A 274,221-nucleotide genomic window follows, 5' to 3' on the forward strand; every position below is an offset into this window, starting at 1 on the left:
GTTATTTATCAGCATTTTGTTCTTGCTTCCCAATGATATCTTTTTCTCATGTCCTTCTCAGTTCCTCACTCCAAACTTCACAGTACTCAACTATCAAACCTACCTGTTTTGCCTTTGGAAATCTCATTTCACCATTAAATTCAATCCCTGCCATCCTCCCAACCTCTTGCATCACTCTGATAAATGCCCCTCTTTTGATTCTGGTCTGTCTGCCCACTTTCCACTGCAGCCTCCTAACTAAAACTGGATTCCAACGTCCCCACTGACTGTCCTCTCTCTCTCTCACAAAGAGCTCACCTTCAGATCCCAAGTAAGAGATTTACACCTACATCTGTTTCCATTCATCCCCAACATCCACTCTCTTTAACAATCTCTCTCCAATTCCACAGACCTTCCCTGACCACTGCCGAGTGATAGCTCCTGCCCAGTGCTTCTTTGCTTTGCTCCTGCTAAATTCTTCAGTCAACAATAAAACTTTTAAACTATCTCATAGTTGCTGTTGTCTACTCTTTGGGTTCAGAAACTCCATGATTGAGCCTGTGCAAACCGTTGCCTCAGTTTGTTGTTCTTAACTGACAGATGCGGCATCTGGTGTGGCTGCTGTTGGCCATCTAATTGAAGATTTAATGCGTTGTGTTAAAGAGTGGCCATTTGAGTTCCTGTCAGCTTCCTTTCAGCTCTAAGCAGTCTTCCTATTCTCGTCTCACCTCTGACATCAAAAAAGTACTTTCTCCCAGAGAACTGCAGCTCACTGTATATTTCTTTTATTTTGACCACTTTCTTAATACCCAAGAGATGATTGCGTGGGAAACTACCAGTAGATCAGCCCATCTGGCACCATACTTGCTGTAATCATTGTCACCCTTCTTCCTCATTCTGGTGCTCAGTTTGATCTTCAACGGATTGTCTTAACCATGTCTATATGCCTAAACGCATTGAGTTAGTGCTTAGAAGCATTAACAAGCTATTTCTAACCAAGTGCCTGGTAAGTGTACATCGTTCCCATTTAGGAACCAGCCCCTGTTGAGTAGATTGGTTTGGTAACTATTTAGTGATATACCCAATTTTGCTTAGGGTGATACATAAGTAACATGAAAAGCCACAGATTCTACATTTGTGTTGTGCAGGAGAAGGAGCAGTAGTCGTTAGTGATCGGCCAACAATTTTCTCTCTGCTTAATTTCGCAGGTTCCATGGATTCATTTTGTTCTCCATTAGCTAATTATTCTATATGTGAAACACCCAATAATATTGATCCAACTTTCAATAACAAAAAGCTCTGAGTTGCCTGAGCTCAATGTTGGCCATGAGCTCTAACCTTGTAAACAAGAAAGAAGTCTGAATACTACCAGGAGATTTTATAGCTCTGAGACATGACCTAAACACAGAGGTGAGACGTAACAGAGTACAAATGCTTCCATAATGTTCTTAAGTAAAGTTTTCAGGTATCTGTACTTTACTTGAGTAGTTATTTTTCTGGCAGCATTTCACTTTTGTTCCCTACTTTTTTAAACAGATATATGTACTTTCTACTCTTTACATTTTCAAAACAGGCTCGTTACTTTCGGTCTGACGCATATGAGGGGAGTTATTATTTCACATCACTGCAGGCCTTCAAACTTCAAACCAATTTGAGACGCATGAAAGACAATCCTGTTCACGTATTAATAGCCATCGCTATAGTCAGGGGTTTAAAGTGGGTCTGTGTTTTTTTTTGGGGGGGGGGGGGGGGGGGGGGGGGGTTGGCAGAACACCAAACAACTGCAGGTGTCCATAAGTTGTGGTCGTGGTACTTCATCATCTAGCTAGTCCTATAGAAGAGGCGCGAGCATAAAGGGAGTAATATTGCTTTGGTGGCGGGTGTTGTGGAAGTTTTCCATTTAAATAAAGCCTGCAGACGAGCGGTGAGCGGTAGCTAACATTCTTTAATCCAAACACACAAATAACAGAAAACCAAGCTTGTGGAGAGCCTACATGACCGCGGGGCAGATGGTCAGCAGAGTCTCCCTGAGCCTAGCATGACTCTCAGTTAAATACCTTCTTCAGGAACAAAAGGCAGTACACAGCTGTTTCACACCTTAAGGTTCACACTCCCTTGCTACCTCCCAGGGTCCTCAAAGAGACAAAAGATTCTTCCTGTGGAGTTGTCTGCTTCCCCCAACTTCCTTACTTGTTGTTTGATACGTGCCGTTGGGGGGGCGATATTGATACATCCTTGCTATCTGTCGGACAGATTCCCCTATCTCTCTCTCTCGAACACTTCCTTACTAGAACCCCATCATTTGTCTTACAGTTTGGGTGTGGAACATGTTTAAATCCAGTGGCACCAAGGCATTATACAATAAAATAATGTGATTAATACTGTAACATTCACAAGAACCAGACGGTTGGGTCTCAGTTTGTCCGTTTATTCGGCACATAAGCAAGAGGATTGCTAACTCAGGGGAGAGCGCCCTCGTACTACACCTCTCTTCAGCCTGGCACACACTTACACACAGAACAACCAGGTCCCCCCTCCCCTTCCTGAACACCACCCTCCCTACTTCCTGCAGCACAACCAAACATGTATCCTAAAGGAACAACAACAGTGTGCAGAGATAACCAACATGTCACTGTACAATAACACTTAACCATCGTTACAATACATAAATAAAAGAAATTCCTATACACGGGTAATTTCAAATGCAAAATTCTGTCAGCTCAACAAACATCAGCAAACACACAAACTGTTTGTGTGGAGTTTGTCGCACAGTGCGTTGCTAGCTAAAAGTACAACTGCAGTATTTCACAGGGAGAGAAAAGAAAGAGAGCTAACTTCACTCAGACATGGAGAAAGATAAGAAAGACACAGCAGGAAAGGAAGAAGAGAGGTTAGATTTAAAGATAAGGACTGCTCAGTGGGATTGGATAAAGAGGAAATTTAAAACTTGCATGTAAGCCCTCACGTTTATAAATCAAATACTGGCACTGTACTTGTGACATTATGCTTTTTCATATTTTGAAATGCGCTGCAAACAAACTGAGGTAGATTAACTGTGTTACTTAAAGGTCGGCAATGGCTTATTTAACAACAGAGTGTATTTTAAATGAAACTGTCGAGATGTGAGTGAAGTTCAGACATTTGGCTTTAATTCGTGGGGTTCAACAAAAGTATTACATTAATTGTGTAGGAATTTAATGTCACTTTGATACAAGTCCATCGTTTCGACCCATGTCCATAGGAAACATAAAGCCTGTGCGAAATTGCCTTAAAGTCAGGAAAAATCCCCATGTGCAGTATATACATTAGATACTCCATAATACGTCTTAAGTGAGTTTATTTACTCTAAGACTGCATGAGTTATAGACCTGCCCGTCTCTTTGTGAAGATTTGTGATTAATGCCAGCCATTTCTTTTGCACTGATGTTGTTCATTTCTTTAAAAGGTTTTTATCTCCATCTGACAAAGTGCCACCATTTGGTTGATTGGGCTCAGGTTTCTTCCAAGGCCGACGCATTTACATTCCAGGTCTCCAAAAACATAATTAAAAAACACAAAAGTCATTTAAGCCAACGAGGTAAAAGTGAAAGCCAAGCAAAAATTACAGTTATGATTAAAACAGGTGTTAAAAATCACTGGGATAAAATGATTAAAGGTATCGACAATTATAAACAGCCCAAAGAGCAGATGCTGTCTGCATTGTCTATGTTTCTGCCACAGCTAAGTCCCAGAGCGTTGTATTTGCACTGTTTGCCTCTGGCCACAGGATTACCCCAAATCCCTTAACCATGTGTAGAGATTCAAAAAGTGACTCACATGAGCCCTGTGTGATCTGCCACCATTATATGGTTATGTTTAGGCAACTAAATGACTTTGTTATATTTACTGTGGTTTATAAAGTCCTGGGTAGCAAAAGCTGATGGCGACTGTCGGTAGTGTTACATGCTTTATTCACCCACTGCGTTATACTAACAGCATACCTTTCTGCTCAAAGAAAACAATCTCACCTCTCAACTGTAGTCGGCTTTTTATTTAACATGAACATAATAACGAATATAGATGAGCTGAGATGTTGACAATACTCTTATTATAATAGTGCATGCTATATATTTAAATCCACAGCAACTGCTTTTTAAGGCCAATCAGCCATGATTACAAAATATTATATCAGGCTTTACAGCTTGACCAGAAAGAAATTATTATCTGAAAAGAGCCATATAAATGAGCTATGCTGTTGTGAATGTGAAGCTGAAGCAACTCACTGTTCTGTCAGACCTATACTGAGCCTGACACAACCTTTAGTTGCTACTCTTGAGCAACACAACCTGTTAAATTGGTATCCCTGTTGTGTTGTGTAGAAACTTGCAGCAGGCAGAATGGCAGAGCAGAGAGTAATGAGAGCTGAAAAAGGCAGTGTTGATTTGATAAATAATTTTTGCAGGGCTGGTGATGCTTTACGAATCAACGTTGACCTCCTGGTGTGATGGCATATGTTAATAAAAAGAACTGCATGGTGTCTTCTGCATCCTAATCTGCTGGTGTGAAGATGAAATTCTAGTGTGTTCGTGTGTGTGTGTGTGTGTGTGTGTGTGTGTGTGTGTGTGTGTGTGTGTGTGTGTGTGTGTGTGTGTGTGTGTGTGTGTGCGAGAGAGATACTCCACATTTCTGTGCTGTGGGGTCTTCTTGACAACTGTGGCAGCTCAAAGGAACGTGTATGTGTTGTGGTTTGTGTACGAGCACAAACTTTCATACGTGCCCACTGATCGTTATGCGTGTGGCAGACGTAGCGAGAAGCACAGCAACTAATATACATATCAATTTTCCTCATTTGAATACACCACTTATTGGGTAATAGTGGTGATAATTACCTGTTGTGCAGCGAGTAGGGCACAGACTCCCACTGGGCTTCTATTTGTCAGCCTGGGTCACTGAATCGGCACACAGTACAGTGGTATATTGCACACTGGGGACTGGAGAGAAATGACAGCACAGCGTGAGTCCCAGCTTTCCTTTGCCAGCACCAGACAATCCCTTGTAGCACGCAAGAACTATCATGTAGGAAATGACACAGGAATAATGTGCCTTAACATCGGGGATGTTTTCAGCAGCAACTTGACAATTTGTGCATAATATTAAGTTGTCTTCCAGCGAGCAATCTGCTGTGAGAGGTTAAAGAATTGCAGGAAGGGTCAGGAAAAGCAGCGAAAAAAGACAGATTTTAAAGGTTCTCAGAATGCTGAATGGAAAATACCCACGCTATTTATATTCAACAAAAAGACTGCTACACTAAATGACACGATAGAGATTATAGCTGACAGTTTGTGATCAACGGCAACACTATGATAACCCAAAGAAGAGGCTAAAAGACTCTCCAAGTGTTTGATGCTTATTTTCATAAGAGCTTTTTCCTTCCCGTTGTCATGAGTGGAGAATTGTCTGTCACCAATATAGTTTCTAACTTAATATATATTCATAATTTTCTCCTTCTCAAAATACAGCCACGCATTAATTTTGTTTTTACTATCTAAATGAATTTGTTAATACATTCAGCTCCTTTGATTTATTCAAAAAATATTAAGCTCAGACTGTTTCTTTAGGGTGAATACAGGTGACTTGTGCTGTCTACCCAGCAACTGCCCACATCACCACTGCTAAATGACTAAATCCTGAAGATCCCACTGAACAATAAAAATGATCCCTCTCATGCTCTACAGCTGCATGTTCTCTGCCAGGCCTTACCTCTGTGTTGCAGCCCAGCAATGTGCTGTGAAGGGCCCACAAATGGGGATGAACAGGTGTCACTTTAATTATGTGTCCTCTTGTTGGAACCTGGCAGAGTCGACCAGCAGATAGTGGCTCTTTTAATTAACCTTGGAGCTCTGCTGTAGAAACACAGTGGCAGTGCCACACTGAGCACCTGCAAATATACGGACAATATCTGCCAGTCTACATGACATTCTAGCATTTAATTACAAGCACAGAGGGAGTGGGCTCACTTTCTCTCGCCCTAGCATGCATTTTATTTTTCCACTCCACTCTCCAGTCTGTCTGCGCGAGACAGCTTCGGTTTCATATGTTTCAGTCCACTCAGCTAACACCATGGCCGTCAGGCCAAGTCTCAGACTGGCAGAATTCTCCTCTTTTGACATTTTCACCCAAAATGAGGTCACTTCGCTCCCAGAAAGTATTTTCTGTTATCTTTGCATAGATGTGTGGAAGCCCAGAATGAGTTGGCGCTGGAACTTTCAATTTCACTAGCCCTCCTCTTCGAAGAAAGAAGCGAATAGATCAGTTTGTCATTCTCTTCATGTTGGAATGATGCCAGAAACCACTCTAGTGATGCATATACAAGTATGTTCGCTACCAATATATAAATCTCTCTGTAGATTTTCCACATTTTGAGTTTTTTAACATCACGGGTGGCTTTCCACACCACAGATTTGACTGACAATTTTATCCAATTATACTGATATTTATCTGTCAAATTACAGATGCTGCGTCTCACATGCTTCTGGCATCTCCTGACCAGAGGCTGCAGGAATCAAAGCTTATGCTTTGCTGTGATATAGCATTGCTTCATGTCATTTACATACTGAAAAGGTGTTTTAATGCAGTAAAAGAAAAACTGTAATTTACATTCTTTATAGGTTATACAGTGGAAACTGTGTTGAATGAATATATAAAACCAATGTATTAGTAATGTATTCAGCTCATTAGAACTCATGCCATCATGTTCATGATGTGTAATATACCATCTGGGAGTATTGGAATGGTTTACCTGGAGGCTTTGAGTGAAGAATGTTCCCCACCTTTTAGAAGGTGATAATATAGCTATAGATAGAGCTGGAATGGAAAAGAATGGAAAATGTGCAGCGTATAGAAGAAATGAATATGGATGATATCAAGAAGTGTTTGCTTGTACAGAAGAGAACTTGATCACATGAACCTAATCCTTTGAATCACAATGACCTCCACTGAAGTTACCACCTGAAAGGTTTAGTTGCATATTTCTAGCAAACAAAGATCGACTTGAAAGAGCTGTAGTTGGGACAATACAACTACCCATCCCACATCTGCACCATTAACAGTCCCAAGAGATTCAACTGATGAGGTTTCATCATCTACCTGTAGATACTAATTCTCATGACTATTATTTAATAAAAATAACAAATATCGATGCGATTTTAGTTATCGCACCAATATGCAACTTTTCCATGGAGGCTCATAATGAAAGTAAACATGCATTTTGTCAAAATGACGGAGGAACATAAAAAAACATAGCCAGCGAGACAGGCAATGAATTGATAAATGAAAACTTAATAAGGCACTTAAGATTGTTTTAAAGTGTGGAAGCAGCAGTGTTTTCAGCATTTGATATGCAAGAATAAGGGTGAGAACGAGAAATAGAGAAAAGTATCACTACCTCTGTAGGTGCTAATAATAATCTTTAATATCAAGGAGATACTCTTAGCCAAGTTGACAGAAGCTCCAGAGATGTGATGCCCCAAAAAACTAAATATGTATGCATTTAAGTCAGAAGGCATAATTTTCCCAAAAAATTGCCCTTTCTCTGTAAGAACAGCATTTTTTCCACATGCTCTGGGAAACTTAAATCATGTAAGTTTCTTGCTGAGATACAAATCTATTGAATATCCTTCGGTCTCGGTCAGTCTCTACTGACTTCTTTCTGTTTACTGTGAAGTATTGCGCTGCAGATTTTTTTTTTGTTCAGATTCAGCCAGATTCCATTTTCTGCCTCTTTTTCTTGCTCTCCAGCAGCCCTTATTTCTTTTTTATAGGATGGCAAGAACTCCTCTGGCAGTATTGAGTTTTAGACCTTTGGGCTCAACAGGTATCGCTCTCAGACGGCCTGCCTTTACCTCGCACCTACTGCACTCTGGTTTAAATTAGTGGATGCTCTTCAGGTTTGATACTGTCCCCCTTTACTGTAGGTATTGGATTTTCTCTCTCAAATTTCACATCTTACATCTGAAATATAACAGAGAATTGCCTCGGGGCACCATGTGTGCATGTGCGTGTATGAACATGTGTTTGTTTGCGTAATGGAACGCTCACCATGATATTGCTCACCATGTCAGTGTGCAAATAAAGTCAGCATCTTGGCCCACGCACAAATCCAATCAATAATGCTGTATTTGATCATGGTCCAATTTGCCTGCTGCACTTACCTAACGGTAAATTCGACAGCTTTTGAGTTTACTGGCTCTTGCTTCACTTGTTGTTTGTGTGGGTTAAATAAGGAATGCAGCGTTGCTTCTAGTGACATAACTCTTCCATTCTTTTTTGCAGGCCTATTGAAATGCTTGTCAACAAGGCCACAAAACAAATTCATTTCTGAAAGGTCAGAGAAGTAAGACATTTTCAGAAAGTAGCTTGGCAAAAGCAATCCGTGATTGAAGACGGCATCAATGCATCGGAAAGCTTGAAGTCTGAAAATTACCTACTGGCCACAGTGTGGAGAAATCCACAAGAATGCCATATACTCACCACTTCCTTAGGTACAGCTGCTCAACTGGCTTTTAAATCAAACATCTATTCAGCCAGTCACATGGCAGAAAATCAATACCTGTAGGCATGTAGACATGGTCAAGATGACCTGCCGAAGTTCACAGGGACGAAAGGTGATTTAAGGAACTTCCAACGTGTCATGGTTGTCAGTAACAGATGGGCTGGGCTGCTTTCAGAAACTGCTGATACACTAGGATTTTCCCACACAACCATTTCCAGGGTTTGCAGCAGAACTAAGACTAGAGCAGCACAAGATTGTACTGAGTGTTACTTTGTGGTGGTATTGTAATGGCTTGGGGGATGTTTTTGTAGGGTCCGTATTACCAATTGAGTATTGTTTAAATGCCACAGCCTACCTGAGCATTGCTCCTGACTGTTTCCATCCCTTTAATGACCATGGTGTACCCATCTTCTGATGGCTGCTTCCAGCAGGATAAAGCAGTCAAATAGTCTCAAACTAGTTTTCTTGAACATGACAGTGACTTCGCTGTACCCAGCAGTGCTCCAGTTATTGATGCTCCAATAAAGCGCCTCTGGGACGTAGTGAAATGGGAAATTTGCATAAAGAATGTGCAGCTGACAAATCTGCAGCAGTGTTCTGATACTATCATGTCAATATTGGGCATCAGTATCACGAGATCTATAAATCAGCAAAAACAAAAACAAGCAAACTTGAAAAATGCAGTTAAGTTAAATAGTTAAGGGTCAGAATAAAAAAACTGTCAAATCTACTTTGCTGCCTGAAACCCAGAACCAATTTATTCCAGACAAATGTGATTTACACCATTTAAAGATTTCCTTTGATTTCCTTTTTTTAGTTTGGTGACGGTTGGTTCTGGCTGCGAGGGGTTTATTTATTCCAGCTGTTCCATCATATAAGCTATTCCCATGGCTGATTTTTGCAATACACTGTCTTGTGGCACATATTGTTTGTGAATAAAATGTGCAAGTATCTAGATCTATGATGTTTTGCCACATTGTTTATTGTGCTATAAAGTAATTCTCATATGGAAGCTGAGCTTCACACACTCAACATCATGATTTTTAACATATCAGCAAAGGGCTGAAGTTAAACTTACTAAACCACACATTTTGCATGCTGTATAGCGGTCACTAATGCATTGCCATGTTTTTAATCCTACCAGTAAACAGAATCTGTTCTAATAGTCAGTGAGTCTGAAGAAATGAATATAATAAAAATATTTTTGACCAAAAAGAATCATTGATAGCAGATGAAAGTGCTATCAAAATATAGGTAAAAGGAAACTTTTTTTTGTATCTTATATGTTTCAAGTTTTGTCCAATGAAAAGAGATTTAACAGATAACTAGTAACAACATTTGATGTTGTTCCTTAATGTCATACACATTAAATAAAGAGACTGTAGCAGTGATGTATCCAAGGATACTGATGTGCAAAGTTGGTAATAGAAAAAAAAGGTTTTTCAGACAAAGATGTTTTATATTGTGACATTTGGAGTTTCTGTAAAATTGATTTGGTTGCACAGAATAAAAAATGCTGGAAAAAAACTAAAAAAAAACACCAAATTTCAACCCACCATGTAACTCTGACAGGTTTTAGTGTATGAAGGTAAAGTGGTTTTGGTTCCATTTGACATGCGTTCACATTCCTCTTATTCTTTATTCTTGGCTATTAAAAATGGCATTCCAATGCTCCTCCGCATGGCTTTTGTACATAAATAAAAGTTTTTGCATAAATGCTAAAGGATCACTGTGTGCAAGCCTTTGTAGCATTTAGCACAATGTACTGGTAACGTTCCATAGTGAACCCAACTCAGATCTCCCCTTTGAAGCAAAGAAATTTGCATTTTCTATGTTTTAAAGTAACAATAATAAAGTATTATACGTATCTGTTCTGGGCTACTGTAGGATGACCGACTCGCAACAAAACCTCCTGTGTAGATCTGAAGGGCTCATCCTAAGGTTAACAATAACATCAGGTTGATTGTACACCACCAAAAACATATTTCGCATGACTCTTTTTGTTTTTTATTATTTAAAAAGATGCCCTTGAATGTGAAAAAGACTTAAAAAAAAAAGATTATGCAGGATAAATAATACACTTGACTTAGGGCATAAAAGGTTAATTAAACGAGAGATAATTAAATAAGTGGCTCCTTAGATGAAAATTTCTCCTTGTGGATGGAGCACTTTCAGGACACCTGAAAGGTTTTAGGTTGACTTCCTCATCAGTTTTCTTCTATCCATAGACTTCTAATTATTGTCACAGTGGGAGGTGCTCTTCACTCACCTAATTCTGCTCCCTGATTACGTTTGACATTTTAATGCCAAGTGTCAAAACTGTTCTCCATATGTGTAAATGAGTTCAGAAATTCTTCATTATGCAGATGAGGTTGGTAACATTTCGGAAACTCTGGGATAAACATTCAGAGCCTATGACTCATTTGATTCAACAACATGTATAATAATTAATGATTAGAAGGGTACAAAGATTAATAATATAAATGTGTGTGGATGAAGAGTCAGAGTAACCGTGTTTCTTGTGAGTTACAGTGAGTGAGCAACAATTCTTCTCTGCTTTAACCGATGCACACAATATGGATGGTATTGACAGGCTGTAGATGGCATAAAGTGAAAAAAACATGCTGTTTAACTTGTGAACACAAGGGGGCAGTATGGAATCAGAATCCCCGAGTGAAAAGCTCTCACAAACGAGCAGGCTTTCTAAGCAGCGTATCTGCAAGTCGTGTATGTTTGATATCTGATCCAAAATGTTTGATCTCTGCTATATTCTCCAATTTGCCATTTTCACTCCTACCTGGTGTTCTCTTCAGATGTTTAGACTTTTCTAACTTCTCGACAGAATGAAAAAATGAAAAAGACGAAGAAAGAAGGAAAGGAAGAAAGGAAGGAGGAAAATAAATAAAGAATAAAATTAAATAATAATTTAAAAAATCCAGCTTGTATTGATGCCCAGTGGCATGACACATTATGAATCCTTGTGGGGTTTTTTTTGGCTTTGTGTGCCTAATTAGTAACTTTCGGTTCACATAATCTCATCAAAGGGGTTGTTGTGTCATTTGAATGGTTTACATCTGACTTACCAAGAGACACTTAGAGGGAATGTTCAGCTCATTAGAGAAATGACTCACTGTTTTCTGTCCTTCCTTGACTACAAGTTTGGTCACAACCCCTGGGCCTAACCCCCTTCTTCCACGCTTGTGTGAATAACTCAATAACTCCCATCCATGGCACAATTAAGGCATTATTACACCCTTCACTGGACCTCATGCTCCGGGGTGAATTGTGGGGGCCATTCCTGACCCCTATTCCGTCAGTCCTAGCCCCACTGTGAAGCCTTGGCTACTCTTATCACTGACCCATTTTACACTCCCCATGTGCCCCGCTTTTACACGGCACACAAACAGTCCTTCACGGCTCTCCTACGCACACACATATTTACCCCCCCCCCCCCTCTCAGTTGTCTCCACCCAGCAGGCAGAAGCATGGCATCACGAGTCACACCAAAGCCAGCAGCTGTGCAACGGGCGCCATGTGGGGCACTCGTCCGGCCAAGCAGTGAGATGGGGGGCGGTGTGAGCATCGTTAGGAGTTGAAGGGTGCCACCTTCCCTCTGTCTCTTTCTTTTTTACTCTTCCCATTTCATGCCTCTGCATGAAGGAAGCCATCTGCCTGCTGCCAGTCATCTATGGCTGCGAGAGAGTCTGTGACACTTTGCACTTTGAGCTTGTCTGTCACCCACCCACTTCTTTCCTTACACACAAGATGAAACCATGCTGACCATCTTTGACTTCTCCACTTTCCCCCGTATCTCTTATTTTCAATTTCAGCTGTTTTATGGCTTTGCACCTCCAGTCTTCACCGCCTCAACGTGCTGCTGTGTCATACAGGCGGGGATGCTGTTTGTTAGAAATTTCCTACTTCTGATGTCTGGCCCTTCTCTGGCCGTGGCATTTCTATTATTTAATTTGTTGTACTCTGTATCAAATCTAAAAGTTGTGAGAGCACGACTTGTTAGCTCAAAAATTTTATGTACTCTAAGCTGGTTTATCTATGCGATAAACCATGGGACCTGAGTCAATATTTGTGCAATTTGTTCCCCCGCAAGCTGATCAACTGCTGAACAAAACCACATCCCTTTATTCTTTATCACTGAAGCAACTCCAGTCCCCCTCTCTTGATAACATCAGAGACCAAGGTCTTGTTTTTTTTGTGTGTGGTTTTTTCCAGCATTTTATTTTTGGGAAAGATTTTTTCCAGTGGATTAACTGAAATAAAGGTCATCGCTGCCTTTCATCAGACTGCGGTAAATAATGTTTCATCGTCATTTACAGGAATTAAGTAGATAAGCTTGGGTTTCAAACAGCCAAGTCTCAAGCTGCCAAAACAACTGCTCGTGTTATTCTCTCCCTGTGTCCACTGTCCATGCATCATTAATATTCATTCACGCTAACAGTTTCTTGAATGCTTCCAACTCAAAGGGCTGAGTCTAACAAATGGACTTGCAATTGAAGGCTTGCACTCCAAATGTCACGTCTGCATGCTGTTCCATTTGTTTTGAATGCACTCCAAATGAAAAGCAATTTAAGAGCTCCAACCATTAAAAAGAGCCCTCACCATTGAAGTGCAAACTAAACCTTAATTAGGAAAATGATGATTGTTCAGTGCGTGCGCTCATTTTGCTTTACAATTAGCCAGCCCCTTTCCTTATACCACCCTCTGACAATTTATATACTTCAGCCTGTCTACATTTGCAAAATGTCAACATGCCAAAGATTAAATTAAAGCAGGTCTCTGTAAAGAAGACACATCTATCATATCAATCCTGACACAAGATTAACTGGTTGACATTTGTCTCCACTAAACCGGCACTATGGGACCTTATCCAGAAGATTCTCTATCAACGAGCCCTGTCAAACACACAAAGTGCATGATGGAGAATATAATTAAGTCAAATATCTGTTCTTTTTTTCTTCCCCAAAGAACTCTTTAAGTTTTTACGTGTTTTGTTTGCGCTCGTACGTCAAGGAAGCGGTGGGATCATATTGTCGAAAATGTCCTTTCTGTCAGGTTGACCGCAGGTCAGAAGCTGCGCACACATATCTGTGTGTGCTGAGGCATGCTTAATAATGTGTGCCCACAGCCTCATGCTTCACCTGTTATAATACAGTGCAAATACATCCGGAATAATTAACAGTCTAATATGGAAAGATGATGTTTGATCAATCCAAATTGCCCATAGTGTGGCTCCAGTCAACAAAGCTGGAACAAACAAAAGCGAGCCTTTAAAACAGGGAAAGGTCATAGGATCAATAATTCATTTAAGAAGCTCCTTGGGATTGACTCTCAGTCAGCTTGTAATCAGGAGAGGAGATTTATTTATCTTAACCAGCATTAAATGCGCATTCCTAAGGTGGAAAAACATTGTGCCAAGTCGGTCGATTTTCACTGCCCTCGCAAGGCCACCGGTTTTTCTGTTTTATTTACCACCCACCACCTGGCAAGGTTGAGCTCTTTAATAGTACTTCAGCTGTGGACTAAGCATCTGTTAAAGAAAGTTTAGGGGAAGAAAGGGCAACAGAGAAAAGTCAAGGATAAGGACAAATCCAAGGATTCGAATGCAGGGAATCACCTTGTAGTTGTAGAGTTGTACAGTAACAGCATGCAACAATAATGAATGGGAAATTGTGCTTAATCTATTTTGAGCTACGCAGTATTATGCGTCTACTGGATAGGATAAAGGAGTGATAATATTAAATAACACCCGAGTCATGGTTTATTATAACTAAATGTGCCTGGAAAAGAATGTATTTTGCAGTGTTTTTAAATATTATCTAATAAGCAGGCTATTTTACACATGCAGCTTCGCGGGACTAGATTTGGGATTCACAGAGAAAGACACCTCCTCTGATTTAAATAATGCAGCTCTGCTGACTCGCGGGGGGATACGAGAGGCTATGTTGGCTCAAACGCTACAAACCTGCCTGGTTACAAAATATTTACTGAGTCGACTCTCAAAGCCCATGTCCAGGTGGGGTGAAGAAACAGGATTTTGCAAAATGCAGTACCTCGAATTTCTCAACAACAGGTAACAATGTTGCTTTCCAGATGAGGCTGTATTATATCAGGTGCAGTTTTGTTTCCTGAATAAATGAAGGGCCACTTTTATAGACTACTATATATTAATCAGCAGTTTAAGCATATAAAATGCATGAGGGAATCAGAGGTGGCATCTTAAAGGTTAAGGTTGGATCAGACTGCAGATAAATGTATTGTGACCATGGTCTTTCTCTGACCTTAACTAAAAGCTTCCAGTGCTTTAACATGACCACAAAAAGCGCGACGGTGTTGTCGTGACCACAAGTGGATAATTTTCCACAATATTGGGTGTTCTTGCAAAGAAAAATACAATTATGTTAATAGGAAATTTACTTTAAACAGACTTGTTTGTTTGCATATTCAACACCTCCTACCTAATGCGCAGTAAGTGGTTAAAATATTAAACAGTGACTTTTAGGATGCTGTCGTCATTTAATGTTTCTCCAAGAGACAGATGTTGGTTGAGTTTTTTGGTGTGTGTGTGTGTGTGTGTGTGTGTGTGTGTGCGCTCAACCAGCTGTCCTTGGCAAACAAATGACTATAAAGAAAGCATTTCATAGGCAATTGCATCAAGGAAGCAGCAGTATGGAGATTTGCTTCAATGTGTCACTCATCTCTTCTTTTTAGCTCGCTTGTAAGACCATATGGTTTACAGTTAGGAGACTACAAATGAGTTTGACTGACAATCTAATCAGGCTGTCTGCTTAGAAAAAAAACCTGACAATTTTCACAATTTAAACGGCGGCTAACACACAGCACGATAATGATATCAAGAACATGCTAGTTTTATCGTGGCGGTGACGGCGGCGGGGGAGATTTAGCCATGTATAGTTCAGCTTCTTCACCACCCCGACTTTTTCTCCCCTTCCACACCATGTAAATACTGTACCTGTCTGTAGATAATTTTCTAATGGAGTGCGTTGACATTGCAAACGCTTACTCTGCCATTTGCTCTAAATTTGTGCCTTTGTTAAATTGGATTCCAAATGCAATTATCTGCCAAGGTAATTCATGACACAGTAGCCCGTCACAACGGCTCATTTGGAGGGATGCAGAGTCATTTATGAGTCATTTTGTAACAATACTGTATCTCTCCGAATAGGTGAGGCCCATGGGGAACTCGACAAGCTTTCTACATTTTGCGGGAAGGAAAGAATGAATGATTAGCTCCTTCCAATCCCTAGTTCCAAGGAGAGTGTTTAAAGCCATAATGCAAGCAAATGTCTGGCCTAGATCTGTTCAGTAATGAGTTGGAGCTCTATGATTAGACAAATCCATCACAAATGGCACAATTTGTATAATGTTTGGAAAAACATGGCCATTTTTATTCACCACGGGAAACTTTTCAAGGGAAATAATGTTGTTGGCAGATGAATTCTCAATATTAAGACCAGACTGGTTATAGCACTCGCTCAGAGGTAAGCTTATACACACAGCAGCGAGTCCTTTCTCTGTCTGGGCTTGGTGTGCAGCAAAGAAATGCTTACTTTTTCTCTTCTAGGCTTCTCAAATAAGAGAATTGTTTCTGATTCCGACTTCAAGAATACTACATTCCCGCCTTGGCTGCAAGCGGATTAATCCAGCTAAAGAGTAATTGCCCTTGCATTGTATTGACTCTGTGCATGAAGGAATTCAAATCACTTTTAAGTTTCAGTTCTGTAGGATTGGAGCCAGTACTTCAGGCAAGTTAAGGTGTTTATGTGAGTTCATTTAATTTGGAGTAAGACTGCAATGGTCCTATTAATGGATTAAAGGGCTGCATGTAAATGTAATGGTGTGAATCTGCTGACTGCCTAGGAAAACAGAGGACAAAGCGAATAAACAGTAGCGTGCCTGCTTTTAACAAATGCCGTCAAAGTACACTTAAGCCAGCCACAAAACACTCTCGATAGCTTATTGCTGGCTGACTGTCCAACAAGAGCCACTGTGCAGGTCGATTAGGGACACGAATGTGATTGTCTCTGTTCTTGTGCTGCCACACCTGCAAAACGTTGCTTTAAACAGGATTGCGTTGGTGTTATTTCTACAACCCTTTTCTCGTTTCTCATTTTGTGATATAAGCAAAACACAAATTGCTGCCCAGCCTGAAGCTGCACGTAGCGTCTGCTTGAATCTGGACCTCATTGACAAACTATTGAAACATCACAAGGGTGTTCATTATACTCGAGTTTGCCTGCATACAGCAACTGGATCTTACATTAGTCAAAATGTATATACTGTGTGCATGTTTGTGAAGTGACTGCACATTTCCTGCACTCTTCTCGTCTACATCGGAAGGCCTGACTTGGGCCATTAATGATTAATATTTCCCAGTGGGCACCGTAGCATAAGAGTTTTCATAAAAGCTGCTCACTGTCTAGCATTAATAGGAATGAAAGAACTTTTGAAATCTGCGAGAACAAAACTAATGGTGAAGATTTCTGTGCAGACAAAGCAGTAACTCACGAATCTCATTCTCACTGACAGACCAGTGTAAACATAAACACCAACTCAAACATCAGTTTTATTCTCCAAATATACAGAGCAAAAGCATCATAGATTCACAGACCGGTACAGTTAAAATACATCTTTTTCATTTTTTTCTTAGATACAGAGGGCCACCTCCTGAAAATAGTGGTTCACCCAAAAGAGCATTTACACGTTGCCTTTTTATTACAATTACTGTATGGTTATGGTTCACTATTTATACAAATTCTTGCAATGACCATTTAAAGTACCTTCTGAGCCTCGTGTAGCATTTGCAAGTAGTTTGCGTTATTTGGAGTACAGAGCGAATCAACCAATGACGTTGAAGGGTACTCATTTGACTTCCAAAGGCATTCCTATTATACTTCCCATTTGCTTATGTGACTTGCTGCAAACTGTCTGCTGCAAACCAACCCGCACTGATTACCAATGCACCCTGCGAGACAAAGGAAACTCTGAGAGTCGTTTCCAGATGCTATTTTGTACAGGTCTTACACTTGGACTTTATTAAATTACTAACAAGGTATTGATTTGGTAGGAAAGAAAAAAGAAAGTGAGAGAAAAAGAGAGAAACTCAGTGACAGAAAGCATTTACACGGTTGAAAAAAAAAGGCTTATTATGATCAGTTCAGAGGTTCAAATGGCACCTTCGCTAATGTGCTCCGTCATGCACAGTGACACCTATCATACACTGATGTAGATTTCAAATAACCCACACTTGCAAAGTCCCTTTGCAAGCATGACAAAACCTTGAAAGTACTAATGCTGAGTATTTCTTTATCTATTTTTTCCAAGTTATTTCAAACCAAGCAACATACTTTTTGCAATAAACAAACATAACATTGGCAATGAACAGAAAAAGCCATTATAAATTCCAGCCAGTGTCTTTCCTTCACACTGCTCCTAAGCTCTGTCTCTCACCTTAGAAACATTCTTATCCAGTGTTTTACAGGCTAGTCTTTAGCATCTCTGAAAAACAGTCTACGCTCCATGCTCTGCTCTGAAAGCGGTTGCTCTGTTTTATCAGGAAAGGGCAGCAACCCCTTGTAATTGTTCCGGGTCTTTGTGTTTATTCATCTGTTATGCCCTGGCATCTGTGCAGTGCTTGTAGCCAGGCAAACAGGCACCGCCAGCACCAGCCGGCGAGGCGTCCACAGGTGAGCAGGGCAGACTCCGTCCCCACATGGGCTTTGATTCCCAAAGACTGACATGGCACTCACATCCTCTAGTACTCTCATGCCCACTGTAGCTGTTGCCATTCTGGAGGGTGGGGGGAGGTGGGACAGAAGGCTGGCCTATCAAATATTTATCTGTTTGCTGTGCAGTGTGCAGATTCTCTGGACTGGGAAAATGCATTATGTTTGGATCAGTGCAAAAGCTGCATCAGATAGAGGAAACGATCCATTTTTAGAAGGACAGCAAATTTGTTTTGTTTTCATGAAGAGAGTTGCTAAAAGTCTGTATGGCAAGTTTCAAACTGGCACATTTTTAGAATTCCGATCATGTGAATGTAAAGTAATGCATAACATATGGACACTTTATTCTGTATTTTTTTTAATCCCCCAAAGTAGATTGCACTGTAATTGAATGTTGATGATATCAGTGAAATAATTTAATTCTACCCTCATAAATGCGGAAATGAATGAAAACCTGCGACACCCGTACTTGACAGTCGTGGTGGTGCCAAATGCAATATATTGCTGGACATCTGGGCATCTCTCAGAGGGGCTGCAAGAATAATCGCCTCTTACTGTATTTCACTTCAAAGCTGTCCTGGCTATGCTTAGCTTCTCATCCTATAGCCTCGTGTGTGCTCGGTGTGAGTAAGTTTTCCCTGTGAGATCTGGGGGAGGAGAAAACTGCTCGCACGAGCCTTTCATGTAGTTTGTGTGAAACGGCGAGGTTGATGATTTTTTGTTTTGTTCAGGACAGGAAACAAAGAAAGGAAACATCGTCTGTCTTTACAGTTCTGATGCCATGTGGTGTTTGTTGAGCTCTGGAATAGTGGAATCTGAATGAGAAAGAAAGCCCGGAAAAAAATTATATACAGAGAAAGACAGCATTAGAGATTTATATACAGTCTGCTAAGTGCCAAGCTGGATTATCAGCGTTGAAACAGAGCTTTTTGTCTTAAGCTGTACAATGGGCACCAATCCATTTGTAAAATTAGAGTCCAAACCGCCGCCACTCAAGTGGAAAACCCCATTCAAATGCCTTGAATATAATCATATGTAAAGTGGTTACAACAACAACTTGCTTTTGTTGGAAACACGGTGCTTGTTTTTTCATGGGTTGAGAGGCAGATTTTGTAGTTTCAGGTTCACACAGGTTCGTTCCAATTGACTGCTGCACTACATATGGAACAACTACCTTATTAGGTTTTCATCACACAAAACTATAAATGTTTTGTGTGATGTTTGTGTTTGATTTGACAAAACAAAGATGACAATGACATTGTGAGCCACCCTTTTTAAGTCGTTTTTTTTTTCTTTTTTTACAGTAATTTTTCAGGAAGTCCGCTATATTTTACAGATCTGATAAAATAACAAACAGTATGGCTTGAAAGTAAGACCTTGAAAGTGCACAGACATATGAGGCTACTGAATGCTATAATTAAATGTGATGTGGGTGCAATACGTAACTGCAGCTATTGCAAAAAAAAGGATCTGTGTTTACTGTGAAGCGATGCTCTTATCAAAGCCTGTTAACACAGCTTAAGGTCAACAGCAATCTACGGTAGCATCCACGTGTTGTAGCATTAAGACTAAAATACGTTGGCTCTTTAGCTACACGGCATCTGCAGTGTTCCTTGCAAACCCTTTTTGATCAAAGCATGTGCAGTGTTGGACTATGACACCAGGTGAACTATGACAGGTTCACCTTAAGCATTTTACACAAAGTACGAGTGTTTCTGGTGCAAGTTAAATCACTACTCTGATTATACTCTCAACTAAAACAATTACAGTGCCAGTGATTGAAAAATAAAGCCGATCCATACATGTCACACGAGCGTGGATAACAAAAACTAAGAATGCACCCAACAAGCCACCATCAGCCCCCACAGCAGCTCTGATTGAATAGCAGACATCAAAATAAAACCATTTTTTTCTCTAAATTTGCTTGTTATGTCCCTTGATGAGCAGCACAATCACACATGGGTATACAGTCAGGATGCACTAAGCTCCAGCGTCAACAGTGATATCGACAAAAGCAATAGGATAACCACACAATAAGAAGCTAAAATATCATGTTTACATTTCCTTTAGCAGGGAACCTCAAGTACATGGTTGATGGTCTGTGGTGTTACAAGGAGAAATTCACAAGTACAACTCATTTTGGCTTTCCTGCTGCAGTTTCGGAGCTGGATTTTGGCGCAGTGACACCACGGTGGATGCAGCTCCCCCACCTGAAGAACTGATGGGGTACATCAATCTGGCTTCGTCAAAGTTTGTATTGACCCAGTTCAAGCAGTTCAAACAGACCCTCAAGGCAAGTAGATGTGGACAAGAAGAGGCGCCCATGTCTCATTTATAGTCATCCATGAGGGAAATCAGAGTCAGAAATTAGACGCTAGAAAAGAAATTACAGTCGCGTATGTACACTGATATTCTTTTATCGCAGAGTCTCAAAGTAAAATAATGACTCAGGGATTTAAAATGAGATCTCGGCCCTTCTTTATCTGCTCAGCTCTGTGGCCCAGATACAGCTGCGGAGAGGAAAAACAACCGCTGTTTTCAGCGCTTGAAACGTCTGTGGGCATATGGAGGAAGTTTTCTTACACCTACACAGGAGACGAGTTTGAACAAGCCGAGCTTAACGTACAGTGTTTAAAGGGAAAGTGGGAGTGGAGGAGAGAAAAAAAGGTGTTGTTTTAACAACTTAAAACCACATGCACATTGAATTTTGTGCTTCAAACTACAAGAGAGCAGCAGGACACTGGCTTGCGCTCATTAGCAGACAGTTTGTGCTGAGTGCCAAAACACTCATGACAACACTTCCAGTTTTTCGTCTTCAAAAAAGCGAAAGTGGTCCATCCCAAGGGTGCTGATTGTCACAGAAGCCTTGTTTTCCTGCCCTCTGATCGGTCAACAGTGTCACTGCAAAACCCAAAAGTTTAAACGCTGTACTCGTGCAGTGTTTGTGTTGGCAAATAACCTCTCTGTGGCACAAAGCAGGGAATTGATGAGTTGAGCATGAGCGAAATATAAGGCTTCTTGATCCTTTTTTTTTTTTTTCTTTTTCTTTTTTTGGGGACACTGGGAAGTCTAAACAAGTCACATGGTGCATTAAAGCCCCAGTGTCTTCAGGCATCCACAGAAAACACCTACTGACATTGTTCTTTTTAGGCGCTCCTCGGAGCTGGTTCTTTCAGTTTTACAATCCTAGCTGGTTTGTTTCACCCCTTTCCACAAGCCCTTCCCTCCCAAGAGGTCAGACATGGGTCTGCATGCGCTTCTGGAGGGGTCGGGTGAGGTCTGAGTTCTGTGAGGAGGATTGGGAATAGTGGGATGAGGAGGAGGCGGAGGCCTTGCTGTCTTTGTCGAACTGCACATAGCCGTCTGGCTTACTGTAGCTGCTGACGCTGCTGTCACACTGCGTGTCGATAAAAGAGCTGGAGTCGCTGAGCGAGCCGCGCTGGAACTCCCGCTCGCAAAGCTCAATGGAGCTGCTGCCCATGCCCAGCACGAAGCGTTGGCTGTAGTCATACAGTCGGTTGGGACCAGCTCCAAGAGTGGAATAGATGTTGGTGAAGGACATGCCCGTCGGTACCCGCTGCTTTCCCAGGGTACCTGTGTTGGTGGGGTTCCTCACCTCAGTGGTAGGGTTCCCTGTCATGGTAGGTGTGTGATGCTCTTTGAAGGTATTTACACTGTAGTAGCCATTTGTAGGGTCCTATTGAAAACACACGAAGGAAAGATTCTTTAGAGCTATACATCTATATATCACATATGCACACAAAGGAAAAAGAAGAAAGGGAAGAAAAACAAACAAATCTTATTTGTTTATATGTGAATGTACCTCTATCCTCAAAGCGCAACAGAAGTCAAGGTCAAACTGACAATAATTAACATTCAAACTGCTGAAATAAATAAGGAAAGAGTCTGCGGTCTGTGTAGGAAAAAAATTAAATAACTTTAAGAAAGAAAGACAAGAAAAAACAACACTGGTGAGGCTTAGGGGTAGGATTCAGTTAGCCCCCACACAGACCTTAAAATCATGTCTCTTGCTAATTAGGCAGGCCTTGATGATTCATAGTTTGGCATCCAATGTGTCATAGCAAAGTTCACTCTCATACTGGCTTTAATTGGACCTAAATGGATTGTAGTGTTTATAATTTCATGTATGCACCTAAATGGCTTCTGAGACCAGAGCTGTGCCACTTGTTTGTCTGCTTGGCTGCAGGCACTGTGCTGTTGCTAAGGGTCCAGTTAGGGTATGTGTCAGGTTTTTTTTCTTCTTCTCTTTTTTTCATGTCCTTGTGTGAACGGATGTAAATGTCAAGCATAGTGAGCATGGTGGCAAATCCCAAAAGAAGAATGCTCATAATGGGGAAATGAGAGAGACGACCTGAGAGGATGCTCGTTATGCTTGTCATTACCAGAAAGCAGACAGGGAGATTGTTTGCGCCTGCCCTTTATCACTTGTTCAGTCCCCTTTTGCTCTTGCCTCATGCAAGGTGTCATTAGCCGGGATCAAAAAAAAAAAAATCAAGCATGACAGAGAGAGCAGGTAAGAAGGCGGAAAAAAAAGAAGTGCACTCGCGAACGATAATGTCAGCCGTAATTTGGACTAAACAAAAACGTTTGTGTGAGGCTTGTTGTCTCCAGCAAGTTGAGCGTGAAGAGGCAAGATCTTCACAAGATGACCTGCTTAAGTTCAAACCAAGTATCAGAACGGCGAAGAAAGATGATTTAAATGACTATGAATGTGATAGACAGGCTGGTCTGAATATGGCACTTGCATGAGTTTTACAAAGAATCACCCCCAAAAAAGAAAATAGCCAGTGAGTAGCAGTACTCTTGGAAAAAATGCTTTGTTGATGTCAGAGGTCGGAGGAGAATGGCCACGTTGCTTCGAGTTGTTAGGAAGGCCACAGTAACACTCATTAGAAATAAGATCTGCAGAGGAGCATCTCTAGAGCAGACAGGCTACAGCAGCAGAAGAGCACACCGATTGTCACTCCTGTCAGCTAAGAACAAGAGACTGAGGCCACAATTCCTACGGGCTATAGACAATTGGAAAGAACAATTTTCTATAGCCAATTGGCTGCACCATTCAGATGGCAGGGTTAGAATTTGGCATAAAGAATGGATCCAACCCAATCTGTGTCAAGTGTTTAGGCTGGTTTTTCTTGATTTAATGGTGTGGGCTGATATTTTCTTGGCATACTTTGGGCCCCTGAATGCTTTAACCTATCAAAGTATTGATAGGGTATAACATTATACATTATCGGGTGGGTGAAGAAACATCATTTAGCTTTTTATAATTAATCTGTATCAATCTGTATGGAATAACACAAAAAAATAATTACTGCATTTCAAACAGGCGATGCCCTCTAAAATCTGTCACTACTGGCATTATCCCTTCATGAATGCTCAGTCCTGAAGAATATTTTAGCGCTTATGCTCTGCACATGACCTCTGCACCTGCTTGACCTGCGATGTGCTTCCATGGTTTTTTTTGCTAATCAAGTAGTCAGCTCTACTAAAGAGAAAAAAAAGTAGTATAGAGGCATCTACTTGCACACTGGCTGCCAGACCGCCTACATTCTCCCATCAGACCTTCATCCCTGCTGTGAGGCTTGCCTAAACAGGCTGGAGTGGTGCTCACTCCACAGGCCATCTGGCAGGTCTGTGCCCACTGTGCCCCACAGCGGTGGCCATCTCACTCCCTGCTAGCAATATGTCCACAGCTAAAACACTCTTTCAGGACCTGCTGGCCATCATTAAAAATGTGTCAGATCTTAGATGCTGATGACAGGTACATTGATGACCAACAGCCACCGCTGTTATGGCATAGCCTAGCTTCCATCCTGTTTTACAGGGCAACATAATGAAGCCTCACTCTTGAATCAGTCCAGAGCTGTAAGGTGGTCCCGTATCCCCAATGGACTATTAGGATCATTCAACCGGAGCGCTGCTGCTCATATGCACAAGGCTGCTGAGACAGTGGAAAGGGAAAGAAGGTAAATGGTACTATTTCAGTGCTGGTGCATAAAGAGAGGATCAGACAGCACATTGTCGCTGTCTGTTTTACTGACCTATCTGCAGATGTTTTTTAGATAAGGTGCTAGCCCGATCTATTTTATGCTACTGCCATCACATCTTGTCACACAGGATTCAGCAAGAGATCCCTTGTTTAAGTGCTATCTGAAAGGATCAGAGATTGTGTTCCCTTGTCAACTAGCTGGCATTTACCCCAGTGCCTCACCTGCTGGAAAACCCCAGTTCAAGCCAGGTGAAATCTGTCTGGAAATGCGGTCTTCCTCTGCTTTATCCTTACTTTCACTGAGAGAATTAGTGACCTCACGCAGGTTATCAGTCTCACTATCTTTGTTCTCTAATAGGGATGTCTAGGGCAGGGCTACTTTACAGCCAAATCCCTCTTTTACACCTAAGAGCAAGAACTACTTTTTTAGGTCAGAGGCTATCTTACTACAGGCCTTTTTTCTCCACAGTAATGTAGAAGAGGTGTTTCAATGGCTCTGCCTGGTGCACACTCGGTCTCATTATGTTTTGCCCATGGCTAGTAGACAGACACAACAGCTGCTTGTCCACCACAGAGGACACTTACTGTTTAGCGCTGGTTTTCTCACAGTCTGTATGATGCTGCCACGCAAGTCTACATACATGCAGCAGCAGGAGCAGACCTTCTGGCACACATATGGCTTCCGTGTGCACGCTGCAAGAACTTTATCCTCATCCACAGTCTTTCTCCGAGGGATGGAAGTGTCGCACATCTGCACAAGACCATGTGCATCTTTCCATGCCCCTTCATGCGTTTCTATCTGCACACTGTATCTGAGTCCTGACAGACTCAATCCCTTTTAAGCATGCTAGACAGTTGATGACGCGTTGTCAGATCTAGCCTTTTCATGCACGCGCCATGAGGTGTTCCACTAATCCCATCATTGTTTTTTAAGGGAGTGTTTTCCACACAGAGATCCATGGTAAATGAAGAACACCAGAACGCTTTAACGCACTTCACACACAGCTGCAATCTCATGTCCTTTTGCTGTGTGTAGACATTGCTGTCAGCAGTGGGGCATTGGCTACAACCAGCTATGTTCTTATCTTATTATTTAACGAGAGACTCTGGGAGATGCTCTGTCAATATTGGCATAGCGCTATAAGATGCAGGTCCCACTGACTTGGCCTGTGTTGCTTCTTTGTGATAAAGAAAAAGTGTCACGGTCCTGGGTCTTATGACCCAGTGTTTTGAGTTTCAGTTCTTTTGATGTTCATAGTGTATGTTTAAGCTTATCAGGTTTCCTAAGTTTATTTGTTATCAAGTTTGTATTATTATGCCTAAGTGTTTCTAGTTATTATTTTCCCCTCGTGTTTCCAACCATGTTAAATCTCCCCTGCTCTTCATGCGTTTCATGTCTGTGTCTTACGTTGTCAAGTTCGGGTTGTCATGTCTATGTCTCATTATGTTTCCTGTTTTATTGTGAAGAGGTCTGGTGTTCTGTGTTCATCATGTTCAGTTTTACTCTCCCACTGTGACGTCATTATGTTCATGTGTGCCAGCTGTTTCCTCATGTGTCTCCACTTCCCCTAATCACCTCCTGTGTATTTAAGTCCTCTGTTTTCAGTGTGTGATTGTCAGGTCGTCTGTTGTTCACGCCATGTTCTCCATGCCATGTTTCTAGGTTTCATGTCCAGGTTTTTCCATGTTGTTTGTTTAGTTCTCCCAGTTTAGGTTAATGTTAGTTTTATTTCTGTTTGCCTTGCCCTTTATTTGTACCTTTTCTGCCAGCCTCATTAAACGGCTCGCTTTTTGTTGATACTCAAGTCTTGATCCAAGTTCCTTGGTGTCTGCATTTTGGGTCCACTCTTCACAATACATACAGTCTGCTCTCGCCAGACTGTGACAGAACGACCTGGCCATGCTGGACCCAGCGGACATTTATTTCAGTGAATTTTTTGAATTCAAGATTCGTGTTACACAGCTTCGTGGACTTTGGATTATCTCCTGTGCAGGGAAGCAGGGGGAGGAGAAGGAGGCTATTCGGGCTCAGTTGACCCGGATAGCCACGGCTAACCCAGGTTTTATGGACTGCCTGCCTGCAGATTTAAAGAAGTTTGCTACAGCCACGATCTCCTCTGCCTCACCATCATCGTCTGAGCAGGTGCCCAGTGTGCAGGCTGAATCACACCAGCCCTGCGGTGATGCAGCTCTTCCTTCACCGGCTACAGGAGTAAGAGTCGGCTTATTCAGTCTCTCACCTGTCTCCATGTCCATGTCGCCACTGCAGCAGAGAAGTGCTGCGTTTCCCTCACCTCAACCGGTGGCTGCTTCCAGTGCTACATTCACCTCAGCTGTAGCGGCGCCGGCCTCCACAACCACCGCTTCCAGGAGGAGGCGGCGTCCAGGTCGTCACCACGGCTCACAGCAACATGAGGTGGGTGATTGTATTCTGAATCCACGCGTTTTTTCTAAGGACAATATTGGAACAAACACTGCCTTAAAGGTTCATGGGCATGTTTATGAAATGACTAAGACTGAAAAATCACCAGCCAAGTCTTCCACGGAATATCTTATCCCTCTGCACAACTACCTAGCATCCCAGTGTATTGATCATGCTATGAACTTTGCTTCCAAGAAGCCAAATTATAAGACATTTTGCACTGGAAGTGCTAGCCATGAGGCTCGGCTAAGCCACTGTGGGACCGAGATCCAGGCCAGGTTGGGGCCAGGGGCTGAGTTGGAGTTTGTGCAGCCTATTTCAGTGTCAGCCGGAGGGCCCGGGGAGCCCGTCCAGCTTCAAGCTTCGTCTGCTGGAGGTTCAGGAGAACCCGTCCAGCTTCAAGCTTCGTCTGCTGGAGGTTCAGGAGAACCCGTCCAGCTTCAAGCTTCGTCTGCTGGAGGTTCAGGAGAACCCAGCCAGCTTCATGCCCCGTCAGCTGGCGGGCCCGAGGAGCCCGTCCAGCACCACGCCACGTCAGCTGGCGGGCCCGAGGAGCCCGTCCAGCACCACGCCACGTCAGCTGGCGGGCCCGAGGAGCCCGTCCAGCACCACGCCACGTCAGCTGGCGGGCCCGAGGAGCCCGTCCAGCACCACGCCACGTCAGCTGGCGGGCCCGAGGAGCCCGTCCAGCACCACGCCACGTCAGCTGGCGGGCCCGAGGAGCCCGTCCAGCGCCACGTCAGCTGGCGGGCCCGAGGAGCCCGTCCAGCGCCACGTCAGCTGGCGGGCCCGAGGAGCCCGTCTGGCCACCTTCTGCTTCGTCAGCCGCAGCTCCAGCCTGTGCTTCGTCAGCCGCAGCCTCAGAGCCTTCGTCCTCGCCTGGTCCGGCTTCTGCATCAGCTGCTCCTGCTCCACCTGGTCCGGCTCCGGCCTCGGCTTCAGCCTCAGAGTCTTCGTCCTCGCCTGGCCCGGCCTCGTCTTCAGCCTCAGAGTCTTCGTCCTCGTCTGGCCCGGCCTCGTCAGAGTCTTCGTCCTCGTCTGGCCCGGCCTCAGGGCCTTCAGCCTCTGCTTCTGCCTCGCCTGGTCCTGTTGCGCCAGCTGGAGGTTCAGCCAAGCCAGTCCAGCATCCCTCCACGCCATCGCCTGCAGCGCCATTATCCGGTCCTGCCTCGCCTGGTCCTGCCACGACCCAGCCAGTGGTCGATGCCACGCCCCTGCTCGTCTCGCCCGCCACGACCCAGCCAGTGGTCGACGCCACGCCTGTGCTCGTCCCGCCAGCCAAGCCACCCGACAGGTCACGTCAACATCCACACTACCGCCGGCCGCCAGCCAAGCCACCCGAGGGGTCACGTCCACATCCACACTACCGCCGGCCGCCAGCCAAGCCACCCGAGGGGTCACGTCCACGTCCACACTACCGCCGGCCGCCAGCCAAGCCACCCGAGGGGTCACGTCCACGTCCACACTACCGCCGGCCGCCAGCCAAGCCACCCGAGGGGTCACGTCCACGTCCACACTACCGCCGGCCGCCAGCCAAGCCACCCGACAGGTCTTGTCCACATCCACACTGCCGCCGGCCGCCAGCCAAGCCACCCGACAGGTCTTGTCCACGTCGCCGCCGGCCACGGGCCAAGCCACCCGAGTGTGGCCAGCCATGCTTGCTTCGCCACTGCCACCTTCCACATGGCCGGCCCCCTGAACCTTTGGACTATGGACTCCTGTGCCGTCGCCCTCCGGGTCGGCCCCCTGAGGAGTTATGAACTGTTCCCTGTACTCCTGTGCTTTTGATGGACGTTTTGTTTTTGTGGCTTTGTTCCGGGCCCTCCGTCCTGGACCCCCGCCGCCTGCCCTTGGTGGGTTGTTTTTGTTTTTCATGGTTTCGGGCGTCTGGAATCCGCCCTTGAAGGGGGGGCTCTGTCACGGTCCTGGGTCTTATGACCCAGTGTTTTGAGTTTCAGTTCTTTTGATGTTCATAGTGTATGTTTAAGCTTATCAGGTTTCCTAAGTTTATTTGTTATCAAGTTTGTATTATTATGCCTAAGTGTTTCTAGTTATTATTTTCCCCTCGTGTTTCCAACCATGTTAAATCTCCCCTGCTCTTCATGCGTTTCATGTCTGTGTCTTACGTTGTCAAGTTCGGGTTGTCATGTCTATGTCTCATTATGTTTCCTGTTTTATTGTGAAGAGGTCTGGTGTTCTGTGTTCATCATGTTCAGTTTTACTCTCCCACTGTGACGTCATTATGTTCATGTGTGCCAGCTGTTTCCTCATGTGTCTCCACTTCCCCTAATCACCTCCTGTGTATTTAAGTCCTCTGTTTTCAGTGTGTGATTATCAGGTCGTCTGTTGTTCACGCCATGTTCTCCATGCCATGTTTCTAGGTTTCATGTCCAGGTTTTTCCATGTTGTTTGTTTAGTTCTCCCAGTTTAGGTTAATGTTAGTTTTATTTCTGTTTGCCTTGCCCTTTATTTGTACCTTTTCTGCCAGCCTCATTAAACGGCTCGCTTTTTGTTGATACTCAAGTCTTGATCCAAGTTCCTTGGTGTCTGCATTTTGGGTCCACTCTTCACAATACATACAGTCTGCTCTCGCCAGACTGTGACAAAAAGTTGACTTACTGGTAGCAGATCTCGGTTCATGCAGTTGTTTTGAACAGAAGAGACTTAAGAAATCCTTTTGTGAAGCAGAAAATTTCTTCTTGAAAATTTTGCTTAAGTGGAGGGATACACCTAATACCAACAACTAGAGGACTACACCTATATTCTATCCTGTATTCCTTCTCTCTCCCCAACTGATCACAGCAGATGGCAGGGAGTTTTTCCTTCCCAAAGTGCTTCTCATAAGAGGTCATATGATTGTCGGGTTTTTCTCCATATGTTTTATTGTAGGGTCTACCTTACAATATAAAGCGCCTTGAGGCGACTGCTGTTGTGATTTGGCGCAGTATAAATAAAATTTAAATATTCATACAATGTGTGTTTACCGTACATAACCTGTGATAGTTTATATTGAATTGGTGACCAAGTGAAAATCCAATGGTTTTAAACTGCAGTATTAATATTGACCAATACTAGAAAAACTGAAACATGTAGAACAGATGGTGGCCATCCTTCACTTGATGGTGCTTAAAAGGGTTTCGAGAGCTGCAAAACTCAGCATGAATCATTTATTACAAGCGGTTAAGTCTCTTTACGTGCGATAGGAGAACTAAAGTGACCCTAGGTAAAGTGCCTCACATCTGTTTTACTGCCATGTAAATGGGAAGGTGGAATTGTTTTAAGTGCATTTTAACCAGAAAATCCCTTAAGATTAAAATCTCTTCTTCAAAGGACACCTGGTCCAAAGGTGCATCATTCCAAAACTTTATTACGTCCACTGACATATTGAATAACAAACATTTCATTAGACGCAATTGCAATGACATATTTGCCAACGAGTCTGCTGTAGAGCTCCAAATAATTATGAAAATTAAATGAAGAAGAAACATCTCCCCGAGGTTAAGAGGCTCATATTTTCTAAATAGAGCATTTGTCTCCTGTTCTTTGCCACTGTGAACATGGAGTAAGACTCACCTGCTCATGGTGTCACCACCTGTTAAGTGTTTTTGTGATTTTCTGATAGATTTCTTTGAAACAACACGACCCCCATCCACTAGTGTCTCTAAGTTCAACCGCTCTCTGATTTCATGAGCCACTTTGGCTGAGAAGCTAATTATTAAAATCAAACCCATAACAGGAATAATTTGCCTCTGGACTTACTTTGGAAAACTCATGTGTAGCAGAAGAGGGATTAATGCTTTTCAGCTATTTTAGTTCCAGAGTTGAAGACCACCATCTGCCCCAAAGGCATTCTCTCTCTTCCTCTCACCACTTCTTTTTTTTTTTTTTTGTCTTTCCACTTTTGTTCTCCTACGTTCGCGCCTTCACGCTGTCATCATTCACAAGCCGTACCTTTATGTGCTGATACTCCTTCTCTTCCTCTTGCAACACCTCCAGCTGCTTCAGAACAGATTCCTGCTGGAACTCTTCTCGTTCAACCTACGTAGAAATCAAGCAAAAGCATCTAAGAATCTGTGTAGCTTCCCAAGCTCTCCCACAAAAAGAGACATTTTGAGATGGATGGGTTCAACTTTTATCACTTGTTCTTTAAAAAAAAAAAAATCACTCAGACATGCTTCACCTTAACTCTGGGCTTGCAGGCACCATTAATAATTTATCCATGAATATCTTTTATTTATCTTTACAAAATGCAGATTTGTGAAGTAGATACGCTCATTTTCTCGCTCTAACATCAAGTGTCGACCGTATTTTGTAATTTGAAAAGAAATCATTATTTTGAAGGAAAATTTTAATCCAAGAGCTTTAACTACAAATAGACCAGCCCTGGAGCAAACTGCATTAAATCCAAAACACTGGTAGAGCTCAAAAGAGGAAGCTGTTCTTTTTTGTGTCTAGCAGGCATGTGGATGCAGAGAGTACACCCACTGTAGGATTACCCAGTATACATCAGCATCCCCATAGTTAAAATGTATCGGGGTCTGTTCTCCTCACAGCGTCGTTGTTATCATGATGATATATATACGCCCTACGCCTTGACAGCACATATACAACCCGCATGCCTTTCTGTTCTTCCATTACTCATGAAGTGAAGTATTCCACAGAAAATCCCCATACTAATTGCAGACCGCATTCATTACCTGTCCGCCAAAGAGAACATGCAACAACAGGGCCGAGATTCAATATTTGCAAAAGAACATGAGAAGAAGTAAAGTGGAAAGTAGTATTTTGTGACACTCACACTCACCATCAGTTGTTTCATGGAGGTGTGCTCTTCATTTTCTCGGGCTGCATTGTGGTCCTTGTGCACAATCTCCACCCGGATGTCATTTTTTGCCGACACGACTCCTTTCAGATCTAGCATAAGCAGACGCCACATATATCTTAATAAGACGGATAAACACTATTCTGTATTTGTTGACATTATAATTTCCCCCCAGTGCAGTTTGCAGTGTTACAGAATTTAACAGAGATCCCTGGGTTTGTTTTGTTAGAGCTCTCCCACTTCCTGAAGACAACACAAAGCGTTATTAATCACTTGTTTCCTGCCAACACAGGATTATGTTTGTTTTTTTTCTGCATATATATGCAATCTCACATAGCTTTCCTCGGTGGCTCATTCTGTTTGGGACAAAGCTGGTGTTATACTGTCATATAACAAAGTCTTACTTTCTGTCTTAATTTTGCTTGCAAGTTCTCTCTGGTGAGCACAGATGGAGACGGGCAGTGAGGGCATAACCAGGTGCGCTTCCTCTGTAGTGTACAGACAATAGACATGCTGAAGGGACCAGTAGCACAGTGTGGTTCTTGGATAGAGATAGTGGCTGAGTGCCTCTAACCTGAGTCACTTGGTACTGTATATGGGTGGGTGGCAATGAACACGGCGCATGATGTAAATAGCTTTAAATGAATGCAGCCAGACTGAGAGTGCATGAAATGAGCCCTTATCACAATCTGTCTATCTCGGCACCAAAAAAAAAAAAAGATGTCCATCACAACCACTGATTTCATCTCCTATTAAATGTGACACTACGTTCCTGAAGATAACTTGCATCGGTAATTTCTGGCTGGCGATGCCTCCGTGTGTTTTATTTTTATGAAGATGGCCCATTTTTAAGACACCTCAAGTCACAATTTGCGAATGATCCAATTTGTAAAACATTAAAATTAAAACTACATAGATGGACATTTTTTTATGTGCTTGTGGGAAAAAAATGCAGTGCTTTAGCATGCATGCTTCAGAGGCAACACTGGAAAGGAGACGTACTTCTCTGGGAGCGGGTGCAGCAGAACGCTCCGATGGTGCCCATGAGGACAATGACGGCCACGAAAGCTCCCACGGCAATGCCGATGATCACCGCCACTGGGAGAGATTCTGTATAGAGCAACAACAACAAAAAACAAACATGTTCTTCTACAATGACTTAACAACAACATTTTATATGCACTTCAGTGTATTCAGTGAATTCAATGTATGACATGTTACAGGTGAGGACACAACAACATACAGTTATAATGTAAAAGCCACCTTTCTTTTTCAAACACACACACATTCACACTCTCTTCTCCTCCCGTCGTCCTCTTTAAGTCGGATTTTTTACTACCTAGACATTATTCACTGGGCACAAAACCAGATAATTTAAATAAGTACAGCGGTACAGGAAAAGAAAAAAACCCTCTATGTCGAAACAATAATTCAAACAAAAACTAATTACCAAACCCTTTTGCTATATGTGGAGGTAAACATTATACACACAGTAATATTGTCTCATTATCACACTGTTTGATAACTTTTAATTTACACTCATTTAGACTAATAGACGCATTTAACTGAGGGCTTTTATTTCCATTGTCGAACACAGGAGTGTGTGTGCATTTGTGAAGCGTAATCGTCCCCGTGTGTTCCTTGTTTGCAAGTAGGAAGAGACTAAACCAGCGGGCATATATCTATATGCTCTTCCAGTAGAAAAGCTCCTCATTAAAATACACTTTAATGACAACCCAAGTTTCCAGCCCACATTTCTGACCTTGCCGTATTTTAAACAAACGCAAACAACCAAGTGCTCTTCCTACACCATTAAAGCCCATTTAATGTCTTCATTGATCAATGTCACTTTCACATAAGCAGCTTATAATTTATCATTTGCGATAAGTGGATAGAAAACACAGCTTCCCCGACGGTAGAGGTGGAAAGGTCACAGATACAAAGTATTCATATTTAAAGAAAGGAAAGAGTGTCTTTTTTTTTGTTTGTTCGCTGTTTTTTAACTGAAGGAAACCAAGTTCCATATTAAATTTTATATTGGGGTCTATGCTAAGAGACAAGAATTAGAAGACATTCACTTAATACCAGTTTTTCTGGAATTTATGTAATCATGACTTTTACAGGGATTTAATTGCAGGAATTTACAGTGCTATTGTTTAGGATGCTCACTATGACCTAAGAATGATAAAAATCGGGATTCGTGCTCAATTTAACATGTATGCAAAAATGCATTTGCACTAAAACACGCATGCGCAACCTCACACGCAACACAGTCGACGACACTGGATTTGGTCACCTGCAACAATGTACATAAAACGCCACTTGGTCACTCTCTAAAAAACCACAGCCACGTGATTTGAATAAGAGGAAGGTGGAACCTGTCGAACCTTGGCTCCCACCTTGTTCCTTAAGGCGTATGATCTCGGTGTCAGAGCCAAAGCTGTTCCACGCGGTGCAGTTGTAGATAGTCTGAAAGTCTGCTGGGACAATGTTGCTCATGGTCAGCGTGGAGATGACGCCCTCCTCTGTGTTCACAGTTTCTACGGTGTAGCGGCCGGACGTTCCAGACTCTAACACCGTTTCCTTCCAAGACCAGGCCTGTAAAACAGAAAAATAAAAAAGGTGTATGTACAATGTTACTCATGATTATTATTATTATTATTATTTACTGTGGAGCAGGTAATTTTACTCCAGGTGTGTGGATCTTTGGTCTGGTACACAGTCCAATTATTAAAGGTGACCAATCAACCACAGAACACTTCACACAGTTGATTTGAATCCTGCTGGTCGATGCCTGGATTCACAGGAAGGTATTGCAATGTGGGCCTAGTCGTTTTGTCATTCCACCCGTATGTTCACGGCAAGCTCTTTATGCTATGTCAGCACGCTTCTCAATAGAGAAACATAATGACCATGAAAAGATCAACCTAGTGCTCTACGATGATACGGGGAGCGTTTGGGATGTTTTGTTCTGTTACAAGGTGGTATGAATTACTGATATCAGCGTAGAATGTTAGCTCATTTTGTCTGGTGAATAGCTCAGTGATCCACAGAAGTCTAGAAGAGGCATGAATAAATAGGAATCCATTCAGGATATTCAACGCTTCTGTGGCTGGTTAAAACTCTTCTGAATGCTGTGTTAAGGTTAAAAATGGTGGGATCAAAATTGTGCCTGTTAACTGCCCATTTGTTGCTGTTGAGTGCTCAGTGAAATTTCTCCTGGATCTATAGACCGAGCTAATGTCTAAGCAGTTTTCTTTTCATCGCAGTGTTTGAATCACAGTCCTTTTTGCATTTGACTATTGGGAGACAGCATGCAGCCACTTACACAGAGGTGCGTGCTGTGAAACAGAAGAATCTGCAAAGAGGTACTGTGGATATTTTCAGTACAGTAAATAAATCCGAGTACAAAGAACAACAAAACAGTCTGAAGAATTCTCCATTAAAAAAAACTTGGATCAGGTCTGAAAAATAACATTTTTTTCTTTATAGAAGATGGAGTGCAAAAATGCTGGAATTCTTGCGTCCTTTAGCACATTTTGCATGCAAAACAAAAATATTTGAAATATAAGTGAATTCCTTGTCTTGGTTCTGTGAAAAGCCAGTATTGAAATAACTTTCTTTTTTATTCAATGGAGAAAAAAAGTCCAATTCTGAGTCTGTTCTGTGGATAGAAATGCAAAACCTGCATCATGTAAGATGTGGTTAAGTCGAGTTTACTCTTTAGACCTTGATTATTTTAATTGTAACTGTAGCCTCGTGAAAACATAAAATAAAATACACATTGAAACATATTTTGAGCCGATAATATGTGAACTGATGAAAAATACATTTTTAAGCGAGAAGCACTCGGAGAACTCAAACCTCCTCCGAGAGTGTTCACTCGGTTTTTTCATTCTTTTCAAGGAATATTTTTGTATATTTCTATATATTCATTTTGCTTTCTTTGTTTTTCAAGAAGTTTGTAGCGCCAATACTTTCTTTGAAGATATAACATATGTTGGGGTCAACTTGAAAGAAAGGCAGGCGTTAAATGTATACATGAGGTCAGAGGTCAAATGTGACATGATATTTGGATGAAAATTATAATGGGATACTCGAATCCCCATATACAATATATATCATTTCCTGAATGTTGCGATTGCACACAAAGGAAGCAGAATTTTAAGTATAATTTTAAAGATAAAAGACATTTTAAGTACGTTTGACCCTATTTGATCTTGAAGAAGAGGTCGTAGGTCCAAAGTAACATGATATTTAGAATCACCCTATATCATTCCCTATATATCAATATGCTCTCAATAAAAAACGATGGCATTAAGAAACAGTTTTAAACAGCTCCGACATGATATTTAAAATCATTATAGAGGTTCTCATGTTGATTTAATGCATTTATTTCTATGAAAATTTAACATACATATACAAAATAATCAATATTTTTTCAGGGGGTCTTAATACAGAGTGTATTGGTTTTTGAGGTAATATTTAGATGTTTATTTTGAAGTATAAAGCATATTTATTTATGCTGGATGCAGAGTAGGGAAGAGAGATTTCTATTTTAACAAAAGCAACACCTTTAACTCGGAGCCTTGAGAAACATACAATGGGGGAAACAGGTGTGAAAGTCAAAGTCCACCATCACAGTATTCAAACTTTGAGGTTTAAGCTTCAAGACTTTATTCTAAAAAGACTCAAATCAATGTGTTTGAATGACTGCACAGTGTAAAACCAGCAGTTTTGCACGGTATACAATATGGACATCTCCTTGCCTGGTTCTATTTGAGGTTTCTTCCTGACAAAAAGGTTTTTTTTCTTCCCACTGTCGCCAATTGCTTGCTCATAAGAGGTTGTCTGATTTTACCTTCTTTACCTTGCAAGCCGTGAACTGATTGATGGTTATGAAATAAAACTGTACTGAATTTTTGGTTAAATGAAAACAAAATCACTAATATAACTAAATCAACAGTGACGTTATTGAGTTATCTCACAGTTTTTAATAGGCCCACCTGAAATAAACGCGGTATTAATAACACTGCTGGTTAATGTTGAGCATTAGTATAACAAAATACACATCAGATGACAAAGTACGGCAATTAACCACGCTCATACATGCATGCACAATATGGATACTCATGCAAAGCGCGCTTATTAAGTGTGTTTACATTGTACGAGCGCCATAAATCTTAACATGATCAGCGCAACACTGCTCACATGCGTGCATTAAATGAGAACCGTAGGATCAAGAGTATATTTTTAGGATCCTCTTTTATGGCAAAATACTCAGAATCTCAAGTATGTGAGCTAGACAGTCCGGATGCACTTACAATGCGGTCCGGCGGAGGTGTACTTCGGATGAAACATTTGATTTGTCCTTTCTCTCCATGTAAAGCTTGCTGAGTCTGTGTGCTTGAGATAGTAGGCGGCCCTGAAAAAGAACAACCATTAAAAAAAAAAAGTTAGAAGATGAGCCACAGAAATTGAAACATGAATAATTAAATTTAGTTTCAGGCCATGTGACAAATCCTCTCAACTGAATTCTTGGTGGAAGATTATATTCTAAATGTCTCCTATTATAAGCGGTAACACCTGAAGTGTTCTGTAATTTGGGACTCCTGAGGAAGATTATATTGCTGTGAGATATGAACTTGCCTCATCCCTTAGTACAATCTAGCCAAGGGCACACCAGGACTGAACAAAGGGCATAAGTGGCAGCTTAGACTTCATTCTGGATAGAGAAACTGTTGATTTATGGCTGGCTTGATTTCTCCCGCTGAGATAAACGTTGTTCTTCGAGTGTAATCAGGACTGCACAGATGGAAAGAGAAAATGCCATTGTGGGGAGATAACACCCCTTGTCACAGTGTTTCACCTCAATCAATGTGCTTGCAGCAGAGTTGACCCCTGAACCAATAAGTCATCAAATAAACATTTAAAGCCAAAGCTCGCTATAGTTGCCCAGAATGACCTCTATAACTGAACTAATCACAGTATCGATCAAGATATTGTAAAACAATATCCAACATTTTATTATATCGAACTGTATTACGGCCTTATTATTGCAGTCAATTTTATAACCATCAGCTGACATTCTGTATAATCTGATTTTCTCAAATTGAGCCTGATCAAATGGAATGGCTTTATTAGCATTACAAACTACCCAGGCAAGGCAAGTTCATTCAACAAGTGCTGGGGCTACTGGACTTCAAGCCAGCATATGCTAAACCTTGGTCAGGCTACAAAATCTTGCCTGACAAGGGCAGCTCAGCCTAAACGACTGGTCTGCTTGCCATCTGGTCTTGAGGCTGCTCACACCAGGTGACAGCACTAATATGAAGACAAGCTGTCACACATAACCCAATTCCATCACTCATGTGATATTTCCCCCTGAACTCACAGTGAGTAAAATTGGTAGAAAGGCAAGGTACCGAGCCTATGTTTTACACTTACAGTGTGATATTTAAAGACTAAATCAACCTGTGGAGGGAATATATGTTTGTTTCAAGCACGCCATACACATTAATTTCCACATAAATTCTTTTACAGTAAACTAAGAGTAGTATGATGGCAGCTGGTAATAGCTTCTTTCACAAATTCAAACCTTCATAATGCTGTTTGAATGTGAGGTGCTGATAACACTTTTCTCTCCTCTTAATTAGCTGCTCCCACCTTCAGTCTGATATTTCAAATTTGAATATCTTCAAAAGACAGAAATCCAACCTGACTGAAATAACGGGGCATGTCTGAGAAAAAAAAAATCACATTCACTAAAATCATCATCCTTGACTTTAATCATGTTACTGGGGGAAAAAATTCCCAACATCCCTGAAATTCTTTGAATTAATTTCACTTTATAGTCCTCTATAGTACTTTATTTATTTTTATAGTGAATTTTCTTTTCATAGAGTGGACATAATTCACTTAAAACCCCCCAAAACAAAACAGCAAAAAATAAACATGATCACATCATTACAAACTGCATAATTGCTTACATCCACCTCTGCTTCCTTGCTTTTAAAAGCTGGGTTATTACAGAGATGCTCCTGCATAAATAGCACTGGTAAAGGCTTCCATCGGGTCCTTTATATTTGATTTAAAAAAAAAAAAGCTTTTAAAAAGCTGTTAAAATCAAGCGTTTTGTGACTCTCTTGTGATGGCTAAGGTTAAAAACATGGGTTTGAGTTTGAGGGTGTGGCAAGTGAGGTAGCTTCTTGATTAGTGAGACAACTCACATCCCCGCCGACTTCCCTCAAACTCCCGCTCTCAGCCATCTCTCTGACGATACATAATTGCAGTTTATTACCTGTCTCTTATTAAAATGAATTAGCATTTTAATGAGACTTTGCCAGATGGTGTCTTGGTATGCTACTGGAGGATGCTGGAAGGCTGCTACTGCTGCACGCTGAATGATGCAGACACTTTAAGAAAAATGGATTGAGAGCTGCTCCTCTTCTTTCACTGCTTTGCCAACATGGAATGATAGTATGAATGCGGGATGTGTGTTTCACAGTCATAATAAGGGGGTTTATATGCATGATCTATATGTACTAACCTGTTATTACAAGATGGAAATAAGTATGTGGTTAGCATGGACTCCAACTGTCAACGCACAGCAAGATCAATTGCTTGCAGGCTGCAAAAGGGTGGTGGTAGTGACTGGGGAGAATCTATTCTATGGATCAGAGCTGCAAATGAGAATTATAATTAGATAGCTTTATCTCACTGGCTCAGCCGGGGCTGAAAGTATGTGGGTGTGTGTGTGTGTGTGTGTGTGTGTGTGTGTGTGTATGCCAGAGCGTGTGTGTAAAAAAACGTGTTTGCTGCTTGCACTATGTGATCAGAGCAAAAACACGCTAGTAGCTGAGAGGTGGGTGGCACTACAACATCAATGGTAGCAGCAGGGGAGGTAATCAAAATGTTGGGCACAATGTTTCACTCATTCATTTGAGGAGGTGTTAACTCTAGAGTGGACATTGCAATCTGATTACACAATGTCGGTGTGGGTGTCAAAATGCCAGGGCTTCCATTTCCTTCCAAAACTGAGGCATCCGCTTTGAACAACAGCTTGACATTTCCTCTCTACCTCAGCGCAGCTCTTCTGATTTCTCTGTTTTCTTTTGTGATGAAAGAGAGCACAAACAGCTGCAGGGCAAGTGAAACAGAGGAAAACTATCTGATATGGTCACTGATGGCTGATGATTCCCCACTGGAGGGAGCCTGTCTATATTTTCCAGCTGTCGCGAAGTCAGCTCTTATAGACATTATGCGAAGAAGTCATACTTGTAAGAGCTGCGTCACACACTGCAGTGTGACAACACAGAAGACAGTAATCAGACACGGTTGTGAAGAGAAAGTGACTATATTGTTATATATTGACTAAATATTGTTATTAAGCTGGTTATTACTGGGAGTGACTGTGCTTAGAATAATCCTTCTGCTGTTCCACCTCCAACTGCACTATATCATAGTGTAGTGCAGTGTAGGAAAGATAGGTCACAAATGATTTCATCTTCATCCCTGATTGGCTGAGGTAACCATCATATGTAACTTCTGCTGAAATACAAATTTTCCTGGCCTGAATCATCTGACAGCTTCACCACATTAGCCTGCCCTGCTTGAATACATCTTTACGACAGGGACCAGACTGTATATTCTCCTTTCTATTCCTGCATGCAGCATGATCTATACTGTCTCCACACTCTGCTGTGAACACACATTTACAGTAATAACTCAGCATCACCACCACAGGCCACGGGCGCTTGTTTTATTTTCTGGCTACAAACAGTGCATTAACGACAACTGCAACTACAATCAGTATGCACTAAGAGAATCTTTAAACATCAACATAAAAAATCTGGTTCAGCCTAAAAAAACACCCCCAAAACAGATTACAATTCTACACTCGAGAGCATCTTGCTTGCCTTGTGCACATAAGCATTTATTTTGAATGAAAACAACAATCTTGAAACGATCAGTCAACAGTAACACTTACTGTTCTTATGGAAAACACTTTTGAAGAGTGAAAAAACACGTCAAGAATGAGGATGGGATTGTTTGACGATGCATCTTATTTGTACTGAATGGACACACCGTGAAGGAAACGAGCACTCCACGACGCTGACAAAGACCTAGTTTTTCTTTACGGTTTTAACCTAAAGTTACCGTCGATGGCTTTGTTGAAGTAATTTTAAAAGTCATCGTCCTAATAAGTTTATAATCTGGCACAACCACATCAGCTCCAGCTATCACATGGGCACACACACACTTTCAGTACATACACTGCTAACAATTTCAGCAAACTGTGAGTTGCAGCAGGACGTGAGTACTGCGCTGATCGTTTAATTGAAAAGTGTTTCAAAGAGTTCTGACGCTTAATTTATCTAACCGCAGCTGTTTTTAATAGGTTTATAACATTATTTGAACAAATGATCACTTAACCTGAAACAGCTTTAATGTGAATTAAAATTCAACTTTCAACTTGCCTATGCAAGTTCCACTTTCCATCCACCCATCCTATGGAGCTGAGAAGAAGAAGGACAAGAGAAAGACTACAGGGAAGATTCACAGAGGTGGTGAACAAGTTTTTCTCTTCCTTCTACACTGGCTGCTTTTTCACTCATTTTCAGTCCAGTCCTTGTACCTGACCATTTTAAGAGCAATGTTATTTTGTTTGATGATGAAGCCACCTATCGTCATCATCAAATTGAATCATTCAAGCATAAGAAATGTACCTAAATGTACCTAACTCAAGGGATGAACCAGTTATGTGGTTCACATAACAGATAACTTAGCCAAGAACCGATTTTAAATGGTATCTTTAGGTAAACTGTTATTAAGAGCCGGTTGCAAATACACATCATATGTTCTCATTTCTTTAATTAAATCCATTAAAAATGCCAAAGATAAAATAGTATTTTTGGACCAACAAGATTATTGTGCTCCAGCTGAAAGCCTGGTATAGCTCCACATTTTGTATGTTTCTGTACTGAATGCAAGGTGTCCTTAAAAAGAGCTGTGAAAACCAGAAAAGTAGAGAACAACAGAAGAAGTGGCAAGTCTAAAAAGCAGATGAACAGTATCTGAAAGACGTATCCTTAAGAAATAGGAAAGAAAATAAAGCAAAGACCTGCCACAGAACCTGGGAAATGCACCTGCTCCTTCATTTAATCCATCAACTGTTCACTGAAGCCTCATCAAAAATGGTCTCAGTGGCTGTCAAGAAGCCATTCTTAAGGAAATGAAACGGGGAGAAAAGGCTGAAGTAAGCCAAATTACACAAGTGACAGCATGTTTTATGGTTTGATGAACTTTTGGTTCGAATCATCAACAATATGTACAGAAGACATCGAAAGAAAGGTCTCTACACGAATCTGTTAAACACAGCTGAGCCTCTGTCAGGGTATGGGGCTGCATGTCAAACAGTGAAATTGGGGATCTTGTTAAAATTGATTTTATTCTTCATTTTTAGAATGACAAACAAACTGCCAATTCATTAAAACACTCTCAGTTGTGGATTGGCCTCCCCAAAGTCCGGACCTCAACGTTATTAAAGCAGAGAGGGATTATTTTGACAGAGAACATAAGAAAAGGCAGCAGAAGAGCCTTGAATGTCCATTAAGGAGCCTGGAGAACTATTCCTAAAGATTACTTAAGAAATGACAAGAAAGCTTTCCTAAGAGAGTTCAGGCTGCGCTGAAGAATAAAGATACCAAAAATTGACTTTCAAGATTACTGGCATTGTACAAACTCAGTTTTTGGACTGTAGGTTCTATTGGCAGTCATTTGCACGCGGGGTCTTGAGGAATCTTGAGGGGTCGGTCAAGACTTTTAGACAGTACTGTACCTTGAAAAGGTCACAAGTTTGTCACAATACTGACACAGAGACACATACAACCATTCCCACTCACATGAATCAACACTAATTACACACACGCATGTGTTTGGACTCTGAAAAGAGACCATAGAAATGGAGGAAACCCATGCAAACATGCAAGCTAAGCTATGTTTTTGCAATACAAGTAGGATAACGCAGATAAGTGTCCCAGTTTTTTACTCAGTACCAGAAACAACAAACTGATCCTAGTGACCAGCAGAAGACCTGACCAAATTAGTGCTCTCCATATAAAAAGTTAACTACTATAGAAAATAGATATTGCTGCACATTATATTCTAAAACAGGTCACATAGTTACTAAAAGCATTGCAAGATGGCCACAAGCAGTCAATAACCACACAATATAACCACACTTCCTTCCATTTGTTACTCTACTCCTATCCTTGCTTCTCACTTTACTGAATCTTCAGAGCAAGATGTCTTAACAATTGTCCCCTCCCTGCACATAATTGACACATTTGAGCTAGTGACTTCAAAACTGTTATGCTCTAAAAATCATAAAAGCCCGCAAGAACTAGCTTGAACTTTTGAATGAACATTCCTGCTTGTACAGTAAACCTCACAGTGAGGGTATAAAAGTTTTTTTCCCCCTACATATGAAAAATAATGTCTGAGCTGAGCAGAGTGAGTGCACATCAGGGGTACACATAATGGGAAAAAAATGAGTTCAAAGTCTTGCAGGAAGACTTGCAGATCATATCTCGCCAAGCTTAAATGTAGCCGGTCAGATAAAATATGCCGCATCTTAAATGTTTTCCTCTTCGTTAACTTGCACTTTTCTTTCTTATGTGGTGTCACAGCTAGTTTAAAGAAGGTAGGAATGCTAATTAACTTGGCACATAAAGACTGTCTAGGAAGAGAAACGGCAGAAAAAAAAGATCTATAACAACCCATTGCTCTGTGGGATATTGAGGGATTCTCCGTCCCTCTCTCTCTCCCTCACTGTGGTAATGGGTTTTCTCTCCCTGGGCTGCCCAAGTACTGTATGTGTGTTGTTATACATATTAATAGCCCAAAGGCGCACACATGCCCACAAACACAAACACAGACCACACATATACGTGGATATATATTAATTAATATGTACTGCCTGAGTATATAGCACTTAAAAGTTAAGCTAAATCCTTTCAAGCATGTCAGATAAGTCACCTCCTTCCAGTTTCTGCAGAATGGTCAAAAATATCATGCAAATACTGTAACTACACACATGGACGTGTCTTCTACTCTTCCTCGTATTCCCATCTACCTGACGACCATGTATGAAAAGCTGAGGACTTATGTATTCTAAAAACGTTTGTCTAGAGTAAGCAATATGTATCCATTAGTGACTTAAACAGAAACTGCCTCCCCTGCTAGCTGTTTGATTATAATTAAATTACATTCTTCCCCAGGGAAAGCAAAATCCTCATGTCTATGTGGTATGCCACAGTGGGAGCCGGTGACACAAAGCGACAGAGGGAGAGACAGAGGGAATGACAAATTATAAACACATGTAATTTAAACGATGCCGTTAAGGAATCAGGAGATAACTGCAGGGAAAACAAACTGCAGAGAAACATTCGAATGTGCAGCAGACACTGTCGCATCATGAATACTGTAAACATTCACAGCATTGCTCCTTTTTTGGGGGGTTTATTTGTATATATATATTGTGGCCGTCTGTGCAAGACAAACAAACTAAACAAACAGAAAAAAAAGTTGTACAAAAATAGTGCTAATTCGTTCGTTTATTCATCGTGAGAACCGGCCGTGCGCTTTCATTGCTGTTCGATGGCAGGATGATAAGAGGGAAGGAGACCTTATGTATCAGCAGTCGAGTCGTTGTCGTGGGACAATCAAGGAACCTCGGGAGACAACTTGGCACACGCCACCTCTTCAACCACAGTGTTTGCGCTTTCGCGAGTTTGACAATCTGATTCGCCTCAAGGTCTGGGTAAGAAATGACTCGGGATTTCTCGTGTGGTTTTGAAAAAGAGATGAATTTCAATTATTCAGAAGGGTAAAAAGGAAGGAGGCTTTGAATGTCAAATAACAATTCGGGCAAAGAGGTGGTGGGTAAGAAAAACAACAACAACAAAAAAAAACAAGAGAGAGAGTGTGAGAGAGAGGAAGAGAGATGAAGAATATGAACAAATAAAAGACTAGAAGACATTGGAAACTTACTTGAATTAAGTCTGCAGGCACTGAATAAACATGCTATTTCAGCTTTGTTCCATGTTTCCCAGTGTGCTCTGAGTTGTGTTGTAATCTTTATTAAAACAATCCGTCTTCTTTCTCTCGTGGCAGCATTTTCACAAAGAACACAATCTCCACAGATGCATGAGCAGAAACGAGATGCATCAAGATACGCCAGCACACTGGATATGGTGGATTCTGTTTACATATTAAGGCTGCAGAAAAGATGCCAGTATATGTTCAAAAGGATGGGAGAGAAAATAATTACACATGAATTTTCCTCTTCTCTGCCTTGATTCCAGCTGAATTCCTGGCTGAAAATGAGGGGGGTTCATTGCAGTTCATAGAAAGTCATGGTTCTGATCTTGTGCTGGAGGGAATACTGGTATCCCATTCTTTCTGATATGCAAAACTAGCGTCTGGATTTTGAAAAGAAAATCTTAAAACACACTGTTTGCTACTTGATGTATCTTTATCCCCAAATGAGCACCAGTGTTGCTTACAGGCAAACTCTTTTGTTAGCTTTCAAAATGTGCATTGACACACTGTGAGAATTAACTCAACATCATCTCGTTCCCGGCATTGTAAAGCTGGATTGTTTTGTTTGGGGTTTTTTCTTGTTTCTTTTTTCCCCCTTTGGTTTTGCACAGGTTTCTTTCAGATGGACAAGAGGGAAAATAAGAAACATGTAAATCCCACAACTAAGAACCTCTGCCACACCGAAGCATGCGCCATGAATATCAAGCACTGGTAATGAAGTCATTTGTTTGAGAGTTGCCAGGTCTCCCACCAAGGCTGGTATTCATTAGTCAGTCAGTGCCTCAGAAAACACAGCTTCCCTGTGACTCACGCAGAATATAATTAGCATTTAAGTACATTTCACCTGTTTATGAAACGTGCGCCAGATCGTGAAAACACAAAGTCTGTTTTTTTTTTTTTTCCTGTTTCATCAGCTGCCACAGTAATGATAGCTAACGAAATGAACTGGGTTTTTATCACGTTACCTTTGTTAGCAAAATTCATTTGCATGAGCATCATTTTATGGAACGCTCCTTTGCCGTGTATGCTGGTTTGTGTTTTGTTACTATGCTTGCCTGATAAAATTAGCTGTCTCTAAGAAACAGATACATTCAATGAAAAAGACTCGAGAAGAGAAATGCAGTTATATATTCTGTTGGAAGCTGCACAGAGGAAGATTTATATAAACTACAAAGGAAGCTGGATACAGAATCTTGTGACAAGTTGCTGTCTTCCTGCTGCCATTGACCTCAGACCTGAACACTCACACTTCTATTTGCATGCACTTCACAGCTTCGTGGAGGTGTATCAATACCCGTTTTTGTGTAAGACATGCAAATATTGCAGCTTACCATTGACGGTAAGAGAAACCTCCTTCTCCCCTGCTCCAACACGTGGCACGACGGCACGGCAAACGTATTTCCCAGCGTCCTCCTGTCTCACGGATTTCAGTGTCAGGAGGTTCTCGTTGCTAAGAACCTGCGGCAAAGAAGTCAAAGATCATCAAATGTAGCGACTCCAAAGTCACCTTTGCATTTGTGATGGCAGCAAAGCAGCGCTAACAGAAGAAAAAAAAAAAAAACAAGGCAGCACATGAACCATTTAATACCTTAAAGGTCACCTCTTCTCAATTATTAAAATCCAATTTAGGGTCTGAGCTCAGGCGAGTAAAGCTTTGGCCTTTAATGTTGACAAAAGAAAAGGTGGAATGAGACTGAATTTGAGGATCAAATCAATGGATCTCACTTGAGAGCAGGTCACCAGGAGGCTGGGACAAAAAAAATTAGGTCTAATGGAACTTTACAAACCACTGAGCTATGATAGAAAAAAATAACCCAAAGTACTTTGCAGAAACAAGTTCAGGAATAATTACAAAAAAGTTTGCTCTCGGCTGTATTATGTGATTATATAAGGTTTAAGTTAGCCTTTATCAATGCAAACTGAAATACTCACCACCCCAGAGCCTCTTTTCATCCACACGATGGTAAGAGAGGGATTTCCTGTCCAGGCACAGTTGAACACAGCATCAGATCCAAGGTCAACCTGCAAGGACTGAGGCTCTGCAGCCATGCGAGGGCCAACTATTGGGAAAAAAACAAAACAAGAAAAACATCCATAGATCCATAAATAAAGACCCGAGTTCTTTGAGCTCAGTGTCACAACATGTAACGCAGCAATGCATTATTCCGCTGCTGGCATTAAAGGAATGCATGTAGGATTACTGAAGGAGAAACTCACAGTAGACATCAACATTGCGACTGATGTTGGTGCTGCCGAGAGGGTTGGTAACCTCGCATGACACAGGCTCCGTAAAGAAGGAGTGATCCACGATGACCTCGTATGTGTCCCCGGAGACCTCCTTAATTATACTTCCCCCTTTGGCCCACCTGGTGTTAGGATAGATGTCGGGACGGGTGTGAGGAAAATTAAGGAAAAGGAGAAAACACATTAAGACAGGTTTCTCACACCTTCTTGTGTCGGTGGTGTTCCTTTTGTGTAAATAAATCATCATTCTGGGGCTGGTTTTCTGTGCTGGCTTCAGCATATTTTTGTGGCAGCCCTCCATGCAGTGACAAGCTCCCTGGCAACTCGGAGCAGACAGCACGTTCCTCATTACGCCAGACAGAGAGTGCCAGAGCACTACAGAATGACAAATGGTTAGCTCCTCCACCTTTGAAGACATTGCTTGACACGTACTGTATTAAACACAACAGCTGACGTTAATAAATTGGCATGGGATCACATTAAAAAGCATCTGTTTGTGTTTGTGAATGATAGCCGGTGTGACGATGACACAGACCCCCCTCCCCCGACATGTTCAGGTGAGACTTTTATGATGTCACGGGCAGTGGCGTCTCACTCGGCGTGGCGCGGATGGCTCACTGCTGCCGCGACAGACAAGGTCCATTTATAAAAATGAAGCAAAGGCGCATGTGGATGTGCCGGATCGCTCTGGAAAAATTTAGACAGTGCTGTGGGGCATGCAATGCATCATGCACGCTGATATCTTCCACAGTAAATATGTGGCTGCATGCTGATGTGGCAAATGAAAACAATGACAGCGGCGCCAGTGCTTGTCTCCATTTTATATTCCTGCCAGTACCGAGAAGAGTTTTCATGGGATAGGGAACTCATTTGTTTTCCATGGCTAAGCTGGCCCCATGCTTGACTAAAAATCATTTAAATGAGAACAGATTACCTCATTCAATCAGTAAGTGAATTGAAGCAGAATTCTAATTGGGCTTCATGGGATTTTTTTTTCTTTCCCATGCTCGCTTATTTTAGGCAGTAGATCTTTTCCGAGCCGTGTTTTTGTGTGACAACAATACAGCTGTGAGCACTGCAACACCTGCGCTTCCAAAAATAATGAAATTAGGGCAGACAGGTGTTTTAGGCCTGTCTAATCAAGTAGTATTGATGTTTGCGAACTGGTCAGCTCGTGGGAGGATTACAACACACAAACGGAATATAACACAGTATGGCTGTAAATCTGCAAAGTCCAATCATTCGAGTAGCAGAGCATTACCCACAATGATACTTAGGATGTAGATTCTATACATTTCCAGATAAAAATAATGTGAAAACCATTATGTTAATGATGATGACTGCTGATGTTCCCATCATTCTGAATATGATTATTATTTTTTCAGCTGCTGTTTAGATGACTTGGATGATACAGATGTTGATGGCGAAGACGTTATTAATTACACTTGCGATGTTCTGGTAATCAGGATGAAGACAATAATAATGATGATTAGGATGATGACAATGATGATGTCGATGATGACACTGATTACTGAACAAAGAGCACGATGAAGGAGGATGAAGTACAGGAATTAGACTGGCAAACGGTTCCCAGTTTACTCTTGCTCTTGGAAGCAGCTACTGACAAAACCAAGCAGCAACTTCCAGCACTGAAGAAAAATGAAACTAAAGTGGGTCAAGTGGCTGGCCACTTGATGTTTGCTCCACGATTGAGTAAATCCCCATAGAACTTCATTTTAAACAGCAGAAAGAAATAAGTAACTAAGGCGGTAAGCCAGGCTTTCTAAAAACAGTTTGCGTACACTCATCATGTGGATGAATTTCATGGTAACTTTGGCCTTTTAATGATTGCTTTAAACTTTTCTCTTATCAGGTTGTAATAATAATATTAACAGCATATACCTTTAAAGATTTTCAAAGCTAGGATTGGGTGCATTATTTATTTCATTTATTAAATGATTTATTTTCTCTAATCCACACAGGGTAAAAAGTATGGTTTGACCCTTGGTTAATGTCCGTTAGCAAGTTGCACCTCGACCAGAAGCTTTTAGTAGCCATCAGCAAGCTTCTGGCATAATTCTGGCTGGATATTTCATCGCCCCTCTTGGCAGAATTGGTCGAGTTCATTTAACTTAGTTGGTTATTTGGCACACACCCTGCTTTTCAACATAGTCGCCAAATTTTCAAGGGTTGAGGTCATTAAATAAATTAATAAAACTAATTTTCTTTAATGTGTTCTTGAAATTCAGAAGAAAGCATGAAATTCAAGAGCAAAAAAGAGCATAAGAGGATAAAGTGCAACAGTTTAAGTAAATTTCACAAGTTATAAACCACGAAGATTATTTGATCCGAAAGCTTTGAAACAAGTAAAGTGACTCAGTAGATGGTTCATGACTGAAGATAAAGAGCAAAAACAACACAAACAGTGATGCTATGACATCTGCATTTACATAACACTATGCCACCGTTTCACTTTACCAGGGCATACTGTAGGAGTCGTAATGGGGTAAGCACAGATGTTCAGGCAGCCGGCTGCTCCCGAGTGGAGGCTGCGGCTGCCAGGTTTGGGAGCCTTTGACAGTGTTAGAGGGAGCAGAGACAGAACGCCGTCGTCCGCGGGGAGCATGGAAGCTCTGTTGGTGTGCTGGGCCTTGTCCAAGGCTCATGTCTAAACATAGCTGGAGCAGGCTAACACAAACACCTGCATTCCCTTTGGGAGGTTAGAAGGGCCAGTGCGAGCTTACTCAGTAGCTGACTCACTTTACACTGCTGTGTTCTAGTCAGGGATTTGATTCAGACAAAGGGTGTGAATCCTGTGTGCCTGAGTGTCTCTGTGCATGGGCATGTGTCTACGTGTGAACGCGCAGGTTTGTACAATGTGTGCGTGTGTTTGTAATGTTCATGGGTGTGTAAGTTAATAGTGTTATACAGATAAAAGGTCTGCCGTTAATGGAAGCTGAGGGTGAAAGTGACGTGGAGTTGGGGGAGGGGGGTGTATTTGCTGAATGTGATTAAGGCAATAAAACAATAACAATTAAATTAGGCAGGTATCTGTGCCATCAGCATTGAGACTCACAGTAAATCAGGCCCTACAGTTATTATCAGCATGGTTAAGCACGGCACAGCGCCGTTCTATTCTGCCTTCCATGCATATTGAAAGTGATGACTACTCTCAGAAGAACGTAAAATAAATATGCAGGTTTAGTAATAGCGTAGAGCCATTTTGACATGGACATAAATTATAGAGCTATTTTTTGATCTACGGAGAAACCGAAGCAGGTTCTACAGATATCGATTTGACAAATAATAAAAGTGTTTTGTGGGTCCTTAAAAGTTTAGGATAACCTCAAAAAAGTTAGGAATATTTTAGACCAACCAACCTTTCCAAGGTGCAGTCAGGGACTTTTTTTCCCACACAATCTTTATTTGTCTAGCAGTTTACTCATTTAGATTTATGCCAAGCTTTAGGTGGGGGCTATTAAAACAGTTTAGTTTAGTCTGAGCTTTTTTACTTCCCTCACCTTGACTTGTATATTTGCAGAAATGGTGCACGATGGTGCGTTTGCAAATATGCTCTGAATTACAGAGACAATTCTTTTTGGCATTTTTGTACATAACATTTTTTCTTTTCTCTTATTTCAATGAGGATTATGATGAATGTAAAAATTAGCCATGTCCCAAGCTTGTATTGATTTTGGGTATGGTCACAGCAGCGTAAGCCATGCAAGCAATCCATCCAGCAGTAGCAACAACAACAGCGCTTAAGTGTTGGGAGGACTGGGATGTTATTTGTTACAGTGTCATGCAAAGGAATGGGTTTTGCAGTTGCTCTGTGCACAGCTATGCTGTATCGGCAGATGAGGGACCTGATTTGCTTTGTTTGTTATTCTTTCTCTTCTCTCTGGTGGCTTCTTGTTTGGATCCGAGAAAACCTTGTGTGCTAGCTGCGTGATTCTGATGTTTGCCAGTTATCTCTCCCAACCATTATAAACAGTAATGAAGATGTTCCAACCCACTCGTCTTCCCCTCCTGGAGTATATTGATTCCCTGACTGCCAGCGGAAACACATGCCAGTTACTCTTATTTCACTCTTTTGAGCATTGCATTTATCTTCACTTCCAACAGTCTCCTTCTTTCCTCTTTGCTCTTGAACTGTGATCTGGCACAAGTTCATGCATTTCAGGTATGGAAATATGTCTTATTACCGTTGCTATGTTTAAGCACGAGAGGTTATGAACAGCAGAAGGCACCATTCCTTTGACTAGTGCCCCCACTATCTTGGGTCTGTGTCTCAGGAGTCTATTGAACTGGAGGATGGCAAAGTGGTGCAGTGCACACTGGGAATGGATGGCACTCCCGGGAATGGAAAAGAAACCATCCGTCTAAGAACTCTTGTGTCCTTGTACTATATCTGATCTGGGGTAGACAGAGTGTATTAGTACTGAATAATGGCCCCACACTGCTTGACCAGCTTCCTGCTCTCCTCTGTGATATTGTTCTCTAGAGGGGAAATTTGTGAGGGTCTCTCCCTAGTCAAAGCCTATCAGGAAAGCGATATGATTCCCAAATTTTCTCAGTCTACCGTGACCTGAACGGCAACGGTCCATGGAAGTCCTAAAGTGCTTGTACAAATTGCAGATAAATCTGAATGAGGGACTATGAAACTGTGTAACTGTCAAAAAGAGTAAAATTTTAAATAATGGCAATTATTAGTCTGATTATGGTTTCTAAATCCCACTGTGGATTGTGCCAATAACAGTGGGGCGAGGAGAGAGAAAGGAAAAGAAATAATAAGATTTAAAAGAGGGGATATGGCACTTTTAGTCTCTTTTCTCTCAAGCTTTAAGCATAGCTTCCGAACCATTTTTCCTTTTTTAGTTTGTCAAACTAGAAGAAAAAGTTATCTCAACTGCCATTGAATTTTAGCTCTCGATACCCCGGGGAGAAGTCTGGCTCTCGCATTGATCCAGTCTTATAACAATAGAGGTGAAATCCCTTTTGCAGGTAAGATAGACGTTCTGTCTCTGCTGTGCACCTACACAATCAAATACAAACCTTGTTTTCCACAATATCACTGCCTTTCTTCCCCTTTTCTTTTTCAAAAGGGCAGGATCCATCAAAAGGCAACATCTCTGTTTTGCCACCTGTGAGTATGTTGTACATCCATTTCATTTCCCAGTACCATTACAAGATTCTGAGCCAGCCAATTCCCTTTGCTATCGATTTCACTCCATTTATTTTTTGCCGGGTTTTAAAAACCTCCCACACAGAAAACCATCTCTTGACAAATCACTTCAGTATTACACTTCTGGAAGGCTGTGCGAAGGCTTTATGAGAATAATTAATGTCCACTTCCTTGTGCCATTACAATTACTGATGTAAGAAAAAAAAAATAAACACAGGCTAACATGTACAACTGAGAACGAGCCAAGATTTAACAGACAAAGAGGGCAACTGCTGAGGAAAAGCAGTGCATTAGAAATTAATTGTTTCTGTTTTTACTTTGATATTAAACCTGCCAGGTTAGTTGAGTGGTTGTGTGTCCACCAACATATCGGTTAAAATAGATACTTGAATGAACTTTACCATTATTTTAATGCACTCTAATGTAATCTAGCGGCTTGATGATATTTTATCAATACTCTGTCTGGCAGTCTACTTAAAAAACAGAAAAAAGAAAAGATTTGTTTGTTTAGCTGAAGCACGAGATGTGTATGTCTGACAAATACACAGAACAGATTTGAAGTAAACACACAGTATACAGCCTTCTAAGCTTGTATAGTTGCAGTACAATAAAAAAAAACGGGAGGGGAAAATAAAAACCTCCAAACGCTTCTTATTTGAACAGCGGCTTCAAAAACGGTGAAATCCCATGACATTTTGGGCATTTTTTGGCTCTTGGTACTTTAGATAAAATGAACTGAAAGGGATTTTTGTCAACAACCTTGACATAACAGCTGAAACTGAAAACATGTTCTGAAAACTGTCAGGAAACTTCCCGAAGATGAAAGAAAGCATATACGGGCCCCGGCGATGTTATCAGTCTTCAAGCCATTCAAGTGGTTTTCAGTGGCACCCTAATCTGTCCCTTTTGCTGCACCGGGCTGCTGAAGAACCTTTGCATTCTTGCACAGACACACAGATTTCCCCAATCTGCAGTCTTTGTCCCTTTTAAAGGCATCCAAATACACAAATATGTCTCTGCCCCGCACCACTCAGAAGCACCCGTCACAATGCTTCACAGTGGTGACAACATAAGATAAGCTGGGATCTGTCTACAAGAACTTGCGTTTCTTTTTTAATTAGACTAATGTCTGCCTCGTGATGAAGAGTTTGCTCATTCTGATCTGTTAACTTCGCTCTTTATTCTGTTCTAATGTGATGATTTAACCGAGTGAGTCAGTAAAATTGCTACATCTTGTGACACATCTTGCTGTGACCCTCACAATAAAACACTGAATCCAAGCGCGATAATAATATCCAATCTTTCAAACATGTGACTCATTTAAAAATACAACGAAAATAAAAATTATGTACGAGCCCTGCACGAAAACACTACGGGACATTTCAAGTTCAAGGGAGGTGAACAGCTCTACAACAAAGCCCTGCACTGGTTTATTGCAGCTCAGTAAAACATGAAGGTTTCTAAGGTGTATCTTTTGGCGAAACGTTCCTTTTCGTCTCTTCATTTTAAAGTGTGGGCATATATAATGGTGTCATGACATCATAAGGAGCTGGCTGACAATGATGAATGTGATCAATAATGAAGCGTTAATTCTGACTCTGTGTGAAAATGTATCATCCGCTGGCAACATCAATTAGAAAAGACGTCATTTAAAGTTTACCGTGGTGCGTTGTTCTTGTACACTATATTATCATGGTTTGAGCATTCATGACTTGTTTTCATACTCTTTAATGATCTCACCTGTAGTGTGTGACAGGAGGGTTGGCCTTTGCGGAGCAGTGGAATTTTACGAGGTTGCCCTCCAGAACAGGCTGAGGCTCCACCGAGAGATTTACAAGTGGGAGATCTATAAAAACATAGAGACACAAAGACAACCAATTACCGAACTGGCAGCCTCCTCAAACATGCTGCAGTGAACTGTAAACCTGAGACAAACACTTTGTTGTCAACACTGTTTGTGGCTGAAAAAGACTCAGCAAGAAAAGTGAAAATTATGTCTAATTTTGCAAAGGAGACAAAATACCCTTATAAATAGTGGGGGGAAACATGCAGCCTCAAAATACAAGACGACCCGCTCCACCCTGCTTTCCTTTAAGCTTGTTGGTGTGGCAGGTGCTGGAGAGGGGGTGTGGCTTGTTTTCCAATCATCAAGGCTGGCAATACCTGGTCTCACTGGACCGGTGCTCTGCAGATATCCTTAGAGCGTAGCTGCTATGTGGCTCCCCAAGGCACCGTTTTGGATTATGGTTTGCTTTCTTGCACTAGCATGCAACACTGCATACACCATTTCATCACTCAGGCGCTCACTTACACCACTCATCACACTGGCCACACACACCATAGTTAGTTTAAGACTGTTCTTTGTTTCATTAATTTAAAACAAACAAGCTTTTAATTGGCTTCTGTGGGCATCTGCCTTTTTGTCCTGGCTGTGCAGTCGGGTTCATGACAACAAGGACTAATTAATTTTATTTAGAAGGACCCAGATTTGCCCAAAAACTGATTTAGCTGTGCAGGGTTGACAAAATGCTAGAATTTCAAACTCAAACTGATGCCCCCAACAACAAAAAAAACCCCAACAACCCCCCCCCCACCCCCCCAAAAAAACAAAAAAAAAAACACCTGACACGGTGTTTGATACTACAATTAAAAAAAAATTCAAAAATACTTAAATACTTAAAAATAAAGTACAATAACATCAGTGACAACAGTGTTTTCAAGCGGTATGATATACTGTAAAACATTTATAAAATGAAATAAACATGGTAAAACATATACATGTATGTGTGAGTATTACATATACTGTTGTATAAAAAGAAATACAGCAGTTTGAGGTAGTTCTATGCTTGGCGACATATTTTTGTTGTTAAACAGATGTGGCTTGTAAGGTTGGCTGCCACTGTTTCTGTCTAGTTGCTGGTAGACTTTTCTTTGCGTCACTCTGGGACTTTACCAGAAACTGAACCTTTTTTAGATTTTAGATTTTGAATTTTAGATTATTAACATTCAGACAGTCAGGGCCAGCGCTGCTTGCTGCTTAGCTCCCATGTCAACATTAATATTTTATTATTAGCCACAGCTGCTAGCTACTTAAGCTGCATACAAAGAGGAAGTGATTCTCATCAATGTGGGAACCCCAAACCAATGGAAAATGAACGACAATCTCTGGGTGAAATAATCACTGGAAGTTTCCCCTAATTCCAGGCGAGCGAGTGCAGTGACTACAAATACGAGTGCAGAATACCACTGACTGAAAAAAACGACCTCGTAGCAAATATGTTACGACATAACTTAGGACACCAGAGCCTGTTTGTCGGGGTTATGTTTGCTGTAAAACTCTTGGTCAATGAGCAAACTGCTACCCTAACCCTACCCTTCTCTCACTACCCCACCGCTAACCATAACTTAAATCAGACTGTACTTATGGTTAGGGTGTTGACAATGCTAACCATAAGTAAAATGCTTCAAAATAAAAACTACAGGTAAAAGTCATTTAAATCTGGTGGTCTTAAAATAGATTACAGTGGTAGTTAGAGCAGTTGTGACAAGTTAGCATAGTTTGTTCTCCTAAGTTTTTCAAGCCATATTGTAACCCTGTGAGGTGTAGTTCATCACAAGTGCTAACACTAACCCCAACTTTACCCTAACCCTGTATTTTTAGGGAAAAAAGTAAATAGACTTTGATGTGTGTCAAATAGAATGATTTTTAATTACCTCGCTGCCAAGACTTGCAGAAGAGTGTGTTAAAAACACAAATGACATATTCTCATTGTGCAGAATTAGCAGGGTTAATGCTGGGGTTGGTGTTGTCCCCAAAGACATAATATTCAGAAATATTCATACCGCTCATGAGAAGACTGGGCGCTGTTGTTAAGTAACGCTGTAGTGTGCTTCACAGGTGTGGAGGATAACATGCTATTTTTATTCTCAAATATTATTTCTAAGGAGCAAATCAAAGGAAAACTTGACTTGATAATGAGTTTCGGCTAACGGCAATTTGCACACAGTGAATAGTCCACAGTGCAATACGCTGCAATTAAAATAATGTTATAAGGTACAATTAAAACGGGTGTTACAATTAAAAATATTCACATTATGCAAAATTAATAAACAACTTAATTTGTCCTAATTGACAAAGGTGGGATTCTTTTTGAAGATGTGCATTCATTTCCATATCAAACCCGTCCCGTGTGAAACAAGCAGCTATTTACCTCACCGTTTCACAGACGGAGATTCATTCAGCAGGGTTTCTGTAATTATGCTGGGCACATTTTGTTCAGTGTTGAGAAAATTATCATTTAATATATAAATAACCAGTAGTTGTTCAAGTGTATTAGTATTATTATTGGAAAATCAGGTGAACAAAGTGTTTTGAATTACAACTATTTTTATCCCTTGACTGTAAGTTAGTAAAACCAAATGTAATCTAAGACATGGTGTTATGTGGAAGCACTTTTTTCTGGGATACTAGTGGAATACTGGTAAGGCAGCAGCCACCAGGGGAAAGCGCTGGATCTGAGTTTGTTGCTGGTGTAGCCATCTGTTTCAAAGGTATAGCTGCTCTATGTTCAGTAAAAAAAAAAGAAGCAGGAACTGTGTTTGGATGTGGATGAAGAGCAGTGTGGTCGGCAAAGAGATTCCACATAGAATTAAAGAAACACCCAAACGCCACTGAAATGAAGCCAAACAACTTTGTGTATAGTTATGAAGTGTGATTCTGTACGACTGTGTGTGTGTGTGTGTGTGTGTGTGTGTGTGTGTGTGTGTGTGTGTGTGTGTGTGTGTGGGTATGAAGTGCAGGAAAACTGCTTTTTACCCTGTGGCTGTGCAGATGCTCTAGGCTGGCTCAGCTGCCACAAAAACCCAGAGAGGGGGGTGGTCCAGGTGTCATATTCCTTCCTACTCGCACACCATATTCCCCATCAGCAGATTCATTTCCCTCCAGAACAGTCCTCCCCCCCTCCCACCCCTACCCCACCTCCAACCACCTCCCACCAACTACTCTACCATGAGCTCTTCAAATCCACGAGCTCCACCTGTGCCAGCTCTCCCTGGGCCAATAGAGAAAACAACAATACTGCGGATGGAACAACCGAAGGCCACAGTCAACCAGGCACCGAGCGGCGAACTGTGTGCATCCACGTGTTTGTGAGCGAAGGCAGACATTCAAGGGGTTTTGTGTGCATATGAAAGTGCACATGGGTGTATGTCCTAATAAAACAGGAAAGCCATCCATGCCTCGAGCAATAGTGTTAGCTGCCCAGTACATTTTTTTTCTTAACGTTGCAAGCTGTTAATTGCGTGGACTTAACTGTGGGCAGAGGGGACCTCAGGGGTAAAATGACAGACGTGGCAGTGGTGGAGATGGTAATAAAATTCAGCAAGAATGTGCAAGAGTACAGAGAGAGGCATACATAAAAAGAAAGCAAGAGAGATCTGACGGATGTGTCTATGCTGATAGACACAGTAATGTAGAAGCTAATTCAGAAACCGTTTTCACTAAAAATATTCCTGAACTGTCCTTTTTAACTATGCCAACCGCTTTCTGGCCGCCAAGAGACTTCTAAGGACACAAATGCTCATTACTGTCTCCCCGGCTACAAATTAATGTTCTTTTCAAATGATTGAACTGACCCTCCCTTAAAAAATCCCCCCACTTTCTCTCAGCAAGTGGTAATGTCATGAGGATTTTACATCTATAAGTTACACCAGTAACTTCCTGGATAGCTCCATATCCCCCAAGCCGGAAGCAAAGACAGTCATGGGAGCAACAGCCGTCAAAAGTCTATCAGCAGTGCCCTGGGTGTGGATAAGGGACTGTAGCTTGTCTAACCACTGACCTTTTAGATATGACAGACATCTACTTAATAAAGTCAATGATGTATAAATGCATGAGTTGCTGAGCGAGGGCATTTGAGGCATGATGCGACAGCACATCAATATGCAAGACTGTTAATTCCCAACATTTGTCAAGAGAGTAGTAGCAAGGGAGAGAGAGAGACAGAGAGAGAGAGAAAGGGGGAGGAATGGATGAAAAGAGGAAAAGGGGAATCGTAGGACTGATCGGAGCTTCTGTGAAAACAACAGGATGAATTGGGGAGGGTGGTGTTATAGTTGGCCGACAGCTTTTGATCGGTTAGTTCAAAGTGGAGACCAGATGGTGTTTTTGGAACAATCTTCCAACTTCTCTGTTTCCTGGAGATCGTGCCAGCAAATAAATGCTTTTTTTCCCTTTCTTAAAGCTCAATTTCCAGTCTCTCTGGGTCATTGCAGACAGCTGTTCTCCAGTAGGACCGGCCTCAAACTCCAGTAGCGTCAGATGCCTATGAAGGCTGGGAAAGCTGTTTGTGGGCCGCCCGCTCGTGGCTTCTAGCCTTAACGATATGGTCACACTGTCATGTGGCTGGCTGAGTGGCATACTGCAGAGAGGAACAGACTGACTGACAACCTGAGGTCTAACATTGATCATCTGCTGTTCACATGAGTAAATTCATTGAGAATTTAGTGAGTTTAATGAAGGCAGATGTTATTATTCAATTCATACAGGCGCTTAAATGTGTGCTTCCTCTAGCACATCTGTAGCCAATTACATTCCTGACCATCTCAGTTTTGTTGCTGATGCAAGGGTACGAGCCAGAGATCCTTTATAGCATCTGTGATGTGTTTGGGGTAATGAAAATGTAACATTTAGAAACGATATCTTCACACAGCTTAACATATAAGGAAGATAATTCTGTGCGGATGCATCATAATTCAGAGCATTTTTGTGCCCCTTTACCTTTTTACTCAGTCCTTCTCACTTACAAATTCTAACTCAGATAAATTTGCCATTACCTGCTTAATTAAGCACGGAGAGCATGTAGCAGAGCAAGCTACCAAAACAAATCCTCCCCAATTGCACATCTGCATGTTCTTTATTAATTAGTCTCAACAAATGGCATTCATTTTCCCCCACATGGCTCAGCTTGTTTGCAATGCAAACACATGGAAAACCTTGGTTTTACCCGTCCCTTGTGCATTAATTTCCCACTAGCCTATGTGTTTCAAAGCATATTTCTATGTGGGGCACTGCTTTGCAAAGTATGCAACTGGACTAGAAAATGTTTGAGGAATATTTTAAATAGTTTGATGAGTGGGAACCAGCGGGACATGAAACTGTGGCACCAGAATCGTATTTCACTGCAGTGATATGATTGAAGGGTAGGGGAGTTTACTGATCTAAGTCCAAAGACTGTATTGCAAGTTCAGTCATGCTGCTGTAGAAAACAGCATCAGGGGGTAGCCACCCTTCTGCTATCAAATAATTAAAGTCAGCTAATGGACTCATATGGACAACTGTAGTCAGCAGTCTATCCAGGATTGTGAATCGCCTCTGTTGGCTCTAAATCCCTCTCATTTTGGCAACATCACCAGCGCGCACTGTATTTAGATGCAAATTTGTCCAAACCTGGGTCAGATAACACATGGACGTTGAAGGGAATAAAAAAAAAAATGCTGAAGTGGGTGTAAATCATTTCAGTAATGATAAAAGAAAAGAAAGGTTGGTAAATGCATTGGGTTTTAGACGGGTTTAGGCTGTAGAGCAGTGCGCTGGGTCGTGTTTCGATTACGCTATTAGTGAAAAAGGGTACCTGAGCGTAGAAGCCGGCAGAATGGCAAATGTTGAGAGTGGCAGAGGGAATGAGAACGCTTTAATTACTTTTGTTGTCATTCGTATCATCTCACTAATGTGGCCAATTAGATTAGGGAAAAGAAGTGAGACTGTTCATTAATTAATTGTGGTATTTACTCACAACTAGACATCCAACAGGGGTTACCAGCGTATATACAGAGACATCTACATTTTTGGTGAATACACTGCTAATTGAGGATATTTGTTAATTCGCTGTCTTACTGACAACGAGTCGAGAGCATCAATATCAGTTTTATCTCACTGCTTTCAATAAACAGCGATCGCATGAAGTGTCAGATAAATAATTGAAAAACATTATATCTCTGGCTTTTTGGCATCGCTTGACAAAAAGATCCATAATAACCTTTCAGCAGTTCCAGTTAGAGGGAACTGGACTCCATCCTCTGTTTGTTTTGGGTTTTTTACCCATCATAGATTTTTTCAGACCAGACTATTTTAATTCCACTCCTATTTTTTTTTATTTTCGATCAGAAAAATAAAGTTACAGTAAAGCAAATATGAATATTTGTCATTAGGTTTGTCATTAATATCATTCAGTTACCTCATTTGCATTGCAAAGCTGGCATTGTTTCACATATCAGTTATAGAAACATGATATCAACCAAGACAACATAACCTGGCATAACTTTGTCTTATGTGGTTGCTTCTAACGTTGGCTGTCATGAAGCTGTTATGAAACTATTATTAATCACAGTTTCCCTGACCTGAGAGTAAATTGGTCCAATTTGGACAAGTCATTAAAATGTCATTAAGTGTTGCTACATTTTTAAATGACTTTTAAATACCTTATTAAAGGCAATAGGCAGTGGGACAGTTTTCTTTGTAGACTTGCAGAACTAATATTTGGCTTGGCAGCTGGGTAAACAGGTCTCTCTATGAGAGCCAGGCTTCCAGGTTGAGGCTGTTTATTTATTTTGAACACAGAAGCTCAGTGATAGTGCTGTTGCCTTACACCAACAGGGTCCTGGGCATGAACTAGGGGGGCTCTGGAGTTTACATGCAACCCCCCCTCAATGTAAGTTCTCATAATATGCAGCAAATATTAGTCCATTAGATGGTTGTTACCAGCTAATGAAAACTTGTATTGTCTTTCTAAGAACATTAGCATTGCAGTCATGGCCATCTTAACAAACAGCAGCTTATGTGCTAATACTCAAAGGCTTAATGCTTACTATGCTATGTGAAAATAAAATGTTATGAGCTTCACATTGGTAGCTTAATTTGCTATTCTGCTTCTTTAACTCTCCACACGGCCCAACCACAGCAATTTCAAGAGGGCGAATGCTGGACACAAATTTCACAAAGGACCTAAAAAAATACAGCAACAGTGACAGCATATCAGTACAAAAAAGCATAATGGTAACAATGTAATCAGAGTTCAAAAAAATAATTGTAATTTTATATTATTTAAGAACATCACATAGGCTTAATTGTTTACATTTTGAGTGACATTCACATGACCCTGGTTTAAAAGTAGAATCCAGATACAGTTCAAAGTTATGGAAGTCAAAGGAAATGCAGCAACACTTGATCATACTCAGCTTAAAGAGGTGCAGTTCTGAATCATCAGTGTCTGCCTTGCATTTTTTCTACAAACACTTAACTCTGAAACAATTATGAACATGTATTGTTACATTCTTACGCTTGCCTGGTTTTTCCTCTAAAATAGAACACCCAAGAACAACTGTAAAGCAGAAACTGCAGAGAGTTACATATAACTCATAAGGTGACAGGAAGCTCCTGAAGGAACCCTTGCCTTGATAGGTAGGGTGATGGCTTTCAGCTTCTCTGAGAAAAGTCTCACTAAAAAAATATTACCGTGGAATAAAGAAATAGGTTCGCCTTCTAATATCACTCTTGCTCTGAATAAGATGTAACATGCTCTCTTGTTTGAACATATCATCATTATGATTCATTAAACCAAGTTACTATTGTTAGTATAACAAAATCAAAATAAAAAGCATGCACGCAAATACAAAAGGATCATCGTATATCTGTATGGCTGCTGTGTTCAGGTATCACGGGCATGGGATATTTGGTTACATCTGAAACATAAGATTTGTTCAGGATTGGGTGTTAGCTCTCTTGTTTGTCACTTTTTCCTTATTTGCTGCCACTACACTGCACTTTGTTTCATGCGATGCGATGTACAGCAGTCCTGTACACTTACTGAAGGCAGACGTTTCAGTCTTTCCTTTGTAACCCATCGCCCGACTGTACCTTTCTTCCCACTACAAACTGCTATTTGCTCATTTGTGGTGTGGACTCCATGCAAAGTATGTACTTCTACACAAAACAGCAAAGCAATAACAAACACACAAATCCCAGATCCATTTTAAAATCCCCGCAAAATGTGTCCGAGAAACCCATATGGAGAACATAACTAGTGAAGTCTTCTGCAATTTTCTGCATTATGACATTCCAGCAGACTTTTTGCCCTCAAGAAACAAAGTAACAAAAGATAGCGCTACCGTGTCTGCACATACACTGCTGAAGGTGTATTTGTGTGTCTGTGCAAGAGAGAGAGAGCAAATGTGTGCAGTTTCTGAGTAGAAACTCATGAGGTCGAGAGACAATTAAAAGGAATAGAGGAATTATCATACAGTGAAGTCATCGACCCAGCTAAGGTGGTTATGAGTTACTGATAAAAACAACAACTGTACTTGTATGATGCTAATTAATGTTTATCATTCTGGCAGTTCCTGCTGTTGAAACTTTGTCATGTGAGGACAGTGTCTTGGTAATTAACTTGTCCTTTATGGACTAGGCTTTGAGGAAGATCAAGCTCTTGAATTAGAGCACAGCTTGTGTTTATTTCCTCTTGTATAAGGAAAGAACTTTAGTGTGACGGCACCACCTTATAATGTTCCATTCCTGTCTTTAACACTTTTCTGAAGACGTTATATTTACAGCATGTTTGGTGAATAGTCAGGTCTTTAAAGCATAATCTTTTTGCACTTGTGTTACAGATGTTGTTGCTAAGCCAGAACCCTTGCAACCAAATAAGGCTGCACTGAAATTAAACAGATTGATATCGAGCACAAATGAATCAAAGTTCAACTGAAGCAAGTTTTATTTCAGTGGCAACTTAATTTAGAAGCGGATCTCAGCACAAACTGTAGGTTCTGCTGAACTGTGCTGAACATTACCTGTCAAATCTGGGAGAGGGCGGGGGAGGTGAGAACGAGGGAGACAAGAGCCTTGTGGGAGACAATTTGAATCTTGACAATTAGTCTCTGCTGTCGCTTGGTTTGATCTCACACTGTGAAAAATGTTTTCAGGAGCTTTAATTGTGTAAAGAGCACATTTTGGAATGCTAATTAGAAACCTGCTCCACTCATTTTTCAGGGTTAAATCATACATTCAGAAGCGAGGATGATGCTATGATGGCAAGCATTTATCACAGACGCATCATTATACATGGTGACAAATCAGTTTACATGTGGGATGACTTCCCTCTCTGACTGCATGACAAAAATGAAGAAGGCAAACTGAAAGAGTTGCAAACACTAACAATTGTTAATCATTTTTTACCCCCACGCCTGAGTTGGCCTGATCGTGTCGTGCCCGCTCTTGCCATGCTTGCCTCTTGTGGTGTGCATAATGAAAAGAATGGAGCCGTCAGTCATAATGGCTCTCTAAATAGCATTTTCTGCTTTATTAGTCATACTTAATGGTGTTGAAGGGGTTGTGAGTGATGCAAAATCCCTTTGTTCAGAGCCCTTCTCTTACTGTGAATGCTTCTTGATCGAAAAAAGATTCCCTGACAATTGAGACTGAATGTGTTTTACACGCTGGGCTTACTTTGCCTATTTTAGAGGGGAACTGTAGATGTTCTCATCAAAAAGATTGATGGCATGAGCATGGAAATAAAAGAGGTGGATACAGTTTGCACAGTACCATAACAGGCAGTGCCACAGCAGGTAGGTAGATGGACCAAAAAAAGGAGGCTCCATTCATTTTAGATAGACGGCGCCTTTGATATTGCATCAGAACAAACAAATGGAAAAAAAAGAAAAACAGTAATACAGCACCAATCCATACGCTGGATTACTATATGTAAGTAAAAATGGAAACCAATTATAAATATTCACCAGAGCCGAAAATGAATGCTTGATTTTCACACTGTTAGCCACGTAGGTATTTGACAGTGTCTTGACTCTACATGTGAGAAATACCTCATATACAGTATTTAGAAATGCATGTTTTAAGCTGACCCTTTGCCCACTGATATTCTTCACAGATGAGAATAACAGAGAGAAGAAGAAGTGGTATGCTTACGCTGAATGTCAATTGTGACACTGGTCTCCTTGCCGTTGGGGACTGCCTTGTTGGAGGCCTTACAGATGATCTGCTGACCTGTCTCAATGTTGGAAGGCGATAGGTAGAGTGTGCTTACGGTGCTTTCCCTCTTGCCATCCCGGAGCAAGGTCTGAAAAGAGGGAAGAAATACAGAGCAAAGTTAAGACAGTTCTGTGGATGAATGCTTAAGCCTCTAAATCTATGCCAAGTTTGTTTTGTTGTTCTAATGGATTACCATAGTGGGACCTTGGATTGGCTTTATCATAATCAATAAATAGAACCTGAGCTATTTTTATGCTGAGCAGAGTACTGAACTCCAAATGCTGCAGAATCCGAGGGATATTGGATTGTATCTTCAATAGTCCCAATTCAACCTGGGATTATAAATTGTTTAAGTGATGCACAAACAGAGAAAAGAGGCGGAAGAAACGCTTTGCTGGATAAGCTTTGATGGAAAAGGTATAAAATTGTTGCAAAAAGGCAGAAAATTTATGTATACACAAATCTACTCCCTTGGGGATCCAGAGACAAACCCTCAGAACACTCTAGCCTGTAGTTTTACTGCAAAGCAGATTGATATAAAAAAAAAAGTAGAAATATATTTCTTGAGTTTGCTTTTGTGTGTCTGGAGAGCTGCGCTCTAGTGCATGGCTTGTCATACTCCACAAAGGAAATCAATCTTCTTTTCAGCGTTCATCCTCTGAGCTCTACATTGTGGAAGCCATCTGGAATCAGTTGGTAGCGCTCAGTAGCTCTCACGCTCCCTCAAACGCTCAGGGGAGGGCTCTGGGAGTCTATGTTAACCAGTGCGGGACAGAACAAAGTCACTGACTAGAACAAATTGCTTGGGCAACAGGGCACAGTGTGGTCAACCACAAAGTCAGGATGCATTTCCCTGCCATCTTTTTAAAGCAGGCTCACTGTTGCTCTGCATTTCTTGAAGACACAAAAAAGACCTTCCTATTGAAGAACACCAAAATATTTTACTCCTACGTTGACCAGAAGAAGCTCAGTTGACTTGCTTTACTGCACTGGTAACTTTGGTTTTACCTCCCAAAAATACATCCAGTACTTGCCCTTAACTTTGTATAATTTTGTAGCCAACCATTCAATAAGAAAAATACTGATGATCAGATCCTACATCTACTCAGCCGTTAGTTAACTACTGCAGGCTGTTGAGTATATTTAGTTTTATAACGTATGCTGTTTAAATGACATAACTAAAACTTTGCAAGTTTTTAGTACTCTGTACTAAAATGCAACATATAGATTCCATCTACCATTACCAGTACCCATTAATCATTTTCCTGAGTCAAACTGAGATTCATTGCCAAAGTACAAACCAGTGGTAATTATCCATTCATTTCTGCACTTAATGTGAACATTTTAATTATCCACATTTATGCTGTCTTTCTCACTTAAGCATACTATATTGTAAATAGCATGATTAAAATGTCATGGAAGTTGTAAAACCTCATGGCTAGGCATTTCTAGGAAAAGACTGATCAAATTAAAATACGTCAGGGAAGAGTATCTACTAAACGTGTTTGAGATTAGAAACTCTGTATTACTGATGCGGAGAAAAAAAAGTATTCTCTTGTAATGGGATATTAGATCCCTTGCATACTTGTGGGAAGCCCATTTGTATGTGAAGAACCATGTGATGAAATTCATAACTGTGCATGAGTCACTTCTAAAGCAGAACACATTGGCTGTCAGACGCGGGATATGTCAATGTAATATCCTTTCTGACACAATCAGGATTGTTTCCCTCGTCGCTTTGGACCTGTCTGAAGTCATTAATCTTAGAAAAGGGGTTAGCTGGCTGCAGCATTGAATTCAACACCATGCCACATTATAATTTGATAAATTTTTATATTCATCTCCTAAAGCCATGTGAAGAATATTTTTACCATGGCAGGAGATGAATGACAAAATAACTGGACTGAGAGGGAATGAGTCGGCTTTTTTAAAGCCATAGTTACTAGGTACTAGGTAATTTCTGACCTCCAAAGGGTTACAAAAAAGGTAAAAATTGGTTATTAATAAATGTTAGCTGGAGTTTCAAGATGGGCATCTCAGTATGTCTTTTTTTCTCTCATTTTACTGGGGTCTAATATTTCCTTGCTTTGTAGACTAATTTGGTCTGGCTTAAGTAGGGGTATACCGTGCTTTCTGTGGCTTTCATTTAAGAGACAGACAGCCTTCTTTCACAGAAAAACAGCATCACAGCTAGATAGGCCCCTGGCCAGCTAATATAGCAATACCTACATAAAGCTAAATGTAAAGCTGTGACTGCCAATCAAAGCTTTAACTTAACATGAAGGTGACTTGGAAAACAAGCATGCAAGCAAACAAAAGAAATCTACTAAAGTAGGTTGCCTGAGAACTGAACGATGTCCAATAATGGCTCATCTAGAGGTGTTAAGTTGATGATTACAGCTCTGAGCATGTTTGTTTGATGGAGAAGTAAAAAACCCAAACTAACAAACAAATAAAAGAAAATCATATGCCAGTGGTTTACGGTGCTTCATTAACATAGAATAGCACAACCCCAGTACTGAGACCAGGTTTTAAGGTCTGGATAAAGTGCGTCGACCAAATTATTCAGAAACAGTATTAATAACAAGGGAGAACCCTGACTTAGAAGGAATTCAGACACATGTCAATATCACGAGTGTTATAAGTAATGCATATCCCAAGTGAAACATAACTCTGAGCAGCCAAATGTATCTAGGAAAGAAAGTAACAGTCCATACTGAAGACAGATCACCTCAGCATAAAGCATAAAAAATTCTGGAAGCTAATCTTCCCCTAAGTGGCTGCATGTAAAAAAGAAATGGGTAATGGAGAGAAAGAGAAAGAATGAACTATGAGCTTTTCTTTAGTGAGTGGTTTCAAAAAGAATATCCATTTAGTTAACTAGTCATTAAAATACATGAACCTAATTAATAATTTATTAAATAAAACTTGACATACATACCAGAAAAGTTCATCTACTGTTAGTCTGAAATACTGTGATTACTCTGAAGCTCTCTTCTATTTGTATTTTTCTCAAATTGTAATACATGTAGCCAAAAGCAAAATGTTTTTGTCATTTAATGTCATTTAATATACAGTTAATTTAAGTGCAAAGGTTTATAGCCACCTCTAATTTTTTTAATGAAGTTATGAGCAATAGTTCTCCAGACATTCTGACGGTCTTTCACAGTTTCTCTTTGGACATTGGATACTTTTTCCACTCATTTTCAGTCCAGTTCTTGTGCCTGACCTTTTTCAGACCTTTGTTTGGTTGTTAATAATGAATGAATCATTCAAGCATAAATTGGTTTTTCTTCCTCTGTACTCAAGGAATGAACCAGTGTTGTGTCTAGATATGAAACTTAGCAAAGAACCAATTTTAAATAGTATGTACATGTCATAAAAACACATAATTAGTTCCCATTTCTTTAGTCCGATCTATAAAAAAATCTCAAATATAATACAGTATGAAAGGCACAAAATAGTATTTTTGTATCAGCAAGGAGCTATTAGTTAAAACCATGGTATAGCTCAGTATGGTGTGCAGTGTGTCCTCAAAAAATTTGAGGAAATTGGAAGAAAGTTGAAGACATAAGCAGATGCAACCGGCCTAAGATAAAACTAATCTCTATCTAAAAGCTACATACATAAGAAAAGGGAAAAAAAACTGAGCAACAGTACAAGTTAATAGAAAAACACACAACAGAAAACTATCAATTATGGATTGACCTTCCCAGAGCCCAGATCTCAAAATTACTAAAACAGTGAGATCATCAGGGAACAGAACAGACATAGCACAGGACAAAAGGCAGCCAACATCCAACGTTACAAAGTATCCCGAAGACTACTTACATAAATTGCTTAAGAGAGTTCAGGCTGTGTTGAAGAGTAAAGGTGATCATACCAAATACTGACTTTTAAACTCCAGCTTTGTACAAACTCTGTTTTTGCCTCATAAACTATATTTCAATGTATGTTTGTTTGTTTTTCAATCAATTATTTAATCTTTTACCCATTTTCCTAGCAAAGTATAAGAGAATGAAGGAAGTCTCGAAACCTTTGCATAGTACTGTATATAGATATAAATTTATATATAATTTTAGCCTAATAAGAAAATTTACATGCAATTTGCTACTTGTCAACACCAACATAAACTTAATTAAAACTGGAAAATCTGTAAAATCATAAGAAAAATTAAATTACATTTTTTGACATTAAGATGACCTAATTAAACTTTGAAGGCATACACAGTGATGTTGGTAAATGTACCGTGTAAAAAAAATATATATAATTGTTATTTTTCTAATAATTCTTCCAAAATTACTTTGACCTGATCAAATTATTTACATTCAAACAGTTTTCCATTTTTAATCTACACCACAAAATGTTCCTCTTCTCTGGAGTTAATTGCACACAACTTGGCACGATATATATACATGAAATATATACTTTTATTTATTTTGTTTTTTCACATGGTAACTGAGGTTAAACAGGTTTCTTTTACTTAACTCAACTCATGGTTTTCAAAAGTTGTTGAATGCAATTAATCGAAGTGATCTATATTTCACCTTTACTTTTAATATTTAATAAATGAGGTTAATTGGATTGTCAAAATCTTTTGAGATCTTTTTAAAATGGAACCAGTGATTACGTGTACAGTTGAAACTAAGGAGCCCTTTGACTTACATCATTTCACCTGTCTCAAAACAAAAACAAATGCGACACAATAATGCTCGACCGAATTTTAATTAGTTACTTTATTTGTAAGTATTTCCCTTCCCACTATGCAGTGAGTGTGATGATTAAAATACAATAAAGTGCTCTAATTACACAAACCTCCCATGGCTTTATGAGAAAAAAACTCATAATGGAATAAAGGGACAGTAAAAAAAGCAGCTGTGTTAAATATTTCTGAGGGTTGAAAAAAAAAACAGACAAAAACTAAAAAAAAAATGTTTCCTGCTAACACTGATATTATCAACTTCATATGACCTTTAGCACCTTTACCTGGCATTAAAAGGTGACAAAGCAGAGACTGTATACAAAATGCTGAACAAGAATGGCTCATAAAAATATAATTCCTTCCTTTTTTGTTCTTTTTCCCCCTTCTACCACTGAGATAATCCTCTATCTCCCACTCTCAGGTTGCTACCAAAGCACATAGTGAAGAATGACTTTATGGTAAGGAAGTGCATCATGTTCTTCAAAAGAACATGATGAGGCTGCGTGTTACAAACAGCCCTTTGCAGTTTTCTGCTGAGCAGCTCCACTGGAGCAGATGGGAGCTGAGAATTGAGCATTGTTCAATAATTTACTCAAGCCCAAGCAAGTCTTGACATTTGAACCACTCACCTTACTTTTCTCTCTAATTATTTGGGGTGCCTCCTCCGTAATACACCACAGTTTATATTTACTGAAAGCTACCCTCACTAATGATAAGCAATGCATCATTTAAGTTGCTCTCTTCCATGTGAGAACTGACGCGCATTTTTTGCCAAGCAATGGCGTTAATCATACATTTTCTCTTTAACCACTGGTCCAGTAAATAGTTTGCTAAGAGCTCGTGGAAATGAGGTTTTGAGGCCTTTAGTGGAAAATTATCTTCGGGTCAGAACCATCATTACTTTTGACATCATCAGGAAAGCTATTTCTGTGAATCCTCCACCACATCTGCTCACATTAGTCCTCTACATCTGTGGGAAATGAGAAGACCATCAGATCGGATGACGATGATGTAGTCTCCCACACTGCTCTTTGGATCCACAAAGGAGTCATGTTCTTTTAATTGACCCCCCCAAGCTCACTTCACAATGTTAGGCAATAGAGATAAAAGAGGAGAGACACACATCATTCGCCTCAACACAGACATGTGAGCATCCATCAGCTACCAGCACAGAATGTCCCCATATCTGCCTTCGCTCTGAGAGGAAGTGAAGGCAGGAAGCGCACTCCCCGCCCAGTATTAGCAAACGGCACCTCCAGCAATCACTTTATTCAAAACGGCCTGGTGCTGTACCACAGTCCAATCAATGGCATTTATATGCTCTTTGAAAAAAGCCGATAATGGGATGAGGCAGTACAGGGAGCGAGGGAAGGCGGGGGAGGTGTTAGTGCTCTAAAGTGCCGAGTCTCTCTATGTCCTTTGTTTAAATAGAAATAGAACATGACAGTGCTGAATGGACGATTAGCCTTAAGGGCTAATGTCAGTCAAGAGTCTATGGGGATCAGGTGATCCAAACATTGGGCTGGTGTGAATGGGCACTGTTGTGTACCGCAGCATCAAAAGCGTGATCTGTCATTGAGACTCATACTGTGGCATGAAAAGGTTCAGACAGATTCCAGCAGCGAAAGGGACATCGTCAAGTTTTTTAGGGTGGTGGGATAAATGCCACTGAAGGAAAATATCTAAACACCGAAGACAAACTCAAAGCCATGGATAGCTCTGTGATCTCACCACTATTTGAGTTGCTTCGGATACTGGAGGGGAAAAGAAGAAAGGAAAAAAAGCCGTATTTTAGTAATTCAAATGCAATCGGAATTTTCAAGGGACTGCATTTTTAAAAGCAATCCATCCATCGGTCACTCGGCGGAAGGGTAAAATTGGAGTAGAGTATAATTTAGGGAAAGAAAATGTTAATAATTGTAAAAAATAATAGCAAATCAAGTAATATAAAAAAAAATTCCACTCTTGCGTCATCACGTCATCAACAGCCCTTTTCCAGCTGGTCTGCATACCTGGAATGACACACACCTCTATGCTTACCTTGGAGTACATGGCCCCATTAAGGACCTCTCCATTGCGGATCCAGATAATTGAGGCCGCAGGTTTGGCATTGTCAGCATGGCAGGTCAGATTGAGTGGGTCACCGGCCCTTAGGCTTACAACTGGCCCTCCGCTGATGACTGGGTCTTCTGGAGGAACTATTGATCAGAGACAGAGGCAAAGAAAGACAGGCCGTTAGTAAAATGTGTAGACGTGAGATCAAGCTATTGTTTAATGTGTGATATATTTATGTTGATAGCAAAGTCGGGCATATTGACACCCGTATAGCATTATGATCCAAAAAGTTCAGATGACCCAAATAACACAAAACTGCCGAAAAGTCATGCCTGCTACGAATTCACAGCAAAACCCTAACTATATATCAGAGTTAGTTTCATTTTAATGGGTGCACTTATGATGCCAACAGGGGACAAAATGCTAGTTCATTGTATCAAATTAGGTTTCTTCAGAAAACAAAACCTGCAACTAGTGTTAGGTGTTCATTAAAGGTAATGACTGCAGAGAAAAATGTATTTACCACACACCTAATGGAAAACTCAGTGAATGGTGTGGTTTCAAAGCAAGGAAAGCTTTGCAGACTGAAGTCCCAGCATGACTCTCTAAACAACAATAAACTCTATCATCACTCATTGCAGACTCAGCACATATGTGTCAGCATTAAACATAATTCAGACACACAGATGTACATTTCCTCTCTTTATTTCTTATTGTGTTGACAAATACAGCAGAAGGACAAAAGCAGCGCTACAGTGTTGTATGTGTCTCTAATGGCACTGATCAAAGTCATATTCCCATTTTACCCATGAGCTGATCTGTTTTCTCACTCTTTTTTTAAATAAGTGAAACTGCAGTGAATTATTGATTGACCTGAGTGCTCATTACAATGCAGATCTGGGGCAAGATGAAATCAAAGGCTGCAGGCAGCTGCCATATTCCCGTGCAATAGCATCATGATTGGAAGAAAGGTTGTTATGGGTTAGATTTATGCTGTCAAACAGATGTGAGAAGAATGAAACCAGAGAAAATGCAATTTGGGTTCTTTCTGGACATTGAATGACAATATGTATAAAAGCACTCTTTAATGGCAACATTAGGGCTGGATGGCGTGCACTCAGCTATGCTGCTCTGTTGCTCACTCTTTAAATAACTGAAAAAAATGTTATAACTTAACTTAGTTTTAGTTCAATGTTGCTAAATGTGTTTTTAACAACACCGCTAGTTAAATCTCAGACCCAGAGAGCTGCATTTACAGTGAGAAGAACATTGTATTCCCTGCATATATTTCTGTTTATTTCCAGCGCCACATTTTAGACTCACTTTTGTTTCCCACTCAACACTCTATTAAATTAGACATAATGCAAAACAAACCCTTCCGACTGAGCTTACTACATTCAGTATTCAGTTGTTCATTTTGAAGCAGTTACAGGAAACAGGTTCTCATTGAGGTTAGTGGTAAATACTGTTTATCAGAAATGTACTGCGCACAATAATAAGGTGACTATTTTGGGATTTTTGTCTGCAGATCCCTTTTAGATACAGCAGGAAATAATCGAACAAGAAGAGGCGGCGCTCGTCTTGTACTGTGGCTTGGAAACATGTATTCACTGAGCAGATGCAGTTTTAGAGTTTTAAATTGCACTAAACAAAGACCAATTCCTATGTTGACAAAAAGTTCTTCAAGCTGTGTTTGCTGCATTTTAAGATGTTGTATTGGTAAAATGGTCACCTATCTTTGTAGTTTGAATACACATATAGAGCCTGGTCATAAGGGTAACACAGCACTCCTGTGACAAAGACGTGCAGATCTTGGTCTTCATGCTGTGGTTGATTAGTGTAAGGGTAGATTTATGCTACTGTGACTAATATCATTGTATTACATAACATTATTGATTAAAATGTGGAAATGGGAAAAATCTTTATTAATCAAATAATCTGCAAGCATCACCATCACTACCACTTTTTTTGAGTAAATAAAGGCTTATTCAGACCAGCGTGGGAACAATGAAGTCTGTACTCTGGCTAGACCTAACTCTGACCAATCAGACCAGGAAAACTGCTATTTCACAGACAGTTCAGACTCACTGATTCCTATTATGTACTTGAGTGTGAAAGGCTGTGTTAATTCTGGCTGGCTCCCTTTCATCTGTACTTCGTTAATATGCGGAGGATCGGGAGAGGTAGAGGAATCTCAGGTCAGCACAAGCAGATAAGACAAGACAGTGTGCTGATCTAGGCAAGTAAGAAAGAATCTTTGTGAGAATGTGGTCACCACCTGGTTCTTTATCAGCAATTGGAGCAAGGTCAAAAAGATCACTTCATGTTATTCTTTTGCTAAGAATAGAAATTCAGCATGGCATGCAAATGCGAGAGAGAGTAAGAGACTGAAAAAAAGGCAGCATTATGAGCCTGGACTAGTCCAGAAAGCTCTGCCATCTGTCAATAAAAAAAAAAAAGTGAGGCTCAGTAATGACACTTTGACTGTTGATTGCAAAAATACAAACCTACTGGTTTGCTGGCAGCGTTCCTTTGCACATATGACTGAAACATTAATTAAATGACAAGCAAGAAGGTTTTATATGGAGGGGGGATATAAGAGCTATTAGGAATTGCCAAGATTCTTTCGCTAATCATCACAACAGCAGCAGTAACAACCTCGATCAGGACAGGATGTTAGCTGATTTAAAAATGAGAGGGAAAATTTTGGTCCGCTCTCCCATACAAAATAGTCCCAGTTCAAGATTATATCAGGGATACCTTGACTTTATTTTTTTTTTTTTAATGTTTTGAATCATGGCACAACAATCGGCTATATTGAGTTCAAACTGCTCACTTGGTAATGGGCTCTCTTCTCATTCAATCATTCTGTTGCTGGCTTATTTTTGTGTTTTCGGCCATTGTACCGTTGCACCATTCAAACCTTTCCTAAACTTCAGGTCAAAACATTTTTTTCAGCGAGCCCATGAAGGAAAGCCCCTCTTTCCTTCAGTTCGATCAGAGAGACTTTGCTGTTTGTTTAAAACATGCTACCAAGGCCTAGTTGAAGTTGTGGTGTGTTTCTCTTAGTACACCTATTCAGAGTTTTCCTTGTTGTGAACATGTGCTGTTCCATTACTCTTGGGTCCTTTAGAAATATTTATGTAGTTCTTTTTTCCCGGGGATGTACATCTCTACGTTTTCGCATAAAGCTGTGATCAAGTCATTATCTGGACTTTCTTGCAAGTCATGGACTCGGGCTTGAATACCACACATTCATGTAAGGTGATATAAAGCTTAAACTGACTGAAATCTCACATAAAAAGTCTTGTTCAAGGAATGTTCAAGGAAACTTTCCTCTCTTGCATACGTTCTAACAAATCAGTTTTCTGTAAATAGGTGCTCAGCTAGGGTTGTAGGGTGATTCTAGTAATGAGTGTTGTTATACTCTCCCAGGTTGTTTTAGTAAGTAACTGTATGGACCCTTTTGACCTTTTTATAGTCCCAGTTGTTTATTATTCAGCTTTACGTATTCCTCTGAGAGGTGCAAAGTGGACCGTGCAAGAAGAGTTTATGATTTCATGCATAGTGCCGTTACATGGAAGAGGGAGTCGCAGCGAAAACGGCACTCTGGGTACGGTTTCAGGTCATGTCTCTCTGGAGGGATGCTTGCCAGGAAAACACAAAGGGTAAATGGGGAATATAACAAGGAGATGAAGGACATGCCTGGCTGCCTCCATCCAGCATACCTTTGTATCTTTCTATCCTTCACAGTGTTTGAGGTCTTATGCAGAGTGTGTCAATATGAAGACAGTTTGTGACAGCCTGGGCTGAAATTGTTGGTTGTGTTAATGAAAAAAAGCCACAACTTGTGATCATCGCCACTAAAGGAGCACGAAGAATGTTCTATTCAAAACAGAAATGCAGTTAAACTTGGCGCAGAGGAATTGGGAACATCTGACCAATAACCTAGCATTCATTGAATATATAAATGACCAAAAAATAGGATTAAAATAGATCTTTCTCTTCATCTAAGATCTTTCACTGATATCGCCTTATGACTGCCAGGTCTGACAGTTATACAGAGGCCAAACCTTGAACTTGAATCAGCCATCATCATTACTGGGCTGTTTGCAAACTCGGCAGTCCCTAATGGTTCTAAATTAGCTCTTTACTGCAGCCATTCGATGGACTTGGCATAAGTGTGGTCAGTGGTACAGATTGATCACTCCTCTTTAATTACAGGGCTGACTCATTGCAAACTCTGCTCCACTCTGTCCGCTTTTTTCTTCTCTCGGATAATAATTTAATCCCTTTCAAGGCTTTCTCAAATTTGCATTCGTCTGTGCAAATTTGCTGGCGTGAATTCACATGGACATCAACTTTTGCAGGTATTTCGGTGATTACACGTTTAATACAAATAAGCAGACGACTGATTGCTGAATTGCCACGAAGCGGTTTGTCTTACTCATGTATTAATCAAACATGCAGCATTGGCAGTGGCTGCAGCTCAAGATTTAGGTAAAGACTAACTGTAAGATATAGCCAGTTCATTACTTTCATCATTTGAAAGCTTTCTTTGGGCCTGATTTGAGTGTGTGTTTTGATCCGGTGGCTTCAGATCATAAATGTCATAGTGGGTTCTAAGGAGCCTTTTATTTATTTCTGGGATAAATCCAAATTGCTCTGTCAAAACTCACATTCATTTACCTCATCTGATGCTTCATAAGTCTCAGGATTCATTTATGTGCTTCGCGTCGCTATAAATGTCTGACTACATGCCCTACCTTCTATCAGAGTGAGTGAAAACAGACAACGATGTCAGAAAAACATAGAATTCAGTGAGATCATTTACTGGTAGTGTATAATCAATTAGACCACAGCATATTGATGTGTAATTAACAGTGAAAAGCAGTAAGTCTGTCAGCTCCAACAGGGGCTTGAATAAACCCAGGGGATCATAAAGCTGCCTTTTGTCTCATGAAACATATGAATTATCCAAACACTGGACATAAAGCTTGAATTTATGTGATAGCATGCACTAGAGTTAGCTCGTGATGATCCTGCTGAGTTTTTAGGAAACCAGCACTGGGAGAAGTCCTCCAAAGCAGCCAATGAAATCTTGTGAGCACCCCAGCTTTCCAGGAGTGCGAGCAAGGAGGAAAAGCAATTTGGAGGCAAATGAATGAGAGAGCTCCACATAAGGTGGCTGGACGATGTAGGGGAGGGGAAGGCTGGCAACGTGTCAGCTGTGCTTCGGCGGACGTGTCCTGAACATCAATGTGATTCCTGACTTTCCTGTCTATTCCAGAAGAATACTTGCACAGGCTGCCTGTCACCCTGCCGCGACAGCTTGCAGAGTTTGTGAAAGAAAGATCAGGAAAAACAGAAGAGTAGAAGGGAGGAATACCCAGCGCAGGGTGGATACAAGAGACATGTGTGGCTCACTGGCCCAAATCACCGGCCCTCTTCAAGTGCTGTCATAGTACATCTGTTTGGAAGCAGAAGATCTTCAGCCATGACTGTGCACATGCATGAGACAGGAGAACAAGTAAGAGTGAATAAAAATGAAATGGAAAGGAAAATAAGAGAAACAAACAAAATGGCAGATTGCAGTTGCAAAAACAACAGCACAGCACTGATTTGTAGAAAATCCGTGGCGCCATGGTGGAAATATGAAATAATAAGTTGCTAGAAAAGAAAAAGAAGAGTAAAGAGAGTAAAGAGAGAGGTAGAGGAAGAAAGCAGCTGGACGCCAATGGGACAGTAAGGGGAGATGATCAAAAGGTGCAAAATTTTTGCTAAATTTTAATATGTACAGTGTAGAAACACAGCACGAGTCGGCATCATGATCTCTGCGAACACTGCCAAATAAAATGGAGGGAAGGAAGGATGAAGATGAGATGAGGAGTGGGTAGATGCCAGAGCTGTCAGAGATGTGCACTGCTTGCTCCGTCACAGCGCAGCCATGTGCAGCCCTAAGCTGCTCTCCACAGATTGGGAGGGTGCTGACATTGCTTCTCACCACCCAGCTGAGTTGTGCTCTATAATTACGTGTGTATTATGCATGTATGTTTGAATTTAAGGAGTGTGTGTGTGTGTGTGTGTGGGGGGGGGGGGGGGGGGGGGGGGGGGGGTTAGGCAAGGTCGAAATCCAAGTTCCAACTCACAGTTAAAAGTAAAAACTTTTCATTCAAAATTTCTGGCAGTTATCAGCCCTTGTTGTTATATTTTCTTAAGCCAATCATTAGTTTGCTGACAAGAATTACAGTCAACTGAAGAAAACTGACTCACTGAGTAGTGCGGTGCATTCAAATTAGCTCAGCACCTGTACACAGTCGGTGCTGTTGTTTCGCGGCACACGAATTCATGTCATTTCTTCTCCTTCTGTTCAAATGCTGAGAAGGAAAAAAAAAAACCCAACAAAAAAACCAAACATCCTACATGCAGCCTGTCTGCCATAATCGCACACCTGCTCACTGCCTCTGATACCATAGATGTAGTTATTGTCCCATCTCATGTTGCAGAAAAGGCAGTGTAATGTGAATGTTACAGTCAAGTTTTCTCCCAGAATGACTGCCGTTTAGGACACCTTATCTCTCATTATACTACTGAGATGCTTGGCTAGGCTTAAATTACCTTTTGTAAAAGACAAATTGGTTACTTACAAGGAAATCTGCAAAGAATTTAATAAGGGTTCCTCAAAATGTGGCTCAAACAGCAGTATCCGGTAAAAAGGATACTGATATGGCTGACTTCGGTGACTGTAACTTTAACCTTTAATGAAAAAACGAAGAATCAAAATCTTAATAAAAGAAAGATCACGTGCAACTAATACAGAAAATACAGGTCTTCTATATAAGCTTTCACTTGCCCTTGGACTTACTGAAACATACTTCAAAGGCAGCACTTGAAGCTAAAATGCACATTAATAAACTATTTGTGATAATTTGTGTTTTTTTAGGACGAAAACTTCTAATTCTATAGTAGCTTTCTTGTCTTTTCTTTTCTTTTTTTTTAGCCCTGCCCTCAAAGTTCATTTCCATTACTAAAAAGATGGCAGTGTGATCCTTGAGAAATAATGAATTCAGACTTATCCACAGAAATGGCTGATTCAGCTTTGGCAGTTGAAAACAACAATAACAAAAGATACCCTTGGGCTTTTGTGTACATGAATATTGTTGCTGAAGCATGCGCCCAAAACATTAACAATGCAGGAAAGGGAAAACAAATATCTTGCACACAATGGTTCATTCAAATGGCGTGCTATCAATTATGTTTGTCAGACGACCAGCGTAATATTGTATTTATGAATGCTTTTCATTTCCAAAGATCTTCTGCGGGGGCTTTGAATTTCAACCGCTGCACCAACTGCACATTGGTTCTTCCAGAAGTCAATCAACCACATATGGTTTAATTGTAAATGTAAATGTTGAAATGCTGATGCGCAAATATGCAAGATTAATAACAGAGCTTATATTAGGAGAAAAAAGGTCAAAAATGTATCTTATTGCACAATCAGACAACTATTTAAGCGTAACTAGATAAACCGTACAATAAAGGGTTGCCACAATACTCACATTTCAAACTTGATACCAGCACTTGGAAAGATATTCAGTACTATTATCAACACATGCAAAAAACAGAAAAGGCAAAACAGATGTGACGGATACCAATCCTTGCACGGCTCTATAGCCATGTTAATTTCCTGTGCTTTTGGTGGCTTGCCACCATGTTTTTGTTGCCGATCAAATAGAGCTGTTAAGGTAGGCTGTTGCATTTTCTGTCTAGCTGCTGGTAGACTATTCTCTGCTTCAATCTGTTACATTAAAAGAAACACAGCACCCCAGTCTTTCTTCATAAAGGTCGGGGTGCCAGTCTTGAAGCTGCTTCGCTGAGTCTGTTGCGCTACTGTTTGAGTGCTCAGCTGATAGTGAGAGGAGGGGCTCTGTGCCTGCCTGTCTGCACCACTGCTGTGTGAAGCTGTGTGTCAGCTGGAGGAGGCGACGGCAGCAGCACTGGTATCAATACTGTTACAAATGAGTATGTGATCCCATAGTTCTTTTCAGTATCCGTTTAGCATCTGAGTACCAATTTTTTGACATTATTCGGTACATATGATACATAATAAACAAAAGTTAAGAACTGTGATATCCAGAGACACCGGTGTTACACAACAAGTGATGCAACATTTCTGAATGGGGGGGATTATTGTCTACTACACAAAAAGCTTTGTAACTCTTTTTTATTTCCTCCAGATAACGTCGACATCTTAAAAAAATCTCCTGTTTTTATATCCATGCTTCAAGCCAAAAAATAATCTCATCAAGGTTAATGGATGATCAAAAAAAATACTTGAGAATAGCCGGTGATGATAAATGAAAAATATTGGGCCTAATGGCCAGGCATTTTTTTTTTTTTTTATCTTTTGAGTTTATCTTTAGTAAATTTTAATTAACAGCCAACAGTGAACAGTGTACCAAAAGCTCTCTGTTTGAGTTTACAAATTAACTGTGTCCTTTTAAGACAGGATTCAAAATTAAGAGAACTAACTAATTAAAGGAATTCAAGGCTGTCCATTAAGTAGGAAAGATTCATTAAGTGACTGGGGAAAAAAGGAGTGAGTAAATGCAGATGGTGACAAAAAAAACCCACTTAAAATAAAGACTAAAATGTCTGTCAATAAATGGCACTACAATTCATTAAAAGCATATTTCTTTTGTGTAAAGAATTACCACAATCCAGTTAATTTAAAATCAACCAAACACCTTAGATAAGTTTTTCAGCCAAAGACCTTAATCAAACAACAGTGATCCCACTTCCTTTCATTCCACCGGTCCCCAACCAAAGGTAGAAAGTTTAGAGCAAAGGTCTGGAGAGGTGCCAACTAGCTGCAAGGGATATAATTAGCCTCAGGGGTCTTTTTTGGACCTGAAACCCTCCATTCTCTTCCTTCATGACTAATTCACAAGACCTTGATTCTCCTTTGGCATCTGAGAGTAAGCCTGCAAGCCATGCAAACTCTTATCCATTTAGTTGCCAAAGCTTTTCGATGAAGGGACTTCATTACCGTTTATAAATGTTGATGTAGTCAGTCTTTTTTAACTTCCTAACTCTTCCTTACTCTTCCCCATTTAATTATTGGCTGAAATGAATAAGAGTGAAGTAAAGGCTTTCGCTCCGTTTTCTAGTGAATGGGTGGGTTGTTTACACGTGTATTTTTTACAAGGCCAAACTCAGTGAAAAGAAAAGAGAAAAAAAGACAGAAAACTTGAAACATGCAACTTTATTCTTTAGCAGCATGAATATTCGTGTTCTGTGTTTCCAAAGATATCAAAGTTAAGTGTTGAGAAGTTACTCTGACATGGCACATGGATGTATATGGGCTGAAACTGAATTATAAAAGATGGAGAGGAGAGCTTTAGATTTATTCTGCTGTCAATTTGGAAATGGAAGACTTTGTGTGTGCGTGTGTGTGTGTGTGCACTGGTGGGTGTGAGGATGCATTTAAGCATAATGCATATATGCCTATGTGCCGTATTTGTGTCTGTGTGCGCGCATATAGGCATGTGTGTGGCCGTAGCTGCTTTCCAAGTTGATAGACACACTCTGTCACCGCTGGCAAGTAATTGACAGCTAGGAGTTTGCAGTGACACAGGCCTTGCATATATTTCCTCCATTACCTTGTGTGTAGATCAGCCTGGAGTTCTCCCTGGCAGCGCATTGTGGAGTCATTGAGCTTGGCAGGGGATTAAACAAACACCTACCATTCAGGCTCATGGGGAGGTATGATAAACTCTCTCGCTCTCAATAAATCAAATACGAATAAAGGTGTTCCCTTTCTCGTAGCTTATTAGCTAAGATAATACAGTTCACCCAAATGCTGCACTTCCTTGTTGCCGTGTGATGCTTACGGTTGAAATTTCAGGGTTAGTAAATAGTGCTTTATTGCTTTAATTTACTTGGAATATGCCAAGATTTGACCACATGGAGTACAGTGGGGGGTGAAATAAAACTGAAAGTAGAAAAATATTTGCATCCACTGCTTATGGCAATTGTGTGCTCCCATATGAGCATCCTTTCACTGAAGGCAGCTTTTACCTAGAAAATTTCCAAGGCCACTAAGGCTAAACAAAGTGGTGTTTAGAATCATATTAAAGAAATAAGACATAATCATAAAGAAAAGCTGGCAGCACAAGAATATTAAAAGTAATGCATTTTTTTTAAAAGAAAAAAGAGAAAAAAAATGGTAAATTAAAAACAAATACAAATTAATAAAGATTATAAAGGAAGAGAAGGAAGAAATGATAAAACACTATAAAAGACACCAAACAAATAACTCAAAGTGGAAGCAAAGAGAAAGCCAGCGTATAAAAATATGTCTTTAGAGGGATTTAAAAGGCGATAAAGAGCTCGCCAATCTGATCTCCTCACTGAGGTTGTTCCAAAGAGTGGATGCCCTGATAGAAAAGGCTCAGTCACCCTTGGTCCTCAGCCGAGATTGTGGGATGGCCAGCGCAGCCTTGGCTGAGAACCTCAGGTTACGACCGGGCGCACACAGCGTCAGAAGATCTGAGACATACTTTGGTGTGAGCCCAGAGCTGGCCTTGAAAAACATTATTAAAATCTTAAGATCAGTTAATATTAATAGGTAATGTTAAGGTTCAAAATTGAGGAGGGAGAGTACAAACCACCCATGGTCCAGAAGGTCTTGGTCAAACAATGATTTTAATGAATACACACGTGCGGGAAGACAACTCTGTACGCAGACAGCAATTGAGCTTCGACTTAATCAAAGCATAAACAGATATTTTATAGCATCAGGGTTTGATTTACTGACGCCCCTTCATGCGTCACAGACAGGATATATACACATACGTCAAATCAAAACCACAACGACTTTTAACCCAGAAGATCATCTTCTATTTTCATGGCTGGTACTTTCCGTTCTTGTCTTAAAGTAAATTGTTCCTCTTTCTTGCCGAGACAACAAGGACGGTTCCTCTTTTACCGAGACACTTTTGCAGTTACAACCAGACATGACTAATCTCTCCTCTAAATAAATCTAACTCATGTGTGTGTATGTGTTGACCTCACATGCTCTTTCTCAATTCACCTGTTGCACTTTTGACCTTTCACTAGACCAGAAGCTCACTGAGACTATGTGTATGTCTTCTACTAAATAAATGTTTTAACCAAGAACCTCTACTAAAACCTTAATATAAAATGATCTGATATATAAGTGTTTTGTAAGCATGTATTGCAATTCCTTCTATGGCTCCAAGTCACTTGCACAATAGATTGTCCGGACATCGCGCCGAACAAAGCTTCCGACCCCCAATTAATTGACCGAGCTCCAACTCTTTAATAAGCACAGATATGCATTGTGTATAAAATAGTCATAACTGCTTAAGGCCTTCTTAAAGCTATCTGTTACATTGTTAAAGCCTCGTCTTAGCCTGCTGCTCAAAATAACTTTCACTTCTGCAAAACTCTCCAAGCCTGTTTCCTGTCCTGTTACTTTTAGCCTTTCTGAAAGACACACACTGTTCAACCCCTGAATGCAATATAAACTCCAGATTATATTATTAATGCAATGGTAATGATGACAATTATTTAACAATAGCAGTAAAATAATTTCCCTGCTCCACAGTAACCAATAAAACTATTTATTTATTTATTTTAGTTTTGTGTCTGACTGCTGCACATGGACAAGCTTGACAATGTTGATTCAGACATGTATAAAAATGTATTATAGTTTAATTGTAATATTAGCATGTATAACTGCCTCTAGATTTCATTTGGTTACAATTTGATTGTAGAGCAACAAACTTTTTCAAACACAGGGAAGAAAGGGAAGTTTAGACATGGGTCCCAGCCTTGTGTGAACATAAAGTGATTTGGCTGAAATTTGTCAGAGATTATTTTTTATACATTCAACTTATAGCATTGTATTTATATAATTAATAATTATTAGTAATTAAGATATTATCATTATTATTTTTGAATAAGTCAGTGATCATTTTAACATATGGTGCCACTAAAAAAAGAAATAAAATATAAAACACAACTTCCCAAAAAAAACCAAAAAAATCCAAGAAAAACCAAAACACCCAAAACATCTTTACTTTGTCTCTGTAAACACAAATCCACAGAGCTAGAGAGTCGGTCCTTAAAAGCCTGCTTGTGGAAAAAATGATGAGGGGAAAAAAACTTTTAGCCTTGAGTAGCATGCTATCCCTGGCTCACTTGGTTCTCCGTCGCTGAACGTCTGCCTGAACCATGCACACAGTGAAAATACTGCCCAAAACAGCACAACCATAAAACACAGCAAAATCTGTTTTTTTTTTTCTTTTTGTTTTGTTTTATTTAAACAACTGAAAAATTGCCAAACAGCAGATGGAGCTCCTCTATTGGTCACAAGTTATTTTGGAGCATTTTTACTTCTTTCCAGTTGTTGAGTGCAGCAGAGCCCATGCCAGATGTTAACAAGCCAGCTAGCTAGCATTACCCAGCATGGTCTTCAGTGGTGCCATTTTTACAAATAGGGATTTATTAGTTTTTGGACTAATTTATGCCTCAACCGAATACTGTGTTCCAGTAATGTGTTGAAAAGAGCCGTGGATTACTAATTGTTCCAAAAAGTTGAATCAACCTTTTGGGGATTTTCTTACCTAGATGATTGAGCATGCATCAAAACATTACTAATTGTTATTATATATTAATGAGTGAGTGATTAAAACTGTGACTGAGTTAATATAGACCTTTTTCTCCATACTCTAGACCAGGGGTCTCAAACTTAAATGAGCTGTGGGCCACTGCTGGCACTGTCATCTCATTGGAGGCCCTCTTTAGTGTTCAAGTAGTACCAAAAAAACAAACAAACAAACAAACAAACAAACAAACAAACAAACAAACAAACAAACAAACAAACAAACAAACAAACAAACAAACAACCACAAATATATCTGAAAATGTAGTGTTTTGTTTGTGTTTTTACATTTCAATTATTGTTTAACAACACAAAACTACAAACGTGAACGCAATTTTTTTTCTCACTCTTAACTGAAGCCTTTCATTGAACTACCAAATAAACAAGTTGTTACTCTCTTTCTGGCCGGACACGTGGCAGCACCTCTGCTATCATTTTGTTCGTATTTAACAAAATAAAAATGCAGACATAAGTGTACACATTAGCTAACTAACACAACCAATCCCTCAACATGTTTGCACTCTCTGCTCATATTAAATCATTTGTTGCTTTTTAAAGAACTTATTTTAACACTGCACTCGACAACAAACACGTGTACCCTAACAAAAAAGTAACTTCAAGGGCCAAATCGCATTATATTTCTTCACGTCAATATACGGCCCGCACTAGTTGTGATGTGGGCCGCAAGTGGCCCCCGGGCCACGAGTTTGAGATTCCTGCTCTAGACTGTAGAACCTTTCAGTGGGAGGCCAGTGTTATGATTCAATAAAGTTGCTTGAAAAGCCAAAGTGGAAGTTTAATGTAGGAGAATCATGCATTAAAATGGGTTTTGCGTCCAGCAATAACATCTTGAATTGCCTGTCGGGCTTTTTTTCTTTTTCCCCTAATGTCCCCTGAGTGTGAGGTCTGATTGCAAAGTTTCTAAGAAAGTCTCGATGTTAGAGCATCTGAACTTTCAAAGATGTAAGCATGCACCCTAAAAAGGAAAGCAGTAGATGATGGGAAAAGTGCAGTCACACCAGACATTTTAAACTCTGAAGAAGTATCCATAATTATTCACTTATATCCATTTGCAGGGAGGGGGCTTGTGCTGCCAGAGAAACATTATGCTGCAATTTGTCTCCCCCTCTCTCATTTTCTCTTTCTGTTTTCTCCCCTACAAAATCGTTAGTTTCACTTTTCATTAGGCTGGATCAATATGGCGGATGAGTTGCTAGTGGTGAGGAGCGGGCGTCAGACATCCCACAAATTCCCCACTCTTTTCACTCATTCCTTCCTTCGCTCTCTTGCTCTGCCACCGACTTGAGTTATCTATTCAGCACTCACCTACTGAGGAAGGTTAAGGGAAGAACGCTTGAAAGACCCAGGTAAGAGACGTGAGCCAGAGGTTGGACTAGAGCTACCCAATAAGGCAGAAATGAAAACACTGAATGATAACCCAATAAAGTTTAATTAAGAGCCTGTCACCTCTCAAGCTTATGGTAATAATGGAAATGAAGGCTGCATGCTGAGGAAGGAAATTAAAGTGGAAATAAGGTTCTGTAAAAGTTTCGTCATATTGACACCGTCTGCCAAATGGGAAAAAGTTATCACGGATTCCTGATTCCCTTTCAAAAGCTTAAATAAAGGATCTTTTCTGTTCAAGATTTGCAACATCATTTTTTATCATGTTTTGGAAAACATCACATGAAATATCAGTTTTGAGTTGTTGCTGGAAAGTGGGAAGAAAAAAAACAACCCTAAAACCTTTTTAAGCATTGAATTTGTTAGTGTTGCTTTGAGCTCTGGTGGTGCTTCTATCCAGTGCTCAAGAATACTGGGATTTAATACATGTATACTGTTATTACACTATTGTATCAAATAATTGGAACAAAGGTGTTTACTTTGTTCTACACATTTCCCTAAGTTAAGAACTGATAGTTGACAGATTAAAAAGAGAGAAGCCAGTGCTTTTTTTTGCTTTTTTTCCACAAGCCATTTGCAATCCGGTGATTGGAGCCTGCTGGCACTGGTACAGTGGGTTTGTTTGGAGTTGCCGTGTGCTCAGTGTTGACTTACCCAGAACAGTGAGGCGGGCAGGACGGGACCTCATGGCAGCCTGAACTGCCTGGCACTCAAACACTGCATCATCCGTCAGTTCAACACGCTGGATTCGCAAATGATGCTCCCCTGAACCATGGTCGCCAATCACTGTGTAACGAGGGTAGCCTGCAGTGCAAACACATTTGTCCATTTGAAAATGAAAATACTGTGCACTCGCCAAAAGCAAGATGATAAAATGATTATTTCTTAAAGCTTTTAATAACAAAATCATTTTGTAAAAAAAAGGAAGAAAAAAGAAAATGCTGCTTCGTTACCTTTCACAGTTCAGCCATTTACATATTAACTTTAACTGAGCTGCAAAAGCATGTAATTTAGATAACAGAGAAACTGATTTTACAATGACTTTATAGGTGAACATAGCTTGAATGTTAATTTGTTACTTTACTCACAATGCATTTTCATACATGTCCATGTTTTTACAGCACTCCTGCCAATTTTAAGGAGTAGCTGTAGCATTCAGGATAATGATTTTTCTTTTTTTTTACTTCAGCTATAAACAGGAATTAGTTTGACTTGTTCCAGCAAAGCTTTCTGAAATGATTTACAGCTTAATAAGGGAAGAATGGAGAACAACATCCAAGAGACATGGACATTTTGCACAAGTCAAGAGAGATGGTTTCAAAGAAATCGCCCTCAACTATTATCGAAATGTGCACTGCGAGTTTTTAGCGGCACGCGTCCCTCGATGGGGTTAGATGAGCAAGAAGAAGAATGAGTTTAACTGGGCGGCTCTGTGGGGTATTCCGCATGCTTTTGGATTTGCTCGTTTCCTAAGATAGATTCTCTTTATTTTTCATGCTCCATATTTTTAATTACTGTGGATACAGTGCTTGGAAAACACGGGGAATGTGTGTTTATACAAATTAAACTCCCACAAATGCGAGTAACTTCCAGCTGAGAACTGCTTTTTCCTCCAGTAGCGCTTATAGAAATATAATTGATGAACCTTGAGGAGTGAATTGGAGAGTTTTACAGGGGAACAACGGCACTCCAAACACTGTGTATTGCAACAGGAAACTTCACACTTTCTGCTCACATACTCAGAATTTTTGTTCCAAAAAAAATAAGTTTTGGTTTCTTACCAAAAGATTTTTGGGAACAAAATATGGATTTTCCGATAACAACCACCTTATAAGTTAAGTTCACTTCAGCGATCCCTCAGAATCACTATAAAGGGTTTGCTCTCTGATTATATGTTTTACTAACCACAGGGAACATAACAGACTGGGCAGCCTTATAACAGCTTTTAAGTCCTTGAATTTGTCTAGTGCAAAAGCCCATCGTATGCTCAAAGTCCAATTACTGATGGTTGCTTCATTGAATCCAGTAGCCTTTAATAGAGCATGAAGTGGGCCTCATTATATGCTGGTGGGGTGAGTTACAGCCGATTAAACTACTCTCTGCATTTCATCTTCCAACATGTAGCTTTTAATCTTGTGGGCCTATACACTGGGAAGAACAAAGGACAAAAAAATGCCTAAGTATAAGCAGTACAACCAGGCAGAGGACACAGGAGAAGTTTAAAGACGTGGCACGCTAACCAAGATGACCAAAATGCCACCAGCTACTGTTCTGAGGGAATACTTAGAATGCAGTTGATAAATGTCTTTTTTCTTTCAGTTTCATATGGAGGAATGGCAGTAAAAAAAAATGCTGTACATACAGTTAACACAGGCCCAATCACAAGTAAAAGCTCCCGTGAATAGTATTAATAACCACTGCCTGAAAAGGCGCTTTCTACTTTTCCACACTCAGGAAAAAAATTGTAAAAAAAACAGAAGCTTAAATGAAAGGATGCACCATTATGTTCACAAGGTCACCCAGAGACCCATTTTGCTTCAGTTTTATGTTCACTGATGAGATTCAAAGCAATAGTGCCATTTTGGATCACAAGGGTAATGATCATTGCACAAATCTGAATTATGTGACCTTGAGTTGACTGCAGACTACACAGCCGAGCCTTAACTGCACCCGGGAAACAAGATGCACTTCACAACTTCGCTTTGCTGGTCTTAATTGTGGCAAGGTACGAGGCATGCAAATTTCTGTTACGCAAACAGATGATCTTGCCAATTACCTCATCTGTGCCTCTGGCAAACTAAGAATAATTTCGCTATGTGAGGACATGGCTCCGTTCCAGTTTCATCTCCGTGCATCAGCCGAATCCGAAAGGAATACAATTTGCATTTGCCGTGGATAGTAAATGACAAGAATGTGTCTAATTTCCAAACAGTATAAACATGCTGAAATGTGTTTTTGTCATCTCATAAGCACCTTGATCATGTATTTTGCCAATGTGACTGAAGTTATACTGACACACATGAAGACTGATCACCTCGGCACATGTGACGCGGGTCATTGATCTTAGATCTCGGGGAATTTCAAAGACACCGCGCGTTACCCAAAGCAAACAATGTAAAATAGGCCCATTAAGGAGTAATGAATCCATCAGAGGAGAATGGATTTGTCTTCGGGCCGAATCAATGGTGACCATGCGCGTGCGTGTGTGCGTGTAACTATACAGAGACTTGAGGCGTGGCCTAGTGATTTATGGCGTTTACCTAGAGCACATTTCACACAGTGTAAGCACTGGGGGATAGAGAAAGGTTTTGCTGCATCTGTGAACAGATGACCGGAGTGTTCAATTTGATCTCATGAGAGGCAGGAGTAGCACCTGCTCGCATCTAAAGGTCTGCCATCAGTCTCTTCTCAAGAAAGCGTCCTCCTGGAGTATATCCACAAGTGCAAAACGTATATAAACACTTCCCCGTCCATCTCGCTCTGCGTGCACACCGGGAGAATTCACTTATAGCCGCTCTGCCCATTGTCGCCGTCAAATTGTGCAGCAGTTACATATTCATGGCATTGACTGGCGTGTGGAGCTGCTGTGGGGCTACTTCACTTTTCTTTAATTAGAGTGGAAAAGCATGGCACAAAAGGGAATGAAGAGGAAATTCAGGGACAGATAGGAATCATTGGCTTTTGTGCTATGATTTCTCGCACTGAATGGTGAAAGAGTTCTCTCAGTTTAATCACTGCTCCTGTGAATGGAAACAGGTCCCAGGCGGAGCACGCTGCCAACGCAGCTTCTTTCTATGAATACCCAAGCAGACCTATATTATTGAAATGCTCCATGCAACATTTGATTCGTCGCACTTTTTATGTATACAGCTGCCAATTTCCTTTCTTTGTGTACATCTTGCAATGATGTACCATCACTCGTTTACTTCTGCATGCGTTACTTGTTTAGGTAGGCAGGAGCAGCAAAAAAAAAAGAAAAAGAATAAAAAAGGGACAGCTGTGGAGTACTTTATTTTGAAAAAGTGTCATCTGCTTCAATAGGAGGCACTCAGCTCCTGTCCGTATCGCTGGGTTGATTTCAGCAACCTTTCCTCCCCCGACAGGAATCTATTCCTCCTTTATATGAAACTGTGCACATTTTTAAACTCTCAAACTCTACACATCGGGCCTGATCATTCACCCAAACAACAGGAAGAAGAGAGCTGATGGAGAAGGTCAGAGTTTCTACATCCTGCCCGTGGCTGGGAAATTATTTACAGATGCGTTGTTAAAGAGTGATCTGCTGCAGTTCTCCTCGGTGTGACGACCCGACGTTCTCTCTTTCCTCTTTTCTCCACCTTACTCCGACTTTGCCCATTCTTGAAATGAGATTTCATCTTGATCGTCTTGTCTTGTTAAATCAATAAAATAGAAGAGGATAAACATCTCTGCTCCACTCTGACCCTAAATAAAATTGTGCTCCCTCTTACTCCCTCTCTCTTCCATTCTATCTCCAGCAATCATAAGTACTTTCCCTGTCTGCCTCCTTTTCCTCCAAAGAAGACTGTGGGACTATTGTTTACAGCTACCTCTCAGCCTCCCCTGTGCCTGATAAGGACCTGAAGAGAGAATAAGATGGCTTTACTGGGGCTCTGTCAGCCACTGAGGTTTAATTACAAACCGCGCTGGTGACAGGAAAAGGCCTTTAAAGAGCGTTTGCTAAAGGTCAGAGGGTAGAGGACCTCAAATCTGTAGAGCAATACATATTTAATCGCCGGTGATCACGAGAGACATTTGTGTTTTGAAAATGGCCACAGTTGGATATTGTGACACTGTGCCGCGAATCGCAATTAACTCCGATTTCTCAGTGGTCACAGAGCAGACGTGCACGAGGTAAATTAGACAGCTCTAAAATAAAGACTGTGCCCTCTGAACGGATAATTGGAGGTGAGCTTCCCTCCCTCCAAGACATCTACAGGAAGCGGTGCCTGAGGAAAGCGGGGAGGATCATCAAGGACTCCAGTCACCCCAGCCATAAACTGTTCAGACTGCTTCCATCAGGAAGGAGGTTCTGCAGCATCCGGTCCCGTACCAGCAGACTGAGAGACAGCTTTTTCCATCAGGCCATCAGACTGCTGAACACGTCATAGACACCTCAGCTTCACTACTGGAACTTCAACATTATGCACTCCACACTGTATATAAATGCCACTTGTTTTGCACATATTCAACTCTGTATATTTTATATATTTTATTATTATTATTATTATTATTATTATTATTATTATTATTATTATTATTTTATTTTATTTTTTTACTATTTAATTTGTAAAAATGTGTATACACACACACACACACACACACACACACACACACACACACGTAGGAAAATATTTAGTATACACATCCAGAAATGCATACACTATTATATATTGTACATATATTTATTAGTTTCAGGTTGGCCATTCTTGTATTTTGCTCGTTTGTGTTGTTGTGTTTGCACATCTCTGTTGCTTGTGGGGCTCGCACACAAGAATTTCACTCGCATGTGCTGTGCCAGTGTGCCTGCACATGTGATGTGACAATAAAAAGTGATTTGATTTGATTTGATTTGATTTGATTTAAAGAGTAATGCATCCCGCTGCGGACGGAGCCCTGCGTAAACATTCAAATGAATGTTTCGTGAGAATTTTATGAACCTTTCAATAAATAATGCAACAGCGACATGGTGTTGCAGGGTTTTCTTATCCAGCAGCTTTTGCGCTTCAAAAGGTTGTTCAGGTTTATTGAAAGGAGCGATGCGTTTCCTTGAAATTCATCAAGGTCGCCAGCACACAAAGCTTTGATTGGTTTGACAACAGGCTACTAAGTGACAGTGCAGTAGTCACTTTTGCACTAAATTAAACAATTAAGACAATTATGCACGAGGTGCAGTGTAATTAGAGGACACCAGGTACTCTTCAAAAAGCCATTTAGAAGCCTGAAGCACCAACAAAGACCAGGGCAACAACTCATTTCGTGCTGCAGTTGGTTTGAAACTATGAAAGATTCAACTTTGCATGTAACAGAGTGACATAAATGAGTTCTTTTTGCTCGTTCATGCTGAGTGATACAATTAGTGCACTTGCAATTCTTGATTGATGAAACACACTATTAGGGGCCCTGCTTTATCTCTCTGTGGATTCATGTATTTGGCAAAGGGTAACTTGTTGACACGTGTGGACTTGAGATGACAAAAAGCAGCCATTTGAATATGACAGTTATATTAGAGGGTATAATTAATAGATGAAACAGAGGGCAACACAGAAATCCAGGGTAACATGCTCAAGGGAGGTAGATGCTTACCAGAGAGGTCTCTGCCCACACCCAGCGCCAAGCCGTTTTTGATCCACAGGACGACGCCGTGATAGCCGGGGATACTGCACGGTAATGTCACAGGTTGGCCTGCCACCACCACCAGGTCCTGTGGCTGCTGGGAAAACATGGCCACTGTCCCTTAAAAAGCAAAAGAAAGAAAGGCAAAAAAGAAGGGGGATGGTTTAACCGTAAGCAGATTAAATCACTGCGCTATTTTTAATGTAAGCTAGTAAAGTGAAGAGGGCAAGAAAATGTTTACATCAAAAAAAAAGAAGGAAAGAGAGATGTTTTTATAAGCACCTGCTTTCAGCGTGCAAAATACCGAGTGAAGAGAGAGGAAGGCGTGCGGAATCACGTTGAAAGAAGCCTAAAGGGTGATATACAAATGTGGCACATCCTTTCAGTATTCATGATACTGAGGCAAGATACCGCGCATGCATCAGAGGTGTCAGTGCAGCAACAGGACTGAAGCACAGGCTAAGAGACAGCCGTCACAGTTCGGCTTGGTTCATTTATGAAGGATGTCACCGTACAGATGGGCTGGGCCCGTACACACCACAGCAGATAACACAATCTTGTCTGCCAACACAGGCTCTAGTGGCATATATTAACTGAAGCTCACACCCATGTAGTCCAACTGTGTGCGACTACTATTAGATGCACTCCTCTACTGCACGTTCAAGCGGAAAGTAGTGAGTAGTGAACTCCATTAGAGGCAGAGTGTGTTAATGGGGAGGCTGTTGTGTGTGTGTGTATGTCGCACGGGGGTAGAAAGGGGGGGTCAGAATGGAGGGTACAAAGTGGTACTGATGTGTAGTTCAAAACACTGGCAGGCTGCCGATCAACTTAAGCCTACACACACTGACACACATTCATACAGACGCCCTCAGACTGTTTTGGGAGCACAAACCGCAGCAAAGGTTTGAAAAGTGTTACTTGCTCTCTCGCTTTACTCAGTTTTGTTCACAGCGCTGTCTTATTTTCAGACTTCTGAGTTCAATTGTTTGGATTTGATTTTTCTAGCCCTTTTCTCCATTAGTGTCCTGGTTTTCGAATGTGCTGGCAAAAAGCCGGCATATTTTACAGACTGCTGCTTTTTGGGGGGTTTTAACGCCGAAAGGGGCTCACGCACACTCACACATGGACATGTTAGTCACATACAAATAAAAAAAGCTGACAGAAGAGTAGCATGTAGTCAATTACGATGATAAACAGAGCAAAGACTGTGTGGGACGTTAAAGAGCGTTTTCATCTCGCATCTCTGCATCGCGCTGCTTTCTTATGCTCGCTTTTATATTCAAAAATAATTATTTATCCTTCAAGATTTCAAACCACAAACAAAGGGAGGACTGCTGTCGTACAAGAAACAGATTTTGAATTCAACTGAGGAATCCTGCAATCTTTCTTTTCACTTTAGAGCTGAATTTCTATGATGGATAACTCGTTGAAATTGTACTTTTTCATATTCATTCTTGCTCTCGCCTATGAACCCTGTCAAGGAATACACAATGCAGTACAGGGTTGCCTTTCGATATCCATCTATCACTAGCGCCATAACCGGAAAAGAAATGAAAATAATAATTAATGTATTCTTTCTCAAAACACGGAATGGGTTTTTCATCATCTTTCGACTCAACATTTTCTCTCTGGATCACGAGGCCCTTTGAAAAAAGCATGTAAGCCATGTGAGCCATGTGAGCCATATGCATTGCCCTTCAGATCAAGACATCTTCATTCAGCCTTTGCTGTGTTTCCATGTGTGGAACTTATCTTAGTGTTATTTTGCTACCCATTGAACACACAGATGAAGGACTCTAACATATAGACCACAACTGAACAGATCTACTGTCTTGTTCAGAAAAACCATTGTTAACAAAGGACATCACTGAATCTGATGAGCTATGGCATTACTGTTAAACCGACAAACTCAAGTCAATCAATTTACCTTTGGAAGGCTGGAAGCACACATAAAGTCACTCTTTCTACACGTCCCGTATAATCACTCGTGTCTCACATCTGTGGATGTAAGAATGTGGATTAAAGATTAGCCATGTCAGTTTGTTTTGTACAAAGAATTTAAATCTAAGGACTAGTTTTCCTAGAACTGCTACATGCAAACATCTGTATCTGAAAACAGTCTCTTTAAAGGTGTCATCAAAGGTGTGACTGCGCACCTCTCTCCCACACATGAGGTATGTATGATATGCCACCCATTACCGGTAGACTTACTTGAAGTTGTGTCTTCACTGAAGCACACCACACATTTTGAGTGTTAACATCAGCTGTAGCGGAAAATATGCTCACTGTACTAGTGTGTTGCTTAATTGGGAAAATTTCCACAAACAGAATGCGTTGTTAAATGTGCTCCTGTGGCTGTTTGATAGAGTCTGCCTCCCGGCATCACATTTTAACACACTGTGTAATCCATTCATTTAGAATATGTGGGTATGTCAAAGATCTATGCAGATAGACTTCAGGAGGACTCCCACCATGAGTCTGTAATCAAATGTCTCTGCCGGTGTTGTAGAAGTCATAACCCAGAAAACTGAAAATCATCTTGCATATTGGAGAAATCTCCATAGTTGAATTCTAACTTCTCAGTTAGGCAACAAATTTGTCTTCTAACAGAAATGTTTCCAGGTGACACAAATAAGTTATGGCCCAGCCGGTGACTTTTGAAGTTGCTAACCACTCATCAGTGGTGTTGAAAAATGAGTTCTAAGTCCAGACATTCCCTAAAACATTACAAAGGGACATTTAGAAACTTAGAATATCCAGAAACTTTCCCAGGGGACACATTCACAGTGTGTTTCTGCATTTAATATTTGTCTGTTTGCCTCTGTGTATTTGAAGATTGATTAAAAATAATAATTAATGAGTTCTTTCTTAAAAAACAGAATAGGTTCTTCATCATCTTTCAACTCAACATTTTCTCTCTGGATCACGAGGCCCTTTATAAAAAGCATGCACGCTGTGAGACTTTATCAGTTGATTAAAACTGTTTCTTAAACTATCGAGCACTGAGCACCTTCGGTCACTGTGATTGGATGAGTTCTTGTGTACTCACCTTGAGCACTCAAAGTACAACATGTCTCTACTGCACACACATTAGTTCTATCTAACATTCGGACACATTCACACCCTGATGAAGGTTCAGTATCTTGTCCGAGGATACTTTGACATGCAGACTGGAGCAGCCAGGGAACGAAACACCAACCTTCTGTTTAGTAGCCTTCTGAACCATAGCCATGACATAACCTGACCCAAGAGTGACAGAAAGTTCATTTGAATTTCATTTAATGTAACTTAAGTTAAAAACTTAAGTTCATTTCAAAAGCAAATGTCTGACATAAAACAAATTGGAGCACTAGGATAACATCACTGTGCATACCCAGTACATTAAAAAGTGTCAACCAGGGCTCATCTGTGTCGAGTTAAGCTGGAAGTGTCATGTGTTGCATGACAATGTAAAGACCGTTCAAAAGGACAATGCTGCAAACATGCATACTATCTAGCAGTCTGGGCCTAACACATGACGTAGCACATGCACCACTTTTGGATCTTGGTCTTAACTTAAAATGAATCTACAACACTTTGACATTGGAATACTAAATTGCTAAAATAACCCTTAACCTGAATGTGATTATTCTTGGCTTTAGCTTGAGCACACCTTAAACAACAAAACTGTTCTCCAGCAAAGACTGAAGAACAGATGGTTTTATTCTAAAAAAAAAAAACAACAACCCACAAACCCGTGGGAACTTGAATGCAATTTCAGCTTTGCTCATTTTAAATTAGGACTTGACACTCGAGACTTCATCCGTCTTTATTCAGAAGGTATTCTTTCAAAACATTTTCTTTTAAATGCTGCCACTGCAAAACTAGTGTCCTCAGAGGACCATCAAGCCAGCGATCAAGAGAACGTAGGACTTAACCGGCACCAGCCTGTACCTATCACTTAAGCAGTTAAAAAAAAGTGACCTCCTTCATTCAATTTAAAGCCTGGCTGGGTTTTGCAGCTAATGTGTCTTCATAAGGGAGCAGCAGCAATAGTGACATGGGATGATGTGTGTGGGTAGGCTGATGTGGCTGCATCTTATCATTCATCCATCCACTTTGCACCAAAAACACTCTTTGTCACATTTCCCAGAGGTATCCATCACCGGGGAATCACAGTGGTGGCAAAAAACCGAGCCACCAAAATCTACTTTGTCTTTATTTGCCTGGCATGTGCGTGTCAGAGCAACAACTTCTCTCCTCACTTGTTCATGAAGAATGCTTATAGCTAAAAAGTGCAATTAGTAATTAATCCCCTCACTTAACTCTTCATTCCTGACAGGAAAAAAAAGGAGGAGGGGGACCGGGCTCGGGTGCCCACAGAGCCAGAGATCCACATTAATAGAAGAAAAAAAAACAGTTTAGTCGAGAGCTTGCTCGAATAAATAAATAACTAAATACAATCAAATGGAAAAGAGTCTAGACATGCCAATTTGCTGTGAGTCAAATGGGTCTTGACTTCGGGGGTTAGGTTCTGTAAATGTGTGGGCACATAGAGCAGACACAGACACCTTTTGTCTGTCGCTAGAGACAACAGACAGCCCTATGGGTTTTTCTCACTCAGCAACGGTGAGCCTGTACTATGAATAGAGCTTAAGAAAATGAATAAAAAAAGTCAAGTACTTATTTGGTTTTCATATAATGTCTGAAACAATAAGTCACATAAAGAAGTGTTTTACAGCTCTTTAGTTTTGGCAAATTGAGCAGTTTGCTCAAATCATTCACATGAGCTATCCGCCTATTATCTCACATCCGCCTTTCGCTAAGCCAGCTCTGTCAACAAAAACTGAGATTGTTTCAGAGAAAGCAAAGCATTCCCTCTCAGCTCATCAATATTTATCCGCATTTAACGCATGTGGCGAAACATAAAGACGTTTTCAGCATTTTCATATCCTCATATTGTTATTCATCTTTTATACATTCGATGCAAAGTAAATTACAGTGTATGTTTACTCGCATGAAATGATTATGATTCATGCTTGTGATTGAATACCTTGCCTAAGAATGTGAGGCGGCCAGAGATCTTTTATAAGGACTGCTCAGTTGCTTCAAATGGTGTAAAAAAACACAGGTAGTCAAAAACATAGCATGGAGCCATATTCATAATGTGGACCGGCACTTTGCATCGCCTAATGTTGTCATTTCACTTCAGATAATTTGTTTACCATTGGACGGCTGCTGCATTTCCACACACTCCAGCACTATTTTCCCCTCAGTGCTAACTGCCCCCAATTTTATCGCTCTTTGCCAATCAGGCCTGGAAATTACCATTACGGACACACATCCGTGTACACACGCACGCACACAAACACACACACACACTTCAGAGAAATAATCAGCATGCTGTCTGTGCGGCATGTGGCCACACAGCACCAAAGCTTAGCCCAGGATCATTATCAAAAACTATTACCCCTCTGGCCTGGGCATTTTATACTAGCAATTTAGAAGCACAGGAGAGATTCAGAATATGGGGGAGTGTGTGAGTTACTCATATGTGTTGTTATTTGGTCGCCACTGACCACAGATTCTGCTGGTAGTTTCTGGTGGCATGGAAGTGGAAGAGCACTGGAAGGAGGAAAAGGTTTGAGTGAGCGTCTGAAGGATATGTTTTATCTTCTTCTCATGTGCTGTAGCTGCCATTACAGTCAGGTTGTTTGTTAGAAGGGTGACGAAAACGGGACTAAATTAAACGATTCTTATCGAGTGTATTCCCGTGACCACAAAAAAGAAGTACATTTTCTAAGCACATGACTGGATTTCCATTTTGCTGTTTTCGCAAAGCTCTGTGAATTATTGCTGAACACTTCAAAAGACTTTGTAGCTGCAGTCGTGAGTCACAAATCCACTGCAGTATTAATGCTGATTATCAAAATCTTTAGCTCTAGCAACTGAATTTAAAAAACAAACCTAAATATTCAAATACAATGTACTTCCATGTCCTCCTTCATCAGACACTGATTAGTCATAAACCCACAACTGGGCTCCATTCCTCTCACTTTCCACATAAATCTAATGGCAGTGGTATCTGCACTATAATTATCTACAGCTTGAATATTATTTCAACAGTGCTGATATGTGCTGATCAAAAAGCTGTGGCTGGAAAAGAGAAAGGCGTTCAGAAGCGGAGACAGGGACTGCTACAGAGAGGCCAAGTACAGGTTCACTAAAGAAGTGGACATTGCTAAACATCAGCACTCTGAGAAAATGCAGCAGCAGATCTCAGAGAATGACTCGGCCTCTGTGTGGAAAGGTTTTAGGAATATCACAAACTACAAGCCTAAAACCCCCCACTCCACTGATGACTTGCTCTTAGCCAACACCCTTAACGACTTCTACTGCCGTTTTGACGAGCCATCAGGCAGCCTTCACACCTCCAACGGCCCCAACAATAGAGACACTTTGGACACTAATTCCCCCACCTCTCCCCCCTCCATAGAGCCATCACCACCTTCAAACCGTTCACCTACAACACCCCCCTCCTCACCCCACACAAAAGAGGATTTCACACCACCTCCTCCCACCACAAATCTTCATATTCATGAAGCAGATGTGAGGAAGCAGTTTAAGAACCTGAATGCTCGGAAAGCTCCCGGCCCAGACGGTGTGTCTCCTGCCACCCTCAGACACTGTGCAAACGAGCTGGCCCCAGTGTTTTCTGGCATTTTCAACTCCTCACTGCAGGCATGTCATGTGCCTGCCTGCTTCAAGTCCTCCACCATAATCCCTGTCCCCAAGAAACCTAGGATCACTGGACTAAATGACTACAGACCCGTGGCTCTGACATCTGTGGTCATGAAGTCTTTTGAGCGCCTAGTTCTCTCCCATCTCAGGACCCTCACGGCCCCCCTCCTGGACCCCCTGCAGTTTGCATATAGAGCCAACAGGTCTGTAGACGACGCCATCAACATGGCCCTACACTTCATCCTGCAGCATCTGGACTCCCCAGGAACCTACGCCAGGATCCTGTTTGTGGACTTCAGCTCTGCCTTCAACACCATCCTTCCAGACCATCTCCGAGACAAGCTTTCCCAGATGAATGTGCCTGATCCCATCTGCCGGTGGATCACTGACTTCCTGACGGACAGGAAGCAGCATGTGAGGCTGGGAAAGAATGTCTCGGACTCCCGGACCATCAGCACCGGCTTCCCTCAGGGCTGTGTTCTTTCTCCTCTGCTCTTCTCCCTGTACACCAACTGCTGCACCTCCACCCACCAGTCTGTCAAGCTAATCAAGTTTGCAGATGACACCACCGTTATTGGACTCATCTCGGACGGGGACGAGTCTGCCTACAGGAGGGAGGTTGAACGTCTGGTGTCCTGGTGCAGCCACAACAACCTGGTGCTGAATGCCCAGAAGACAGTGGAGATTATTGTGGACTTCAGGAAGCACACAGCCCCACTCCCCCCCATCATCCTGACTGACACCCCCATCACCTCTGTGGACTCATTCCGCTTCCTGGGTACCACCATCACCCAGGACCTGAAGTGGGAGCCCACCATCACCTCCGTCATCAAGAAAGCCCAGCAGAGGATGTACTTCCTGAGGCAGCTGAAGAAATTCAACCTGCCAACACGGACGATGATGCAGTTCTACACTGTTGTGCGCTCTGCTGAGAAGGTGATTGGCTGCAGACTCCCATCTTTGCAGGACCTGTACACCTCCAGGACATTGCGGCGTGCAGCTCGGATCTCAGCTGACCCTTCTCACCCTGGACACAATCTGTTTGACCTGCTCCCCTCAGGCAGGAGGCTCCGGTCCATTCGCACCAGAACCTCTCGCCACAAGAACAGTTTCTTCCCCTCTGCTGTTGGACACATGAACAATAACCATATGACTGTACCCGCCACTAACACATGACCCTACGCTGTGTCACTGCATCATTCTATGTTTGGCACTGATCACCACCTGCACTCATGTATATATCTTTCAACGTAGCACTCTTAATTCTTATTCTCATGTATATATCTCATGTATATCTCATGCACATATCTTTCCACGTAGCACTTTTAATTCTTATCCCTACTTTTATTTTTTTCCATGTCTATTTAAGTGCTATTTATGACAGCATGTTTGCACTGAAGCACCGCAGCAATTTCCTAATGTTGTAAACCTGCTCAACATTTGGCAATAAACCCCATTCTGATTCTGATTCTGATTCTGATGTAGTATGACATCCGTCTTGCCCGCATCTACAAGAGTCCATTCCACGTTTGTGAAAATCACTGTTCGATTGGTGAAAAGTGAGTCCCGTATGATGGCTGAGAAAGCATTCTGACATTTGTGAAAAGAAAAACACACCCCAATTTTGGAGGTGTTAAAGCAATGTCGCTGCAAATGTGTGACAGAAACTTGGCAGGAAAAGTGCCAGCTAATTATCAAACATAACCAACCAAAGTTGCACGTCAATCAACTGTTCAATCGCTTCTAATCAAATTTATTCACAATACAATTCCTGAAGTTGCCCAGTGATTTTTGATTTGTTGCAAATGATCAGCGGCTTTGTAGGAGTTTAATTAGGAAATTACGAAGTCATTATAGATTTTGGCAGTCAGAATGCACCCTGTGCAAACTACCTCAAACCACACTGTATAACATTAGCGTTAATTTTAGTGCTAATTCTGCAGATGAAAGTTACTGAGAATGCATAGTTTTAGTTCCCTCCAAATAAATCTGTGAAAGTAGCGAGAAAGGTACAGTATGCTGATACAATGAAAAGGGTCACATCTACAGTCAATGAACAAGAGAAGTGCAACACCAATAATTTTTTAAAACTCGCTGCATTCTAAAAGAAATTGCATTCCTTGCGTTCTGAAAGGCAGAAAGGACACTGTGAACAAAGATCTACTTTCAGAGAGGAGGGGAGCAGCAGGAATGACAAGGCCTCAAATATTTGCCTGAGTATCTATCATAAGCCTGCTCTGGGTGGGACATGATATTCACTGTAATAATGGGATTTTTTTTTCATCCCTGTTAGATGAAAACTGAAATTCAACTTTCTTTCAAGGTTTTACACCCAGGGTTTACACAAAATGCAACCTGTAGGCCAGTGGTTAGCCTTCGCGACATTCTGTGTGACTCACAAGCACAAGAAGGAAAGATGAAGCATCCACACTTCATGCTATGCCTTATGTCCACTATATGGACAACAGCATTGCGCCAAACTTCATAATCTTTGAATTCACCGCCACAAGTGACTAAAATCAAGAACCTTGCTTGATCGATCCGTCTCGAGTGAAAAATGGGTCAATTTAAAAAGCTGGCTGAATTAAAGTCTAGTACTGTAATAGGATGCCACCATTAACGAACAACTCTAGTGAAAAAAAAAAAGCCAGTGCAAACCACCATTCTCCAACCACACGTTTCACAAACACGAGCTAAACGTGTTCGTGGAATGCCATCAATCATACCCCTGCTCGTAAACTGGCGTGTCGTAGTGAAAACTTTGAAAACCCCCCTTTTTATACGAACTATGATATGAAATAACGCAGTATTTCTCAGAGTCATTAGGCTTGTCCTACACGGGCTACTTTACTAATATAAAAATGCGATCCCTCAGACGCAGCTGGCAACGTTACAACAATAGTAGCCAATGATGAATATTTCATAAAGCTCTATCAAGCCCATTAGAGGAGGCATATATTACTATCAATCTGTCTTCCTCATCAAAATGTTCAAATCCCCCTTTCCTGCCTGTCCACTTGTAAAACAAACACTGTATACAGACTGATAATACACTGGGCCTATCTACACTGTGATGCCTGCCATTATGAGTAAATTGTGTCTATGGGAATGCAAATTCATGAAGCAGGGAAGATAAACATCAGTGCTGCCGGAAGACTCTGCATTTATGCCCCCTCTCACACTGTGCATTAGTGGAGCATGACAGTTGCCAAGGCACAATCAAGATGTATCGCCCCCAGTGATGACTTCTAAAAATTACAAATGGCAACAGCGGGAAGGCCTTGCAGGAGCCCGCTTTATCATCAGCTACATGGCCAGAAGAAGTAAGATTTCATGGGCATCAGAAAGTGGAGTATCAGAGCCGACAAACCGCTTGTTAAATTTCTCAAGGCTTCATCTTTCCTGGCAGTCTGCATACAATAAGCTAGAAAAGTCATCCATGTAAAGCAAGCCGGGGGTCGTAAAGGTCGTCAAGGCTGCTTCCAAGCAGCCAGTGAGCATTCTGAAATGCCGCATAGCTCACAAAGCAGGGTGCTATACCTGTAAGATGTATATGAGATTCTGTATTTATATGTTCTGTAAACTCAAGACCTCGTCTGACCACTAATTAGTGTGAATGCTTGAAAAGCATTCACAGTATTGTTGTTGTAATCTTTATTAGTGTGAATGCTTGAAAAGCATTCACAGTATTGTTGTTGTAATCTTTATTATTATTATTATTATTATTATTATTATATTTTATTCTGTATTCCGTACGTTTTTTGTAATCCTACTCCTTCAAAACCGTTCAACTTAGAAAAACCATTCCAACACCGTTAGATTCCTATTCTTTTGGACAACACTGCTTCCATTTTTCATATTTTTAACATTTATATTTTTAATTTTATTCAACTTTATTCAACAAAAATTTATAATGTATTTCAATGGGGAGACCCTTCAAATCCTCATTCAACTTACTCATTTTTAAACTCTTACTACTTCCACATACATTGACATAGAGCCACCATTCAAACTTTAAAACGAAGACAAGACATTCAACTATTCAACTTGCATTTATCTTTTCAATATCTATTATACTTTTTCTTCAGTTCCAGTTTAAGTTTCATGATGTTTTTTCACCCGTTTCAGAGTTTATAATGGGTGTGTATGGGACGGAATGTTGGGGCTAGAGTGAGGCAGCTCAACTGCTAGAGTGAGAGGAGCAAAAAAAATAATCTTAAAATCTTTTTTAAAACTGCTGCTGTGTCCGCAGCGTTTGCTCTACAGGTATGATTTTACCCTCAAAACGTAGCCATGGCTGTCCTCTTTCATCCAATGTGTTTACTATTGTACTAGGTGTTATGGTTCTTTCATAAATGTCACCAATGCACAGCCTCCTCCCTCCAACTCTTCCATAGACTCTAATGTTAAAATGGCTCAGAAGGTTCGTTTGAAAATCAGAAGAGCATGGTGTCTTTCCACTGTCACCACGTCCATATAATAAACTCCACAGACATGAAAACTGAGAATTTGGTAGACTAGACATTGCTGTCGCTCACAGTGAAAGAATTTTGTCAATACGACTTTTACTTTTCATTTGGGAACGATTTGTTTCGGCCTGACTTTTCTGTTCATTTTAAGCAGCAAAAGTGAGGCGCATGTCTGTGTCCGTGTGTATGGAGCCATTGGGTGCGGTCACTATAGCAACCAGGCTCATACCTGCCTGCTTAACGAGCTCTCTCTGCCACTCTGCCAAGATTAATCTTAAACACTCCTCTTTCAACTGCTGCTGTGTCCACAGTGTTAAAGCCATCATTTTACCCTCAAATCGTCGCCATCGTTGTTCTTTTTCCAACATCTTGTCTTTCAAAGCTCAGAGATGTAAACTTTTTAAACTGTGTGGGTCCAAGTGGAGGGATCACATTTTAGTCATTCAGTGATTCAAAGAATATGACCTTTTAATATTCTTTCAGATGTTTTCTGACTCTAAATGTTCTTTTCTCATTTCTTAGGTTTTTCTAATTTACAATTAAAACATTTTCAGCTTTTTTCCAACTTCTTCTTCTGTGTAACCTTCAGCTTTTAGCAGTTCAGCACTTTTGTTTTCAGGTTAAATTCGGGGTTTTTTTTTTTATCTCATTCAAAATTTTTAACTTAAATTCAGTAATTATTTCATTTCAATGCATACATTCAGATTCAAGCATTCACACTGCAGTTTCTTCAGAAAATGCACTTTCTAGTTATTATTATTATTATTATTATATTTTATTCTGTATTCCGTACGTTTTTTGTAATCCTACTCCTTCAAAACCATTCAACTTAGAAAAACCATTCCAACACCGTTAGATTCCTATTCTTTTGGACAACACTGCTTCCATTTTTCATATTTTTAACATTTATATTTTTAATTTTATTCAACTTTATTCAACAAAAATTTATAATGTATTTCAATGGGGAGACCCTTCAAATCCTCATTCAACTTACTCATTTTTAAACTCTTACTACTTCCACATACATTGACATAGAGCCACCATTCAAACTTTAAAACGAAGACAAGACATTCAACTATTCAACTTGCATTTATCTTTTCAATATCTATTATACTTTTTCTTCAGTTCCAGTTTAAGTTTCATGATGTTTTTTCACCCGTTTCAGAGTTTATAATGGGTGTGTATGGGACGGAATGTTGGGGCTAGAGTGAGGCAGCTCAACTGCTAGAGTGAGAGGAGCAAAAAAAATAATCTTAAAATCTTTTTTAAAACTGCTGCTGTGTCCGCAGCGTTTGCTCTACAGGTATGATTTTACCCTCAAAACGTAGCCATGGCTGTCCTCTTTCATCCAATGTGTTTACTATTGTACTAGGTGTTATGGTTCTTTCATAAATGTCACCAATGCACAGCCTCCTCCCTCCAACTCTTCCATAGACTCTAATGTTAAAATGGCTCAGAAGGTTCGTTTGAAAATCAGAAGAGCATGGTGTCTTTCCACTGTCACCACGTCCATATAATAAACTCCACAGACATGAAAACTGAGAATTTGGTAGACTAGACATTGCTGTCGCTCACAGTGAAAGAATTTTGTCAATACGACTTTTACTTTTCATTTGGGAACGATTTGTTTCGGCCTGACTTTTCTGTTCATTTTAAGCAGCAAAAGTGAGGTGCATGTCTGTGTCCGTGTGTATGGAGCCATTGGGTGCGGTCACTATAGCAACCAGGCTCACACCTGCCTGCTTAACGAGCTCTCTCTGCCACTCTGCCAAAATTAATCTTAAACACTTCTCTTTCAACTGCTGCTGTGTCCACAGTGTTAAAGCCATCATTTTACCCTCAAAACGTCGCCATCGTTGTTCTTTTTCCAACATCTTGTCTTTCAAAGCTCAGAGATGTAAACTTTTTAAACTGTGTGGGTCCAAGTGGAGGGATCACATTTTAGTCATTCAGTGATTCAAAGAATATGACCTTTTAATATTCTTTCAGATGTTTTCTGACTCTAAATGTTCTTTTCTCATTTCTTAGGTTTTTCTAATTTACAATTAAAACATTTTCAGCTTTTTTCCAACTTCTTCTTCTGTGTAACCTTCAGCTTTTAGCAGTTCAGCACTTTTGTTTTCAGGTTAAATTCGGGTTTTTTTTTTTTATCTCATTCAAAATTTTTAACTTAAATTCAGTAATTATTTCATTTCAATGCATACATTCAGATTCAAGCATTCACACTGCAGTTTCTTCAGAAAATGCACTTTCTAGTTGTAATTACTGTTATAAAACAAGTCCTGTGGGCTAGTTTCCAAGGTAACTACAGTTCAAAGAGAACAGTTCAAATATTCCAGTTAGCATAAATGCAACTGAACCCTCCCTACCCTGACTGGTATTGATTAAAAAGTGTGGGGAAATGGAGCGACTCACGTTGTGAACTGGACTACTTTTTTTAGCGTGCACTTTTGCATAATAGAAAGCAGGGACATAAAAGAGATGCAAATTAGTGAGGAAGATGGAGAAGAGAGGGAGTTTGTGAGTTCAGATGGGGCCTGATTGAACAGGAAGGGTCCCTTCTGTTTCTCTGCTCCATTATATCCTTTCTGTGTCCACTTTCCTCACTTCATGGCTTCCAGCCTCTTCACTACCCTCCTGTTACTAGAGTCTTTGTTAAAATGTTTGCTTTAAGAGCTCAGGGCCAGCCCTGTTATTGTCTTGTTGCTGACATAAAGATGTCGGAATATGGATATCGACACACTTGATGATTCATAAAGGATACTCCAGAGAAGGGACCGTGGAGGGTGTTCAGAGCAGGTGTACATTGGGATTGATCACATTCATTAAGGAATGATGAGTATTTGAAACAGACTCAGGTGGCTGATTTGATGGATGCGGTGTAGAGAAGGTCTTAGTCCAATAGGGCATACACTATATTTTGAGGCAGAGCCACATTTTTCTATTATACGATATGTCAAAGGAACAGAAAGCTGCATTAAGTTGTCTTTTGTCCAGCCATAACTCATATTTTGTCGGGCTGACAAGATAAAAGTGTACCTAGACTTTGAAGACTTATTTTAGTATTTTTATTTCTTTGAGTGTGATTAAATAAAGAGATAGGATCAAATTGCTTTCAAAATATAACCAAAGTGCATGGAACAGTGTGTCTCGGAGGTGTATAGGAAAGGTTTCCAATTAATTTAATTTATGTTATCCATGAAAACAAAAACCTAAAATGGTATTTATTCAGTTCAGATTTCTTGCCAATTGGGAAATAGATTTAACTTTATAACAGCAACTGTAAAATTATAGTTGGTTAACACATTCCACTTCAAGGCCCTAACCCCTATTAACAAGGATTAGGGGTTAGGATTTAGGGCTAGAACCTTTAATTGCACAACTTCAGTAACAAATAAATATGCACTGCTACTCTAAATGAGCACTCAAAGCACGTTTTACAACAACACTCATTCACACACATTCATACAAGCACCTTTTTGCATACCTAAGCGCCTTAGCTAGCATCTCTGAAGGATGCATCAGGGGAAAGTTGGGGTTTGATTATCTTGCCCAAGGGTACTTTGACATGCAGACTGCAGTAGACAGGGAATGGATCCACAGACCCTCAGATTGGTAGATGATGCTCTCTCTCTATATGTATTTTTTTTCTTTTAGTTTACATCTATTCTAGTTTAGAAAAAAAAAACAAAGCAAAAAAGACATCTTTACAGAACAGGTGCATTGAGAAGAGGGGTTTCAAATGGTAAGATGCACCATAAATAAACCATACTCTGATTTTTTTTTTCCCATCCATGATAAAGCTCTCACAGAACAACAGCGAGGGCACTTTGAGCTGTTTACTCATTTCAGCATCCCACTGAAATGCACGCCATATCTGTCAAGGTAAGTCTCGCAATGCTGCGTTGTATATTTTCACTCACACTGTTCCCTCTCAACTTTGGAACACAGGCACCAACATTTTGTTCTTTTTGTGAGGAAACGTCGGGCTACACGAGGTGCTGTGTTAGGTAGCTCGCAGGATTAGCAAAAGGTTGAGTGTGATATGTGAAGAACATGGGGAAACATGGGATCAGCAAGTGTGCTTTAACCGCATCTTTCATCTACAAAAGATGCCTGTAAAGACAGGCAGGCAGATGTGGCTACTCCCACAACCCAATTCTGTGATGATAATAGAAATACTCTGAGGATGAGGGAATAAGCAGCAGTAAGTCACAGTGCTTAGTGGTAACTGATTTTCACAAACTTTGTTGTCTTGGCTTTGAAAAACTCTTTTAAAGGGAATGCAGACAGAGCCATAAACAACTGCCGATGTCACTGTTACTTTTCTGAAAGATTGTATTTATTTTCACTTGAATTTTAACAATCACCAATCTGGAATTGAAAGGGTATTCTGAAAAAAATATGCAGTCACATTAAAAGAGGCAATTTTACTGAGCTTTCTCTGACTCAGAATCCCCATTCGACACCCTCTAGACAGTGGAGACATCCATTTTCCTCTCATCGTCTTCAACTATTTGCTTCCCTTGGAGACAGCCTCATCTCATTCTTCTTCCCTGGCTGCTGTGACATTGAAAGAGACTCCTAATCAAAACATTTGTCTTTCTTTCAGCCTGCGCTCAGACCGGTGAATGAGAGCTGACACCAGAGGGAGACGTATTTGTCCCAATCAGGGCCTCATCTCTGTGTCACCGCCGGGCGAGTGTTTCATCTCGACAGGGCACTGATGAATCCACCACTTAGCCTTGATTTGGAGGAGCGGCTCGCCGCCGCCAAAGTGCCAGGTTAAATCACAGCGTCAGTGGCTCAGCCATGGCCATTACAGGCAGCACAGGCATTCTACCTTTACCATAAATGCTTGGAAATGTTACAATAATGATCCCTGCCTTGTCTATTCTAAAGTGAGCTGTAATCATATTATTATAGTACATGGAAATGAGATTCTATTATAGCAGAATTTGTGTGTTTATGATTTCCCCATAAATGCTAATTATCATTAGGTTGTCGTACGTTTTCAATATCTTTTTTTATCTTAATTTAGGTAAATGCTGAGTTGCAGGATGTCTGTCTTTATACTGCAGGCAGTGAAAGGCTATGGCTTAAAAAACAGATATACCACATTTAGACACTTATTTAACAAAGCAGGCTGCATGTCATTAATGCCCCAACGCCACATAACAAAGCTTAGTGAGGTAAGAGTTCAAGTGAGGAATGCTGATCTGTTGTGTCACTTTCAGGAGGAGGTGTTTGAAAAGGAGGGATCCGATGTTTCGTAACATCCATATTCCCTCTTATCCATCGTGCCTACCTTGTGCAAATTTGAAAACAACTCGGTGGGTTTGATTTTCGAATGGACAACTACTGCCGGCTTGTTTGGCGTACTCAGTTTTTCCATTGCACAGTGTACAACTTAATTCCGATCTTGTTAGCAGAATGTATGGTGTCAGCAGCTCTAACCATTAAAGAGGGCGATTGGGATGAGTGGGATCAGTTAAACCAAACGTATTTCTGATACTGCAGCACTGTGTGCTACGTTAATGGGAAGGAAAAGCAAAAAATAAAAAAATTGGGGAAAAGTGAAAAAAGCCTTGCCTTTTGTGTGTGTTGTGTGTAGTGAGAGACAGAGAGATGAGAGGCAGGATCCAGCTAGCTACAGTACCTGTCAGACAGAGTGGAATGTTGTTACAAGACAAGGGAGGAAAGGAAGCTTTATCAAGGTGTGCAGGATAACGTCTCCTCCTGAAGGCCCGCAACACTGCCTTTAGGTCAGGAGATGCACACGCCTACAGTACAGCCAGGGCTAATCTAAAGAAGGGCATCAAAAAAGCCAAACACCATTACAAAAAGAAGGTAGAAGAACACTTCTCCAACTCCAACCCCCGACGCATGTGGCAAGGACTCCAGACCATCACAGACTACAGGACCACCAAACCCTCCCCCGCATCCTCTGATGTCTCCTTCCTCAACGAGCTCAACAACTTTTATGCTCGTTTTGAGCGAGGGAACCCCACAACCACAACCAAAGCAGACATGACGCCAGACCACCAACCTATGACTCTCTCCCCCACCGATGTAGGAGCGGTGCTGAGCAGGATCAATGTCCACAAGGCTGCAGGCCCTGATGGCATCCCCGGGCGTGTTCTCAGAGCGTGTTCTGGGGAGCTTGCAGGAGTGCTCACAGACATATTCAATCTGTCCTTGGCCCACGCTGTGGTACCGGCCTGCTTCAAATCCACCTCCATCGTCCCGATACCCAAAAACTCCAACCCATCTTGCCTCAATGATTACCGCCCAGTAGCACTCACCCCCATCATCACTAAGTGCTTAGAGCGACTGGTCCTAGCACACTTCAAATCCTGTCTCCCCCCCACCCTGGACCCCCACCAATTCGCATACCGCCGGAACAGGAGCACAGAGGATGCAGTCTCCATCGCAATGCACTCTGTCCTCTCACACCTGGACAACAACAACACCTACGCCAGAATGCTGTTTATAGACTTCAGTTCAGCATTCAATACAATCCACCCCTCACAACTCATCAGGAAACTGACAGACCTGGGTATCAGTTCCCTCATCTGCAAATGGTTACTGGACTTCCTGACCAACCGCCCCCAACATGTCCGGCTGGATAACCGCTGCTCATCTACCATCACAATGAACACCGGTGTACCACAAGGCTGTGTGATGAGCCCTTTCCTCTACTCCCTCTTCACCCACGACTGCAGACCTGCTGATGGTTCCAACACCATCATTAAGTTTGCAGATGACACCACGGTGATTGGCCTCATCAGTGACAACGATGAGGCCGCCTACAGGGAGGAGGTGGATCGTCTGGCTGAGTGGTGCGACAGAAACAACCTGCTGCTTAACACCGAGAAGACCAAGGAGCTCATCGTGGACTACAGGAGGAATGCTGACCCACATCCACCCATCCACATTAAGGGGACGGCTGTGGAGCGTGTGAGCAGCTTCAAGTTCCTGGGAGTCCACATCTCCGAGGATCTCACCTGGACGACCAACTGCTCCAAGCTGGTCAAGAAGGCTCACCAGCGCCTCTTCTTCTTGAGGACTCTGAGGAAGAACCACCTGTCCTCAGACATCCTGGTGAACTTCTATCGCTGCACCATCGAGAGCATCCTGACCAACTGTATAACAGTCTGGTACGGGAACTGCTCTGCCTCGGACCGGAAGGCGTTGCAGAGGGTCGTGAAAACTGCCCAGCGCATCGCCGGAGCACCACTTCCTGCCATAAAAGACATCTACAGGAAGCGGTGTCTGAAAAGGGCTGGGAAAATCATCAAAGACCCCAGTCACCCATCACATGGACTCTTCACCCTCCTGCCCTCTGGGAGGCGCCACAGGAGCCTCCGGACTAAGACCACCAGGTACCGGAACAGCTTCTTCCCCACAGCTGTCAGACTCCTGAACTCTGCCTCCTGACATCTGACCCACGTTAAACTCATGGACTGAACATACACACACCCACAATGGACAACTGTACCCTCAAACACAATAATAACATGGACTGAACCACCACTCACAACCACTAGCACTTTATATAGCCTCTGTAGAAACTATCTACACCCTCACTTATCTTAACTGCACTACTGTATAGCTCTGTGTAAATAATCATTCTGTACATTCGATAATCTTTAATCCTACAACTGTTTACAACTTGCATAGTTCCCATTTCTGTATAGCTGTATATCCCAGATTCTGTAAAGTTATTTATTTCATATTCTGTATAGTTTTTCATATTTATATCCTGTTCATATCCTGTACATAGCTTGTACTCACTACAGCCTGTACATACTTATAGTTATAGAATATTCACAACATACTTCATACCGTGTACATTATAACATACCATAATAGACCCATTTCTGTAATATACTCACATATCTATATTATTGCTAATATATATTGTAATATATCTATATCACTAAAGCACTTCTGGATGGATGCAAACTGCATTTCGTTGCCCTGTACCTGTGCATGTGCAATGACAATAAAGTTGAATTCTATTCTATTCTATTCTATTCTATAACACTGACACGAGATAAGAGACCTGAGTAGGAACTACATTATGCCACACCTTCACTAAGAGAACTCTGTCAAGACACGAGTAAAGAGATCCATTTCAGTGTGGGAGCCACCATAATACTTAACTGCAGAAAGCCATTACCTTTCAAGTATACACTCTACCTTTAAGTGCATATAAGGCATTAAGCAGACACTCTATCCTGTAATTTCATTTGGATTCCCAAAGCCTTTCTTTGAAATCTGCCCTTAAATGGACAAAAAAATCTCATTTCCAGCATGCTGGACGCATCATTTTTAAAGTGGCTGGAAAGCTGTTGGGTGTTTTGAACTGGAATTTCACTTTTACAGGAGGGGTGATTTGCAGTGAGAAGACAAGACGAAGACCGTTCGCAAGGTCTTTCATCACGCTGGGGCCTCAACTTCGTGTCCTACAGCGTCCCCTAACCAACCGTTTCGTCACAAAGCCCCAAATGGGACCACAAAACGTCTCCCTTTGGACTTGCTTTCACACTGCCACTTTGTACACAACGCCATTTTCATGAAAATCCCTCAATCAAAGCTTAATTTGCATTTCAAAGTAGCACTTTACAGCTATGGTGAGGACATAAAATCACATCTGCCTTCAAATAAATAAATGGGAATTCAAAATGGTATAAAAAATGATATAAAAGCCAGAGCTGGCAGAAAACTAAGTTAGTCGTATTTCATGTCATTTACAGTACATTAGCAAATGCCATAAAATTGCACAGCTGTGCAGAATGCAGTAGTCCAACAATTTAGGAGACTTAAGGCAGCAATATAAATGTGATGGCGATGAGAGAAAAAGAGGTTTACCGGAAACTGTGGCGGAAAAAAAACATCGGAAACAGTTTCTTTTACTTTCACTTTTATTGTAACATTATAAGCAATTCAACGTCTTTAAAGGGCTGATGATGAAAACACTTAAACGGAAGTTAAAACTCTGTACTCCCATTTATTTCAACAGACCCTTCGTCATAGCAACAGACTCTAACCTTTACTGGATTTTCTGAAGGGGTTTTCTTTCAGATATTTGAAAGTTTCCATATGGACCAAAATAACTCTGGCTGTTGTAGTTATTGCTGTTACTTTTAAATAAGTGAGCAAGTTTATTATTTTTTCCCTATTGGTTTAATTGGGTTCACTCTATCTACTTTTACTGCTTGTGTGACAATCTGAAAACATTTGAGGTCATAAAAATCGAACTGGCTCACAAATGTTCAAGCACCACTTTATATTAGACTATAGATTCCCAGTTCCCAGATTTCACAAAACACTCTGGTTACTGAATATTGCAGACAATAGAGCAAGAACCACTCAGCTGAACAAATTATGTACCTCTACTTAGCACCTCTAAATATTATATATATATATAAACCATCTGGCTTTAACACATGCTATAAATGTTCTCTAATACATAAACCAAACCATGGTTACCAAGGGCAGCAACTGAAAAAGCATTTCTACTGAAGAAGTACAAAACAACACCGAAAAACTTTAAACTCTCTCTCCTCATTTTAACCACAAACAGCAAGCCCGGCCAAGAGAACTGCTCCTTCGCACTGTTACAGAGAAATCAAGTGACCAGAAAGCGTAGTCTCCACTGTATCACAGGAATGGTTTGATACTGAAGCTCGGTACCTCTCATCTCGGGTTACTGTCTCTTAGCGCTCCTGGCCTCCCCTGGGGCACTTTGCCACATCCAACTCAGCATCCTGGTTACTAGACTGTGAAGTCTCAAGAAAGCTTCTTTTTTTTTTTAAAAACTACACCCCCCCACCCCCCATTTTTTTTCCACACCTCTTGAACTTTCTTGCCAACAGCATTGCCTGGAGGCATAATTCTGCTCCCAGTGGTAGGAGAGCTTTGAACCCCCACGTTCCTCCCATCACTACCTGCAACCCCCCCACCCAGCATTGTGTCTGTCTTTTGCTCTTTCTCGTTCTTCTAATTTGATGCCCGCTTTAACACTTGCCAGTTTTCATCCTTCTGCACAGTTAAAGGCGTTAAGAAGTGTAGCTTTTTAAAAAAAAGAATAAACACTGCCTCTTCCACGCTTTTAACTTTTAGCTGGGTGTTGATTTGATTTGACTAATGATTCTGTGTGCGACAAGGACTTTACAGAGGTAGTCAATCTGTTTAGTGTAGGCCAGAAATGATTAAGTCCCTTTTTTTGTATGTGTCACTTCACCAAATTAGTCAGACTGGCTCCACAATCAATGATGAAGTGAGTGACTGAATAGTTCCTTTCACACTTTGTCTCATTAACACCAGAGGAAAGAGGCAGGTTACTGCCAGTGACTCTTACTCACATTTAGCTCTAGTAGGAAAAGATGCAGCACTCAGACTGTTTCTCTCAAACAGTCAAGTATTTACAAAGGATTTACCAGATCAATGTATTTTAAGTTTTAATAAGCTATACAACAGTAGTAAAGCACAGCTAAAATAACATGCAAAACCTCAGTATTACCTGACTGGTTTAGGTTTATAAGAACTCAGATGGGCCTAAATAAATTCTGCACAGAAGAGGTAGGTAGCCAGTCTCTTAAAAAATCCTCCTCTATTACCCATAAATCCAAACTGCAGTGGTATGTAGTGAAATTATAGCTCAGGGAGAAGATCTACCACACTGTAAGCACAGAGAAACACCCTTACACTATGGTATATTTGCTGTTTCTTAATTTGTGGATGATATAGAATTAAAAAAGTTTTGGCTTCCATTGTACAGTGTTGATTACCAATATAAACTTTGGATAACTACTATCATAACATGAATCAGTGAGTTACAGAGGAGGTGTTCCTATGAGGCTGCCAAATTTCCTAGCAACTATGTAATTAAATCTGAGTTATTATCTCATTACCTAAAACAGTCGCAACTACACGATACTTAGTTGAGCTGATGGGTCACTGTGGAAATTATTCTAGCTGTTACCTACTTATTATCTACTTATTATAAGTGTGATATAGCCAACAATGCACTATAATTTACCAAATATTTACAGATAAATAGTTTATAATTATGCTGTTCCAAATGGAAGAGTTACTCATAAGCTGGTAGAAAGAGTGGGAGAAAAAAACAAAACAAAACTGGATGACCAGAATGGGTTTTAGAGTGGGGAAACATGCTGAACTGCCTCCACTTAATGAGAGCTCATTGGGAATGTAGACTGTTACAGCCAGAATGCCAAGCATTAAAAGCAGTCATAAAAACTGGGCCATCTACCATAGAGTTCTCTCCAGAGACCAGCTATAAGTCATTATATCAAACGAGCTCCCATTTAAACCTGTTCATGATTCAGGGTAAGGTCCTCTCCATCTCTCCATTTAGTGCCCACGACTACTGGGTTATGGAGGCGTATCTTAAACTACTGTAAGTGGTGATGACATGGGTTGTAAACCAATTAGATACCCTCTTAACAAGCGGTGGTCACGGTCTTCTGCAGGTTTTACCGGGCCACTTATAGGCTCTTCTGCTCTTGCTTTTTGCCCGGTCACCAAACTGCCTCTATGACTCCAGCACAAGAGGAGCTACCCTCGGCTCTTACCCCTTGGCTCCCGTTGCCTAGGTAGTCGGAGCTTTTGTGCCACTGTTAGGCAAGAAGCCAGTCGCAAGCTAGAAAAATTCTACAAGGCATAGATGCAGTATGAGATGTGCACCCAATCATATATGATCTCAGAAAAACACAGAGATGACCGCCTATACAAATGGAGTGTCGCTTTCTGTAGTCACTAATGGAGATCATGTTGCACTATTAAAGTTCGGGTTAAGCGAGATTAGAATGGCTGCCACATAGTGACAGTCTGACCTTTAGTAAGCTAGTCCTCTCTGTGTGACTTCTCTCAAGTCAAGTTCAAGTTCAAGTTCAACTTTATTGTCACTTCAACCATATACAGTTTAAAAATACATAGTGAGGCGAAACAACGTTCCTCCAGGAACCAAGGTGCTACAAGACAAGTTAGTGCAAAAAAAAAAAATATATATATAATATATCTAGTAATAATATTGTGCAAAAGAGCATTTACAGGTTGGTGTGTGCGATGGTTTGGTGGTGTAGGTCAGTGTGTTTGCGCTTGTGTTGGTTAGTCAGTCCAGTCTCAATGTTTTGAGGTATTTGAGTTAAGCTGAGTGATAATGTTAGTGTATGTGTTTGTGTGCGTGTTTATCAGTCAGTCCCTTTTTGCTGAGGAGACGGATGGCTTGTGGAAAAAAGCTGTTGCACAGTCTGGATGTGCGTGCCCGAATGCTTCGGTACCTTTTTCCAGATGGCAGGAGTGTAAAGAGTGTGTGAGAGGGGTGTGTCCGATCAGCCACAATGCTGGTGGCTTTGCGAATGCAGCGTGTGGTGTAGATGTCCTCAATAGAGGGTAGAGAGACCCCGATGATCTTCTCTGCTGTTCCCACTATCCGCTGTAGGGTCTTGCGGTCTGATATGGCACAGCTCCCAAACCAGACAGTGATGCAGCCGCTCAGGATGCTCTCAATAGTTCCTCTATAGAAGGTGGTCAGGATCGGTGGTGGAAGTCGGGCCTTTCTCAGTCTTCTCAGAAAGAAGAGACGCTGTTGGGCTTTCTTGTGCAGGGAGCTGGTGTTGAGGGACCAGCCGAGGTCCTTCTCCAGGTGTACGCCCAGGAATTTGGTGCTGTCAACGATCTCCACAGAGGAGCCGTTGATGCTCAGCGGTGAGTGGTCGCCTCGTGTCCTCCTAAAGTCAACAACCATCTCTTTTGTCTTGTCAACATTCAGAGACAGGTTGTTGTCCTTACACCAGTCCGTTAGTCTCTGCACTTCCTCTCTGTACGCTGACTCGTCGTTCTTGCTAATGAGACCCACCACGGTCGTGTCATCAGCGAATTTAATGATGTGATTTGAACTGTGTGTTGCTACACAGTCATGAGTCAGCAGTGTGAACAGCAGAGGACTGAGCACACAGCCTTGTGGGGCCCCAGTGCTCAGTGTGGTGGTGCTGGAGGTGCAGTTCCCGATCCGTACTGACTGAGGCCTTCCGGTCAGAAAGTCCAGGATCCAGTTGCAGAGGGAGGTGTTCAGGCCTAACAGGCTCAGCTTTCCGATCAGTTGTTGGGGGATGATCGTGTTAAATGCTGAGCTGAAATCTATGTACAGCATTCGGACGTGTGAGTCCTTCTTGTCCAAGTGTGTCAGGGCAAGATGGAGTGCAGTGGAGATGGCGTCGTCCGTTGAGCGGTTATGGCGGTATGCAAATTGCATTGGGTCCAGTGAGGGGGGCAGCAGGGTCTTGATGTGTCTCATGACGAGCCGTTCGAAGCACTTCATGATGGTGGGTGTAAGTGCGATAGGGCGGTAGTCATTGAGACAGGACACAGAAGACTTCTTGGGCACGGGGACGATGGTGGTGGCCTTGAAGCACGTGGGGACAACGGCACTGCTCAGAGAGATGTTGAAGATGTCGGTGAGAACATTTGCCAGCTGATCAGCACATTCTCTGAGCACTCTGCCTGGGATGTTGTCTGGTCCAGCAGCTTTACGTGGATTGACTCTGCGTAGAGTTTTCCTCACCTCAGCTGTAGTGAGACACAGGACCTGGTCGTTCGGAGGAGGGGTGGTCTTCCTCGCCGCCACGTCGTTCTGCCTGTCGAACCGAGCATAGAAGTTGTTAAGCACATCTGGGAGGGAGCCGTCACTGTCACAGGCAGGTGGTGTCGTCCTGTAGTTAGCGATGGCTTGTAAGCCCTGCCACATGCGTCGTGTGTCGCCGCTGTCCTTGAAGTGGTTGTGGATTCTCTGGGCGTGTGCGCGCTTCGCCTCTCTGATGGCCCGAGAAAGTTCAGCCCTCGCTCTTCTAAGCGCCACCTTATCTCCCTCTTTGAAGGCAGAGTCTCGGGTCCTTAGAAGTGCACGCACTTCCGCAGTAATCCACGGTTTCTGGTTGGGTCGTGAGATGATGATCTTGGAGACAGTGACGTCATCGGTGCACTTGTTGATATAGCTGGACACTGATGATGTGTACTCCTCCAAGTCAGTGAAGTCGCTGTAAGTTGCAGCCTGTCTAAACATGTTCCAGTCAGTGCTCTCAAAACAGTCCTGAAGAGCAGAGATGGCTCCTGCTGGCCAGGTTTTCACCTGCTTCAGAACCGGTTTTGATCGCCTGACGAGTGGTCTGTATGCTGGAATTAGCATAACAGAGATGTGGTCTGAGTAGCCGAGGTGGGGGCGGGGCTCTGCCCGATATGCGCCGGGGATGTTTGTGTAAACAAGATCTAGCGTGTTTTCTCCCCTCGTTGCAAAGTCCACATACTGATGGAATCTAGGAAGCACTGACTTGAGATTTGCATGGTTGAAGTCCCCAGCAACAATAAACAGTCCATCCGGGTGTGTATTTTGCAGTTCACTGATCTTTGTATACAATTCCCATAGCGCTTCCTTAGCATTAGCGCTAGGTGGAATGTACACTCCGATAATGAAAACAGTGGTGAATTCCCGTGGTAAGTAAAAAGGTCTGCATCTAACAGTCACAAACTCCACCAGCGATGAGCAATAACTAGAGACTAGCACAGAGTTCTTGCACCATTTCTCGTTGATGTAAACACACAAGCCGCCACCGCGAGTCTTACCGCACAGAGCTGCATTTCTGTCGGCGCGAAACGAGGCCAGCCCGTTTAGCTGAATAGCGGCGTCCGGTACTCTTTCGCTGAGCCATGTTTCCGTGAAAACAAAGACACAGCAGTCTCTAATCTCACGCTGTGTGGCCTGCTGGAGTCGGATGTAATCCAGTTTGTTATCCAGGGAGCAGACGTTGGATAAGATGATGGACGGTAGAGCCGGCCGGCTAGGGTTTGTTTTTAGCCTAGCACAGACTCCCGCCCGCTTGCTGCGCTTCCGCTTCCTCGCGCAACGCTTCCGATGTCTCCACCTCCGTCCGCCGGCATCAGGCAACGCCGAGGCTTCGAGGCCTGGTTCGCGGAGCAAGCCGAGTTCACGCAGCGTTTCCCGCAGCCCCTCCTGGATGTCGTCAACTAGGTTATTTAGGTTGAAAAGTGTCTGGCTGTTGTATGCACGAACACCGACACCAGTTGCGACGTTATCCATACATAGTGCAAAATAAGCACGCTACACACAGAAACGTAAACAATAAACAATGCAGCACCAGTTTTGGCTCCGGAGTGGCCGCTGCGTGCTACTGTCGCGCCGCCATTTACGCCATTTACTCCTGTTGCCCTGCAGAACTGTGTGTCAATGCCTTACTTACAGAGGCTTGTACTGTGCCATAATCATTTGAAACATGAAGCTTTAAAAAAAAAAATCAGCAAACATATAAGAATTCCCCCACACTTAAATTTATGAAACAGTGAAAAAACAATATCATCGTGTGGGAGCAAAACCTTCTTTTTGAGAGGGAAAAATCTGCTTGTATTAATCCTACACACACCACCGAAAATACCTTCCCTGCAATTCAAAAGGAGCTATAAACGGACAGTTGCATGGAGAGGTTTGGATCCAAGTACTGTAGAAGCACATGTCAGTGAGTTTGTTTGCAATCAGCTGGAGTGAGTTGGACTGGCAGTGTGACGTGATGCCCTTTGGGATGATAAACATCTGATTCTGTTATGCTTTTGCAGGCAGTAAGCGTGTGCGCACAGTGAGTGTCAGTGCTACCTGTCAGGTGTGAATGAAAAATAGAGAAACAACTACTCCCAGGCAGTTTTAGACCTTACAAGATGCCAACTCTCTGCTGCACCTGGCTGCAGAGGAGCAATTAACATGTCACAACCTGAGCCTTCTGTCCCGAGCTTCCTCTGGCTCTGTCTAGCTCCCTGGGTGTCCATTTCTATCCTTCTCTCTATCTGGACCTTAGTTTTCACAGTTTCTTACCGCTGCTGCCATACTGTATGCAGCCCCAGAGGGGACTGAATAACCACGGCTAATTCTGCAGAGGTTGATAACAAGTGCCATAACTGTTCCCAATTAAAAGAACAGACCCGTGGACAACCTTGGACTGTAAAACCATAAATATGTAGTATAATACAATAGAAAAAAATTCATATCCATTACTAAAGATTAATGGCTGTTCACATACATAGTTGCCCAAACCATTAATGTTTAGTTTTAGCTTTAGCATGGGACAGTTTGACACTAAATAGCAAAAAGGTTTCTGCCAATGTTCTCATAAGTAACAGAAGGGAATAATAAACCAAATATCGACTGTTCTGATGGAAATAAAGGACATAAGCAGAGTGCATTAACATGCATCCCTGTAGTGACACCATTACGGCTGCCGTTCTTTAATACCCACGTTTAACCTTGGCTCAAATAGTGCTGAATATGAATAACGGGCTGCAGGTGATAACCTGTGCGCCGGCGTTACCCTGTGTTAAAAATACCCTCAAATGCATTACCACGCGAGACCAGTATGCATAATGTCTCCCCATTAATTTGCAGGTTCGTATTTTTTATGAATAATTATTGCTGGTATCACGGCATCTCCGCAGTAATGATATCGTCACGTGGGAGAACAAGCAGGGAGAAGTATCAGAGGAATGAGATGTGCAAGAATAATGGGGGCTGAGGCCACTGAAAACCTCCTTAAAGGAAGAATTAGTTATAGAAGTCAACGCCAACTAAGTTCCACTCCAACTGAAAAATACCTCCTAATCTCAGAAAATGTTTTAGAAAAAAGAAACCCCATACTCTTGACTATCGAAGCACACGCAGTAGTAATGTGGAATACTAAAAGCAACTGAGAAAAAAGGAAAAACGGCAACTTTTTCTGTGAATATGTGCGTGTTTTGGGTCAGCACAGCAGGATTTATTACCCAGCTGTTGGATGATATGCCTAATGATATACCAAATGTTACCACCATTAAGCCTGTTGCAGATGTACTAATTGATAAGTATTAATCCTGTTAGTTTGCGCTTTAGTTGCGCATGCATGCACGCACACACACAAAAAACCCTTCTTTTCTTCAAGCAGAAACTATTTGAGTTGTCCATGACATGTTGGTCAGTCACAGGAGCTCGTTCAGTGAGAGACTGAGATTACCGAAAAGCACCACTGAACGACACAGGAAATCATTCCTGCCTGTGGCCATCTCCCTGTACAACGCATCCACTTAACACACTGTTTGCTGCTATAACTACACGTTTCTTTTCCAAATATTTATTTATAAGTGACTTATGTATGTATGTATGTATATATATGTATATATTGTACTATTCTTAGTTAGCGTATTGTCTGTCTTGTCTTAATGTTGGTTTAAAATGGAGCACTGTAGTAACAAAAAATAATTTCCCCCAGGGATCAATAAAGTATTCTGATTCTGATTCTGATTCTGATGTGGACTACAACAGATTGAAAAGTTCCAAAATAATGTTAAAGTTACTGATGGAAGCTATTGATTATGGAAGCAAACACCCAAACTTAATCAATGTATTTACTATGAAATATCAAATATAGCACAGAATAGCATCTACAGTCTAAAACTGAGCTCAAGCAGATGGTTGTTTTACCAATTTCGGGGCGATCGTGGCTCAAGAGTTAGGAGTTCGCCTTGTAATCGGAAGGTTGCCGGTTCGAGCCCCGGCTTGGACAGTCTTGGTCGTTGTGTCCTTGGGCAAGACACTTCACCCGTTGCCTACTGGTGGTGGTCAGAGGGCCTGGTGGCGCCAGTGTCCGGCAGCCTCGCCTCTGTCAGTGCGCCCCAGGGTGGCTGTGGCTACAATGTAGCTTGCCATCACCAGTGTGTGAATGTGTGTGTGAATGGGTGGATGACTGGATATGTAAAGCGCTTTGGGGTCCTTAGGGACTAGTAAAGCGCTATATAAATACAGGCCATTTACCATTTTATCTAGAGCGAAGGACAGATGCTAATGGCTGTTTACATTTATTCTCACAGTTGGCTCAAAGAAATAGAAATGATTTATTTCCATTTTTTTCTAATGGAAGACTATTAAAAATTGATGCTGATAACCCTGCAGAAATGTTGATCGAATAGCCTTCTTACCCGCAGTATATCTGCCAGCTGTCTCATCTCCGGGCAGCATGCATCAAAACCGGGTCTGACATGATGCAACTTTTCATCTGCAGGCTTCGGAGTCACATAGGTATAGATCAGGTCCTCTCCCTCTTTCTCTTTCTCTTTCTTCTGTCTGTCTGTATTCACGCTTTCTCTCTCTTTTTTCCTCCGAGCCCAAAGCATATAATTTGTCATCTGGAGAAATTGTTCCCCTCTCTCTTGCCATCATGGCGGAGCATATTTCCGTGATCTTGAGGATCAAGGGGTTCATCCAGTGACCCTGGCTTCACGCGGCAAGGCTCCTAATGAGCCCTCAGCAAACGGGCTGATTTTTTCCTTGTCTGTGCCAATTGAGCTGTGACCCAGCTAAGGCCTTGCAAATCAAAGACATCTTCAGTCTACTCATTATTTACTTGTGACAGCTAGCAGGGAAACATGATTAAAGCAAGTCAAATGAAAAAGAGGGTAGAAAGGAAGAAACGGGACCATTTAGATATGTGAACCGATTTTTATCAAGCATTTGCTTGGCGGTGGAACACAGCTAAAGGTCACAGCTGCCAATTGCTCACAAAGAAAAAGCTGTTTATTACACTATTTTATATGTGCTGAAGATTTACACAAGCTGGGTACTGGAAAACTTTAATTAAGGTGTTCTTGCTTTGACGCTATAGGTGTGCTGTGTATACGAGCACACGGGCAACAAATATTTTCCAGTGGGTCTCTGAGGACGACTGGAAGGATGACTAAGCTGGGTCTGCGGCTCTATCCATCACTGCTGGGTTCGCACATCTCCCACACCTCTAACGTCTCCAAGAAGTCACTTTGTCCGTCACCGCTCTGTGTCACTTTGCTCAAGAACATTCCGGTCAGCTCACTCGACACGCGTTCCATACTGGCGATGATGAGTGTTTAGGAAAGTCATTACCCTTATCAAACAGTGGCACCCATGAATCAGCGACGCACACCTTCTAAAGAGTCGCAAAAAACAAGATCCCCCAGCCTACTGGGGACATTTTTTTCTTTTTACAAAGAAGGCATATCTGAGCCAGTTACACCAGATAATTAGAAAATACCAACCCAAAGATTTTTCTTGTCAATGAAAGTCTCCATTAGTAAAGGTCCCCGATGATCAGAAATTCTGAGATGTGTACTGGTTCAGAGCTTATGTGCCTCAAGAAAAATAAAGGAGCTGACAGTAGATTTTTATGTTATCAAAGTTCCACTGCTCGAGCATATGTTGGCACAGACAAACATAGTTGCCAGACACAATTTACCCATTAGAAGGAAGCTTTTAGATGTCAAGGCAACATGTCCTACAGGAAGTGATAGAACAGGTCTCAAGGGAACTTAGAGAGAGAGAGAGGAAAACTAAATCTAGCATGTCCCCACCAATGTGGAGAGGGCTTAATTAGGGTCTGGGCTTTTCATTAAGGCAGCCATTAAAGTCAGCATCATGTAGTCCAACACTGGCATGCCACAGTGGGGCACTTGAGCCATCACACACACAGACACACATGCACATGGATGCAGTCATGGCAGTTCTCATCCAGTGGACCTGAACAATATGCAGCGGGGCAAATTTCTTTCATTATAATTAATTAGAAAACCTTCCATCCCCGATACATATTGTATCCTCCACCCGTGTTTCTTAAACGCACAGAGGCCATCCGTCATTCTGCCTTAATGTGTTTAGGTGCACCACACAAGGACAGGGGATTTTGATGAAATCATAAAGGACACTTAAATTGCCGTTACATGCAAGAGGGGATCCCATATATCACACCCCAGTGTGTGTTCATTTCTAGGAAATGACTCGGCCCCTATGCTGTAATAAATGGTTGAACACTTCCTCCATCTCCTTTTCTCCACCTCATAAATGTGAAAAATATGGGAAGACGGTAGCAGGCGGTCTTGCTGCAACTTTATCATGTTGGGAAATAATCACTTCCTTTTGTTTTGTTTCCCCTAATGATAAACAAAACATCTTGGCGCAAAAAAATCATAATCTTCGCTAAATGCATTGGGAAAACGCAGCGATGGAGTACAATGTGATTTTGCTCAGTGTCAGTTTAAGCTGAGCCACTGTCTCGCTTTCTGCCAGCCTGCTTTCCATTCTTTCCAGTCAACTGATCTCTAAACCGTTTGTTAGCCTCTCCATGCAGGGACTGCACAAGTCATCCCATGAAGGGATTGGGAAGATGGGAAGACAGCAAGGAAGAAAAACAAGTGAGTGAGGGAGAGATAAACTCATCTCTGATCTTAAGTGACAATTTGACTAGGCATTTTGCCAGGAGAACGCCGTACTGATGAAAGAGTGCATAAATAAAGGATGCAGCGAAGATGTCAGGCAGGCACAGAAGAGTGGAATAGACAGAAAGGGAAAGAGAATGGGGGGAAAAAGACAGGGAGGGATAGTGAACCATTTGGACACCTCTGGCTAGACTCCCCCTCGCCCATTACGCCGTCTGGATCTGACTTCACATGCTATTAGAAGCAGTGTAAATCAGCAATTAGGTGCACAAATGAAGAAATGTCAGCAATTACCTGGAGCACAACAGGCCAGCAGACCTTGCCATGGTGCATTCCAGCACAGCCAGGATCCCTTGTCTTACAGCCAGTCAACCACCCACAGAGGTATGTGCACACACACACACACACACATTCTCCAAGCGTGTCCCACGTGCACACGCACCCACGTGGGCTGCCACTCACTGTTTAGCTGAGCAATTCCTGACTGGTTCTGGCATCGGGATGACACTGAGCTATGTGGCTCAATTAGACAACTTGTTTTATTTTATGGTAAGAATGACAACCGTTCACTCTGGAAGAGACAAAATGTTTTCTCATTTCTGCAGAACTACAAATCTCAGTCAAGTAAAATGTTTAGCGAGCCAGAGAGGCAGTGGTGATTTCCTTCATTATTAGAATAGTGAACGAAAACTAAACATACTGTACATGAAAATTACACAGCGATAAGGGCTCATTAATTTGCAGAAGCTAAGGCTCTCTGTTCATGGAGGTGTTTATTATTGTTATTATCCTTTCTTTCATCACATTTTTATAATTTCTGAAGGGGGGTGGGGGTGCAATATTGTAAAATCAGACCATTTTGCAGCACCTTCAACACGGTTGTTCTAATTATGCAGCTACCATAACGGAGCCATCTCTAATCCAAAGGCACGCTGGCCTATCAGATATCCTGCAAATACCAAATACCACTCCACCATCCCCCATCTCCCTCCACCACTAACCCCATCCCTACTCCGTGCACGCACGCCTGCACACAGCACAGACGCACGTGCATTCTGGCCCTGCACCCTCACCTCACGCCTTCAAAGTCAAAGACATTTACGCTGTTGCGATAAGATCGGCCATAAAGATGCGGGACAGTAGATTATTCCATGTCTGGGTGTTTGTTTGCCAGTGTGAACGGCAGGGTGATGGGAGCGCTCATCTTGCAGATGCAGTACCCTCTGGGAATCTGCTTACTCCAAGTTATTAAAGCAAACATCTACATTAGCCAAAGGGAACCTTTTGTGTGAGTTGATGCTCTCCGTATTCTTCGTATCCGAGAAGTACAGCGGTGACATAAACATTCAGCATTTGCACTGCACACAACCGAGCATTCTGAGTTTCACTGACCTCTGTGTTTTGCTGCATTTACCTAAGCTTTTTAACCCCTCCCCCCAATAGCCTCCTTGGTGATTTGCTTGGTAATTAGATATATTCCCAGTGTTCTGCACGAGCGCTAAATGTCATTATACACCTCATATACAGTAGCTTCTTCCTCTGAGCTATGTAACACATTATAATGAATAACATTTTTTATTCCCATTCAACCATTATCTACAATGTCCACCTTCACGACACAACGCACACACACACTCCTCTTGCCATACTAGCACCTGGTCCACACTGACATTTTAGGTTCAGAGTAGTGTGATACCAGAGGCGCTATACGGGCAAATTAAAGTGACACCAATTTGCTCCTGTAACCCTAGGTCACCATGCGTTTGTCTGGGGAGAAAAAGTGTTAAGTTAAAACATTAGTTACGTAAAAAAGTAACATCCCAAGAGGGATGAGCATGAGGCTTATTGAGTAGACAGAAAGTGTAAGATAATGATGCACACTAATTTGTGATTAATTCAATGTGTGTTAGCATTTTACAGGGCGTACTGTGTGATACCTCATAATCTGTGTGCGTACATGAAGTCTAGCTTCTGTTACAACAACGTAAAAGAAGTTATGAGGGGAAAGTGAAAAACTTGTTGACTGTCTGTCTGCAGCACCTGTCTCCCGCTAAAATTCCAGATGCTTTATAAGTAGCAGAAAGCTGGAGGGGTTTAAAGATGCTGAAGATACTTGGAAAGACGGGGCAGACAGCAATCATGCTGCTGAAGGCAAAAGCTCTCTGCACAGAGATGCATTTTTCAGGCCAAGCCTGGCAGCAAGTTTGCACTGCAGACCCCCCCCCCCCCCCAAAACGCATGACAGACGTGACATAAAAAAAAGCAAGAACCATTTCCCAGATGGAATACAAGAACATGCCATGTGAGTCCTGTTATGAAAGGCATGGAATGATTTTTTCCCCCCAAAAATAAAACCGTCCATCTAAGCAGAGTTTATATTCTTGCTACATCTCCGCTCACATACGCACAAACTCAGCTGAGTAAGCACAGATGCCTGAACGACTTTTTACCTTTGCCCAACTTCTTTTTTTTTTTTTATTCCTCTTGCCAGATGCTGTTTGTCTTCAAACCTCATGCTTATGGTATCTGGGGCCATCTGAGCAACCCTGCAGTAGAATTATGCACTGCTGGGTTTACAGCGGTGTGTGGGAAGGATTAATGTGACAGAGCCTCCCCAATGTGCCACAAAACCATCATCTTTAGCTCTGGCAGCAAGAAACACACAAAAAGGGGGTTAGTAAAGATGAGCTAACTGGCTGGCTGCTATCTACCACAAACCCCCCACAACTAAAACAGGGCTTTGTATGCTAATGAAACTCTGCAGATCAGCAATGGCAGGAAGGAGAAAAATGTGCAAGGCATTAAATCGTTTCTGTGGTAGCATTAAAGAATAATAATAATGGAGAACATTGAGACGTCTCTGGTTATTGATGTGTCTTTTATGACAGACCTCTATTGAAGAGAGTGTGACACTAATGTCTGCCCTGTGGCAGGAAGAGAAGGGGCATTAGAGGCAGCGGCCGCTGTTCATTTATTTGCATGAGGGAGAGAAAAAAAGAGCGCTTTGTCAAAACACATATGCAGTAATAATTTCAAAATCCAATTTAGCCCCTTTATGAGACTTGGAAGTATATATCAACAATACACCAGAATTTACACGCAATTCAGTGTTATCATTTCAAGTTTTTTTTTTTCATTTTATAGATGTCTGCTCAAATGGTTTTAGAGATTGGAAGAGATGAAATACTTATCAAGCTGGCTGGAGGGAGAAGACATCTTATATTGCAGCAGTTTTTCTTCAAAGCGCCCGTGGCCTGATTGTAGCAGAGTTTAGTTCGAGAAGACTCACGCCCCAGGTGCCACCGTGTGACAGTTGGGCTCAGATGGATCTAAACCACCATTTGCAGCATTGGCAGCACTTTGCTTCCATATGCTGTGAAGTGGGCAGGCAATGTGGGACACTCAGCTGGCCATGCGGAGTGGGTCAGGGGGACAGGGTCCTTTGCCCAAGGCTGTCTAGGGATTTGCTGTGTCTTTGTGTGTTTGTTCTGCGTGGGTCTGGGATGATGCTGATAACATGGGAGCTCACGTTAGTCAAACAGTGGACAGAGATACTAGAAAGACACAAATCATCACTAATGTGGCGGCTAGAGTTGCCCGACTAGACCCTAATGTGAAAATATCCCACACGGGTATTTCCTTTTATTTTATTTTTAGAGCTGCTGCTATGATTCAATAAGTTCCCACAGAAGACGACCTTGCCATGCAACAAATGTTCAGTGACACCAGCGATACGTACAAGCAAATGAATATGAATCTCTTTATGTGGCTCAAATAGGAGCTGTTTTATCACTTTAGTTAAACACTTATTGATCAAATTAGCTCACAGGAAATGAATAAGGATGGATCCCATTACTTTTTTCAGCATCCACAAGGGATGGCTGCCAAGCTACAAATACAGAAAGATGCTAAACTGTTTCTGCTTTGCTTGTGCCACTATTATGCAGGGATAAAACAAAAAACAACAAACTGCCATGATAACAGGGTGTTGACAAAAAGTGATGTAAGATTCAGGCAATTACACTGATCTCTAGTAAAAATCGAATCATCCCCCTCCATAGGAATCAGTTAGAGCGGACACAATGTCACACTGGAGATTGAAATCAGCCTAACTTTGCTTCTCACCTCTCCCACTCGGTCAGCAAGCATGTAGTGTTACACAGCAGAAACCTACAATAACATGTGTTTAGATATCATTTTGATCCATCCCTATCATTCTTTCCCTCTCTGCAGCTTCATAGTGTATTCTGACACTGAGGTCCTCAAACGGTCAGCTTTGCTTCTATTTCAGTTTCACTTTTTTCATCCTCTTTCTGTGCGCTGCGCTACTTAAATTTCCAGAACTCCACCTGACTGACCCCACCCAGCACCTAAGGCCTGCCTGAGCAAGGAACCTCCGGCAGATCTCCACGTGCTGTACATGATTCGCCAAATGTGTTTGTGCTTTCCTCTGAGGGTGAGGGTAATGGAATAGCATCTTCCTGAGGCGATGGCTGAGCGCAGAGATGCTAGAGAGCATCGTTAAAAGCATATGAGCATACTCATAAGAGAGAGAGGCCAGGCTGCTCAGGAAAGGGCAAGCTTTTACAGGGACAACCTTTGGCTACAAGTGCAAGCAATCAACAATCAGCATCTTTTCTTTGTCCTACTTTATTTTTGCTTCGCTCTCGGTGTCCCTCTGAAGTTTGTTGAATTTTCCTGTCACATGGCCGTGACAAAATGTTGAAGCAGAAGGTCAAAAGTCTCTAATAGGTTGTTGGTTCTTACATGCCATAATAGCGCTGATTCACTTTCTTTATAACCGCTCGGCGTTAATGGGGGGGGGGGCAAGGGTGACAGTAACACCAAATGAAAAGAATGGTGTTTGCCATGTACTGGCTTGTTGATTTGCAGCCTGATGGATTTTTAATATTCATTGCTGGGTCGTTCCGGACGGTTGGTTGTGGCTATTTAGCAGCTCAGGGCTTCTGGACGGGAGCTGTGCTGCCACCACAGAGAGGAGGCAGGGGCTGGGAAAAGACAGAGAGGACAGACACTTCACATGAATGATGGTCCGTGGCAAGCCCGCTCCGGTCTTGGCCGGTCTTAGAAGAGAAGATGTATGTTCAATGACTAAAAGGTTTGTTCTAATTAACAGAAGTGACTGTGTCTGGATGGAGAGCCAATAATCAGGTTTGGAAAGACGAGAAGGAGAATGGGGACGCAGTGACCTCTTAAGGGGGGGGGAGAGATGAGCAAACAGAGCGACGAGGAGAGAGCAGTGCAGGCTTGGTTAACTGGCTGCAGAAATGTACGTCCTTGTAGTGACTCTCTGGTGTCTAAACACCTTGAGTGCAGAGCCACACAGGTCTGTTTACTCAGAGAGTGAAATGGATGTCTGAGATAGTTGCACAGTAACAGCACTGCACCTCATTCGAAACACAGTTATGTACTGTTTCTACAAAGAGAAGCATTTAACATAGTATGTAAGCAATCTCACTTGCACAAATCCAAAAAGCGTGGGGGCTGCATGATAAAAAACATTTTTTAAAAACGATCAAACCCAAGCCAACAGTGTGTGAGATATCCTAACTTGTTGTCAGACTTTAAATATTGAAAACTTAAAAGGTATTGCATTGCATTTCACCAATGTAATTTTTCATGCTCTTTGCTTTGTAGCTCAGGTCTTCTGTCACGTCCCTGAGCATATACTGACGCTGATGACATTTTCATTTGTTTACTCAAACTTTAGAAAGCTCACCCAGCCAAATAAGGCGCTTTCTGGATGACTAAATTTAACTTTGCATTGGTGGTCCGAGAATTTAAGAGACTCGGTGATAAATCACTCAAATCATTTACAATGTGGAAATATAAAAAGAGAAAACGGGTGAATGTCAGGCACTGTAAACAAGGCAAACGCTTCTGTTGAACATCGAACATAATACATAATATAAAGCATTGAAATATATAGAAGTAAATTCATTTTGTAAGTATGTTAGAAATGTATTGATTTTCAACCAAGCCCACTCACTTTTTAGTAATGCGATACGAGACGTATTGTCAAATTGAGCTGGTTAAGTTTCCAGTGAAAGCATTCCGTGGTTTGTTTGTGACAGAGATCACTTACTTTCTGATGACTTCATAGAAGATCTCATTGCGGGTTAGTTACAGTTCTGCTATAACCTCGTCTGTCTTCGTTCAGAGGTCTGCACTATTTGCACACATAGTTGGATTAATCGGGAAATGCTAATCTTTTTTTATTGGAGTGAGGGGAAATCAATACAGGGTAGTATTATATTTTGCATGGAGATGCTGAGAGACAAAATGTTGATCAAATATTCTAGGAATACTAAGAACAAGAGGGCCCATCTCATTCACCACCATCCTAAGATATCATTAGCTGAGAAAACTTAGATCAATACAGCTCAAGTGAAAAAATGAAATACTGGACACACTTAGCTTATCAAAGCCGCCTCCTAATTCAGAGTTAATATTAAGTTAATGGCTCAGTCATATGAAGAAAAATAAGATAGCATGTCCTATTTTAAAAAAATCAGTAGCTACCTGGTGATTCTACTATTTTTTTTCTTTACATTTTGCAACCAATTGCATATTGTAGTGACTTTTAATCGCAAGGTGGTTGCACAGGTTGCCAGATAGGAAGCATCCTTTCTGCAAACGGTTGCAGTCTGACTTGGATCGACTGCAGTCACTCTCAGAGAGATCATTAAAGGTTTGTAAATAACTGCTGTCTAATTTATAAATGCAGACAGATTGCCAACATGTTGCCATCAGTCTGAATGAGCCTTTATCAATGAACTCAACTGGAGGGGACTCGACCCAACTTGGTCGCCAGCTGGTTGTACTGTGATTATTTTCCTATAAAACACAAAGGCTGCTGAACACAGATGTAATATTAAACATAAAATTCTGTTAAATGTTTATTTCTGCCTATGTAAATAACAACAGATATGCAACTTTTGACAATCTTTTACAGTTAATTGCTGTATTATCAGAAACAGATTGCATGTAATCAACAACTTGACCCTATTCCATCACAGACTGACAGCAGACTGACTCATCTTATGGCAACATTTACAGCAGGTTTTAGTGACAGTGCTGTTATGGTTAAAAACCTAATTTTGCAGCAAAAAAAATAAAATAAAATGACTGCAGTGAGATAACTTTACCTTATTAGCTAAAACCAATACTGGCAAAGTTTGACTTAGAGGACATAATCTGCAGTTGAAAAGGCAATAAATGGCAATATACGTTATTAAAATACTCAACATATTGCAAAATGTTCAAAATTTTAATAACATTTTATCGTGCATAAAGTATTAGGATAATATCGTGGGGTGCCTGGTGATTCTCACATCTAGTATTTGAAATGTCAAATCTTTCTATATAACAGGTCACGTAAAACACTGTCTATACATTTCCAGAGTAACCCCTTATATCTAATGTTTCTCTTTCAAACTACAGACTGTATGTGTCTCAGGTGATGTGTTATGAATTCCCCTCCATTTGTAGGTAGGCCTAATTTGACACCTGCCTCATCATTTACAATTAGACATTATGGGATGTAATTGGCCATCTGCCCCTGCCATCTTGTGATTCTGGAGAGAGGCCATGTTTGTCTCTGGCTGGTTAGAGAGCTTTTATACTTGGAGATGCCGTTGCTCTCAACTCAACTGTTTTTTTTTTTTTTTGTCAAATGAGTAGCAAAGTAGGAAGTATGGGCAATATTATATACATATAGGGACCAACATGAGGTATTAGACGCTGTACTATTAAACATTGCTCACCTATTCTGCCTGGAAAGCAATATACGCTTTAGATGGGCGGTGCTCCGACTAAAAAAAGATTCTGAAATTTCCAGGTAAATAAAACCCTTAACATCAGGGCTAAGAGCCATTAAAAAATCATGTCTGACAAAAAAGTGGCGAACAATATCTAACATAAGTTACATATTGCCTCCTCAATTATCCTCACCTCTAGTGAACTCAAAGCCCTTGGCAGGCACTGTAATTGCTCTGTTCTTCCTGTCAGTCACAGTTAACTCTCTTCATAGCCGTTCCCACTTTTAGTTCCACCTGCGCTTCGTCGCCAGCTCACTGTGATGACAGGCACCACATTTCTAATGACAGGCAAGAAAATCTTGAGTGACAGCGGCTTTCATTTCTTCATCCCCGTCACTCATTCTGGCCACTGGGAACAAGTTTCAACCTTGCTTGTTGTGTCTGTACTGTAAATGCAGGGCACTGACAGTAAGAAATTATGTCTTCTCATGTGCATTTCTCAGAGACCCGTTGGCTGATGTTGAGATTAAAGGGAAAAAGTCTGCAAACCGCTGTAGCAGTAAGTAAACAATCTCACGCACGACACAATGATCACAAAAGATTGTTCTTGTTTTTTCCAGCAGGTTTTCTTTCAGCTTCAGGGCAAAGTCCCGTGGTCCAAACAGTGCCACTGAAATGACTACTGTTCTCCTCTGAAATGTGTTATTTTAAGTCCTCGATCAAAACACAGAGGCCACAGCACCTGTGGCACTTTGATGTGTTTTCTTACTGCCACACTGTGCCAACAAGAGCTCAATCTCTCCGAAATGCTACTCGTGGCAACAGTTTCAGGGGTCAGTCTTGTTTACTATATATTTTAGTTCTTGATACGTTTTTTCCAAAAGATATTTTCTAGAATAGTTTTATTAGAAAATGGCATTTCAATCAATCAAAACATGAAAAGTCCAAGGACATAAGAGAAAACCAAATAACAAATATTTTCATTAAACAAAACAAAACAAAGACAATTACTACATAACCAAAACTGAAAATGACACCGCACCACGCGGACACAAACAACTTAATTTAAGAACGTATTCAGATTTTAGCCCTCGGTTTTTCAGTGTGAACCCCTGTGCACTGCATCTGTGCTGTCCAATCCTACATCCTGGCTCATTAGAATCTCTGTTCTCTACATTATGATGGATTAATTAGAGCATGTGGACACATATGCAGTGTTTTCTGACACTGTGTATGTGTGTATGTGAGTTGGTCATGTCACTAATAATGTTTTTTACTTTGCAGATGATACAGCACTAATAGTACCGCTCCTTAGATAATCCATGAGAATACTATCAGCCAAAATCCCAAGCCCCCCAGTTAACCGTGATAAAGTAGCCCTGTATGTCAAGCTGCATTCATTAAAGTGAGCCATATTTCACTAACAGTCTGAGTTTGTCTGTATTTGTGTTATTTTCCAGTTTATTTGCTTCTCATAAGTTATCGATTGCACATTTCCATTGCATTTCAAATATTATTATGAGTGTTGTGTAATATACATCGTTCCAAGGCACTAGAAAAAACAAAAAAGGGAACCGATCTCAGAAAAAGAACCCACACATAAAACTTTAAACTTTTCCTTAGACGCTTGTTTATCGCTTAATGCCATAAGTCAATTTCAGACTTGGATGCTAAAGAGTAAACAGAAGCCCAGATGAACACACCACGCTGTGCTAGCCAGCAGACATCTTAGAGATTCACTTCACTTTTTCTAGGTTAGATCTAATCAATTCATGTTGACAATCAATACTTGATTGAGCAAACTTGAGAGAAAAGTGAATCAAAGAGAATAGTTTTGCACAGAGTATTGTATAAGAGCAGCTCTAGGTGAGATGGTTCAATGTATAGTATCTGTCTCTGGAGTCTTGGTAATGCAGTCATGCGGGTGCAAATTGGAGATTAAGGTCAAGCCAGACTTGTTTTGGGTATTTTTTTTTTATGATCATAAGACAACATAGTGCAGAGGGCCTGAGAAACTAAGAGCAAATAAAGCATCCTGCTCAGACTCCAATCTAGAAACTTGTACAGCAAGTTGGTATGAATCAGACGGCTGGGTCTGAAATGTAATGATGTAATGTGTGGGTATAGGTATGCAAACCGTGAGTTTGTGTGTAAAGTTTTTTTTTCAGCTCAGTTTCTCACTTTTCTGTTCCTTTGCGCAACCTCTGCTATTTATGTAATGTAAGTACTGGTAAGCCTCATTACCACAGACACTTAACCTCTCTCTTTTGTCTGTTTTCTTATATACATATCTATCTGCACGGTGACAGAGCGCGCCCTGCCGCAGAGGTGGGAGTCAGCTGGTTGCTGTATCACAATGACAAAACATGACAGATGTGTTTAGGCAGTGGAGTGCCGGACCTGCCACACAGTATTAAGCTCATACAGTCAGAGAGGAGAGCACTCGGTATTTCCACACAGGGAGTCCAATCATGAACATAATAATGGTTTGTCCACAGCGAGGATCGGAAGCCTGAGCCGGCCTGAGAGACCGCTGCAGAATCGGGAGTGCTGTAACTCAAATCTACCTGGATATCAGGATTCACTGTTGGTTTTGTTGATGTGGAAGATTTCTAGGAACAACTTGGTTTAATGGGCTCGCGGCGTACAGAGAAGTTCAATAGCTGAATTCAGATGACTTACCGCAAATTACTGACATGAGCTAACATAAAGTGATCAAAGACAATCTCATTATTCTTCCATCATTCACCGAGACTTTTCACAAAATCCTGATTAATCATTAATTCATTATAAGGGGCCATGAACACAAGGTTTGGGGAACTGACAGATTTGACAGGTATCCTAACGCAGCTTTTTATGTTCATTTCTCATCTGCTGCTCAGCCTGTCTGAAACCAATCAGTGAACTACAAGGAAGCCCATTGTTGATAAAAATCTGAGCTGATGACGAATCCCTCTTGAAAAATTCAGCATGTTTGATGAATTATGGAACAGTATAATGGAAGTTGTGGAAGACCTTTCTTCTAATAGAGGCCCGTGGTCAAATGTGCCGCGCGATATCCTCACTCACTCCATAAAAGAGCTGACTTGAGGACATAATGAACACAGCCTTTTGTTCCTATTAGCAGCCCACCTGTGGCCAGTTTTACTGTACTGAATTATGGCAATTACCTGAAATATCCCTGATAACAACTTCAACTCAGTGTAAAGCCCAAAAAAAAGTACAAAGGCATGACTTTCACAGCAACCTTGGGAAAATGGGGCTTTGATTACCATAAAATCTACTGCCTTACAGAATGCTTAATAACACGTTGTGGGTAAAATGTGTAGTACTTCACTCTGGACCATAAGGAATACATGCATGGGAACTAAAACTAGTCAAATACTAAAAACCTAGGCAACACATGCAGAAAAAAGATCAATTATGACAAAACTGCTCATGAAATGCGGCGAAAAAGGCAAGCCGACTATGGGGAAATCAACTCTTTGTTACTTTACATTTATCATTTCGGTAGAAAATAACACTATATATATAACTAAATCATCACGAGTCTCCATGTACATTTACCTAACCTGTTTTACTACCAAAGCCCACAAACCAACAACAAACATAAACCTGTTAGAATCAACAGAAATGCTTTTAACCTTCACTCACATGAGTTAACCAGCAGGGATGAGTAAGTTTATGTCAAAAGCAGGCTGTGCCACTTCGGCTGTTTGTTAGTGAGTGATACATCACTCCATGGCATGATTTTAGAGCCCAGCTTGAGCCCTATAAATCTTCCTATAACCTGGTCTCATCACTTAAGGATAGTGGACACATCATGCCTGGGGGAGTATGTGTGAAGTGCAGCTGCTGTCAACATGACTGTGGTCACAGCAGAGGTCAGCAGTGCTTGAACCCTCTGGCTAAGGAATGGGTTCTCCTCAATTAAAGGTCTCTGTATCACTCTCACTTTCCATCCTCCCTTCTGAATAACGATCCCGACCGTGCTGACTTAGATGCGTACAATGGTTTACACTAATTTTTCCACCTCTATCTTTAATAGATGCATGGACAAACTCATAATACTCTCACACACACACCAAGAGTGAAGTAGATTCGCTGGACTCTAAAGTCTGGCAACACGTACATGATAAAAGTCCGAAATTGTCCATTAATGAAGCACTGATGCCTAAAAGCCTCACAAATTTTACTGAATGACCACCCTCCACTTCACTACTGTTCACTCAGACATCCATGATGAAACAACATCAAGCTATCATAAACAAAAGCAATATCAGTTTAAGTGGCTGCATAAGTAATTTAAGTGCCTGCAAATATGGCACAGTATGTAACAAGCCCACCCACTGTTCCCATCCTGAGTCACTTGGCTGTCGCCATGGCAATTCAGTTGCCTGATGAAAGCTGTCCACCAATGAGATGCATACGTCACTCTAATCGGTCAGGCAGCCTGATCCTGCTTACAGCAATAAATCTTCCCACTAATTTGTCAGCCGTAGGCTTTAGAAACTGCATATTTCCTTTCTTCCCCGCCTTCTATACTTACAAGAGAGCCTAATGAGAGCGCACGTGTTTGGCTCTAGACTGAGAGTGGTTCTGACTTTATACCTTAAGCTAGGACTGAATTCAACACTTGATGTTGCTGTGCGGGTGTGACATTTCCCAGGCAAGGGCATATTCACACACCTTTCGCAAGCCTCTGCTCTGGGGCTTGAATCTAAAAATAATCTGAGGATGTTGTAGTGATGCAGTTTCACAATAAAACCTCTCCTGAGCCTCAGTCTTTTACTGCTCCCTAATTGGCTACAGGACCTTCTCACCTACTTTATTGGATGTTTTGACAGTGTAAGAGCCCAAATACTGCCAGCAGCCTTGCAAAGTGTTTTCTTTTTCTTCTTTTTATCACTATTTCACCTTTTGGTCACAAACGGTACGAGACATAGCTTACGCATTTTAACTGTGTAATCAGTCAGATGTTTTGTTTGATGACCTTGTCATTCTATAGGAGGAAGTTTTTGACCGTCCTCTAATATCAATAATATAAAAGCCATGTAATAGAAAAATTAGATAATATTAGCTCTCATTGATTGTGGTGGTCACTGCCCTTTAAGAGAGGAAAAAAGCACATTTGAATGCATCATTTTTGATGACATTCCTTCGATTAAACCCCCCCGTATCATTCAGTATACACATTTTGTCTCTTCCAGCTTTTGTTGTTGGTCTCTCGGATGCCGTTGTCAATGCAAAGTGAATTGCACACATCAAATGCAATATGAAAGCCATACTCCTTGGCTTTCCCGCATAACCATTGTTGATCTCATAAAGCTTTGATTAGGTGTTTCAGAAAGGGGATACTGCATAATTTGAAAGGGAGAAGCACATAAAAGATGACTGCACTGTCTTATTGAATTCTCGTATGTATTTTTTTTTCCATTTGTTTTTTCTTTTTCAATTTAAAAAGAAGACAAATCAGCACAACGCTACACTGCTGTTGCTCATATTTAGTCCAAAGCATGGGGGGTTTCCATCCGCGGGCTTTGACTGGTAGTCGGAACGTGTGTATTATCGACACACTTGCACTCCAGCATGCATGCCAGAGAGCATAGGGCTAATGGAAAAACCTGCCTGAAGGTGTGGCTTTCCACCCTCCGGCATTATTGTGCTCCTGAGCAACATGGCCCCAAGTAGCAGGAGAATTAAAAACAAGCCCTGCCAATTTTCATTATTAGGCATCAGGTGTTTTGCCAGGTCCAGTCATCATGCTTGACTGCTCTCCACCATCCTCAGAGCCTTTTAACCCTAATTGACAGTCTTAAGTCCACTATCCTGGTGCTGCTGAGGAGTCAGACACACGGGAAGGGAGAGAGGTAGGATGAGCGAGTGGAAAAACAGAGATTCAAAAAACAAAACAGCAGAAGAAACTGTGAAACCAAATCAAATTAAGATACTTCACCTTCACAGGACTAACGTGCGACAGCTTTTTTTGTGTTTTGCAACAAATCAGCATATTAAACCAAACACACAATGTATGATTCCATGTTTTCTATTTTTTTATTTAGTCATTTTGGTTAAATAATGAAAAAATTCTCTCGGCTCTTATCATTTAATTGAGACAATGCCTCCTATTTCATTGTCTCTTACTCCCGAGTAGGTGAATACCTTTATCTGCTAAACACGGCCGAGCATTTACCGCTGAACAAGTTGACTCATAAGCTGTGTAACCATCCCTGCTGCTTCCATCGCCTCGCTCCACGCTGCAGTTAAATGCTGAAACCGGGCGAGCCATGCTAATCGGTGGAAAGAGGTGACTAAAGCTACTGCTAATCCATTCTGGAATTACGGGGGAGAACAAATTAAGAAACTTCAACTCATTAGCAGAGCTTTAATTCACCGCCCCTCCTGGAGTAATCCCTAAACTCAGCTGCTCCAGTTAATTATACCGAGGCCCTGGATGAGAGGCCCTTCATTGTGTTCCCGTTGTTGTTGTGCTGTGTTAAGTTTGTTGGTTGTGCATGTGTGCCTGTTTGCCTTGGTGGTTTTTACTGAGAAAAAATAAAGTCTGGCTAAAAGGAAACATCAATATCACATCGCTATCCTACACCGAGACTCACATAATACTAAATATTCTCCAGTTTAGGTAAGATAAGTGCAACACTTTTACAATTCCAGTGATTTATCCGAGCTCTAAGGGAAGATGTGCGTTTGCGTGCGCGGAAGCTTTTCTTCCTTTGGTATGAAAGTAAACTACATGAAAAAATAAAAGCCTTCGATCACAATTATTCTCCAGCACCTTTCTGCGTGCACGCTTGCAGGAGCTTTTGGGACCCCTGTGTGCACGTGGGAAATGACAGTGCTGCTGTGATGAGCGAAGGCAAAGCGAGAGAAATCAAAAGACTCTTTTATATAAAAAGTCACCTGAATCCGGCTGCATGCTAAATGATTCACATGCTTTGGCATTTTCCCTAAGCTCGGAGGACTCATAAATGTATCATGCTTACCATTTTGAGCTGGAACCAAAGAAGTGTAGCGTTCAGACCGTGCATCTTTTGAAAGCTTGTCTGTTCTTTTAAATGTTCAAATGTCTGGACTATAGATTAATGCTGCTGAAACGTGGCAACACCCCGCTGAATGTGCTTAAAAATTCTCAGAAACTCGAAAAATAAATATCAATCCCTCCTCTCAACAAGGCTTGTTCTGAAGCGGATTTAGATCCTGTGCCCACAAGAGTGCTAAACTTGTTTTTAGTCTAGAGCCACATAATTTTTAATCCTTTTTATAGACTCCAGATACTTTCTAAATTGACAGTAGTTGCTGTGGCCATCAGCACCTTTGGGAGAGGATTTCAATGGCTTTTTGAGATGTGCAGATGGATTCACATTTGAACTTTGTCATTACATGGGTGATAAGCCACCCATAAGAGAGGCTTTTGTAATTTCAAATATGGCTAAGAGGCGGTAGAGGATCAAGCAGGAGCGATGGATGGGTAGATGGATGGAAAGATAGATGTGCGAGCCTGTGCTTTAAAACCACTTCATGTGCCTCACTTATGTAGCCCAGAGGCATGTGGTGATTGCTGTAATCAGACAAAGGCCTCAGGGAAGCCTAATATGGACACCGCGTAATACCTGTTCCAATTTGCTTTGTTTACGCTTCATTCGCACAAGTGGCTCCGCCATTTGCGATCGCCGCCTCAATAATTAACCCCAAGTATTGTTGTCCGACAGACAGGACAGATGCTCTTGTTGTCCCTCCCTCACACATCCTGTTGTGATCACATTGATTTGTGGGCCACGGAAGGTTAGTGTGGGGCCACTTGCCACGGATCTCCCATCAGGCTAATGAGGCACGGCGTGACAGCTTTGGTGATTGGGTGAACGGAGGACGCTGCTCGCGGCGTGTTCTGTCACTGAGCAGTACATACTGATGCCAGTCCCCTTCAGTACAGTGCTGTCGTTCTACTATAGGGACTTATTAAAAACAGAGGGGTCAATATGTTCAGCAGTTCTTAAGGCGCATTTTGACGTTCTAGTTAAAATCACAGATTGCCACCGGCATGGTATATTATTTGTACACTCGCAAGAAAGCGGGACTGTTTCGGTAGAGAATCTGAGGAGACTGAGGGGGTTTGTGTGTGTGGTCACATGAAAGAAAATACACTTAGTGGAGGCACATGCTTGAAAAGACAGTTTTCAATTCATTTTGACAAAGAAAGAACATGGGGAAGAAAAGAAAACGGAATAAAAATCCTTGATCCTTTTTTGGTGTTCTTAATTAGTTTTTTTTTTCCCCCCGTACGTAGAAAATAAGCCTTTGTTTTGTTTGCCTCACCATTGTTCCATGTCTGATAGCCTTCTTTGTGTAGCAGATCTCAAGGTGTAACAAATGTTTTGGATGTCCACTGGAAAAACAATGGCGATACGGAATTTTCATGACGGCTGAACCTTCGGCATCGCTCTCAGGCGAGCTCGCTTCTCGTTACCGGATTCTGTCACCCCCGAAGGTTCAGCGTTACCCCGGATGAGATCTCATCTGATGCGGCGCGAGAACACATCCGTACTTTTGCCAGCAGCTAGACTGGGAAAAAAATAATCTGTCTTTAATACCTGAACCTAATTAGCTCTGAAATCTGAGGTTAATTAAACAAAAGGAGGTTAAATTAAGTGACTGGGATTTAAGTGGCGACATACCGGATTTAAAAACACCCCCGTCTTTCTCTGAATCACTCATCCTTGCTATCCACGAAAATCCTCTTCTCTCATCATCCTCTTGTATTTTTTAAGACATTTGGGCCTCGTGTAAAGTGTAAAGTGGCCTATGCTTTGCTTTGCTACCAAAACACGTGCTGACGTTCCTTCATTTTCCTACAGCTGCTTGACTAGCGAGCACTCGGCAGAATAACACCAGATGAAGGAACGACTAGCAAAAAATGTACGTTGCTCACACAAAGGTCAACATAATGAGTTGATTAGTAATTAGTCATCCCACCGCAGTGCATCTGTTTGTGACTCTCTGTGGCACTTGAATGCGGCATTAGAATACCCATAAGCAGACAGTGGGAGAACATTACCATCAGGTTTGTCACGTATAAGCAGACTCGAAAGGGATCAGAACCCTTTAATAAATGCTTAATTGGTTTATCAACTAATTGTCATCGTATACATCATAAAGCAAACTAACGACTCCATTCAATGAAAAGCTTTTGTGTCAACATAATGCCTGTAAACTTTGGGTTAACAGAACATCTTTATATAATGGACTGCACGGGCTTTCTAGCGCATGAATAAAGAGATAATTTTGTGTGACTGCAACTGCACAGAGGGAAATTTTGGCTCCTTTTGCACTGCATAACCTTAATTTTTTTGTTTTGTTTATTCATTTAAAGGGTACCCTGCCCCAGTCGCCACATTCATGATTGCACAGAGCAAAAACACAAGTTCTCCTCACTCCCACTCGCACAGTGTCCTCATCCTCCCTCGCTGCACTGTAGAGCTAGATGGAGTGTTTTCAGCACAAGAACACCTGCGATACAAACACATATTTCAAACGTTGTTATTTAAAAAAAAAAAAAGTTATACAAGCTGGCAAGGGATTTTTTTTTGCTTTGTTTTTTGTCTAATGAAAATGGAAAATAACTCGAGAATTTAAATTGCAGCATAAATATTTTACCTATGCAGAAGTCTGTGTGCACTTCCACCAAGGCCACTAAAAAGCCTGTCGCGTTTTGTTTAAAAGCATTGCCTCTCCACAAATGACCTTTCATGGGTGGAGAGAAGAAGCAAATTGGCCATCCATTCCTTTTTTTAGGGACAGAGGTGACATGGTGATAGCCCAGCCATCGCTGGCACTTGAAAGCCCGCTACTCTTATTGCTGCCACCTGTGTTTGTTGCACAGGCTTGTCTGCACTCAGGCTTTCAGGGCTGGTTACTTTCTCTGCAGCTTGCTAATGATGTTTGCTAGACTTGCAGTGAGAAAACCCAGATCTCCATGAAAGACTCTTTGTATCTTAACCTAATCAATAATGCCTCTTACCCACTATAGAATGTCACTGCAAATAACCTTAAGAAGGAAAGAAATGAGAAAAAAATCTTCCCTGTGGCAAAGTTTCTTCCATTAATGTCCTTCACTCAACCTGGTATCTCACAGTTTTCTTCCAAATGGTAGCCCGAGTCAAAAGGATGACAGCAAGACAATAAGCAACCGTTTTATATTATCACTGTGCTGCATACTGTGTATGTGATAGTCCTATTATTGAGCTGCTAAACCGAGAGAGGCGAACAGGCTGCTAAGAAGTCCCGACAAAGGACCAACAGCTGGATGCATTCCTATAATCATTGGATTCCTGTGTGGGTAGAGCCCTTAGTTTAACCACCATTCCCTAACCACCCCAGATCTATCATTATCATGTAGAGAGCAGCATCTTAGTGTCATTATTGACACTCAGTGCCCACCTCTGCCGGATTGGCTTTATATGGTGTGTAGGTGCAAAAGTATAATTCTACTGCACCTCCCTCTAACTGACCGCTCTGCCCGTCCACCCACTCCCCTCCGCAGCACCCCACACTGATGCATGCACACACATTCCTACAGGATGAAAGGACTGGCCTGAGGGGGGTCATTTGTATCTGCTGCCCCTGTTCCTTGTCTTTGTTGTCCAGCCTGTAGGCCATCTAGTCACATGGAACCAGGTGTCAAAAGGAGTAATAGCACAAATCGATGTCAAAGGATGCTCTAGCGATGGGGAAGCATCCTTTCCCCTGCATTTTGTCCTCCACACTGATTTAAAACACACAGCTGGGGAGCTGTGAGGGGATTTTGCATATGTTTGTGTGCTGTGGGGTCAGAAGGGCAACACGCAAACATTTTTTTTCTTTGTCTTTATGTGCCTGTCTCACACGCCTGCAGCCAGAACATATTTATAATAAATAAAAAAAATGGGCAGTTTGGGCAGCAGCTAGGTTTTGACGATTTGCAGTCACAGCCTGTCGACAGAATCTTATTTAGTGTGATTTTAAACTGGGGGATAAAATGCATACGTATTTCTCTGCTGTCAGAGAAAGTACCTTTGATGTGAAATTGTTTTAATTGCTGATTTCAGATAAACACTGGAAGTAAACGATGCTCTTTCCCAGCAATTTTGAACAAAGGCAGAATTTCTGGAGAGAGATAGTAAAAACATGCAGGTGGGTATAACGGTGAGACAAACGTTGACTTTCTTCGAGCGCTGACGTCATCTGTTTCCTTGCAGCGCAGAGGAACGTCCACATCGCCGCACGCTGCTTGCTGTTCCATAAACCAAAGCCTTTGGAAGAGATTACCGGAGTAATCATCAGAATGCAGTTCCTCCAGGAATCAGCTATGAGAATGAATGGATTACATGAAAGTAATTCCAAGCTCAATATCAGAAGCTATCCTGAAGCCAAGAAAACAGATTCTGATCTCATACTGTTGCTGTGTCCTCTGGCTCTCTGTAGCCGTCTAAGTACCTTTGAGACTCATAAACCACCTTCGGTTTATAGCACCACGAAGGTCAGGAGTTCATTTGGTGATTGCCCGCTTCTCTTTCTACACACTTGCCCAGTGTTTTCAATGTTTTTCTTCTAAAATAACTTGCGTGCATCCACATCAGAGAAGTACCTAAGTAAAAAGCCAAACACAATAACAAGAACAGCAATTTAAACAAATCTCATATCTCTAAAAAAACAAAACTTCAGAAAAAAGGAATTTCACTCAGTGTTCTTTCCTACAGTAATGACATGGGTCCACATCTGTCACCTTCTGCCCATGGCAAGACCCCATCTCCTGAGAGAGAAGGTAACAGGCAGCTAATCAGCTCCCTCTGACATCTTCATCACGACCAGCACACACTGCTGCTCAGCTGCACACCAACAGACACACACGAACGTGCCCGAACAAATACAGAGACCCACAGACACAGCGCAGACAGATAAAAAGGATTAGGGTCTAACAGGCCAGCAGACAACAGGACGACGGAAGGACATGCTGTGTGCGTGTGTTATGTGTGTGCATGTATAACTCAACCAAAGCCCTCTCTCGTTCTCTGCACGCTAGATTATGTCTGTCTCTCTTACCTTGCGTACACAAACCTGAACACACAGTTCCACCTACCCCTGTGAAACCCACATCTCTGCTATGGCCAGCGCGTTGTGATTAACGAGTAATGCAAAATTGCTTATTGACTTGAACAAAGGTTATTTCTAATATCATTGTCTAGCTCTCCTTGGGTCTCCACATGAAACGGCAGAGTGGCAGCTTTATGCTTCAGCCAATGGATGGGGTTTTTCAACAAAAACATCGGCTACCACATGCCAGGTTTCATTACGTCCTGTTTTGCATATGCACAGCATGCGTGCACACAGTGGCGCAGCAATAGAAGCGAGCATCTTTTGTGGAATTGAATGCAACAAGGTGCAAGCCATTTCAATTTTAAGAATCCAAGTGCAAGAAGCTAAGGATCTGAAAATGCCTCAGTAATGCAGTTTCTAGATGAGACCAGTGCAAGGGTAAACACAACAGCGATAAATCTGATGTCGTTCGCGTCCGATCCGAAATTTATTGCCCGAAAGCAAAACACCTTCTGTACGCTTCATTTGCCAACATGTTATAAGGAAGTTAAAGGAACATTATTGTCCTTGAACTTTGCTTGTGAACTGCTTGCAAATGCTTTGCAGTTCTGATTAATGACGAGAAACATTTCTGACAGACACTATTAAACTTGGCTCCTTACTGCGATCACAGGCTTGCAAAAAAAGTTGCATGTCCCCACGAACCCCACGCACTCGGCATTCATTTGATATAACCATGGCAAATTATCATAGATCTACTAACTCGTCGATCAAAGCGTGAACATTGGAGCCCAGACAGCTGGGCTCACACTGATTACCCCTCTCACCACTGGGTATAAATGAAACATGCTTCTTTATGCAGCGTGGGGCAGGTTCACTTTTAGACCAATGTTCAAAAAGGGCGAGAATGTGCCTTCCAATTAATGATTAATTAAAGTTCAACACAAACGGCTATTTTTCTTCACTTTTGGCTTCAGGATGAAAGATTTCTGGCTATTCTGTTAAGGACTGAGAGCTGAAAAATGTCAAATGCCATATGTGTAAATCCTCTGAGCACCAAAGAGTTCACCTACTGTTGCCCGGATTACCGATGTAGCTAAATGCCTATACAGATTACATAACTGCCTCATCAGACGTTCTTAATGGTCCTGATGATAAAATATACACAGAATACAAAGAATACACAAGAGCCTGAATAGTTGATGGATTTGAATGACTATCTGCAAGGACGACACTTGGTCAGACGAAACCTTCAAGACGTCCCGAGTTATGGGTTGACAATACCACTGTGGTCATAATATTGAACAAAACATGATCAGCTGACATGCAATGATTACAAAGTCTTAACTAGGTTTTCCACAACAGCACCTTGATTAGATCCAGTCCACTAATAACATAAGGAATATCTCGAATTGGAACTGTTTTTTTGTTTTTTGCTGTTTTCAATCTAATTTGTACTTTGAGTATTATATACTTCAGCTCTGTCACCCTTGAGAGGACTCTTCTGTCAAGAGATGTCTCTGCATTTGGCGCCATTATCATCTTTCTTTTTTGTATACACGTTTTTTCAACAGAGACCAAAAAATCTCCTGATATTCTACGCAATTTCAAAGAGAAAGCTGAGCACACATCGCTAATGAATTACATTAAGTGCTTTCTTAATGTTCGACCTAATTGATGCACCAATATGTGCCCCCCCAAAAAAAGTAGAAGAAAAAAATGGACACAGACAGGCACTTGGAATGAACATTTGACAAGATGAGCGGGGGTAAAGACTGGCTCTACACCTGTCTGAGCTGCCAGTGCACACCTGCTGCCAGCTGGGGTTAGATCAGCATTAGCCTGACATTAGCCACAACCTCGGCACCCTAAACCACGGGCAGAGAGCAAGCACCTATTGGATATTTTGCAGGGAGCAGCTGCAAAAACGACATCCAGTGCCGAGTGGAACACGAGAAGCCAAGAGGTTAGAAAGCCCTTCTTTCTCCTTTGACTTTCTATCACGTCACAGACTTTGTGCCTCTCGCTCACTTCTCACCTCCTCCCCGCTCTGCGGCCAGGCCATTCTCCCTCTGGCTCAGTCCTTCTTGCTTTTACTCTCGCTCTCTACCTTATCCCTTCCTTCGCTCATGCATAAAATATATGTGTGCCTGTACTTAATGCACGCACACGCGCACGCGCACACATAAAGTTGAATCCTGACAACCAGTGGGCTAAACCTAGCATTTACCTCAACAGCTGGGTTCACCACCAGCTACAATTACAACCATTAGCATGCTTAATTAACAGATTCACTGGCAGCTCATGCAGGCTGAACATAGTTCCCCCTCGTGCCTCAACCACCAGGTCTCCAGAGATCCAACTCCCACACTCCTCTCTCATAAGGACGGTACAATTTGGGGAAGCACGGAGAGCACAATTGTGCTGTTTAGCCCCGAAGGAGATAAATATATAAAATAATGATAGCTATTTATTTGATTTTTATTTATTTATTTATTTTGCTTGACTCTGTTCCACTGTCCTGGGTTTTTGTTGTTGTTGTTTTTATGCACACTGCCGCAGCAGTGTCTCTTGACGTGATGTGCACGGCCAGAAATAGTAAACATGTAAACAAAAGCTGTGTGAATGAAAACATCAAAGCTGTGCTCCTCGTCATTGTGGCTCGCTGGGGGGAGAGACACTGACAGCAGTGCCAGCTCTGGCACAAGTCCGGCACATTTGAGAATGCCGCTGAGCCGCACCAATACGTCGTTTTCAGAACCACTTCTTGTTTTGAAAGAGTAAAGGTGGTGAGAAAATGTATAAAGTTTAAAGTTCAAACCATATATTCAGATTCATGATATATTGCTTCTTTACCTGCAGTTGGATAGCGCTTGCTTCTAAAAGAAAATCACAATCGAAATCAGGGATGTCAAACATAAGTACTGAGGGCTGGGATCGGCCCGGCAAAGACTCCACTAAACAGCTTCAGAAAATATGAAGGCTTACATCGACTTTAACTGTATTTTCATTAGTTTTCTAGCTTTTTCACAGACTGCCGCAACTGCCATTCATACTACACCAAAGCAATTAACAGATAAACAATTTAATTAGATTTCATTTCATTTAGTGTTCATTTCAGATTCTTATAATGCACTTTCACAAAACACCAAAAAGAAGCTCTTGCAAGTTTTCATTTTTTCCTTTTTCGAGTTTTCTCTTGGTAGGTGATGTCATTGAAACTTGAGTGAAAGCAAGTCAAATGAAGTGCATGACGTAAAGAGCAAAAAACAAAAACAAAGTAAGGTTTCATGGCTGGACAATCCTCAGTAAAGTGGTTGGGGATATGCATATAACTTCATACAACAATAACGTAACGCTACAATGATGCTGGAGGAGGTGAAAACCCAATTAGATGTGGGCACTGGTGCACAGTCCTCCAGAGAGCCTGACTGGCTCTGTTAAAAATGTATCATAGTGCTCAGCTTATTAAGATGTCATCTATGCAAGCTCTGCAGGTTCAGGATAAATACCCTCATGGCGTATTCTTCTGTGAGCATGTCGATCCACCCTGTCACCGCTTTTGCAGTCAATGGCTCTTTAGTGGCTGTCACTGGCTGCCTAGAATGCTTCATAAACATCTTGTGCTTTTTCACCTAATTAAGCTGGAGGGATTTCATTAAAACAGGGGCAAGGTGGGGCGGGTAGGTGGGAGCTTTGCATCGCCAGTACTGAAGACCCTCTGTGTACCTCTTTCCGGATACTAACCTAGTGCTCTTACTTCATCCATCCTCCCCTGCTCTGTACTTTTTCAACTTAACACTGCCACATCTTTTTTTTCCTTTCATTTTTAAAGGTCGACAGTGCTAAAAATATGTTTCTTTAAAAACAATCGTTGCTTTATTTTCAGCTCTAATTTCTTCCTGTTTTATTTCACCAGTGCCATGCACACCTTTTTTCTCTCTTATTTACATATTTTTGGCAGACTTTAAGTTTATAATTGATTTTATATCTCAAGCATTGTCTACTAAACACGGCACTGTTCCCAATTAGACTGCAGCAGAGACAATACCCGTCTAATGCAGTTATAACATTTGTTAACCCGCTTGCACTGTATCAGATTTCTGCCAACATTTGTACACACATGCATTCAGATGCATACATATTCATGGCCGTGTATCACACACGCAGTGTTGAAATGTGTGAATGAGACATCTCCATAACCAGACCAGCTGACCTGAGACTTACAGAGCTGCTGGTGACTCCAGGGAAAAGCATAATAGAATTTCTCCAGCTGCCTTCCTGTTAATTACAGCAGACCTTGGCTCTGAATAAATATTTATTCAGAGCATACAGCAAGCTGCATGCATATTGTACACGACCAGGCTTGGGCCAGGCAGGACAATGGTGCTGCAGCTAAACAATATCAGAAATAAATGATGAGAGTAATAATAGTTGTATAAGTAGAGACGTGTGGGTCTAGCATTATGCTGTTTTTAATTACCACCAAGAAAAAAAAGGTTAAAATAGATGCACCAACATTTATTATTGCTATTATTATGAGCATGTAAATACCTTTTCGAGAAAAATGTTAGACTAAATCTGTAATAGGTACAGACTTTATTGAAAAAAAAGTCACCAACAACAGTTGGTGTTTTACATTGTAAGATAAAGACTCTCCAATAATAAAGAGAAAAGACGACCCCCTGTGAGAAAGCACCTGGTGGAAGTGGGAAGGAAAAAGTCCCTTTTAACAGGAAGAAACCTCGAACAGATCAAGGCTTTTTTTTAATTGCTAATATGCTAGGGCTTCTTTCTGATCTCAGAGGTACAGAAGAATTACGGGACAGTTTGTACTAATTTATCTGTCAGATGCAAGCTTTGCAAAACCAATCAAGAAAAACACATAAAATTGCAGTGCCTATGGCCAAATCCAGACATATATACATCTCTTTGTAATCCACCTTTAATGGGTTTACACTCATATACCTTGAGCAGACAAGAATATGAAGAATCAATGTGGATATAACCCTCTAGTACTCATCAACTCCATATTTTTTCTGAATTTACTGTATAAAAAACTATAGATTCTCATTTGCAGATAATAATAATGTGCATTGAATTTCCTGCATTACAAATCATACTGAAAGAGATCACACACAGCAACATACTGCTGTGCTGCAAAACTTTTTCCTTGACAGATGGGGTGGGGGGATAAACTATAAAACTATAGTTTGGCTCGTTAGCTGACGGAACAGTTGGCAGAGAAAACATTGAAGCAATATAGAGAGGGAAATATGACATGCTGTAATATACCGAGGTGACTGAGAGATGGAAAAACAAACTTTTTCTATCAATACTGATTCGAAATGCACATGTACATCTACATACAAATAAATTCAACCTGATTACGTCTCCTTTTTTTTAATCCACCCTTTTTTACTCACAGCCCCACATATCTATGCACACACAAACACACACACACACACACAGAAACATTCCCCTTTGCTCTGTGGGCCAGGCAACAGCTGTGTTTGGTGCAAGTGGAAGAGCAGCTAATGAACCAAACAGAACGCTTGACAATTCACATCTGCTGACACTCTCCAGCTGCTGCCAGCAAGCTGGCCTTTGCAACCCTCCCTAGACCAAGACCTAAAGCCAGGGTAAACACCTGGGAAAGATCCTACAGACATACACACACTTTCAGGCATATAGATACAAACATGCGCATATTCTTCAAGAATTGGAACAATCTGCAACTATACCAAAAAGCCAGAGTCTGATTTCAAAACAAGTGAGGATGCAGACATTAATGCGGAGGCGGCGGCAAAGCGAATCCATTTGACCAGAGTTAACACAAAATGAAAGCACAAAAGCCACAAACGAGTGGCGCACGCCTACCGACTGTAGGTGCATAAATTACCTGATACAGTTTGTCACATGCAGCGTTGCCTTGTTATACCTCAGAGCACAACATACACCAACAACATGCTGTTCGTGCTGCTATCTATGATACAACACTCACTGCCTGTGTCTCCCTGTGCAGTGACTCTATTTATAGCTGTGTCTGAAGAGAAAGAAGCCCTGCTGCGATATATACAACTAACTTTTCCTAACTATTAGAGAATTGCAGCTTTATGGACATTAACTGTATAGGTTTAAAGATTACAATAAAATAACACATTACAGACATAATGTGCAGCATACACTCGACCCACACATGCTGCAGATAGAGTGATGCTCCATCTGCTGTAGTAACACTTAGACACAGTGATGAGGTACACAATGGTGAATGTAAAAGCAAGCTCAGTGCAGAGATGGTAAGATGAAAAGTGTTCTCCTGGGTGCTTGTCGCTGCCCTACTCTGTCGCCTCATTTAGTTAGAAATGGTTCACCTGTGCAGTGAAACTAGGAACATATATATAAGCGCTCTCACACCACACACACACACGGGTCCCATGTGTCTCCCTCTCCCTACATGCTGCACATTGTGATGAAGCATACCTGCTTTCCTGGTACACCCACCCTCCCACATACCTATACAGAAAACATTCATATAGAACTTCCCTTTCATATCCCATCCTTCTCACCACCCACTGTCTCCAATTTGCCCGAGATCCTAATGCAGTGGTGAAAAATGGCTTCGACTTTTCTGATTGCATTTGATAACAATTTTATCAAGGCTCCTCTGGCAGGCGGCGAGGAGCAGTCCCATCAGCAGCTGTAGCTAATTAGCCACTATCGCTAGCTCTTTTGGCTCACCCTCTGCTGCTTCCCTTGGCCCAGTCGCTTCTAAGTATAAATTATTGGATTGTCGAGATAAACGAGGGCTGGCAAACAAGTGAGCAAGAGAAGAAGAAAGATGAGAAGGGATCCAAGACAGAAAGCATACAGAGGGGAAAAGCATAGAAATGCTGGTAGTCAGTGTGACTCATTGAGTTTGGTCATGACAAAAAGAAATAATTATAATAAAGAAATAAAAAAGGAAATGAAAGTATAATCGATGTTTCTTTTAAGATGTACCATGGTGAAATCAATCCGATTCACATGTAGCCTTCTGACTAACAACTACAAACAAATCTGATATAATACTAATATAAAATAATGAAGAAACAAAAGAAAGTAACTCTACTTTCCCACTCCTACATTACTGTTTAATAAGCACACAACAGAATGCCCTTTCCCATAAATTTCCTCATAAATACGTAAGATTGAATGCTGGAGATAACACCAAAGCAGCAAAATCCCAACTCCAGAGGACTTGGAGATAATTTGCTTTGCAACACCAAGGTGCTGATAGTTGCTGACCGTACAAGGAAAATGCCACCGAATTATTGTGATAAATAGAAAGTGGCCTGATGAAAACACTAGGCAATCACGGAGAACAGAAAGTCTAGTCAAGGACAAGCGGCGAGCAATAGGACATGGGACATCTTTTATCCCCCTCTGATTAATTCCAGTACCTCTGTATTGTAAACTGAATACAGTGTCATCAGCAACCTCTATGTTATTGGAAGTTTCACCAGGGCTGCAGGAATCTAGCCCATAGAGAGCTGTTAGTGTACCAAGATTAACCTCTTGGCCATGAAAGGCATTTGTTTGCTGTCATCCAACATCCTGCTACAGATATTGCATATGCTATAAGCTAGCAGCAGGAGGAGAAATACAACAAAAGCTATAAAAAAACAGTATCCTAAGAAAAGGAACTGTTTTAGTTTATTTTAAAAAGGTCAATCAGTAGATCTTACTAACAGAAAGTAAATATGTCATATGCTGTGAAATCATTTGAGTAGAAAGTGCTGATCAAAATATAAGGCCCCTGAACGCATGAAGAGGCAACTGAAAGCAAAAGAAATTACCTGGAACTCTGGCTCATTTTTTTTTTATTAGACCAGTTACTGGTCGGACGATAACTTAATGAGATAGATGGCAGCACACTGGAGTTTTACTGAAGAAATTGTTGCTTACGTTTTTTGGAACTGTCTCTCTAAAATGCATTAAGGCATGGCGCATCATCAGTTAGCATGCTGTATGAGCCGTTTTTGGCAGTAAGCCAGTAAAACTTACAATGACTTATGAAAAGCAAAGGTTTAGCCCACCAATTTCATCTGGCCATCCCGCTGATGATAAATGATCTGTGACCTCACACTGTAATATGTTTAATATGTATCTCAAGCAAATGAAAGCGCACAATGCGCAAAGAAACTATATTATATTCTGGGAAGTGTTTTCCATGCAGGCTATACGTCAAGTATATATTGACTTTTTTCTGTTCTTTTTTTTTTTTACTTGACCAATCTCAGTGATTTTGAAGAGACATCCTGCCATTCCGCATGCACCTACCTCTCCCACTTAATCAAGTTGGAGTTTTGCTCAGATCTTGAAAGTAATCCAGCTTTGCCTCTTTTCTGCAGATGTCCCCGCTGCATTTCCCTTTTATCAGCTGAGGCTCTAACATATTGGATGTTCAAACCACATGGGCTGTAACTGCTGCTGCCGTTCTGGCTAACAGGTTGACTGGGGAAATGGGCTACAAGCAGTGATGATGGTCTAGCGTAGGCTGGCATGATGTGCAGCTGTTAGCAGTATGATGCATATGTGGAATGCATACTGTCCAAAGGAGTTCAGTAAAACTCTAAATACGTAGATGAAATCTTGACAGTTTTGTGAGATTTATTGCCTAAAGCTGCCATTTCTAAGACGTGGCACACAGCAGGTGATAGTAAGCATCAGGCTCATTCTCACTATTTGAAATTATTCTGGTTGGTTTGTTTGTGCATGTTGTGTGGCATGGGTGGAGGGTACCGCTCACTACTGCTTCTCTGGGCAATTACTTGTGTTATTCCCAGATTGGCTCAATCAGATATCACATACTTTGAGGTAGAGAGCTGGGTAAATTCTGTCTGTCTCTAGAAAAGTCAGCATAATGGCTAAAAAAGTCATCTTTCAGAAGCCAGTGGAAGATCTGCATCTGCATTTAATGAATAAAGAAGATTATGGAAGTCAACAAAGTCTTCCCAAATTGGCAACTGGTGCTAATTGAACAAAAAGCCCCAGAGGCCGTGTGTGTCAGCTAAGGTGAATGTTTCAAGTGGTGCAATTTGGTTCAACCGGCTTATTTCTAACACCTACCCACACCGGCAGTGTTTTTGCCACATCTGGTGCGGAAAGTGAGTTTGTGTGAATGTGCGTATTCACACAGATTATTATTTTTTTTTGTAGAGGATAAAAGAAAGCAAACAAATAAGTTACTGGCAGCCCTCAAAAAGCTACTAAGCAATATGTGTTTTGCAATTCGTACACTGACCTTCACAAGTCAGAAAAGGCCTACATCAGAGGGAATGGCATTGCACCGCTCATACTTTGTGTTTGTGTCAGTGTGTGGTTGTGAGAATGTGTGGTCTTGTGTGTGTGTGTTTTAAGGTTGGAGCTGCCATTGACTATTAAACATACACTAACAAATGCAGTCTATTCAGAGTGAGAGGAGGAAATAATAGTTTTTGTTATTGTAGAGAGAGGATGTTGATACTGTGTGAACTATGAGTGTTCTAATAGTAACATGAATGGGATGAGTACCTGATACCTGACTTTTTTTTTAAACCCTTCATCTTCAGTAACATAAAAAAAAACATTCCTAATTCCTTGTTCCTTGTTTCATCAATGAACTTCTCTGTGTGCATCATGGTGGCACAGTGGTTTGAAGATCACCTCCTGTTTTAAATCCCAGCTAGGACCTTTCTCTGTGGAGTTTGCATGCTCTCCCTGTGTCAGTGGAGGTGAATCCAGGTACACTGGATTCCTCCCACAGCCCGAATGCACGAATTTTAGGTTAGTCAGTTATTTTACATTCAGATCAGATGTAGATAAAGTACTTAAAGTGTACAGAATAAAGTACCCTATGAATGTATGGTTAAATGTGGCTTGTAGTCTGAAGCACTTTAAGTGGTCGGTAAGAACAGAAAAGTGCTATATAAATGCTAGACCATTTCCATCCCATCACTTGTTTCGTTTCCCCCTCCTCCATTTCCTCCTCGCCATTCTCTTCTTTTTTAACTTAACACATCAGCGTAGTTCCCGGGTGCTCGTGAATGACAAACTGTCCTTTTAATGAAATTCTTTATAAATCACACAAATAACGGCATGCACCCTCACGCCATGCTTGACAGGTAATAGACAGATTGAGGATGCAGCAGAGGTGGCATCAAATGACACAAGCCATTAGGTGCAGGGTAGAGCTATTTAAATCAATACCTCTGTCTTGTTACAAAAAAAAAAGAAATAAATAAAATCACCCGCTTCCTTTGAGGTCCAGACCTGTCAGATAATGACACCTCTATTTGTTTACGCCGTCACATTGTCCCGCCCCTCACACGCGCACGCCCGCACACACACTTTACATTTCTGCAATAAACCCTGCACAACATATTATGCTGTGACCCATCAAGCAGTCTTTTGAGGCTGCTTTTCACTGTTTGTTGTTTATGCCCCTACACCTCTATCCTTCACTCTTAGACATTAAGCGTAAACAAGCGAATTTCTTGGATTTTCCCAACTTAATTTTTCCTTCTACAAAACTAAGTTCTTTCCAAGCATTTTGTTCCCCCCACTCCAGGAGAGAGCTCAGCTGACACACCAGTGCAACATTTAATCTTAGCATAAAGAGCATAAAACGCAACTTTTCAAATGGTAGCACACCACTTTAATGAAAGCATTTCATGCTGTTCTGTACCCACTGTCCCTCAAGAGTCCCTCAGAGTATAGTGACTTAAATGGAGCATCACATTATTATTTATTTATTTATTGGCTCAGCTGTTTGGCTCCAGTTATTTTTATTTATTTATTTTTAACATAAATCCAGGACCCTTGATTTTAAGTTGACTGATAAGAGGCTGGCTTAAAATTAAATGTTAAAATTAAAGTTTGAAATATGAGATGACTTCTATCAATCACAAAGTAAGACATGTTTGTCTGTCTTACTTTGTCGCTCATGGCAACGCAATAAAAGAACTGAGCCAGGCAAAGCAGTCACTACACTGGTAGAGCAGAATGGTGATCTGAACCCAAAACACAGAGGAAACAGGCACGAGAGGCCAAGATGCTTACCACTGCAAGAGGCTTACTTTCTTAAAACCCTTGTGTTGTCCACGGGTCATTTTTGTCCTCTAAAGAAATCTTTTGCTATCAAAAATGTATTTGTTATTCATCAAATGGGCTGAAAATAACAGAAGTTATTCATTACTATACTATGAATGATTGGAATAAGTTTCAAGTAATTTGATTTATTTATGTGGTTTTTATTGAATTTTATAACGTTGTTGGCCCTCGTGGACAAAAATGACCCCAAAGTACAAAGTGTTGCAAAGAGCCGTATTTTCACACCATACTGTTTTCAAACATCTTTGATCTTGGATCACTGATGTGTGGGGTCAAGCACTGGTCATAACAACCACAACAGGCAGCACAATGAGGAGGCAGGTGCTCTATATTCAATGAAATTTTATTTATACAGCGCCAAATCACAACAACAGCCGCATCAAAGTGTTTCGTATTGTAAGGTAGACTCTACAATAATACATACACAGAAAGTATCCTCAAAAGCCTCCATTGCACTGGAGATTTGCATACTTTGATGAGCATACTTTTTTTTACCATGTTGTGCAAAGCAATGACCAGTAGGACAAAGCACATATTGTCCTCTAGTATAATGAGGAGGGAGAATCAATGTTCAGGAAGATCCAGGGTTAGAAGATATAGAAAATATTGTCAATATTTAGAGCACATGCTACCCTTTCTCTGAAAAAGCACATCAGCCACCTGCAGAAGTGGAAGAAGGCTATGAAGTGAAGAAAAGTGATGAAGAATCTGAACTATGTTCAAGTAGGTTCTCAGGCATCCAGGACATGGTAGTCTGAGGAGCTTGGAGAGAAAGTGACTGGGCTTCTTGAAGTTTCTTGAATTTTCAGAATGTGAAACTGAAATAGAAGATGTGTCAGAGGACTACACATCATCCATTTCAATTATGATGAAGACAAAGAATCAAGCAGGAAAGAGGAATCAGCTGAGACAGAGGAATATTTGCAGTAACGTGAGGAAACACTGATCTGGTCTTCTAACCTTCCCAGTGACAGACGATGCCTGACTCTCTCATGTGCCTCAGAGAAAGATGATCTACCACAGTCCAAGCACATGTGCCAGGTCCCATACTCCTTCAGTGGCTTTTCTACTCGAGTACTGAAAGCATTATACACAGTGTATTCTGCTTGTATTCTGCTTTTTAACGTTCACATGCCAATGGATGCATCAGAGACCAAGTTGGGGTTCAGTAACTTGCCCAAGGACACCTTGGTAAGAACTCCAGACTAGAGCACACAGAGATTGAACCAACAACCATCCAATTAGCAGATGACCTGCTCTACAGCCAACTCAATGATGAACAAGGAGGGACAACAAGAGAGGAAGAAAAATGGACCGAATGCAGCTGTAGGCATATGTGGGTGTGTTGATTCTTACTGCCGTGCATCCAGTAGAGTCGCTACGGCCAGTTTATGACATCCTGAGTCTGGTAGAGAAGTTTTCATGCTGACACAAGATTAATCATAGAAGCACAAAAAGGACATAATTTCTTGATAAAGACACAATAGATGATCGTCGTTCATGACACAAACGTGCTCCCATTTGAGGTGTATGATGTGTGTTGGTGTTGACTTGACTTGAAACACAAGTGGGTGTTCCTCCTGCTGTGATGTAAGATCCTGGTACTGATGTGACTGTATGAGCACCAAGTCCCCTTCAGAGGACTCTGTCCCCTCCAACAGAACATCCAAGTAAACCAGGGAACTTTGAGACAAAAACATGGGCAGCATGTGATGCAGGTCCAGCTGTACATGGAACATGCTCGTGTGCGATGGCAAACCGTCTGTCCTGCAGTCAGGACACGAGTTGTCCCTAACATTGCAGGTTTCCAAAAGAAAACAATCACCTGTAACAGCTTGTTTACTGTATATGCCCCTTGGCCTGCAACTGCAGAAAGAATGCTGTCCATGATGGGACCAGTGCAGAGGAATAAACCTGAGCTTCCTCCTGCACTTGGGTCAAATATGGACACGCCTTTGTCCTCATGAAAGTTTGCCTTCACTCAGACTCATGCCCTCCTACCATGCCAAAATATAGAAAACTGTCAGGCAATGAGTTGGAATAAAGTTGAATAAAACCTTGAAACACAGAGATGGATGATATTTTATACTTGTTGCTTCAAAGCAAACGGGGTCATTTTTGAGCCCTGAGGACCACAGGTGTGATTATGTGCTGCCATTTAAAATTTATAGATGGTTCAAAAAAAGAATTCTCACTAAAGTTCAACATACAGCACTCTGTATGTTGAACTTTAGTGAGAATTTTTAAAAAAAAAAAATTTTTTTAAATATTTAATTTAATTAAATATTTAATTTTCTTGTTTTATTTTCGCTAAAAAACAGGGTGTATTTTTTGTAAACAAGGTCTGGTGGCCCTAAAATGTAAAATGTTGGGTAAATTATGTGTTAATGTGTTGGTCTTAAGTAAAACTAAGGTGTAACACTGAATTGATTGACAATTTATACTTTTTACTTTAAAAAAACAGTCAAATGAAGTGGGGACATTTTTGACCCCTGAGGACCACCAGTGTGATTATTTGCTGCCATTAAAAATTTTCAAACGCTTGAAAAAAAACTTTCTCACTAAAGTTCAACATACAGCACTCTCTAGTTATTCAGATAGTCAAAATTATCTAAACAATTAAATATTTAATTTTCTCAATTTGTTTTCGCTAAAAAACAGGGTTTATTTTTTGTAAAGAAGGTCTGGTGGCCCTAAAATGTAAAATGTTGAGTAAATTTTGTGTTAATGTGTTGGTCTTAAGTAAAACTAAGGTGTAACACTGAATTGATTGACAATTTATACTTTTTACTTTAAAAAACAGTCAAATGAAGTGGGGACATTTTTGACCCCTGAGGACCACCAGTGTGATTATTTGCTGCCATTAAAAAAATTTAAATGGTTCAAAAAAAAAATTCTCACTAAAGTTCAACATACAGCACTCTCTAGTTATTCAGATAGTCAAAATTATCTAAACAATTAAATATTTAATTTTCTTGTTTTATTTTCGCTAAAAAACAGGGTTTATTTTTTGTAAAGAAGGTCTGGTGGCCCTAAAATGTAAAATGTTGAGTAAATTTTGTGTTAATGTGTTGGTCTTAAGTAAAACTAAGGTGTAACACTGAATTGATTGACAATTTATACTTTTTACTTTAAAAAACAGTCAAATGAAGTGGGGACATTTTTGACCCCTGAGGACCACCAGTGTGATTATTTGCTGCCATTAAAAATTTATAAACGCTTGAAAAAAAAAATTCTCGCTAAAGTTCAACATACAGCACTCTCTAGTTATTCAGATAGTCAAAATTATCTAAACAATTAAATATTTAATTTTCTCAATTTGTTTTCGCTAAAAAAACAGGGTTTATTTTTTGTAAAGAAGGTCTGGTGGCCCTAAAATGTAAAATGTTGAGTAAATTTTGTGTTAATGTGTTGGTCTTAAGTAAAACTAAGGTGTAACACTGAATTGATTGACAATTTATACTTTATACTTTAAAAAACAGTCAAATGAAGTGGGGACACTTTTGACCCCTGATGGCTCACATTGTATGCAAATCGGGAGGACATCACAAGGGTTAAATAAATTCTGTCACACTCTTGGAGGCAGATTGATAAATGGGCGAAAGCATAGCATGACATTTAGCATTCAGAGTAATGAATTTGTCTTTGTGTGTATAATATAATATATATTACGTAAAAAAATTCTTAAAAAAATACTTGTAAATTCAGAAGAAGCCATCCCGCTGTGCTCAGATCTAGCGAAGCGGTTGAAGTACAAACGAGAGAGAAAACATGAAATCAGAGTGGGTTGTGACTGATTGTTTTTGAGTAATAGCTCCACACAGTGTTAGATCCTCCAGGCCCGCTGCACTGCATCTGGCCAAAGACAAAGCTAATCGCACAAGACGGCGATGTGAGGGATTGCGGTGGACGGGTCCACCGCAGGGCAGCACGGCTCATGCTGGGTGTGATGTTTGTGTGTGCGCAACGTGTGTGTGTGTGCCACGTTGATCATGAGCTCAGTGCAAGGGTCATAGCATAAACATCACAGAGGTTTACCTCAAACTCTACATCTTGTGCATGTGGCATTTCCCCCCCCATCCTTCTTTTGTTTGTCGCGGATGCGTTATGCACATGCATTTGAAAGCTTTGTCTTAAAAACTAAGACCACCCCAAGCTGTGATTGCTTCGCAGAGCATAAAAAAGATACTTTCTTCCTATTTTTTGTGGCTGACTGTTTACAAGACAAACAACATTAGTCATCCTCGACAGTTGCTGCTATCGCTTTGGTTTAATGTTATTCCAAATAAAGTGGACTACATTGTCTCATCTATTTTTATATGTCTCGTATTTGTTTACGCGCATCCGGTACGTGAGTTGACAAGAATTGTGAGGCCGAGCATGCCAACGCTGCGCGCTGCATTTTGCATGATAGGCTAAACTTAAGCTTCCCCAAGAGTGTGTTTTCTTGAATTGTAGGGTTGTAGAACTGAAAAAAAAAATCTATTTCAAAAGCACTTTTTCTGTCACTGTGTTTTTTTTCTACTTCAGCATCAATATGTTCTTTATTCCTCGGATCCATGTATGAAATTATAGAGAGCTCTTAGCATAATGACCAAAAATGATTCACTCTAGGTACATTTAGCACACAAAAGAGCTAAAGAGGCCCGTCACGTATTTGCAGACTACCGAACCCACGCGGGATAAGTTTAGCGAGCAGGCTCTGTAAAGCTCTTTTACTGACTGGCTTTTGAAGGATGGAGACAAAAACTTCCAGGCATCTCCGGTGAGTGAATGATGAGCACAGTTGTATTGCTGTGGACCGACACCGTGTTAGAAGAATGGTATTGGAAGGAAAGTAGTCATTTGCCAACTCTGACACTGCAGGGAGGCATTGTCAAACACGAATGAGAATACTGAATGAGCGATGCAGAGTGGAGTGAGACAGTGAGAAAAAGAGTGGCCTGCTGGGTCCTCTGCACCCGAGCAAATGGGAAAAGTAGCGGAGATTGTGAATAACAAATTAATTAGAAATGGGAGCAAGATAGCGATGGATGAGAGGCCCGACGGACAGGGTCCAGGGAAAGGAGGGAAAAAAAGGGAAAAAAAAGCCAATCATGGAGCAGTGAGCTGTGAGCCCCATCCATTATGTGGGGACTGACAAGTTACCAGCAGTCAGAGCAGGAGCTGCACTTAATAAATCAAAGCTGACAACTCCTCCTTGGCCCTATCTCAAGTACAGCTTTCCTACTTCCCCTTCCCCAGCTTCCATTAAGCTTCACCTTCTGCAAATACAAGCTCTACAGCTACCCACCTTCCAAGGGCTTTGTGTGGACTGGATTTGTTGATCCTCCAGTTGTTTCTGAAAATATGAACTTGATACTGGATTAAGCAGTGGATGTGGAAGTCGCCGGGCAGTCTAACAGGGTTAAGTTTGGGATGAATGGATTGTTGAGTCATGTAATCTGCAATTTAGAAATAATCTAATTATAAGAAATACAAAGGAACATATTATATGGAAAACCCACAATGACAAATTTCTAAGCTTATTGGAAAGTGGAATGGGATATAAATGGAGCTTGTTAAACTGCAAAAAACAACAAATACCATGTAGATTAAACATTCGGTTTTGCACAATGTCCCTGAGTGACAACTTGATGTATTTAACACAGAAGAGTCCTGAGGTGATAATTGTGTGGAACTGCATTAAATAGGTCTGTTTTCTATAGCCTTTACATCCACCTGTGCGTATTGGAAAAGCTTTAAAAGCATGCAAGTAGAGCTGCCTGTTTCAGAGGGGTGAAAAACATCAAAGGAGCTGAATGTCATCATTTAGTACTTAGAATTTAACACCATTTGTTTTTAGTAATGGCAGAACTCCAGAAAAGTCACATTTTAATTAAAAGAAGTTTGTGCCTCCAACAGTAACAAGTTTTTGCTTTCTTTCTTTCCTCCTTTTTATTAAGTCAGAAACCTTTCAGAGGTGGATCAATTAGCACCTGCCAGAGAAGCAGAATGTCTAAACAAGTCCTGTGCAGCGCGGCACAACATTTTCAGCAATTACGACTCTTGCTTGTTCTAAGTGGGAAAGGCTCTTTAGGGAACGCTTTTGCAGATACACACACATGCACACACACGCACACACACGCACACACACGCACAGTGGGTAAACAATTACTGTTGCAGATGTTTCAACTGTAGACCTCACTGGGATCAATTGTAATCAAGTGTCTAAAGGTTGGAAATCAGCCTTGGCATCCTTTTGTTTTCCCCCTGGTTCCAATTCCAAGGTTTTGTAGTTTTCTTTGTTTTTCTTATTAAACCGCAAACACACACATCACAGGTACAAATCTTAATTTTTGGTTCAGTTCTCTCCTTAAAGGCTAAAGGGTGAGTTTAGATCATTAAGGTCACTGGAAACACAAACATATTCAGAAAAAGAAGAGCAAAACACTTAAATCAGGTATGACTGTGACATTTTGCAGAAAAAAAGTGGATGCTCAGATGACCTTGATAATGTTCGTGATGAATTTTTGACTGAATATTTGCTTCGTTGTAAAATTATTCCAGTGGTTATGTTCTGCACCTGATCGTGAAAATGTTTTCAGGTTGTTGTCACGGTTCTTTCTTTTTTATTTAAGACAACATTGTTAAAGGAAATGGAAAAGTAAATGGCCTTTCGATTAAACAATTACCGCCACGCTGTGCCGGTAGGCTGAGATCGGACAAGTCCCGCTGAAGCGCTGCGTAATTGCGGCAAACAATGTTCTCACCCCTGAGCATTTAAATACTCTCTGGCCTGCACTGACATACAGTATGAACTGTATACCTGCAGTTTTCTGATAAAGGGAAGAGAGAGTTCAGAGATTTACTGAACACAATGGCTCACAGTGAGATAAAAAATGTTTCCCTATCACAACTAAAGCTTTTGGAATAATATGTGCAGTTTCATAATCTGGAGATCTTGTTTGATTTGATAATTAAAAATGCAAATCCAAAGAGGAAGCGCAGATAATAAGCAGCAGTTGAACTCATCTGAAATCTGGCAATGCATTTTCATCTGTTGGAAACATTTGGCGAGTTCATTTGGAGTTCTTTTTTTAAGTTCATCCTTAATGCTGTAGATGAGACAGAATAAATTTATTAAACATAAAGCAAACATATACATGAATACATAGTCAGTTAAACACAAAAACCATTTCTCCCAAGCCAATGAGCTAAATTTGGGGGTAAAACATCCTAAATTGTATGTTTCCATATAACTAAACTGTCTTTAATGACACTTTTAGCATTTGTGACCGAAATCACTTTCTGTCTTCTACATTTACCTTCTTGCTTTCTTAATGTCTCTCCCTTTCAGGCAGTCAATTATATATTAGGCGAGGCAACGTTTGCGCCAAGGCTAACCAGACAATGGAAGAGCAGATTCTTTGTTAGTAAAGAGTCTATTTTTTTTTCCTTTTATACCAAAAACACAAGTGTTTGCCCTGAACCAAATCAAGTAGTGTCAGGTGTTGAAAAAAACACCTAACCCTTTGTGCCAGAACCTCACAAAAGAATCAGGGAGAACAACAAATGTAAACAAAACTTCAGTGCAATGCCCAAAATATAAAACCTAGTGAAGATATGAGAGCAGGTATAAGAATAGAAAGAAGTGAAAATATTCTACAGAAGAGTCAGTGAAAGTCTATCTAACTTGTCTCCTTTATCAGACTTCACTTGTTTAGTTGTATGGGAAGTTTTAGAAGATGTTGGTGGATTTGCATATACCTTATCCTGTATCCAGGCAGACCAGAATTAAACTTGCTTGTTCCCTTTTATTCTTTATGGCCACTGGTGACTACAGAGTTTACACACAAGATCTGTCCTATCGCTATAGCAGTGCCCAAACATATTAAATAAACAAAATAATATTATTAATATGAGTTTTAGGAGCAAAGCACTCTAAAGATAGTTTCCAGAGGCTGCCACGATAGGATAAAATAAGATAAGATATCTCATAGTGTAAAAAAAATAAATAAAGGCTGTAGCTGAGCAGATTGGTGCTCTAATTTAGCTTCGACCTTCCTGGCACGAAAAATCAGCAGCATGCGGCAACAAGCCTACTCCAAACCCTATTTAACACATTTTGTGGGTTTAGTTTAAACCTAATGCAGTACGATGGAATATATATACAGTTTTTTCTTTGAAGACACATTTGTCAAGCAACTGTAGTGTAATGTATTAAAACACACCCTTGTGCATATGATCTTAGCATGCCATTTTTAGTGTCATTTTTCAATAAGCAGGGTAGTCTGGAAGAGTTTTAAAGAAGTCCTATAGCATCTGAAAAAGATAAAACATAAACCAGATGTTCTCTGCTGATGTCACAGTATCAGGAGTTATCACTGTCATAACGAATAAAGTGGAGAGCAAGCATGTTGCAAATGCGATAAAACTCCCTACAAACCCATGCTTAAGAAAATTTTCCTGTAATTTGGTTATGTAAACCTAACCAAGCCGTATACAAAGTAAATAGAGCTTCTACAGGGGATGTAAACTCCAGTCTTTTGGATGGAAGTTATGAGAGTTAAAACTCTACTACCCCTCCAACTCATGATACACACTGCTGTGACTTTTTAAGCTTGCCAATATGTTATTTGAGAGCACAAGCTCACACATTGAAAAAGACAAGATCTCTTGAGGTACCAATTGCTATGCATTTACTCTTGAGGGGGCGGGGGGGGGGGGGGGGGGGGGGGGGGGATATTGAGTGGAGATGGGAACTTTCCCACATGAGGAAAGTTGTCACTTCACTACATGTGACATTAGCTTCATCCTGAGTTTAGGATATTGGTGTTCCTGTCTCTTGGCCCAGAAGGCTAGAGGTTAGAGGGCTCGAAAGAATAGAGCAGGAAAGGAGGCAACAGTTCACTGGCAGTGGGTATGCCTTCACAGAATGTTTCTGATGAGGTCCCATGAGCTCTGTGCATCTGCTGCTTCAGATAAGCATACCTAAGATGCCACTGGGAGAGGCGAAAAAAAGAAATGGAAAGATGAATCTTTTTTCTCACCTTTCCTATTTCAGAATGAAATGGAAATAGAACTTTGCCCACAGTAAAACATGGAAATTCACAGATGTTCAGCCTCATGTTGCTAGTGTTATAGCCAGGCCAATGTGACATTGTTGTGGCCGCTTGAGATGCTGTGAACAGAGGGGGACCGGTTCTTATGCCCTCACGCATGTAAAACTTAGCTCTTAAACACAGTCACAGGTTCCCTTTGAATTTAACCTAGCCGAGAAAAATTCTGTATAGTAAATACTATTAGACAAAGAAAAGATGGAAATCTTAGATAAACTCTCACCAGTCAATAGACTGACTTTGCTGTGTAATTCTCAGGTGCTAAACAAGGATTTGACAGTGCATACTCTCACATATCTGAATTAGAATCGAGAAAAAGTAAGAATCCATCTTTGTCTGGTTTGACTCTTTCCTCCCGAGGCCCTGTGACAGACAGATGGCTGCTGAGATTATACTAGCTGGATGTGCTGCCTGCTTTCTCCCTTAAGTCACTGTGTTTGATGTTGCAAGGCCAACACTTTCAAAATAATAACAGGCACACAGTCAGTCTCATGCATTATGAAGACAGGAAGGAAACAGCAGAACTGCAGAACATCAGCAACAATAATAACATTAGCTCTGGAAAGAAAAACAACTCAGTGACAGTAGCCTTGGCTTAGTGTTTAACTTAGCATGCTAAAGATTTTCCACTTTTCTTCTTTGAAACTCACAGCCAGCAAGCACCAGTCCAGCTGAGTACATGTCTATGTGATAGAGTACTACGAAAAAGAAAAGGGATGCTTGGCTTAAGGTATGTGTTGATATTGAGCACAGAGCCGATACCAGTGTTAACTTTATATGGTGTTGTGCTCACTGTAGGGAAAACACTGGGGATCATTCTCTCATATAAAAACAATGTGACTAATACATACAAAAAACTAACGTCTTAAACTGCTATTCATACGTAAAGTCATAAATAAAAACAGAATCAAAATAAATAATTTCTAAAATTATTAATGTGAGGTTGAAGTTCAATTAAAAACTACTGCATGAAAATAAAATCTGTTGATGTAGATCAAGTAAAAGACCTCCAAGCAACCATGGCTTTGCTGTCAGCTTTCTCACTGCTACTTCAGCTCTTTCATAATTGATGAAAACAACATACAACTGAACTGAATGGATCGACCATAGGCCACCAATGTGCCATCCAGGTTTTCTAGTCCAAACAGTTTGGCTCTCCAATGCTGACTATGGTTATGAGCTTCCTAACAACAACATCTTGCTAAAGTTACCCTTTGCTTGACTACTGTCGCGGTTCGAATTTTTGAGGAAGAGACATATGACTGAAAGTCCATAGTGGGTCAGCACAAATTATTTTATTAAAGCACATATATGTGGTGAAAATGGGCTCTGCAAAACATCAGGCTCCATCTCCCGCCTGACAATAGATGGGTGTAATATTTATACTTATGATGACCAGTAACTCCAGCGAGGACATATTCTAAAAAGGAACCGCTACTTCCTCTGTTCCTCCAGATGCTTCCTGTTATTACACTTTTCTAGACTTACACAACAGTTGCAATCAGTTTACCCAGACAGGCTATGTGTCTGTGTTGTTAACCTCAGTACATGACCCCCCTCTACGTCATCTGTTACCAGGCAAACTCCAGTGCAGCAGGCTGCTAAATGCACACAGGCAACATGTAATAAATTATACTGTAAACATGTAGGCAACCTTTCAATAGCTGAACTTTGCTCCATTGATCGGCCAGACATCGCGCTGCCCGTAGCTTCAAACCATTAATTAACTTGACCGAGCTTCAACCCTTTAATTATGCAATATGTGTATAACATGATTACAGTTGCACCTGCAATGAAAGATTATGTGCTTATGCTAACACCTGAAATACAGACTTTAATATAACCTCACCAGTTTCAATAAATGTGTCAATGAAATGACAACAATGATAAATCATAAATGATGAAACAGTAATAATAAGGATTATGAATAGTAACATAGATTATGAATGTAAAATAATATTTCATCTCGACACTACTCAAAAAGTATCATCATTTCTTTACATTATTTGCTTTTAATTAGGTTAATCAAATAATTCCACTTGGCATGTATTTTTACTTACATAAAAATTAATATTTAATCAATCTGTCAGAATGCTTACTAGCATTTCAACAAATTTTCAGCATATGCAGTTCTCAGCATACCTGCAATTTTTACTGTGATCACACAGTGTGTATCTCTGGTCAAGACATGGTTAAATGGCTACAGGGGAAAGTGCTTGATCTCCCTTTCTTGCTTACTGGGGCTATTTTTATGACTGCTATGTTCAAGGTCAAACAAAATATGTGCAAAAAATTCTTCACTGTGCTCTTCTGTATGATAACGAGACATCTGTTTGCTAGCATATCATTTTTTTAAATAAATGTTTTTTTTTCTGTTTTCAGTTTACTGAAAGCCCAACCTCATATGAAACAAAAGCATAGCTTTCTTTCTCCTCACACATGTACAGTGAACCTCAACCTGACTGAACACAGCGAATTGGAATCATCCGACAAGACAATCTGAGAAAAGGTCAACATCCTTATCCCTTCAGGTCCCGCTCCCCTCTATGTGACTTTGCCACTGTTCCTGAGTAAATGCCTGCCTTAATTAAAATATGGCTGAGATGTCTCTCTGTGAACACCTGTACGATCGTAAATTCAGCTGAACTGTGGAGACGCTGTCAGAGTGAGAGGAAAGTGGGAGAGGAAGGTTGGTGTGCAATATATGCGTGTGTGTGTGTGTGTCAGTGTGTGTGTGTATATGTGTGTTTGTAGGTGAGTGGGTGTTCTTGGGGGACTATTTCCATTCTTCTACCGCCATCTCTGGGCTGCAACACCCTTGACCTGCTTGTCACCAATCCATCATGACAGCTGAGTGACGGCCCCAGCGCATCTCTTAACCTTCTTTTAATCAACCTGTCTCTCTGCATCACCTTAAACATAAGAAGCAGCTTAGGAAGGACAGGGGGCATTTGTCTTTGCATTATAGGCAGACAATCTCTCCTTGAAAAGCCCACCAGATTCATCATTGTGATAAAGTGATGTGTGCACTCCTTAGAGGAAGCCTTGGGAAACTGGGAGGAGGGACAGATACAGAAGCACTGAGAGTGGTAAAAGAAAACTTAACTATCAGTTAGTGAGGAAGGGGGCTCATCTCACTACATATATATTTATATATAGATATAGATATATAGATATAGATATGATTTGCAACGTTATATATTAGCAGTTTTATGTAAGATAATCTTATCAGATAATGCAGCAACCAGCATGAATGGAGCATGAGAAAGAGGCTACGGGCCTGCTATTAACTTTTAGTTGGACCTTTTTTCTTTTCTTCAATCATTTCCATACTTTTCCCTGTACCTGTTTTGATGATTATTTCAAGGTTGCTGGCTTGTGGTTGGCTCTGACTACTGATTAGCTTTAGCTTCAGCCTTTGTTAGCTTCCTTAAAATGTCCAGTGGTGGAAGTGATTTAAGTGTGTGATTAGGGCTGTTGTTACGAGTTTTTGCATGGTGTTCCCCTCTCAATTTACTATGACAAACTTTTGTGTTTTCACTCATAGTGAAGAGCTGCCATGCTAACTACACGTTAGCATGTGGCTATAAGTGTGATCACGGTTAGTTGCCCGTGCCTGTGGCATATGCATAAAACAGACCAGCTTGTAATTGACATATGTGAGATATCTGGGAAGACTGGAAATGGACTGATTGCGATAACTGGCCATTCAGTCGGTGCATTCCTACTTGCTTATTAATATAAAAAACAAAATACAATTCAGGTGGATGGCTATTCCATTATTTTGATTGTTTTTCTAGTTCCTGTTGAAATAAATGATTATGAATAAAAACTAATATAGCAGACTTATCACCAGATTTTGTCCTCAGTGGCACAAAAAATGGACAAACATGAAAACAATAACATATATATATATATATATATATATATATATATATATATATATATATATATGCCAAGTTTAGATGTTCACTATTAACTCTAGTGAAGATGTACATTTCATCAATTTCAATCAACATCATATATTGATTAGGAAAACAAGACATGATGGTCCAAGCCATTATTCTCCACTTGCTCTTGTCACAGCTCTTAACAGGCTTCAACTGAAGAAGCTTCCATTTTATCCCTGTGATTTCTGACAGCAACAGGCTGGTTCCTCCTTAATGTCTCCCCCTACCTGTCATCTCCCATCAACTCTAGCAGTGCCTTTGTTTTACCTCCTGCCAAACCTGAATCTTTATGACTCACCCAGAGCTTCCTCCTCCTCCACATACTATTATTCATGCAAAATAACTTTCATTCTTGACTATCACTGGCAAACGCTCAAGCCGCCCTAGCCACCCAAGAGGAGGCAGCCTTAAGCATCATGCTTCATCATCCCAACACAGTGCTAGACTCCTTTACAGGCTGAAGGTCGACGCTCCATCAAACAGGCTTTTTGGTCATCAGGGAGGTCCACTTCCTGAACCAGAGGGCATGTTTTAATCCTGCAGAAAAGCTGACAACCTAATTGAGTGTTTACAAAAATCTCAAAACCCTGAGTGTTCGTACGAAAGGTTGAAAAGAAAATCTCATTAGAGAAGTCTTGCCACATTGACTTCTCCAACTTTCTTAGTGTAGTTGGTTAATTAATGCAGCAGAGTTGAAGAAATCCCCATCATTTTCTTAGACTGCTTTTACTTATTTTCACCCAATTCTTTCAGCTGTGCAGAAAAACACAATTCGCTCTGTCTGCTAAGAATCTAAAGATCACTCTAGGCATTTTCTCATCTTTCTAATGTTTCAAGGACAAACCCAATCGCAACATACTTCATTCTCTTCGTAAACAAGGAGAAAGTTCTAGACAGAGACTTCATACCTCAGTTCATTTCATATACCCAAGGGAGGAGAGACACAGAAATCATTAAAAACAATATTTCATAAAAGGCATAACAACACAGTCTTATTCACCTTTGACTGTTAATCTAAGTAGCAGCTAATTGATTACCTGCTGAAATCTAAAAAGACTGAAAAGGTCAAGGTATGGCACCATGCAAAGGACAAACACCACAGGCAGTGAGGAAAGGTCACAGCCCCTTTGCCTTTTTGAAGAAAGGAGCCTTGGATGAGCTAACAGGAATCCCAGGGGAGCCACAGCATGAGTAATTTTGGGGCAGACGGCAGTCTTGTCTAAATATAAGCTCTCAAGCTGTGCTGGCTGGCACATGTTCAAGACCCAGCCTTGAGACAATGTTGAAAACCAGGTCAGAAGAGAAAAAAAAAGCTTTGCTTTAAGCTATAAGCTGTTCTATACTCTGCTATACACAGTAGTTAACACTGACTGCTTTAGTGTGATTGACATTTACGTTAAAATTTACTATATAGAGATACTAGCTAAAAACGGTCAGATTTAATACTTGAAAACACAGACGGAGGTTTGGCTATATGCAGAATTCCTCAGATTATGTTCCTGGTAAGTCACTGAAATAGTACTCACTGACCTAGCAACAGTACCTGTTGTTCACCTTTGTTACAAAACGTGAAATCTACATTTTTTTTTTTGAGAATGAAGCAATAATGGTCACAACAAATATAAAATACACATGTTTACCCAACCTCAACAGCCCGATTTGCGTGCATTCGCTGAGATTTACATCTGTGTACCCACTCCACCCGCTAGATCCATTATCACAACACACAGCCATTGTCTCAAACCTCAAGAGCCTGGATACTCAGGTCTGTTATTATGTTTTGGAGGACTATTTTTTAAAAACAACAGATCCATTTATTTGTCACCATAGCTGCTTTTAGCTGGCGACAACACTCTACTTTGGCCTTTTATCCACCACACCCCAAAAAAAAGCACTGAAGTGCAATGGTGGTGACAGCCACATCCTTGCCGGAGCAAGCCAGACACTGCTTGTTAACACACGGAGAATGAAACAAGACGAATGTACACTTCAAGGGCAAAGAAAAGGGTTGAATAATTGAAAGCCCCACTCTCACTAGAACTATGTGTTAAAAGAGCCTGACGATCACATCGCGTTGCTTTCGCTTTTTCATTTTCTTTCTGCTCTAGTGCTGGGCAGCTCCTGTCGGCACACGGGCATTAGGTATTCTTTCACGTAAGCTCTGTTTCTCCCACGAGTGCTTGAGCTTTATTCAGGGTACAAAGGGGAGATAGTGTTTGCAGTCTTTGATTTACTGATGGGGGGCCCATAAGATAAAAGGAGCTTGGGAGTCAAACTGCTCCAAATACTGTGCTTAGTAGACAGCAGTTAACCAACAAGGCTCCCTTAGGACCTGTGAGTCCTACTTGTCAGCTTGACATGCTACGTATTGCCATTTGCACTTTTACCAAGGAGGTTTTGCCTCCCTATGGGGACTATGGAAGACTTTCTTCTTAGAAATATTCAGCACGACAATAAAATCAAAATTCATGGCAGTCGCAGGTCTCTTATAGAAGCGGTGGTTCATGTGAACGGTTCATCTGAATCCAACTAGCCAAATCCTAATCTCTCGAGCACAGCAAACCACACACATAAATGAATCGATGTGCAAAGACTCGCACACACACATACGTGGTAGCAGGTGCAAGTACATTAAAAAAATTCAAGAGTTATCGCTAAATTAGCTTAGCTGACTTGAGCAAAATCTGACACCAACTGCCAGAGTTGCACTCTTCGCCTTTTTTTATTGTTTACTTCACAGTTTTGTAAAGGTGTGTTGAGAGGGCTACAATTGCTGGATATGCTGCATTTGCTGACATGATTGTTTCAAAAAGTGTCAAGATTCAAGCAACTACCAGGGTGGCCTAGGGGGCTCTAATGACTGTGACACATGGTGTTAGCATTAACACTAAATGCACAGCAAAATATTACCTTGTTTCTCTTCTTTCTAAAAGGTGAGTTGCTTATATTTTCCAAAACATAAACAACATATCCAAAGTTAATGTCAGAGCTCTGCAGATTAGGACAACCCACTAAGACTCCGATGATCATTCACTGCCACAACCCATCAGTCAGATCAGAGGTGTCAGCAGATACAAGCTGCTTGATTGATACTTTGTGTCACTGAGCTGTGAATTTGATTTAGGTGGCTACTTGGAGCCTTTGGGAAGTTGAACAGTATGTCCCTTGCCAATCTATGATTATCCAGTGGCTCCTTTGTGGTGAGGTAAGGTAACATTGTGAGTCAACTGTCAGCTTTAGCACTGCTGTGTTTCTGAATGTTAAATGTTAATGAATTTATAAATATCTAGTTTTTCATATTACTATCATGGGATTACTAGCAGTAGTCACTGTTGTTTCAATAGATTAGACTTTAACCAAACCATTAAAATTTGGTGGTTAAACTCACTCATCTCCTTATTGTATATATGTGTGTGTTGCAGCACGCAATGAGCTTTCCAGATCAGAGGGCCTGCTGTCGAACTCATTAATGGATGGGGAGGAACAAGAGGAACAGAGATCATATTTACGAGATGAAACACGCAGATGAACGTGTGTGAGTGCATACACACACAACAAAGCATACTCTTCCCAGACAGTAGAGTGATGGCATGTAATTATTTCCTCAATGGCCGACCATGTGTTTATCAGAATGTTAATGTATGCATAATAACAGGCTCCGCAACGCCTGCAAGAATGTCAAGGCTGTCGGCCCGTCAATCAAGCCTCAAAATAGAATGGCAAATAAGTATGCACTGCTGTCAAACTAAATGACAGACAGAGCCCCTCCATAGCCCTTGAGCAGACAAATATCAGGGCAATGCATGGGGTGGAATTGTTGTATCAGGGAGCATAGCGAATGGGTGGTCATTTGGCCACAGGCGAACCAGAACCTGAATTTGGGGAGCACTGAGGTGTGGAGCTGCAGGAAAGGAAAACGATAATATACAGAAAGAAGGCAGGGGAGGTGACGTAGTGGACAACAGACATCGCAAACACAAGAATGAATACAGTACAAATCAGAACGGTGATTCAAAGTATATCCACTATGGGGAAGAGAAGACAGTAAAAAAGCAGAAAATAAATTAAGTAACCACTTGTAGCCAGCTCCTATTGATTGTCTGTGGCCTCTGTGGGAGACCCCCTAAACTCCACCCAGTATTTAACTTAAAAAGAAAGAAAAAAAACATATAAGGAACAAAAGAAAATCGAAGACTGAATCCGTTTTAGTCCTCGAGTGACAGTCTCCCTTTCTTTTATTTCTGCTGGATCTTTGTTGAAAGCACGTAGGCCTGGGAAATGTGAAAAATGAGTGCACCTGGGGAAAACAATGCATGAGGTTAAATCGTCATTGTCATCGAGTTATACACATCCCAGTTCTCTTAAATGGAAATTGTTTCTAGCCATCACTGCTAGGTAAAATAATAACAATCTTAATCAATGCAGCTCTTTTTGTCCCCCCTTTACCCGATCCCCCATTGCTTGTCAGCATGGCAGCTTTTATCTGCTTTGCCTTATTAAAGAGTGGAACCTGATTATCTGATTTTCTTCAGATTAGTTTAAAGATGGTTCTTTAACGAGGGGATATGTCGAAGAAGGAAACGGGGACAGAGGCAGAGGTGGGATACCAGTTAGGCTCCACGATTGCCTCTGTGTGTGTGTGTGTGTCCGTAACCCCAAGAGCCTTATCTCAAGATTTTAGCTCCTGTCTGGACCACACATTGTGGAGGATTATGACCAAGGTGTGAGCTGATCTGTTTCCAGAAGACATATGAAATTAAGAGTCAGGCAGACAACAAACATGCACAGCCTGACACATATGAAATAGTTGAGTGAGTTTACTGTGCATGTATTTAGAAATAATTTTGTGAGGACGTTTTTTAGTCCGCTGTGTCAGAAAATGTTAAAACGCTCATGGCATTGGATGCTCGTACCACAAACTTTGATTGTTAATTTTTTTTTTTTTTTTTTTTTTGGGGGGGGGCTTTACATTGATTGCAGTCATTCATCACAACAGAGGCATCTTCTTTGTTAAGAAATTCCAAGCTCAGTCCATAACAGTGAGGGTGGAACAACAACTCATCAAAGATACAATAGCTTTGTCCTTAAAATTTTACTCATGAGAACATTGCTGTCATACCTGTCACAGACTGTCTGCCACCACAATGCAGTGCATCTCAGAAAACAAGTTGTTTATTCTCCTCATATTACCCATGCCTCAAGCAAAGCTTTAACAAAATGAAGAAGGACAAAAAACAGAGTTTACGATGGGGGAGCAACCCATAATTGTAGAAGAGATGTATGAGAGCCTGCCTGGCCGATTCCTTTCTTCTTCATCTGTTAAGGCAATAAGAGCTGTGGCTGCCACTAGTGAGCTCCAGGCTCTTATTGGCAAGGACATTAGGAGCAAAATCTTGCCAGTGTAAATCTTTAAACAGTGAGGTCACCTGCACAGATTTAAAAGAATTAATGCCACGGCCCGGGGGACAGGATGACGTGTCAGTCTGTAAGAGCGAATGCCACTGAATCGAGTTAACCAAGCAGAATCATCTTACAATAATCAATTCTTAATTTCATGCTGAGTGCCTCAGATTTATCTGTGCAGCAAGGAGAAAAGGGTGCGCTTTGATTTTCAGCTGTGTTACACCGCTTTTTCAATGCAAAAAGAAACAAAGCACGTGGAAGTGGATAATGATGGGTGGGATTTCTCTGTGCCATTCAAGGGCACGCAAAAGACCAACCATATGGCTGAAAGAGTTATGATACTGAAAACCATTGCAATGATAGCAAGGAGACCACTAATGGATGCCAATTACTGCAGATGATATAAAAGCACTCTGTCAGGCTGAATTAAAAAAATGTTTTCTGGAACCCACCATCAGTCTTGGTAGCTTTAAATTAGAGAGCCAATAATATGTGGTTGCAGTAGCAGTGGAAAACTGCATGATGCATGGAGACATTGAAAGCCTGAAAATGCTTTTCCATGGGGATGTTTCACAGTATCTTCAGCTATTCAGTTAAGTGACCTAATCTCATAGGCTGATACAAGATGTATGATCTTTTTTAGTGTATAATCAGCAATATCCAAGTCAGATCAGTAAGCCCCAGTGAACGGTTTATTGAATCAAAATGAACAGATACTGCTCGGTAGGCAACACTGAAAGCATTAGACGTAAAATATACCGGTATGCAACGTACGATGTACAATACACTTCTAATGAGGCTGTCCTCTGATGTGACCTTGATCAGTGCTCTGACATCAAACTGTTAAGAGCACAGCATGCATACACACAAATACATTTGGGCTCGGGATGCACTTGCTAATCACTGGGGCCAATCTGGTGAAAACAATCACTCAGTTAATTGAGAACTGTTTAGTGGATGAGTGTATCAAACGCATACAAACACACACACCAGCACAGTGGAAGAGAGCTTAAAGGGACGTCTTAGTTATTTACTAACTCATTTCTCTTATCACTTAGGCTTTGTAAACAGCCAATGGGGAGGTAATGCAATCTCCGGTGCTGCTCACTCAAGTCTCAGATCGGAAAGAGAAAAAAAAGAAGGCACACCCCCCTCCTCCTCCTCTGGTCCATCATTCATGGCAAAGCAGCTACCTCACAAGGTGATGTTGAACGATGTTGAAAGACTCCTTTGCTCTCTCTCTCTCTGTCTCTCCAGATAGATAGATAGATAGACAGATAGATTAAATAATATAATTACAGGTCTATGCCTCAGTCAGTAGCTTGAGACAGAGTATGACTTTTAGATTGATTTAGTCGTTTACCTTGTGTAATTTAATTATAACTAACTCTAATTAACATTTAGAGTTGGAACCATAGTTGTAAGGGAGTCTCACATTCTCCTGTGGTTTGTACTATTTATATATAGATATAGATATATACATATATAGATATATATAGATATAGATATATATAGAAAGAGAGAGAGATAGAGAGAGATAAACACACACATACTGTAGCTGAGGATTGATTGCTTTCAAGTAAAACAGGCATAGAGTATAAATGGTTTATTGTAATTTTTCTGCTATTTTTGTTCTCAGAAGAGAAGCTTCAGAGTGAACAGCAAGTAACATTTAACCGACCATTACAAATTACTGGTTTGAAAGTGACAAAGTGGGTTGTTCCACTTTGGTATATCTTTCTCCCAACCACCCTCTATTCCTACCTCCCCCACCATAACGCCTACCACAACTACCCGCACATACCACCACACATTATGATCTGGGAAAATGTCTTCTCTTCACATAATACAAAGATTAGGATTCTATCTAACACCTGTATCTGTCGAGTGCTATTAATTTCCCAGCTCTTCCCATTTCGCTCTGAAGATCCGTACTGTGTGCATCGTTACGATAAAGTCACTTAAATGGATGGCTCTTTGGCTAACTGTAGATAATCTTCTCTGAAGAACAGTTGTTGTTGCAAATGCTCACCTATGACTGTGTAGCCATGCTGTAATGTATGATGGGCAAAACAGTCAATTTGTTAAGCAACAATTTCTGTACACCAACACTTGTCTCCTGAAGACAAGTTCTTAATGAAAACATGATAAAATCCATCTTTTGCCAAAGCTGCAGCTCTATGATGTTATTCTTTTTAAATTATGATTCAGAACTAATCATTTCTTGATGGCAATAAAACTGTTACATTGATAACCAGCCAACATGATAATGTTCAAAATCCCTGTAAGTCAGTAGGTAGCATTGCAATACAAATTTACTTTACTTACTAAACTCAGGTGCATTTATACTGCATTTTTGTCTTCATACCCATTTTCAGATACATGTTCAAAGCTTTAACCATTCTGCTGTCTTTAAAATGCCAGGAATGTTTCCTGTAAAAATCCACTAAAAAGCCATAATGACAGTCGGTACGCCTATAAACAATTCAAGACACATACCATGACCCTATGATGTAACAGTTTACTTACTTCAGTGTGACTGTGTGTGAGGATTACACTTTTGGCATGACAATAAAGAAATGCTGCATGCATCAGCCTAGGGACGTCAACTTAAAATTTCAATCGTGCTTACGAGAGTTTGTGAAAGAACTCATTTATGCTGAGACAGAAATGAGATATTTATGCCGTCAGCCTCTGTTTCCATGTGTTCACCACAACATCCCACAAGTACCATGAAATGGGGAGGGCTCTGTATGCGTTTCCATCTAATCCTGCTCATGCTAAATGAAGGAAGCCGCAATCTTGCATAAAGATATGATCACTGCATCTATATAGCTAGTTGAGCAAAGCACGTTAGTCATCCATATTGAGCTGCACAATGAATTCTCCCAACAACATTGCTACTTCACTTATTGCCATAGCAAATTACTCTAACTACTCCCAACTCACAGTGAAGAGCTGGTGTCTCAAAAGTAAAGATTCAGGATAAACATGACATTTTAAAAGTATTTTTATTGATACACATATCAGTGTCACATATTTGATTTGACATATTTTTTAACATCAGATGCCCTTCCTGATGCCACCCCAAGGGATTTTGAGTCATGGGATCAACCTTGGGGGCTTTCGCTTGTTAGGCAATTATGCAAACCATAAGTAGCAGATTGGCTTTTCAATATGTAATCTGTTACTTATATAAAGGCTGTTTTAAACATAGCATAAGTCAGCGCCTGTACCTCAATCAGTTCAGTTCTATAATGTACAGCTCACTATTTTGTCAGTCACACCTTTCTCAAGTCATGCACAATGTACTGGACACGTCCTTACTAGCTAAATTATTTAATGTCACTATACAATAACATAGTCTTTCATCATATGAGCTCAACAGGCCATCACAAACTGTTAAATTGAGGGCAGGAAAAAAGGCTTTTTAATGTCTCACTGATTTGGACATTTGCATTCTCTGGAAAGGATTGTCTGTAAAAGTTCACAGCTGCTGTTCATGTATGACAACAGCTCCTGACTCATATTGAGAAAGCACACTTCCATTAACGGGAATTACATAAACAAATGTGACTGCTCTCAGCAGTCTAATCCTACTTAAGTTCAATTGCTCATGGAGTATTATTGTTGGAAAGGTAGCCATAGGTACTTGCCAGTTTCTTTGAGACTACATTGTCTCAAAACAAGATGTGAAGAATCTAAGCTCCTCTAAATGAGACAGTCACTTATTTTGTTAAGCAAGGACACGAGCTATGTACTACAACTTTAGCACACTGGGATGCTCCATGACAATAGACATAAAGATGAAGAAGATGTAGATGCTGATCAAAAAACTCCCAATGTCAGAACTATTTAGTTTTCAAAGAAATAAGCATTTTAAAGTAAGGCTTTGAAATCAGCAATTGCTTTTTCAAAATCCAAAAAGTTAAACTAACTGTAAACAAAGCAGAAAAAGTTTGCTAGTATTGATTAGTTCTTTCATTCTGAAAGTAGGAGGATAAAATATGTGGGAAGAGGTCCTGTGCCATGTCCTTTGAATAGACATATACTGACAGGAAATATACAGCTGCAATAAGCCTCCAGGAGATTTCAATTATAAAAAGAATAGCGCTACACACACACACACACACACACACACACACACACACACACACACACACACACATATACATACATATATATAACACCCAGCACGCCCCTGCGGGCGGTTTATCCTTCAAGCTCGGGTCCTCTACCAGAGGCCTGGGAGCTTGAGGGTCCTGCGCAGTATCTTAGCTGTTCCCAGGACTGCGCTCTTCTGGACAGAGATCTCCGATGTTGTTCCTGGGATCTGCTGGAGCCACTCGCCTAGCTTGGGAGTCACCGCACCTAGTGCTCCGATTACCACGGGGACCACCGTTACCTTCACCCTCCACATCCTCTCGAGCTCTTCTCTGAGCCCTTGGTATTTCTCCAGCTTCTCGTGTTCCTTCTTCCTGATATTGCTGTCATTCGGAACCGCTACATCGATCACTACGGCCATCTTCTTCTGTTTGTCTACCACCACTATGTCCGGTTGGTTAGCCACCACCATTTTGTCCGTCTGTATCTGGAAGTCCCACAGGATCTTAGCTCGGTCATTCTCCACCACCCTTGGGGGCATCTCCCATTTTGACCTCGGGACTTCCAGGTTATACTCGGCACAGATGTTCCTGTACACTATGCCGGCCACTTGGTTATGGCGTTCCATGTATGCCTTGCCTGCTAGCATCTTGCACCCTGCTGTTATGTGCTGGATTGTCTCTGGGGCATCTTTACACAGCCTGCACCTGGGGTCTTGCCTGGTGTGATAGACCCCAGCCTCTATGGATCTTGTGCTCAGAGCTTGTTCTTGTGCTGCCATGATTAGTGCCTCTGTGCTGTCTTTCAGTCCAGCTTTGTCCAGCCACTGGTAGGATTTCTGGATATCAGCCACCTCCTCTATCTGCCGGTGGTACATACCGTGCAGGGGCCTGTCCTTCCATGATGGTTCCTCGTCTCCCTCCTCTTTCTTGGGTTTCTGCTGCCTGAGGTATTCACTGAGCACTCGGTCAGTTGGGGCCATCTTCCTAATGTATTCTTGGATGTTCGTTGTCTCATCCTGGACTGTGGTGCTGACACTCACCAGTCCCCGGCCCCCTTCCTTCCGCTTAGCGTACAGCCTCAGGGTGCTGGATTTGGGGTGAAACCCTCCATGCATGGTAAGGAGCTTTCTTGTCTTTATGTCAGTGGCTTCTATCTCCTCCTTTGGCCAGCCTATTACCCCAGCAGGGTACCTGATCACGGGCAGGGCGTACGTGTTGATGGCCCGGATCTTGTTCTTACCATTCAGCTGACTCCTCAGGACTTGCCTGACCCTCTGCAGGTACTTGGTGGTTGCAGCTTTTCTAGCGGCCTCTTCATGGTTCCCATTCGCCTGTGGGATCCCCAAGTACCTGTAACTGTCCTCTATGTCTGCAATGTTGCCTTCTGGTAGTTCAATCCCCTCAGTTCTGACTACCTTCCCTCTCTTTGTTACCATCCGACTACACTTCTCCAGTCCGAACGACATTCCAATGTCATTGCTGTATAGCCTGGTAGTGTGGATCAGTGAATCGATGTCTCGTTCACTCTTGGCATACAGCTTGATGTCATCCATGTACAGGAGGTGGCTGACAACTGCTCCGTTCCGTAGTCGGTATCCGTAGCCAGTCTTGTTAATGATCTCACTGAGGGGGTTCAGGCCTATGCAGAACAGCAGTGGGGACAGAGCATCTCCTTGGTAGATCCCGCACTTGATGGTGACTTGGATCAATGGGACCCTAAGAGCCTTCATCAGGAACTCAATGGGGATGTGGCGTACAACACTAGAGGCCAACTCCAAGCCCATATATATATATATATATATATATATATATATATATACTTACGTTATTTCATTGAGTATAAAGTCCATTATTTGCATTCTTACATTTTCTCTATAGGTGTGCTAAAGAAAAATATTAGTTGCTGACCTCTATGGCGGTCACACCAATCACACACAGATTCCAGATAATAATAGGTAGTGGGGTAGAGGTTTGCAGCCAAGTGGATTCATCAGTAAAAGTCAAGGTGCATTTCATTTATCAGGATTCTTCATCCTATCAAACTCAACAGCTAGCCAATTGGTATTTCAGGTCCCTGAAATTGGCCTTTAGCCACAAGGCCAGGACCCTTTCTTTCCAATGGTGCAGACAGAGTAACACATACTCTCTTTGGTGCGGTATTGGTGGATGCACTTTTTATCCTCTCTTACTGTTAATAAAGGAAAACTAAATTGTGTTGTAATATTTCTTGACATCCACTTTCCATCAGTTTCGTATGTATTTGAACCCCCACCCCCACTCACCCACACACACAAACACATACACCCACCCCCTAACCGCACACACACACACACACACACACACACACACACACACACACACACACACGTACACCCACCCCCTAACCACACACACACACACACACACATATGCAAAAAGACATAACATATTCCACCCACATCAGGCTTGCTGTCGAGGCATCTCCTTGTAATCGGTAAGACTTCTCGTTTTGCATTTTCCCCTGCATTGCTGATATTCAAATTATTATTCCTGTTGTTGTTAAATAAGCAGATGATGAAGACAACATGAAACCGCACTTGCCTTGACTTACAGCAGTTAAGTTTAGATTTGACCACATAAAAACGAGTTTACACCTCTTTCATCTAAGAGACAAAAGCTTACAAGAAAACAGTGACGTGAATATATTAAAAAAAGAGTACATATTAGGATATGAAGGAAGAAATTTGGTTTCTAGATGGACACAGGGTCCAAGAGATGTTGTACCTTCCTGTCTAGTAATGTGGGCTTGCTAGGTGGATTAAAATAGGTCCTAAACTGAGTGCTACAGATTGTCAGGATTTAGGGATTTGCTGGGGAGGGATTGATGGTAGTGCATGTAGATCGGGATGGAGATTGAGAGCAGATGGCTGTGATTTGGGCATGATTATCCAACCGATATTGTCACTGATCTCCATCATCCCGTTTCATTTTCTCGTGAAATACAGCTCATCTCAAACAGAGATTCCAACTGCCCCAATCCCAGTCAATGGACTCTGTTAATGGGGAGGATTAAAGGTACCTCGCTATTTGCAATGCCTCTGTTTCCTCTCCCGACCTGATGAAGTCTAACCTTGGCTCACGATCACCGCTTGTACAAACATTATGTAACATCTGATCTGCAAGTTTCTGAATTGGATTAAAGTAAGATATATATTTTTTAATACCTCCTTCAAAATAGAGGCATTGACACATGTGTTGCAGTGAAACCGCTGAAGCTGTAAAGATTTTGACTCACTGAGGTAGGTGAAACCAGAGCAGATCACAGAATTAGATCATAGGCATTCAGAGAAAAAGGCATTCTGCTTCAGAGAATGGAACAGAGGCCAAAGCGGCTTGCCAAAGAAGGAAATTAATTTGAAGCTATAGCAAGTAGTGAGTGCTGGAAGGCAAACAATATTAATCTCAAACATGAGCATATGTCATCAGGGTGTTTCTTGGCACTGCGAAGTCCATTAACAGCCAGTTTCTATCAAGTGTGATGGTATGTCCAAAGCATAGGCCGCACTAAGGTCAACCAATCTTTCTCACATGGCATATTTAAAACAAGGTTAATCCTGGTGCTGTCTCTGCCTTATTGAGGGTGCACTAATCTGTGCGCTCCATTAAAAAGCCCCAGGAACGTTGGCTTTGAAGCCCGATGATTGAGAATAACGCTTTTTTCTAAACATGCGCTCAAGCATACACTCAAGCCCCTCCCGCTTACACCTGTGCTTATAACCTGTCAATGTTTCAGCCTTCCGGGAAACAAACATTGTTGACTTTTGACTTTCATTCTTTACGGTCAACATCTCAAAGGCATTGAGTGTTATTGCAAGTCAAACTTCCACAGGGCAAAAAGAAAACAGCCGCTTCCATTCATGCTAATCTTTTTTGTTTTTGTAATGGTAGGGATCAAAGGTAACTTTGTCAACCAACAAATATATATCAAAATAAAATACAGACACAATAATAAACCATGCCACCTTTGTTTGTGACACCTCATCTGACTTTTGATTCTTTCCCAATTTTTTGTGGTAGGGCGCTCTGCGAATAAGACTGGTGGCATAATTTACACCAGAACAGGGTGTGAGTGTGAATCCCACTACAACAACCTATTAACGAATCCTCACGTTGATATCCGTGCTTTTCCTGTGTGATGGAAGCTGTCATGTATGTGTATATGTGTATGTGTGGGTGTTGGGGCCGACATACAAGACCCAGGGCGTATAACAAACATAGGAGCACTAAATCTGGAGTCTGCGGCACCATCAGTAAGGAGAGTGAGGAGACACTATGGGGCAAGACAACAACCCCCTGACCTCTTCTTCTTCTCTCCATTCAGTGCATTACTGCCACTTTGTCACTTCAGTCACACAAAAATTGAGTGCGTGGGTTCAGAGTAAGAGTTGTGCCATTGCTACCAACTGTCTCCAGTTGTTGAAGCTTGGTTTTGTCTTCGTGTTTTTTTTTTCTCTTTTCTATTGCCTCCTTTCAGCCATTCAGCTGGGGGAAAAAAGAAAAAAGTTTGTATAGTTGTGTTGACTTCAATGTCACTTTGTCAGAGAACTGTTTAGCTACTTGTCGCCGCAGATTATCTCTAATGCTTCAGCCAACTGTTTCAATGTCAGCACATTCAGTAAACAACATGAATCATTTTCTGCAAATATACAATTTTCAGAAAGCATTATAAGGTCTTAAATCTCAAATCTTTTTTGTTCTTTAGATTAAGTGGACCCACATAGTGTATGTTTAGATTTTCTGGTGAGAAAATAGAACAAGAGTACTGAAGCATCTGTTTTAATGAGTTATAAGAAAGTCAGAGACTTCTCTTGTATTATTGAAATTCAGATTTTTTTAAAAACCTGGGCATAAGAAGAAAAAAAAGGAAAGAAGAACAGACTGCCTTTGCTATGTGCGCCACACACTAGAAGAGTGTTTACTAATGCTAATGAGACATTTTAAGCAGAGGTTAACATTCCTTTTCACTGAAGGCTACTCTACTCCTAAGTATGATGGGGAATGGCATGGAGGGACACTGATATTAAAGCTTTAGACTGTTTTTGTTTTCAACCTTGGGAAGGTTTCTAACTCCGTGCTATAGGAATAGAAGCATTATGCTAATGAGAGCTTGCCCTGTGAAGAATACATTTGCTGTTGGAAAACATTTTGGCTTCCGCCTTGGGAGCTAATTGAGTACTCTGACAATGCAGTGCTTGGCTGGTTCATGTACACACAGGGGTGGAAAATTCAATTTCGCAGCAGTTTCAGAGCACTCTGCAAGAAGAAGCAAAAGAAAAAGTGGTGCCTGGATTAAAGAGTCTGAGCTGGCTCCGTGGCTCTGTGTCTGGCTCAGTGGGTATACTCTTTTCATTGCACCGTTATGTTTTATTGTTTTATTGACCGGCTGACAGTGAGACTGAACATGTGAATATACATTAAAGTGCTTGGCAAAGGTCTTTTAAAAAACGCATTTTGGCTTGTCACATTAGCATAACTGTGAATTTATTATAAATATGCAAAAATGTAAGTAAGTAAGTTAGTTTCGACCTCTTTTGTTATTATGGAGGACGCAGGCAGCGATCAGTCTAATGTGGTAAATGGACCAGCAAAAATGTTCTACTGTCTATATAGTGAACAGTTTGAATTCTATCACAGCATTTTAAGAAAATTTGCAATAATGATATTTCTGGCTATACAGAATAAAAAATATTGAACATTTTATTGATGCTTGCAGCTTGCAGGCTGTCATTAATGACAGACTGCCTAATTTGAACAGGGACTCAAAAGCTGCCAGCAGCAGTGCCAGTATTATAGTGCAATAGTAGTGACATGGCAGTATATCCAGTAACACAGTGTAATTTAAATGTAAGCACAAAAGTAGCAAAGGTAGTGTTCTCCTTGGAAATGTACGAGCACAAAATCACAGCTTAACACTGTAGCTCAACAAAAAACAAACTGGCTCTTCAGCAGCCTGCATAATACTGTCAACTAACAAAAATTTAAAAAAAAATATTTGATACCTGGGACGCTTTATCTTGGGTGGAGCTTACTGCTTAAAACTCTTGTTTCCCCACTATTTCATTTTAGTCATTTCCAATTAATTGGAGTGCAGCTAGCAAGTGCTCCACTGGTTTAGTTTGCACATCACCAGCTGCTAGCATCTCCTTCATCGTAGCCTTATTGTTCCATGTACTAGAGAAAATAAATAGCAATATCATCCTGCCGTGAAATTTTTATATCACATAAAAAATGATACCGGTATTATCACGGACAATATGATATGCCGCAGCCCTGCTATACAGATGGATATTAACACCTTTTTGCCTCAGATGAAACAACAGTGTGATTTTTCTGCAGAGTCCTGTGTCTTCAATCGAAAGAACACTGTGAAGATCAACAGCCACTGGCAAAACTTGTGTTTTTGGTGTCCCCTGGATACTTTTTCAACCTCAGGCCAAAAGTGTAACACAGAAAGACAACAGACGGCATAATCCAACAGTGAAAAAGAATCAGATATGATCAGAACATTGATATGGGGGTCTACATACTCTGTGGTCCATACTATACTGTGTGATATTACCAGAGTTGGCAAAAGTACAGACATTCTGTACAAATACTACCATTACAAAATAAAAGTTGAAAAGTTGATTCAACTTCATTACTCAAATAAGTAAAAAAGTGCAGGTTCTGAAATGTACTCAAAGTAAGAACGCAGCTCTTTGGAGGATGTTTCTGTTTTTGTGCAAAGCTAACTGAACCTTGTGTTTTATTAAAATAATGACAAAATAATATCAGTAGATTGGAATATAAACTTTAACTCTACTGTTTTATTATAATTCTACTCAGCTTGAATCTGAAGAAAAAGAAAATAAAAATTTTGTGTTGCCATTGTTGAGGACAACTTTACATCTAAACAGGAAAATCAGTACAGTCAGGGGTTAAAGTTGCATTGGAGGTGGAGGAGCCCTAAAACTGGTTGTAATAGCTCAGTGTGGGGAAACACAACTCACAATAATTTATAGTGAGAGCTCCAGTAGATTTTCTTAGTGTACAGGCTGTGATCAGCTGACCTGCTGCTCTTTGGGATGGACACAGCTGAACTCAACATGATGTCAGCAGATGTTTCATTAGTCGTCCTGGCTGATTTCCATCCTCTGCACTGACAGTCGATGGATCTCAGAATCATCAACTAAAAGTCATGTGAATCTCTGCAACCCTTTTTGTATCCTTAGTCTGACCATGAAACCACAGCCACTGTGCACCAGTCACACACTGTTCTTTACTGTAAATCCATCACACCAGCTAACCCGTTTATCCTGCACTAACCTGCAGACCATTTTCCTGCAGCCTTTAAATAACACAATTAGTCTACCTCAGTTTGACTTGCATGTTTCAAAATATGAAAAAACATAATGTCACATGTACAGACCCATGATCTAACTTCCAAACATGACGGCTTACATGTAAGTTTTAAATGAGCAGTCATTACCTTTAAATACAACCTCTCATATTCCTCTCCTGACCCCTTTCTTATCTTTCTCCATCTGTGAGTGAAGTTAGCTCTTTTTTTTTTTCTCCCTGTGAAGTACAGCAGCTGGACTTTTAGCTAGCAACATGCTGTGAGACACTTAAAAAAATGTTAATCCGTCTATGCTAGCTCCTCTTCAGTAGGGCTAGCTAGATGGCTAGATGCTGAAATACTTTTAGACACCTGCAGTTGTTCCGTCGTTGTGTCAAAAAGGCAAAAACAAACAAACGCAGTTTCCACTTTTAACCCCTGGCTTTTGCACACATCATTTCTTTTTATGCGACATCCCCCGGTGAATATTAAACGGAACACCACCGCCTTTCATGTGTTTCGGTTTAGGCTCAAATTTTGATGTTTGGTGTTTGGAGGCTCGCAGTGATCGTACTTTAAAGCTAAAGTAACGAGCCTGTTTTGAAAATTAAGAAGTACAAAGTAAGGATATTTGTTTAAATGTAGGGGGTAAAAGTATTCAGTATTCACGAAAAAAGGAAGGTAAAGATTCCTGAAAATGGCACTTAAGTACAGTAACAAACTTCCCACCTCTAGATATTAAAGTCTCTACAGGCCAAAATTACAATTTCTAAAAAGCAAAACACACTGTTTAAATGGTCACTTCTTTTCATTTCTGCAGATACCGTTAAATATGTTTTATTACTACATTTTTATTTTATTTTATTAGTTTCTTTATAAGGCAACCATACACATTATATATACATTTAACACAATGACTAACTAACAAATAAGTGAAGCCTGCAAAAAACAAGAAAAATACAAACAAGCAAACAAACAAACAAACAAAAACCTATTTAAAGAGCTACTAATTTGAACGCTCTTGAAGTGTAATGGAAGTCTTAATTAAAGCCTTTTTAAGGCCAGCACATTGAAAGGCTCCTAATTAAGCTTGTATAAAACAAGTCACAGTTGTGAGACACCCATATGGAAAAGAAATAGTAAAAACTTATATGTGATTACTCATGAAAGTGGCCATTTTCTCATTACTTTCATACATTGTTTTAGTAAGTATCCAAAACATAAATGTTTCATTATATAATTTTTCAAGGGATCTTGTATCCGTTTTCACTCTTATATGCTTTTCATACAAGTTTCACACAAGACAGATACAAACTTTATAAGATTTATATATATCTTTTCCATATGGGCAAATACACATACACATTATCTGCTTGACTGACGTAATCAACCTTTGTCGATTAGATCGAGGTTACGTCACGATAAACACAAAGTCAAAAACAAATAAACAGGGGTCCTTACCATCCAGCTTCCTGGACTTAAATTAAACCCTTGTCCAGGGATGTCAAACCCACTCAAAATATCCACTTTGATCTTAAGCGTGCTGGACAAGTGAAACTCGCTTTCTGTCAGTGTAAAGACGTTTAACAGCATAAATTAAAGAAGCACGGCTATGGAGGAGGCCATTATTAGCAGGAAAAGCTGTAAAACTTATAAAAAATGCAGTTAATCCAAAAACGTATGCCCTCCTTCATAGGGCCGGATTGAAGTCTTTGCTAGGCTGATTCTGGCTCCCAGGCCTTGCGTTTGGCAACCCTCCCTTAGTCTTTGAATGGAAGAAGAGTTAAAATATCTCCACCAGAAAAAAAGTTTTTGATCCAAGATTAGGCATAATCCTCATCTTAGAAACGAAGTTCAAGTTTTTGTCACAGTGACCCTGAAATCCTGTCTGCGCTTGTATGATCCTATCCAAATATGTATTGCAAGTGGCAGAGGACCTCAGCTGGTACTACTACTACTAGCTCAGACCTTGACCCGGCCACAGCACTGGGGTCAGCTCCAGTCATAGAGGATTGCTCTTTATGCCTGTCTTGCTGATACAGCGCACAGACAGACGGTACAATGAAGTGTCAGTGCATGGCCCCAAGAAAACTGGGGACAAATCAACAGAGATGAACTGGCCTCTCACACAGCCATCAGAAACACACCCACACATTCACTGTGACACCGTTTTCATCAGGTTGCTACATTTTACAAATGAAGCCATACTTAATTAATAAGTCAAATATCCATAGATAGAAATAAAGATGAAAATGAATGAATGAAAGACGTGTATATTTCTTCTATTTTTATGCCAGAGTTTCGATTCCACAGCGATGTGTTGTTGATAACCTTTAAAAAATGTCAAGACAGTAAAGAAAGTTGCAGAGAAGAAGATGCTGTAAAAAAAAAAAAGAAAAGGGAAAAAAAAGCAAGTGCACTTTGAAGGTAGGGTTACAACACTTTTGGGACAGACTGCAGATTTCTTATTGTCATAAACATCGACATGCTCCTTGATCAAAGACACACACTGCCCCCATTGTTTGAACCGCAGATGCAGGAGGAAGAAAAATACTTCCTGCAGTGCTCCTGAATACAGAGAAATCTATTTGTTTCAATTCCCTTTGAAAGAAACACAGCTGAATCAAGTTCTTGTCTGACAAATTAAAATCTGTGCACAGACCAAAGTGTTGCTTTGTGCTCATTGATTATGGGGTCCACAGTCAAAAGCCATATTTTCTCACAAAGGTAGTTTTCTTGTTTCTTGTTTGATGGAATACTTTGAACCTATTAACTGTGTTGTTTTGCTCTACCTTTGTAATTACTCGCAAAGCTAAGCCCGGGTTTAAATTTGCATTACAATGTAGCAAAAGCGCACTCAGAACTACACTTCCAGAGTTCTATGCAAAATAGCAGAGAAATTAGCTTGTAGGCATCGCAGTGCTAGGCTGAACTCAGTTTCTCACTAAATGACTCTTAATTCAGAGAGGCCTTTTTCTCGCTTTGAATACCGAGCAATTAGCATTAAATGCTAGAGGTGCCATAGATTGTGCTTTGGTATAGCACTGTAGACTGTAGAGCTTCTGGAAGAAAGGACGATTAATGTTAATTTCAGTACAGGGGTGGCGAATCGTGGGAGGATGAAGTTGAGATGCATAGCATTTAGTGAGAAGTACCTACCACATAACTAGTTATAGAGGTAGAATACCTCTATAGCTAGGTGTCTATCACATATCTAGTTATAGTAGAAGAATACTCTATGCCATAACTCATTTTCACCTTATAGAAATAAAAGTCCAATAGAAAATATTTCACTTTAAGCCTTTGGTATTGTTGCGGATGCTGCCCTTCTGCGAAATACCGACAGGTCTGTGGTTAGTGTGGGAGACTGATTGAATGAGATAGAAAGAAAATATAGGCCACCTCAGAGCAGCCAGGGTCCTCTGAACAAAAAAACAAGTTCATCTTTTAGTCTGGTGGATGACAGGGTGATGTGGTATGGTACTCTGCCCGTTCTTGTAGATGGTTCAAAAGTCCTTGGCATTTCTGCAGCAGTAACAAACAAGCCGAGCCTGCACGTGGGCTGATGTATGTTATGTTCATGTTACAAAAAGTTCCCATAGATCCATGCATTCGAAGCTGAAACTTGCAGCTCATGCCCCAGTTTTCTACTGCTTGTCTGAAAGCAAACCGAATGCAGAGAGGGAGACAAATGTAAAGTCAGTTTTCCTTATACTGTTCTCACTTCCCCCTTAAGACATAGTACTCTGCCATCAGTCATCTATTTGCTTCACTGTCACACAGGCATATGTTAGAGTTGTCCTGTCATGTTGCATTTTGTGAACTTTAAGATGGACCTGACCTGCTTTATGTCGCCGCGGGGTGAGGAAGCTGCAGGATGGCATGATGGGATGTGGGCTGGTGTGCAGTGTCCCAGCATGAGTCTCTGGGGCCAGGTATAAGTAAGTGCACACGTGATATGCAGTCATGTTAATACTTGCATGTTTCTATTTATTTCTTTATTTCTCTGTTGTCATCCTGTGCTTCCCTAGCATGCTCTGGTTCAGTTTCCCAACTCTCACTCCAACCGTGTGACTTAATCAGTCTGACAGACTCTGGGTGCCTGGGGAAAGTCTCTCTCTCTCTGCAGTCCCCTTTCTCCTCAAGTTTACGCGCTCTGTGACAAACTCATTCTGGCACCTTTCGAAATGCAGTGCTCTCTGTTGGACGGCCCTCCATGGTCTCTTCACACACACACACACACACACACACACACACACACACACACACACACACACACACACACACACACACACACACACACACTAAGCCTAAGTGCAAAACCTCTCTAGAGTACACGCCATACACAAAGCATTCATAGATGCACACAGGTACAAGGGGGAACACACAAACACAAGGCCGTACAAACACATAAATACACAAAGAATGTAGCTAAGAAGTGGGACGTACATTATTCCCAAGGCACTCATATTACGTCTCACACCCCTCTCCCATAAAAGCCCTCCTCATTCCTACGTAAGTGCTTCTGAAAGCCGCTAGCTTGCATAGAGAGGTAGCAGTTCCTATTACTGTTTTACTGTTATTGAATGACATTCTTAATTAGTTTTAATGAGAGTCTCGTGGTGTTTGACCTCTCATGTATTTTTTTAAAAGCAATGGGATTCTATGTCCACCATGTAGGCAAACCTTGGCTGAAGTCCAGCCTGGCTGGCTAACAAAGTGGAGTAGGGGAAAAAAAACAAAATACAAAAACCTTAGCTCGTGGTTAAGGATGTCCCTGCAGGGCTCGAATGCTTTACTGTTTAATTCAGCATCATAACAACACCCCATAGCATCAACGCTCTACTCGAAGAAGAAGAAGAAAAGAGAAAAGAAGAAAAAAAATTATTATTTTCGGGAAAAGCTAAATGATCTTCCTCCACCTCTTATCTTTTGGGACCTCTTTAAACTTTGACAGCACGTATTTTCTCTACTTCTACAAAAACCACTGTTGACAAAGCTTGCGATGGCTTTTCAAAAATCATAACCTAAGCTATGAAAGTAAAGAAGAGGGTGCAGGCAGGGTGGAGCGGCTGGAGACAAGTGTCAGGGGGGATTTGTGACAGAACGATAGTAGCAAGAGTGAAAGGGAAGATTTACATGATGATAGTGAGACCTGCTATGATATATGGTTTGGAGACAGTGGTGCTGACAAAGAGACAGGAGCCCGAGCTGGTGGTGCCAGAGCTGAACATGCTAGGATTTTCTTTGGGAGCGACCAGGATGGACAGGATTTGAAACAAGTGTATCAGATGGACAGCTCAGGCTGTGCTGTTTGGAGATTAAGTTAGGGAGGCAAGGTTGAGATGGTATGGACATGGGCAGAGGAGGGATAGTGGATATAGGACATAAGATGTTAAAGATGGAGTTTCCAGGCAGGAGGAAAAGAGGAAGATGACAGAGAAGATACATGGATGTAACGAAGGAGGACGTGCATTCTGTCGGAGTGACAGAACAGGATATTAGGGATAGGATGAGATGGTGGCAGGTGACTGCTGAAGGTGAGCACCTGAAAGAAAGAAAAATGTATACACACCTAGGGATGGGTACCGGTGTCCGGTGCCATCAAACGGTAGTAACCAGACCGAAAAGCAGCGCACATTTCGGTGCTTTTTTTTCCTGAGCTGTGATACACTTCTAGCCAATCATTTTACGTTTCCGAGGATAGTAGGCGGGGCCAGGTATGTACGTTCTTTTAGAGCAGAGCTACAGATCAAAAATGCCCAAGGCGAAGCGGTCAAAAGTCTGGCTGTACTTCACAGCAAAATATGCAAACTCAGCAGCCTGCAACAAGTGCTTTAAGCTGATACTGTGATACTGTCAAAGGAGGTAACACCTCGAATCCGATGAAACACCAGGCGACGCATAGCTTTTTTTTTTTAAAAGCCGAGAAATGCGCCGTATTTGATAGCTTGCTGCAAGACCTCACACATCTACTGCGGGTGTGGTGCCTGTTATTGGACCCGGATTTAGCAACATCCCCCAAAAACCCGAAGAGTAGAGTCCTGGCCCCTAGCCCTGCCAGTGTAGCAGAAATGATGACGGATGATGATGATGGCAGCAGCAGCCGTTCTTCTCTGCGTGAGTAGCTTCATGTTGTTCGAGTGTAATTTACGTTGAGTAGGCTAACCACGTTATTACATTAATGCATGTAAGGTAAACTAGCAAACATCATCATAGCTACATGCGGCTGTCTTCTTGTTTGATGGCAGACACTCCCTTCACCCTGGCCAAAAAGGCTAAAATGACCAAAGAAAAAGAGGGAAACAGCTAAACATGAGAGGTTTTTGGACAAAGCTTGTGTTTTTTCCATTGTTTAAGCACTGCTTCCAGCCAAGAGTGATACCATATATGCCCCATAGCTGCAGAAAAGGCTAACATTGTTATCTTTTTACAAAAAACCAGCTGAACATGGGAGGTTTTTGGACCAATGTTGTGTTCTCCATTCTTTAAGCACCGGTTTGAGCACCGTTTGAGCACCGGCACCGTTTCAAAAGTACCGATTTGGCACCAGTATCGGATAAAACCTAAACGATACCCATCCCTATACACACCTTTGTCATAGCAAATGAAAATAATACAAAAAATAAAGGGTGTCTTTAAGAGGATTTAATCTAGTGCTGCAGGGGAATATAAACCACTCAATTACAATGAAAGAACAAAACAGGTATTTGCAAAGGCTTGAGTCAAACCTGTGTGATTGACCTAAACTCTTCATGGGGCAAATTATTAAGGTCTGCTTCAATTACCTTTATTCTATCAAGCTTATCTGACTCTAATTCCTGTCCTTTGTTCCAGTTAACATCTCCATCTTGCCAAAGCAGGAGCTTTCATCCTGTCAAAATAAGTGTAATAACACTAATTGTGCACCTGACAGATCATATCCTCATGGGGTTACTGAAAATTTTGGAGCCCTTTAGCAATTTTTAGTTTGGTTCATTTTACTTATTTGTGCAATTTGCCTCTTTATTTATTTTTTTCAGACAGAATGGAGTGGTCTTGAAAGTGGACCCTCTCTGACCTGCCTTTCTTTCAAAGGTCTCTATGTGCAACAGCTTTCATACTGATGGTACCTGACAAACGTTTCCCCTGACATACCTCCCATCTCTTGTCGTTCTCTTCCACATGCCTAAGCTTTTTAATGACAAAGGCTTCCAGGCTTTCTCCGGCTTGGCTGAATTGGTGGAGCAAGGGTCCTACAGAGCAGAAAAATCAGCAGCAAAACAAGACAAAAGGGACGAGAAATGCAATGCAGAGAGGCAGATTTTGAGGAGTCTGATAAGGGACATTTTAGGTCTGCTCAGGATTCTCTCATTATTCTCCATTTTGAAAGGAAGCAATAATGAGAACAAAACATTTCCTATCTTTCAAAGTGGCAATTTGCCCATTTAATGCCTGTGCTATGTAGGCCTGACATCCCTTAATCCTCTCTCTTTGCACTAATTTCATTCTTTTTTCCTTTTATTTCTTGGCTGATAATTCTCACTTTATTTCCATTAAGCTTTGTTTGTTCACAGCGATCTGTTGCTGTAATTTATTAGAGCTGTCAGCTTAAATGATGTGGCATGCCGACACGGCCCAGCAAATAGTGGCTCCCCCTTTCCTTTTCTCCTTTTATGGAAAGCCGCCCTAGTTTTTCCCCTTTTTTCCTTGTTTTTTTTTTTCTTTCATAGAGGAAGAGAGAAACATTACAATTAAGATGGTGACATCGACCCACTGGTGACCATGCTCTGGGACCAGATGTCCTGTCAGAGAAATGCTGGCCGTCACCTCGAGGGAGCTCTGGGTTGAAATCTGGTTCATGTCTCAGTGGGGGAACTCTACAGATCCTGTTCCTTCATTAATTCAAGAATAACTCATTTAAGTTGTAGTCTCTGTTTTCTTTTCTTTTTATGTTGCTGGCATTCTTCAAATCGGCTCGATAACATAATACTGAAAGTCACTTGCAAATTCTCGCGAAGGAAAACTTCAGGACCTCTTGGCCTGAAAATTCTGCATTACCTATTGAGCCCAGTTTAAGCCGAAAGAAATGATCCTTTCACAAAAGCAGTCATTTGCTGTGCCTTTTAAATTGAGTCAAGATTGTTTCATTTATTTATTTATTTACAACCACCCCTACCACCACCCCATACACACATATACCCACACACACACTTCCTTAAGCCCCGGTTGTTTGACAGATGCCCGGCTATCAATGCTGCGTGAAGTACATGTCATTTTCCTCACAGGAGGCCTTAGAGGAAATGCGATCACAACGAGACCCCACAATCTTTACTGTTTCATTTTCAAGCCCGGGATACTGCCTTTCTCTCTTATTTCGTCCTGTACTTCTTTTGTACGAGGCAGCTGCTGTTTTTTGAGATGAAAGACTGTTTGGCAGTCTTCAAAGAGTCACAGAACTCTAAAAGTCACTTGTGCAGCAGCGCTGTTCATTCTCCATTTTATATCCAATATGGAGGTGATGATCAAAAGGATCTGAGCTGAGGGAGAAGCTAAAAGATGTCTGCTTTGGAGTAAACAACAGCCATATCAATCCCCAGACCCACATGGGGCTCTGGTTTAAGTACTGTCCTTTAGCTAATGCCAGACACAAGTATTACTATTTCTGTATTTGAAAGAAACCTGTTATGGGAAAAAAAAAAAAAGATTTAATAAGGAACAAGAGTGAGAGGAACTGATTGTTTTGAAATAAATAAATGCGTTTATTAAGCAGCCTGCCGCACCGATACTAAACATCTCATCTCATTTAGTGGAGGAATGTAAAATCATTAGGAGTCTGCTCATGAAGACTGACAGCAAATCCAAACCATTAACTCTTCCCTCAGTGTGGAGCACACCCATCTGGAAGAGAGTCTTTGGGCTGCAGGAGATCCAACATATATTTATGAGAAGGCTTCTCCATGTTTCAAATGAGGCTGTGTTGCAGTTGTGCAGCTGGTCTGAGCAAATTGCATCTTTTTTAATGAAAGCTGCATTAATAATGCATACTAGTAACCTGGGGAAAGTTTTGGGGCCACGCACTGGAGGTGATGGGGAGGGGGGTTTGGTTGAGAACTCTGAACATCCAACTGTGTGCTGCCACGATCATCCTTAGTTGCCCTGCTGCATTTTTAATGTCCTGCTGTGCCACTGTCACACAGGCTTGGGACAGGGGCAATGACTCCTCTCAACCAGATCATAGTGGGACATGAGCTAAAAAGTCACATAAGGGTATTCAGAAAAAGAATAATCACTTAAATGACTGTGCTACTTTGCACAACGCAAACAGTACAGTATCCTTTGAAAACAAACATTTGGAAGTAGTCTGAACCAAAGCTGTTGAGACTAAGATAGGCAAACAATGCAAAGTAATAGAATTAGCATACAGCCAAAGTGAAAAATAATCACATTTGTGCTTGTTCGCACATATGCACAAATACTCTACTTAGACAACAAATGCACTGGCATTAGGGATTAGGGCTGCAAGACACAGATATGTTTTAATTTCTGACAAGAAGGCCATTCCTTTAGAGATGGATTTATTTCCATTTTTTATGGCTTTGTTGTTCTGTCGTCTCCTCTCGTTTCCTTTCCTAAGAACTAGATATCTCTGTTTACCTTGGAAGGCATTGTGTTGTCATTACTATCATCTGGCTGCTATTAGATGGATAATGTTGCCTTAAAGCAGAGAGAATGTCCTCTAGTCATCCCAGAACAATACTGCTACGAAGAAGAACAGGAATTTCACCTAAGTACAACTTTACCACTTCACCAACACTCCACAGCATGTTCGAAAAGTACTGTTACGGGTAAAGACAAGGAATTTTGAAATGTAGATTTCATATATCATGAAACCAAACACTGCCTTCAGGGATTCTACAAATCTCTGCAATAACACTTTTCCCCCCAGATGCCTCGTGGTTATCAGTGATGTAATGGGATCTAAATTGCACTGAGCACTGTACCTCTCTAAACTGGATACACCTGTGATGATGACACTGTAGGGTAACCAGGGTGCCAGCAACTGACAGTCCATTTTATAGTGACTATCCGCTAGTCCTATTTCCTGCTCTTAAAGGAAGATGAGTTGACCATAGTGGACTTGCCTATTCGCCATAACTATCTTGCCTGATGTCAGTTCTTTACAGGGTGCTGTCCACTCATCCGTCATTACATGGGCCTTTCTGTAGTAACATTATCGCTTTAGATAAGGCTTCAATAAACTGCCACAGCTTTTAGGGCTCTCTCTCTTGCCACTCTAATCCAATCTATGATGTGGAGTCTGTCCATCATCATGCACCGCAAGGCATTTCCCGTGTCCCTGTGCTCTTGGTTGCACAAGAAATAATGGATGGCCTTGCCCTTGGTTCACGCCAAGGCCTTATGGTACCTTTTCAACTGTTTGTCTTCAGGTTGTCTTAAATGGATCTGCACTGTGGTATTTTGATTTGATTAAATCAGGTTTAAAAGGTTAGATATAGAGAGAGGGAAAGCATTTGCCGTTCCCAGTACTGTGAGCCAGTCCTCTGCCATTTAGCATTGGGCATTGGCCAAAGGAAAGTGGAAAACTGAAATGACTTCTGTGCTCCTTTGTGATTTGCGCTAATGTCCCACAGGGATTGAGCAATGACCACTGTGAATTCCCCCAGGACGCCAGCCAGATTGAAACCCCTGCCAACAGATTTGAAAGGATAGCAAATCATTTAAACTCCCCAATGTGCATAAGCATTTTTTTTTCATTGCCCAGGCCAGCCTCCACAATATTAAATTGCACTTGATAAAATAAAATAAAAATCAGAGAGTGCGACAAGAGCTCTTCAACCTCCAAATCAGCAAAGTGAATATTGGAGTGGCCACTAAAAATTAATTATACTTTAATTCACTTTGTTTACTCTATCAGGTTTCTGTCATCCACTCAAAGAACCCAGCAGAAAGAGAAAGGACTTAAGACAAAAGAGGAGCAACGGCCTTAAGAGGTGTGCGGTCGCAGAGACCCACAGCAGTGGAAAATATATAAGGATTGCCTTTAGCTGATCCTGTCTGTAACACCAAATTATTGCCGCGTATAAAAATAGGACTAGTATTAAAGTGGGCAGAGTGAATCCTAGCAGTGCCATGTAAAAAGAAAACAACAAAAGCACAGGCTAAAATCAATAGAGGCGTTTTTTGCTCGTTTTCTTTATATTAGGATATATTAATATTTAAGGATCAATACAAACCTTTATTTATAAAGTAGCATGTAATGAACTCTACAAATACTGGTCATTCCTTAACACTCAAGGTTTTCTTAACTATTATTGTGCTCAGCCAGCCAGATAATGCAAATGAGGTAATGAAATATATGCTTTAGTGTGTTTGCATATGAGTATTATGACAGATGAAGCTTTGCTGTGTAAACCACTGTTTAAGGTGCAATCAAAAGGTCTCATTGGGATTCCACATAATGTTGCATATTTTTTTTTGACCACTTCAGCACATTTGTGATTTTCATTACAGAGGAGTAGCACTACACTGAACCCCATGATCTCAAATACAAATTCAAGTTTAAGGGTCACCACCGTAACACAGCGTTGCACGGTGCCTTTACACGCAAACCTTTCCCATGTATTAGCATGGGAGGAGAACCTGAAGCAACGTATTGCTGCATAGGGTCACAGGGTCAAATATAGCCCCCAAATGGATGGGGGCTATATTTAAATTTGACATATTTGCTTTATAAATGCGCAATCACAAAAGTTGCACTTCATAAAAGTGTCTCATGAGACCAACAGACCAATAGAGGGATGGTGTTTTACCATCTCAAAAACTCTCTCACACACACACAGGCTGTCGTCAACTGCTCTTGCTTTCACAGAAACCAAAAGATAAATAGAAATGAAAGAAGATGGCACAGTGCCAACACCGAGGGGTTCTAAAAGAGTTTGGGAAAAGGGAGGGTATGCTAACACTGAGATCCCCACTACCGAACAGTCCTTTCTTCCCAATTGCTTAATTGTTTTAGTGGGACAGGCAGGTGGCTCAAAGCCCCATTTGGCATCTGGTAAAAAAAAAAAAAAGAAAAGAAAAGGGAAAAAAAGCTCATCTACATCATGTATGAAAGTATTGGGGTGGGTGCCAGCATTAAACATGCACCCACCCCACCCAACTCCTAGGCCCCAACACCCACTAGTAGATTTCAAAAGTTTGGCTTGGCTCAAGAGCAAGTTTGTGCTGCTATTGTGTGAGATGTGCTTTGCTGAATAAAACATCTTTTGGTATCAGTGGCAGATCAAATAGCTTTTCAAAAAGCCATGCCTCTCACCACTGGTGCCTGGTACCACAGAGAGAACTGTTTTCCAACCCCGTTTAATAAATAGAAGCCACTGTGCTCATCCATTTAGCAACGTTAAGCACAATTTAGATGTATCTACGAAAATGGAAGCACACAAGCAGAGGAGGCATCTCACTACGGAGGCTGTCCCACACAATGATGCTTTACAGCAGTTCCCGTGAGTGTTCTTTATTATATTGGGGTCCAGACACCTACAACAGCCTCAAGGTTTACTTACAAATTAAAGTACTATACATTACTATCCATTGCCAGTTTTTAAAACATGCGCAGCAGTTGTAATGCCAGGCAGACACATCAACATCAACATTCACCCACAGGTGAGAAGCTTCTTTCTTCCTTAGATAGAGCCTGTACACGTTAAAAGGCTGATTTGCATTTATATTGCCATTCAGGGCTTGCAGCTGTAATTGCAGGAGCACAGTAAAAGTGCGCTGATGTACTCACATGTATACACAGGCGGACACAGAATGCATGTGAAGTGTCCGGTATGAAAACCTTTTCCTTGCGTCCATTGTTATGAATCTTTGGCATGAGAATGTCGGAACGACTACAAGGAGAAAGAGATAGGGAACAAACGGGAGAGAGGGGAGGAGGGCAAGTTCACCAGAGTGTAATATTGGGCTGTCCCAGAAACTTCCAGCCAAACACTAGGAAGTTGTTATCGGATCAGCAACCCAATTCCTCAAGTGACTGCTGTGCTGAAGCGTCACATGCATCTTAGGGGCCCCTTCCAAGCACAGCCTTTCACCATAAAATCGATGTATTGCTAGGCTGGTTTGCTAACAAATTCCCTGAGCAGTAAAACAACACAGGTACGGTGCTGCATCATGCTTGCATGCAATTTAATTAAACTTGGAGGTGAAGATTTGCAGAGATAGCACCACCCTAAGGAAAAATGGGCCAGAAATGTTAGGCAAAGACAGTCAACTATTTAAAAATAAAAAATAATCTTGTGTGACTAACACTCAAAATGAGGAATGCTTGGATTTTTAGCAAAATCCAATCCTGTGCCCACCTGATCATAATATCAAAGCAGCAATCTGTCATTTTCTTCAGATTCAAACTGCAACAGAGACAACATGCATGCACTTTGTTGATGTTGCAAACTAACTGTGAACTAACTAAACTGCTCAGTTGCCAGTAACAAAATGACAAGATTGAGCTAATAATTTCCTATTACTAATGTACTGGACGCAGGTTTAACTCAATGTGTTGTTCGATCAAATGTCTGTGAGAACAAAGGGATGATCTGGAAAATGACTAAACAATAATCTCAAAGCCTTGTGGTCTTTTCTTATCTATTAAGTCATGCTCAGTGGTTTAATCCCAGGCATGCTAATGTTGAGAATTTTAAAATCCATGCATACATATATTCTTTGTGCTCACATTATGAGTGAGATGATCGATTTTTTTTCTCAAATGAAATTTGTAGAGTAAATCTGCAGAACCATGATGGGAAGAAAACATAATTGACTGTGAATTATATATTAAGGTTAAATGTAGGCCAAAATAAACACTAATCACAGGCAGTCGCTCTGTGGGAATGTTTTAAACAAAAGACTTATTCATGCCTCAGGTCTGCAAAGCAGTATGCTGACAAGTTAGGAACAAACTGCTAATCCCTACATTGTCTGAACCCGTCTAGCTATCAACAGCTATGTTCCGCAAGCAATTACAGATCCTAGCAGCAAGTTAAAAATATATCAAAACCACAGCTGGGAAAGACCCGGATTAAAGGAGGAAGGATACAGTCACGTTAAACCCATCAATATATTTCTTGAGGCCCAGTTATGCCAATGTTTACCCTCTCCAAGGAAAGATAACACAGTATGATCCAGCAGTGCTCTATATACAGCACCCCCACATCTGAACACACAGTCCTGTAGAGCTGCCTTAAAAAAAAAAAAAAAAAAAAAAGCATAGCCTGTTGTTTCCTGTGCATTAAACTGCAATTTAGAAGCCGGTAATCCTACCCATAATCTGTCACCAAATAAAATCCTGACTGGGGTTAGAGAGGGCTTCCACATGCTTCTTCAGCATTAGTGAAGTATCGATATTGTGGTATTATTGCGCTGGTCTATTTAAAAAACTTCTCTGTTCTCCGAGGATAAAGTCTCAGAGGGACGGAGACATGACAAGAAAGAGCAGAGTGAAGAAGTGCAGCTGCTAACCCTGACTTCACAGGTGACCCAGCGATCACAACAGCATCTGGTTGAATTACTTAACACTCCCGCCCAACAGACATGTAATCCGGGATAATGCCCTTTTGCTGAGTGCTCCAATCTGGATAAATTCATCCCAGAGGAATGGGATCCAGCAGCGGAGACTCGGAAAGAGAGGAGATGAGGGCCTTGGGGTTTTGATTGGTTGGTACTAAAGAAAACTGGGAAGAGGGTCTAGATAGATAATGAGGCCCAACAGTAAACAGCTTGATTTTGTTGACAGACTGACTGACGGCATGAGAGGAGCAGATCATTGCCTGGTTTTCCAAGAAGGCTCTGAACTAATCATTTTCCCTTCCCTGGCTGACCTGAATCCTGGCAGACTCGAAATGAGGTTTTCATCCAGACCATAGTCACTGGATAAACGACACTTAGGTTTCACATTTTAATATTTGTAAACATGTATGTCAATATAATATTATCTTAATATATTTTTCTTCATTTCTCTATTCGAACAACAATCAACAAAACTCTGTTTTTAATCTTTTTTCCTTCTTTCTTTCTTAGAAATAGCATCTCTCTTTAATGCCAAAAGTAATTCCTAACATTGAAGCATTACAAGTTCCAGCTGTCCAGCAGCAGCCTCTTAGATTATTTATTCATATGTTTACTTATTACCATAAATATCCAACAGGGCATTCGGCTCAGAGGGATTACAGTGGGCTTAATCTATCGTGGCATAGAAATGAGCAGGAGTCACAGTGGATGAGGTGACTTAAGCTGGCTAGCCTTAATGGGACATGCAACACAAACAAGGCAACAGACTGCATGCCACTGGGCTCCATCATGAACTGGTGACATCATCCGTCACTCACTACATGACTGTCACGGTTAGTGGAAAAGTCATATGACCTGGACAAGGCAAGGACGTGCTTGCGACTCGTACCATGCATTTTAGTAATCCTGTACCGTTTCAAAATACAGACAATGCTCACGACCAGTACAGGAGGCTCTTGAACATATGACTTCTAGAACAGCATGTTGGAAAATTTACACCGTTTTTAGCATTCCAATAGAACTGGGGTAAAAGTTCTATTGGAAATACCAAAAAAAATTGGTATTTCTGTTTGAGTAGTGTTGTGCAGAGTCATGAGCTGTATTTCTTCCCCTCTTTCCCTCCCCTCTCTGAAGAAGCAAGAGTGATTTCCCATCTTTAAAAAATCCACATATCCAAACATGACATAGAAAAGACATTTAATTATACTTTGGTGGAGAAATATGTATCAAAGCCTGCCGCCCATGAAAAGCGGATTTAGAGTCGTCAGACAGCAGTTAATAGACAGTAGTAAATGAAAAAGGGGGCTGTTGGGGGGGTACTAAGACGTGCTTTCCAGGACTAAGAAACAGCTTAGTCTGGCTTGGTGGCAAAATCAGGAGTTCCGACACCAGATATATTTAAGTGGTGGGAGATAATGAAGGTGACGGGGGTGGGCAGCAGATTTAAGGAGATTTTAAGATTGGGATTTTCATTCCTGTGCAGCAGCAACACCCCTAGTGGCTAAAACCCACATTAAAGATACCCTAACAGAAGACAAAAGATTAGACACTTTGTATGTTGATGTCACATTGTGAAGAGAAAGGAAATTACATGAAAAAGGGCAGGGAAATACAGGCAATGAGAGGGATATAAAAAAGGCTGTACACTTAGCAATGTTTAGTTTTTCTTTTGGTCATTTTCTTCGGAGTCTAGCACATTCAATAGGAGGAACTGCCCCTTTCCAACATATTCAGCTTTTGCCCTACACAGACAATCAATCACCCAAAGTAAGAGGGAAAAAATTCAAATAAACACAAAGAGTCAAAGAAGGACACTCAGTGAGTACATGACAGGGAAATGTGCCACTGCAAGGTGAGGAGTGAAATCGCAAACAGGCTGAAGAATATGAGAGTTGCTATACGGTGGATTAGACGGCAGGAGAAATGAGGAGCGGGGAGGTGGTATGAAGGGATGGACTAGGGCCTGGAAGAGTTTGGCCTGAGGTGAATGTGTTCCTGGAGACTGTCTCCCAGATTTCTGACTGGAGCTGTGTCATCTGTCACTGGCTGAAGAGGTGACAGCGAAAGAAAAGGTGCCCTAGATGCGATAACAGTGCAGTCAGGAATGAGAGCAGCTCACAACAGCTTTCCCTCTCTCCTTATTCTCCCCCTCTCCGTCTTGTTCGCTTTGGACCATTTACTTCTCAAAGTTGAGAGAGAGAGAGAGACAGAGAGAGAGAGAGAGAGAAAAGGAAAAACTGCTCAGCGCCACTCGTTTTGGACTGACTCCTCTCTCTCTCTCTTGCTCTCTTTCTCGCTGTCTCACAGGATAGCTGCGTCGAAGTGTATGCCTGCAATGGCCACAACTCCCCACTGTCCCCCATGTTCATAAAAACAAGATTGTTTTTCGCAGCTTTCTGCTGACACCGGCTCGACACATAAACAGAGCCGTAATTTGTACAACAACAGTAAGCTTCAGGGAAGCACTTTTTTCTCCCAAGAGGCATGAATAGAGAAGGTAGGCTGTTATCCCCCGTTTACCTGGCAGGGAAAGTGGTATTTTATATTATGGTAATAACCAACTGTGCTGAAATGCACAATCCCATCTCATTCCAGTTGTAGAAATCGTCTCATTCCAATTGGTATATATGAGATTTGGTGCTAGTTGTTCCCCACAACTGGGGCTAAACCTGCGATGATGGGAATGAAAATGTTGAGATTTAGGAACAAAACAAAATGAGATCTTCTAATGTTCAGTGTTGAATGTCTTCCACAGCTTTAGTTTTATCTACACCAGACATGGAAATCAAGTACAGTCAGAATATACTGCTTAAGTCAACTGCAGATAAAATACTTAGCAGATGCATAACAAAGTGGGAGATACTAATGAACGATCATGTATTTCTGCATCACAATAAGCACAGATGGCACAGAAACACTTATGGAATCAGGGGAAAAGAATACAGCAAAGCAGCACAATCAGGAATAGCATCGTCTACGGTGTTTGATGGACCACAACTTTCCATTCCCAAAGCCAAGAGAGAGAAAGACAGAGAGAGAGAGCGCTTCCACTGCTCCAACTGCCCGTTGTTTCAATTTACACAACTAGCGCTACCGTATCCCGAGACATATGCTGTCGTGAAGAGCACAAACCATAAAGACGCTTCATCTGCAAAAGCTCTACCCCCTGTTAAAGCATGAGAGAAGCCGAGAGGGGGCTTAATTGCTCCATCAGTCAGTTTCAAATAGGTCTGTTATGATATCATTATTTTCTATTTGCCTCTACATGAAAAATAAGTCAGCTGAAAAGAAATATAATCACAGCAAATTGCTGCGTTTGACGAGCAGTGCATTTTTTTTGCCCCCCTATGCTATAGACTATAAATCATAATGTGAAACAGCTGAATTCAGTGCAGAAGAAAATGATGTTGTTTACCAAGTTTCATTTACAGCTGCTGTTTTATCAGCATGTTACCAACTTTGAGCTGTCAGTTTCCGAACAATGTGTCAACAAACTGAGATCTCAGGGTTTTTTTTGGGTTTTTTTTTTGTATTGGGGTTTTTTGCAGTTTCTGAGCTGTGGTTTAAAACAGAAAATAAAATAAAAAGGTCACAATTACAACTCCCCGTGGGAAACAACTAAAGGCACACAGACAGGCATTTGTTCAGCCACTGCCTCTTTAGAATACAGCCCAATGTGACGGGGGTCAAACCGCTGTAAAGAGGTGGTGAGTTATTGGCTCTTGCTCCCTGTAGTATAAACCAGCACACTCATTAACGGGGGGGGGGGCATGATGCTGCAAACCTTCCAGCAGGAACTCTGACAGTCTGATTCAGCTCTGTGTGTCTCTGCGTCTCCCAGCGCCACAGAGGTGTTACACAGAGTCAGACTTGTGCACTACTTTACTCACTTCTATTGTTTTCCAAAGACAACCACCTGGTGGCAAGCAGGGGAAACAACTAATCCATCCTCATTCTGTCCACAAACAGACTGTCTAGGAATAAAAATAACAACAGCAGATACTGTCCAAAGGGCTGGGGTTGCCAAGCTATCCACATGGGTCTGCCTTCTGAAGCACTTTACCGTTAACTTTCCTCTCTCTCTCTACATTCTTTTCACCAAGACCCCCTCCTCCCTTTAGCTGAAGTCAATGTGGAAAGGGCTGTTAGATCAAAACAATGTGACTCAGGAGTGAACGCTCGACTGAACTGGACTGGGTTTAGGGGGCTTTGTTTGTGTGTGTCTGCGTGTGTGACAGGAATAACAAGCCCACATAGGAAGTATTTAACTTGTCTTGCCTGAACAGCTATGAGCAACTGACGGAGAAAAGTGCAAACTGCACTATTTAACCTCCACTACAGTCATACAGACTTTGTTTTTTTTCCCCTTCTTCTTTTTTCTCTCTCTCGCTCTTAATTCTCTCCTTTCTCATTCTGCATCAGACATCACAGCGCACACGGGAGCGCTATATCAGAAACAGTTTTTTGTTTTTTAAAAAGGAAGAAAGAAAAGCATGCAGATGGCACAGCAACAAGCGCAAGAAAGACGTCGCAGCAGCAAGACATGGGTATAAAGACACAGTTCTCAGCCAGCCAGTCACACACAGACACACACACAGCAATCATGAGAACGAGAGATGTGATGAATTAGCAACTTTAACGTGAAAAAAAAACTTACCATGTCCGGAGATCCACGGGAGCAGCAGAAGGACCCAGAGGATCATGACTGCGGAGTGGAGAGGGGCAAAACCTACGAAAAACAGTAGGCGAGTGTGAAATTGAAGTTGGCAGGCAGAAACACATGCACGAGATGAGACAGTGCTCCTCTGTGCTGCTGGGGGGTGGTGGTGGTGTGGGGGGGGGAATGCTACAGTCCCTCAGTGGAGTCTTGTTTTACCAGAGGAAAGCTGGTTGTCTGTCTTCTGTCCTCCTCTTCTTCTGGTCCTTCTTCTTCTCTCTCCCTCTCCTGTCTCTCTGTGTCTTTTCCCTCTGTGTGTCACTCTTGAGTGTAGCCGGTTGTCAGCTCTGCCTTTGCGCGCTGTCTTTGTGGTGTGAGCTTGTAGACTTTCTGTGTCTTCGCCGCTGACTCTGAGAATACACACTCGCTCACTCTGCCTCTGTCGCTCGCACGGTTTCTCTTTGCCCATCCATTCTGAGTGCCTTCAGCCCTCACTTGCCCGCTCTCTCTCTCTCTCTCTCTCGCTCTCTCTCTGTTGCTTTACCACAGCAGACCCTGTCAGGGGATAGAGCTCCACTACTAGACTCCTCCCTCCATCGCTCTCTCTCAGCCTGGCTGTCTGGGTGGCTGTGTGCCTGAGTGAGAGTCTGGGAGGCTTGGGTCTTCACTCTGGGAACCAGAGCTGCCATGGGAGAGGGTGCAGCTCCAATTAGAATGAGAATAGGAGGAGACCTCTGTAGCTACAAATTATGCAGACATTCACAAACAAAAACTGCACTTTCAGCCCCTCCTCCCCGTTAAGACCTTTGTCCTTTTGTACATCCCTTTTTTGGATTCTTTAGAAGTGGATTTTGGAATCTGTAGCTTTTTCTCTGTGAATGAATGAAGACCAGATTAACATTCACCACCAAAGCCGTATGATTCATTAGTATCCAGTTTTTATTAAGGGGGAATTAGATTCATAGTCACTCATTCAAGGAGATATGATGCAAGGCACCATAAAATAGTCAAATGCACTGCATGCTTACTGACAAGTTCTCCTAGTTATGCATGTTAAATATTTAATACAGGGGAATTTTTTTCATACAGGGCAAGCAAGGTTCATGTGTAACAGTATTCCACATCTTGTACTTGACTTTGTTGCTGTTCAAAAAACCATTTTAATATCCACCGGGTCTCCTCCGAGTACTCTGGCTTCTAAATTGTGTTTCTAAATTGCCTATAGATGTGAATGCGATGTGAACGGTTGTGTGGCTCTGTGTTAGCCCTGCAACCAGTCCAGGGTGTACCCCGTCTCTCACCTTATAATAGCTGGGACCCTCCCAGCCAGTCACATCAGATGTCTGCCCGCTCTGAGCCTTGTTCTGTTGGAGTTTTCTTCTTGTTAAAAGGGAGTTTTTCTTTCCCACTCTCGCCAAGTGCTTACTCATTGGTTTGATTGTCTGGGTTTTCTCTGTATTATTGTTGGGTTTTTACCTTACAATATAAAGCACCTTGAGGCACCTGTTGTTGTGATTTGGCACTATATAAATTAAACTGAAATGAAAGGTGGGATATACCAGTTTCTGCAAATGTTTTTACTTAACATGTAGCTTGCCATCACCAGTGTGTGTGAATGGGTGGATGACTGAATGTAGTGTAAAGCGCTTTGGGGTCCCTAGGGACTAAGTAAAGTGCTATACAAATACAGGCCTTTTACCATTTAACATTTAACATGGAGTTAACAGGGGACAAGAGTGTCTATAGATATAAAATGTCTTAGTCGGTTGTGTTCTCTCTTCGTGTGACAATGGAGTATATAGTACAGCTCTACAATTTTCATCAGAAAGTGTACACATTATTTTTTCATTTAAACATTTTAAGGTAAATAGTTTTCAGCGTCATGAACATCTCCATTACTCCAGAGATGTTTTCACATGGGAACTCTTGAAACTCGAAAATGCCAGAGGGTCATTTCAGGACATTGTCCGGCTGCTGGCCTTTCTCACACGTGGCTCATGACCTCTTTAAAGGGAGAGAGCTGACAGACTAACAGCAGCATACATGACACCAACTTGTTGGCAATGATTTCACTCAACCATAGCCAACACTTACATATGGATATTAAATTGACTTAGTGCAATAAAGATAGAATAAAAATGAAAAACTGTTTCATGTGCAATCCAAATGACTCTGGTGTTTGCAATTTTGTATGTGACTAATTCTTGCATAACACTGGTAATCTTGAGAAAATGTTAGGAACAAATATATGAAATGAGTCATGACTCAAATTATTGAATCGCTTTTTTTGTTTACAGCATTGCAACCCCATGTGTGCACCACCGCATTTGTATAAACTTGGCACGACTGTCAGCTTACCAACTAAAATTAAAGAAAACAAACCCTTTGTCTGGGACCGGGTCAGGTCTTTATCAAAAATAGTAACCTGTCAAAGCAGTTAGTTAGTTATGAACCATCTAGTCAATTTATCAGCCTTGTTCCTGCTTTTAATTCAGTTTAAATTCCCAGCACAGTAAGTTGTTAATCCACAGCTACTGTAATTAACGCTGTACAAGTCTGAGTACTGCTCGGTGTCTGATATTTAAAACAGAACCTTTATATATGTCCAGATAATGAATAAGGGTGGGAAAGGAGGAGAGAGGAAAAAATGGATAATTGCCGGAAAAGAAACATGAAACTAATAAAGGAAAATGATCAGTTTTAAAAGACAAAAACTTTTCTTCCTTTCCTTCTTTCTTATAATCCTGTAAAGCTGATATGGATTTAAATACCATTTCTCCAGTGTCATCTGCAGGTAAGCAAGATCTGTAAATAATTCACATACATACTGGATAAACTATATTGCTTTTTAGAATTTTTTATTGCATATTGAGAGACTGACAGGCTGCCTTTGTTTGTTAGAGATAACTGTTTGAGGTAGAAAGAAGTGGTATTTAAAAGTAGAATAGAAGGCAGATCTTTCAGCTTTCAAGTCCCTCGTATATGGAACTTCCAACTCTCCCAGTTTGGATTTGGGACACAGATACCCTCTCTACCATTAAGATTAGACTTAAAACGAAGCATAAAGTTGGCTATGCCGAAGGTTTCTTCCTGTTAAAACTGAGCTTTTCCTCCCCACAGTGGCCAAGTGTTTGCTCATGTAGGGGTGATCTGATTGTTAGGGTTTTCTTTGTATTGTTATAGGGTCTTTACCTTACAATATTAAGGACCTGACAGGTGACTGTTAATGTGATTTAGTGCTATATAAATAAAACTGAATTGAATTGAATAGAATAGAAAACCATCAGCCCACGTCTTTATCATCTCAGCCTGTGATTCTATCATTGAGGTGATGTAGGTTTTATGAATCCTGTGTTTAACTATTAGGACCCTGGATGATTTATTGAAAACACAATTTATATGAATCAAGTTGGCACTTTATAAATTGTATATCCTATATTTTTTTTCTTATTAGTAATGACTGATATTAAAATCCGTACTACGGGGATGGACTCCACATGAGTACGAGAAATGCTTAATACATCTGGATCAGAGCTCTTGTAATGACACAGTAAGCACTGTATGAGGGCCTAGTCTATTTTATATCAATTTAATCCATCCTTCTGACCTCCTAATCTAATCAAAGGGCCAGCAGATGACAGGTGGTCTTTTCATCAGTGCAACTAACAGCTACACATAAAAACAACCCCTCTGCGGCCCGAATCAGAGGATAACAGATTTGCATTCCGCCTAAGAACATGATGAGTAGGGGCAAAGAATAACAATGGAGCAATGGGGGTAAAGGAGGTAAACAGACAAATAAATTTGTACTTCCAGTGCTCACAATCCTCCATTTTGTAGGACAAACCTTAACCTGGATTATTTTTGTATAGGATGATGGAGGGCAGACGTAATATATCTAAACAAATTACAAAGACTGTAAATGAGATTATGACTATGACTTCATTTTGAGGCAGGAACATTTCCATTCTTTAATTTTTATTTAGCCAAGTCTTACAGCTTGTGTCATTCACATCCAAAATTCTCAAGTAGTTAAAAGCAGACCAGAAAAGCCCCCCTACCCTCTTACAGACAAAACAAAACAAAAATCAACATGCTTTGTTTTGTGACGTCCCTGCACAGAGCTGATGCATGCGGAGATGTGATGTCTAGTGAAGGGCTCTTACGCTCTTAAACCCACAGTGCACCCACAGGGGGCATAATCTTAAAAGACTCTGGAGAGAGGGAAGTCTTTTTTTCTCCGGATTTAAGAGTCTCTTTATATCAGCTATGACCATAATCCCCTGTCAAAAGGACAAGCTTGAAAGGAACTGAAAGTGAGCTGAAACAAAGTATAACATTAATCGCATGTTGCTGCCTGTAAATCACCCACATTCTTAATTTCAGGTCATCTTCATCATAGCAGTCAAGGTCATTCTGTCCTCAGGTAATAATGCAGTTTATGTGTGGGTCATATGTAGTCATGAGGAAATAATCTGTGTGACTGATGGGTGTCATGTGGGCAATCTATTAAAGGGTATTGCTTCCTTCAGCTGGAGCACAGTCACTGCACGTGTTAAAAATCCAGTCTGGGCCCAAACATTTGTGTCCACTTGATCGAGCTGACTGACATCAAACAGGCTTTTCTCCATTGGAGAACGATCTGTCCAATGAGTGCCACAGGAGGACTTACCATTAGCCCATCAGGCCCATGGGCGGGGACTAAGGCCATTGTCGTGCTGTTGTAAACGATTGTCAAGTGGTGTGCTGCCACATTGATATTTTAAATTGCCGGCACTCACTTGTTTTCAGCACACAGAGTCATTCCCGCTGAACAACAAATGGAGAAACACGCTGAACCGCTTTTACTTTGCTCTGCTGAGCTCCAGCAGGGTAACACATTGGCGATAACTTCAAATAACCTTAGATTCAGGAGGATAGTTTGTCCTCTAGTAACTGTTTAATGGCATTTGGATCTCTGCGCTAAAAATATTTGTAATTAAAGGAGTTCCGCACCTCTATTACCGGTACACTCTTGGAGTCGCAAAAGGCAGTTCAGAGAAAATATGAAAATCCATATAGCTCATTCTAGCAGTAGATAATGCCTCAAGCTTTTAGTGTACGGCAGAGACGATGAGCAGACCATACAAAACTCTGTCAAACTCACTTATTTGTAATACTGCTCCTGCATTTTTCTTTTCTTCTTTCAAATTTAGTCTTTGTCTCAGTTTAGCAGATTTTACACAGATGTCAACAGTGCCACAAAGCAGTTTAAAAGCTTCAAGGACTTCAAAATGTTTACATACTGAGTTAGGCTACCCAACTCCCACTATTCTGATATTCAAATTGGAGGTTTTTTTTTCTTTTACATGTCATGGTCTCTTTGATAACCTGTAAAACAGGAATCAATGCAGCTATGTAGATGCCATTTTACAACTGTGGTATGGTTTAAAATAACACAAAGCCAGTCCTAATAAAATATATCTGAAGCCTGTGAGTTAGGCCTTATCATTTAACTTAGCTGCACAACAAAGAAAAACAGGTTTCTATTGAAATTGCAATACTTACGCTGCAGTATTGTAAGTATAAAGGACTGATTTTCATGTTATTCTGACTTTCAAGAGACAGGATTATTCAAGGCAGCCAACAGTTTCCTTTCAAGTGAGAAAAGGCAATAAATCTTATTTATCCAGAACTTTTTCATGTCTGCTCGTCAAAGCTCAAGCTCATCTTACACCGCGCAGCAAAGCAGCAGCTCCAAACTAATTTAATTAATTAGGTTTGGTTACAAAGTGACCTTTGAAGCTTGAAGGCTTAAAAATTACTAGGAGCAGATTGAGAATCAATCCAAAACTGAGAGTATAGGAAAGAAAAATGCAATTTAGAGGTTATGAGTAATTTTCATGGTTATCAACTGTTTAAGGAGAAAAAAATTATAATGCTTTATGGATTAGGGCATTAATCTGTATTTTTGTAACTGCAAAGCTGCCATGGAGAAAATGAGATTTTTGAAGTGTTGAAGCTACTGTATACTGTTTACCTTTTTTGTTCCACCCATGAAATCTTTTGCCTCCCCGCCCTTTTCCACACTTCTACATCAGATGAAATGCAAAGTCTCGTTCACACACTCAAAAAAATGACACGTCGAGATGATAGACAGCCACCGTGTTTTTGAGCTAAATAGAAAGTGACATATCTGTTTATTTCTCTTGGGCCTGCATATCCGTTGTTGAGACACTGAAAGGTCTGAAGCACATCTGCCTGTAGAAGCGTACGTGCATCCTAGTGTTCATGTGTACGGTAAGTGTGTTACCGTCAATTTGTATTTTGAAATTAACAAATCAGCCAGTTGTCTTTCAGGGAAGGACATCCACTCAATCTTTGTCAGTCAGATGATTCCCTAGAGATGCTACATCTCTAGCCCTGATGGCTAAGATTCTCATTCTAATCAAGCCTCCAAAGTAGCAGAACAGAGGTCTAAATAAATGGAATTAAACAGTACGGCAGGGCGCGGGGAGAACGCTTAAAGCGTGGTGACATCTTATTTTTCTCCAGAGCACATCTGAACAGGACATTTACTGGGAGAAAACCAATTCCACTGGAATTTTGTTCATTTAAATTTTATTTTGTATCAAAGTAGAAAAATCAAACAAACAAAAAAACTGGGCAAGAAATTAGTTTTGCAGTATCTTTTAAAATTATAATTAACACTATTCCCTTTAAGGTCTTTGCTCATTAGCTTTTAACCTTGCTGAATGCCGAATGGCATTTCAGGAGCTAAATTGTTTATTACGGTAGATACATTTTATGAACCTTCTTAAGCTTAAAAGGTGTTTACCCCAAAGCCTCCGAACTAATGCCACTCTTACACTTAATTTGATAAATGAACACATATACCCAAGAGGAAAAGGATGAGCATCTGAAGAAATTCATGCTGTTTTCCACATGCTTTAATGCAGCATGTCTTCTATGCTACCAAACTGGCTATTATCTAGTGAAATTAATTCGGATGTGTTTTGCAGGCTCTTAAGAGTATTGTTTAAGAATATATTTAGCTCCATGTTAGGCAAACCAGTGTGATCAGAATTCCACTATGTTGACATGCCCATTCACATCACATCCAGTGCAGCTTTACTGTGCAAACATGTCCTTTTGTTCATGTAATCTGACCAAATGGTGTTTCTGAACCAAAGTATACAGTCTGCTTTAGCCTGGAGCTCTTCTCTGACTCAGTCAAATTCCTACAGCTCCAGGGCGGTTGGGTCATTTGACTCTTCCCAATTTGAATTTCATCTCCTTTGCACTGTGGAAATTAGGTTTTTACATGCAAAATGCTGCTATAGATTTGTTTGCCATGCTCATCTGGAAGGTAGGTAAAGAGCAGCAGTCAGCATTATGCACCTTAGGAAAGGTTCTTAGGGGTCACAGGGTTTTGCATAAGTCAAGTTGGATTCTTTCTTTGGAGGGAAATTGGTACAAGTTGTTTAACATCTAATGGCTAAACTGTTGACATGCATTGCATGCCCATAGCTGACACACTGCGTGGTAAATAAAAGAAATGTGGTGAACTATGGATTTACCCTCAGGCTTGGACTCTCCGTATGACAGTGGGAGAGAATACAACAGCTAAAGGATAAATATTAACCAAAGACAAAATGTATGTATGCTACTATAATCATATTTGGTTAACCAGTGTATCTTTCAGAATATGGTATGATAACTGTCTTCCCTGGTTTTTAAACTAACATGCAGAAAAATGAATGTGAGAACAAATGGGGAAAAAAGGATAAGAAATTGTAAGAAATCCAAATTTCACCTTGTGAAAATTTGGATTTGATTGTGAGTTTTTCATCCCAATGCTACATTTATTTCTTCTTCATTTTTCAGAGTTCCAGATAGAAATATAAAATGCCTTGGGGTAGATTTCCAAAGGAAGTAATCCCAGCAAAGGATATGTTACTCTGAAGTGAGTAGCACAAACATGAAGATGGAGTGTTTCTTAAAAAAAGTAAAATGCTGATGTGCAGAAAAAGCACATATGCCGAATCAGCCGATTACTAGCCTAGCACTAATAATATTCAGTTAACCTAAGGTAAGTGTTTTGCCAGCAGTCTTAATTGAAAATGCGGAATGAGCCTCAAAGTCTTTGCATCCAAGATGCTCGAAGCCAAGCATTTGCCTCCGTACACAAATTACTCTGTGACGACCAAAAAAAATTATATGCAAGGAAGGTTGTGTTACAGTATATTTAAATGTGTAATTCAGACAGCCTTACAAAGATGCAGGCCTTCAAATATGCTAGACACTATTTCAAATCGCCACCATGGTTAATGAGTCTACAAAATGAACTATGCATTTTTTAAATAAATATCTTTTTATTTTATACTGATGGTATGCACACTAATCCCGATGTTAAAAATTTCATTTAGCTTTGAAAACCTCAGTTACACCCATCACTAATTTTTGAAAACAATAACACACAGGCACAACACTTACGGATGTGTTTTTTGTTCATTGGATGAGCTGTACACAATTAACAAGAAATAACTGAAGACTTTATGAAAGTTGTTCAATGTCAGATGGGTGTATAAAAGACACACTCCTGTGCTCTAATAAAATCAAGCTCAACAACTACCAACACACAAGACAATATTAGTGCTGTAAAAAAAAACATAACACTTAAGTACGTAAACTCTTTAAATTGAAATGACTTCCATCCATCCATCCATCCATCCATCCATCCATCCATCCATCCATCCATCCATCTTCTTCTGCTTTATCTGGGGCCGGGTCGCGGGGGCAGCAGCCTAAGCAGAGAAGCCCAGACCTCCCTCTCCCCAGCCACCACCGCTAGCCTATCTGGGGGAACACCAAGGCGTTCCCAGGCGAGCCGAGAGATATAATCTCTCCAGCGTGTCTTGGAGCACCAATCCGTCTGTCGATCTCCGGCTCCCTTTTCCCATCACTCGCGAACAAGACCCCGTTCCAGTGCGAGCTGGAGGCCCTCACCCGATGAAGCCAACAGAACCAAATCATCTGCAAAAAGCAGAGATGAGATTCTGAGGCCACCAAAGTGAAAGCCCTCCGCCATTTGGCTGAGCCTAGAAATCATGTCCATAAAAATTATGAACAGAATCGGTGACAAAGGGCAGCTCTGGCAGAGCCCATCACCCACCGGGAACGACTCCGACTTATTACCGGCAATGTGAACCAAGCTCTTGCAACGGTTGTATAGGGATCAAATGGCCCGTAGCAATGGGCCAGACACCCCATACTCCCGTAGTACCTCCCACAGGACACCCCGAGGGACACGGTTGAATGCCTTTTCCAAGTCCACAAAACACATGTAGACTGGCTGGGCAAACTCCCATGCGCCCTCAAGTATCCTTGAGAGGATAAAGAGCTGGTCCAGTGTTCTGCGACCAGGACGAAAACCACATTGTTCCTCCTGTATCTGAGGTTCGACTAGCGGACGAACTCTTCTTTCCAGCACCCTGGCATAGACTTTCCCAGGGAGGCTGAGGAGTGTGATCCCCATGTAGTTGGAACACACCCTCCGGTCCCCTTTCTTAAAGATGGGGACCACCACCCCGGTCTGCCAGTCCACAGGTACTGCCCCTGATCTCCACGCAACATTGTAGAGGCGTGTCAACCAGGAAAGCCCTACAATGACCAGAGCCTTCAGGAACTCGGGGCGGACCTCATCAACACCAGGGGCTCTGCCACCAAGGAGTTCTTTAACTGCCTCAGTGACCTCGCCCCCAGAAATTGGCGGGTCATCCCCCTCATCCCCAGACTCTGCTTCCTCCTCGGAAGACATGTCAGTGTGATTAAGGAGGTCCTTCCACCACCCAACAATTTTCTCAGTCAAAGTCAGCAGCGCTCCGCCAGCACTATACACAGTGCAGGTAGAGCACCGCTTTCCCCTCCTGAGACACCTGACGGTTTACCAGAATCTCTTCGAGGCAGTCTGAAAGTCTTTTTCCATGGCCTCTCCAAACTCCTCCCACGCCCAAGTTTTTGCTTCAGCCACTGCCCGAGCCGCATTCTGCTTGGCATGTCGGTACCTGTCAGCTGCCTCCGAAGTCCCACAGGCTAACCAAGCCCGATAGGACTCCTTCTTCAGCCTGGTGACTCCCTTCACCTCTGGTGTCCACCATTTGGTTTGGGGATTACCACCACGACAGGCACCAACCACCTTGCAGCCGCAGCTCAATGCAGCAGCTTCGGCAATGTTGAACATGGTCCATTCGGACTCAATGTCCCCAGTCTCCCTCGGAATGCTGTTGAAGCTCTGCCGGAGGTGTGCGTTGAAGATCTCACGGACTGGGGCCTCTGCTAGGCATTCCCAGCACACCCTCACAACGTGTTTAGGTGCACCGGGTCTGTCCAGCGTCCTCCCCCGCCACCTGATCCAACTCACCACCAGGTGGTGATCAGTTGACAGCTCAGCCCCTCTCTTTACCCGAGTGTCCATAACATATGGTCGCAGGTCTGGTGATACGATTACAAAATCGATCATCGACCTGCGGCCTAGAGCGTCCTGGTGCCACGTGCACTTATGGACACTCTTATGTTCGAACAAGGTGTTCGTTATGGCCAAACTGTGATTTGCACAGAAGTCCAATAACAAAACACAGATCGGGTTCAGATCAGGGAGGCCGTTCCTCCTAATCACGCCCCTTCAGGTCTCGCTGTCGTTACCCATGTGAGCATTGAAGTTTCCCAGTAGGACAACAGAGTCTCCAGGTGGAGCACCTTCCAGAACCCCACCCAGGGTGCTCTGAACTGCCACTCGGCGCATAAGCGCAGATGACAGTCAGGACCCGTTCTCTGACCTTAAGGCGCAGGGAACAAACCCTCTCATCCACTGGGAAGAACCCCAACGTACAGGCAGCAAGTCGAGGGGACATTAGAATACCCACCCCAGCCCGCCGCCTCTCACCAGGGGCAACTCCAGACTGCGACAGAGTCCAGCCCCTCTCCAGGAGACTGGTTCCAGAACCTAAGCCATGCCTAGATATCTAGCCAGTACCTCTCAACCTCACGCACTAACTCAGGCTCCTTCCCCACCAGAGAGGTGACATTCCATGTCCCAATTGCCAGTCTTAGTAGCCGGGGATCAGTCCGCCAGGACCTCCGCTCCTGGCCGCCACCTGGCACACAATGCACCCGACCCCTGCGGCGCCTCCTGTGCAATGTTCCCTCTAATTTTTTATGTGCCTGAGCGAACACACAAACTCCCTGAGCGATCCCTTGGACCACTGTAAGCGACATCAGACGTGTGCACTGTAGTCACGCCAGCATCGAATCCATTCAAGTTACATGGTTTATTAAAATAATCATATTACAGCATTTACATGTATGTTCGACTACTTTTAATTAACTGCTTTAGCCCACTTACAATGAAAATTGTAAAAAATCTTCTTCATGACCTGTGTAGTATGTTAACACTATTGGAAGTAAAAATAACTTGAACTCCAATTTTGAAAACACAACTTTCTTTCTTTTTTTTCTTTTTTTAAATAAAGCTCTGACTTGTATTATGAGTATGAGTCTGTGGTCTGGGAGAGAGTCCTGTAACTCTCTGTCTGCAAAATACAGTATATAATGACCAATGCTGGGCAATTAATTATAGTTACTTATTCAAAAAAGTTACTGAGTTTTGCAAACAACAAAGTCTTTTGCAGCTGTTTACCTAAAAATGCAGCCAAGGCGTTTTTTTAAACAAACATTTCAAGCTATTTACAGAACAATCAGCTGTTCTGCATCAAATTTGATGCCACACAAATTATTTGTGCCCCTCCAAAAAATTATTTCTGTCCACTATGAGATAAAGGAGAACATCAAAAGCCTGATACCTGCAGGCCTGACAACAGGAGATGTATCACTCCTGTAACACCTGTAACATTCAGCAGTCGCCTCATTGTTCTGACACACACAACAAAACTATTGACTACACTACACACTAACTACACAAGATTTGCGCTAAACGTCGCTAATCTCTCACATCTCAAAACACCGCCGTCACTCCTAAAACCTCCCCCCTCCCTAAACAACAAATGCCATGTTTTGATTGGTCGACATGTCTGTGAAGGTTCTCAGTCATCCAGGTCATCGTAGTCAAAGGAGCTTGCAAAGAAAAGCGTCTGGACTTCTTTAAGTTGCTTGAAGACGTTTCACCTCTCATCCGAGAAGCTTCTTCAGTTCTAAGGTCAAATGGTGGAGAGTCCCAGATATAACCTAGTGGGAGTAACGCCCCACAGAGGGACAAAAGGACCCCTTGATGATCCTCTAATAGCCTGAGCCAAGGTGTGAAACTGGGTGTGGGTCCCAATCAGCCAGAGTTTCGGAAACCTGGCCCCACCTTATCATGCGAATTCCTGAGGTCAGATGGCCCAGGATGTGAGTGGGCGTTAAGGCGTCTGGGAAGGGATCTCAAAACTGGATTATAGATGGTAGAGAGTTGGTGTCGTAAACCCCCGCCTCTACATGGTCGACATGGTACATTTTTCAACCAATTGGAAAGGGTGGGGGGTGTTTTGGTTTTGTTTTTGCTCACAGGCGGAGAGGGCTTTCGAGCGTTTTCCTTATAAAACGCAGTTTTTACTGTTTCTTCCCGCAGTAAATATAAACAACAATAGTATTCAGAAAGAAAACCAAACATTGCATATTTTTTATAACTATAACTTTCGTTTTACATGGCCTATCAACACAATTTAAAAACTGGTATAATATATATATATATATATATATATATATATATATATATATATATATATATATATATATATATATATATATATATATATATATAACCACTACCAAGACCCTACCAAGGGGCATCTTTACACAGCCTGCACCTGGGGTCTTGCCTGGTGTGATAGACCCCAGCCTCTATGGATCTTGTACTCAGAGCTTGTTCTTGCTCTGCCATGATTAGTGCCTCTGTGCTGTCTTTCAGTCCAACTTTGTCCAGCCACTGGTAGGATTTCTGGATATCAGCCACCTCCTCTATCTGCCGGTGGTACATACCGTGCAGGGGCTGTCCTTCCATGATGGTTCCTCGCCTTCCTCCACTTTCTTGGGTTTCTGCTGCCTGATATATTCACTGAGCACGCTGTCAGTTGGGGCCATCTTCGTGATGTATTCGTGGATGTTCGTTGTCTCATCCTGGACTGTGGTGCTGACACTCACCAGTCCCCGGCCCCCTTCCTTCCACTTAGCGTATAGCCTCAGGATGCTGGACTTGGGGTGAAACCCTCCATGCATGGTAAGGAGCTTTCTTGTCTTCATGTCAGTGGCTTCTATCTCCTCCTTTGGCCAGCCTATTACCCCAGCAGGGTACCTGATCACGGGCATATATATGTATATGTATATGTATATGTATATATATATATGTATATATATTAGCTCTTTAGATCCAATCTTTTACATCAACTGGGTTGATTCTATCTTTGCAAACAAACAAAGGCTCTCTGATTGTGTAATGACAAATCTTTTTTAAAACTTTTTTGTTTATTCCAGCAGTAGTATATCCTTTATATGCAGCCAAGTGTATTTAAAACTTAACTGCACATAACGTTTTGGATTAAGTCTGTCTTGATGCTGTGACTGGGTTAATCGTATTTTCAAAGTAAAAGCATTCTTTCCAGTGTGAAGGATGCCAAAGGTTTCTTTGGCAGGTGTGGACAATCCTGTTAGATGGTGTTTGTGTTACACCTTAACCTCTTTTTCCAGTAAATCTATCTTTTGTTTGTAGAGCTTCCCAGTATGAAGCTTTTCTGCCAAGGAGATTTAAATACATAAGCTGGAGGAAAGGGCAATCTGGTGCTATCTTGGGATCCACATATCTTTCATTTTGTTTCAAGAAATAAATTATTGAACCTCGCTGTTCAATATATGCCCATGTTGCTGTGCATTTTTCCTTGATGTTGGTCTTCACTTCCATTTACTATTTCTGTTAAAGAGTCCCGAATCCAGTAGCTGAACAACACATGTTAATTTTTATTGCTACTTAAACATAGAACACATTCATTAATTAAAAGGGATTCTTTTTTGTCAATATAGTGTATATAAGGAGTACATAACAGCACTCACAGCTCTAACTTACAGAGAGCAGCCTGCAGCTGACTTTTTCAGCCACTTGCAATAAAACACACACACACATCATACAATGCTTGAAGGTTGTAATAAAATATGAAAACATTAAGAAGAGGCAACACTAATATTGCCTGTCTTCAGTCAGGTACTGAGAGAAGGGAATTATCGCAGAAGAGATAGAAGTAATAAAGGAGGGCTAAATTATAAATAGTATATTCATTTCTTATTAGTAAAAATATGATTTTTGCTAATGGTTGGGTGCTGGTTCTTAGTAAACTATCTGTGCAAAGGTAAGTAAGGAAAAAGCAAAAATAAGAATAAAATATTCTTCCTTTTCAGCTAGCCCTAATTCTATAAGAATTAGCACCACCTTATATGTTTAAACCAGTACCTGTCAAGATGTTATCTATTACTTCTTTTGGACGTGTGAATCCTAAGTGCAATAATGGCACTTTTTTCATTCAATGAGAGTTTTATCTAGGTCAGAATGTATTTTCCTTTGACGCCCTCTTAGCTCTCCTGTTCTCCTGCTGTCTTGATTAATGGCCCTGAAAATGTCACACTGACCTGAGATGGAAGGTGTTCAAAACAATACAGTCCAGTAGGCTACTTATGCTACTGCATTGTCCACCTCCTCTCAAATGAACAAACGAAAAAAACTGACATTAATAGCTATTACTTAAAAAATGAAACATTTAATGTTTGATAAATAGATGGACTAGCACAAGAAAAACTAATGCACTCAGGTTGCACTGTTTTTGCTGGTGCTAACTCATAGCAGCAGGCAACGTTGCTGTGCTTTGATTAGCAGCTAGCATTAGCCAAGTTAGCTGCCTGTTAGTAACTTTGTTCTTATATAACAAGCTGATTATTCGCTGCAGTGATCTTCTCCTTCACTTCTCCCACATTTGGATGCCAAACTGAACTTTGTTCTCTCAAGACATTTGAATAATGCAACTTCTTTGGCTGAACTTGAGTGTTTGATGTGATTTGATTGGCTAATGACTTTACTTCAGAAAGTGAATTTCTCACAAATACAAATACCAATGTAAGCTAGGTGAAGCAGAAATCCATAATTCAGTTCAGTGACATGTGACATTACCCCATGCTACATGAATGAGAATCAAAAAGATTGGAGCCTAAAACATACCCATGCATCCATCATCAGGCTCTAAAGGTGCAATGCTAGCATGTGAATAAATGAGGAAACAAGGAATTTATATTTTTCAGGTAGGGCAATTTTCAAAATAATTTCCTTGTGACCTTTGATAAAAGATTCCCCATAGATACACCATAGATTTCTTTTTTTCTTTCTTTATCTTTTGGTCTATTTTTCTAGGCAGGCAGCATCTGTTACATTTTAGTTGGCTACATCATAAAACAGCACAAGGTAAAGTACACATAAATATAAATTTTAAAGTGTGTACTTATGGAATTAATAACTTTTGCCTCTGTTCCACTTAAAAGTATATAAAATTTTTGTTTTGGGACTGTGCCTTCAGGAATGAATGGCTTCTTTAGTTCTATATATCAGCTTTAGTGTATTTCAAGTGATGACGATTTATTCAAATAAAGATGATTTTCTTCACTTACAATAAAAAGGAGAAAAGAAAGATCCTTTATTGGTGAGTGACACTTCAATTAGCCTCTTGTCCTCACTACTTATAATCAGATTGCGAACCCTGTAAAGGACAAGGCAGGTCATTAAAATATCCTCAAAAGCTTACACGATTCACTTCAGGCTGTAAATTTTGCTTGTATTTGCTGACAGATGTAATGCTGAATCCCCCTTTGCCATCCCCAGATGAAATCAAAGCTATCTTGGTGTAATTGCTAAGGAAAACTGATTTGCCAGTGTCAGAAATGCTTAATGTATGTGCCCCCTTAATTTTGTTCTGCTCTTTCTTCAATTGCCAGTCCCCTTGCACAGGCCCTCATCTATTCTGTTCAGTGCTCTTCAGTGTGATGTTGCTGTGGACCCAGATAACGAAATTACGTAGGCACAGCGTTATGACAGTGTAATCAGATAACCAGAGATTTGTTGAAATTATCTAACAATTTATGTCAATGCCAGGAAAAGAAAACTCGACAGTTATCTTCTGGTTGACATGCTGCAGCATGTGATAAGATAAAAATACAGAATATTTTTATCTTATCATAAAAACTTTATTTTGATTATTAAACAGATATTTAAAGATTTAAAGACTGTTCTTTTTTTCCTTTCTTTTCTTTCAGCAGGGTATGAAAAAATTATTTACTCCACTGTATATGTCCTTTAGTAGTCTCATGGCCTTTATGCACCAAGCGGTTTGCGAAAAAACAACAAGGATACAAACTTGTCATCTAATGCACTGTATATACACAGAGAAAGCATAAGGTTTTGGCACGAAAAAAAAAAAAAACCCTAAAAAAATGCACTACAAAAAAAATGTGATGATGAGGCCATCCTGATGTTTTCTAATTAAGAAAAGAAAGAAAGCGAGATTCTGGGTTTATCCAATTTTCAAGAGAAGGCAGCAGCAGGGAGAATTTCATGGTTTGATCCAGGAGTTGGAAGCTGTATTACGACCACTTTCGTACATATTTCAGGATCTCAGTGGGGCACTTTGAGCTCTTGTTAGCAGAGTTGGGACCATATCTGAGAAGGCAGAGAAATAATTTCAGAGAGCTGATTGACCTGAAGCAGCAACTAGCTGTGTGCCTGAGGTAAAATAAAATTATTTTATTATTTTCATATCGCTGTATCTTTAGTTCCAGTGCATGTTTTGAGCTGTGAAAGCAAATGTTGCCACATGCAGTAGAGTGATTGGTAAGATCTGTTAAAAAAAAAGGAAAAATTAAGTTTTATATGAAAAAATAAGTGCCACAAATTCTTTGAGTCCCCAAAAAATATTCACACAAATTTTACATGTTGGGTGTGTAAAGGCCTTCAGTCATTGTGACAGAACAAACTGGGTGTTTTCTCTTCAGACTTTAAAGCTATTCAGGAGATGCTCTCTGAACACCATGATGAAGAAACAGAATACCCACCAGCATTTAGCTCACACAGCAACTTTGATCCAAGAACTAACCACCATACCATCCCCCAAGCTCTATAATGGTTAGTTAGGCTGCTGCAGATTTCTTTTGTAATCTTGACTAGTATTTAATGCTGCTCGATCATTCACCACTGAGAAAAGAAATATATCTTTCTATCAGTTTTAGGATTACTACTGGGAAGTATGGTAGCTAAAAACGTGAAAATTGGACTTCCTGGGGAATTTTCCCTAATGGTTGATGAAATGTGCACGAATATCCCATGATGATACCACTACCTTTGATTCACCACAGACTGACAATTTCCTAAGAGAGGGCACAGCTTCACTCATAAGCCAGGCCTCGATCAGCAGCCAGTAGCTCCATGGAAATCGCCCTGTCCCAGTTCTTTTCACTTGCCTTCTTCAGGTGAGTAGAATAATGAACTTGTGCTGCTATGCAGAGCCTGTCTTTCACCTCTGGAAAGTTGATGTTGGATCTTAGTTGGTGAGAGTGTATATATTGTGACTTCATGGAACATTTTCTCTTCACCTGTCCCGGGAAGCCAAAAGAGGACACTCACCGGTGGGTGTGGAGTTACTAGCAGGTGAAGTCCCTGCCTTGCCTGCAGCTGCCAGCAACATTTATATCCAGTCTCTAAGTTACTCAGACAAACGCTCTGTTTGAATCAGGGGTAGAGCAGAGTTTTTTTTATGTTCTCAAGAGTGTAGCAGGTTTAAATGGATGGAGGTTGTTAGGGAGTTTTTATTGTTTTATTTGCTTATGCTTCAAAAGTTATGTTATACATATTTCACCAGACACAGTTTTCTGTTAAAACAGGAAGCTGACCCTGTGACACTGACAAGAGACCAGCACAGAAATACATATCCGCAGAAGTTGACTTGCATTATATTATTCTTAGAAATTGACCTGCAACACACATACTTTGTGACATATATACACACACAGCTTACACACAGCTTGCACACAGACAGCATCAGGACCTGCGTAACAGGAAATGTGATTATATTTGCATATTGACGATGTAACCTATAAAAATAAACGAATACTGCAGTTCGGTGTGATTTGCTCTGAGCTTTTCACCCGTGCAGCACGTTAACCTACACAAGTGTCTCATTGTTGTTTATTCACCTGACTGTTTGTTAACTGTAAATCTCTGACAGAGGTTTAAATGGATCTTAAATGGATTTTCATCCACCACACTGTACCCACGATGATTACTTGAAATTCCATTTTTTTTTCAGCTCACAAGACACTCCCATAGTTGTTGGGCACACGTGGGTAAAAAACACAAATAATCATCCGTCATTTCTGTTTGTCCAAATGTCCTCTGAAAGACACTTTGTCCTTGCTCCCTATAATGAATCTAAACCTCTACCTTTAGAGATGCTTTACCTTCTAATTGGGTAATAGATGTACCTCCAGGAGCTCCATGTCTAAGAGCCGCTTCTACAGTCTGGCATATCCAGAACATCAGGCCATGGAGAGGCTCTTTAGAGACTTTGTGAAAGCAGGTATAATCCTCCTCTCTTCCTCACCTCTGGAAGATGTTTTCTTTGTTGAAAAGAAAAAAAGAAATCCTTCTTGCTTGCATTGTAACAATCTTTTTGTTTCCCTTCTGCTGACATTGTGAGTACAGTATTATGAAGAGTCTTGAGTCAAAACTCTTCTTTAGATCTTCCTTGTCTTTTGTTACATTGTCTGTCAAGGTGATTCCATGCTGATTTGATCATGTTCAGATCCTTGCTGTTGGGAGGCCAATCCATGGCTAACTGGATTCCATTGTATGTTTTCATATCCAGGTATTCTTTTACTGCATTGGCAGTGTGCTCGATATCAGTGTCATGCCAATCAGAAGTTTTCCAGATGGCATTGTAGTGTTTAATGAAAAGCCGATGGTACTTTTCTGTGTTAATAATCAGTTTTGAAAAGATCCCCTGAGAGACCACTGAGACCATTTCTGATAAGGTTTCAGTAAACCGTAGATGGATCAACTGAAAGGGTAGATGCATCTCTCAGGTCCTGTTTCAGGTCTTTGCTTTGCTTTTTTCCTGTTTCTTAAGGACATGACTTTTGGATATTGTTCATCTGCAGTAGATAGTGATTTAGTTCTGCCACTTTTTTTGTCTTTAACTTGACAAGTATCCTGTAATTTTTAAGGACACACTACACCGCATGTTGAGCTGTGCCAAGTTTCTATAGCACTTTGAAAAATCATCTCATTGGTACAAAAATGCAATTTTATGCCTGTCAAACTTTGTTATCTTTGGCATTTTTCAGAGTTTCAGTTAATGTAATGGGACAGGTTATTTGTTTTTGTGACAGGCTACTAGTAACAATGTGCCTACATTTTATTTTTAATTCCATTCAATAATTAATTTGAATATTTAATTAAAAATGTTAACTAAATTTAAAATTCGCTCTTTGCTAATTTGTCTGTTATATGTAGAGACAACTGGTTAAGCGCTTGAGTTATTTGCTTTTTTTTGTGCTTGAATGATTTTTAAGTCAGATTTAAGTGGCTTAACACAGAACTACAAAAAATCCCCTTGAATTTTTTTTTAGGAGGGATGTCTCACAGTCTGTAATATATTGTTTGTATAGTTTTTGCACTAGGAATAAGTCTAATTATTGTTCTGCATCAGGCCTTCTTTAGGCCCTGCCAGCTGGAGGTAGGCCCTAGTCGCACATAATACTAGAGTTTGCTACTCGACTTCCTCTATTTGAAAGTCATGCTCACTACTGTCTGTGAAGGTTCTCAGTCATCCAGGTCATCGTAGTCAAAGGAGCTTGCAAAGAAAAGCGTCTGGACTTCTTTAAGTTACTTGAAGACGTTTCACCTCTCATCCGAGAAGCTTCTTCAGTTCTAAGTTCAAATGGTGGAGAGTCCCAGATATAAACCTAGTGGGAGTAACCCCCCACAGAGGGACAAAAGGACCCCCTGATGATCCTCTAATAGCCTGAGCCAAGGTGTGAAACTGGGTGTGGGTCCCAATCAGCCAGAGTTTCGGGTGTGTTCATTGTGAAACCTGGCTCCACATTATCATGCGAATTCCTGAGGTCAGATGGCCCAGGATGTGAGTGGGCGTTAAGGCGTCTGGGAAGGGATCTCAAAACTGGATTATAGATGGCAGAGAGTTGGTGTCGTAAACCACCGCCTCTGTTCAAAGATGTTCGCTCACAGTGGACATAGATGGCTTCTTTCACTCCTCTTTCAAACCATCTGTCCTCTCTGTACAAAATGTGAACATTGGCATCCTCGAAAGAGTGACCTTTATCCTTAAGATGCAGATGGACTGCTGAGTCTTGGCCTGTGGAGGTGGCTCTTCTGTGTTGTGCCATGCGCTTGTGAAGTGGCTGTTTGGTCTCTTCAATGTAGAGGTCTGGGCATTCCTCGCTGCACTGTACAGCATACACCACATTGTTAAGTCTGTGTTTTGGCGTTTTGTCTTTCGGGTGAACCAGTTTTTGTCTGAGCGTGTTGCTGGGTCTGAAATACACAGTGTATTTCAGACCCAGCAACACGCTCAGACTTCACAAGAAGAGCCACTTCCACAGGACAAGACTCAGCAGTCCATCTGCATCTTAAGGATAAAGGTCACTCTTTCGAGGATGCCAATGTTCACATTTTGGACAGAGAGGACAGATGGTTTGAAAGAGGAGTGAAAGAAGCCATCTATGTCCACTGTGAGCGAACATCTTTGAACAGAGGCGGTGGTTTACGACACCAACTCTCTGCCATCTATAATCCAGTTTTGAGATCCCTTCCCAGACGCCTTAACGCCCACTCACATCCTGGGCCATCTGATCTCAGGAATTCGCATGATAAGGTGGAGCCAGGTTTCACAATGAACTCACCCGAAACTCTGGCTGATTGGGACCCACACCCAGTTTCACACCTTGGCTCAGGCTATTAGAGGATCATCAGGGGGTCCTTTTGTCCCTCTGTGGGGGGATACTCCCACTAGGTTTATATCTGGGACTCTCCACTTCTTCAAGTAACTTAAAGAAGTCCAGACGCTTTTCTTTGCAAGCTCCTTTGACACATGCTCACTACTGTCAACTAATTTTCTAAAGGTGCTCATTTCACTGCCCTTTCAAAATTGCCTTTGGTCCTAGAAACTGCTAAACTCCCAGTGGTCCATGTTTCTTGCCAGTGGTAGTTTTTCAGACTGGGGTCCACAGTTCGTCTCTTGTGTTTTCAGGGTCTTTAAAAAGAAAAAAGAAAAAACTGTGAATATTATCTTATCCTCAGGTTAGGCACACAGTGCAAGCTAATCAACAATTTGAACCTGCCCTGCATTGTGTTTCAGCATCAAATCTGTCTGCCTGATATTCACTGCTGCCTTGGATTAAGCACTCACCCGACACCATAACCTCAGTCTCTAAGGGCTTCACCCCATTCAGGGCATCTCTGGGGTATAAGTTCCCACTTTTCTTTTTTTTTTAGCAAAAGAAGATTGCTGTTTTTTTTCCCTTCAACATCACTTTTGACATTGCAGGAAGGAGTAGAATGTGTGGTTCTTCTAAGAACAGCTGAGCAGAACAGATGTTAGGCTGATCAATAGAAGGCCCTGGGCTGCTCTAAAGAGACTGAATCTAAGAAACTTACCCCCTCTACATTTTACACTAAAAGTGACAAGGTGATACTAAGATTATTGGTATTGTCAAACACCCCTGAGCTAGATCATTACATTGGGTGGATGGATACGGAGTCATAACTGAAGAAACCACCTCCCAACACCATCACCTGTATATAAAGAGTAAACAGGACATGAACTCACTATCCATTCACACTGTACAGGAATATCGGTTAGAAAGTCCAAAGACACAAAACTGAAAGAGGTTTTCAACAACGGAACAAAGATCCTGCAGGACTACATGTTTGGGACTGACCAGAAGCTGACAGCCGAAAGGAAGGATTATATGAGAAGATCAGAAATTTAAGGAATACTGAAGAACCAACTGGAATGTAGGCCTCTGTTCAGAATTCGAGTCCTAGAGCTATGGCAGCTATGATGCTGTGCAGAGCCGCTCTAATAAGGAAAATACCATAAAAACCACTTCCACATGTTAGATGTGAAATGCAGAGAATTTCACTTGGCGAGCAATTTAGTAGGGAATTGTACACCCATTCCTTTTGTAACAAGAATTATTTACTGATTTATCGGCCATACAATGGAAACAATGGTCTAATTATAGCTCTTTAAATTGTATATGCTATAAGACAGAAAAAAAAAATGGTTTAATTAGTTTGGCAGTTTTTCCTATTTCCATAAGTTGTAATTAGCAGTATAAGTGAAATGAAATAATGGAGGAAAATAGACCGAGTAGACAGTTGAGGATTTCATGGCAGTAAATCCTGTTTTATTAATCAGTACAAATCACCAGTGCAGATTTCAGTGAATCACCAACATGATGCTTCATACACTTGCATAATTTTAGGGGTTCATTCTAAGTTTGAGACCTATTGATCCCTGGTCGCACAATAAAAGAAGGGCAGCATTACAGTAATTGAAAAAAAGAGACTGATTTACATTTAAATCGAAAATTACTATCTTGCTTATAATAATGTGCTCTAACCCACCTTCTGCTACTATATCATCCCAGGTGGTTAAATTGTGAAATATTACATGCAGTCAGTAGATCCCATTCTTTGAGGATCTCCTGGGACCTAAACCCTGTTCTTGGTGGTTTCTTTCTGTCTTTGAAGATATAGGAGGTGGAGGAAGAGGAGGAGGAGGAATAGAATTAGGAGGTGTGGCAGAGAGTTCACACAGTGTCCTTTAGGTACATTTTAACACTGCAAGGCATAGCAAATTTAATACCTTCTTTTATCTGTTGTGTGTGTAGGAGTGAAAGGGAGGAGCTGCAAATGTCAAATCTTTCTACTTTGTTAGTATTCACTGTGGTGCCTTTAGTTGTCTTTGGGCGATTTAATTCACATCAGGCAGATGTTTTCATATGTACCGATAAACAAATTTAAGTAATCCCAAATGTTGCCAAGTGACCTGTCAGATTTTACAACTGACAGCAGCAAAAACATTCTAAATGCCATTTTATAAACTAGATGACTTTTCCTACAGTGAATCAAAATCAAAGCGATCACATTCTTTTACTCCCTACACAGGGAAGCTTGATACGTGTGCCTTTTTTAAAGGGACATTGGTAATGTAATTAAAGGGAAAGCTAGACATTGTCATGTTTTCTGACTACATTTTCTGAGGTTCCCACAGAGGCAGACACCTGTTGGTCCCACTGATGGGGCAGTAAACAGGGATCATTCAAGGAAAATCTACTACAGTCTACCCCGAAATCTGCCAGGGTTACGTCCGTAGAGCACCCTCAAATTATGAAAGGCCGCAAAAAATGCCTGTAAATGCCTAGTTTTATAGTTTAAACCCTAAATATGTATTTGGGCAGCATCCTAGGTCTTTAAGAAGAACAATAACCAAAACATGAGCACATTCATCGAAACACTCGAGATAGCTACTGTGATGGCATCAGCCACACAGGGGTAATTTAGTCCATTTTTCACTTTATTAGTTTGCTTTGCAGTTTTCTTCATTAATCATTTGGTTAAACCTAACACTGGTATTATGAGGGGCGCACATAGTAACATTGTGTGGTTTTTCTAAAATGTTTTGTTATATTAATTATGTTTCTCTTTCTTTGAGTTATCTGGGTTTGGGCGGTGGCTGTTTCCTGTCTGGGCAAAAGGCGTGGCTGAGGACTCTGGGGACAAAATGCCTGCTCAGCAGGTCCAACCATGGGCTTACCAGGAGCAGGGGTGTTTTAGGTTTAGTTAGGTTATTCTGTGCTTAGTTAATATTAGTGTGTGTTTTGTTTTCCCCCCCCATTGTGTTCAAATGGTTTGGCCAAATCATTATAAAAGCTACCCTCATGTGTCTTTGTAATTAGGTCAGTTTGTGAGTTAAGTTGTGTCTCACTTTGTTGTTTAAGTTTTTGGAAATTACTTTTTTGTAGAGTTATATTTAGTTGACCTGTTTTATGGGCCTGCTAAGTATGGTTTTGAATTTTGTTAATTTTGGACTTTTTGAGGGTTAAAATAAAGAAAACCCTTTTTGAAGATATTTTTTGCCTGTGTCCTCTTTGCTTTGGCTGCTTGGTCCCTCACAGCTACACACATTAGATATGATGCAGAAATCCTGGACTGCTTCTGCAAGAAATGAATAACACTCTCAGATTGGCTACTTTGAAACTTCCCACTTCTGAGTACAGCAGTATTTCATCCATGAAGCCACATTTTGTTCAACTTTACACAAAATATCAAAGCATACACAGCCATAACTATCACAATTTTTAATACCATTTACAATGTTTATGCTTTCCAAATGCATCTGCAGGTTGAAACCCTCTTTATGAAGGGAATATTGTCTCAACAATGTCCCAAACCATACTGTAAAAGTGTAGAAGAGGAACACTATGTAAGGGTGAGGCATGATCAGAATAACTTATCATGGGTGGGTTGTGGAGGCATCAGTCTAAGCAGAAAAGCCTAGACCTCCCTTTTGAGCTACATCTCAGACTCTATAAGCTTCAGTTAACATGTTAAATGTTAAAGTTCATAACAGTATAATTAGCAAAAGACTGAACAAGTGAAATTTGTTTGGAAAGGCTGCCAGGAAAGCCTCTTCTCTTGAAAAAGAACATGGCAGCATGGCTTAGGTTTGCAAAAGTTTTATGTGAACAGATCATAAGACTTCTGGAACAATGTTCTTTGGACAGACAAGACCAAAGTGGAGACATGCACAGGACTTTAGTTGGAAAAAACCAAACACAGCACCTCATCATAAACACATACTAACTGACAAGATTTTGGGCTTGTTTTACAGCCAAAGGAACAGAGCACCTTATAGTCATTTGCCATCACCAGTGTGTGAATGTGTGTGTGAATGGGTGGATGATTGTTTATAGTGTAAAGCGCTTTGGGGTCCTTAGGACCAAGTAAAGCGCTATACAAATACAGACCATTTACCATTTATTCTAGGGTCAAATGTGAGGACTTTAGGAGAGCTGTGCATAAGTGAATGTCTGCAAACCTCAATGAATTGAAGCAGCACTGTAAAAAGGAAAAAAGGGTCTGACATTCTTCTACAATGATGAGGGAGAGTGATAAAGTCATACAAACAATGATTACCTATTGCTTCTAAAAGTGATTCTATAAACTATTGAAATTTGTGGTGTACTTTTGTGTAGCTTTATACAAGTGTAAACCTAGGTAAATTCAGACATTAATCCATAGCATCACACTGGATGTGAAAATGACATTCAAATTAATTTTCAATCTAAGCCAACAAAGCCAGCTTTGTTCTCATGTTGAAAACCAGTTTTTATTGGTATCTGTTGATAGCTAACTTTGCACTGTTACTGAAAATAAGACAATTTTATATGCACTTGCTAAAGTGGACATGTCAGTGGTTTCAATGCAATACAAAAAGCAATCATGCCCTTCTTGTATTTATTAAAGATATCATTTAAGTAAGGAGCGTTTTGAAGAAAAGTTACAATGTCAGGGTCAGGTACAGCTTCAAGAGGGAAATGAATGGTGGAGGGTTGAATAGCTATGTATTCCACTGGCTGTACAAACATAAAAGATTGCAGATACATTTAAAAATATGATTAAGTTCCAGTGACTTTTTAAACCATGGACATTGAAAATCCAAAGCAGCAGGAAAAGAGTCAAGTCATTTAAGTACAAGTACAATTATTTATTTTGATCTTATAAAATTAACACCTAATTTTGTCTTAGAGACTCTGTTATCCCTTGTCGTGAACATGAAATTTCTTCTTTCCACAAGTATACTACTTTCAATTCCTTTCCAGGTATGAATCATGATTTTTTTTTTTAAAAAGATTTTACCTTGACTTTCTTGTTTGGAAAAAATCTTTTCAGAAGACTTGGCAGTGCCTATTCTTAAGAACAAATTAATATTCAGAGCACTAACAAGATACTTAACCATGTAGTTTTCATTGAATTCTAGGGGTTTATAATTTATTTAATTTCTGCAAATGGAGAGCTCGCCATACCATCTAGCACAAGATATATTACATCAATGGTAAACAAGTGTTATATATAATACCTTTATTACCATCTAAAAATATATTGTTCAGTCAGTACTGGGTTGGTAACGTTCTTGCGTCATGTGATGCAGTGACTATTAAAATTGTATAGGAGTACAGCAAAAACCTTTTATGACCTCTACTACCTTCAAACCTGTACAAATCACAGCACAGTGTCTTTGCTTCTAACATTCATAACACGAAACAATTTGGTTTTCAGATGCTGTCGATACCCTTTAAATTTTCAAACGAGCATCAAAACAACAGCAACACAGTGACAAGTCGTGATTAAAACCATAGCAGACTGCACCAGTGTTTAAGTGTGACCTCTCAAGTACAGACACAGCTGTTTCTCTAGAGGAGAGTAGGAGTAAGACAAGAGAACCCTTCTTGACCTGCCAGGAGAAAATCGAGCATTGGTCCAAACTTTGATTATCCATCATTTCACAGACGGTATAACAACTTCCCTACACCCACTTATGCACTGAGAGGACAACTGGATCTAATTAGGAACAGAATTTGACAAGTAAAACAACTGTTAGTCAATGAAATAGAAAGTTACAGAACAATGTCTCCTGTTATCCAAGCCTACACAAGCTTTATTTGGGATAGACTGTCATACAGACACAGTAGTCTAGTTCTGATTACGTTTTACCTAAGGGAAGAGAAAACATGTTTGTAACTGGTTATTTACTGGATATCATCATATATTTTACATAATATACATGGAGATTTTAAAGTCTGACTCTAGAGAGACTGCTAAATATTGAAAGGTTTCAGGAGCAACAACAATGCTGGAAAAACAATGTTTTTCTCACAGTTGTGGCTCACTTCCACTGCACTGGACTTCAAATGAAACGGTGTATATGAGTTAAAGTTCTGACTTTCAGAAGGTGTTCACATCCACTGAATGTAAACAGTTCAGGAGTCAAAGGCTTTTTTATTTTTTACCCTTTGTTTATAAAAAGGGCAGTGATTTCCACATGGCTCACTGAATATGGACGCCCTTAAAGTGAACCTAAGAGGTGACATAATTGCCTCATCTGTGACATTCAGAATCACTCTGAATAGTGATGAACTATTTTTAAAACGCATATGGCTGCCAACTTGTCCCACTGATGTCCACTGGGTAGCAACAGGGTTAGGGTTGAAGCGGAAATGTCCTTGGAAATCTTTTATTTAATCTCTTATTAGCTTGAGTTGTGCCAAAACACTAAAGAGACAAACAGGAAAATGGCATTGTCACATTTTTCTTTCTTTCTTTATTGTTTTGATTGCAAGCCATATCTGACTTAATTTTAATCACAAATTGCAGCTCCTGTGGTGTTTTTCATTTAATTGTCAGAAGTTTACTCTTGATTATCAATTTGCAACAGCAGACGCAAATGCACACATAGAATTCTTGGAAACAACAAATATTTCATTCATTTAGGGCTCGCACTGAGTGAAACGTAGCTTTTTACAAAGAGGGAAGCGAGTTGGTATGGAAGATGGTTTCCAGTCGTATTTATTTGATCCGATGTGTCACAACAGTCCACATTACTGTCATTGTAAACAAAGGAGACTGGAGGGGCAGTGGGCTCAATGAATATGCACTCCTGACACTGCTTGTTTCACATAAATCAAAAGAAATCAATGCCAGATTGAGGATTGTGGCCTCTGTTGTGCAAATGAAGCCTGGCTCCTGAGTAAGATAATAAATCCCTGCCACATTATTTCAGCTTTTGAAGAATGGGGCAACATGATGGAGTGTGGCTGCACGTGGCAGCAGTGGGAATATATCTAGCTGTGAACACCTCTAATAAAACACAAGAAAGGCCTTTGATATGCTGGAGTAACACTTCACTTGCTATACATCAGGAATCACTGTCCAATTTATTTTTATAATTTATTATTATTATTATTATTATTAATGATAATAATTTTTATTTAAAATCACCTTTCAAGACTACCAAGGACACTTAACAATAGAATAAAACACATAGTAAACAATGACGAAAAGAAAAACAATTTTAAAAAAGGGAATTCAGCATTAATGGGAATTCATAATTTTCCCATAATTTTCCTTCTATTGACTTTGATAGACCAAACTACTCTGTCATGTCTTTGATGTGGCTCAGTTATGTATGAACCACCAGGATTGCTGGAGTTTCCAGTCAGGACTGCATGGGGTTTGCCATCAAAATTCAAGCAGGTTTTAGATTCGGACAAATATGGGATCAGTGTCAAAAGTGAGTTATGCCAAAGGGCTGGATTGATGCAGAGGGGGGAAATGACTTGACACTCCTGGCCCCTGTATATCTTTGTACCCTGGCCCAGGAGCAAGTGATGGCAAGAATACAAAAAAAGAAAACTCTGCTCTAGTACATGCCAACAACCACCTCAGCATCTATTTCACCGTGTGGCCCTCTGCACCTCTTGATTGCTACCCAAGACCATTAGATCACCTTAGTTCCATCCTGTTCCATTGCACAGCACGTCCTCTCAGTCACCCACCAATGTTCTTGGCCAAGGGAAAGTAATGAATCAGAACCTCATTCCATTTTCATTTGCAAGATCAAGACTACTTTCTTAGATTTAAATTTCACGGCAAAAATGAGGTTGAGCCCTTAAACGTCACAGTTCCACTGTGATTCCATTCATATAAAATACTAGAAATGTGTCCTGTTTGGATGTGTGAGTGTGCTCCTGTCGAAGCTTTGCTGCCCGGATTGTGTTATATTCTGTCAAATAAGTACAGGTTGTGTGTTTTCTGTGTTCAGTTTTACAGAATAAAACTGCATGCCAATCTTGTGATGCTTTTCGACTCCCGAAGTGGAAATTGTCAGACCTATTGTGATTTAACTTAACAGAAAAATCCTGTTCCACATGGTGTTTACATTATATTGCTGACCCCCTGTATACAATTAGCTAATCTCCATGAATATATTTAAATATCTAACTCTGGAATAAACATCATCTACATCCAGCCCTGGGTAAGTCAGATCTGGCATATTGTCTGCAGACTGAATTAGTATGCAGAGTTAACATATCTGAGTTTTGTTGTTCACTCAAAGCCCCCACTGCTGTTATCAGCAGTCACTCAATGGTGCTGCTGCTGACAAATTCCGAGAACTGTGAAATCACTGAAAGTTCACAACAGAAGCAGCTGCCATGTTTATTTCATTGTATTTCTTCACTCCACCCATCCCTACCCATCTATTCTACGCTGAAATGTTTGCCTCAAAGGCATCGCCGTTGAAAAGTCTCCCGTTTCTGCTGCCTCTCACTTCAATTTGGGCACTTAGCATTCAGCGGAAAGTTAGAAAAGAGGGGATTGTTATACCTGGCACAAATATTGACAAGTGCTATTGTAGTTCTATAAGCCTTATGATTTGAATACACATGGGAGGATATACTGTATTACGCACTGAACACAAATGCACAAGTGTCAAAATGAATTCATTTCAAGGAGACGGTGATTTAAAGTACAGTGTGTTTGCTTAATACAAATTTCAAACTGGTTAAAAGCAAGAAGACTTTTGACTACAACCTTGAATGACATTGTTTTGAGACAACACGTAACTGCATTGACACTGTGGCATTTTAAGCCCATTATGTACATTAAATTCAGCTAATGTGTAGGTGTTATCATTATCATTTGAAATGTAAAGCTGAAACTTCAGTATCGCATTTTTTGTCCTTAATAGTGCTTCACGCACAGTCTTATGGATGGTTTAATGGGATTTTAAAATAAAGGCCTCATGGTATTGTCGAAAGCTTCTTGCTATGTCACGATGTTATGAATTCCAAAAAGCTTTTTCCTATCATTTTCATTTGCTGTTCTCCCACTCTCCTCTCCTGCCTTGACATCCACCCCCAAATCATCTTCTTCCACCACACAATCTGTCACCCCTTTTCCCTTTCCCTGCCTCCTCCTCCTCTCTAGTTCCTAATGGGTCCAAATAGAGAGTGACAAGTCTTCCTGTCCCTCTACAAAATTTATGATTAATGTTTCATTAATCATGGATTTTAAAAAAAACATTCAGGTCCCTGGGGCTTTCTTCTATACAAAAATAAATTAATAAATTACCCAAGTGCACACAACCACCGAGAGACATTGCTTTTTCCTTGCCATCCTTTCTTATCGCTCAAATAATGGTCATTGTTTATGGCACTGCTGCACTCAAAGGTGCTTTCAGGAGAAGACTATAAAGTGAGCCGGTGCTCTACAGTTTTATGAGTTGCCTAAATGTTGTATCTTGTCTTGTCAAGGACAAGAGACTTTACACCTTTGAATACTTATTTTTTATTTTAACTGTTTAGAAAAGATTATACACTATACCAATATTAAATGTCAAAGACTGGAATATGTGAGACTGAAAAAGTATGGTGCATGAATGTTTAAGCAGTATTGTAGGCTCTGTTTATGTGTTATCTGTTGAGGTTCATGATGTGTTATCATGAAACTATATTACAGTGGAGATTCCTGAAACACTGAAACACACAGGAGAAAAGAAAAGAATATTCATACAGAATATTCATTCAAAATGAATTCTTAATAAAATATGGTGCTGTGCAAAAGTAATTTGGGGAAAAAAAGTAATTTTTTTTTTGCCAGGAAAATTGTGAAGAGGTGCAGCAAATTATTGAAACATGTGCAAACATATCACAACCAACCTGAAAGTCAGTGTGTGGTATGGCCACCATCATTCTTCAACACAGGCTGAACTGTTAGTCAGGCGTTCTTGTCATTTCTTTAATTAGTCTTCAGGAACAGTTCTCCAGACTTTATTGGATGTTGGCTGCCTTTTATTGTGTCTTTCAAGAAAATCCCAAACATATTTAATAATGTTGAGTTGTGTACTTAATCCATGACTGATGACATGATAGTGTTCCATTGTGTTTTCCTCTATCCAGGTTTATATAAAGTATGGTTTTACTGAATTGGTAGCAGTGTTGTGTGTAACACATTCCAAAGTAGCACATTAGTGTACATTAAATGGTAAATGGTAAATGGCCTGTATTTATATAGCGCTTTACTAGTCCCTAAGGACCCCAAAGCGCTTTACATATCCAGTCATCCACCCATTCACGCACACATTCACACACTGGTGATGGCAAGCTACATTGTAGCCACAGCCACCCTGGGGCGCACTGACAGAGGCGAGGCTGCCGGACACTGGCGCCACCGGGCCCTCTGACCATTGACATTACTGTAATCACATTACATTTTTCAGTAAAGCAATTATGTAATGCATTACTTTACTAAATTCCGTGATTCCAGCTTACAGTTATTTACTAGTTTACAGATATTTGCATTACACAGGTTTTTAAGTTACCTGCATGCAGGGTGGATATGGACATTACTTTTATTTTTATTGCACAAAAGGACAAGGGCACAATGTTGAATTACAAACTGCGTTCATGACAGAAACAACTGGGTTGTATTGCTAACAAAAAACTTTTGTTTTTTGCAAGCATATGCACAGTCAATGTGCTAACTCAAAACTAGCCAAGATCCCAAAGTGATGTTAAAACTGTGTGTATACAAACTCCAGCCCAGCTGCCAGACCCTGAACCTCAACAGCAAACAAAGGTCACAAAGGCAGTGATGAGCTTTCAGCCTTTTTACAGTGGAATCGCAGTGGCGATCGCTCAGTGTTAACTGTGGTAATTTTGTTAATTATTTAATTTATTGTTGGTTTTATTTTCATACATAAGAATTTGTGTTGTTGTCTGGAACTTTAACTATTTGACAATGCATTTCAGTAAGCAATGTTCAGGTAGTAAGTTTCAATTAACATAATATGTAATGCTTACATAACATCCCTAGCACTTGCTGAGGTCCAATTCTAGTGTATTTTAAAGTACCTCAGGCTTTTTACCCCCCGTTTCCCTTCCTTAATAATGGCTTCTTAACAGTCAACCATCATTTGAGACCATTTCTTAGGAGGTTTTTGCAAACAGTAGATGGATCAACTGAAAGGGTGATGCATCTCTCATGTCCTGTGTCAGGTCTTTGATAGATTTCTTTTCCTCCTCGGGTACAAGAACTGGACTGAAAATGAAAGAAGGTGTCACGGTCCTGAGTCTGTGGACTCAGTGTTTTTCTGTTTGTATTAGTTATCTTTGTTTTCATGATGTGTTTTGATTCTCTTGGGTTTGATTTCTGTCACTGTATCCCCTAGTTTAGTCCACGTCTGTTCAGTTTCCTGTTTTACTTTGAAAGTCTGTGTACTATGTCAATGTGTTGAGTTTTGCCTCCCCTTGTCTTGTCATGTCTGAGTCCCAGCTGTGCTCTCCTCCTGTTTCACATTCCCTAATCACCTCAGTATGTATTTAAGCCCTGTGTTTTTCCCTGCCAGTTGTTGCGTCCTCCACGTTTGTTGTGTGTGTATCCATGGTCGTCTTCCTTCAGCATCTCCTGTCTAGTTAGTTTAAGTTGTTGTTTATGCATCGTCCAAAGGTGACTCTCCAGCAAATAAAGCCGTCGTTTAAGTTAATGTTTTGTCTCCGAGTCCTGCACGTGGGTCCAGCCACTGACAGCCACACAACTCATCGTGACAGAAGGTGAAGATGCAATACAAAATAAAGCATTTCTATATAGATTCACCTGTTCTGGTTCAGTTACATTTTGAAAAGGAGTGGGAAAAAGTGCACACTTATTTAATCCCACCCTTCGCCATAAGTTATCAGTTAATACTTATTCAGCTTCCTTACTGATATAAACTGCAGTAATGATAACATGTTTTTAATGCAATATATTTGCCACATAAAGTACAAATCATATCATTATGTTTTTGTGACTCAATAACTTTGCCTCTAGACAACAAGCCAAACCTCTTAATTTATAACTTCCTTCCCTCAAAAACAAACATGCTTTGAATATTACCTGGTAGTTTATTCTTTTTTTTTTTTTTTTGCTCTGAACAGAACTGTGCTGTTTGGAATTCCACTAGATCTGCTGTTTCAGACTGCAAAAATAGTGAGTATGATCCCTATATCCTGCATGGATGGTGCGAACTATTATTATTATTTTTTTGAAGAATAAAAAGTAAATCTAATGTGTTTTTATAGTTATTACCCCAGACTTGCACAATAGCTTAAGTAAGGTGAAACCAGCGAACAGTAGAGAATATGGAGTGATGTACAGTCTAATACCTGCTTTGATACTTTGGAATGCATATTTCTTATATGCGCTCTCCAGTTAGACTCTCATCTACTACTACCCCAGGAAATCTATTTTCATTGACTCGTTCAATATCCGCACCATTTATGTTAATATTTACATTTGTACTTGATTACTCATCTCATCCAATAAATGCTGCAGATCATCACAAGAGCAGAACATGTTTGCATTATCAGAAAATAGTACAATTTTTAATACTTTGGACACTTTACAAACGTCATTGATGTACAAGTTAAACAATTTAGGGCCCAAAACTGACCCCTGGGGTACACCACAAGCAATGTCCATACATAAGTACCAACAACCATTCATTTCACAAACTGCTTCCTGACTCTTAAATAACAACTTTCCCAACAACATAACTTTACAGTTTTCCTATTAATAGATCCTAATGTATTGTATCAAATGACTTTTTTTCAGTCTGTGAATCATCCAACAACATATTGTTTTTTGTCTATGAATTTTATTAAATCTAAAAGTGCCAGTGATCTTTATAAGCTTAAGCAGAACCCGTGCCGACTCTCAGTGAGTAGTTTATGTTTATCTATAAATTTTTCCGGTCAGTTGTTATACAGTTTTCCAGTAAAGTGACAGGCCTGTGGTTTGTAAAATGGTGTTTGTTGCTCAGAGCCAATTTAAAAGTTACATGAAAGTTTCCATGGAAAGAACAAATATAAAGAAATGAGGGGCAGATCAAGACTTTTGCTGAGTATGTTTTCAAGAGTAACACTGACAGAAGAAAGACACACTTGCTCATTAGCCACTATTTATAGTATATATCAACAAATGAAACAGCACTGTGTCATGTCACAAAATATGTTTGTGTTTATCTGAACACAAACTTTAATCATGTATTATAGATCATGTCATCTAAGTAACATATACCTCAAGAACTGAAGATACCACCCATAAGTGATGATCGTAATTCCAGTTCAGCTATTTGAAGCCAGCGACCTGTGGCCTGATCTTGAGAATTATTGGTCCTATTGGAGTTTGCCAGTTCGGTAATTAACTGTGCAGAACAGGGTGACTTTAAAGGTTGGCCTCAAAATGTATCCAATGAATTTGATTGATGCATAACTCCCTGAAAGTCCTTGCAGTTTTTCCTCTTGTATAAAAAAGTTAAAGAAGTAATAAAACCTTGTTCTGTCTGTTATTAGCTCAACACCATAACTTCATATATGCTCTTTTTATCTCCTGTCTGTACATGCAATTGACAAGATGAGTTTGGACGAACTGTGTGTAGCATTGAGAATTTTTATTTACTAAGGCATCACTGACTTTTCTAAAATGAAGTATATTGGTATGGCTTTTTATATGTGGTGTATTAAATTAAATTGTTTAAAAAAAACTATCTAAATATTTACATTAGGCTGCACTGAACACAAGTTCTCTGGTTCATGTTACACTTTATGGCATATTTCTAACAAATCCAGAGCAGTAACTCTATGTGAGCACCACTGTTGATGATTGCTTAGAAAGTGATATTCACTGTGAGGATAATCATTGCCCTGCTTCCACTTCAATTTTACTGAGCCTTCTTTCAGATTAGTGCTAATATCCAAGGGGTCAGTCTTGTTAGAATTTGAAGCTATTGATCAAGACCACCTTATCTGCTAGGCTGCATGCGTTTCCCTTCATTTTTATTGCTCCTGCTTCTGCCTTGTGATCACAAAGCCTGTAATGAGAAAATCTTATATTAGTTACTGCAGGCAGATTCAGCAGGTGCTGGTACTGCAATAAAGGCAGCCATAAGATCAAAGTGTTTCCATACATGCACTATGATACCACATAATATACTGATATTTCTCACTTGACTTTTCTCCCTATTGGCATTGCTTTTTTGATAAAGATGACTGCACTTATTGGCTGATTGTTGAAGCACTGGCTCCTTTGGTAAGACATAAACATCCATCCATCCATTTTCTTCTGCTTATCCGGGGCCTGGTCGCGGGGGCAGCAGCCTAAGCAAAGAATCCCAGACCTCCCTCTTCCCAGTCACCTCCTCTAGCATGTCAAGGGGAACACCAAAGCGTTCCCTGACTAGACGAGAGATATATCTCTTCAGCGTGTCCTGGTTCTGCCCCAGGGCCTCTTCCCAGTGGGACATGCCCAGAACACCTCATTTAGGTGCTCATTCTGGCTCCTTTCAATGTGGAGGAGTAGCGGCTCTACTCTGATCCCCTTTTGAATAGCTGAAGTCTCACCCTATCTCCAAGGGAGAGGCCAGCCACCCATCAAAGAAAGCTCCGCGATCTCGTTCTTCCATTATTACCCAGAGCTTGTGACCAATAGTGAGTGTGGGGACGTAGATCGACCGGTAAATCGGCTTTTACACTCAGCTCTCTTTTCACCACAATGCACCGGTACAGCATCCGGTTCATGCAGCCACACCACCAATCCATTTATCGATCTGCCGAGGTGCCATAAACATAAAATAGCAAAATAAAGTTGTATTCAAAAGAAGCTTCTCACTTCATATCCTGGTTAAGGATTGCAGTCTAACTTTAACCAGACAGATGATCAGCAGTTTGCTGTGAGCATTTGTCCTCATTTGGGTACTCAGAAGTGAGAGTGCAGCTTCGAGCCAATAAATGTGTTCTTACATAATGCGCTAACTTGATGAGAAAGTTTAAAAGAATGCATGAATCATTCCCATGTTAACAAAAAAAAAAATCAAAAAAAAATCAAAGAATTAAAGTTCTCTAAAAACAGATTAAATAAAGAATAAAAAAATGTTGAGAGGTTAGCATGTAACAAGTCTCAGAAGCGTACATGTTTACCCTGGAGACTCCATTAGAGGCTATGAAGCAAATCTTAACGTTTGAAAGCAGATGTCTTACAATGGTAGAAAGTGTCTTAGTGCTCTTGCTGTGCTGGGATATGGGAAGCTGTCATGAACAAAGAATCTCTGTTCGGCTAATATGGTCTACTGCAGCTGTTAACTGGAGTTTAATAATGGTCCACACAACAAGCATCCTGGAAGAGTATCACAGTTAATGGACCCCGACTGCCACTATAAGCAGTTTTTTTTCTTCTGTGAATCAATGAAAGCTGAAAGACTGCGTCATCACACTGAAACATGCACTCATCTCACTACACAAATGAATGAATGTTAAACATGTCTCCGTGTCTGTTTCTTTTTTTCCCCTTTTAGTTGAGAAACACGTGCCTGCTTTCCTTTCATGCTTGACTTCCATGCTCATTTTGGGGGGTAGAATCAGCACTTCACAAAGAAGGGAATGAGCATCCACTGATTATCTGAAAGATAGGGCAAAACAGTACAGATGCTCTTTCAGTTATCAAATAATGAAATGTCACATAGACATGATCTTTTCAATGGTTTCAGCGGCATCAATAATGCAAGTGCACGGATGTTGAAACAGCGGCATGCTACAGTAAACTCATTGAAACTTATTAGGCCTCTTTGAATGATTTGGATGATAAACATCATATTTTGTCAGTGTTCATAAATCTATTTCAAACTCTCAATGCTTTTGATTGTAAAGGGTTTTTTTTCTTCATTTGTGTGACTGACATTTAATTATGTTTTTTGTACTAATATTTTTTCTCTCTTTCAAACTCATGATTTCATCCTTTTCTGCGTTTCCCTCTTAATAGAAAAAGTTGTTCGACGTCCTGTTATGACAATCTGGTGAGGCGACCCAATTGTAAATGTTGTGTTGACAAATTAATTCTCAACACTCGATGCAGTGTTTGGTTCATACTCCTTTACTCAGAGATATAATTATCACAATTATTGTACAGTACATCCAGTCCAAAAAAGGTGGGAAAGAGGCATTGTAGCAGAGACCGGCACTGCATGTCAAGTCGAGAACATACAGTAGGTGCAAAAATAATCCAAGTGATGGTGGTAGATTGGTGTAAGGTGAGTGCAGCGCTGTACAAAAATGAATACAAACTGGGTTTTATGCACTGAACAATGCGTTTAAAGCCTGGATCTACTGTGAAAGCAAGGAATAGCGGAAACATATCATGAAAATAAAATGAAATAAAATAAAATAAAATAAAATAAAGAAGATCATAGCTTTTTGTGGCAGTTCTACAGTGTGGAAAACAAATGGCTTTAAACCTTCAACATACTAAACAAATTGGGAATCTCTAAGTAGCAGAACAATTTTTTTCACAATAAATACAGGATATTTTGGCCACATTGTTTGCTCAATATCAAAACACCAAATGACAAAATATCTTTTGGTGAATGATGTGCATTCATCTGCTGGACTTTCAGGGACCTGGATGAGCTATACCAAGAAACATTGGCATACTTGTTGTTTCTGTTGGTGTGTCAGTCCTTTATTAAAATCTTGCAGTATTGTATGTGTAATCTGCACATTATCCCTGTGCTTGTGTGGATTTTTGCCATTGTAAACATGCTAGGTTAATGCTGCCTATGTCAGCCCTGGACCCTTTTGCAGAAAATCTCAAGAGTTTCACTTCCTGGTTAATGAAAGGTTAAAAAACAATGTCAATACATAACATAATCAGATCTGTCCAAATGTTGTTTTGGTTTTGTTAATTACAATTACATTTTTGTTGTTCCATTTGCATTTTTGTTTTATCTTGTATTCTGTTAAAACAGCAATTTTAAGTGTTGCCTTTTCATTTTAGGTCAACATCGGCCGCTTAAACTTTTTTTTTTCTTTTAGCCACGAGTTGAAAATGTTCTTTATATGATTCATTGGCCTCTATAATTAACTTCCACTATAAGTTGTCCCGAATTACTGACTGCAGAACCTTTCCTTTCCATTTTAATTAACCAAGGCTTAAAGAGAGAGCGGGAAAGTGAGAGAGGAGAGAAATGAGAGTGAAAGAATGAAAGAGATCAGATCTTAAGTAACTGGCAGCTGCTTTGACAGAAAATTAGATTAATTTTCTGCTGAGAGCAATCACTGTGATTTGAACTGATTAGTTCTAGGAAGCACCAGTTGTGTGTGCTTTAAGAAGAGCAACACACATTTACCCCGCCAAATCAAACAGGTGCTTTTCCATGTTGGGCATCTGTCATGTCTCTAGATTTTCCATCTACAAGCGACGACAGTTTCACTGAATCATTCTTTAAAATGGTTGAAGTGATTAAAAGGATTTTGTTGTTGTTCCTTGCTGGAGACAGGATTCAGATTGTGCAGTATGTGGGCAGGGCTAATACCATATGACTTAACAAGCGGTTTCAAAATAAAGGACACTTGAAGCTCGAACAACAGACACGGTTGACAAACGGCTGGTCCATGCTTGCAGCTGTAAACTTGAATAAATTTCACAGTTTCTCAGTAAGAATATCTGGCTGAAGCCTTCAGCTGACTCATTTTTAATGAAAATGACTCTTGAGAGTCCATTTATAAGTCCTCTAAGGCTCTGATTTTCAGGTTAAATCAACCTTATTAACAACCCTGTATACATGGCCATGTGTTTCTGATCTTTAAAGTGCAGTTATGTCTTGATTTCATACTAATTTAAGTAGTTAAACCTTCTTCACAAACAAAGAATGTCCAGAAATCTGGACAAGCTGACAAATCAAAATATCTGCCATTGTAAAATTTATGCCGGCTTCATTGTCTAATTCCTTAAAGTTGACAAACTGAAGCAAACATTTAATTGCTGATCTTTGTAATCGGGTGCATCTCGCTCTCTTAAACTTTGAGGGATATTTTGATTTTAGTTTTTTTGCAGCTGCCTGCCTAGAGGGAAGAGGGACTGAAAAGCAATCCACAGTTGTTCTGAGTGATTGCCTTCATCTTATGGTGTACAAATTGACCATATCTTATGATATGGTCAATCTTATGATGAAACAGTGGATAATGCCTCCATCTGTGGGGGCTCACGGGGTCACTGATTTGTTTGCTGAGTATGAGCATTAGGTGAATTATATGCTAGCTTTGCTTTCACTACATCTCCACCTTCATCATCAAAACATCAAAAAAGGGCATATCTTCTGCAAGACTGGTGTTCCACTTCTGCTGCTGAGCTCAAGAATCAATACCAAGGCTTATCAAAACTGTTCAGGTGGCACTTTAAGATGGTACAACATCTTGACTTTGCTTTGTATCTTTGGAACACTAGAAACATTAAATAATAGCCAAATGTGGGCAGGATTAGGATTAACAGCAGCTAAAACAAAGTCTCTGTAAATAAAATCTAGATGAACAGCAAGACATGTTAACAACACATGTTACATACAGTTTGTCTTGCCACAGGATTTCAGTCAGGTTGTTGTCTGGACTTTATGGGCAAAAAAAACCAATTATACGACCCAATAATCATTAGATCCCCTATGAGCAAGGATTTTGGGGACAGTGGGAAGGAAAAACTCCCCTCTAACAGGAAGAAACCTCCAACAGAACCAGGCATAGCTATCCGCCATGAGGGGTGGGGGGTGAAGGGAGGAAGACAGGACAAAGACATGCTGTAGAAGAGAGCCAGAGATTAATAGTAGATAATAAATGCAGAGAGGTGTATAAACACATGCACATTTGCAAAGTCATGCTGCCATCTTCTTCCTTGGCAACCCATTATAAACAAACTTGTCCAGTCTTTTCCTTATTGTGAACTTTAACATTTGACATGCTAACTAAGCCCTGTAGAGACTCCGAGTCTGAGATGTTGATCTTATGGCTTTTTGGAATCTCCCTGAGCATTTCACAGCTTGACCTTGGTGTGTATTTGCTGGGACATCAAGACAGATTGGCAGCTGTCTTGAATGTTTTCCACAAAAATCTTTCTCACTGTAGAATGTCAGAGTTTAGATTGTTTGGAAATGGCCTTACAACCCCTTCTTTGGCATTACGTCAACACACACCTGAATGCTCCAGACCGGCAAATTGGCCAAACTTTTGCTTTTATGGAGGTGCTCACAGACCACTGATGATCTGTTAATTAAGTGGATTTGATTAGCAGCACTTGGCTGCTACTTACCCTTTTAATTCCTATAGAAGGAATAAGGATGTGCTTACTTTTTCACACACTGCTTCTGTATTTTGGCTCAGTTAGAGGGACTAATGGGTAAAGTTGCAAATTGAGAGCCTGCATCAAGAGATACAAAAGGTCATACCCTCACTCAGGGAAGACCCTAAAAAGTGTGAAATGAACACTCAGAAAACACAAGTCCTGTACTCATCACAGAAAAAGATGGCAAAAACACAGAAAGTAATGGAGATGGCACTCTATGAAGTGATAATTAAAACTGCAACTTCGTAAAAGCTACATGGAAATCTGATTAATGAGCGTAAGAACTTACAAGCCAAATGCACCAATCTGGAAAGCAGAATCCGTCAACAAAACCTGCACATAATCGGCATTACAGAGGGCAGTGGATCTGCAGCAGAATTTTTTAGTAGTGCTCGACAGTGAAAACTTTGCCATGCCGATCACCAGTGACTGACCAAAACCACAGCAAGGAGAGCATGTGCAAGTCTTAACTGTTCATCAACTTTGCTACAGGCACAATAAGAAAATTCTGAATAAAGCAAGAACCAAAGGCCATCTGACTTACAAAGGCTCGCCTGTAATTATTCTTAGGGACATGAAATCTGAAGTTGGTAAACTACATGCCCAATTCAACAAAGTGAAAAACAAGCTACAAAGCTTCGGTATTCCCTACAGATTTTTTCACACCCCCAGAAACAGATCCTTATGATGTATGGTGCCAGGCACTCATTCAGTAACATTCAGGAGGCTGAAAGATTCAGACAACAACATATTCAACCTGTAGGAGATGATTGACTATCTACTAATGCCTCTTTTCCTCTACAGTAGTTGTTACTTGCCTTGACTCGACCCAACTCGACCCAGTTTTTTGGGGTTTCCCATTACCTGTTACCTGGTAGACTGTCATGGTACTGGGTCGTGTGACTCAGTGTTTGAGTTTTATTGTATTTAGTTTTCTATTCATGTTCTGGTTTGAGTTTAGTTTACCTTATTAAGTGCTACTATACCTAAATTGCTGTGTTAGTCCTTTGCTTTGCAGATCCCTTTGCGTCTTCTCCCCTTTTCTAAGTCTCCCTGCTTCATGTCTACCTGTCATGCTTTATGTCTCTGTGGTGCTGGTTAAATTCATGTCATGTCTGCGTCTCGTAATGTTTCCTGTTCATAGCTATCACAGTCTCTCTAGTCTTGTAATAGTTCATTCATAGTTTTCTTAGTCTGGTCTCAACCTGTTTGCTTAATTTTTGTATGCTCCCCTCTGCTCTCCTCGTCAGTGTCCACACCTCAGTCCTCCACTCATTCTCCATTTGGTCTGGGTGACAGTAGACTTCATGCCATCAATTGGCCAGTCAGTGGTGTCCCTCAATGTGTCATTAGAATGACTCCTTCACAAAAACCTCCACGAAAACCAACTCCATGGACCCCAGGTCTGACAAAAAAGCCACAGTACAAACAACAGGATTACCATTGCCTCTACATCCTCCATTGTTGTGTTGTGTTTGTTTCACATACAAATGATGTCAAAGATTGTAGCTGTTTCATTTTCAAGTGTAAAGGAAAGCGACCAAAATCTAGTAGACATGAGTCGAGTCGACCTGAGGTACTTTTAGAAAAGAGGCTTAACTGCTTATAAAGGTCTTTTCGCATACACTGGAAATGGGAGTACAATTGGGGGTATCTGGTCACTCCTTAAAGAGAACCCGCTGATGGTAATAAAACCATAGGTGAATCCAAACAAACCAACTAGCGAGGTTGATTCACTGTAATGTGAATTCAGAACAGACTTGTACATTTAAATGATAGTTTCAGGAGGATGTATCTGAAATTGTTTAGCTTTTACATTTGATGCATGTTGAGGGTCAACCTACTTTCATTTAAATGGAACAAGGGAAAAGGAAAAACAAATGCAAACTCTCCTTGTGTTCTGAGATCACACCATTTAAGTTTAACTTAAAGGTATTGAAACCTGAAATAGTATTACTATTATTTTCACATTTTTTTGCCTTAGCTTTCCTTTTTCTTTTTCAGCCTTTCAGCAGCAGTGAGACGGAGAGGTTTTTTGGATTATTCTAGTTCCCATGGCACAGTTTGTTGTTTTATTTTGTTTGAATAAAAGGCAAATACTGCATGGAACAAAAACATGGGACGATAGTTAATGAAAATTTAAACTGTGTTGTAACAGGGCAACAAAATACAAGTTTGTTACCTCTAAAGGTTTGAATAGTGGTCTTTAAAGGAACAATGTGTTGACCCACCTTAAAGGCAAGCCATAAAAATTAAGCAATAACAAATAATTTTTGGAGATGTGTAGGAAACGTATTTCACTGGACATCCAATCTAAAAAACATTAAGACATTATAATATCTTCATTAGGGATGGGAATTAATACGAATTTAGCGAGTCCGATTTCATTATTGACATGATTTATCGATTCCTTCCTTCTCGATTCTCATTGGGTACTCATTGGCTATGCTTTGAGAGTCACCACCATCGCTAAGTAGCACATAAAACACATCACAGGTAGAAACATGAGCTGGTAGAAATGGAGGCTGCAAGTCTGACACTAGACTTACAGCCTCATCACTTGCTCTTCTTCTATGTGTGTGTATGGGTTAACTGTGCTTAATTCCTCACATGTGTGGGGATAACTGCTATAGTTTCCACAGGTACACCTGGTTCCATATACATTTCACCTGTAGTATATAACCTCACTCCTCCTCTCCTTTACTTGCTGGAGTGTTGAGCTATATTGAGTGATAGTGAGACCTAGGTCTCTTAGTAGCAGAAGCTTGTTTACCTAGCAGTGAAATGTACTACATACTTATCTCTCTTGTTCTCCTTTGTTGCAGAAATCAACCTCAGTGTGCCTGCCTGACCCATCGCCCATGAGGAAACTATTTGGATTCTAACCTGTGAAACTTGAATCACTTGGTTGCCATACTTGCAAGAGACTTTAAGAACCTACTTGAGACAATAACAGTAAAATCAGTTCCAACTTACCTGAACCTACAACCTCAAGAAATTGTTATCTCTAACACATCTTAACCACCTTGTTATTTGAGGATGCCATCTAGAGAAGAGAACAAGACTGGACATTTTTTGTTTGACTAGTTTCTGAACACTGCAAACTGTTTCAAACCTGGGGTGGAATCCTTTGAGTTAAGGGTGATAGTATATTCCCCTGATATTGAGGATAAGCAATTTGTGGTATTATTTTTCTTTGTAATACCCAAGACAGATTGTAATCAATTTATAACAACTGGGAAATTTGATTTGGTACAGAACCTCTCATCACAAATCCCTCAAAATCAATATGTGTCATAATGTCAGGTTTTAAAATATTTAGGTAAGTATCGAGAGACAAACTTAATCTCAATGGTGGCAAAAGTACATTCTTTACTTACAGTGGCTTGCAAAAGTATTCGGCCCCCATGAACTTTTCCATATATATATGTATGTATATATATATATATATGTATGTGTGTGTGTGTGTGTGTGTATATATGTAATATATATATGTGTGTATATATAAAAAAAACACCCAGCACGCCCCTGCGGGCGGTTTATCCTTCAAGCTCGGGTCCTCTACCAGAGGCCTGGGAGCTTGAGGGTCCTGCGCAGTATCTTAGCTGTTCCCAGGACTGCGCTCTTCTGGACAGAGATCTCCGATGTTGTTCCCGGGATCTGCTGGAGCCACTCGCCTAGCTTGGGAGTCACCGCACCTAGTGCTCCGATTACCACGGGGACCACCGTTACCTTCACCCTCCACATCCTCTCGAGCTCTTCTCTGAGCCCTTGGTATTTCTCCAGCTTCTCGTGTTCCTTCTTCCTGATATTGCTGTCATTCGGAACCGCTACATCGATCACTACGGCCGTCTTCTTCTGTTTGTCTACCACCACTATGTCCGGTTGGTTAGCCACCACCATTTTGTCCGTCTGTATCTGGAAGTCCCATAGGATCTTAGCTCGGTCATTCTCCACCACCCTTGGGGGCATCTCCCATTTTGACCTCGGGACTTCCAGGTTATACTCGGCACAGATGTTCCTGTACACTATGCCGGCCACTTGGTTATGGCGTTCCATGTATGCCTTGCCTGCTAGCATCTTGCACCCTGCTGTTATGTGCTGGATTGTCTCTGGGGCATCTTTACACAGCCTGCACCTGGGGTCTTGCCTGGTGTGATAGACCCCAGCCTCTATGGATCTTGTGCTCAGAGCTTGTTCTTGTGCTGCCATGATTAGTGCCTCTGTGCTGTCTTTCAGTCCAGCTTTGTCCAGCCACTGGTAGGATTTCTGGATATCAGCCACCTCCTCTATCTGCCGGTGGTACATACCGTGCAGGGGCCTGTCCTTCCATGATGGTTCCTCGTCTCCCTCCTCTTTCTTGGGTTTCTGCTGCCTGAGGTATTCACTGAGCACTCGGTCAGTTGGGGCCATCTTCCCAATGTATTCTTGGATGTTCGTTGTCTCATCCTGGACTGTGGTGCTGACACTCACCAGTCCCCGGCCCCCTTCCTTCCGCTTAGCGTACAGCCTCAGGGTGCTGGATTTGGGGTGAAACCCTCCATGCATGGTAAGGAGCTTTCTTGTCTTTATGTCAGTGGCTTCTATCTCCTCCTTTGGCCAGCCTATTACCCCAGCAGGGTACCTGATCACGGGCAGGGCGTACGTGTTGATGGCCCGGATCTTGTTCTTACCATTCAGCTGACTCCTCAGGACTTGCCTGACCCTCTGCAGGTACTTGGTGGTTGCAGCTTTTCTAGCGGCCTCTTCATGGTTCCCATTCGCCTGTGGGATCCCCAAGTACTTGTAACTGTCCTCTATGTCTGCAATGTTGCCTTCTGGTAGTTCAATACCCTCAGTTCTGACTACCTTCCCTCTCTTTGTTACCATCCGACTACACTTCTCCAGTCCGAACGACATTCCAATGTCATTGCTGTATAGCCTGGTAGTGTGGATCAGTGAATCGATGTCTCGTTCACTCTTGGCATACAGCTTGATGTCATCCATGTACAGGAGGTGGCTGACAACTGCTCCGTTCCGTAGTCGGTATCCGTAGCCAGTCTTGTTAATGATCTCACTGAGGGGGTTCAGGCCTATGCAGAACAGCAGTGGGGACAGAGCATCTCCTTGGTAGATCCCGCACTTGATGGTGACTTGTGCTATGGGCTTGGAGTTGGCCTCTAGTGTTGTACGCCACATCCCCATTGAGTTCCTGATGAAGGCTCTTAGGGTCCCATTGATCTTGTACAATTCTAGGCATTCCAGTATCCAGCTGTGGGGCATTGAGTCATAGGCCTTCTCGTAATCAATCCAGGCAGTACACAGGTTGGTCAGTCTGGTCTTGCAGTCTCGGCTGATTGTTCTGTCTACCAGTAGCTGGTGTTTTGCGCCTCTGGTATTCTTGCCAATTCCTTTCTGTGTCCCGCTCATGTATTGACCCATGTGCCTGTTCATCTTAGCCGATATGATGCCTGACAGGAGCTTCCATGTAGTACTGAGGCAGGTTATTGGTCGGTAGTTGGAGGGGACCGGTCCCTTCTTGGGGTCCTTGGGGATCAGGACCGTCCGGCCTTCAGTTAGCCATTCCGGGTGTCTCTCGTTAACTAGCAGCTGGTTCATTTGTGCTGCCAGACGCTCGTGGAGTGCAGTCAGTTTCTTCAGCCAGTAGGCGTGAACCATGTCGGGCCCTGGTGCTGTCCAACTCTTCATACTGGAGACCCTTTCTTGGATATCTGCCACTGTGATGGTTACTGGACCCTGTTCAGGGAGGTCACTGTGGTCAGCCCTCAGATCCTCTAGCCACTGAGCATTGCCGTTATGGGTTGCATCCTTCTCCCATATGCTCTTCCAGTATTGCTCCGTCTCCAGCCTTGGTGGTGCTGTTCTCTTATTGTTCCCTTGCCACTGAGAGTACACCTTTGCTGGTTCTGTGGAGAACAGCTGGTTTATTCTCCTGCCTTCTATCTCTCTGGTGTACCTCCTCAAGCGGCTGGCCAAGGCTGTGAGTCTTTGCTTGGCAGTTTCCAAGGCCTCAGGTATGGACAGCTTGCTGTATGTCTTAGGCACCTTATTTGTCGCACCTTTCTGCAACTCCGTTAGTTGGCTAACCTCCCTACGTGCTACTTTGATCTTGCCCTCTAGCCTCCTTCTCCATGGAGGGGCAGTACCGCCCCTTGTGGCTGTTCAACTTGTAGCCAAGCATCTCACTGATCACTGCTGCCGTATTGTAGATCAGCTTGTTAGTGTCGGTAATCGTGGTTGTAGGTATTGCCCGTAGTGCTGCATTAACATCATCTAGCAGACCTTCTGAGGGTACTTCACGTAATCTTGGTAACCGGCTACAGGGGATCCAGGTTTCCAGCTTGGCCATGATCCTATTTTTCAGGTCAGTTCCTCTCGCACTCAACGATCCTTCTCCTATCGCACTTGGGGCTACGTACCCAATCTCGGGTGGGGGTGATGATATCTCCTGACTCCTCCTTGCCGTAGCATTTGTGTTGTACCTCGTCAATCTCTAGCTGTGAGAGCAGTCCCTTCTTTCGAATGTTGGAACACTGAGCTACTAGTTGTTTCGCCGTCATTGTGGATGTTGGGTATCGAAGAATCCATAGGTCCCTCTCCCATTCATGTAGCCCCTTCCGCCGGGGTTACTTGCGTAGTAGCATTCCAACAACGCCCTGTTTTCGTCTCTTGCCCACCGATGCCTTCTTGTTCCAGTAGCCCACTTTTCGTCAGGGTGCCCTGGTTCCTCAACACCTGACGCGGACCTTGTTGATCCGGGCGACGTCCGAGCCGGCATGCCTTCATATTTATCTGTCTCGCTCATGTCTGCGGTAGGCTTGCTTAGCATAGGGGGTCTAGCCTTAGGACCCTTACTGGATACAGACGCCCCAGGCAGGAATCGAACTTGCGATCCTCTGTTCCAAAGGTGTGTAGTCTAACCACTACGCTATCCAGCTGACATATATATATATATATATATATATATATATATATTAGGGGTGCAACGATATTCGTATCGATATTGAACCGTTCGATACAGTGCTTTCGGTTCGGTACGCATATGTATCGAACAATACAACATTTGTAATTTATTTTATCAATTTTCCTTCTGACGATGCTGTCTGTGTTGAGCGCTCAGTGAATCTGCATTCGACTACTCCGCCTAGGCTGCACTGTCGAGCGCAGATCTGGCGTTTGGAATTATTTTGGTTTTCATGTGACGTATGACCCTGAAGGTAAGCGAGTCATGGACTAAAGTAAAACAGTATGTTGGATGTGCCATGCAATGCTCAATTACATTGGTGTGAACTAGTGTGTTAGCGCAGTTAGCTCGTTAACGTGTTGGCCGTCTAGCCCCATGCACGGAGCGATCGGCAGTAGCTCGTTAACGGAGATTTGCCGTGTTGTGGCGTTAAGGTCATTTCAACGAGATTAACCTGAAAGCACTAGTGGGAACACAACGAATATGACTGCACATTTACGCCGACATCATCCTAGTGCAAAGACAAAAACAACAAGCATGCTACTAACTTTAGCCGAGTCATTTAGACAGCTGTTAGCACATGATTCTCCTTATGCTGCTGAGAATATAGCCCAGAAGAAGCGGATAGTATAGCTTTTATTTTGGAAAGAGCCATTTCTCTGTAATAAACTCTCTTTTCCAAAGATGAGTGATTCCTCAATCAGATACAGGGCTCGCAATATCGCTAGCCCGACGTCCCGGAGCTAGCGATTTTTTCAGTCGGGCTACCAAAATCTATCTCTTCCCTGCCCGTCGGGCTATTGTAGGAAAAATAAAGGTCAATGCTTTTGCATTCTTTCAGAAATGTAGCTGGGTAATTATGTCATTGGCATCGGTGAGCCACTGTCGATATGTGACATATTGAAATCGCGTTTGAATTTGCGCTTGTTCTTTTGCTTTCACTTTGCAATCGTGCGAACTGTGTATAGAGAGTGACAGCACTGATCTGTGAGTGATGATAATTTGTGCACCAATTCCTCTGACATCGTCTTATTAATCGTTAGCTTACTATGCAAACATGACAAGTGAAATCTCCCGCAGCAAGCTTAAACATGTGAGAGGTTGATCGCGCAGAGAATCGCTGAGCTTATGTGAGTGCATGTGTAAAAGCATTTCAGTTCTGCTGAGCCAAATAAGACAGGTCAGGGTGAAGAAGTGACAGCCAAAGAAAAGCTTACCACAAAACGGAGAAGTTATGACAAATGAGACTATAAGGCAAAAAGAAAGTGCAGCTTTATGGTTTCATGGACAAAAGAATTTCTGTGGCTGCAATATGACGAGCTAAATAACCAGGGCTGCACATAAGTGGTCCGCAGGTGCGCATTCGCTGTCAAAATAAAAAACACGCACAAGGGTTAGGGTTAAATTTAAAAACTGTACTTTTGAGTTAAAATATATATTTATAATTTTAATAAATGACAAATAAAAAATGCATGAACATTTTTTTTGTATCGAAAAAATATCGAACCGTGACACCAAAGTATCGAACCGAACCGAACCGTGAATTTTGTGTATCGTTGCACCCCTAATATATATATATATATGTGGGTATATATATATATATATATATATATATATATATATGTATATATATATGTGTGTATATATGTAATATATAAAAAAAAAAAAAACACCCAGCACGCCCCTGCGGGCGGTTTATCCTTTAAGCTCGGGTCCTCTACCAGAGGACTGGGTGCTTGAGGGTCCTGCGCAGTATCTTAGCTGTTCCCAGGACTGCGCTCTTCTGGACAGAGATCTCCGATGTTATTCCCGGGATCTGCTGGAGCCACTCGCCTAGCTTGGGAGTCACCGCACCTAGTGCTGCGATTACCACGGGGACCACCGTTACCTTCACCCTCCACATCCTCTCGAGCTCTTCTCTGAGCCCTTGGTATTTCTCCAGCTTCTCGTGTTCCTTCTTCCTGATATTGCTGTCATTCGGAACCGCTACATCGATCACTATGGCCGTCTTCTTCTGTTTGTCTACCACCACTATGTCCGGTTGGTTAGCCACCACCATTTTGTCCGTCTGTATCTGGAAGTCCCACAGGATCTTAGCTCGGTCATTCTCCACCACCCTTGGGGGCATCTCCCATTTTGACCTCGGGACTTCCAGGTTATACTCGGCACAGATGTTCCTGTACACTATGCCGGCCACTTGGTTATGGCGTTCCATGTATGCCTTGCCTGCTAGCATCTTGCGCCCTGCTGTTATGTGCTGGATTGTCTCTGGGGCATCTTTACACAGCCTGCACCTGGGGTCTTGCCTGGTGTGATAGACCCCAGCCTCTATGGATCTTGTGCTCAGAGCTTGTTCTTGTGCTGCCATGATTAGTGCCTCTGTGCTGTCTTTCAGTCCAGCTTTGTCCAGCCACTGGTAGGATTTCTGGATATCAGCCACCTCCTCTATCTGCCGGTGGTACATACCGTGCAGGGGCCTGTCCTTCCATGATGGTTCCTCGTTTCCCTCCTCTTTCTTGGGTTTCTGCTGCCTGAGGTATTCACTGAGCACTCGGTCAGTTGGGGCCATCTATTCATGTAGCCCCTTCCGCCAGGGTTACTTGCGTAGTAGCATTCCAACAACGCCCTGTTTTCGTCTCTTGCCCACCGATGCCTTCTTGTTCCAGTAGGTTTTATGGTTTAGCATCTTGTCTGGGAACACTTTAACATGCAAATGCAGTTTTCCGTTCTGATAACAGACAGGTTTAAAGCTGAAAGTATGCCTGCTAATTCATATGCACAAATAGCCACATTAGCTACCCAGCAGGAACTGGCTGAATGAAGAAGAATAAATTAAGAAGAATAATATAGAATATCTGTAGAATCTATCTACAGATCGGAATCTTCTGACTCAAGGCAGGTAACAAAGCCAATAATGCTCCTTTTAATTTTAGAAAAAAAATTGTATATGGTTTCACCATTTTTACAGAGAAGAATGAACCACTAAGCACCTTCGGTCACTGGTGTTCCAGACACAGCTGACTGTGAAGAGACTTTGAGAGAATTCCCTCAAGATCAAGCTTGCTGGCACAATAAATGTGTGATTGGGTTGTGTGGTTGTCTTTATGACCCTACCCTACAAGAGCTTCAAATTAAAAAAGATTGATACCAGTAACTACTAATAAATGTGTTAAGCTGTGGCAGAAAACTGTGCCTTACAAAAACAGCTAAACTGATATTCTCACACTAACTGACACTCATTAATTTATTTTATTTATGGTTCTTTTTTTAAATTGTTATTTTTTGACACATTGTGAAGGGACGTCATCACATTGTCATGGAACCGATTTCTTAGCAGGGGGTTGGTGTTAACTGATTCTAAAAAAAATATTTTTCAAGTTATAGTCAGAGAACAACCTTTCTCTGTCTATAATGTAAAATTATATACAAAAACAAACACTGAAGATGAGATTTGTTTTTTTTTTTAATTTCAGCTACAGAACATGAATAAATAAATACTATTCTATGCATCTTATGCGTCATGCAGTTAAATTATTGAGCTATGTCACAGTTTTAATGAGTGTACTGTCAAGCAATAATAGGTTTCTAATGAACTTCAAATAATTGGGTATTGATTGAAACGGGTGCAGCAAGTTAATTTGGAAGTTGTGACATGAAAGATTTAAGGACAACAGACAACTTAAAAAGAAATGTTTAACAAGGGGCACAAAAAAGCGAGAAACCGACTCATAAAATGAAATAACAACGTCATTAATGGATACTGATAACAGCGCCTTGCTTATCATCACTGTTCAGCATGAGCAACACTTGGTTACAGGGAGCGTTGCAACCAATCAATAATTAGCTTGGAAATATTTATCCCTTCTATCAGAGGCCCCACAGAGATCCTTTGATCTTCAGTGTGTCAAATGATCACGCTCGAAATTAATTGTACACAGATAACAGAGTCAAAGAGACACAGAACACCAGTCACAGCCCATTTACATTTGTTTCATTTTTATTTTAATTAACAAATTTTTCTCTTGTTGTCAATGCAATTTCATTCTTATTTGTTTAGTTATCGCACCAGTTGTCATCAGCATTGGTTTTGGGTGCAGGTGACTGAAACCTGCTCAGCAGACTCTCATTCAGCAATCTTTAAGCTAATAAACGAGATCTGATCCAGAAATTACATCTGGTGGACATGGATTATGTAAACACGAACAAGATTATGTGATTCATCAAATTACGTTATGTAATTAGCAGCAGACACCCATTTGTCCCATGAGAGTGGTCAGCTATAGGCCCAAACGATATGGTGTGAGGGCAGATGGCACTCATTTATTCAAATTCTGAATGCTACATCATATAGGGCCATCTGTCTGAAAGGATAAGAGAATAATTATTCCTGGTGGGATCATACTGATATTTATTTCAAATCAAAAACAAATTTAACAAGGAATGGATAAAAATTGGAAACTTGTGGTACGAGCTTAAAAATGCATCAAAAGAAAAAATAAATTGTGCATACTTTTGGTTTTATTGGGGGGATGATAAAAAGAAGAGCAGAAGCAAGAAGACCTGAGATGTTTTGAATGTGAAGAATCTTTGCATGACAAAAACAGTCATTAAATTCCAGCTGATGGTGGAAATTCGACTGGACAATACTAGCTTCTGAAACCAAGGGTATACTCGCTTTTATTATTGCATTGAATGACATTTTTGTTGAATGAATTATGAAAAAAGATCATTTTTTTGCTTGTGGTGTAGAATATCACCTTCATCTTCATCAGTTTCAAAGAGAATTAAATATTTGCCCGTCCAAATAAAAAACAACAATTTCTACTTTACAGTACTTTTACACATGGCTGTACGTTCAAACATGCATTGAATGCCATTTCAATCAGTGGATCACTTTGAATGACAACCAACTTTAGTAAAACATTTCCCAAGTGCATAATTTTCTTTAAACCCAGCACATCCAGCTGCCCTTTCTTTCTTTCTTTCTTTCTTTCTTTCTTTCTTTCTTTCTTTCTTTCTTTCTTTCTTTCTTTCTTTCTTTCTTTCTTTCTTTCGAAAACAACCGATTAAGGTGGACGATCGCTGAAAATCAGAAGGCAAAAACTCAGAGTCAAGCTGTTAAGAATTAATTAGCAAGCTTTGCTAACCCGCTGCCACTTAGTGTACAGCTGTAAAAGGGATTAATTTTTTAAATTGCTGAAAAAACTCCAACAGTTTCAACTAAATGACAATGGCATTTTTCCCTCATTCGTGTTACACAGACTGTTGCTCACAAAACTTCTAATTTAGTGTTTTGGGAAAAACAGTATGACTTGTGTCACAGTGACTTTGTGGGAAAAAAGAGGAAACAGAAAGAGAGAGAGAGGGAGAGAGACCATATTCTATGGTATTGATCTTTATGAACACTATAGTCGGTATATTGATATTCCCTCAGCTGGAGCATATGGGACAGCCTACATTTGAAGAAATGAAAGCAGAGAGGCTCTGATGGAAAGCTGATATTGAGCTTGGACTTGATGGATCTCCATGTGCAAGTGTTTGTTTGTGTGCATACATCTATACTTGATCCATGTGCCCCCAGAAAGTAATCATGTATAAAGAGATGGGAGAAGTGAGAAATATGGGAATTATTTACAGAGCAGATAATAAAACTACATCTTTGTTATGAATGCACTTAAAAAAAGTTTAAAGGACCCTTAGATTGGAAACTTTATACAAGATTAATGTTGAAATTAAGCTAACGAGAGTGTACCGTATGCCATTTACACACCATTTTAATAATCAACATGGATTTTTCCTTTTGTTCTTTCTGCATTGCCTAAAGCTTTTTGAGACGACACTATCCGGAAACATTTAACTAATTGTTGAAACTAAATACCATAGACAGTAAAATGTGTGATCAAACACTGGTCAGACATGATTAGTGAGACTCAGCAAATAAAAACACAAATAAAAACATTAAAGGATTTTAAATTTTTGGTCAGTCTCCTCTTGTGCTCGACTGGACCACTTCCAGCACTGCTGCTGTTCTGACCACTTACACTTTCGTACCCTCCAATTACGGCACAGACCTTGAGCTCGCACTGAGAGCCGGCTTCTGTGTCAAACTGAAACAACTTTTATATTTTGGATCATCACTGGAGAGAGCTCAGTCTGTACGACCCAGAGACCAAACGGGAGTTTTTAGGGAACAGGTTTGCAGTGTCTATGCTCTAAGGCAGCGCAGCAGTCAGGTTAGGCACATTATCAGGAGAATGCTTGAGGTTTTTTTTTCAGGCCTCTAGGGTCAGACTGCCAACATAGAGTTCTACTTTAATATCCTGAGGTGTGGGAGGAAATTCAGCAGAAATTGCATGAACTCTGGTGTGTGCCAGTATGCCATCCACTTGTTCGGTTTCTGTTTTGTTTGTTTTTCTGAGCAGCACCAACTTGCCCACCATCTACCCTATTCACCAAATTTGCCTCACTGCAACTTCACCTTCTTCTCCAGAATGAAATTCAAGCTGAAGGGTTCACCTTTTTGCCACACTGAAGAGAGTTCCAGCGAGTATCGCAGAAGCATCTAAAAATAGCAGATGTGCTTGAAGCGTTGCACCTCTACCCAAGGAGACACCCTTAGTTTTCAACTTGTTTATTTTCTGTTCTGTTATCAGCAGTTATCAGCTCATTGCTACTTGTTGGGTTTTTATTTTATTTTATTTTGTGTTGTTCTTATTAAATAAATAATATACAACATCCTAAAAAGAGAGCCAGTGATGCTGTGTCTGCTTTTGTTTAATCTCCTCATTTAACTCTCAGCAAGACAGCAAATTTGCATTTGCTAACTTTTGAACTTCTCTTTTTACATGAACTTTACCATAGCGGTGGTAATTCAGCAGTCGCTCTGATGAGTCATTAGTGATTAATGAGCACAATATGGATCGTTTTGTGGGCACAGACAAAAAATGTGTTTCGCTGTTTAGTTGAGAGGACTTGTTACATTACTGAGCTCACGCTGTGCTGTCAAATTTAGTGAATTATCCAAAATGACACCTAATGGACATTGTAAAAGTAGCAATCGATTCAGGAGGACAGCCTTCTCTTTTGGAAACACTTTATCCTTGAAGGTGTATTGATTTTGTACAGACCTGGCAGAGGTCCAGGTAAAAAGGCTGTTTGTGTATTTATTTATTTCTGATGCTAGTAAAACAAATAAACATCCATATATATATATATTACATGGAGTACTATAATACAGGTTTTGAACTTGATTTTTTTCCACTGTTTTCTTTCTTCTTCTTCTTTTTTTTTAAAATCTTTTTGGTAGCGAGCCAGAATGCACCCTTTTAACATCTCACCTACGCTTTCTACTCTAATTCAGCCCCTTTCACCCCTCTGTCTAACCCTCCCTCTCTCTCTCTGTGTCTTTCTCTCTCAGTGTCAGTGACAGGGTCTGTTACATGAGCAGACTGCCAGCATGCTCTGTGCCAACTTCTCCCAGCTCTGGGGATGTGGTGAGCAGCTCTTTATCTCCGGGAAACAGACGCGTCCGATCACCTCCTCGGGGGGCTGGTGTGGGCAGGGAGGGCAAAGAACGGGAGGAGACCAGCAGGTTTTTTTCCCCTCCTCCTTCTATTCCAAAGTCAGAGTCATCCAAAGCATCTGTGTGCACGCACACATGCACACACCCACACACCCACACAGGCATGCTGAGACACACACGCTGGATATCTCGTACCTCCTCTTCTTCAGTCTAACAAATTGTGATCATTTGTGATGTGTGCATTAACCAACATACCTACCCAAATGCCTGAGGGCAATGATGCTGGTAGTGTTAAAATACCTCTTTCCCTTTTCCCACTTTTCTTCCCTTCCCTGGCAACAATTGCAATATGAGAAGCAGCTGACCTGTATGATATATTTGCAGAAGAAAACTCAAAATCTGTCTCCTTTCATTCGTGTTCAGTCATTCATCTGCCTAAAATAGGCACTCCATCTCTGAAGATAATAGACATGTATCTTTGCAGTGGATGACTCTAGTTTGCTCTAGGCCAAACTCTGTTTGTGTTGTATTACTAGGTGAGATAAAGCTGCAGTGCGTCTACCAGCTACCAACAGCTACCAACACACTGGTCAAAGGTAAGGACCGCTGGCATGCTTACTAATAGAATTTACTAGGATGGCTTTAAAGTCTACTTCTGTACTTCTGGTAGGTTACAGCAGTCATCAAATACACATGTACTGAGTCTTGCAAATCCTCTGTATTCATATGTGATAATCCCAAACCTGTTAGAAAGAAACTAATATATCCTGTGGTCTCCAGCATTTGTTGATCATCGTGCAACATGCATTTGCAGTAGTGTGCTTTATCCAGCAATTCGCTTAATCATGACCTGAAGCTTTTACTAGCCTTTTACTTACTGATTTTCATTCCCCTATTGCCATCTGGCAGCAGTGGCTTTGCTTACAACATCAGTTTCCCTCAGTTTTTTTTTTTCCTAGTGATATTCAGAACTTTGTCTGGTGTAGCTGGCATACAAAACATTGTAGGTCCAGTGTTTCCCTGAGCTAATAAGGTAATAAATGTATCAAACACATCTGTTAATCTCTGGAAATGATGAGTGCACAGAGGAGGGTTCTATTAAGAGACCAACTAAAATCCCCTCATCAATGTCTTTCAGTGGTAACAAAGAAATATGGAAGCAATTAAGCTGCACCTCGGAATATAGTGTATTCCAAAGAGGTGATAGAAGAGCAATGTGCTCAAAATATAGTTAATAAAATTTCTGCAGGTACTCGTCCAGTGGGGAGATACTGATTAATAACACATTTCTTTTTTGCGCGTATTCGTTGTGAATTATTATTTCAATTTGGCGAGGCTGAGATAGAGGGATGCCCCTTTTAGATTGGGATGGTTTCTGAAGGGGCATTGCTAACACTCTGCCTAAGGAGCAATCAGTTAAAAGAAGCTTATAACCAGTTTCCCTTATCAAGAGTGGGTAAAATAAAGACGAGAAAATAATGTGGGTTATCCAGGCAAAATATCATCAAATCCCCATCACTATCAGCATAGTGTACTGTGAAAATCATAATTACCTGACAATCCTAATTACTTGTAAAATAATTACAGTACTGCAGCACATGGCAGAATATGAAAGTAGAAGTTTAAGTGTGATAGCAACACATCATGCCAAGCTATGCACTAAGTTACTGGGCGGACAAACTCACTCTGTGGTCTCCATTGGTCGCATGGCAACCTCACACCATATGCATTATTAGCAATCAGAACCTAGAATAGAAATCTATCTGAGAAGTCTGTCATATATCCACCATCTTCGATGCAGACTTCAGGACACTGATGTTTTGGCACTGACCAAAATGCTTGCATAAGGGACTGAAGAACTAAAACTGTTGAAATTAGCAGGGTTTTACCAAGATGGCTGCCGAGTTATTTTGCTTACAGTGAGAACAAGACCCCATGAAGCCACTCTTGTCTTCGTCACTCTGAAAAATACAACAGAGTTACAGTGTTACCAGTGTCACAATTCTATACAATGCTCTTACTTACCTAACATCAACAAAGTGAAAAAAGAACAAATATCTTCAAATTCTAAAGCTGTTGCTTTAATGCAGAGGGAATGCTGCTCTGTTTATTGAAATGACTCTGTGTGCAGGACCCATTGGCCTTAAATTGTTACAGATAAATGTACAGCAGAAAGCTCTGGTAGCTCATTGCCCAGACTGTCTTTAATAATATAAATAATATAAAGCAGAACATTTTTTTATTCATCCACAAAAAAGTCATATTTTATTTATTTAACTGTGGAACACATTGTGAAAAACTGAATTCTTTAGTGTAAATAAAAAAACAGAAACATTTCTGTCATTTCATTGTTTATATATTAATTTAGTGTAATATGAAACAGTGTGTGTGTGTGTGTGTGTGTGTGTGTGTGTGTGTGTGTGTGAAGGGGGTTAGTGTAGTAGTGTAATTTTAGTGGTTAATTTTATGAAAATACAGTTAAAAGTTCAAAATGTAAGCATTTTTCAAAGGTGCCCGCTGGGCCAGATTGGGGTCTTTGCCAGGTCAGTTCTGGCCCCCCGACCTTATGGTGGACATCAGTGCTTTAGTGTATTCACAGCATTTTTTCTAAATACTATCAGTAAATAGATATTGTCTGTTCACACAGTATTCCCTCAATAGGAGGTTAGTCCCACTTTCCTTTTGTCTTCTTTAGTCCTGCCTGTCGGACCCATACTCCTCAACCACTCCACCTTCAACCAACCTTTTTTTTGTTACAACCTTTATGCAAACTGCCCTGACCCACAAGCTGCCTAAGGTTACTCTTGGTAAATAAACTGTTTGAGAGGTTGCAATCCTGTCCTGACTGTAAACTTAAATTTAAAATAGTCAGGATTTCTTTGTGTGAAGCTGTATGGGCTTGACAAAACCTAAAATCCCAGTCAGAGATTACAGGTATCAACTTTCAATCTTAACTCAGACCGTTTTCTTCACATAAAATCACATAAAATGTTTGACAAGTCATTTGATTCTTCTTCTGCTCTGCTCATAAAGACATAAAAACAGAGTTATAGTAAACAAATAACAATAAAATACACTGGTGCTGTGAATAAGACAAGATAGAAATGCTGCAGAAGATCATTAATCATGTGAAGTCATGATAATCAAAAGTACCTCAAGTGGAAAAGATTAGGACAACTTTTATTTCTTTTCCTGCTTAGTATGCCCACGGTGCTACTGTTAATTTCCAGTGTCACAAATTGAAACTTTTGATACTTTTAAACATTAATGATTAATGATAGGTTTGTAGCTTGTACCTATCCGCTGGAACGTTGAAGACAATATAGTTACACTGCAAAGCAAGACACAAGCAGGCTGGTTTTACTCATGCATGAGGGAAAGCTGGCTGGAGCCGAGTGTCGTTCCACCACTTGACCTCCGTCAGACTCTCAGCCAGGCTCCCCATAGCACTCCTTTTATTGTGGTTACATGAATATGCATAGGGTCATTAACATATGACATCTTACATAGGTATACATGTGAACAAAGAATACTGTGTGTGTGTGTGTGTGTGTGTGTGTGTGTGTGTGTGTGGTGTCCAGATGTGACCCTGTGAAGACTCCCCAAAGCTGGTGCCAGGAGTCTAGCGGTCCATCTGAACAAAAGGCTCTTATACTTAAACAGATATACGTGTGCTTGCTATACCATAAATCAATAAGAAAAGATACGACCTCTCCTAGGAGAACACTCTGTAGAGGGAGTGAACGCACTCCCCCTTCATGCTACACAGAGCTGTTACAGACCTCCTAGGATGAGACATTCTTTCAATCTACAAATGGTTATACACTTCTAAGCATATGTGGGTAAATGTTTCTAAGCATAAATGACAATCAACAATACAAATCTAACAATTACTCAGTGTTTTACTATCTCACACTTTCTTGCCGGCTAATAAAAATGACGTGGAAATCACTGTAGTTTGTCTGCAGATTAATTTTATTGATTGCACAGGTATTCTTTTTGATAAATAACCTACAAATTCAACTGATAAATTTATTAATCTGTTTTGTGTCTGCAATTCCTTCAGTGTAAAAAAAGAGTTAGCAGCAGATCAGAAGAGAGCATAAAATATTGAAGCATTTTCTGCATCACCAGCTTTTATTTGAAATGTGACACCAAGTGAGAATATATACATATATACAGTGGAACAGATAACACGGGGCTCCAGGGAGTAGGGCGGGGTCCGAAGGGAAGGTCCAAGACGGGGGTACACACACGCTCTTCTTCCACTCGATCCGTAACTCAAAAATGTCCACACTAAGAAGCTCACGCTCACTCACACACATCCACAGAAATCCAGACGGCAGGGAAGACGGGCAGGGAGTCTAGAAGGCCTGTACACAGAGGAAAAAACAAAGTCAGGAGGAAACTCTAGGGGATCAAAGGAACATTTTCATAGGTTACACTACACTGACACTTGGTAATGTGACGATCCAGCGAGGAAGCAGCCTCTCTTGCCATCTTAAGTAGTCTGCCAGGATCAGTGTGAATGAGCCACAGGTGTGTGTTCAGGGTGGGTTCAGAGGCGGGGAACCAAGGTCCAGTTCCGCCCTGGTGGGAGAGGTTAAGACAAACAATACACACACCACGACCTCTCCAGATCTTGAGAACCATGACAGTACCCCCCCCCCCCCCCCCCTCAACGGGAGCCTCCAGGCGACCCACCAGGCTTGTCCGGATGGGCGCGATGGAAATCCCGGACCATACCCGGGTGAAGGATGGCCGACCTAGGGACCCAAGAGCGTTCCTCCGGGCCATAGCCCTCCCAATCCACCAGATACTGAACTCCCCGTCCACGGCGCCGCGAGTCCATGATTCGCGTAATGGCATACGCGGGCAGGCCATCAATGAGCCGGGCGGGTGGCGGGGGCCTGGAAGGAGGGCACAGAGGACTGGACAGGAGTGGTTTCAACTGAGACACATGGAACACGTTGTGGACACGCATGCTACGCGGGAGCTGCAAACGGACCGAGACTGGGTTAACAACAGCCTCGACGGTAAAGGGTCCAATGAAGGTGGGTGTGAGTTTCTTAGACTCAGTGCGGACAGGGACGAACCTCGTGGAGAGCCATACCTTTTGCCCCGGTGTGTAGGTGGGTGCGGGCAACCTCCGACGGTCAGCTAGCCGTTGATTCTGTTCCTTGGTTCGAAGGAGGGCGGCACGGGTAGCTCGCCAGAGTCGCCGACATTTGCGGAGGTGGTGCTGCACAGAGGGAACGAGATGCTCACCTTCCACAGATGGGAGAAGGGCCGGCTGATATCCAAGCGAGGCCTCGAAAGGCGACATTCCAGTGGCGGAGGAGGTGTGGCTGTTGTGAGCGTACTCAATCCAGGCTAGATGCGAGCACCAGGTGTTTTGGTTTGTCGAGGCCACGCATCGCAGGGCTGTTTCCAGTTCCTGGTTCAGCCTCTCCGTCTGCCCATTGGTTTGGGGATGGTACCCTGAAGAGAGACTGACCTGGGCACCAATGGATGAGCAGAATTCTTTCCATACCTTGGATGTGATCTGCGGCCCACGATCAGAGACGATGTCAGAGGGAATTCCATGAAGGCGAAACACGTGGTTGGTAAGCAGCTGGGCGGTCTCTAGGGCTGTGGGAAGCTTGGGTAATGCTACAAAATGTGCTGCTTTAGAGAAGCGATCGACAATAGACAGAATTACTGTGTTACCTGCCGAAGGTGGAAGTCCAGTAACAAAGTCGAGGGCAATGTGTGACCACGGTCGACCCGGGGTAGGGAGTGGATGAAGTAAGCCTGCGGGAGGAGTGTTTTGTGACTTATTTTGGGCGCAGGTAGTACAGGCTTTAACATATTCTCGGGCATCTTGGGCTAAAGATGGCCACCAGAAGGCGCGTTCCAGAAAGGCAATGGTGCGTTGGATTCCAGGGTGACATGAGAATCTTGCTGTGTGGGCCCATTGGAGCACCTGGGATTGTACGGACGAAGGGATGTAGAGCCGCCCCGGGGGTCCTGTCCCCGGATCAGGTTCGGTACGCTGGGCCTGCCGCACCATTGACTCAATCTCCCAAGTGAGGCCTCCTATGACACAGCCCGGAGGAAAGATCGACGCCACCCCCCGATCCCCCTCAGAGGATGAAAACTGACGTGATAAAGCATCTGGTTTGACATTTCGGGACCCGGGCCTGTAAGTAATGGAGAAATTGAAACGGGTGAAGAAAAGTAGGCGAGGTTCTTGTGGTCGGTCCACACAATGAAAGGCTGTGCCGTCCCCTCTAGCCAATGCCGCCACTCCTCAAGTGCCAGTTTGATGGCGAGTAGCTCCCTGTCGCCAACATCGTAGTTTTGCTCTGCGGGTGAAAGCCGACGAGAGAAGTAAGCGCATGGATGGAGTTTACCTTCAGTATTCTGAGAGAGGACGGCCCCCACGCCCACATCCGAAGCATCCACCTCCACGATGAAGGGTTGGTTGAGATCCGGCTGGGAGAGGATGGGAGCGGAGGCAAACCGTTGTTTAAGATGAATGAACGCCTCCGCGGCTGCCTGTCCCCACTGGAACGGAACCTTAGGGGAAGTGAGGTGACCCCAAAAAACGTTGAAGCTGTTTGCGGTTTGGGGGTGTGGGCCACTCCAAAACCGCTTTGACCTTTCCAGGATCCGGTCTCAAGTTTCCCTGCTCAATTATGAATCCAAGGAAAGAAACAGTGGTTACATGAAACTCACACTTCTCCGCTTTGACAAAAAGGCGGTTTTGCAACAATCTTTGTAACACCAGTTTGACATGTCTTTCGTGCTCTGACACTGACCTGGAGAAGATGAGTATATCGTCCAGGTAGACGAAAACAAAGTGGTTGAGGAAGTCTCTGAGGACGTCATTTACGAGGGCTTGGAAGACTGCCGGGGCATTTGTTAATCCAAAAGGCATTACAAGATATTCAAAATGTCCCAGATGGGTGTTGAAGGCAGTCTTCCACTCATCCCCTGCCCTAATGCGAACCAAATGGTAAGCACTGCGGAGGTCGAGTTTACTGAACATTTTCATCCCGTGGAGAAGCTCAAACGCTGAGGTCAGCAGGGGCAGCGGGTATTTATTCTTGACAGTGATTGCATTCAAGCCCCGATAGTCAACGCATGGCCGGAGGGACTTGTCCTTCTTGTCCACGAAGAAAAATCCTGATGCCAAGGGAGAGGTAGATGGCCGAATGAGTCCCGCAGCCAGAGCATCAGTAATGTACTCCTCCATGGCTTCTCTTTCTGGCCGTGACAGGCTATAGAGTCGGCTAGTAGGCAACGGAGCTCCTGGTAACAAGTCAATGGCACAATCATAAGGCCGGTGTGGGGGAAGGGAACGGGCGCGATCCTTACTAAACACCTCCGCTAGTTCATGGTACACTGAAGGAACTGCTGTTAGGTCCGGAGGAGTCTGCGGGGGTGATGCGGAGGAGCCAATGGATGGAATGGCTGATTTTAAGCAAGTCATATGGCAACCCTCCCCCCATCTAGACACACAGCCCGCCTGCCAATCAATCAGTGGGTTATGCTGCAACAGCCATGGATAGCCCAGAACCAGAGGCGTCAGCGGAGCTTTGAAAACAAACAGACTGATTAATTCAGTGTGATTTCCAGACAAACACAGGGTGACTGGTTCAGAAACATGGGTGACATCAGGCAAACGCTGTCCGTTCAGAGATGAGGCTCGAAGAGCATGGGGCAGAGGTTCAATAGTTAGGCCCAGTTTCTTAGCGAGTGATGCATCAATAAAACTCTGTTCGGCCCCTGAGTCTATCAAAGCCTTGAGTGAGTGAGTGGTGGCGTGAGCAGTGAGCTTAGCTGGTAACAAAAGATGAGGAGGGGAATGAGAGATGTTTATTTCGCCCACCAGTACCCCCGTTTCTACTGGCGGGCACGCCCTTTTGCTCGTGCTGGGCAGACGGCGATGAAATGTCCGTGACGGCCGCAGTATAAACACTCACCAGCCATGAAACGGCGCTGCCTCTCCGTTGGTGTAAGCCGGGCACGTCCAATCTGCATCGGCTCTGCCTCGCCGGGGCTCACATCCACCGAGGCCGGCTGTTGTGGTGAAGCAGCACTACCGGCAAAAATCCCAACACTGAGCGGAGCACTCTGGGAAACTGAGTGGCGCGTCCCACGGCGCATTCGCAGGCGCTCGTCAACGTGAATGCACAGGGACATTAATGAGCTGAGAGATGATGGTAATTCCCTCGTCATGAGCTCATCCTTCAAATCCTCCGCAATATTGTTGAGCAGAACCTCCTTTACTGCCTCTTCTTTCCACCCGGTTTCTACAGCGAGAATGCGGAAGTCAACCGAGAAGTCAGCCATAGTGCGTTTACCTTGTTTCAGATTTAGTAGACGCTGTGCAGCAGCAGAGGGCCCGCCATCCCTTTCAAACACGCTTTTGAATTCAGTCAGGAAGTCGAGGTAGGAGATATTCGGCAGGGTTTTCAATAGCGCCTGAGCCCACTGGAGCGCGCGATCTCGTAATAGCTGAACAAAGAAAGCAATCCGGGCACCGTCGCTGGCATACGTCCTGTTCTGCTGACGGAAAAACAGGGAGACTTGGGCAAGAAAACCCGAACATTTTTCCAGCTCTCCTGTAAACGGCTCGGGGCTAGGCATCGTCCTCCCCGGGGCCTCTACCCAGGCAGCGGGAGGGTCGGGGGGTGCAGCAGCGGCCTGGGGATTCGGAGATGGAGAGGGACTTACACGCGGAGATGGGTTTACGCTCGGAGAGGGCGAGCTTACCAGGGGTGTGCGCTGGGCGAGACCCTGTGTAAGAGCGGAGAGCTCTTTATTGATATGGTGGAGCATCTTCTCGTGCCGCTCCAGCAGGGCTTCCTGAGTGAGGAGAGCCCGTTGAACAGGGTCAGAATCCGCTGAGTCCATCCTGGCTGGATCGTTCTGTCACAGATTAGTAGGCAGAGGACTCACTCGCAGGACTCTGAAGTTTAGAGAGAGGGTGAGGTTTTATTTGAAATGTGACACCAAGTGAGAATATATACATATATACAGTGGAACAGATAACACGGGGCTCCAGGGAGTAGGGCGGGGTCCGAAGGGAAGGTCCAAGACGGGGGTACACACACGCTCTTCTTCCACTCGATCCGTAACTCAAAAATGTCCACACTAAGAAGCTCACGCTCACTCACACACATCCACAGAAATCCAGACGGCAGGGAAGACGGGCAGGGAGTCTAGAAGGCCTGTACACAGAGGAAAAAACAAAGTCAGGAGGAAACTCTAGGGGATCAAAGGAACATTTTCATAGGTTACACTACACTGACACTTGGTAATGTGACGATCCAGCGAGGAAGCAGCCTCTCTTGCCATCTTAAGTAGTCTGCCAGGATCAGTGTGAATGAGCCACAGGTGTGTGTTCAGGGTGGGTTCAGAGGCGGGGAACCAAGGTCCAGTTCCGCCCTGGTGGGAGAGGTTAAGACAAACAATACACACACCACGACCTCTCCAGATCTTGAGAACCATGACAGTTTGTGTTGCTCTATGTTTTCAACTTGGCTGCATTTTGGTGGCATTAGTAAGGTATGGCTTAAAAAGTTGCACACATGAAACGTATTCCTTCTAAAAACTAAAACTCTGAACAAACACTGCTCCTGTCCAGGTTATGTGCTGAGCATACGTTACCATGGGAATTTAGCCAGGTTAAAAACTCTCATGGAACTAAAAACACTGACTTTAAGCTCAAAACAGCAAAATCATTAATCTCATTATCTAGAACATTCCCTTGGTCGGTGTTCTGTATCTGGTTTTGCTTGGTTTTGACATCCAGAACAATATAATTTGCAACTAGTGGCCAGAAGTGAACTTTGCCATGTTTGCGTCATACGTTGGACCCTTTTTTAGCTTTACAGGGAGTGCAGAATTATTAGGCAAATGAGTATTTTGCCCACATCATCCTCTTCATGCATGTTGTCTTACTCCAAGCTGTATAGGCTCGAAAGCCTACTACCAATTAAGCATATTAGGTGATGTGCATCTCTGTAATGAGAAGGGGTGTGGTCTAATGACATCAACACCCTATATCAGGTGTGCATAATTATTAGGCAACGTGCTTTCCTTTGGCGAAATGGGTCAAAAGAAGGACTTGACAGGCTCAGAAAAGTCAAAAATAGTGAGATATCTTGCAGAGGGATGCAGCAGTCTCAAAATTGCAAAGCTTCTGAAGCGTGATCATCGAACAATCAAGCGTTTCATTCAAAATAGTCAACAGGGTCGCAAGAAACGTGTGGAAAAACCAAGGTGCAAAATAACTGCCCATGAACTGAGAAAAGTCAAGCGTGCAGCTGCCAAGATGCCACTTGCCACCAGTTTGGCCATATTTCAGAGCTGCAACATCACTGGAGTGCCCAAAAGCACAAGGTGTGCAATACTCAGAGACATGGCCAAGGTAAGAAAGGCTGAAAGACGACCACCACTGAACAAGACACACAAGCTGAAACGTCAAGACTGGGCCAAGAAATATCTCAAGACTGATTTTTCTAAGGTTTTATGGACTGATGAAATGAGAGTGAGTCTTGATGGGCCCGTGGCTGGATTGGTAAAGGGCAGAGAGCTCCAGTCCGACTCAGACGCCAGCAAGGTGGAGGTGGAGTACTGGTTTGGGCTGGTATCATCAAAGATGAGCTTGTGGGGCCTTTTCGGGTTGAGGATGGAGTCAAGCTCAACTCCCAGTCCTACTGCCAGTTTCTGGAAGACACCTTCTTCAAGCAGTGGTACAGGAAGAAGTCTGCATCCTTCAAGAAAAACATGATTTTAATGCAGGACAATGCTCCACCACACGTGTCCAAGTACTCCACAGCGTGGCTGGCAAGACAGGGTATAAAAGAAGAAAAACTAATGACATGGTCACCTTGTTCACCTGATCTGAACCCCATTGAGAACCTGTGGTCCATCATCAAATGTGAGATTTACAAGGAGGGAAAACAGTACACCTCTCTGAACAGTGTGTGGGAGGCTGTGGTTGCTGCTGCACGCAATGTTGATGGTGAACAGATCAAAACACTGACAGAATCCATGGATGGCAGGCTTTTGAATATCCTTGCAAAGAAAGGTGGCTATATTGGTCACTGATTTGTTTTTGTTTTGTTTTTGAATGTCAGAAATGTATATTTGTGAATGTGGAGATGTTATATTGGTTTCACTGGTAAAAATAAATAATTGAAATGGGTATATATTTGTTTTTTGTTAAGTTGCCTAATAATTATGCACAGTAATGGACACCTGCACACACAGACATCCCCCTAAAATAGCTAAAACTAAAAACAAACTAAAAACTACTTCCAAAAACATTCAGCTTTGATATTAATGAGTTTTTTGGGTTCATTGAGAACATGGTTGTTGTTCAATAATAAAATTATTCCTCAAAAATACAACTTGCCTGATAATTCTGCACTCCCTGTATTTGTGAGACTGGCTATCAGCAGAGCTACTTTGTGTGTGCTTAATAAAACACTGGTAAAGTACCTAGTATTTTTTTATTCAAGTTCAGAAAACCAAAGCAAACTAAATTGGTAGCCTGTACTTCAATTTTCAAGGCATTTTACAAAAATCAAATTTAACAAGACATTATGTTATAAAAGTTAACTCTTTGAGCAGTCCTTGTGTTTAAAAATAATCTCTAAAGATAAAAGATTTGTATATTTTATTATTAATATAAATTCAAAATATTTTCTCCACCTCTCAATACATGTGAGCACTTTTTTTCCTTCTCTGCCTGGGAAATAAAAGCAGCTGTAAATTAGCTAGCAGACACATTTTGTGACAAACTGCAGAAAAGTAGTTTGAGTTAAGTTTCTTGAAAGGTTGTATTTAAATTACCTGGCACTTTCAAAAAACCCCAAATGAATAAACAAAAAAAAAAAAACAACGCTCAGTTTATGCTCACTCCTCATCTGTAGTACTAGATAAATTCTGAATACTGCTGCTGTTTCTGCTTTTTAGCATCTGCACTAGTGCTGGGAGTAACACATTTAAATCATGTCACATTTGTCAGTAACACAGTAAATGCATTGGTGTACTAAATTCAATAATCGCAGTTACAATTATGTCACTACGTGTTTGCGACTGGAAGTGTCTTTAGGTTGGTTTTCATGTTTGCTTTGCGTTGTCAGCTTGGTGTTCCTATATAACCACTAAAAAAGATATTTTCGTGATTATGAGGGTTATGTCTTGCTGTGTGGAACTAGAGATTTTCCCTTTGCTTTTGCTTACCTCTGCTTATCAGTGCTGCTCAGAATTTGCAACAAGAAGCAAAGACAAAAATCCAACAAAGTGGTGAAAGGTAAAAACATTATATGTTGACTTTTCCTCTCTTATTACTACTGGCACTGAAGTTATTTTCTGTTAAAATAAGTTGTGGAAATCAGTAAACTGATGTACTGCGTTATGAGCCCTCTCTGAGCCCAAAATTTGCCACCATAATTCATGAATCATACATCATTCTGGATGTATATATTTTAACTTCTAAACAGGCCACACAGACTTAGCCTGTCTCCAGACAATAATTGGGCATTTGAGCCACCTTCATGAATTCCTTTAAAGAGGCATACTACTAAGGTAGATTTAGATGAATTTTGATTCCAATCTTACAATTAAGTGAAAATAGTTTATTTATTTAAAGAACAATTGCTTTTTTTCATTAGCTGCACCAGCATGTGCCTGTACTTTCAGCTGCTGCTTGTATTAAAGATGATGAAGAGCTTGTTTTATTACAGCTGGGATTACCACTAGAGGACTTGAGGGGTTTCAGGTGTCATCAAGTTTTTAATTATACTTTAAATTGTACTTAATTGTCCTTTAAATAAGCCAAGGTTCACCTTGAATTTAAAAAGAGCTTGTTTTTTTTTAAAAATTATTATTCTTATTGAATTTTTTTTAATAAATACAGTCAATTTTAAATTTGCTGAATGTCAAGATCCATAAGCGTCATACTGGACAAAAGCAATTTACTTTGCAGTACAATTTTAAGTACAAAGTGTCAATATTTCATCACAGCGAAGCAACTTTGTCAGTATGTCTGTTCTTTTTGGCTGTACAAAAAGCTGTTCTATTTTAGTGTTTCTGTGCGCTGTAATGAGGGTGAGAGCATATTTTTAAAGATACCATCTCTGCCAAGAGGTGCTGACACGCTGGAAATAGAAATTGTTACTGTAAGGGCACATTAATATGGACACTTGAATTACTATGTCAGTGTGTGGCTTCAACAATTACTGGCAAATTAGCATAAGAACAGAAATAGCTCAAATGAGCCCTGCTGGGTGTAGATATAAGAATAGTTTTGGCCACGAACTCAGTTTGTGCGCTTGGAAAATAAAGAGAAAACCATAAATTTCCATTTAAAAATAGCTTTTCTCCAATGGATTTCAGGGAACTGCCCCTTTGTCACATCCCAGTGACCAAAATATTTTCCATTGGCCTATCCAGAGGAAATGTGTTATTAGAATTGCATTGTATCACGTTTTCTGTTCTATGCATTTTATTACCATTCATTTTGTGTAGTTATTTAAAAAGTAAAGGACCAAATACACAACCCATATGTAAAAAAGAAAAAAACTAAAATGAAGAAAGCTAAACGTAGCAATCTTTTATTGTAAGTCGAACTACAACTACTACAACCTTTTGTCAAAAGAAGGCTTAAATATAATGCATTTTTGTATTATAGTTCAAGCTACACTGGTGACAGAAAAATGAATAACACAGCAGAACTTGTGATTTTCTTGTCAATATTGACTACCATAGAATTTGTGCCACTAGAAAAAAGTTGCCTGGGAGTGTAAATCATTTTATGAGAGCTCTTGGAAGCCAAACTGTACATGGAATCATTTATAGACATGTGCAGGCATGCCTGGAGAAACAAATGGACATTCTGAGTGTGTTGTGCCTTTATTGCAGGGTCTCGGATCCAACAAGGAAGGGAAAGGGATCACTCGCAGAAGGGGTTACTGCAAAGACGAATGTGTTCACTGTGAGCAATCAAGCTCGTGATGACAGAGTGATGAGATGTAAAAGAGTGGGCAGTCTATTAACAGCCTGTAGAAACTTATTTTCATACAGTCAAATGGGGACCTACAAAGGCTAAGAAGACAGAAGACCTGCATGCCCAGAGCCCTTAGGGGACATGAGCTGACTGAGTCAGAAAAAGAGAAACATTGGCTGGCAGTACAAAGAGGAGACTGTTTGGAAAGGCAAGAGGAAAGGGTAAGAGGCGGATGGAGAGAGAGGAATTTTGAGATAAATAAAACAAGAAACAGTGGTGAAAAAGGGATATAGTAGCGAACAACAGAGCTATTGGAGACAGAAAATTGCTTTAGCTAATTTTAATATCAGACATTTTTCACACATTCATCACTTTTGGGTTGCTATTAAAGCTGGGATATTTAGCATACTTTATCATTATGATGTCTGTTTCCTGTACACAAACAACCGGATTCACAATGTTCCACGAGGGGGGAAGAAAATCTTTAGCAATTATCACAAAATTTTGATTATTACATATGGGAATACATTTGAGCTAATTACTCTCTTAGTTTCTTGGGGCCCGCAGTGAATAAATTTTCTTAGCTTTGCGGAGATTCATTTATTTTAATTTTTCCTGCATTCTATTTGTGTCAAAGAACTGCCAACAAAAAGACTGGTAAAAATTTTAATTAGAGATGCACTGACCTACCTTTGTGCCAGCCCTGTTTTTGACACATATAACGTTGGCTTTAGATACAGGTCACATTAAGTACCTTTCTGAGCCCAGTGTTAATAATGTATTAATGGTATGGACTGGTATTTATATGGTGCTTTTTTTATTCTAATCAAGCTACATTAAGGAACAAACTGGGGTTCAGCATTTTGCCCGCAGACGCACCATGATGTGGACTGGAGATCAAACCGATTCCAATTAGTAGGCTACCCACTCTACTTCCTGAACCTAATAAAGAACAGGTGAACTCAGTCAGACACTAACACGGTGAGAAAAAAGACAATAAAGGAGTGAAGTAAAGACATGGAAAACTACAGTATTTTCAAAATAAAACGTTAAGTAAAAATAAGGGAGACCAAGAATAAACCCCAAACCATCAAACATAAATGAAGGATTTATAACTGAAACCATATTATGTTTGTGTGTTTGCTGGATCCAGCATAGGAACAATATATGATGTAAGTATGGGATCAGTGAAGACTGTGAGCAACAAAATGTGTTAAATATGTCTGAAACCCCCACACTGCTCTTCTATTTATTGCATAATCAATACAGTGGCATCTTTGGCACCTCCAGAAACGCTTTAATTCATGACTATTTACAAGCAGACACTGAACATGAAATGGCTTAAAGGGTTTCTCTCTAGTTTGCCTGTAGTAAATAAGTTGCCATTTGCTTTGGAGTTTCTATATCTCGCAAACACACGCACACACACACTTGCAGTCAGTAGCTGAGCAACCAAGATGATTAGCCCAAAGGAGGATAGAATTTCTCAAGGAGCAATCCAGTCATACTGTGGTTCCTGCCTTAAGAGTAGAGAATGGCTTCTTTATTACCCCCCTATGTCCCTTATAAGAATTGAAGGAGGCTGCATTTCCTTTTTTTCTTTTCTTAATGTGAGTTTCTCCAGAGATATCCTGCCAGGTCTAGCAATGGCAGCCCAAAAAGGTTTACAGGCACTTTGCAAGACAGGAGCTGTTTTACAGTGTATGTATGTGCTGTTTTTTTTTTTTCTTTTGGTCATTGATTTTACTTCTTGGATTACTCCCCATGGAATATTACGCTATAAATCCAAGTATGCTTTACTAATGTACACCTCAAGGTGTCCCTACAGTGTAACAATGAGAGGACTGAGAGCAGTGTAATTACCCAATGTACTGTACCATTGTCACAGCACCTAAAATCAGATCTGCTGACTGTAACTATGGAAAGGATATTTTTCTATTTAGCTTTATTTTCTCCAAAACAGATGTTTTATTCAATACTGTCTGCTCAGCTCATCCCACATAATCATAGATATTTATCTGAGAGGGACCAGCATGTATGTGAAAAGGGCAATTCATCCTTATGTGTAAAAATTCGCCCACATACCCATGGGTTGACTATCGATAGAATGGCAAGTATAAAGGGAATGTAAGCACTGTTAATAATTCATGTAGGCACACTCCATTAACTATGCCACAGTATTGGCCTGAGGGCCATTTTAGAGTGGGATGGAGGAGAGACTAGCTCACTCCACAGAGAGCTAAGTGCTGTGATCCCTTAAATCTATTGAGCTAAAAAACATATCTATAATTATGAGAATGGAAAAAAATAAAAATCAGATGTTTGGGCATTAATAATAAAGTGCACTGAATATCGCACGCACAATAAGTTTTGTATTTATTTGGCAGTTTCAGGAAATGGCACTCATAACGCTTTATATCTATTTCTTTTTTTAAGTTTAGCAACAGTG

The 274,221-nt window shown here is 41.1% G+C and overlaps 1 protein-coding gene across 1 annotated transcript; it reads right to left on the reverse strand.

Annotated features, from left to right (window-relative positions):
• Positions 1-21,505: 21,505 nt before the first annotated feature.
• kirrel3b (kirre like nephrin family adhesion molecule 3b) lies at positions 21,506-203,405 on the reverse strand. Its single transcript, XM_085370360.1, has 17 exons — positions 203,156-203,405; positions 202,937-203,008; positions 91,274-91,423; positions 85,604-85,753; positions 70,828-70,997; positions 64,035-64,185; positions 53,801-53,906; positions 46,849-46,997; positions 46,564-46,691; positions 45,963-46,089; positions 36,852-36,952; positions 33,915-34,125; positions 32,530-32,637; positions 31,932-32,015; positions 31,504-31,619; positions 30,657-30,743; positions 21,506-21,967 (listed from the first exon to the last, which is right to left on the reverse strand). Exons 1-17 carry the CDS (start codon positions 203,403-203,405, stop codon positions 21,506-21,508), a joined length of 2,622 nt encoding a protein of 873 aa, XP_085226486.1.
• Between the last annotated feature and the right edge of the window lie 70,816 nt (positions 203,406-274,221).

This window comes from Diplotaxodon limnothrissa, linkage group LG14 (assembly GCF_057381915.1).
Source record: "Diplotaxodon limnothrissa isolate DT_005_m linkage group LG14, D_limnothrissa_male_GT1.1, whole genome shotgun sequence".
NCBI classification, from domain to species: domain Eukaryota; kingdom Metazoa; phylum Chordata; class Actinopteri; order Cichliformes; family Cichlidae; genus Diplotaxodon; species Diplotaxodon limnothrissa.

What these genes read in the sequence shown, in the direction of transcription:
- kirrel3b (XM_085370360.1), bottom strand. Translation starts at nt 203,405, where the DNA reads ATGGGCAAAGAGAAACCGTGCGAGCGACAGAGGCAGAGTGAGCGAGTG. An exon ending in TGTGGGCAGAGACCTCTCTG is followed by an intron (nt 85,754 to 91,273) that starts GTAAGCATCTAC and finishes TTTGCACTGCAG; the next exon opens with GCTACCCTCGTTACACAGTG. An exon ending in TGAAACAACTGATGGTGAGT is followed by an intron (nt 30,744 to 31,503) that starts GTGAGTGTCACA and finishes ATTTCTACGTAG; the next exon opens with GTTGAACGAGAAGAGTTCCA.